Source organism: Schistocerca piceifrons, chromosome 2 (assembly GCF_021461385.2).
Source record: "Schistocerca piceifrons isolate TAMUIC-IGC-003096 chromosome 2, iqSchPice1.1, whole genome shotgun sequence".
NCBI lineage: Eukaryota > Metazoa > Arthropoda > Insecta > Orthoptera > Acrididae > Schistocerca > Schistocerca piceifrons.
Window position 1 is genome coordinate 464344503 of NC_060139.1, and position 288358 is coordinate 464632860.

The following is a 288358-nucleotide window of genomic DNA, read 5'->3' on the forward strand; positions in this document are numbered from 1 at the left end:
TCAGTGGTACAGCCTGTGACAAAGTGGATACAATATTCCATGTCTCAGCTATCATCACTGGAACAACCATAATGCATCTGGCATATCCTTCAGTGTATCGGTAGAAGCGTTGGTAAGACATGTCACCAAACCAGAACCTGACCTATTTACACAATGCGCTAAACTTGGACCTCCTTCATTCATTGGATGAGCCTATAGCCTCACGGAAGGGTCGAATTACCACATGTTCCACCTTGTACGGTGGTATCACGATAAGCAACGCCACATCGTTATGACTATTAGCTTCTCGGTCTATAGCACTGTAGTAGTTTTGCTCCTGCTTTGTGTAGCCTACATCTGCCTCAGGTGGAAAACCATCCAACCATACGAATTACCAGTGCATCAATAACCAGTGGATTGGGTAAACTGTGGCAAGTTAGGATTACTTCTTTTAGTACAGTCGTAGACATACACCCCAGACCCAGCTGCTGCCTGGCCACCGTGGACACTAGTTGGAGTCATTCATTTAAAGTAGCCAATATAACTGGCTCCCTCATAATTCTAAGTCCTGCCATATGCATAATCTGGCAGCGCTGTGTAATGCAGAAGTGTGTGGAGGAAGCGCTGTCACTTTTCTCAAGCTGTATCTGTTCATGGTCAAGTGGTAGGTATGGTGTCATACTTTTCTAGTGGAGGTGTTATACAGTTGTTAGATTTTTGACACTACTTAATGAGCAACTATACGGTGTTATGGCACAAGCCATTCGATGGTTTGCTCTTTGCAAACTGCCTGGAGTCACTCTCGATGCATCCTCCAGAGAATTGGGGTGTACCAGGTGTGAGGGTGTGAGAAGAGACTGGAGGTATAGTGAAGGATGGGCTGATGTAAGACACTGACGGCAATTAAAGGGTGTTTATCACTCGATCAATGAGAAGACAATCTGGACACCCTGCTGTCTGGCAGCTGCGGACACCCCCACTAAACCTATAAAATAAATAAATATATACAAATAAACAATCATTGTACCTGTTCCTTTCTCCCTCCTTCTTTTAGAGAATCATCGAAGGGGTGCTTCGGTTTCCTTCATGGGCAGAGCCTGAAGTAGTGGCAATAGTTAGCACGTAGGGTGACAGTGGCTGTGGCATTGCATATTGTATTTGTTTGTGAAATAGGTAGGTTTTTGGGGCAGTACAGGTGTTATGGGCCAATTTCATAAGTGGAACAGGTCTAGGGAAGAGAAGATGTTTTAAGTAAGCGACGCACTATATAGCAATAAAGTCTCCAGTAGCAGTCCACTCCATTCCATATATTTTAAGGTAACATTTCGGTTGACTGCTATTGTTTTCAGTCTGATGGAACCTCAAAAATAATTCGCTTCACTTTCTAACCCACCTGTAAAAGCAAAAGCTTCCAGAAACAATTCCACCAAACAGCTCATGGCTACGCCAAGATCAGAAAAGTTTATGCTCGCGAGTATCCTCTCCCTACAGCAGCCGCCAGCCACCAGCTAACGGCCATATGCCACCCGCCACCTAACGCCAGCCGCCATCCACCAGATGAATCTGGCACAGGACTATGAGTGTGTCTGTCAAATGTCATTTTCTTCTTTGAACGTCTAGTATTTATCTTGCAGCTACGTATTGGATTTTCCATTCTTGAAACTTATGAACATCGTTCAAGAGTTGTAAAAGAAGGCCACAAGTTGAAAAAAGTCTCACATTTGCGAGGTATTTTGGATTTAATTGATGGATGAAGGCAGGAGATGCAGCTCAAAACCTTTGTACACCTTGAGTGCCTTTGGACAAAACACGTCAGAAAAGGATTTTCTTGCTTCACGAAAGACCGTTTGTGCATGAATGATTTTCCACATTCTGGAAGACACAATAAATGACATAATTCTGTGATGAATTGCGACCATTTAAGTGTCAGGCGCCATTTGCATTCAATAGACAAGGTTCAGAATTTTGGAGTAGGAGAAGTGTATGCTCTAATTCAAAGCAACGAAAGACAAAGGTGTGACTCATTTTTGCTTGAACACATCAGTTTGCTCATTGAGCATTCCTCTGCAATATTGTTACTGGTGGAGAGCTATGATGCCTTTATGTTAACTTTTTAAGAGGAAATTAACGGTTGAGCTGTAACAAAAGACATATACTGGAGCAAAGGTCAGTCTGAACATATTTTGCCTATGTTGGTTGAAAAAGGATGTTGTGCACTAGGAATTTCTGCCCGGGGGAGTGTCCTTTGCAGCTGCCGATAAATGACTTTTCAGTTGCAGTGTAAGAAAAACAACAGACCAAACTGCATCGTGTGTTGGTACTACACGATAACGCACACTGCTGATTTCAAAAATAAAACTATCAATGAGATTGTTTGGACGTCATTCCTCATGCTCTTGTTATTCTGATCTTATACCCTGAAAAAGTGCATTTCAGATTTGGATTGATGACATATTTAATCCAAAACCAGCAGGTGGAATAAATAAACTACCTGATCATTTCAGACTGATTTAGATAATGCAAGAGAATATATTGCTTATGATTGATTAATGCTTACTGTTGTGTTCAATAAATTAGTGGAAAATGCTGTTAAAATATCCGCTGTACTAATACAAATGAAATTCAACTTACTGTGATATCCTTGTGCTGCCAAAAGTCTATCTTAATAGAACATGAAGTATCTGTAGCATAAGAATGCTTGTGTCAGCAGGAATTAGTACGAAATTACTCACTCTGGCTTCGAAACGGTATGTATTTACTTGCTGTTCTGTGTCTTTCTCAATAGTATGGACATGTGGAGTTTCACAAATACATCTGTGTATTTAAAAAAGACAAAAGTTATGTCAACAGAAGCAGAAAAGGCATTGTCAGTTGTGCAGTATCGCAAGTTTTTCGCCCTTACACTTAGAGTAGTGGAAGTAGCGAGACAATATTTGACGGAGAAGTTTTTTATTAAAAAAAAAGAGATTTCCGTATTGATTTTCGATGTGGTGTCTTGTAGTTCTGTAGCACAATGGTTAAAAATATGGCTTGAGCGAGACTGGAACTGCGAGCCAACACAGTCTGACAGGCAAACACATTAGCCAAGAGCTTGCAAAGAGCTACTGTATTCATCCCTCACTTATTGCTTCAGCAGTGGCCAGGACTGATAAATTTCAATGTGAAACACGAGATTTGTTGCAGTTTCCATGTGGAGTGACTTTCCTGGACTCAAAGCCATAAACTGATAACCTTATGTCTCATATTAAGTGAAAATCACAAAGATTATTCGATGGTAGTGACACATAAAATCAAGTGAATTTAGCAGGATAATTCTGTGCCATCCCTGAAGTAACTCATTGTTCACAGAGTTGTCAAATTTATTCTGCATTGTTGCTAAGATTCAGTTATACTATCAGCAGGAAGAACACCAGCCAATGTATGTCTTGTGCGAGTTTGGAAATGGTTGCAGCTTAAGTCTCAAAAATGCGGCTGCTGAGGGACAGAATACCAAAAGTATGCACCTCTGTGTTTTACTGCTACTTTTGTAGCTAGCTTTAGGGAGTAGAGTGTAGTTATTTATAATACTTAGGTTCATCGACTGTAAATTAAAAACAATAAACAGTAACTGCAACAACTATTTCAGTTTTCCTGTCGAAGCCATAGTGAATACTGAGAAGCTCAGTCAACAGCCAGGATTCACATTTTACAATGTTCCAGTAGTTATGCTGCAAACATTTTAGTAGGCAACACATCTTTTGATCATTATACACTTCGAAAATAATTTTCTTAAGAACACTGTCATTGACACTATCTCCAAAACTGAGGAACACAAATAAAAAGATAACAACACAGCATTGATTGGAAAATGTGGACATTCAGAGGGAAACTTCAGAAGCTATGAATAATATAAAGTTCAGTCAAGTAGACTGCACGGAAATCATGTGCCATGTCCGGAAAAGATATAAAGGTGTCTAATTTGTTTGCAACAAACACTATACTCCATACGGCGAGAGAAGAGCTCTGAAAGTTGACGTGGACTTGGCGCACGTGCTTCGCGCATCTACGACGGCCAGTCAGATGGTGAGCTTTTGTTTACCTCCATGGTAACGCCCCACTGTTGCCGTAGTGCTGGGTGACCTCCGCTTTCAGTCAGTTGCGACACATGCTTTGTTCAGGTTTGTGTGTATACGTGTGCATTCCGCTACTTCTGTGAGTTCCTTGACGTGTGTATAAGTTGAAAAGTGTGTATAAATGGAAAATGGCTGCCTGTAGTGCAGAGAAGAGGGCTTTTGGGAAAGGAGCTATGCTGAAATCCCAAGCATGCGAGCTTATATATAGATTGCGTGTTTACTTTGAAAGGGAAAGGGACAATGGTGGGCCTTTGATATCAGTGAGTAAAGTGGTTGACAGAGTGGCAGAAGCATTGAACATCTCTACAGCAACAGTGAAGAGAGTCACAAATGATAAAGAGGCTGCCAGTTAAGCTGCGAGCCCTGTTATTGTGACGTCTGGTTGTCAAGGAAGAGATAGTGTCGTGTGACTGAAAGAGACAACTTTGACAAAAGTGCTCTCAGGCAACACATATACGCGTACTACAGCAGGAAGGAGTATCTGACGCTTAAAAAGCTGATGGCATCACTGTTGGACAGTGGTTTGTTCACAGGCAGAACAAGTCTCTCCATTGTTTTGAAGAAAATTGGCTTCCGTTGGAAAAGTTCTCAGGAGGGAAGGTATTAATGGAATGCAGAGACATTGTAGCATGGAGTGTGAGTGTGTGGGTTTTATTTTGTCAAGTTGTGCATTGGATTGATCCAACAAGTACCTTTTGGCTCCTGCAAGAAACTATTTCCACCTCACACTACTACAGAAGCCAGACAGACGCTCCTAATGTACCAACAAGAACTGCTTGAAAAACATTCAGCAACAAATATCTTCTGTAGTCGTCTGCTGTAAGGAGAAGACACAAAAATATTCTATATTCTTACGTAACTAGTGGAATACTTCAGTACTGGAGTATTACTAGTTAGTGTAAGAAAAACATTAAACGAATGAAAAATATTATTTATTGCAAAAAATTCTGAGAAATCAAGTGGAACTTTTTCTTATAAATTAATAAATTTCCGGGTTCTTTTCGGAACAGTAGATGGCCTCTTATGGATAGGAATGCTATTATTTTACAAAGTATGGAAAGGTTCTTTTCTCCCTTTTCTTTAAGAATGTTATTTACTCGGCAGAATGGCTGAGAGCCGCACCTACACAACTTGATTAACTTTTCTAGGTACGGTCAAGGCTGTCACGTGGGAAATGTAATGGAGTGTACTGTTATGGAGGACAGATCGGGCTTGCATACGCTGTAGCGCACAATACTGTGAGCTGAGACAACTGCAGCCTGCGTCGCTCGCTGCTGACAAATAACACAACTATCTCTTTCTATCTGGATTGACCTTTGCTAATCAAACTCTCCCTACGCCTTGATGAAGTCAAGGACTCCTATCCGCCCCTAGTCTAACTGTTGGCATGGTACACCGGTCAGATAACCATTCCAACACGATGCCACTCAATATTTGCTCACAGGCGTTTAACTAGTACTCTCTCCGTGATCACACCGCAAAATAAGTGTGGCAGCCAACACAGTGAACAACATTTAATCACAAGTGACTCAATATAGAGTATCACTTCGATTCGCCAACGACAGAGGTGCTCTCCCATGAAGTACTGGAGAGAGACTTTGTTTCCCGCTCTTTGCGTACATGTACGAGCGCACTCGCTCTCATTACGTGTTCCTGCTCCAAGAGCGACAACAGAATGGCTCCTTTTTCTGGAAAAGTTGCAAGGGTATATCATTCACTGTCTTCCCTCACTCCTCTGGCTCTTTGCGTCGGAAATATTCCGCCAATCAGCGTTGCTCTTTTAAACGGGAGAATGACGTTTCGTTTGAGTCGACCAATGCGGAAATATATTGCATCTCCATTAGGCGTATACTGTCCTCCTGTGAGAAATCTGTAACTACGCAGTTGGTCCATCAAAAATGCATCTTCTGGGTGCTCCCACACAGTGTAGCGGAATTTGCTTTTAAGTTGAACACAGGGCTCGTCATCCCTTCACTCTGGCAAAAGCTGTCCTCTCTCTGGGCGGTCGCTTCGGCCAAGGTAGGTGTGCGCCGACCCACCCCTCTAAAAGGGACAGACCTACCAGTGGGCCGGCCGCCTCCCTAGAACGAAAATTCCTGTGGCCGTCATGCTGTGTACGCCAGCCTCGACTTTTACAACCTTGGTGCGCACTTGCGATTTACTTATTATATTTGCATATTGCTTACATGAATTAATACAAAACTGAGTGTACCTTATCGAGTTTGGGTTTGAATGATGCGTCTTGATGTGCAGAATATGATTGTGAGGACGGAATATGTAAGAAATGAAGGTCAGAAGACCACACTACCTTACGTACCCCCTCCCCCCCCCCCTTTGTGACAAAATTTTTGTCTGGGATTTGTCAATGCCGAGGAAAACATTGACAAAGTCAAGCAAAAATTATTTTTTTAGATTTTCCAATGAACTTTCTCAGCCATTCTTAACAATTTTGTAATTTTTTCTCTATAGATATTGTCTCTTGTTTTTAATTATACAATTTGTGTTTTGTTGTTAGGCAAACATAGACTTTACGAAGGTTGATTACCGTTGTCGTTGCCATTACGTGTCTCTGTTTTTCTTTTTCATCTCCAAAGGTTCCTTTAACAATATTAATTTTTCTAAACTCGTTAGTGTACAATGTATCATGTCTTAAAGTGGTTATTTCTTTTCTTTAGTTAAGCTTTGCATGAATGTTCGCAAAAGCTCTGTTGTGTCACTTTGTTTCATTTATTTATTTCTTTTATGTGTCACTGTTTTTCTTTTTAAAGAATGAAGAAGCTTTTCTCTTAATTCTATCCTCGATACTAATGTTATGATTGCAACAAAAATGTATTTACGAACATTCTTTACAAAAGGTAAATACTTCATAATTCTTTTTCTAATTCTACATATAAAGGAAATAAGAGATTGTACAACTATCCTAATTTAGTTTCTTTCTCAAAAATTTTAAGGTATGTATAAATTAGGGACTTCACATATTTAATAAAATAATTACTTTTACAAATAATAAGGTAAGTATTATTCACATATATCTGTTTTTTGTAATCTACACTGGTTGTATTTACTCTGTCCGTTTCTTTGTTCGATGATCCCCATGGCAGTGCTGGAAGGCACTTACTCATTTATATCGGTATCACAAATCATGTGAGAAGCACTCTAGCATGCGAAGCTGGGTCTTATTTGTTGATGTTGTCATCATGAAGTGGTATTTTTAACCGATGATGATGACGGGGTTTTCTTGAGTATACGGTGTTGTCTTGGTGCTCCTTTGCTGTCACACCTGAGGCGGTACAGCAGTTCGATGATTGTAGTAAGTTGGTGATTACTGACGATCGTCACCCAATATTAAGTAAAAATTGTTGCAGTAAACTGGCTGCAACATCATTAAAGAAAATATTTATGTGCATGTTAGTGTAGGGTGACAAAACACTGGTAGCGTATGTGAAAAAATATTCCATCAAGGAACACATCAATCAGCAGAATGCTGACCCTACAGGAACGCTGCAATGAATGACACGGCATTGTTAGGTTCTGTAGGAGCCGAGTGTTGCCGCGGGCCGACAAGTAGGACAGGAAGGTCTGTCACCTTGCCCCCCCCCCCACCACTGCTGGCTCGCTCCCCTTCCATGTCGACTACTGACGCTGGCTCGCTGCCTTTCCGTGTCGAATACTGACAACTGCGCTGCCAGCTGTCAGAGCTCTTCTATCGATGTACGGAGTATAGCTGCAACGGACACACTCCAGGGGAGGAGTTCCTAGTGCACAACAACCTTTTTGAGCCAACAGATGCAAAATATGTTCACACAGATCTTTGCCCCATTATAGATCTTTTGTTACGGCTCAGCTGATAATTCCTTTTTGAGAAATCAACAAAAGGGTGTCAGAACGCGTCACTAGTAACACTGTTGCAGAGGAATGCTCAGTGAGCAAACTGATGTGTTCCAGCAAAAATGCAGTTGCAGTCACCCCTTTGACTTCTGATGCTTTGAATTAGAGCATGCACTACTCCTAGTCCCAATTTCTGAATCTTGCCTGGTAAATGAAAATGTCACACGACACTTAAATGCTCACAATTTATCACGTGCTCTCTTTGTCAGAAAAGTTCCTGAACTCGCCTTTCTTTTACATCTGAGTTTTCAGTACTAAAAGGAAACAAATGTTGTTTTTATGTTACGTGGTATGTGTGTGTCATTGAAATGATCTTGTCTATGTTTCTGCACAGACTTACTGTTTGGGTTCTTGGTGTATTGGCTACAGTGACACAATGCATGCTGACTGAGAGCAAAGAGTGAAAGTGGATAATAACTAAGCAAGCTTATGCAAGCGAGACACTTTCAAGAAGTAGTGTTTTCGAGCGACAAAGAAGGTTGTGTGAAGAGAGAGATTCAGTGCAAGATGACCCCAGAGCTAGCCGCCCATCTCTAGCACATACCGATGCCAACTTGGACTTTGTAAGGTAGTTATTGCAAGCACACATTGCGTGGGATATCAGGAGAACTTTTTTTGAATCGTGATGTGTTTTATAAGATTTTACGTGAAAACTGAGGGAAGTGTAAACTTAATGCACAACTCTTCCCTTACATTGTAACAGACAGACGGACAGAGGAAAGACAAATAATTTCTGTTGAATTACTGGACACACCCAGGCGAGATCCCAAATTTCTATCAAAGACTATTGCCAAAAATGAAAGTTAGTGCAACCGGTATGACCCTCACATGAAGTGTCAAAGTGCTGGAAGCCAGAGTCGTGGATCACCAGCTTCATAAAAAGTCGAAAGACAATCTTCGAGAACATAGACAGTGTTGATCACATTCTTTGATGCTAAAAGATTAGTTCACGATGACTATGTTCCTCTAGGTGAAACAGTGTACCAAACTCTTTGTGTCGTTATCTTGAAACGTTTGCGACAAGCAATTCGATGTCACCACCCCGATTTGCGGCATTTATGAATTTTTCTTGTTTCCAGGAGTGAAAAGGCGACTGAAAGGAAAATTTCATCAAGATATCGCAGACATCCAATGGGCTGTAACTAATGACCTTACGAGCATCACAACTGAAAATTTCCCTTCCTGCTTAGAGGACCTACAGAAACGTTGGCAACTGTGTCTAGTTAGCCAAGAGAATTACTTCGATAGGAACTAGGACGATTACTTGCTTAGTGCAATTTCCTGTTTTGTTGTTTTTTAAACCTTTCCTGCAAATTTTCTGACAAGGGGAGTGTTTCATTTATCATGTTTTCCTGCATGTGGAAAATCATTCAGATCTGAACGATCTTTTGTGAAACAAGAAAATAATTTTCTGATCTATTTTCCGAAAACATTCAGCCCACACACAATAGAAAGATTCAGAGCTGCCTCTACTGCCTTGTATTAAAGCCAAAGTGAAAAATATGTAGCAAATATTAAATCTTTTACAACTGCAACTCTATTTTACAGTGCTTGAACACCATTCGTAAGTTTCAAGTACGCAATCTCCAATACGTAACTGCAAGATGAATGCTACAACTTCAAATAAGAAAATGTCAGTCGACAAATATACTCACAGAGCCATGCCACGGTCGCCTGGTCGGACGGCACCTGACGTCCGGTGGCGAGCTGGGGTGTGGTCAGTAGCCGGTAGCCACTGCACAGTGAAGAAACCCTCGAGTAAAGACTGATTGTGATGCTTCCATGAGTTGTTTGGTGGAATGTATCTGGGAGTTTTTGCTATAGAGGTGTGTTGGAAAGTAGAGTCAGTTATCTTTGAGGTCTCATTAGACTGATAACTTTAGCAGTAAACCGAAACACGATTCAAAAATGTAGGGAATAGAGTAGACTCGAACTCGAGACTTCATATGTATATCAGGCGACACTTACTAATAGGCCACGATCAGATACAAACTGCAACACCTTCTGAAGAGTGACAGCACGTCCTTCACAAACTTCCACATCTTACACTGTTGTCAGATTGTGCATATGGCCATAGTTAGAAACCTAAGGGGTGGTCGGTTGTATTGGACACCTTTTGTGAATGAATCCGACTTCGTTTCTGCAGTGGCCGGCTGTCGGCCGGGTTCTCTGTCAGTACATATCAAAGGAGTACCACAGTCATGCAGGCACAATCAGTACTTTCCCCTTTGTTTTTACGACAGCTGCCACTTATTGTTCCACAAGGTTCTGATCTCCTCCCACACATCTTGCAGAAAGTCTATGTAAGTAACATTTTCATATACTTTTGCCTCATAGAGCATGGCACTCTTAATAAGAGCATTGACAATTTCATTGCCCCTGATACCATGGTGGTCATTTATCCACAGCATGGTGATTTGCTTGTTACAACGCTGAAGTTCTGCCTCTAATAAGGTACAACAAGTAATTGTTGGTATTATTGATAACGTAATTTCGTAAGAGCAGTAATGCTGATTGCGAGTCTATCAGAATAATTATTGTATCTGCATCAAAGCTGAATCCAGATTCGTTATATATCTGTTCCAGCTAACGATACGATTCTCATACTACCGCAGCTGTTGTCTAGAGCTTGATGTTGTGAGGTTGCAGTTCCAGAGTGCACACAGTTTGAAATAGATGATACTGATGTATTCATGAGAATATTTATCTGTATGATGCCCTGTTCCATGGCAACTATATAACAGCGACATGATTCAGTTGAAAGTTGATTCAAATAAGAGCACAGCCCTTGTAATGTTCAAATCTGATATTATACACACATATTATTTCACCAGTGATGCACTGATTTGTGTTCACTGCACATGCAGAAACTCTCTTTGATTGTTTGAAAACAAAAGGGGACACTTATAGCAAAGATATATAAACATACAATTGAAACATTCGTATTCAGATGGATATATTTAGAATGTACTGAGATTTATTACTAAATTGACATCTACAACTAAAAAATAATAAAGGAACAAAAAATATTTGTTTGGGCTTCCTAGAGCTTCATACATTGCCTCTAATAGAATCATGAAATGAAATACAGTGAAAGTAGTGTTAATGTGTAAAAGTTAAGTTTCTGGGGTATAATTAAGAAGTCTGACGAAATACAGATGTCAGATAAACTAATAAATCGGACTGGAGATTCCAATTTAAACAAGGCCTTGGGTCTGGCAATTAGTTCATTAAGATCTGATTGGCTATCTCATCCACTAACGCTGGAAAACGCTGACAAAGTGTGGATATCACATAATTTTATGTCCCACAATGTTCTACGTTGATCACTTAGCTTTTCTTGAGTAACATTACAAGATGCCAAGTTTGGTTTGTTTCCAGATGATACAAATATTTCATTAAATAGCAAACCAAGTGTAGTTTTAGACAGATCAGTTCATGAAATTTTCATGGAGAGTAATAAATGATCCCTAACACAATATTTACTGCTAAATTTTAAAAAGACACATGCAGTTAAGAGTTTGTAATTCGTTTACTCCCAGTACGCATATAAAACACAAAGCCAAGCAGATAGAAGAGGCTGATGTGTTAAATGCTTGACTGTAACTTGATAATGAATTCATCTAGGACAAGCATACCATAGTACTGAAAGAAATCTATAGAAATCTTTATTTCTAATGTTACATTCTCAGACATAGGGGATAGAAAATTCAAATAGGAAACATACAATTACTTTCACTCTTTAATTTTATTGTACTGGGTCATGTTTTGCTATAACTCATAAAGCCAAGCTAAAGCTCTTCTGTATCCAAAAGCATGTACTCCAATTTATTTGTTTGTCCTGCAGAAGCCTATTCAAGGAAATGGGGATACTAACTACTGCTCCAATCCAACTTGTTTCTCAATGAAACTTATCATAATTACATATTTCTTTTTCAAACAAAGACCTCAGTTCTTGTAATCAATACTAGGAATAAGAAAGATGTATTTAAAGATATAAAGTAACTTACTATAGTCGAAAAAGTCATCCATTATTCAGCTAATAAAAGGACAAGGTATGTCTGCATAGGCCTACTGCTTCAAACAAAGCGTGGGCCACATGTTTGTCTTTTTAGGAGCCTATGATGTCAGCGACCAGTAACCATTCGAAAATCTCAGTTGTTTTGTTATCATCTACCCATCTACAGTGCAAACTATACCATGTACAGGGACACACAAAGTGTCATATGAAAGAAGATTTAATTATGCATTTAATGACATAAATATATCATCTGAGTGTTTTATATAAGTAAAGTTACAGAGACAAAGAGATTTACTTATAATATATGCATTTGATAGTTTATAATTTTTAATATAATCATGGCACCGAAGAAGATTACCAAAAAATTGTTGCTTTTGATGAGCCACATGGACAGGGATAATTCTGTCATCCATAACTCTAATAATTAAGATGAATCAATTCAATTGGAAATTAATGAAATTCAGTGTGTCTTATATACAGAGAGATACACTGGCAACATGGCAGTATGCTTGGTAGTGAATATTAGTAACTACATACACTATTCAGGTTGTAAGATTAATACCTTTTACTAACCATTTTTATTGTTTAATATTAAAGTAACGTAATTTGCCCATAATTTGAATTTTATCAAATACATAATTTTTAGTACATAAAAGAAAAGAGGAGACAATATTAAAATGATTTACCATTTGCAATTGTAGACTAAATAACAAAGATACCAAGAGCATAAGCAATTTTCAGGTTGTAAAGAATTAACTCTAATTTAAGGGCCAACTATAGTACTTAGACATTTTTACGATTTACGTTTTTCAAGCAGAATTTTAGCACCGAACTAAGGGTGTGAGTGGAATTTCGGTTAAATGTACATATAAAAAGTTGTGAAATTACACTGTTTATCATCACTGGGTACACTTTCCATTGGTGGGAGACACTGAAAGTTAGAGAAGGTGCTACTTTCTGGAGAGGGTGACCAAGCTTTAAAAGGTCTACAGCCAGGTTCCTCATCGTCTGTCTGTCTGTCGCAGCCTTGTATGTTGGGAGTCGGAGTTTGGGAGTCAGAGATGATTGGTGGTCCAGCCGTGACTTAGGTATCTGAAAATATTTCGTGTTCAGTGTGGACTCTGACGAATTTTGTGCAGTTTCTCGACTTATTTTTTTTGTGCAGTTGTAGGAAATAGAATTATTAAGGCTCATTTTGGACTCTGATAATTTTGCAGTGTGTCACAGCAGTTAGTGGAAAACGTTATTTGAATTCCAAACCTAATCGGTATACAGGGCAATACATCGTGTAAGGACCTTTTTTGTAATTTGTATATGTGAACCAGTCTGCAGTTTTCCAGCTAGTTGATTAAATTATTAATTTTTTGCTGCATTGTTGCCCACCATTGAGGGCTCAAGTCTTATCATTTATCACTGCACAATAGCTTGTGTCGATCACCAGAAAACTGCAACTTGCTTTAGTGATTAAAACCCACACCTTTGTTTCAACCTAGCATTAGTGAAATTCTGCCCAGGCTGTCAGCATACACGCTATAGTGACGCAGTTTAGGTAATAAAATCTGGTGTTAGACAAAAAGGAGCAGAGCTGAGATTTAAATTAAATTAGTTTAGTTATTTTTTACCTCAAGAGCATTGCAAGCCCCACACATTCACAAAAACTTGCCAGCAGCCATATCAAGTTCAGTACTAGTAAAGATCAAGCTAAGAGGAAGGAAAAGAATTTATTTGTGGCCATCTCCTACACTACTGAAGAATTTCATAGTAGAGCCAATTGATGTATTCATTATTAATTATATCAAATAATATGACTGTAACGTAAAATATGACTTCCACATATCTTCAGTGCAATAATACGAAAAATGTCGTAAGACAGTAAAGTGTTCTAAACATGTATTTTATTTACAGGTCAAATTGCTGTTACAGAAGCAAATAGAAAAGCATGCCAAATTTAAAAGAATGCAAAATCCTCAAGATTGGCAAAGTTTTGCAGAAGTTCGAAATAAGCGCGTACTTCAATGTGAGATGCTTTTAATAATTACCACAACGAAACTCTGTCTTGGTATCTTGCAAAAACCCTAAGAGATTCTAGTCATACATAAATCACAACAGTGGCAAGACGCAGTCAATACTTTCACTGAGCGATAACAACGGTGAAGTCTCTAATGACAGTGCCACTAAAGCAGAGATATTAAGCACAGTTTTCCGAAAGTCCTTCACCAAACAAGACAAAGTAAATATTCCTGAATTCCAATCAAGAGCAACAGCCAAGATGAGAAACATAGAAGTAGATATCCTCAGTGTAACGAAGCAGCTTAAATCACTTAATAAAGGCAAGGACTCCAGTCCAGATTGTATACCAGTCAGATTCCTCTCAGAGTATGCTGATAAAATAGCTCCACATTTAGCAATTGTATACAACCACCCACTCACAGAAAGATCCGTACCTAAAAACTAGAAAATTGCTCAAGTCACACCAATACCCAAAAATGAAAGTAGGAGTAATCCGCTGAATTACAGGTCTATATCACTAACATCGATTTGCAGTAGGGTTTTGGAACATATACTGTATTCGAACATTATGAAGTACCTAGAAGAAAACATAATCAGCATGGTTTCAGAAAATATCGTCCTTGTGAAACACAACTAGCTCTTTATGCTTATGAAGTAATGAGGGCTATCGACAGGGGATGTCAAAGTGATTCCATATTTTTAGATTTCCAGAAGGCTTATGACACCGTTCCTCACAAGCGTCTTCTAACCAAACTGCGTGCCTACAGAGTATCACCTCAGTTGTGCGACTGGATCCGTGATTTACTGTCAGAAAGGTCACAGTTCCTAGTAACAGACCGAAAGTCATCGAGTAAAACAGAATTAATATACAGCGTTCCTTAAGGAATTGTTATAGGGCCTCTATTGTTGGTTCCCGATCTATATTAACGACATAGGAGACAATCTGAGTAGCTGTCTTAGATTGTTTGTAGATGATGCTGTCATTTACCGTCTCGTAAAGTCATCATATGATCAAAACGACTTGCAAAATGATTTAGATAAGATATCTGTATGGTGCGAAAAGTGGCAATTGACCCTGCATAAAGAAAAGTGTGAAGTTATTCACATGAGTACTAAAATAAATAAGCAAAATTTCGATTACGCAATAAGTCATGCAAATCTGAACGCTGTAATTCAGCTAAATACTTAGAGTTTACAATTACAAATAACCTAAATTGGAACGATCACGTAGATAATGTTGTGGGTAGGGCAAACCAAAGACTGCTATACATTGGCAGAACACTTAGAAGGTGCAACAGATCTACTAAAGAGACTGCTTAGACCACGCTTGTCGGCCCTATTCTGGAGTATTTCTGGGTGGTGTGGGATCTGCATCAGGTGGGACTGACGGATGACATCGACAAAGTACAAGAAAGGGCAGCTCGTTTTCTATTATCGCGAAATAGGGGAGACAGCGTCACAGACATGATACGTGAATTGGAGCGACAATCATTAAAACAAAGGCGTTTTTAGTTGCGACAGGATCTTCTCATGAAATTTCAATCACCATTTTTCTCCTCTGACTGTGAAAATATTCTTTTGGCACCCACCTACATAGGAGAAATTATCATCACGATAAACTATTCAAGAGTGGAATGTTAGAGAGACAGCTTGAAGGTGGTTCATTGAACCCTCTGCCAGGCACTTTATTGTGAATAGCACAGTAATCACGTAGATATAGATGTAGACATGTGTCAACAATGTATCATTTACCATTACAGATATCTGCTTCTCCTTATTTCTGGTGTTATCAGTCGCCTCCTTCACTATTTCCCATATCATCTTTATTTTATTACCTAGTGTGATTATATTTTTTCTCATAATGCATTTGCTTTTATGTTATTACTGTAAGATACTTTCATCATGGTATGCCTTATAGTGAGCTATAGGATCTGCATCAGAACTGTTTCTGACTGACAATTACAGTTTCCTTTTTGTAATATAACACAGCTTTATTCCTTGAGTAATTCATAGCTTTTTGAATCTTTTGCTCTAAGTTGGTGTATTTTTTTGTGAAGAACAGGTTAAAATAAAGCCAAGGACACTATTAATAAAAGTGTTGTATATTTTATTCATGTCACGATTACTGTATAATAAATAATTCCATATTCAGGATTTGAGCATAAGGGAGAAATTACATGATAAGGATCTAATAGAGATGGTTTTCTGAAACTGGTATGAAAAGTTAAGCATCTATGTGTGTAATGTGATTGACTGTGATGTGTCTTTGTACAGCACAGTGGTGTGTTTGTGTTGTTATGGATGAAAGGAAGGGATGTGGTGAAACTTGGTGCTGGCACACAGACTACTATTTGCGAAAAGGGGTTGAGCTCAGTGTCCCCATCTGAAGGACATGTCATTATGAACAGTGTCGCATGACCTCACTTCATGAGATTCCTGAGTGGTCTGAAATTAATTGAGAACAGTGTGCAGAGACTGATGATCAGAAACTTTACATCACCACCTCTCTTCCCCTTGGAAACCAAATATTGGCACAGAAAATCCCGTCCAGCACCAGTATTTGAACTGGCTTACTTCTGAGCTGAGCGCCAAACACAAGCACGTACGAGCAACTTTGGTTATGGATGGGGGTGAGTACTGTATAGTCACTGTAATTTTTGTCTTCGGGAATTTCCTGATGGAATAAGTTTTTGGCATATTGACTATTCCCAGAATTCATTATTCTGGATTTTTGTCCTTGATCAAATTAACATTTAAGATAAGGAAGTTAATCTCATAATCTGAGAAGACATTGACTATTGATTCTGTGATATAATTTTGTCCATTAGACTCTTCTATAGAGGTATTATAAGTGATTGGTTTTGAAGATTTTTGTACCCAAGCTGGAAAGTGTAAAGTAGTATTTAAATTAAATGATAATGTTATGGATTGTAATAAATTCTTACAAGAAAACTTTTTAACAAAATTTATATTAGAATCACCATCTCTAAGCAAGACATTGTCCATTATTTTGTAGTTATTTTGCACTGAGTCCCGCATTACATATATACTTATGAATTCGCTCATTGTTGGCCTCATTGTCCTCCTTAGAGTATATTGCTGGTCCCAGGTCGTTGTTATAGCACCATGAAATATTTAAAGTTAAAAGGATTTTTATTCAGCTAACCTCTGATAGTAATTCCAAAAAATCCAGTTTCTGAAATTTGAAATAGATATATTCTTCAGTATTTTCACATTCAGCACAAATAATAAATACTAAATCTCCCATCAACCAAGAGTGACAAACACGCAACATAAGCCTACTGATCTCTGTACCTCGTTCAACAAAAATAACAGTTATCTCACGTAGAGGACAAAGATCGATAATGATTGCTGGTAAAACTTCAAAACAATAAATAACATAGATTTAAATGCAAACAAGTGAAATGCTTTGATTTTAATTTAAATGTGCAAGATACAAATATTTAAGTATGGAACTACTCATTTTTATGACTATATATATCTAAATTATTCTTATCATACTGAGACGATGGATGCCCACCAATGCTGTACATTTCTTATTATTTTATTAGCTTGATTGCATAACACACACACAAACACACACACACACACACACACACACACACACACACACACACACACACACACACACACACACACACACACACATACACACAGCCCACCCAGCAAACACACATAACTATTCCTGCTAGTCCCATGATGCAGCCAGCAAAGTAAAGTAATATACTGGGTGTTCCATTGATAGTGACCGGGCCAGATATCTCACAAAATAAGCATCAAACAAAGAAACTACAGAGTACGAAACTCGTCTGGCTTGAAGGGGGAAACCAGATGGCGCTATGGTTGGCCCGCTAGATGGAGCTGCCATAGGTCAAACGGATATCAACTGCGTTTTTTAAAATAGGAACCCCCATTTTTTATTACATATTCATGTGGTATGTAAAGAAATATGAATGTTTTAGTTGGACCACTTTTTTCGCTTTCTGATAGATGGCGCTGTAATAGTCACAAACGTATAAGTACGTGGTGTCACGTAACATTCCACCAGTGCAAACGGTATTTACTTTGTGATACATTACCCCTGTTAAAATGGACCATTTACCAATTGCGGAAAAGGTCGATATTGTGTTGATGCATGGGTATTGTGATCAAAATGCCCAACGAGCATGTGCTATGTATGCTGCTCACTATCCTGGATGACACCATCCAAGTGTCCGTACTGTTCGCCAGATAGTTAAGTAATTTAAGGAAACAAGAAGTGTTCGGCCACATGTGATACGTCAACCATGACAAATGATGATGCCCAAGCAGGTGTTTTAGCTGCTGTCGTGGCTAATCCGCACATCAGTAGCAGACAAATTGAGCGAGAATAGGGAATCTCAAAAACGTCGGCGATGAGAATCCTACATCAACATTGATTGCACCCATACCATACTTCTATGCATCAGGAACTGCATGGCGACGTCTTTGAACATCATGTACAGTTCAGCCACTGGCCACAAGCTAAATTACAGGGCGATGACAGATTTTTTGCACGTGTTCTATTTAGCGACGAAGCATCATTCACCAATAGCAGTAACGTAAACCGGCATAATATAAACTATTTGGCAATGGAAAATCCACGAAGGCTGCGACAAGTGGAACATGGGCGACCTTGGCAGGTTAATGTATGGTGCCGCATTATGGGAGGAAGGATAATTGGCCCCCATTTTATCGATGGCAATCTAAATGGTGCAATGTATGCTGATTTCCTACGTCATGTTCTACCGATGTTACTACAAGATGTTTCACTCCATGACAGAATGGCGATGTACTTCCAACATGGTAGATGTCCGGCACATAGCTCGCATGCAGTTGAAGAGGTACTGAATAGCATATTTCATGACAGGTGGATTGGTCGTCGAAGCACAATACCATGGCCTGCACATTCACCAGATCTGACGTCCCCAGATTTTTTCTGTCTGGAAAGTTGAAGGATATTTGCTATCGTGATCCATCGACAACGCCTGACAAATTGTGTCAGCACATTGTCAATGCATGGGCGAACATTACGTAAGGTGAACTACTCGCTGTTGAGAGGAATGTCGTTACACGTATTGCCAAATGCATTGAGGTTGACGGACATCATTATGAGCATTTATTGCATTAATGTGGTATTTACAGGTAATCACGCTGTAACAGCATGCGTTCTCAGAAACGATAAGTTCATAAAGGTACATGTATCACATTGGAACAACAGAAATAAAATGTTCAAATGTACCTACATTCTGTATTTTAATTTAAAAAACCAACCTATTACCAACTGTTTGTCTAAAATTGTGAGCCATATGTTTGTGACTATTACAGCGCCATCAAACTAAAAAATTCATATTTCTTTATGTACTACCCGAATATGTAATAAAAATAGGGGTTTCTATTTTAAAAAACGCAGTTGATACCCGTTTGACCTATGGCAGCGCCATCTAGCAGGCCAACCCTAGCGCCATCTGGTTTCCCCCTTCAAGCTAGACAATATTTGTTCTTTGCAGTTTTTTCGTTTGGCGCTTATTTCGTGAGATATTTGGCCCTGTAACAATCAGTGGACCACCCTGTATAATATTTTGCACAAATCAAGCTATAAAAGCTGCCAAAATTTAATTTTACAGATGTTTTAGGATAAATCCATCAATCTATCATAATATCCTTTTACTGTAATGTAGTATAAGTAATCTCTTATTTCACTGAGTTATCATTTGTTTGTGCTGCAAAATGTTCATTGGCTTCAATAAGCAGAACTAGGTTTCCCAACATAAGACACAACAATTTACATTCCAACATAGTTAACTTAGTTGGAAGTATCTGACTTAATAAATAAATATCTCAGAAATTATGTGTGGTGAAATTTCTCAACAGTACATTCCTAAGTTTACATGGGCATAGTCACTCAGCAAGAACTTAAAAATATTTAAATGCATCCAGTTTAACAATTTAAATATGTTCAATTGATACACAAAGAACTACAGGTAAACTCAAAGCTTATATCAAGAAAACATATTTTTTCAGTAATACTGACCCCCCAACACATTTGTATATTTTAACAAACGTGAAATAATACACTACGTTAACCACTTTTCGGATGCGTTTCTGTATGAATTGGCATGTAACAGCAGAATCATGCATATCAGAAACTGAATACTATTAATAACAAGCCACAAAAAATTTAGAAAAGTTTTTATAAGCTTGCAGACACAATATTGAATGTAAATCCTGTAACAAACTACAATGCTACATCATATAAAATTATATTAAACATTGAAACTTTAAGTAAATACTTACTGCAGAAAAATGTATGCTTTTTAACTGTCTATATGAGTGGGAAATGTTGTCGCTGTTTGTTGCTGGGTATAGGTTCCCTGAAAGATCTTCAAAATTTGAAGTAGTTTATGTTGGTGTCCTTATAAAACAACATCAAATCAGTATAATTATGTGGCATCAGCTCTCCATCATATAATATGTTCTATTCCAATGTATGGCTCTTCAGTGAGAATTAGCTAATTTCCAGTTGTTCATTGTTACTAAGTGTTTTAAAATGTGATTGATATTGTCAATGTTCATCACTATCATCACTGTCGCTTAGATATAAAAGTGTCTCTCACAAACTCTATGTAATTATTATTTCAGTGTTTAAACACTGTACAGGGTTATTCAAAGAGATGGACGCAATTTAATTAATTTCATGACATATAAAAGGGACATGAACAGTCTGCATACCAAAGGAAAGAGGATTTGTTTTGTTAACCACTAGTTACATAAACAGCTGCTAGGATGGCGACAGTTGCATAAATGGCTGCTGGGAAACTTGCACCAGCAGTCAGTTATGAGTAAGATGGCTATGTACCTTGACATTTGGAACAATGGCTTTTTCCTCTACTTTCCAAAGATTCACAAGACTTCATTTTACAGCATGATGGAGCTCCACAACATTGGCACCATGACATCCAAGGATTTTTAAATCAATCCTTCCATCAGCAATGAATAGGTTGCATGGGAAATCAAGACCTGTCTCTACACTTCTGGCCACCATGGTCTCTTGATCTTGACCTCTGTAACTTTTTTTGTAGGGCTATGTTAAGGAGTATGTTTACACTCCACCTCTACCAACAACTCTGGCTGACCTGCGGAACTGTGTCTCTGCAGTGATGAACTTCATAACACAAAACATGTTTCTTTACATGTTGGACGAGTTTGGCTAACACTTAGATGTTTGCTGCGTAGCAAAGGAGGGACATATTGAATATTTGTAACCTGTGTTTACAAAAAACTTTGAAACTTCCTTCTTCCATTGGTGTGTAGACTGTTCATATAAACTACACATCAATCAAATTGAATAACCTTGTATTTTTGATGGACTGACATATGAATAATTTTAAGTAGCTAAGAAAGACAGTGTTGATAGAAAAACCATTTCCAAAAAACGAATGAAGCATAGAAAATAAGGAGAAGAAATGCTGGACTCCTATGCTTTCCATGGCACATCACATACCAAGAATGTATGTTCTCCTTAAGTTTTACACCATTATTAATGTAACAAACCAATTAAATTTTATTTCAACATTTGCATGTATTTTTCTTGAGGAACAGATATAACCAGCATATGAAAAATATCTTCAGTGAAAAGTTTTCCTTTCGATCAACAACTAAATTTTCAGTCTCATTTTATGTATCCAGCCATCTTTAAGCTGTCTAGATATATGGTTTGTCTTCAGTAGTGTTTCTTAGTCCACACAATGTCATAGATTTAACATATATTAGTCTATAGACGTTTGGATATGTGTTTGCCAATACCTTAAATGGGGTAATATAGATACCAAAGAACTCTTTTTCAATTAGCAGTTAACAATTTGGATCTCTCATGGGTCTTATCTGAGACTAAGTCCTCCATCTTCAACATTGTTATTTTAACTCTAGCATTATGTCTATTCTTTCTTGCTTCATTTTGTTTCTTCAGAGCATTGTTTACAACTGCTTCTCTTTCTTCTGATGAAACAGTTTTACATTCTGGAAATTCAATGAGTCAATTAATGATATTAGCTAAGTTTTTCTCAAATAGTATTTCATATTGTGAAAAGCCTGTGGATGTTTATTGTAAATTGTTCATCACATTTTCAAAATTAACAAAGTGTTCAGTTTATAACTGCAGCAACTCTTGCAAAACCGACAAATCTCCCTACAGTACTACTGGCCATGCAGCAAGCAGGTATTAAAATATATTTTATTCCTGTCCTCTCAATAAATGCCTCCCAAGATTTCAAGACAAATTGTGATCTATCTCAGACATCATTGCTACAGGTGTACCTGCTTGTGAAAAATAATCCGTTTTCTGTTTTTGAAATCAGTGCTTTCCTGGCAGGTGTAATCCGATATACCTAGAAAATACATCTGCCATGACAAAGCAGTATCCCCTGTATAGTTTGTGGTAATGAGCTGTATAAATCGATTGCAACAAGAGTCATATGTTTCTCCCAGCAAATTCTGTTACTTAACCTTCACTCATTGCCATCAGTCACAAACTGAAATTTGTCACTAACTCTTTTTGTCATATCATAAAAGTATACATTTCTATGGAATTTGTTTAAACATTTATGAGCTTAGCTTTCATGAGATAACCCAATAAGTTTGTCAGTATATTGTTCTGGCCAATGCAGTCTACAATGGTCTGAACCTAAATACATTCTTCTAAATATTATTCTCTAATGTACTTTGTAATATTTGTTAACTTCCTCGCAGTCCTTTTTACCAAAGCAACTTTTCACTAGTTCACAATTGTAATCACTTTTCTGGTTTCTACAAATGTGTTTACAGCCAGTCTTAATTGCATTATCATCTTAGCATCTACACCTGCATCTACATTATCACTCTGCAATTCACAATCAAGTGCCTGGCAGTCGATTCACCAAACCACCTTTGACCCATTTCTCTACTGTTCCACTCTCTAATGGTGCACAGTAAAAACGAGCTCATAATCCTTCTGAGTGAGGTTTTCCTCTTATTTTTTATTATGATCGCTTCTCCCTATGTAGAGGTGCGACAACGCATTGTCACAATCAGAGGAGTAAGCTGCTGATCGAAATTTCGCAAGAAGATCTTGCTGCAACAACAAACACCGTTGTTATTCTCTGTTTCGTCGTGATACAAAACGAACTGCCCTTCTTTGAACCTTTTAGATATTGTCTGTCAGTCCCATCAGATGTGGATCCAATACCACTCAGCAATACTCTAGAAGAGGACGAACAAGTGTGGGCCAAACAGTTCCTTTAATAGGCCTGTCGCACTTTCTAAGCATTCTGCCAATAAATCACTGTCTTTTCTTTCCTTTCCCCACAAAATTATCTATGTGAACGTTGCAATTTAATTTATATGAAATTGTAATACCTAAGTAATTGGTAGAATTTACAGCCCTTAGATTCGTGTGATTTATCATGTAACTGCAATTTAGTGGAGTAGTATTTAATACCGATTTGGATGACTTTACACTTTTCTTTATTTAGAGTCAACTGCCACTTTTTGCATGATACAGATATCTTGCCTAAATCATTTAGCAACTGGTTTTAGTCATCAAATGATTTTAACAGCATGATATATAACAGCATCACCTGCAAACAGTTTAGTAGAGCTGCCAGTAATTAATTTAGAAGATAATTCTGGGCCTAACACCTGGTCTAAAGATCTAATGAACTCAGCTTGAGAAACATTGAAATTGAAGAGAACAATGCAGTAGTGATAGCATTTACCATCATATTGAATGGCTCATAAGGTTTCAGTTTTATTACACACTCAAAATTCTCCACACTTTCTGGTACATCACTGAACACATCCTCATATTCCCATAATGAACCTTTAAGCTCAAGTTTTACTTCAACATTCATCCCCACAGTTATTTTCGTTTACTTCTTCTCTTCAATTTCTAGTTCTAAATTGTTCTCTACTACATAACTTTCCTCTTTACCAACCTGTTTGTGTTTTCACAAACATTTCACTCTCCTCCACCATGAATTCTGTTTCAATTATGGTCTATTTTTTATCTATCAGATATAATGTTTCCTCTCTCCAATTAAGACTTCCACTAACTTTAAATAACCAGTTAGTCCCCAAAAAAGTTATTAAGCAACAAAAATTATTAAGCAACCATGTTCAACTTCTACACCCTCAGTTTTAAGTATCAGTAGATCAGTATCTCAATTTACTGTGTCTACCAATAGCCTCTGGGATGCTAACTCCTGTCATTGACATCTCAGTATAGTTTTCACTGTGCCTAATTTCATTACTTGAAGCTTCTGATGCTCCAGAAATTATGCTGCATGAATCCAGTAATGCTTTCCCATTCCAGATCCCTGTTTTCACATGAGCATATAGATTAGCTATTTCTTCAGTTGTCTATGAAGCAATGTCTTCATTTAATAAGTCCTTTTCAACTGTACTGACCTCACTTAGCTCGCTATTTCGAATGCTCCTATTTCTCGTTAAATCACTTGTCTTTTCAATCCAGTTAATGTTTATATAAACACTCTACTAGAGTATTGCTGTTCTGCATGGAATCCTTAGCTGACAGGATTGATGGAGGACATCGAAAAAGTCTAAAGAATCGGAGCTCGTTTTTTTATTAGGGATATGATAAGAGAGTTTGGGTGGCAATCATTAGAACAAAGACTTTTTTGCTGCCACAACATCTTTCCACGAAATTGCAAACACCAACTTTTTCCTCTGATTGTCAAAACATTTTATTTTCACCAACCTATATAGGGAGAAATGATCATTGTAATAAAATAAAAAAAATCAGAGATCATATAGAAAGATTTAAGTATTCATTTTTCCCACACACTATTAGAGAGTGGAACAGTAGAGAATTAGTCTGAAGGTGTTTCAAAAAACCCTCTGCGAGGCACTGAAGTGTGACTGCCGGTTAGTCATAAAGATGTATATATCTTTGTTACTTAAATCATTATGGTCATTACACAAGTTCCCTGAAAACGCAGTTGAATCTTCACTTACACCTACCTTTCTCTTACAGAATTCGTGAAGTCTGCTTCAACTAACTTCCCACAAACTGTGAATGTTATTTTACACAAGACTGCTTACTTTTTTAAAAGAGTATCACTAAATAACTCCTCCCCCTAAATGTACAGAAATACCTTTCATTATTAACTTCAAGATTTAGAGTTAAAAACTAATTATCCACCTCACATACAGATTTACAATGAATACTTTTAGTGTCTAAATCATGAGCATCATTGATGCGAGTATTTGCCTATACAGCAGATTCAGGCATTCCATTTGCAACATCATTTTTATTCTACCTATCTCTGTCAACTTAATGAATAGTATATACTCCCTTTCCTCCTCATCTAGCAAATACATGATCACAAACATTGGTTGCATCTTCATCTACCATATGTTTCTCACTCTGCTCATATTCTGCTACTTCTTATGATGATACTGAGTACTAAACATCAAAGTTTGAATAGCTTGGCTCGAGCCCCATGTGTTATGGCACGAAAATATATATATTTGTTACGCTCAGCTGAACTGAGTGGCCCAGGAATGAGGCTGGCATCAACGTTTAGCTACGTTTTCCTTCATAGGGTGCAAGCTCACACCTGTCATAAACTCAATTTCTTTTTAAACTGAAACAAAATACAACAAAACAATGCAGGCAGGTATTGTGGTGAAACTTAAAATATTGAGTCACTCACGTTGATTTATAATTTAAACAAGTAGTTTATTTTCCTTCAGTATGTTCACTAAACATTTAAAATGTGGTCTGAGGGGGTCTTACACAAGGGCAGCTGTTAATGACTGATGCTACAACACTTCACTGTAAAATTCATATGTCACAATGACGGCACTTGACAGTCTGTTCACAATTCACGAAATAAACTCTTGTCTGCTGTCCTAAACCACTATATTGTGCTCCACTTGAACTTTTTCAAATGTCACTAAATACATACTTGTCCCTGAACGTGGCTACCAACCCACTACTACCCCCAGATATGTGGCACATCCGACTCTTAGTGTTGTTCAAAATCAACTCCTCCCCCCAGACAGGCAGCACGTCCGGTTCTTAGCCTCGCTTAAACTCAACTCTCCTTTTATCAAAGATGGCCGCCCTATCCACCATCGAAACGACTGCCTAACTCAAAACAATGTTTGACAAAAATTACAAGTAATCTTAAACTAAACACAAAAACATATGTGATATATTGCAAAATACGCAAATTTTCCAGGCAGTAACAATCTAAAATCCAATTTTTTTTGTATCTGCCACCGTTTTTTCACAAATAATGTTCTTGTGGTGTGGTACCGTTATTCCCTGATTTTTGATAATAAACGTAAATAAACAAATAAAAATACATTCTTAATCACTCATATACCTCATTAAACTTTAGAATACCGCCGCTAGTCTCGTTTCCTCAAATTTACTTATTACCAAAAACATAGTTTCCCTCAGACGAATCCCATGTTCCTAACTCTCATTAAAAAATGTAACATATTCAGCTATGATTGCTCTATGCAGTTCTACTAGCTGCATCCGCAAAGACTTTGTTCATATTAATCAGCCAAAGCATTGCCGAGATATTAGCTTTTGAACTTAAAATTTTTAAGACGACCTTAACCTTTAAACTATTATACATTTTTGTGATGTTTCTACATAATTTAGTTTTACATATTTGTCTGTCCATGAGTGCCAACTCGCACCTTCGTGTCACTCTTAGGTCTGTTTTTATCAATTTTTCTCTCGAATATAAATTCTTCCAAGCGTGCAAACACAGCGAAATGCGCCCTTTCCTAGCTCCACTTTGGTTTTTCCAAGGCCACGTAGGCACTAGCCGCAAGCCACGGCCACGTAACAACCGCCAGCCACATGCTCTGTGGCAGGAAACTGCCGCTCTAATCTCCCGCCACAGCTTGCACACTCACATTCTTCACATTCACAAAAGATCTCATAGATTTTTAAGCTGTCATCAGCAGTCTCATTCAGATATTTTCCCATTCAATACTGTAAAAGTTTTCTACATTGCTCTCCTGCAACTGATAATTTACATTTTTAGCTTCCATTGTGTTTTGTTCTTTAACTCTGTATGGCCAGAAATCACCCCAACACTCTTGTTCTGCTATTACTTTATGTGTAATTATCCCATGGTTGCAGCAATCATTTGGCACAGTAAATATATTACGCTTATTGATCTGTGTACTCAAATCATTATCCTTTACTCTCATGCTGAAGACTTCCAACAGAGCGACCTTCAGTATAACTGTTCACTGATTTCAGCATCCTCAGGGGAAAAGTTGAAGTGGATATTGATTACAGTTGCTAGTTTTGCTACTTCATTTGTTCTCCCTATTGTCGTGTCTTTCTCTGTGATGAAAATCACTTGGTGGCTCCCTTTCTGAACTTCTGTGATTAGTATCATCATCCTTCCTGTGATCATTATTATTTCCCCAATTTCCATTCTCCCTTGTCAATTATTTGAACCGAAACCCTTTGTATTATTCGTTTCAAACTCTCTGTTCAACTTATCTACGTATTTAAATAACTGTCAAACTGATTTGTTATGCCCATACATTAATCCCCTTTGTATATTCTTAGGTAACCTCTATCTTAAAAAATCAAATTGTGTCAGTTCATAGAAAGTTTGGTTTCAATGAACAAGTTTCTCGAACATATTCTTACTCAACTCTTTCATCCTCCATTGCATCCTCTGTAACTTGGCCCATTGAGAAATGCGATTTGAATTCCAGCTTGATCTAACTCAAATCAAATTTAATCAAGAAAACTCTTTTCATACTAATCATAAGATAAATATTGTGTACAAATTCGATTTCCCCCGGATAGAGATTCACCATCCAAACATATTTTGTGAAATTAATTTTAAGGTTATCAGTTATCAGTCTTTAAACATGGAAACAGAAAAGAGTGTAACAACTACAGAGATATCTCTTTAATCAGCGTTGTGGGTAAAATCTTCTCAGATATTGTTGAAAGGAAAGTGCGAGTATTAGTTGAGGACAAACTGGATGAAAATCAGTGTGGGTTTAGGCCTCTTAGCGGTTTTCAGGACCACATCCTTAGGTTACGGCAAATAATGGAGAAGTGTTACGAGTGGAACAGGGAATTTTATCTATGCTTTATAGATCTAGAAAAGGCACATGACCGGGTTCCTAGGAGGAAGATATTGTCTGTTCTACGAGATTATGGAATAGGAGGCAAACTTTTGCAAGCAATTAAAGGTCTTTACATAGATAGTCACGCAGCAGTTAGAGTTGACGGTCAATTGCGTTCATGGTTCAGAGTAGTTTCAGGGGTAAGACAAGGCTGCAACCTGCCTCCACTGTTATTCATATTATTTATGGATCATATGTTGAAAACAATAGACTGGCTGGGTGAGATTAAGATGTGTGAACACAAAATAAGCAGTCTCGCATATGCAGATGACTTAGTTGTGATGGCAGATTCGATTAAAAGTTTGCAAGGTAATATTTCAGAGCTAGATCAGAAATGTAAGGACTGTGGTATGAAGATTAGCATCTCCAAAATGAAAGTAATGTCAGTGGGAAAGAGATATAAACGGATTGAGTGCCAAATAGGAAGAACAAAATTAGAACAGGTGGACGGTTTCAAGTATTTAGGATGCATATTCTCACAGGGTGGCAACATAGTGAAAGAACTGGAAGTGAGGTGTAGCAAAGCTAATGCAGTGAGCGCTCAGCTATGATCAACTCTCTTCTGCAAGAAGGAAGTCAGTACCAAGACTAACTTATCTGTGCACCGTTTAATCTTTTGACCAACTTTGTTATATGAGAGCGAAAGCTGTGTGCATTCAGATTACCTTATCAATAAGGCTGAGGTTACAGATATGAAAGTAGCTAGGATGATTGCAGGTACTAGTAGATGGGAACAATGGCAGGAGGAAATCAAAGAAAAACTGGGGATGAACTCTATAGATGTAGCAGTCAGGGCGAACAGGCTTAGATGGTGGGGTCATGTTAGATGCATGGGAGAAGCAAGGTTACTCGAGAGACTCATGGGTTCAGCACTAGAGGGTAGGAGGAGTCTGGGTAGACCAAGGAGAAGGTACCTGGATTCAGTTAAGAATGATTTTGAAGTAATAGGCTTAACATCAGAAGAGGCACCAACGTTAGCATTGAATACGGGATCATGGAGGAATCTTATAAGGGGCTATGCTCCAGACTGAACGCTGACAGGCATAATCGGTCTTAAATTATGATGATGATGATGATGAGTTAAGTCTGGACTGAAACTGTCTTTACAGTCTTGTAAGAAATCGAAAGATTGCGAGCTAACAGCTCCAGGAAATCTTTACACTGGCATACTAGAAGGTCTATTACAGCTTGTTTTAAAAAACGTTTTTGTTAACCCACCTTCCTGTAAACTACTTAATTGTTTTTGACCATCAAGCAAATTATTCACTAAACACATTTTTTTACATTCGTCATTTTTCTCTGAAATCGTCTTTCCAATACTACACAATTTTTTTTCACAAGTATTGTAAACAGATTCGACTTCATTATTGAAATTATCTTCTCCTTCTGTAATTTCACCTCACAGATTTATTTCCGGACGAGTTACTTTCTAATTAACAATCTTAACACTGGGTGTTTGTGAATCTGCCATTTAATTCTGTGATTTTTGGATTCGCAATTTCAACACAATCTAAGACAGACACTCACAAAACTCTGTAGGGTAAAAACTGCAACCTTTCGACAGCTAGCACTCCAAGCAGCAAGTCTGTAGTAACACGAGAATGGCATGATGCAAACAGAGAATTTATTTTTGATGCTGTTACTTCCATATTTCCTAGTCACTAAGCATGGTGGTGAACATTACAATATGAGTAGGAAAATGTAATTAAAACAATATCCCAACTTCTGTTAATAACAATCTACAATAGTAAGGCTAGCGCAATGTACTATATCCAGTTCACAGTAGTAGAATCGTAATCGTATTGCCGAAAATTGTGTAAAACGAGACATGCTTTGTAACCAGATGTGTTTAAGTTAAAAAGAAGTGATTGTGATTATATGTGCATGCTTCGCATGTACTTTTTGATGCCTTGGCCTGTCGTATGTCATTTCACGAGTTTTTAGCGGGTTTCGGACTCGTTTAATACATACAGGACTAGAGACGATTTTTACATTCTTAGAGATTGGATGCTACTTCTTATAAATGTTCTTTTCACCTTGTTGTTGCTTCTATGACCTGTGTGTACTAATCAAGTGTATCCTTCCTGCTTCCTAGATATTACAATATCCACCTGTGAGGCTTCCTTCTTATGTGTGTGCATATCTTAAACCACAGCTAGCATGTGTCCATTACATTTATCATGGGACACAGCTCATGTTCACTTTTAGCTACCACTGTCTCACAATCAGTTAATTATTTTGTTATAAATTCCTGTCCTTGATAAACAATAATAGTCCTTCACTTGCCTCATTCCTTTTTCAAAGCACAAAATAAACATTAGTGGTGACAATGAACATCCTTATGTTAGACCATTCACAGATTTGTTTTGGCTTCGAACATGCTATTAAAAATCGCTTTGAAGAAAGAGAGTGAGTTAGTTATCTGTCTCTCTGTGTTATCGATTCTATAATCCCTAAATAAGAAAAAACATTTTATTTCATCTCAAATTGTAAAACATCTTTCAATATTTACAGAAGTAATATATGTTTCCTGAGATTTCCTCTGTAACTTGTCACTGTGGCAAAACTCTTTGTTTGTACTGACATAATGTAGCCTAATGCAATCCAGAACTTTTCCTTGCTTTCGTGAATTTCTCATGACATGTTAATTTTAACAGTTTTTTAACCGCTTATATACGATGATTGCAGTTACTTGCAACTATGTGTTTCCTTACTCAATACAACAGGTAGCTGCAAAAAATAATGGCATGTGTATTTTTTGCGAAATTGAAGTATGAGACACAGTAGGCCCTATTGAAGAGGTTGTCTATTGCTCATCGGCGATTGGGAAACGTCCAGATGTTTTTGTTCTATAGGAACATTATGAAACAGTGGGTAAGATTTTGCAGTTCTCATTAACAGCCAAAGTTCTGCAGACACTATGAGTGAACGGAAATGCTAAATATTTTCTCACATGCTGAAAGGTATAACCAGCCATCCCTAAAAATAAACATATGTGATTCATAACATTATTGACTTACCTCTCATCATCTATTGGAATCGAAAAAGAGATATTTCCAGATTATTTTTTTGATTGATATTACAATTCATAGCTCCGCAGTAAACGCCGAAATATGACTGCTTTTTTATGTGCTTCTCCCCTCCATACACACATACACAATCGTTTCACAGTATGTTATGTTTATATAGGCCAGTCGCTTGACAGTGCTGCAATAGCGAGATTGCAGAAAATCACTAGGAATTTCATGACTTGTATGTTACACTCTGGTTTCAGTTTGTCTATTTAATTCATCTATGACTGCTAAAATCTGGTTTCTTATCTCCAGTTTAGCAGCAGTCTTATTTTCAAAGATTCACTGTTATTGCAACATTTGTTTCTCTTAGAAATTCTCTTGTTCAAAGTTGCACTGGTATCAGGAATTTGCTTATTCAGAGATTCATGGTATCAAAATTTTGTTCACATAAAATGTTATTGTTTTGTGCTAAAACCTTTGTAGCTGTTGTCATTTCTCTAATAAACAGTTGTTTCCTGAATCTTCATAGCTCTGATTCTGAAATCCTAACCCTGAATCGTTTTCATCACAGATGTCCTGAACTGAGCCACATCTCTCTTTCCTTAGCGCCTTTTTGAAAGTTTGACTAATAAAGTACATTAGCAAAATTACATCAAACACTAAAGATACTAATATCACAAGTAAGAACCTTTCTATTACTGTCTTTCCTCTAACAATACAACTAAAAAAGACTGGAATCATATTCGTAACTTCTGTTGCTATGTGTCTTACACATCTTCTTTATTTTCCAGTTCCATTGTTCACAGATCTTACCCGTTCTTCCATTTCATCTCCATTTAATTGGCTTTTCCATTGGTAGTACATTTTAGTTTTTCTATATTTAGCTTTCTGAAAAATAAGTCTACTTAACACTTCTTAATACAATCTAATGATACTGCACAATGCCCCCAAATGAAATTTGCCCTCCAGTATTGCCTGTGCAGTTCCTTATCTTCAAACAAGATGTTGTCCATTACTTTGTAGTTAGTTTGTATTGAGTCCCACACTAACTCTTCACTTCTGCATTCCTATTGTGACTTGTTTGTTTGTTGTTTTCTGTGGAGTATGTTGTTGGTCCTAAGTCATTGTCCTTGTACCAAGAAACATTAAAAGGTCAAAGGATTGTTATTCAGATAACTTTTGATGGTTATTAGAATAAATACAGTTTCTGAACTTTGAAATATATATATATACTTCAGTATTTCCACACTCAGCAGTAGTAACATGTAATACCTCTGCCTTCAGCAGCACTACCAAACGATAGGAAGATCCTTTGAAACACCTCTTGTATGAAGAGTTTCCAATCCACAACAAATTCTGACCAAGTCTCTGTACCTTGCTCCTCCAAACAGAAATTCTTAATCTCTGTTTTCTTAAATTTTTGGTAATTCCTGGTGCATGTCAAGGCTCCTTCTTTCTCCAAATCTACTCTTCAGAGCTGAGATGTTAACTTAAATCCAGTAATATTCAACATACCTGTAACAGTACTCACTTGGTACTCATAAAGGCAGATCACATCAACTGTGTTTGATGACTCTAGATTATCACTCTAAAGAAGTAGTTTTAATTTTACTCTTCAGCCAGTATCTTTTAGTATGAATATTAAAATTGTTAGCGAATGTAGAATGAAAATGTCTATGAACATCAGATATAGAAAAGGAAATACTACAAGGTGAAAGTCACATGAAGTCCTTCGCCCATGTGGTGCAATCTTTGTCATGAGCAACAAGTTTACAAATGTGTTGTTAAGGATTTGATCACAGCTAAATATTTTTGTCAAATATGACTATAAATATGATTGCTGCTCGTTTCATTTGCAGCAGTTTCTGTTGTGCTCTTAGATTCCTACATGTTCACAGCGTCGAAAATCGCATCATATTCCGAATAAGAACAAAGAATTGGTGACAAGCAAGGCTATTATCACAATTCCCTTTGTTTTCCCCCAGTAGTTAACTATATATATATATATATATATAACCGTTTAAGCTGTACTCTTAGATTTCTGCCTAATCACACCCTCAGAAATTGCGATACATTCGGAAGGAACCGTTAAATTTTTGTTACGAGGAGGAATATAAATGTCATTGATGATCGTTTCACTCACATTAATTTCATTTTTCGTTGTTTCATCAGACTGAAGTCACAAAATAGATGGAGCTCATTACAGAGCGTATAAATAACATCAAACTCTGCAGTACATACTTCTGTTGCATGAATAATAAACTCCTAGCATGAATTACAAATGTGAAGATGAAAAAATTCCCCAGTTTCAAACCTACTTTCTCATGTTCCACAACAGCACATCTGTAACTACACGACCACAGGAGACACACATGAAGTACTTTTTAGATACCGTTCATAGCAAATTTTCTTAGGTCTCTTACAGGTGATGTGTCATTAACTGACACTTAGGCTAATTAAAATAAATCGGAGGTAGAGTGAGACATCTTCATTTCACCTTCACATTAAAGCAATATACTGTCATAACATGCAAGTCAAGATGCAGGAACAACTGAAATGGAATGAATCAAATATGGTGTTCCAAAAGTAGCAAGTGAGGGACATCACACGAGCGATTTCAGCCGAGTGACAGATATTTTTCCTAGTTTTATTCACTTCACCAAAAAACGATTAAAAAGAGTTCAGTATACATTAGCTCCAAAACGTGTATCGTAAGAGCTGAGAGTACTACTTCATCTTCGATACTGTGAAATAAATGTCTCCTGCTCCAAGCTCTTTGTTTTTCATATTTTGAGAGGTAGTAGTATGGACAAAAAAAGAAAAAAAATTGTAATGAAAAAGGGCTCTAAAGTGCATGCCTTAAGAGTTACGAGCACTAGTGGATGCTCATCAACTGTACAAGTGCTCACAGTTTTTGAGTCGAGAAAAAATTAGAAGAAATTTGTTACAGTGGCGAAAATGAAGTGCTCACAGCTCTTAAGGTTTGCATTTTAGAGACCATGTTTACTAGCCATCTTTTCTTGTTCTGGTCCATACAACCACCTCTAAATCATTGGAATTCTGGTTCATCCTAATTGTGCTATGGGACATGACTTTTGAATCACACTATATATATATATATATATATATATATATATATATATATATATATATATATATATGCTGTTTTCAGTATGAACAGACTCTTACAGTGTATGTATCTGTGGGCTGTTTTGTGTGTTTCAAGCAAATTAGAATAAAGATGAACATAAATTGTTAGTATTCTTTATTTTTAATACAATGTCTTAATGAATCATTACTACTGGCTCCAAAAATATATCTGATGAGACGTCTTGCCACACAAGCTTATTTTTGTTTGAGAAGAACCTCCCCATAACAGAACGCCATATGTTAAGTAGCTGTGGAACAAAAAACAGTATGAATTGAGCAGGAGTGTATCACTGACTCACTGACACAGGAACTAAATATATTTGATAAATATGTAAAACATGTTAAGTTGGTATACAGATATTGATTATTATTTTTCCACATTAATTTTTAGTCAAAATGAATTCCAGGAAGTTTATCAGAAGAACATCCATTGTCATCATCTTTACCACATAAATTAAAAAGAATATTTTTTGTTTTTTGTAATTAAAATATAGTTGATTGACTTCAAATCATGTGTGGGCCACTCTGAGACGATCTTAATTTTAATACCTTAATAGTGATAAGTCTTATGCAGCTGTAATAAATGTCATGTCTACTTCGTACAATGTGGACTTGTAGAACATGATACTAGGCAAGTCATTTATGTAAGTTATGAATAGTAAATCTCTATACACAGGCCCTTGTGGCACATCCCCATCTGAATCCAAAACATTTGATCTGCTGTTGTTTCCTATCAGTGGTGTATTATCTAATTAAAGAGATTTCTGAGCTTCTAAATTCATAGTAGTAAATAATTTTAGCAGAATCATTTGACTGACAGCTTTTCTACTAAGATTCACAAACACAGCATTAGCAGATATTCTAGATTTAAATGAATATATTACAACTGGGAGAATATCCTCATCTGCTTTCACTGTTGACAACCTAAACAGCATCAAGTAAGCCCTTCAAATTATATCCATAGACAAATGTTAACAGATTTGGAGCTGCATGCATTATGTTGGACCTTGCAGAAACTTCCAGTGAGAAACTTATTGAGAAAATTATGAAATTAAGTTTGGAAATATCTGAGACATCATTATTGCATTGCATCATTTATGCATGCATTTTATTTATGAGAGACTCCAAGTATGATGCTGGGCAGATACTTGCAAGCTGCCACCAAGATTTTTGTTGCAATAGCTCTTCTTAGTACGACCGAGAATATTCCCTATCTCCAGAAAAATTTGTTATTTGCAGCTCTTACTGATCCTTACTCACTGCACGCAACACCCGAAATCGCTTATAGATGCTATACAAAAGTCACAGTAAGCAGTTTAAGGCTAATATTGCTGTTGAAGTTGAGCAATATATCTTTTTTCGTTTGTTTTTGTGAAACCGAATCTTTGTCAAAGTATATTACAAGTCTGCTGTTCTCAGCTTGCTGTAAGTGCGTTTCACTCAAGACTTCATTCTTGCTGTTGCAATCTCTCTGTATTCCCGAATGAAGAAGACATATAAAGGAGGTTTCTGAGCTAAAATCATTACTTTTCTCATGGAGACCATTTTGTAGTTTTTTAACTGTTGGATATTCTCATGTGTCATAATAATGAAATACAGTTCCACACACAAGCTCGTTGTTGAAATCGTCAAATTCTGTAGATTTCCGTTCTCATTTATATCTTTTCTTGGAGAATCGAAACACATCTTCTGATGTTACTGATATACTATAGTGCGCATCATTGACGATGGCAGTCGAGTTTAGCTTCGTTCTGCGCATCTGACATCATAAAACACAGTCAGCCAATGAACAGAGAACGACGTTGCCAGAGCTCAACTGCAGTGCAGAGCACGGACGAGTGGCTTCAGTTTTAGAAACGTTCAGTCATAAATAAAGTAATTGAAAAAAAGCAATGTCTTGATGGCAGACTTTCTTAGATAGAAAATTTGGAAAAAGCATTCTTTATACCAATTGCTTCATATTCTATTAATTAATTAAACCAAACAAGCAATAAGCCTCCTAATTCAGGTTATAGCAAGAAAAGGTATTTTTATCATTCTCACGAACCGCTTTTTTGCAATTAAAAACAGTGGTAATTGTTTATTTCCTATTGTACTTCGACGAAATGTGAATAATTCATAGTCACACCAACAGTGTTTGTCGGTATTTTGCGTGATGTTTTAATGTCTTAATGTCTTCCAGATGTTAGTTAGAATGATGAGCTATGTTAGCGTAATGGTTAAGGTGTTGGGCTGCTAAGCGAAAGGTTCTGAGTGTGAACCTTAACTGGTGCTTAATATTTTCTTTATTTAAAAACAATATCGAAGTGTGTTACTCCATGAATTTTATTCGTTTGAATGTAATTTTTTGAAATTTCTAGTTCTTTGTCTCTTCATTATAGTCATAATAAGTTTTTGGTTTTTCTAATTTTGTCCTCCAATATTTCCTTTCACAGCAAATGAAAAGGCACACATGCAATGTTCATGTTATCTGTTTTGTTTGTATATCTTCTCTTCTGGAGTCGCTGTTTTACTATTAATATTGAGATATATTCTTTGCGACAGTATTAAAAGTATTATTTAGAGCAGAATTTTGGCTCGTACGTTGCCGAACTACTTGATTGTCTGACGCAGTTCTTTGCTTCACTGCTTTGGCGACATCATCATATTCAATGTTTTCGTTAACTGATCTATGTTTTGGCAAGTATTTCCTGTCCGTTGTGACAAACACAAATTTTTTTATGCACTGCACCTCACTGACAATATATTTTAGTTTCTATGTTTTATTACATCCACAATTCATTTTTGTGTAATTCGCCAAATTTGTTTTAATCAAAACTTTTTAGAAAAAAGCGAAATGACTCTGGTATGAATAAAACTTTTATTACAGTCACGAAAGATGGAATATGTCTCAATATTACATACAACACCTATCTGGTACTTAAATTAAATGAGATATTCTTATACAGTAAATTTTATATGAAATTTAGGTATCTTTTCCACATTTCATTTTCAACATTGTGGCAACAAAAATCGACCATACGGGAAGTATACGCTATGGACTTCTACCTCTGCAAACTCTTCAAAATTTCATGCAATGGTTTACTATATTTAATGCAGCACAATAACTGCGTTGAACATCGAAACAAAATTAAGTCATTTATGGGGGGAAGGTATCAGTCAAGAAGACATGTAAAAATCAAATTTTTGGGCCAAATAGGTTTTGTGAAATCGAATGATAAGTGTGTCAAAGCAGTTGGAACACCACGTGTCAGCACAGGCGAGCAGTGCAGTGATGACAAAATCACGCACAGCGTGGAATGCGGGGAGCACGTCTCTGTAGCAGCGAAAGGGTTAATGTGGCCGTGGTGGCTTTACTTCATAAACTGCGCGCTCCCCCCAAAACGTAAGTTTGCGAACTATACTATACTATGGCGCTGCTTCTATAGGTGCGTGCATCATTTGCAACTGGCAACGCGGTAGTCTCCCGCGTTTGGGCGGGCATGCGCGAGCCTCCAAGATAAAAGAATTCAACTATAATACAGCCTACAGTCGACTTCAAAATACCACCTGTATTTGCTGTCAGTTTACAAATTTCCACAAAATTCACAGTATTCCTGGCTTCTTCAGTATTGGCCAGATCATTATAAAACTTCAGTACATTCCATACAATGTCTTTTCACCCTTTACACACACGAACCAAAGTAGCACTACATGTTGGTTCTTGCTCCTGCATTTCGCTTCCTACAAACACATGTCAATGCACCATGCCACAAAAGATTGAAAACACATGTGAACAAACCATATCGCTCAGAAACACTGAACATTCAGTTAATGCTCACCTAATGCACTGTTGACAGTGTACATGTGGCAACAAAGCTGTGAGTTGGGCGAACCACAGCACTTAGCACCAGCGGATAGTGGGGAGTGGGTGGCATCTTGCGTTCTCTAATTTCGTAATGGCCACTCTACATAAATAGTATTTTAGTGTACAATGATGCTATCACATTAGGTTTTCATACTTAGCATTCCCCAAATAGAGGTGGCCATGACAGGGAGCATTAGTACCACAGCAGCTGTTACACAAGCCAGAGTCACGAGAAGTGACATCACTGTGAAGATGGCCTTCTAGCGACGGTAAGGGAAATATAAATTGTAAATATTTTGACTTTGATTGATGTGAGATGCGCAATCTCTGATAAACAGTTTCCCTAGATGTTCAAAGTCCGATGAACTGTCTGTAAAAGCAAGTTTTCTTTCTGCTTTGTTATTAATGACACAATATTCCAAGATAGCATGAGAGTGTGAAGCCACATGATGTACTGCATACGCGTACTATGTTAACAAAAAGTGGTGTGTTGCTCAGCAAAAAGGAAATGTGCGATATTGTTAAGTAAGATCTTTGACAAATACCATGTCACGGAATGTTTAAGCAGTTGCCATTAGACTGGAGATTAGAGCTAAGCATGGTACTCCTGTTTCTGAATGAGACAGAAACACACAAAGCAATTCTGGGGAAAAGCTGGATAATTTCCAAAACATCTGTGATCTATGCAAAGCATTTTGAAGAAGAAGGTATAAAAACAACTGAGATAGTAAAATATTTGCCTAGAAATGAAGAGCAGTGTCAATGAGCTCAAACAAAGTATCTTTAAAGTGTAATGCCATGGATTTTTCCCAATGTGCCACAGTACATAAATAAATGGACTAAATTTGAGTCTGGAAAAGATCCAAATGAATTAATACTGATACACCAAGAAGATATTTATAATGGAAACAAAGAGTGATTAGCAGAAAATCTGCTTAAAAGCTTTACAGATGTGCATAAAAATGTAGATCGAATTATAATAAATAACAAATGGTACCATGCTGCATTATGTTTCTCCAGATTATCACTGAAAGAAATTTTAAAAACTTCAAATCAGTCTAAACATTGACTGTTAAAAACTTGTTGCTATGTTGCATATTTCAGTGGAAGAAAAGACAAATAAACCTATATCCAAGAAATTTCACAATCTGTTCTCTTACATACATACATCTCATCTTAGTTTTTATCGGTAGGTTTTGCTGATTAAGAAACTGTGGTGATAAAACGGAATAAAGTATTTAAAGTATGCATGTGGTATCTTTAGCTAGATGACCCCTTCTGAGGTCTTCGGACATCTGGTACAAGTCTTTTTATCTGAAGCCACTTCAAACACTTAATGATGAAATTATGATGATGATAACATATACATCCAGTGATTGAAGGGGCACTGCAGAGAAAGCCCACCATTAGACTGAACAACACTACCATACAGAGAAAAATTACAACAAGAAGCTTCAATATATACCTTGATAAATGATTAACATTCGTAAGACTTATGATTGAAAAAGCGACAATATTAATGCACATATTTGGCATGCAAAACTCAGCTCACTACAGACTACCACTGCAGACACTACAAATGTATCACACAGCCCTCTTTGAGTCTATTATGTGCTTTGCAGCAAGCGCCTGGGCACGTCGACTGTCACTCATGACCCACAAAATCGCTGTGAAGAATGGACAGAGAGATGTATCGCTAAAATGTCATCTTCATTTGGCACCAGTTTGTGGAATCCTTGTGTGTTGTACTTACAAAATACCCCATTGTCATAACCATTAGACACAGAGCAGCAGCATATTGGCTCAAATGGGGAAGACTGGACAAGGTACATGAGGCAACAGAGGAGCATATTACAGAAAAACGTCAATTAAATCTTTGAAAAGTTGAGACATGACAAAAAAAATGAAAAATATCTTACAGGGGTCGTCAGGTGTTGTTCTTCTTCCTGAACATAAGGAAACATCTGAGGCTCAGATATGTTGAGCTGTGTCAGAGTATAGTACACTTCCTGATGGGCCATGGCCCTTACCCTACACACCTGCACCACACTGGCGTTAAGCAAAGTAATATATGAGAATATAGGGAACGTGCATCCCCCAAAACATAACACTAAAATGCAGTGCTCTCTTAGACATAAGACTGATGACAGAAATTGAAGATATAAGACAAGCTTTAAGAGACCCAGATAAGTGGAGTATGCTTCACTGGATTGCTGATGAAACATCAAGAGCACTGCACAAGACATACAAGCAGCAACGGCCATATTACAAGATCACAACCAGGCACAATTCTTACACCACAACATGATATGTGGGACAACAGAGATTCAAACACTGACATGGAAACAGATGATGACATTAACAGGCTGATATCACCAGATACAGAAACATATTTGGCACAGTAGCAGATCACGCAACTGCAACAATGCTACAAGTAACATATACATGGAATCTAGAAATAATTCAGTAATAAGAAATAAAATAACTAATTTTTCTGTTGTTAGTTGTGTAATATGTAAACTTTATAAGGCGCAAAATGTGAAATTGTGAATTTTATAATATTGTACATAAACATATGTATGAAGTATAGTAAGACTTAACTGTAGAAACACAAGTGCACAACATAGATAAGAAGTGCCCTTCAGGGAGACGAAACACGAGGCCACTGTTCCATGGCTCCTCTCCCACTTATGGCACAGTCAAAGGGAGGAAGTAATTGTAGCGATAAAGGGTACTCTTAAACCTCATACACAAACCATGTAGAGTTAATCTCATGACATACATACATATCGAAGTAACCATAGTAGAATAAAATATGCTAATTTCAGATTGGAAAGGCTCAAAGTGTTTACTGAAGTCCTCCCATTTGAAACAGTGACGTAAAGGATCCTCTTTTATTACATCTTTCCTTTTTTGTATTATTTCTTCATAAGAACGTAGTAAAAATTTTTCTTTCCCAAAAAACTTTATATATCACATGTTTTTTAATTAACGATGTAACTATGTAAAAGATAAGAAGAATAACACCATTGAGAGAAACTGTAGAAAAAGACGAATAATCTGTCTCTGATGCTTGTTAGAATTTTTAGTAGCAAATGATCCACTATAGCTACCACTGCAGTGGGTCACTCTGTAATGTTAATAAATAAATAATAAAACCCAATCTCAAACAGAGGAAAACCTCGACTAGCGTCGGAATCGAGCGCAGGGCTCCTGGATAAAGAGTAGGCAATGCTAACCACAAGATCACGAGCTGATGGCAGAATGAAGTGTAGCATATATCGATTTCAAACAACGCTATGCAAAACACTGTAACAAAACTTTTAAAAACGTTACTTGAGGATAAGCCGTGTTCACATTACGCTATTCCTCCTGAGCTCCTGAGGAGTGCTTTGTTTGTCAAACCAGATATGGTACCTTCCTGTGTCTTTATAATGACCAAACTGCTTACGAAATTCCTATGAATCTGGTGACTGTTTAATAACGTAGCATATTACGTTTGACACATAATACCAAGTTTTCATCGTCTTTTACATTTGTTGGGGTTGAAAAATTGTTTTTAATTTATTGTGCATGTGGATACATACTTTCTACCCTGTATTTAACAGCTGCCCAACTATTTTATCATGTATCATAATACATGTCATTTGTTAAAATTCAATGCTTGACTGTATAAATGGGGGTATTACTGCTCTTTTTTTGATGTGGATATGAGTTAATTGTAGCACTGCAATTAATTATGTGCAGATGGCACGTCCTCCCATGTACTTGACTTCTCAACAATGCCTCGTTTTCCTATCCAATAAATTTCGTCCCTCATTCAAATTCCTTTTCTTACTATGTAAATGCGAAAAATCAGTGATTCATTCTTGTGTGTATTAAACACATAAATAGATGCATTAGAGAGTAAAATGGCTTTGTTTTTAGTGTGCATCTAGATATCTATTCTGAACGTCCGCCGATTATTTGACAACTCCGCGTCATATTGACGGCTCTGGCTTGTACAGAGTATCAATGATTGTACTGCCACAGCCGACTTCACACAAGCCGGCGTCTTCAATGGGTTAAAATCGCACAGCTGCCAAATAGATGGCACATTAGCAGAAATTACGTCCTGTTGCCCTATTGCACGTTAAAAACAAAGCTGTATTACTTTACTTTTTAAATTGTAGTACCTGCAATTTTACGATTGTAGCACCCACACAAGAATGAATCACTTTTACGATTTAAATGGAAACGAAAGGAATTTTAACAAGTGTCGAAAATTATAATGCATGAAAAGCAAACGTAATGCAGAAGCCATTGATGTGTTATAGGATTTAATATGCATATTCATTGGCACAATTCTACGATTAAAGCCCGGTCCACACGCAACGATCTGTCTGCACAGACATCGGCGCAGATGTCTGTACATGCAAAAGATCGCTGCAAATGTGGTGTGTTCACACGACACAAACCCCAATCTACTTCTCGCCCGCCATCCGTCGGTTTAGAAAAGAAATATCAGTGGCAAGGGACTACGCTCCCCGTAAACGTCAAAATTTAATTCAGTTAGTTTCAAATATAAAAACGGAGGAAGTTCTGTTGTGATCTGTGTTCGCATCTTGTGTTGCAAAAAACATTCAGACCAACCGCAGGAAACAGAGAAAGCGGTCAAAATGGTGTAGACGGTGGTTGCTAAAGCTAAAGCAGTTTTCTCGCGTAAATTTACTGCGAAAGTTGCAGGGCGAACCTGTTTTGTTTTACATTACCTCGTGTTCCATTTCCTCGCTCATTGATACTCCAGTTTCATCTTCAGTTGTATTCTTGCTTGGTCTTGGCGTTTCTTGATCACTAAGAAAGCCAAGCAGATCAAAATACCATAACGTTGGCTGGTATACTTGATCTACTCTTACACCAGATCTTCTAGATTTCTGAACTTTGGATAACTCTTTTCGGTAAACAGTTCGCTGACAGACTTAATTTACTTAGCTTTCCTTCATGAACTCATCCTTCAGGACAGCGTAAATAGCTTCACATGTGTTGGGTATTATTTTACTCAACGCTTGTTTCGATATTGCAGTTGAAAATTCCAAATCCTTGTAGCTCCTTCCTGTTGCTAGGAATCTTAATGTTACCGCCAGCCGTTCATGAGGAGAAATTGCCCTTCCCATACAAGTATTTTTTCTCATAATATGAGGGGTTACAAGCTTTAAGAGATAATTATAAGTTTCGACATCCATCCGCAAATAATTTCGCCAGTTCGCAACGAATTTTTTTTATTTTTTTTATTACCGTTTCTCTGTTTGCCGAGGCGTCAACTGCCCGCAATTTTTCAATTACAGCATTGTATGCTGCTGCCTTTTTGTCTCGGTCACTATATTCTTTACTTTTAATCTTCCACAAACATGGGTGGTTTCTATATATTTCAATGAATTCACTTACAAACTCTCGAGAACACTGACGAGTATCAGCCATTTTAATGCCCTATGCGCACAAATACAAACACTAGACTGAGCAAACAGCTGTTTCGTGTCAGATTTGCGGCGATCTCCTGTCCACACGCTCCAACTTGTCTGCGCAGATGTGGTTTGAACCCACAGATTTGAGAGGTTTCGCTCAAACCTCCAACTCCAACTTCCAGGTTTGCACACACCTCAGGTTGGTGCAAATCTTCTGTCCACACTTAACAATCTGTCTGCGCAGATGTGATGTGCGCAGACATTTGCGCAGACAGATCGTTGCGTGTGGACGGGCCTTTACATCATGGATCTCCGATGTTAGTACCATAGCCTTAGTCAAGGTGGTTAGATTTGTGTACAATATCTTTTGTGGTGACGTTTTGCTCTTTGCTACGAAATGGGTTTTCTTTGAGTATTTGATCAGTTTCTTTGATGATCGGCGAATTGTGTTCGTAGATGTCACAGTGACATTGTTAAAATGAGTTGTTAATTGAGAGATAAAAACAATGACGTTCTCTGATACAGTGAATTACGTGTTCTTCACCAATCCAGTCGTGAAAACAACAACGGAATATGTGAAATATTTTGTACGTCATCCTTGAAATAATCCGTGCTAATGTTCTAAAGGAAACTTAATGGATATAATTAAGCGTTGTTCTTTTTTATTTCAGTCGTCCGCAACGATTTCATCACTTTCTGGTAGCCCAAAACCGCCACCTGTTCCTAAACCAACTATGTGCGACCTACCTATTTGGAAACATACCTATGGTGGTAGTTCTTTCGTGAGGATCGCAGGCTTGTGCGGTGCTGCAGCAGTTGCACTTGGTGCATACGGCGCTCATAGTATGTATTTTGCGTTTGTATTTTATAGTCTCATAACATAAATTTTACAGATCGTCTGATCGTATTGTACAGGAAACTCTTGAATTTTTGGCTTATTATGTACGTAGTTACATAACTAACACTAATTTTATAGACATTAGATATGAAATGAGCTTATAGAGTTGTAACGTTTTTGGTTTGTTTTAGCTATTTATCCCAAGGAACATAATGAGGATCTGAAGAGGATTTTTGAAACGGCAAATCGGTATCATTTTCTGCACACGCTTGCGTTATTCGGTGTACCCCTTAGCCGGTGGCCGAAGACTGTAAGTTTTTGTTTGAATACGTTTTCATTGTTAGCTCTACTTCTTACTATCGAATTTATGGAATTTTCCGTATGATTCGGGTAGCATGAATGTGAAACAGTGTTTGAGGAAGGACTGAGTTGCATATGTCCCTGATGTTAGTTAGTCAGTATACCTTTACGGGCAGTACAGGAAACAAAAGGAAAAATTTGGAGTAGGAATTAAAGTTCAAGGAGAAGGAATAAAAGTTTTGAGGTTTGCTGCTGATACAAAAAACAGCAGAGGGCTTCAAAGAGCAGTTGAATGGAATGGGCAGTGTCTTCAGAGGGAGACATGAGGTAGCCTGGAGCATAGCCTATGGAAACGATACATGGACAGTAATTAGTCCAGACAAGAAGTACACAGGAGGAGAAGGTTACACGGACAAGTATTGTAACTAAATGAGGAGGTAGCCTACTGAATAGATTTTGGACAAAAGAAATTTCTCGTACAAGTTTACTAAAAGAAGGGGTCAGTTGAGAGGAGAAATTCTGAGATCTCAAGGGATCGCCAAGTTAGTAGTAGAGAGAAGTGCGAGGAGTAAAAATTTTACAGGAATACCATGAGATGAATACAGTAAGCAGATTCAAGAAACTATAGGTTGCAGTAGTTATTCAGAGATGAGGCTTGCAAAGGGTGGAGTAGCATGGAGAGCTGCCGGGTCGACAGAAGCGTCCGATCCCACGCGTTGGCTTTGACCCGTGACGTAAGGGTGTTGTCGTGTGTGACGTCGTGACGGCGCGGAGTTTGGTTTGAGTGTGGCTGTCTCCAGTTCTGTTTTATCATATTTTATTTACTTTTCTGATCTGTTCGTTCTATCTCGTGAGATTTTTTTTTAAATTTAAAAACACTTATTACATATTTTAATTGTCTGTTTCCTCGAATTTCTGTTTTAGTTTATTATATTTATCTTTCTGATCTGTTCGTTCTATCCCGTGAGATTTTTTTTTTTTTTTAAGAAGACAAAAAACACTAATCAGCTACTGAAGCATCTTTATCTTCTATGGGTTGCAGGGGTTAGGACCCCTGGGGAGGTGGGTGGGTATTCGTGCATGGCTGTCTTCACTTCCACGTTGTAGCTACGCAAGGCGTCTAAATTTGTTTATATTTAGTTTGCCCCCCACCCAAAACACCCCATTTCCCGCACTTGTCCCGTTAGTGTCATTAGGCTTCTTGTGGAAAGTGTGTGTGTTTGTTTTAGTTTCCGCCATATTTGTGACGTCATGGGTCAAAGCAGACGGGTGGGATCGGACGCTTCCGTATTTCCGAGCTGCCTCAAACCAGTCTTCAGATGAATACCACAGTAACATTTTAATATATTTCAGGCATTTTTCTGATAAAAATGTTTGTCTGGCATACATCTTCCTAGAAATAGAACACTGAAAAGGAGCTGAACATAAATACACCTGTGCCCTAAAAACTTTTGTGTTATGCTGAGTATTGTGTGTTTGAAACTGTTGGAAAGAGGGATGCTACATTTACCCTCATGTGAAAGATGTTTGCTGTTGACATGTCCAACAACTGGTTTGATCCAGCTCTACACACTAGGCCTACTTTATCCTGTGCAAGCCGCCTCTTCTCCAAATAAGTACCATACTGCAATCTATAACCATTTGAAGCTGCTTTGTGTATTCACTTTCCTGTCTCCATTTACAGTTCCCTCCCCCTCCCTCCCACTCTACTTTCCAAAACTAAACAGATGATTCCATGATGTCTCGAATGTTCCCTATCAACTGGTCCTTACTTTAATCAAATTATGCCACAAATTTCTTTTCTGCTCAGTTCTGTTCCGTACTTTATCAGGTATGCGATCTGTCTATCTAGTCATCAGCTTTCTTATGTAGCACCACATTTCAGAAGTTTCCATTTCTTTTTGTCTACACTGCTTGTTGTTGATGTTTCATTTTCATACACAGCTACACACCAGACAAGTGCCTTCAGAAAAGACTTTGTAGTTCTTAAATTTATATTCAGTGTTAAGAAATTTCTCTTGTACAGAAACACTTTTCTTGTCATTAAGTCTACATTTTATACCCTCTCTAATTCTGCCATCATCAGTTATTTTACTGCCCAAATACCAAAACTCATTTACTACTTATAGCGTCTAACTTCCTAATCTAATGCTGTGTGCCACTGATTTAATTCATCTACATTCCATTACCCTTACTGCCAATTCTGTAATCTTCTCTTCCAAGTCCTTTGTGTCATGTTACAGAATCAAAGTGCCATTGACAAACCTCAGTTTTTATTTCTTCTCCCTGAACTTCAATTTCTTCTCAAAATTGTTCTTCAGTTTCTCTTAATGCTTGCTCAGTGTGTAGATTTAATATTGTTGGGATTAGTGGGAACTGTGTCTCACTGTCTTCTTAACATGTGCTTCAATTGCTGTATCTGGCTTCTATACAAGTTGTGTATAACCTTTTACTTCCCGTGTTTTACCTCTGCTACTGTCAGTATTTCAAAGTGTGTATTCCAATCGGTGTTATCACAAGTTTTCTCTCTCTTCAAATGCTATGTTCTGAGATAAGTTATTGGGTCAGTATTGCATCATTAGACCATACATCTCTCTGAAATCTGGGCAGCTCTTCCCCTTAATGGTTTCTACCACTTCTTTCCATTCTTTTGTAAATAATTTGTGGCAGTGTTTTATAAGTATATTTTATTACACTGATTGCTTTTTAATATATACACCTGGCAGCACCTGCCTTCTGCGGAATTGGAATTATTAGAGTTTTCTTGAGGTCTGAAGGTATTTTGCCTGTCTTGTACATCTTCATCTAACTTGTCTTCGCTTTTTACAGCATCGCCTTCAGATTCGTTTCCCTTGTATAGTCTACCAATGTATTCCTTCCTTGTTATAGTTTTTCCTCTGTGTAGTACTGGTTTCCCATTGGAGCTGTTGATGTTCATATACTTTTTATGAAAAGGCCTCTTTAATTTTCCTATAGGTGGTATCTATCTTTCCCCTCGTTACACGTTTCTGTAGCCAAGGTTGCATGTGTTCTCTTACCATTTCTGCTTTGCCATTTTGCACTTTTTCGGTCTCATGTTTTGGACATTTGTACTGTTTTCTGTCTGTTTCATTTGATGCATTTTTATAGTTTCTTCTTTCATCAGTTAAATTCACTGTCATCTGTGATACACAAGGATTTCTAACCGTCCTTATTTTTTTATTTAGTGGATCCTCTGCTTCCTTTACTGTTTCATGCCTTAAAGCTGTCCATTCAATTTCTAACTGTATTCCTCTTCTCTGTAACAGTACGTTTATCTTGGCTGATTTAATTTGTAGGATAGAAGGCTATTACATGTCAAGTGGCCTAAGGGTCCCTAGTTCACACTCTCTAATTGTGATGAAATTTTTTCAGGATATTTGTTTGGGTCTTACATGAAACCATGCCAAGTCGCAGATTGACAGGGTGTTCAGTGAGACCATCATCTATGCTTTTGAAAAGGCAATTTTTTCCATATTTCGACAACCGAGTTTTCATCGTTGTTAGTTATGATCTAAAGGAACTTCCATACTGAAACTCGATGATTATGCTCAACTTTTTAGATAAAATATTCTAGTTGTTTGTACATGTGCTCAGTGTACACCAAATTTATCATAGTTTACTGCCCAAGTAGATCATGAATTTTGTCATGACAAATTTGGATAATGTTTGGACTTATTGTACCTTATGATAGAATGACATTTTTATGCTAATTTTTTCCTCATTTAAGCTACCCTACATATCATAAGATTGTTGGGTGTGATGAGGTCCTCCAGTTACGCAAAACATTGTTTTTTCCATAGCTGACAGACCTTACATCCAACAATTTTAACTGCAAACACAAAAGACACAAGAGCTGCAAATCCAGATGATCAATACATACCATAAGGTTCAGCAAGTGGCGGCTTGATAAGTCAAATAATTACTGAGTTATCCAACATTAAAGTTGACCCGAAAAATTTGTCAATTTTGTTGTATATCCAGATGACTGTATCTCAGAAGGATCATCTCAGATTCAAGTTTGTTTCATTCTTGTGAAAATCCAGTTCAAAGATAATAAAGAAGTTAAAAAACATGCTTTGACTACTATTACAGGTGAAAAATGGGAAGTACAGAAACGTCCGATCCTACCCGTCGGCTTTGACCCATGACGTCACAAATATGGCGGAAACGACAATTCCAATATGGCGGATATAAAACCGTTCCATACGTATCATAAAAACGAAAATACACAGATAAACAACACACACACAGGTTTCACAAAAAGCCTAATGACTCTAACGGGACAAGCGTGGGAAATTGGGGGTTTTTGGGTGGGGAGAAACTAAATATAAGCAAATTTAGCCACCCACCGCCATACAAAACCACACAAGACGACGAAAAAAACCGACATCACAAAACTCAACTAATACCACAAAACACAATCTTATCTGGAATCGGACACTTCCCTTGACCTATATAGCTCAACAGCATCTCCCGATCCCATCCCCCAATACAAAAATCAAAATACACCGCAAAACATAGGGAACAAACACTTCCCTTAACCTACATATATCTTCAACAGCTCCCGATCCCATAAATTGCGATCGAACACTTCCCTTGACCTATATAGCTCAACAGCATCTCCCGATCCCATCCCCCAATACAAAAATCAAAATACACCGCAAAACATAGCGAACAAACACTTCCCTTAACCTACATATATCTACAACAGCTCCCGATCCCATAAATTGGGATCGAACACTTCCCTTGACCTATATAGCTCAACAGCATCTCCCGATCCCATCCCCCAATACAAAAATCAAAATACACTGCAAAACATAGCGAACAAACACTTCCCTTAACCTACATATATCTACAGCAGCTCCCGATCCCATAAATTGGGATCGAACACTTCCCTTGACCTATATAGCTCAACAGCATCTCCCGATCCCATCCCCCAATACAAAAATCAAAATACACCGCAAAACATAGCGAACAAACACTTCCCTTAACCTACATATATCTACAGCAGCTCCCGATCCCATAAATTGGGATCGAACACTTCCCTTGACCTATATAGCTAAACAGCAACCCCCGATCCCATCTCCCATTACAAAAATCAACATACTCCACCAAACATTGAGATTGAACACTTCCCTCCAACTATATAGCTCAACAGCAGCTACCAATCCCATGACTTAGGATCGACCACTACCCTTGACCTATGTAACTCAAAAACATCTCCCAATACGAATACCAATACCAACCTTTACAGCCACAAATTTCATTGAAACACTTCCCTATACCCCAATACACAACACATACGCCAAAAACAAAAGGGAACTTACCACAAGAAAGTTCCAGCCCCACAAACTAGATTGGCCACCACAATCACACACAAATGCACACGCAAACACACACACACACACACACACACACACACACACACACACACACAAACCAACGAAAAAAATACTGAACCAAAAGAAAAACCCAACCCACCCATACCTCAACCCCCTCCCCCCCCCCCCACAACCCCAAAATAAAAAACCCACAAACAAAAACAAATACAACATAAAAAACATCTCAATCACACACTACAACTCAACAAAAACTTCAACAAAACAGATCCTCCACAACTAAAACAAAAACCAAACACACTCCCCCTCCCCCCCCCCACCTTAACAAACACTATACAACAAAATAAACCACCCACCCCACCCTGAACCACAGCCACCCACCCACCTACCCAGCCCCCCCCCCCCCCCCTAACTAACCACTTTCGGCCTATACATTTTACCCACAGCCCTTAAAAAAACCCGAAAAATACAATAGCCCTCTGGGACACTCTTCCGCCAACAGAACTCATCTAAATGAGACTGAAGTTTGGAAGAGCGCCTCTTCACCCTCCCAAGAACTGACTTAACCACCCCCCACATCCCCTCTATTGTATTAGTACAAGCCCCTGTATCATAATTCTTAAACTCTAAACTATGGTTCACTACTAAATGATTAAATCCCCTCTCACCCAACCCCCTATAAGAAGAAAAAGCATCAGAAACTATTGTGGACCCCGACTCTATATATTCCTCAATTAACCCCACTAATTCAGCCTTCGACCTCCCTCCTACAACCCTAAAAACACATTCGGAACCCCCACCCCCCGGAACAACAGCCCCCCACACCCAAAGACCAGCCACAGACTTCCCCCTCCCATACTTCCTTTTCCCAAACTGTGACTCGTCCACCTCCACAACCACCCCATGCCCCCCCCCCCCCCCCCAACTTACCCCTGTACTTAATAAATTCCGAACACACTTCACGACAAAAGGAATACCAATCTAAAACAGTCCTCTCACTCACACCAGTCTCATGCGCACAAAAACTCTGTGGGGATCTATAACAAAAATATTATGTAACAAGCACAATCTCACGCATGCCCAATCTAGACTTCTCGAACCAGGTACCGCGCCGTATGGAACGCCACATGTCATCTTTACGACAGCGCCACATGTAACCGTCCCTGGTCCGAGAGGCCGGAACTTTAACCAATTTCATTGGTTCGCGGCACACACCGCACTTCACGACTTCGGCAATTAAGCCAAATAGCTGAAGAAATTTGATCAGCTCTATAGCTGTCTCCCCCATCATAGCCCTCAACCGAGCACTATTAATTCGGTCTTTCATATCCATTCCTGAACAAAAAACCACAACCGAATCCACTTAATAACAGATTCACCCGACGTACAGCAATCATCATTACATTAACCATCACACAAAACCGTTAACTCACTGATACAAATTCCTCTTCAAAATGACGCACGCAGCACTCACCACTGAGCAACAGCAAACTGAGCCCAACACACCAAACAAACGAAAACCATGAACATACCACCAGAGGGCACAACAAACAACAACACGACATCTACAAACACGCCACACTCACAAACCAAACTCCGCGCCGTAGTGACGTCACACACCACAACACCCTTACGTCACGGGTCAAAGCCGACGCGTGAGATCGGATCTTTCTGTTGACCCGAAAAATGTGTGGACTACTTGAATATGCAAATTTGATAATCAGTCTTTTGATAATCAGTCTTTTGACTTTGATATTATCATCGGTTTGCTTGCTTCTGTGTTATTTTAGAATCCACCACACTTCCCACCATCTAAGTGCAGTGCAGGTTTGATTTTTGGAGAAAATTCTCTATGCCATCTTACAACATTTGCATCTGAAAAAAAAGAAATAAGTTTATTTTTAGTTCAAGAGCAACAATTCCAAAATCAGAGAATTGAATAATAATGCCTTACTGATAATGCCTAAATATACTTTCATCACAAAACATTATATTTGGATAACTAAGAACTTATGCAAGAATTCTATTTGTGATACTTTTTGTCTAAAGAATCATTCTATGGAAAGAGGTGTATGGGATGTTAACATTGGAAACAGATGAAATGTGCCCAACGTATCAAAAACATTCCTGGCAGATTAAAACTGTATGCCAGATCAAGTCTCGAATTCGGGACAGCCATTGAATAAAACAGCCAGATGCACAGATATCATTCCAGTATGGTGGATGGGGTGTAAAAAAATTATACCCTACTGATCCACTGATGCGGCAAAAATATATGAAATACTTTTCAGACCCCATTTTCAGCTAGCTTAAATCACCAAGGAGTAGTTGCAGTAAAATGGAGGAAAATTCTAAGTGAGCTGGACAAAATTCATCGACTAAATAGCTGTTGACAGAAAAGTAGAACCTGAAAAACACATTTACTGCCTCTCCAGTCTATATGCATTCGCAGAATGGGATGCTTGTGCATGCGCTGATGATGAACTGACACAACCGAATGATCGTTGGTCTTTTGAGGTAATGCATGAATGGTAAACAAGAACAGGGAGTATAGGGATAACAAATACAAATCGTTTTTGAAAAACAAGACATAGAATATAAGTTACAATTGAATTTTTTCAGTAATAATGCCCGTAAGTTCTGGTACCCTGAAAGAAATTCTTGAACTGTGCCAATTTAACGTCTTACAAGAGGACCATCGGCTGCATATATTATGGAAAAGGGACAGATCTGCTGGCAGTGCCCCCTAAAGGCCTAAATAAACCTTACAACTTTGAAAAACTTTAAAATTGCGAAGTTATTGTTTTGTAAAAATGTTCAAAGTATTATTTTATTATTATTATTATTATTGTTGTTATCATCATTATTCACGTATGGGCCCAATAGGACCATGAAAGGTGCAAGCAAGCAATGGTGCTTTTAATGATTAGCTATCCTTTGTGTCCAAATTTGTTTCATCCTTTCAGAATGAAATCTGTTTAATGAAGTCTCTTTCTTTCATCAGACCATGATGTTCCAGTCCGTTTTCTAATTTCCCTCTGACCAACTTTCCAATTGCATATCTTTTGTCTGAATCCTTTATTATACCACTACATTAAGATCGTCCTTAATCTCAGCAATCCATTTAATTAGCTCAGTTTTGGCCTTCCTTCTGTTGTTTTAGAATTCTGCTATTTGTTTTGTCAACGTGGTGGGTGCCGTACTTGTAATGTACCCATAAAATTTAAGTCTTCTTTTTCTCATGTCACCATGTATGTTTGTGTATTCTTCTATTTCCTTAACTTCTCAGCATATAAGTTTCTCCATCAGTAATTTTGGGGCGAAATATTTTCCCCATAATCTTTCTTTGTTTTGAATTTTTTTCAATATCCCTCTTTCTGTTTAAAATTAAAGACATTCAGGTTTGACTACGATGCATTTTTGACAGCGAACTTCATTTGGAGTTTTTTCTAGATTGATTTCCTGTATGATTTCCCGCAAGTATTTAAACTGAGAAACCCTTCTTATTTTTCCATATTTCGTGTTCAGAAACTTTGGTGCTTGTATGTTACATGTCATATATTCCATTTTTCTGAATGATATTTGTAGTCTTACTTTTTCTACAACTCTTTAAGAATTGCAGTTTGTTTTTGAGCTGTGGTAATGTCCCTAGTTAAAATTGCCAGATCATTTGCAAAGGTGAGTCAATCCATCCTAATATTACTTCTACCTAACCTGGTTGACTGATTTATATTTTGACTCGGCTTTTGCTCTCGCCATTCTGTAATTACGTTTCCCAAAACACATTTAAACAATAGAGGGGAGAGTCCATCTCCCTGTCTAACACCAGTCTTTATATCAAATGGATCAGAAATTCTTCCTAGAAATTTAACTTTAGATCTAGTATCGGTTAAAGTTCACTTAATCACTGTTAGTTCTATAATCTAGCCCTTGTTCCTTTAAAATTTGGAAAAGAAATTCACAATCAACTGAGTCATAGGCCTTCTTAAAATCCACAAATGTACATACAATATTGTTACTAGAAATCCTTTGGTGCCTAAGGATTAGTTTAAATTTAAGAATTTTTTCCGCACAGGATTTCTGTGGTCTAAACCTGCTTGGTACTCACCAATTTTAGGTTGTAATTGTTCTTGGTCTCGGTCAAGTAAATACTGCGAGATAATTTCGTACGTGACCTGCAGAAGAGAGATTCCTTGGTAATTATTAACATTGGTTCTATCCCCTTTTTAATGCATTAGGTGAATTAGGGCAGTTTTCCAGCCCTCAGGTATTTTCTCAGTTTGCCAGATATGTCCTATTAGCTGAGTTATGTCTTATAGTGTCAGGTCCAGCTGATTTTAGTAGTTATGCAATTATACTGTTTTCTTCAGATGCTTCATTGTTTTTAAGTATCACAATTTGTTTAGTTATCTCAATTTCCTTAGAGTTAAGGTTGGTGTTACTAGTTTGCTGTTTGGTCCCTTAGGAATTAACACACATTTGAACATTTGAATTTGGTTCTGGACAGTTTAATAGTTTTTCAAAATAATTTGCAAGTATCTATCAATTTTCTGGTTGCTAAGAGCCAAAGTGCCATTTTCATTTTTGAAGCAAAGACTTTGAGGTTGGTAACCGGTTAATTTTGTTTTGAGTGTTTCAGAAAAGTTTCTTGTATTGTTCCTTTGGAAGTGTTTTGATTACTAAATGTTTTGCATTTTCATAGTTTCTTTTAATCTGTCGGAGTAATTTAGGATAATTTCCCCCCCCCCCCCCCTCCCCCCAGTTATGGAAGTGTTGTATGTATTTTCAGTTTTGTTACTATTCCAATTTTTGAATGACTTGGGTTTCACAATCTGCAATCCTCTAAGGATATTTTTGTTTCTTTCAAAGTGGAATTAAATTTTGTGCTGTTTTGATGAGCTTTTCCTTTAGGCTTTGCCAATTGTTAGATTGTTTTTCGTCAAGTTCGCTTGTTAGAGGTGGGGTTATTGTAGCACTATCAAATTTAGGGATAACATTTTCCGTTTTGAAGAGTTTTTGAGGTTGAAGTTTTATTTTTATTCACATTAAATAGTGGTCAGAATCAGTATTAGTTCCTTTTCTTACTTGGACATTTAAAATTTCTTTGTAATTAGGTTATGAAATTACTACTTGATCGATTTTAAATTCCCCAATAAATGTGTTGGGTGCCCACAAAGTTTTTTTGTTTAGAAACTTTTTTTACATGATTTTTAAGGTTAAAATTTTTGCATGTTTCAACAAATCTTTGGCCATATTTGTTTGTCCATTTACATGCAGGAAATCCACCTACTGTTTTCTTATACTTTTTCTCTGTATCAAATTGAGCATTAAAATCATCCATTAAAACTTTAACATGGTTTGAGGGAATTTTTGAGACGATGCTTTCAAACATTTCTCAAGCTTCATTAATTTCTTCAGGTGTTTTATGGTTATCCTCATTGACTGGCATATGGGCATTAATGAAAGTGTATGCTCTATTCGCGCTTGTAACAGAAATTGTCATAAGTCTTATCATTAATGGGTTTTACATCTGTTATTGAATTTAAAATATTTTTGGACACTGCAAAAGCAACTCCCAGAGTGGTGTATTATTGAGCATTCTTTTATCAGTTTTACTCTTAAAAAGACAAGAATTGCGTAAATCTGTGGTGTTATTGACCATCATTCATGTTTCTTGAAGTGCCAAAATGTGAATCTTCTGTTCTTTTAATGTATCTTCCAACTTATAAAGGTTACTTGGTTGCAGAAGTGTTTGTATGTTAGGTGTTGCAAAAAATGTATTTGTTTTGATTTTAAGTTGGCCGGAGGACCCCAACTTCCTCTGTTTAATTGCATTGCATTCTAGCCTGGCTGCCCCAGAATATGAAAGACCAGTTGCTTCAGTATTACTGGTGGTTGATTGACCACCTGGGGTAATATTCGATTATCGAAATGCTCCACGATGATTGTATCTGGAATCAGGTGGGATTGAGTAGACTCATTGAGTGAACTCATAGTGTTAAGATGGGAAAGGTTAGTTCCAGAATATAAATTTAAAATGTGCCACTGGTGAACAGATGCTGACCACTTTGCCACTTGCTACAACACAGACGCAAAGTGGATTTGGTTTTGTTTTGTTTTGGTCTGGAACTGCTTATTCTGTACTTGCAGCTGTCCACCACATATGATGGAACATTCACTAACTGCCATCTGTGACCTGTCCAATACCCTGGACAAGGTCAGCTTCGTAGACTTTTAGTTACAAAGTCTTGAAGCTGTTTTACTTTTGAAAACTTCATGCAATTAAAAGAATCAAAGACTGTAGTACATACTGGTACTTTTTTTAAGGAAACTTGAGAATTTTTTAAAATTGTATTTGCAATGAATATGTACAAAAAAACTAGGATAATTATGGTGGGACATAGAATGTGGGGAGGGGAGGAAAAGGGAGAAGCCCAGGAGGAAGGGGCTAGGTAAAAGAACAACAGAGTATTACGTCATCTAACATAGGCTGTCAAAATGTGGTGCTATAACTCTGTCTGTCAATTTAGGATTTGGTGTTGAAAATACTAATGGATCGCCTAATTTCAAACTCTAGTAAAATTTTTAAAGTGTGACCCCTGTTTTCTTTAAGTAAAATGTTTTACGTTACTAGGGAGATTGGTTATGGAATCTTTCTGCTCACAGAAGTGAGTACTGAAGCCAGGCTTTGAGCTAGAAACCCCAAAATGTTCTGTAAACGTGGCACTAAAGCTCCTGCCAATTTTTCCATTGCGCCACGTGGGTCAGTCATTGCAAATGATACAATGCACCTCAGTTGTATTATATTTGGAACGAGTGGCATAATCTGTGTGTCTGTACTTTGTACCAACATTGGCGGTAATGAAGAATGCCTGTTCAATATGTTTGGAGCACAACTATATTGCGATCGTTGCTGAAATATTGCCAAAATGCCGCGTTTTATGATATGTGGTACCAGTGGTCTTCGGACTATCAGCATTGATAAGCAAGCTAGCCATTGGGTTATCTTTCTTTATCTCTCTGAGGATACCTTTATTAATACTATTGACAATCTGTCATGACTAGTTTTATAGGCAGTGTACTGTGTAATTTTGCACTTTGTTGAAGGCTTCCTTTGACAACGAGACATTATGGAGCCTGTGTAGAAGCAACATGAAGGTTGAAGCCTAGTACTTATTAGAGTGATCAGAAGAGCTGTGAATCAGTATGTCAGTGGTGATTGGCTTATGTAAATATCAAATGCAATTTCAGTGGTGATTGCCTTCTGTAAATATCAAGTCCAATTTAAGTACCACGTAAAGTAATATTAAGATCCTGGTATCGTGATGATTTCACATACTGTACCCTCCCCCTCCCCACAATTCTGCTGAGCAGTAAATTGAATTCTCATTGTGTAACAATTCAACTCTCACACAAACTGACAACATTTCTTGTGTTACCCGTTGAAAAGAACAGGAATGTCAGCTATGTATCTGTACTGAGGTGTACGATCTTGCTAGCATATGTCGGAAAGTAAATTATGGCATTAGACTCGGAAGCTGTCATGAATATATTGGCAAGAAAATGTGATAAGGGGGATCCCATTGCAAGACCTTTAAGACCTTCTTAAAAAAAAAAAAACGAGGGAGACCAGATTAGTTCCTGGAGGTATGAAAGTTTATTAACTAACTATCCCATGTTGCAAATGTTAGAGCAAATCAGGTGGCGATATAGCTGTTGAGGTACTCTGCGATCCGAACCCCGTACAGGTGTTAACAATTGGACAAACTGGAAAATCAACTTAATGGACTTAGTGAAAGCCTGGAGTCTTGGTCCTGCCAGTTTCATAGGAGCAGTGTTCTTCTTACTGAATGGATTTCGATATGTATTGGTTGTATTAAGAATCTCTTTTAAACTGGTAAAATATCTGTTCATAGGATCTAGATTAGACTTAATAATTCCATAATCTGTTAAGAAGCATTGCACTGTATTCACATAATGATTTTCACATAAAATAATGTCTGTTTTCCCTTGTCTGACTGGGCAATTAGTGCTTGATGCTTATAGAGTTTTTTTTTTGTTGATACTATCCAAAATAGCCCCTTCACTGTAAGTTGTTCCTTAACTAAACCAGAACCATTGTATTACGTACAACCTCTCTGTTATGTTACTTAGGCTAACAGCTGCTTCATTACTTTCTCCTGTGGCTATATTGACACCATCAAGTGAGGAGACAATGTGGGAGATCAACGAACTGATCTGTTGTTGATCGGTCACATTATTAAAGCGGTGAAATTATTAATGTTGTAGGACATTCCTTTTTCTAAAAATATTGTTTCTTTCTCACTGAAATTAATATCAGAAAGGCTGCACACCCTAAGATACAAATCAGAACCACACTCAGTGACATTCTGGTTTAACAATCTGGTGCCCCTTATTAAGAAACCTACTTAGTTTATCGATATGTATAGCATTCATACAGTCTTTAAACTGTACCACTGCATCTTCAATGTGTTCATGGGCCCAGTGATATACTGAAGCTCTTGGACTTGGTTCTTAGGTTGAGTTGTGGTAGATTTGGGGTACCAAAGTTGGATTTGTTATTTGCAGAAAGGCAATCACCACTGACATAGTGATTCACAACTCCTCCAACTGCTCTATCAAGCACAAGACATTAGCCTTCAGGTCATTTATATGCAGGCTCCATAGGGTCCCATTGTCAGAGGAAGCGTCTGTTAACATGTTCTTATTATACAGTACATAGCCCATAAAAATGGTTATAACAGTGAGTTCATGAATGGTATTATGAGGGTATTCTCCAAAAGATAAGGAAGCTAACCCAGTGGCTAGCACCCTCATCAATGCTGCTGGTACCAGGTATCGTAAAATTCCAAATTTTGGCAATGTTTCAAAAAAGATCAGAAGGCAGTTGCACTCCAAGATATTGAATCAGCTTACCTCTATGCTGGTAAAGTTGTTACAAAGTATAGGCTCAGAGAATACTCTACTTGTTCCAAATACAATGCAACCAGGTTGTATTGTACCACTTGCAGTCATTGTTTCATGCTGGCAGGAACTTTAGTACCATGTTTAAAGAACAGCTCAGATTTTCTAGCTCAAAATCCACCTTAAGTACTCAGTTTCATGAGCATAGGCATTTAATCACCAATATTCAAAGTAACTTAAAAATTGTACATTGAGAAAACAGGGATGACACTGTAAACATCTTACAGGAGGTTGAAATTATGTGATCTATTATTTGCTTTCCACATTAAACCCTTATTCAACAAACAGAGTTACAGTACCATAGAATTTTGGTGTGGCAAATTTCGACTACCTAAGTTAGATGTCAAATATTAACTATAATTTTAAAAAGTATCAAAATTCAATACAGTCTTGGATTCTAAGGTTTTTAAAAAATCTGAGTTGTGTGGTTTACGTAGAGGACACTGTAAGCAGATCTGCTCATTTGCCGTAGCACAAGGGCTGTCCATAAAGTAAAGAAAGATTGTGCCCCATGCCCGTGGTGAGCCCCCACCCCACCCCACCCTACCCTCTGCCCACACAACCACAGTCACAAATGTCTTAACAGCTCCTCACCCTGTCTCAGTGTGAGCCAAGTTTTGTTGCCAACCGTTCGAAAATTCTGCCATGTGTGTGGTGTCATTCGGCTTTTGAATGCACAAAATATTTGGCCTATCAAATTTTATTGGCAAATAAGGAATTTATGTGGTAATAGTGCAATGAACAGGTCTTCACCGAGGAAATTGAGCATTATGTTTAACTGGGGAAGAAATAGTGTGACAATGAAGATCTGTGTGGGAGCCCAGCAGTCATTAAATCATCAGCATAAACACAGCAAGAACTTCATTGTGCAAGTGATCTCACTTTTTTGTGAAAGTAAAGGAATTTTTGGGTGGCAAAGAGTTTGCAAGCAATGGAGACCTCAAACAAGCAGCGACTTTTGCAGTAAAGGAGTAAAACATGGGAATAGAAAAATTGGTCCCAAGTTGCAATAAGTGCCTTGACAGCTGTGATGACTACTTATAGAGTAAGTGACTATAATGACTATAACTTTATTTACAAAGCTTGCTGATATCTTCTGTTTTTATTTAGTTACATGAAAATGTTCTTTACTTTCTGGACGACCCTCATATACACATCCAGTGGTCTTCTTGCAGGTCGTTAAAACACCCTTGGTTCAAGAGTTCGTTTTCAGTTAGCGTAACTTATGGGCATTAATAATGAAAGTTTCAACTGTCATTGTTATATTCTATGTATCATTTTTCAAAATGTTTTTAATTATTACCCCGATATTCTTGTTTTCATTCAGCATTCATACTTTCTCCCCGAAACACCACCGATCACTCTATTGTGCCCGCCCATCATCAGCACATGCGCATGCCATCTTCGGGCTAGCTGTTTACTTTCTGGCTATCAATAAGAGACAACATCCAGTCACATTTCGTGATTACATATAGACCGGGGAAGCAGTAAGTGTTTTTTTCTGGTTCTACAGTTCTGTCAGTAGCTATTTACTTGACACACTTTGTCTGGGTTACTTAGAATATCCCTCCATTTTACTGCAGCCGCTTCTTGGCTTTTTCAAGCTAGTCAAAAATTGTGTCTGAAGTCTTTCATATAGTTTCATCTTAGTAGTGAACCACTATGGGGTAGTTTCTTTACACCCCATCCACCAAACTGGATTGGAAACCATGCATGCAACTGTTTCCTCCAATGCCAAACTGCCTTTCAGCAGTTTTTCATTTTGATAGATTGTGAATGTTGTGTACTAAATTGCGAGCTGTTTAACTCAACTGTTTTGGTTGTGAGTACAAGTATTGTAAAATCCACAGTGCTTTAAGTCTCCATTTTGCCTTCAAACTTTGGTCTCCTTATTTGTTTTGGTATTCTTCCCTCTCCCATTTTTACATGTTCTTGCCATTTTACCCTGTTATTCTCTCATTCAGCTTTTCTATTCCAGTTTTGTTTCCAATATCTTCATTTCTCACTGTCTCTCCTTATTGTCCCTAACATGCTTCTTTGGAATTTCAATTCACTGGCTTGGATTCTACTGTCCTCTCTTATTGTCATCGTCCAGGTCTCTGATACATATGTCAGCATAGGTATGTCATGTACCGTACTTCCTTACACTTCAGTGGCACCTCCCTTCCCCAGACTAAGCCCCTCACATGCTGGTGAAATGCAGTGCTCTGTTGTATCCCTTATTAACTTCTTCCTCCATTCTTGCATTCTCCGTTAGCACACTTCTTAGATATTTAAAATTATTCACACTTTCCACGTCCTGTCATTTAATATTAGTTTGTTCCTCGCCTTCTTTGTCTCCTCTGGTTACCACCATAGTCTTGCTTTGCTCGACAGTTTTTCGTTCCCTTCATTTAAGATGCCTATTCTTTCATTTACATCCTTATTGGTGGTTCCCCACACCTGCAAATAGGAATTTCTTGGTCTTCCTTTCTCTATGACCTTCTTTTGCCTCTCTAACAATTTCAACCATCACCATTATAAATAATAATGCTGACACCATTCTTGTCTCAACCCAGTGACATTCTTAAACTGGTCTGTTCTTCCAACTTGTGTCTGGCCCTAGCTGATGCTTTTATCATACATTGCTTGAAGTATTCAGCTATTCATTTTCCAACTCCCTTTCTCTTCAATCTCTTACCTGAGGACACGATTGTAAGTCTGCACTTAAGTAAAGAAAAGTCATCACCAGGTCTTTACCATACCTCCATTGCCTTTTCATCAACTAACTCATACTGAAGTTAGGGTCTGCTCTTGATGTGCCCATATTGAAAGCCATACCATTCTTCTTCTAACCAACATTCCACATTTTCCCTCAATCATCTTTCCAGTATGCTATCCATTATTTTTGGTACTTGTGGGGTGAGTGTAAACCCTCAATAGTTATGTCACATACTTTGCCATCTCCCTTCTTGAACACTGGAATTATTATTCCCTTCCCCATTCTTCAGGAACACATTTGAGTCCATATGCATGTTAGCATTCTGTACAACCATTGTAGCCCAGTAGGCCCATCTACCTTAATAATTTCCACACTTATTTCATCTACTCCAGGGTCTTTCCTGTTCTCATTCCTCTAGCTTCTAACTTTGCTTCTAACATGGTAATATCTTTCACTTCTTGCAAGCCTAGGTTTCCCTGCCATACCTCTACTCCTGTTTCACATTTAATATTTTGTCAAAGTACTCTTTTCATCTTTTCCATAGCTCCTCTGGTTCCATTACTAGCCATCATTTTCAGTTTTTCACCAGCTTTTGGTAAGTGCTTTCCATTATCTTATTCCTTGTACTTATACTGTTGATAACATTGTTTCCAATTCTCATATGAATTCCTCCCAACTTTTCCTCTAGTCTCCTGCTACCTCTTTCGTAAACTTTTTACTTACCAGGTATTTCCTTATACTTTCTTCCTTTTTATCTCTGATCCATTCATGCCCGGCTTCCTTCTTTTCTTTTACTGCTTCCTTCAGCTGTTCGTTCCACTGTGGTGTCTCCTTATCTTTCGCCCTTAGATATTCTGCCACAGGTGTTCTCTGCAGTGTTTACAAATGCCTATTTGAATTACCCCAATTCCTCTTCCACACTTGACCATTCAGTGCTTGGGATTTTAAGCTCACTGAACTTTGCTTGTACCTTCATATCATTTTAGTTTCTACACTTCCATTTCCTCTCCCCTTTCTACCTTTCATTTTACCCATTCTTATCTTTGTCACCATTACCCAGTGGTCTCCACCAAAAGCTTCTCCTGGGAATGCGATTAAATCCTTCAACTGTCAGTGATGTTGCTCTTCCACCAGAAAGTAAATGGCTGTTTTTTGTCCTTTTCTGACCCCTCCCATATCTTGTCATCCTTTATTTTTCTTCCTGAGACACTGTTTCCCACAATCAAACCAGTCATTTCCTTTGCAAAAATCAGCCAATTTCTCTCTTTCCGCATTTTTTTCTGATACTAGTCTTCCCATTGCAACTTGTGCAGTTATGTTGCCCGTTACTGTCGCTTCCGCATCCTTAATTTCATATGCTAATTTCTCTAGGAATTTTTCAGTGTTCTGGTCTTTTATTTTCTGTCTGTGGTGCATATACAGGGTGACAATTATTGAACTGTATGAAATAAAATAGTCTCTGAACGGTTTGCGTTAGGACTTTCAATCTGCTCAGTTGGCTGCAATGTGTGAAGAGAATTACTGTGGTTTGGTTTAGCGATGAAGCCCACGTTAATTTGGATGGGTTCATCAATAAGCAAAATTGGAGCATTTGGAGGACTAAGAATTGGCATTTTGTTATCGAGAAGTTTCTTCACCCTCAATGGACGACTGTGCGGTGTGCAATATCCAGTCATGGAATAATCAGTCCATACTCCTTGATGACACGGTGACTACCGAATGATACATGAAGGTTTTGGAAGTTGTTTTCACCTTCTTTATCCAAAGTGACCCTGATTTTAACAAGAAGTGGTTAATGCAAGATGGAGCTTGATGCTATTGAAGTAGGAGAGTGTTTGATATCCTGGAGGACCACTTTGAGGACCGCATTCTGGCTCTGGGGTACCCACAGGTCACTGGCATGGGCCCCGATTGGCCACCGCATTTTCCAGATCTGAACACATGCTACTCCTTTCTGAAGGGCTACATTAAAGATAAGGTGTACAACAATAACCCAAAAACCTTTGCTGAGCTGAAAACAGCCATTCAGGAGGCCATCAACAGTATCTGTGTTCCGACAGTTCAGTGAGTTGTGCAGAGTTTTGCTATTCCCCTGTGCCACATCACCGGCCGCTGTGGGTGTGCGGTTCTAGGCGCTTCACTCCAGACCACACTGCTGCTAAGGTCGCAAGTTCTAATCTTGCCTCGGGCATGGATGTGTGTGACGTCCTTAGGTTAGTTAGGTTTAAGTAGTTCTAAGTCAAGGGGGCTGATGACATCAGATGTTAAGTCCCAGAGTGCTCAGAGCCATTTGAACCATTTGTGCCACATCATCACCAATGATGGCAGGCATATCGAACATCTCATAATCTAAATCCGATTATCTGTAGTAACGTTTACATGTTGAATGAAGTGTGTGCATGCCATAGTTTGTAACTTAATTTATGTGTTTTTTTTTCATATAGTTCAGTAATTGTCACCCTGTACTTGGATGAAGCCTTTCATTCCATTACTTGTCAGCAGGCAAATCATCAACATCCTGTCACCTATGTATTCTTCTAGGGTTGGTTTTTCTATTATACCCACTCCATTTTTTGGCCTGTTGTCTGCTACTCCAATTAAATATGTATCCTTCCCTCATTTTCTTCCTTCATTAAGCCCCAATATTTCTACATTCCATGTGTCTGTGAAATCTATTGGCTCTTCTTCCTCCTGAGTCAGTGTCATCACATTAGTGATGCCCAACTTCGATGTGTCTCTGACTTGTCACACACTTCTCACAGTTCCCCCAGCACCCCAAGAATTGTGCAATGCATGCATGGTATGCCATAACCTTTGCTGGGGCTGGTTTTGAAGTGCTGTTACATATATGGGTTGTTATAACGAGGTAGCCATTCCCTGAGGCATTTTAGAGCTACTGCCAGCATAGATTTGGGCCACTCCTGACATGGAGAACATATGCCTTTTGTAGCCACTCATTTTGAGTACAGGCGCTGTAGGAAATAAGATACAAAGACAGTTCTTATGCTTTTTCTATCGTTGAAACTTTTGTATTCTCTTCCACTTTCAAAACGGTTGACTGTCTTCACAGGGTGTATACGCTCGGAGACAACCAGGAAATCTGAAAAAAAACCGGGAATTTTTTCACCCTGGAGAAAACTGGGAAAAACATGGGAATTTTTTAGGATTTCTGTAATTTGTCGTGTTATTCTTCAGTTAAATTTTTGTGATTTTGACTTGTAAGAACTGATAAACAGCTAAATGTGTCAAAGACAGTGGACGACTTCATAACATTAAACACCTGCCGACGAGCGTGACATCACGACTGTTTACATTATGTTCGCTTGAGCAGATGAGTTGCGTATGGGCAGTACTTTCTCCTTCTGTGGGCTACTTGAAGTGTGGTCGTTAGCTGTATCAGCAATAGCAACAAGCAGCCAGATGCTACTGGGAAAAATTTTTCTGGTGCGCCCAAGCTGCCGAATTCACGCATGCACATAGTAGTCTGAGTTGTAGTGTGGAGTGGGCTAGTCTCTATGTAAGCTGTGTTTATATTTAGTGATTTTGCTGTTTTCCTTTTCATTTACACTTCTCACTGGACCGAGTAAGGTGGCACAGCGGTTAGACACTGGACTCGCATTCGGGAGTACGAGGGTTCAATCCCGCATCCGGCCATCCTGATTTAGGTTTTCCGTGATTTCCCTAAATCGCTCCAGGCAAATACTGGGATGGTTCTTTTCAAAGGGCATGGCCGACTTCCTTCCCCATCCTTGCCTAATCCGATGAGACTGATGACCTCGCTGTCTGGTCTTCTTTCCCAAAACAACCCAACCCAATACTTCTCACATCAAATGAAAACACAACAAATTTATGTGGTTGGAAGCTATCAAGTGAATTAAAATACATTCACATAATAACGGAAGGCTAACATAGTTATTGGTTTGTTTCCTGATTTTATTTCCACATTTTTGGCAGTCAGTCGGCTGGCACAACAATGAAGTTATTTTTGTTGTTTTGCTAATCTTTTCCTCAGAGGCAATCAATTTATTAGAAGCGAAGTGTTTCATTCCACACCATTGGCTAGTTTCAACAGTTCGCTGAATTTCAAGTGCATATTTTCATCATCTGGTACGTATGATGTTATGCCATAACTAAGAACCAAACATAAGAATACAGTAGTGGTACTCCAAGAAAATATGCATCCCGAAAACACACGGAAAAGCTTAATGTTAGGTTGGGGCCTACTTCATTGTGCCTCTGGGCATATGAATTTGCACTTTAAGCCGAATTATGCATTTTAGTATGGTTTATGAAATTTCAGTGCTCTGGGAGTATCCTCTTTCTTTTATGACGTCATTTAAGATCTCTTAATACTATCTGTCTCTCTGGCAACTGCTGAATGAAGGTATTTGTAAAGGCCACAGGAAAATATTGCAAGTGGTGCTTTGAAAAACGTTAGTTTCAAAGTAAATTTCCTTTTACGCAAGATGGAATTACGTTAAGTATGTGAATGTGCAATGAATTTCTTAAATCACAGAGCCTTTGACTCTCATTCAAAACTTAATACCTTGAGGACTAGCCACTTAGAATAATTCTAGCCCAGAACACCAGACCTGGTCATTATTTAAAATTTTGCTGGCAGATTTGTGTGATGTACCTGAAAGTGTAACATATGCAAAAAAAAGACCATTATTATATATGGAAACTTAGCTTTTCATGTAGCTTACTAGTCTTTAAAGACCAACACTATATGTGAAAGCTTAGCTTTTCTTGTACCTACACCACATACTTTAATTTAAACAATTTACTTTTCCTATTTGTGTGTTCACACTACTTACGTGATGTTGCTGTTGGCTGTCTACGTCATGTGTCCTATGCTCTGAATATCTGCCATCATTGGCCTGTGAGATCACGTGACATGAGCTATGATTGACTTAACAAAAGTGAATGTTAATCTCGATTTCAGTGCTTGAGAAACTAATGTGCTGTTTCGAATCTATACTGTCGTAATATGAATACAAAAATATGCAGCGTAAATGTTGCTGCACATCACAATCAAAACTTTTTATGCCGAGTTTTTTGTTCTCTGAAGTTCCATGCTTTAGAATAAGATCTTTACCATTCAGAGAATTAATACTTTTATAGCTCCAAGGGAAAGTATATTGCCGCTTACTGTGGAAAAATGTGTGTTTTTCACCTTGGAAGAAGTGTATTTTCATGTGGGGGGAAAAGTGCATTTTTGAGCGGGAAATCTGGGATTCTCTTTTTTTTCCCTCCATGTATCCACCCAGCTTCAGTTAAATGATAGCAAATATTGAGTAACAGTAAAAAAGTCAAGACCAGGCGCAATCTTGCATTGCAACGATAGCAGTGTACGAATTTCAGGATCATAGGAAGTAGCAACATTCAGTTTCTATGTACGTTTGGTTTCATCATATCCATAATGCATTGCATTGCCCTTCAGTTTGCTAATTGAATTAACATTAGTTTAATTGGAATAGTGTGGTACCAGAACATGAGAACATGTGTCATGCTGTTATCGCTTCTGGACAGTGTTGACATGCATAAACTCCAGATTGCTTCCAAATGCATTTTCTGTAGCAGTCTTGATCTGGTGGCTGTTTCGGAAAAGAAAGGTGACCATTCTATGAATCGTCATGATTCTAATCCTGCTTGGCTTTTATGTTCTTGCTGCACTTCCAATAACCCTAATATACCCAATTCAAGTTTTACTCCTCTTCTAATTTCCCAATTTTTTATATATATATATATATATATATATATATATATATATATTTTATTTTTATTTTTTGTGTGTGTGTGTGTGGGGGGGGGGGGGGGTCGGGTTGGTGGCAAAAGTTTTGCAATTTATTGTTTCTAAAGAAAATATAGACACAATGTGTAACGCGCACGTGGGGCACACAATACTCGTTAAAGCCTGTACTATGGTAAGTGAGCGGGGTTCACATTATGAGAAAGGATTTTTGTATAGATATCGACCGCGTGCACCTGAATGGTGGCAAATCAGACTTACACCCACTCTGTAATAACAATGATCCGTCAAGCAAGTTCGAAATGTAATTACACATCAGGATGGACCAAAAGCAAACCAGAAGATGCTACCTATTTAATAATAATACACTCGCCAGCCTAATTAGGCATTAACTGGGTTTCTTCCCTGTACAAGTTTGTATATATTCATGCAAAACAACAAGTAGTAACACTGCATAATATAGTAGAATTTTAGAACCAGAAAATCTATTGAACTGATAGTTTCACGTTCTGTACTGATATAGAAAAACCATAAATACGTAACACTACACTATAATGTATACTACAAAACTTCGTACTGTTTATTGATCTGATTAAAATCGGGCATAGGTTGCCCTAGAAATAGCACTTTCGAGCCACACACAAAATGTCAATTTTGATAAAGGTAAAACATTGATAAATTTTGACTTTTATATTGACTAACTTTTGCTGGTCAAACCAATTTAGAATACTTCAGAATTCAAATGAATAAAAATGGGGTGGGGGGGTCCTCAAACTGTTATGATCACTGTATTAAAAAAATTGATTACTGAAATTATTATGCGTTCAAGATTTCTAGTATATGAGTTACTACTCTTTTTATCTTATTTACTGCTCATTTAAATACCTTTATATCTGTCTCGAAATAATTAAACTTAATTACTATATCAAAATTAAAGTTATCTTTCAACTTCGTTAGACCTTCGTTATTCATTTACTGGTTCATTAACAAAACAGTTCTTTAAACACCATTCTAACATAGCTGGGTCTGCAAGTAATTATTATTAACACAAAATTTAATTTTTCATTTCGGGACACTCGGATTGCACAACATTTGGAAAGGACCCTGCCTAGGTTAGTTGTGAGGATAATTAAATGATGGGAAAGTTCTGGTAAAATTTAGGTTATTATTGAACAGTTCACTCTATGGTCCATACGAATACAGTACTAAAAGTTTCAACCTGCTTGTATCGATGCGGCGGTTGGCAGGCGGTGAGATAGCGAGGCACAAAGCACACATACAACCACAGCTATGGCTCTTGACGTATCGGCACTTTAATTCTTCTTAGCGTCGCAATACTTTTCCATTTAGTGCCTATGGAATTTTGCCATGCTGTGTGGGCGTTGGAACACCATACTTCAGGCTCAGTGAAACTACGTCTTCCAGGAGAGCCTCCTCGCTCCAGAACGTGTTGCTCAAACCAGTGCCAGACTCCAACTACTACTGCTGAGCCCGTTGTGCTGTGCAGTGCCCGTGCGCATTTTCCCGCGCTCGCCTGCCATCCACCTTTTACCGCTCCCTTTCAGACAGGGTATTCACCCGAGGTTTTTCATTCTACATACCCTAACACATTGCCTACATATGGACCAGACACACAATTACAATTTTAAACATCTTACAACAGTTTCAGCATTTGTTACATTTCAATTCTATTACAATATTGCTTGACATTTGACATAAACATTAATATTCACATTGAAACTTGTTTACAGTTTTCTTAGCATAATGACATGAAACAAAAAAGAAATGAAATCAGAACATTAATTACACAAGTTTATCAAAAAATTAGAAGAAAAAAAAATTACTTACATGTACAATAGTAGAGCATCGTTGTTGTTACAAATGGTGCTACTAAGGACCATGTTATTCCTTCTATAGCCAAACCTCATGTGGCAAGGTGCTTGCATGCCCAGTGCTATTGCCTGAAATCCCTCAGTCCACTACTAATATTCTTTCACTCTGGCTGGAATACTGATATCCAAGTAACTTACATATGCCACCACATCTGCCATTTTTATACTAATTGAATGCCTACACAGCCTCTTAGGTGATACTGTGTTGTACAAGTCACTCTTTGTGGATATACATAGTTTAGAGGGTCATAGACATAGGCTCAGCAGTGTGTGTCAGTGAGCAGCTCATCCATATTTGTTCCCCAAAAGGGATTTATCACTTATTGCAGTATGGTTACTAATAATGGGATCATGTGAATGCCTGTATTTGACTCTTGAATTTGTGTTCGGTCCTTGTAATCCTAACTAAACTGTCAACAGGCATCCTCCTGGTTCATAGAGGAGTCACCTTTTCGTAAAAACAAATAATGCAGTTATTAGATAATTTACTTTCATAATGAACCTACAGGTATCGCCAATGCATTATGGACATATCAAAATCAGAAAAAAATTAAATTTGTCAAATTCGTGTAATCTCTTTTCTCTCGGAGGTTGTAGTGACTTGCAGATAGCCACTAACCTTAATAGCCCTGTTTCATGGATAATTCGTTATGAAAATTGTTTATTGGTGTTATTACTTATAATGGCTTGTCATAAATTTTTAAGTATCACCTCCAGAAAATAGTTACCTAATTATTTTTTGTTGCAGGTACGTGCCTGCACTTCTGAAATTCATGCTCCGTAGTACTGTAACCTGCCCCAAGTAGAATGAAAACAAAAAGGTGTAGTTCGTTGATAAGATTATTGTGCATTCATTAGAAATGTTCAAGCCATGTAAGGCCAATCCAGAAAGCTAAAGAAGTCATCTGGATTTTCGTGACACAACTGCAACATTTCCATTGCTGCCAAAAAGGATTGCTGTTCATTGGTCTGCATCATTTTGTTTTGGATCTTTTGTGGCATTCTCCAGTACTGTGGCATGGAAATTTCGGTGTGAACCAGTACTGGAAAAATGTACCAGCAAATGAACAAACATTCAATTCTGCAACCTCCCCCCCCCCCCCCCCCCTCCTAATTTTTTGAGGTAATTAAAACTTCTTGGTTATCACTCATAGGGTTGTAGTTCACCCAGTATATTCAAAGATACAGTAATCAGATATTTTATGCCACAACTCTCATTTTCCCCTCCCCTCTTTTGGAAGAATTTTTCTTCGGGAATTTCTTATATTGTTCATTGAACTTAGTTTCGGGCACTGCAGTTACGAAGTGTGATATTTTTTTTAACTGCATTATATTAAATTTTCTTTGAATTTCTTTCTGTTACATAGTTTTACAAGGGAGCAAAGAGATATCCTCATGGAGAATTAAATAATAATTTTATATATTTTGGTGTCGTTTTGGCTTAAAATGTATGTTTGTGGTGTATTAATCTTTGGATTTTTGCATTTGTAGAGTGGCAGTTTGCTCTTAACCGGCATGCTGTTGTTCTGTGGAACATGCTACTACCATGCGTTAACTGGTAAAGATGAATTGCGAAGACTTACACCCATTGGAGGATCGCTCCTTATTGCTGGTTGGCTTGCCATGGTGTTATAGGCAAAGGACATGGAGAAAAAGGACAAACAATGTGAATGGTTTACAGCCAACATTTTAATGTTTTCAGAATCTTTTGTTTTGTTACTCTTCAGTACAACAATTCTCACTACAGGAGTGTAATCTGTTTAGTTACTGACTATTGTTAATGAAGTTATTGTTTTGATATTTTATAATTGTTAACATATTTATCTTCTCCCAGCTGTATTCAGTAATTGAAATAGATATTTTCATGTTAATAGTGAATGTCGAAATTTCCTGACTCATTGGCATATGGCTGTAGCTCTTAAATATGACAGTAGGCAGTGAGGATCATTGATACCATATACCAGGCTAAAGACTTGGTACTCCAGTGTTTTACTTGTGTTTATTGAGCATTTCCTACTCCACCACAGTATACAGAGATTCCACTTACAATGCTATGAAAATATTTTTTATGTTTCCTTCCTATATGATTAAATATTTTAACAATAAAATGAAAAGACCGTAACCAAGAAGCCTTTGCTACATTGTTTAACTTTTGTACTGCCCATTTTACAAATTAAGTAAAGTGTTCCAATGTGTTCATAATTTTGATTTAGTGGTACATGTTTTTGTAATGACACTTTTCGCAGAGATCATTTAAGCAGATGCTTCATTCTCATGTATATCTTTCCAGTGCCCTTAGTCATTCTACACAGGCTGTTCTGATCAGTTCTGTTTTTGTAGCCTGCCTATATGTGTTCCCTGGCACTGCATTACTTGTGTTCTTCCTGATTCATGTCAGGAATAATAGATGGGAATTAAGAGAGCTAACAAATAAAGAGCAATCAATGGATACATTCGTGAATATCTTTCTTTAAAGACCATGGCAATGGAGGTACCATGTATATTTTCTACAGGTAAAGAACACTAAGGAAGGATGTTTTTAAAGAATGCTCTTTATAGGAAATGGCAGTGGGGAAAAATGAAAAAAGTGACTTGATAGCAGCAGTTCAGTAGATCAAACAGAAATCACAAACTAATTATCTTACATTTGTTTCGCCGTGAGTGTAACTATATACAATTGTGCAGACAAAAGTAGGCTTTTCCGAGTATGAAGTAGAAACTTCATCCTGCACTCAACATAAAGGGAAATCAATTGGAAAAGGCTAATAATTCTTTGTATAATTATTTTTGTACTATGCCAGTCAATGGAATTCCAGATAACCCAGAGATTTCTTCTGCTTGGAGAGGAGAGAAGAGGTTGTAGTATTTTGTCTCTTAGTTAATCTGTTTGCCTACTGATGCTTGTGTGATCACTTTTGTTTTAAAATTTATGTGCCTAAAAAACACACATTTCATCATGATCAGAAAACGGCTTAGTAACAAGAATCATAAGATTGTGATAAATGCTGCTTTTATCATTTTATAACAATACTATCTGGTACCCATGGCTGCATTCACCCATCAGTAGCTTTCTTATGATGATTTATGGTTACTAAGCAAGTAAGTATGTGGAATAATGTCAATTGCCTGCCCTCACATGTCGGCCTTTTAGGTAAGTGTAGTTCATGATGTGTGCACTGCTCTAACCCCTCCCAAGCTCTCCCAACATATGATGCATCAGCACAGATCATTACACAAGTCTCTTGAGTATAGAGTGTGCCTAAGCCTTTAGTACAGGAAGTTACTTTGTTATTACTCAAAGAAACAGCAAGGGAAAGTCAGTGACAAATACCGAAGACCTTCTTACCATATGAAAAGATGAGCCACAATGAGTACTTAGGAAAAGCAGGGGCAAAATAGAAAATAAAATGAACTACAATATTTTGCACCGAGTTAGATTGGATTTTGCAGTAAATGAGTACAATAGCACCAATATGCCTGTAACATACTGATAGCAACACTCATGCAAATTACTGTGTGTTTCTTGTAATTTTGGTAGACTACAGAGGATTTTAATTTTTTAAGGTGGAATTTCATTAGTGGGAATAGCAGCACTTCGTTATGTAAAAAAAATAAATAAAAAATTGGTGGGAGTTTTGAGTGTGTTTTAAAATGCTGCTGATGTTTCATTTCAATTCCAGAGAGAACAGAATAAGAAAAAGTTATGATGTATCATTTCTTTTCTGTAAATGGTACTGCTCGTACTCTACAGTAATGCCATTGTCATCCGTTAGTTTATGGTACAACAAGCTGATTTATAAAATAGAAAGATTGATATATACATCCTGTTCACTGTAAAACTGCTGTACATGGAAAATGTGCTTCACTCTGAGTGGCAAAGTGCCTGATGTAAGAGTTTAAATGTATGCAGAGTTAATAATTTGTCGTCTTAGAACAATGTACTGCACTTCATATGGATGTACCAGAAAACACATGTTTTTCAAGTCTTGAAGTTCCTGACTTCCAAGCCAAGAAATCTAAGTTTGTTTGTAACAGTCATGATTTTCTGACAGTTGTCATCACCAGCTATAATCTGTTCATAAGAATAAACCTGACATAAACATTACACCATGTATTCTTCAGAGTTTGCCTGAATATCATTGGATTTCGTTTCACTTGAAGCGGAAGCAAAGTTGTGACAAGTACAATCATAAGGATACGTTTTATGCTATGTTACACACACACAGACTGAGTGATAATGTGCGGGACAACAGCTTTACTGGCACTTTAAACTTGGACAGCACATGCTCATCGTCTCTCTAATTAGCCTGCAATGATGTGAGCAGTGCAGTTCAGACATAAAGAGACAAGCAAAAAAACAATATAGCTTCGAATGTTACTTAGTTTTTAAAGAGAATGAAATAATATTTGGAAAGACTTTAAACACTACCGCGTGCTTCTTAGGTGACCAGACGAAAAGCATAAAATGTCCTTGTTCTCACCTTTCATAGTATTCTAATTATAAACAAGAGTGGTAAAAATTCCGAACTTAAACACAGGGTAATTTTTCTGAGCGAGCTATGTGTGATGCAAAACAATACTGCAGTGATTTCACCATACTATTGAATACTGTAGCCACAGAAGATATTAATTACAGCCAGTCATCTGGTAATCTTACCTTCATCCTTATCCGAATCCGAGAAATACATTTCAGTACTGGAACTGTCATCTGCAACGCTGATAGTCGATCAACAACAGAACCACTCGGGTGCGGCATCTTCTCTTTACTTATGACGTGCCATTCTATATATTGCTGCCTACATTCGGTAGTGACATATGAAAAAGCTGCATGTGGTGGTTCCAGTACGTCCGGGAGCTTAACAGTCTTGTTATTTCTTGGGCCAGATCCCTTAACTTGGCTCCAGATCAGTTCTGTTGGGTTCGTATTGTAATGGCACAGTGGCAAATGTAAAAATACGACATTTGTGTGGTGTGCTCGATGCTGTGTAAATGATTATTTTTCATGCTTCTGCAACACATATCTACTACTGTGGTGTACAACAATGGACACAGTCCAAGTAAAGAGTATTTAGTTTTTCATTTTTGCCTCCATAATTGTTATTTTCTGTTAATTTAAGCAACCTTTATTAACAGTCTTTCATAAAATATCTAGAATTGAGAATTTATTTTTGAAATGAAAACAAGAATTTCACGTGCAATATTTAATTAAAAACAATATGATGTGCATTATTTATATAAAATGACGATGAATTTTACGGTTAGAAGATGTAGGTAATTCAAATTGAAAAAGTAAAAAAACTGACTCGGGTGAGACTAACCAGCAAGCCATTTAGGTCGATGAGTCACAAAGCTATTACTCCACCGCCTCCACTGTACACTACTATACACTGGTGTTTCATCTGTACTAATACAATCCCTTGTAAAACTTCGAAGCCGATTGTGTCTGTAAATCTTATTTATCAGCACTTTTTAAATGTTTTCTACATGGGAATGGGAAGCAGCCTCAGCCACTTTCGTACTGCGTATTAACAGGGCGACAATCAAAGCATAACAGTGCAGAGGCTGTGACTATACACCATTTTTAAAATAAAAACTACAGTGTGATTTTGAATATCTTAAAGTTTCATTTAACGTAACTTAGTGATAATATATCTAATACATAAGTAGGACCTACTTCCAAGAGCGCAACAACACCAGTATATGTGTGCTGCGGCTTCTGATCAATCATCGCGTTTCTGTTTGTTTACATCGGTTTTATTCTTATGATGAACGGAGTATAGTTCCTGACTTAGTGACGTTCAGGCATAGTTACTCAGTTATTTAGGCTGTGAACTCACATTCTGGATTTGAACACCAAGCAATATTGCAGATTTCCTTCTTGTTCATTCTATGTAAGATTGTTTGCCGTTGTTAATGAGTGTATTGTTGATAATTTTCCTTCCATACTTTTTCTTCAACTACACCATCATCTGTGTCACTTGCGAGAAAGCTTACCTGCACCAGGAAACCATTGAGCAATATTCCTGAGATGACCATCCAGTTATGCATGTTAATGATTGCGTCATTAGTATCTGTTTCCTGTACTTAAAACAACCACATAAACCTCAGGCACAAATTGCCACAGTATGAATGAAACTTGGTAGGAATTTGAGTTTGACTATTGTTATTTGTTTCAGAATCGGTTTTATAAAAACGCAAGCTTATAAATGTTTGACAGTAAATTTCTAAACAGAACAACACTCTAAAGAAGATTTTACTGAAAACCTAAAGCTGACTGAACTGCTTGGTAGTAGTCAGTATTTATGTCCAGGAAAATTTGAGAGGAGGGATTTTTTAAGTATGCCAGTCAGTGGCATGCAAGAATAATAGCATTTTTCTTCCACCATATTATCAGTCAGTTTTCTTCTGTTGATATCAAATGTATCAGTGGAAATATCCTTTTACTGTTTTTGCATCCAGTTAGTGTTATTTTTGCCTTAACAAAAGATTATTTTGAATTTCGCTGGTTCCCAAGCCACATGAAAATGTTCTTTTTTTCTACTGTCTCGCATTTTACACAATGAAGGTGTAAAGTGATTGAGACAACCGTTTTATTTCTGTGTAGGAATAGTAATTAGTACAATATTGATAATTTAAATGTTTAAATAAAGGATGGTAGTTACAAAATGTAGATTATGACATGATAGGACACTTATAAGGGACACCATCTTTACAACAGTATTCCCTTCCAGCAGATAGATTTGTGTTGACCCATTTATCACTGCAGTTCTTCACAAATAAATATGCCTGTAAAAAGACAAAAAGAGCTAAAGCATATTATGCATATTCGTTACGTGATATATTTTTTGGATAAAGTGCTAAGTAACTATCAGATATTGGTATACTTGTCAGCGGAAAATATAACTTGATTCACAAATGTTAACTTTCCTTTTGATTAACTGTAGTTCTAAAGTAAGGGATTATCATCTACAGAAAATGTTCCATCTTTATTTTATTACTATCACTTACTGCGAGAGTACAATTAAATAATTAATATTTCATCTCTTAATTAATATATCACTTACCCTCTCCTTGTAGCAATCACGATCAATAGAGCCACACAAAATAGCTGGGCTATTTGGTAGATGTTTCACAATCTAAAGAAAGAGAAATAATTTTCACATTAAAGGGGACTATTTACACTTGTCGTTGATACCAGTATTTATATCAATTGACATTTTCTTTTAGTTATTGAAATACCATCAAATCTTTAACATTTAACTGGTAAAAACTAAAATACTTTAATGTTTTTAAAATGTTTGATTAACAAACTGTTACTCGATTTTAACAATTTATACTAAATTTATGTGAAGAACATTAAAGAGGTACTGTAACATATTGTAATGTAAATGAAACAAAATATAAGTGTGAAGATGATTTTGTGCTTTTGTCCTTCTAAGAGATTTTACTGAGGCATGCAACACTGACTTGGAAGCATTGTCGTCGATATTTCAATCTGGCTTCACGCATTCTGTGTTACACTCCATAAAAAAAAGCGCTGTGCTATTCGATGCTTGTCATTTATAGAATTCATGCTTTAACAATCTTTCTGCATCCAAAATAATTTAACCAGCTCATTTGCCAATGCTGAGGGTTATTTAAGACAACCCAGTGGCAAGTCTTTGACTTAAGTGACAGTAACTTGACATCATGCACAAAAATTTTCACGTCACTTTGAGATCTTGTTGTTCAGTTTATTTCTACACCACACGGTTCAGAGTTTTTAACAATCTACATGTTCATTCCTCTCTTGTTGTTGTTGTGGTCTTCAGTCCTGAGACTGGTTTGATGCAGCTCTCCATGCTACTCTATCCTGTGCAAGCGTCTTCATCTCCCAGTACCTACTGCAACCTACATCCTTCTGAATCTGCTTAGTGTATTCATCTCTTGGTCTCCCTCTACGATTTTTACCCTCCATGCTGCCCTCCAATGCTAAATTTGTGATCCCTTGATGCCTCAAAACATGCCCTACCCTTCTTCTAGTCAAGTTGTGCCACAAACTTCTCTTCTCCCCAGTCCTATTCAATACCTCCTCATTAGTTACGTGATCTACCCACCTTATCTTCAGCATTCTTCTGTAGCACCACATTTCGAAAGTTTCTATTCTCTTCTTGTCCAAACTAGTTATCATCCATGTTTCACTTCCATAAATGGCTACATTCCATACAAAGACTTTCAGAAATGACTTCCTGACACTTAAATCTATACTCGATGTTAACAAATTTCTCTTCTTCAGAAACGATTTCCTTGCCATTGCCAGTCTACATTTTATATCCTCTCTACTTCAACCATCATCAGTTATTTTACTCCCTAAATAGCAAAACTCCTTTACTACTTTTAGTGTCTCATTTCCTAATCTAATTCCCTCACTATCACCCGACTTAATTTGACTACATTCCATTATCCTCGTTTTGCTTTTGTTGATGTTCATCTTATATCCTCCTTTCAAGACACTGTTCATTCCGTTCAACTGCTCTTCCAAGTCCTTTGCTGTCTCTGACAGAATTACAATGTCATCGGTGAACCTCAAAGTTTTTACTTCTTCTCCATGAATTTTAATACCTACTCCAAACTTTTCTTTTGTTTCCTTTACTGCTTGCTCAATATACAGATTGAATAACATCGGGGAGAGGCTACAACCCTGTCTCACTCCTTTCCCAACCACTGCTTCCCTTTCATGCCCCTCGACTCTTATAACTGCCATCTGATTTCTGTACAAATTGTAAATAGCCTTTCGCTCCCTGTATTTTATACCTGCCACCTTCAGAATTTGAAAGAGAGTATTCCAGTCAACATTGTCAAAAGCTTTCTCTAAGTCTACAAATACTAGAAACGTAGGTTTTCCTTTTCTTAATCTTTCTTCTAAGATAAGTCGTAAGATTAGTATTGCCTCACGTGTTCCAACATTTCTACGGGATCCAAACTGATCTTCCCCGAGGTCCGCTTCTACCAGTTTTTCCATTCGTCTGTAAAGAATTCGCGTTAGTATTTTGCAGCTGTGACTTATTAAACTGATAGTTCGGTAATTTTCACATCTGTCAACACCTGCTTTCTTTGGGATTGGAATTATTCTTCTTGAAGTCTGAGGGTATTTCGCCTGTCTCGTACATCTTGCTCACCAGATGGTAGAGTTTTGTCAGGACTGGCTCTCCCAAGGCCATCAGTAGTTCTAATGGAATGTTGTCTACTCCCGGGGCCTTGTTTCAACTCAGGTCTTTCAGTGCTCTGTCAAACTCTTCACATTCCTCTCTTAAGGGTAAAAAAAGTTCAGTATGCACTAATGTGCAGTTACCATTCTTCTCACTATATTGCTGGGCATTTGTCTGTAGAAAGTAATGGAAACCAGTAATAGGTTATTATGGTTACCCAGTATTATGTTCCCATACTGGCATTACAAAGTTTTGGTCATTTGGATGTGCGCTCTATTATATTTTTAGTTTCTTATGACTTGCTTCATTTCAATCTTTGTGTAATTTGAATGACAGTTCTTTTCTGTTCAACCCTCTTTCGTACTTTTTACCCAGTCTCTGTTGGTACAATGTCATTTGTATTGTCTTCCTTTTTCTCAGTTTGTTCTCTCATCCTAATCTTTTTGTTTATTTTTCCTGTGTTTACCACTTTCTTATTGAGGCTGGCAAGGAAAACTACACCACAATGAGATAAAACAGAAGATACTTTTTCACATGTAACAAAACAGCATAAAAGTAAGTAGTCAGTGATCGTTGTGGTTACATTATTGCCGTACAGTTAATTTTATGGATGCATCTCAAGCTGCAGTATGAAGTTGGGCTACTGTCTGCCTGATTTGGTTTCTGGGTTTTCATTGATTATGTTGTTTCACATGCTGTGATTGTTCTTTTAAAAATGGCTTGGTCATTTTTTGTGCCTTCTCATTGTGTGTTTAATCTGAAATGACCTCTATCTTGGACTGATGACCTCAGATGTTAAGTCCCATAGTGCTCAGAGCCATGTGAACCTCTATCCAGATTCCAGAAGGATAGTCCAGAACTTTTTTTTTTTTTTTTTTTTTTTTTTTTTTTTAGTGAACAGACCTCTTATGTCTAATTGGCAACAAATAGAGACGAGTAGTTTCAAGGAAAACTGTGTGTGCTGCATCCATTAATTGTTTTGTGTCATTTTCAGTCATAGTGGAGAAAGTGGGTTGCAATCTGGCTTCAAACAACAGCAGAGTTTTCAATGGTTAGTACTATTTGCCCAAAATCAGATAATTCTGTTGATTTGGGGACATGAAACTGAGTGCTAAAACAGTGTGTGGGAAATGGGTCAATCTTAAGGGGAGTAGTATAGTATCTGTTTTTCCCAAACTTAACTATTTCTTAACAATCCAATGGAATGTTAACTTCACACAAAAGGACAGAGAGAAAATAATCAAAAACATGATAATTTATTTGGTCCCTTTCTCTCCAAACTAATCAACCATGCTCATGCAAAATTGTTGAGTGAACTGCTGTATCAGTGTCTTTAAACTCATTTTCTGGAAGTAAACATTTATGGCTACAATCATTTCATGCTACTTGCGATTTATCATTGAAAAGGCCTCTAAGTAGTGAATGTGTTGCGATTTTGACATCTCGATCTTCTCGCTCATAATTGGACAAAATAATTTATAAACATAGTTGATTAACTGTTAGTTTGTAAATCTGCATATTATTCATTGGATGCACTGCCTCACTAAAAATCTTTGATAAGTTAAAAGTGATTGCTGCATAGACTTTATGTAATACCATTACATTTCACAGTAAGCAGAAATCATGAGACAAACTCCAGTTTCAGTTTGCCACTAGTTTCTCCTTGATCATACCAAATTTCATCCACAGCTCTCTCACCCAGCTGTGGAAGTATTATTCCTGAGAGAAAATGACTTATTTTAATGAAATATATTGCTTCCTGTCGTGGATGACAGCAAGATAAAGCCTTGTGTCTGTATGTAAAAAATGCTGAGATGGATGAATCCCAGTTTTCTGCCGTATTTATATCTTTCCCAGATATAAATAAAACTAAGATAAGATAAAAAGTGCAATACCATTCTGAAAATTCTTATAACTGAGTGAGTGTTTATTTTGCTATCTTTCCAGTAAATATTTAGTTTTTTTATCCTAACTTTCCTCTCGGTAATGGCTATACCGAATGTAAAAGCATTGCATGTACCATTAGAGAACAATATAGAATTTGTACAGTGATGACATACTGTGGAACTATCTGTACTACAGTTCAACTGAAATTTCATTTCTTTTCAAATGGCTCTGAGCACTATGGGACTCAACTGCTGAGGTCATTAGTCCCCTAGAACTTAGAACTACTTAAACCTAACTAACCTAAGGACATCACACACATCCATGCCCGAGGCAGGATTCGAACCTGCGACCGTAGCGGTCTCGCGGCTCCAGACTGCAGCGCCAGAACCGCGCGGCCACTTCGGCCGGCTTCATTTCTTTTATGGAACACTCAGTGCATCAGAAGTTTTGTGATGTACTGTTGAATAAAGTTAATTTCATTCACGCAACCACATGAAACCTATTGTTAAGAAAAAAAAGAGTAAATCTGATATATATTTTCTGAATTTCAAATGTGTTGAAAGATATATAATATAATCGTGAATGACTTACAGTATCAAGACAGCGATTGATACACTGTTTGAGGCCAACAGGTGTGCATGGAAAGGGCACCATCAGTTCATGGAGCAGAGCTGCATTTCCTCGTGGTTGAGCATCACTGCCTTTCACAAATTGTCCACTGAGGAAAACACCACACGTGCACGGAATGTCTTTTGGGTTGGTTGGTGGTGCTGGAGCTGGTGCAATAGGAGTTGTAGAGGGAACTGTTGATACTACTGTACTGCTGGTGCTGGTAGTGCCTACCATGCTTTCAGCCCAACTAAACAGTATTGTCAGAGGAAAAATTAAATTAATGAAATTAAAATATAGTTATTTATACTCCGGCTATATATTTTAATTTTTCTACAAATAAATTCACACGAGTCACATATTTTATGGAAAATATTACGAGACTTGTATATTATTATCAATCTTAATATTTCAATTCATTTATATGTATTCGTACATCGTATTTTGTAGAACGTGTCTTGGCGAATCCTTAGGAATGTGAAACACAGTTATGACCAACTCAACTGCTGTGTCATACTCCACCTCTAGTGTCATTTGGACATCAGTAGGGTCAAGGGGTCTGTGTTTAGTATGTTCCTGTACCAGTTGTTGATGTAGACTTTTTGTTAAATTGGAGTCACTACTTCACTTTCAAGTAACTCCCCAGTTGTCCTCATGATTCCAAGAGCACTTCCCCTTCCAAGGAAAAGTCCTTAAGCCTAGTGGGAATTGAACCTAGTTCATCCGCGTGACAGTGACATGATGACCACTCAGGGAGGCAGCCTTAATTTAAGACTACTGGTTCAGGTTTTGATACTTGATTGAATTTTTTGTTTTTGTAAAGTGATCTTATGTAAATAACAAAAATGCCATTTGAACAAAATCTTCGGTTCAGGCTTTGGATCTAATGAAATCTTTGTTAGTCTACTGGGGAAAATGAAAAATAATATGGCATCAAAAGCATTCTATTTGCATGGGCAAAGTAGCATCTTAACAGCAGAGGATGGAGAATACGTTAATAAATGGTACTGCAGGATTAAAACCACTGTAAATTTCTGTGGAAATATTAAAGATGGAATCCCAGAAGATTCTTTATTTGGCGTAGTGATTTACCGCAGACAATGAGGATTCATAATAAAAAAAACTCTTACATTTACAGATGAAGATATACTGAAGGAGGGCCCGAACACTTACATACTACATACAGTGGGAAGAACAATGGAGCAGGCCTACCCATAATCATACAAAAACTCATGCTGATGAAATTCCTAGGCATTATCCTATTGCACATCACTGCATTAAACAGGTGGCAGAAGCACTATAAGTATTTGCTTAAAATGTGTAATTCCTCACTTAAAACCACCACTGTGTTGACCAGCAGACAGAATTGCTAATAGTCTTGGCTTACTTCCACTTAATCCTGTGACATGATCTACTTGGCAGCTAAGGACAGAGAAATGGTTATTCAACAGAAGTGTGCAGCGAGAAAATTTTGTTAAGTTAGTAACTAAACTCTTGAACGATCTTGTGCTTATTAGACTTACATGTCATATGTTTACTTCCTAATGATATTTATAGTTAATACTTAAACTAATAGCATACCATGCACTGAGGATAACTACAGTATTGAAAGTAATTTCCATACAGACTGCATGTTCCTGTCTAGGGTTCAGAAAGGAGTTTAGTATTGCAGTTTCAAAAGTTTGTAACATGTTGGTAGACACAGACAGGATATTGGGGATCCTCAGGTACAAAAATAAATAAATAAAAGAATACCTCATTAGCCAGTCCTTCTACGATTCGTAATGGTATTTATATTAACACTAGTATTAATAATAAATAGGCTTTTAACTTTGCAAATACAAAGATAGCTGATAGCAGTCTCTGGGGAAAAAAAGTTTGTATGAAGGTGCAGGTGAAAATAGCTGCTAAGTAATGCAGTACAAAGCATTGTACCTTTTTACCGAAATAGATGCTTTTTTTCTATATATAAAAATTAATTCCCATGATTATCAGTCTAAGTAGATTAGCATTAGTTACTATTTGGTGTTAATGTACTGTACACAAGTTGCCTGCAATGAAGCTGCTTCAGCCAGTTAATGTATAACTTACTCTTTTCATATCCTTGAGATTTTTGTTCATGGAGGAGTTTACAGAACATATGTTTCTGAATGAATGAACAAAGAAAGTATGAAAAATTACTGTTATTGACACCTACTGCTGCTGCTGCTGCTACTACTACTACTACTACTACTACTACTACAACATTGCATTTTCTGTGCTGTTTATGAAGAATAACCGTAATCTTTCCAACTGAATCACTTTAGTTAGATAAAAGATATTTACATACCACTGTGCACACCATAAGCTCCAAAACAGAAGCCACAGTGTATTCATCCTGAAACAGAGGACAAAAGTTCATAAACAGCAATTGTTTGTTTTTCATGGTAAAAATTTTTGAAATAATAATTTCGGCTTTTGTTTATATTATGCAGATACACTGTCTAAGTGAAGCATCCAGAATGGGAAGAGGAAATGACATGGAAGCTTCACAAATAGAAAGAATATGTTATGTTATTACAGAAGCGAGTCAAATTTACGAAGATCTTCGCATCATGAGGCCACTGATCAGTGTGACGCTGCACAGCCTCTGGCCAGGATGCATGTACTGATTAAATTGATAGGAGTATCATAAAGCTGTTGTATCCTCTCCTGAGGCATTGTGGCCCACAAATGTAACTGGTCACTGACATCCTTGATACTGACGGTAGGATGCAGTAGAAAAACACATGAGAACATAGGGTATCTGTAATGTACCGATGTGCCATCAGAGTTCCTGAATCACTACCAGCCATGACTGAATTCACCCCTATGGCTCTGCACTCCATGATACCACGAGGAATGCCGCTATGCCTTTCCAAAACATCGGTAGAATAGTACCTCTATCCAGCTTGTCGCCATATTCACTGACAGTGGTCATCTAGGATAACACAGAACTATGATTCGTCACTGGATGCAGTGCAATGCCACTTATCAGCAGTCGATGCTTCCTGGTGGTGGCACTACTCTAAACATGGCCATTTATGTTGTGGTGTCAAAGGCGGCCATGCATGGGACGGTAATTCCGTACTCTGACTGCTGCTAACCTCTGATCAATGGTGGAAGATAACAAACAATGTTATAGGGAGTCCATTACTTGTTCTCAGATGGTAGGTGCACTGGTTTGGGGCTGTGATGTGCTTAGTGCACTACACAGTAATCTTCCCTCATGGTAGTTGGCCAGAAACAAGGCAATGTGCATGCCGTCGTATGCATGCCAGCCATGGATCTATGATATTTCCGAAGGGGGCAATTTTAAAAAATTGGTTTTTCAAAAATATGTTCATTTTGTAGCGCACATCTTTCTGGAGAGTTTGATACATAATGTGTGTTCGAGGAAATGTAATACATGTTATTTGGTATTAAGTATGCAAAAGTGCAGTGCCACACATTTTCACATTAGTGCATTTCACTCTGTGGAATTCTAACGTATATGTTTAGTAATTAAAGCCATCAAATCTAAACTCATGCTCATAAATTAAGGATAATTGCAGAATATGGTGCCACACAACGTGGCACTACACAAAACTGGTGCTAATAGCATAAGCACATAGGGAACACACTCGACACAGCTCTGTATGTCCATGGTATTGGTGATAAGTTGAGAAAACCGTTCCGAAACACATGCTATGAAATGCCACTTTTTCCTGTGTATGTACCCCGACATCAATATGAAATAGGATCACAATGCACACGTACACATGCCGCACAGCAGGTTGGCATACCCTTGATCAGGTGGTCAAGCGGCTACTGTGGTATAGCCTCCCATTCTTGCACCAGTGCTTGTCAGAGCTCCTGAAGTGTCCTAGGGGTTTGAAGATGTGCAGCGATACATCGACCGAGAGCATCCCATACGTGCTCGATGGGGTTTAGGTCTGGAGAACAGGCAGGCCATTCCATTCCCCTGGTATCTTCTGTTTCAAGGTACTCCTCCACAATGGCATCTCGGAGAGTCCATGTGTTATCATCCATCAGGAGGAAGGTGGGACCCACTGCACCCCTGAAAAGGCAGACATACTGGTGCAAAATGACGTCCCAATACACCTGACCTGTTACAGTTCCTCTGTCAAAGACGTGCAGGGGTGTATGTACACCAATCATAATCCCACCCCACACCATCAAACCACGACCTCCATACTGGTCCCTTTCAAGGACATTAAGGGGCTGGTATCTGGTTCCTGGTTCACGCCAGATGAAAACCCAGTGAGAATCACTGTTCAGACTTTACCTGGACTTGCCCGTCAACATAACCTGGGCCCACTGTTCCAATGACCATGTACTGTGTTATTGACACCAGGCTTTATGGACTCTCCTGTGACCAGGGGTCAGTGGAATGCACCTTGCGAATAAACCATGTCTGTTCAGTTGTCTGTAGACTGTGTGTCTGGAGACAACTGTTCCAGTGGCTACCGTAAGGTCCCGAGCAAGGCTACCTGCAGTACTCCATATCCGTCTGCGGGCACTGATCGTGAGATATCGGTCTTTCTGTGGTGTTGAACACTGTGGATGCCCCATACTGTAGCGCCTGGACGCGTTTCTTGTCTGCTGGAATCGTTGCCATAATCTTGAGATCACACTTTGTGGCACATGGAGGGCCCATGCTATGACCTGCTGTGTTTGACAAGCCTCCAGTCACCCTAGTATCTGCACACTTACTCGCTGCATCGTACTCTGACAGGCACCAACACACCTCTGCATATGCGGACTGCTGCCACCGTGAGACGACTGCAGGTCAAAAGCACTGCATGGTCATACCTCAAGGTGATTTAAACCCGCAAACCGCCCACCAGAGCGTTGTTTCACCATGTATCAGCATTATCCTTAATTTATGAGCATGAGTGTATATTCAGAATAGTGGAACTTAAGATGTCCTGTGGTGCCTCTCCTACTCCCAGTCGGCCGGTTTGACATCCTATCCACATTTTTCTTTTTTTTTTTTTTTTTTAAAGAAAAAAACACAATATTGGGCGAAAGAATCTATTACCTCATCAAAGTTTATCAAACGTTTTGCTACATGAAAAATCAAAATGTCGTTGTCTGATAGTGAAAAAGCTGTTAATGCAAACAGTACCCAGGAGTAGTGTGGTTTTTCGATTTGATTCTGTCCATTTTGCCACTGTCAGCTAGATAAAACGAAATAGGCCTTTCTAATATTGCAGCAATTGTAACACACACCAAATAAGCGAGACTGTTTGGCACAAACGGTCATTTTTACTACCTCATTTACTTAAATAACACGATAGAATTCAATTCACCAAGTGCCAATATCAAATACCCCTTAGGCCTACTACTAGCAAAAAATCTTACATTAGGAAATAGCTTCACATTTCATCATACGCTCCAGTTTCTCAAAGCATGAGACCGAGAAGTAGTAGTAGTACGAAATTTTTATATAAATTTGGAATCGTCTCATTCTTCCATATAATTCGTGCGATATCCTCGTTTCTTCTCCTTCCTAGTTCTAACGAACAATCTAGTCATCAATAATTCTGTAACTATTCTTGCCATTGTCAAAACATATTCGCCTGTTAACTTCAGTAAACCTGCCAGTAGCACCAATTTAGTTACTTCGTGTTTATTCTACAGTTTGGTGTTATTACGTGTTTGTACAACGGGTTTTCCGCTCTATTACGTGAATAGCGGCTGGTAACCGATGACTGCACAACTTGCCCCTAGTAGTGTAGCGACCTGGCAAAAATTTTCTGTCAAAATTTCATTCCCTTGGATGCACCAAGAAGATAATATGTAATCTCCCTTATTTGTTATTCGTGTTAGTGTGTATTTCCACCGTGTTAGTACGAATCTCCGGATTTCGCGAATATTTATAACAACGCGTATCATGTGCACAATCAACCACATTAACAAATAGCGATTGGGATTCACCCGTTTTGGTTCATTCGGCCCAGCTCTTATAGCCCCATCCCCTTACGTCTATGAAAAGTTTATTTCGTGATGCGACGGCGATTCCACTGGCAGAGACATCACGTACTCTATGCACGCATTCAAAAATCAACTTATGATTCGTTCAGAAATCAACTTAGAATATCTCCAAAAACCAACAGAGATACATTTTCTGGATATTCCGTGAATTGACCAGCTAGCAAATGGAGACCCAAATTGAGGCCTCTCAAATCTGTCAGGTGCTGTTAATGGTTTGTCACATGAGTACATGGCATCTCCGTGTCCTTTACAGTGATTACTCAGTATCTGACACTGTTAATGGCCCGTATACACCGCACAGACATGGTAAACACACCAAATACTAATGCACTCCGATGAGTGCTCTACCTGCCACAGAGAATTGCAAAATGAATTTCATGCACTTGCTGATGGTGTGTACTTGCACAAAATTACATTGACATATGACCACATTTTTTGGGTGCTTCGCTTCTTTTGTCAGGCAGTGTAAATGAATAACAGAAAAAAAGCCCTAACGGTTAATGGGACTAACTTTCATGCCTTATAATTTAATTTTTTTTAGACAGTACGGTTCTACAGAAGAATCCTTAAGGATTTTGCAAATAATCAGATAACGCCGAGGACAAACGTCTCATCTTGCCATACTACAGCTGCCTAGTCTCATAACATGCATCAGTGAATTATGGCGGCAGACATTTCTGACAACAGTACATAGAAATATAAGTGAACTGTGCAATAATTTCCATCCTTGGGCAGCCTCAGCTCTTTCTCTTTTTGTCATCAAGTGATCACTGTAGATTGCGTGTAGTTGCGAACTTTTAAGCTATATGAGAGGAAGTTTTCGCTAAATAAATGATTATGGGGGAAAATTATGGCAGAACATGTCTAAAAGAAGTAAGTAGTTGATAAGAACATCCTGAGATATCAAAGACTCTGTCAATTTGGTAATGGATGGAAGAGCAGGGCATAAATAGTGGTAGAAAGAGCCCATGGCGTGGCAGTAGTGAGTAGGTTCAAATGGGTATTGGTGTAAGTATGCAGAGATGAAGAGGCTTGCCGAGGATAGTCTAACATGGAGAGCGAGAGCTACTTACAGACACTTTCATGTCAATATGTTTATCAGCAGTGGACAAGCATGTAGAGTGATGATTAGCTGCTAAGGTTTCAGGCATTATAATTCTTCAGAAAGATGTAAAATGTGACGTACTCCCTTCGTCCTAGGAGTTTCGCGACAGGTTTTTCGCATTTCTGAATTTGCCATACTAAAAAGGAACAAATGTTTTTTATGCTACCTGGTATATGTGCATCCTTGAAATGACCTTGGCCATGTTTGCGTGCAAACTCACTAGGTGGCGGGGTCGTGCTTGCACCGTAGCAACACAAGGTTTGGGTTCTTGGCGCTTTAGTTAAGGTGACGAAAGAGACGCTGATTGTGAGCAAAGATTGAACATTAAGTTGTGCGTCAGGCTCGGGGTAACCCCTAGTGGAACGTGGACGATGTTTAAGAAAGCATATGCAGGCAAGGCACTTTCGAGAATTTGTGTTTTGGAGTGGCACAGAAGGTTTCGTGAAGGCAGAGATTCAGAGCCAGATGATCCCAGCTCTGGTGGTTGGTCTACGGCACAAAACATGCAAACGCGCAGCGTGGAAGGCAGTTATTGGAAGAAGACCGTCACGTAACTGTGCATACGATATCAGAAGAACTTAATTTGAATTGTGTTGTGTGTCAAAAGATTTTATCCGAAGATTTAGGGAAACGGAAACTTAATGCAAAACTCCTCCATCTGCTATTGAGTATCTGGCTAGACATTCTGTTATTACCATCCCACATCCGCCATATTCGCCTGACCTCTCCCCTTGCGATTTTTTCTACTTTCCACGAGTGGAAAGGCGACTGAAAAGACACCTTCGTCAAGATATTGCAGACATCCAATGAGCTGTGACAAATCAGGTTACAAGCATCGCAGTTAAAAATTTCCCTGCTTGCTTCCAAGGCCTCCAGAAACGTTGGCCACTGCGTACAGATGGTCAAGTGGTCTACTTCGATAGGAGCTAAGATCATTACTTGGTAAATGCTACTTTCCAGTGTTAAAAAATCCTCTCTTGGAACTTTTTACGCCAAGCAGAGTATACTGAATAGAATCAATGGATACGACAGTATAACAACAGTTTTTTTAAGAAGTTCTGGAAGCTGGATTCAAAAGGAAAGAATAAAGTGTGCATGTAAGTGCTGTAAAATAAAAAAAAAGTTGAGTGATACCAGTACATCAAAGCTATTGGTAACTGAAATCCTCATAATTCAGTACAGTCATGGTTTTATCCAATCCCTCTAAGCCTGTATGTGTAATTTGTAGTGTAAATAACTCCCATGTTAATCACAATTTACGAATATCCTATGCCAGGAAAATTGTACTCCGAAGAGGAAGGCCTCAGAGACAGCCAATCGATTTGCTGATATTTGGTACGTTGCTTGTGTACATCCTAAAATGAAAGACCAAGATATTTTGGCTCAATACCCTCCACCCTTATTTTCGAGAAGGCCACCTCTAAAGATCATGACGTGCAATCGACTTAAAATTGACGAGTTCGATAAATAATTGAAAACTGAGATACTCCAGCAATGAGCTGCAGGCGTAGTACTTAAGTATACTATATGTACAACACGTTTTTTTTATGTTTTTGCGCCATTATCTCGGGAAAAGAGTTTCAAATCAGACCACAGATTTGTCAACGCCTCGCTACGAAATACATCTCAAGACGTAGAAAATACAGAAGATGTGCCGAAAAGGGCAGCACGCAGACGGCGCCACGTGTTACTGGTTTTGATTGTATTGCGCGATCAACACCGACCTAACAGAATGCAAGTATCGCTAGAACATTCAACACACGTTATAGCATAAGGGAGAAAAATGAGCCATTGTTGTATCATATACTATCCTTGGTAGTATATCCAAAATAACGCGTTTGTACGCGGCACAATATTCCATCACAGCTTCTGCAAAATTGCCTAGGTTTTCCTATGCTTACAAGAAATTTGCTCCTCTCGTTATACACTGTCTAGTCATATTAATGTGACCACTTGTCAAAAGCCTGAATAACCACTTTTGCAGTGTGGCCCATTGTGAGACGTGCAGTAAAATATTCAGTGAGGTTCTGGAAGATACTGACAGGGACGTGGGGGCATGTCGACTCCAGTGCCACAGCCATATGTACTAGGTTTCTCGGTTGAGGATCCATGGCGCGGACATTCCCGATCGAGGTGGTCTCTCAGATTCTCGATTGGGTTTGAATCCAGTGAGTTTGGTGGCCATTGGAGAACGGTAAACTCATCGTGGTGCTCTTTGAACCATTTACGTACACTGTGAGCTGTGTGACATGTTGCTCTGTCCTACTGATAGATGCCATCATGCCTTAGACAAACAAACTGCATGCAGGAGTGGGCATGGTCCCCAAGTGTAGATGCATATTTGTGTTAATCCATTGCGCCTTCCAGAATGAAGTGATTACCCACGGAATACCGCGAAAACATACTACAGAGCATAACGTACGCTCTTGAGTTTGCTTTCAGACGTTTCACACTGCACACACCAACGGTCATCTGTCTGATGGCGCATAAAACGTGATTCCTGTGAAAAGGCCACCCATTACTGCTCAGTGGACGTCTCGTTGTGGTACTGGCATGCAAATTTCAGCCTTCGTCGCAGATTAACAGCAGTCAGCTTGGGTGCATGAACCAGGCGCCCGCTGCAGAGGCCCATACGCATCTCTGTTCGCTGAACGGTTACTGAGGAGACGCTGTTGGTAGCCGCTTGGTTCATCTCGGTTGTAGTTGCTCAATAGTTGCACGTCTGTTCACCTGTACACATCGCTGTTCACCCCTGTTATCTATTGCCTGTGGTGCGCCACAGTTGCCTCGGCGCCAGTTTCAGATAGTGCCACTTTGCCATGCACAGTATACTTTAACGACTGCAGCACACGAACAGTTTACGAACTTTGCTGTTCCAGAAAAAAAAAAAAAATGTTCAAATGTGTGTGAAATCTTACGGGATTTAACTGCTAAGGTCATCAGTCCCTAAGCTGACACACTACTTAACCTAAATTATCCTATGGACAAACACACACACCCATGCCCGAGGGAGGACTCGACCCTCTGCCGGGACCAGCCGCACAGTCCATGACTGCAGCGCCTTGACCGCTCGGCTAATCCCTCGCGGTGCTGTTCCAGAAATGCTTCCACCCTTGGCCCAAAAGTTAATGTTCATGCTCTTTTGGAGGTCATATAAATTGCTCCATTGCCACATTACGACAATGACTCCACTGATTTCTGCGTCCCTCCCCCAAATCGCCTTATATACGCTTAACTGCTGGTGCTGCCGCTAGCCATCTGTGAGTGGTTATTGCATGTCACTGGTCACGTTAGTGTGACTGGTCCGCGTAGGAGAGGACAATCATTTAAACTACTCTTTAAAAATGTTTAAGACAATTCCTTCAAACCTGGGAAATTTTCAAACTCAGTTTACAAAACATGTCTTGAGGACGTTTTAAAACCATGTGTTGCTGATGAGTTTTGTCTGACATTAGAGTCAGGGGTGGACAGAATGATGTCTTCAGGTACGATAGGGGAAGGTCGGGTAGCCCCGGGCAGCAGGTAACTACGAAACCAACCACATCGTTCAGGTAAAACTATTTTATGTGTGCTCTCTACATTAAAAACATATGTCCGTCCATTAGGTTGTAAACATTGAGCGAATTACTTGCAAGCGTGAGTTTTGTTCACAGCAAAAGTTTTTCGTCACTCCTGAAAAATGTCCAACTGAAGTTGGAACGATATGAACCCACATTTTCAGGGAACTTTTCTGAACAGCTTTATGAAGTCATTAAAGAACTTGATAGTTGTCTGATGCCATTGAGTAGGAAGGAGTTTTTGAGGTTAGCATTTGGTCTAGCAGAAGGTCTCAAAATCTCTCAGAGACGTAATAATGTAAGGGAACTGTACGAAGAAACTTCTTTTACGGTTTTAGAAAAGAATATACTGATATTGTTGTAAGATCTCTTGAGCTGACTTGCACTGTATGGGCTGTTTGGTTAAGTAAACCACAAGCTGATCGTTTCTTTGACGAGATAATGACCTTCAAGAGAAATATAGATTTCCTCCCTCGTATTTACAATACCGATGAAAGAAGGGTATCAAATGTGGATGAAAATGGTAAGTCAAAGCAAGAAAAAACAAGCTGGCAAATTAACATGAGAGTGGGTGGATGAACGACGACGTGTTTGCAATGGTTGCAGCATTGTATGCAAAGTACACAAGCGGCAAGACGCAGTCAATACCTTTGCTGCGCAGTGCCGATGGTACTGTTACCGACGACTGTGCCGTTAAAGCGGAGTTATTGAACGCAGTTTTCCGAAATTCCTTCACCAGGGAAGACGAATGGAATATTCCAGAATTTGAAACACGAACAGCTGCTAGCACGAGTTTCTTAGAAGTAGATACCTTAGGGGTTGCGAAGCAACTCAAATCGCTTGATACGGGCAAGTCTTCAGGTCCAGATTGTATACCGATTAGGTTCCTTTCAGATTACGCTGATACAGTAGCTCCCTACATAGCAATCATATACAACCGCTCGCTCACCGATAGATCTGTACCTACAGACTGGAAAATTGCGCAGGTCGCACCAGTGTTTAAGAAGGGTAGTAGGAGTAATCCATCGAACTACAGACCTATATCATTGACGTCGGTTTGCAGTAGGGTTTTGGAGCGTATACTGTATTCAAACATTATGAATCACCTCAAAGGGAACGATCTATTGATACGTAATCAGCATGGTTTCAGAAAACATCGTTCTTGTGCAACGAAGCCAGCTCTTTATTCGCACGAAGTAATTGGCGCTATCGACAGGGGATCTCAAGTTGATCCCGTATTTCTAGATTTCCAGAAAGCTTTTGACACTGTTCCTCACAAGCGCCTTCTAATCAAGCTGCGGGCGACTGGATTCGTGGTTTCCTGTCAGGAAGGTCGCAGTTCGTAGTAATAGACGGCAAATCATCGAGTAAAACTGAAGTGATATCAGGTGTTCCCCTGGGGAAGAGTCCTGGGACCTCTGCTGTTCCTGATCTATATAAATGACCTGGGTGACAATCTGAGCAGTTCTCTTAGGTTGTTCGCAGATGATGCTGTAATATACCATCTAGTAAGGCCATCCGAAGACCAGTATCAGTTGCAAAGCGATTTAGAAAAATTGCTGTATGGTGTGGCAGGTGGCAGTTGACGCTAAATAACGAAAAGTGTGAGGTGATCCACATGAGTTCCAAAAGAAATCCGTCGGAATTCGATTACTCGATAAATAGTACAATTCTCAAGGCTGTCAATTTAACTAAGTACCTGGGTGTAAAAATTACGAACAACTTCAGTTGGAAAGACCACATAGATAATATTGTGGGGAAGGCGAGCCAAAGGTTGCGTTTCATTGGCAGGACACTTAGAAGATGCAACAAGTCCACTAAAGAGACAGCTTACACTACACTCGTTCGTCCTCTGTTAGAATATTGCTGCGCGGTGTGGGATCCTTACCAGGTGGGACTGACGGAGGATATCGAAAGGGTGCAAAAAAGGGCAGCTCGTTTTGTATTATCACGTAATAGGGGAGAGAGTGTGGCAGATATGATACGCGAGTTGGGATGGAAGTCATTAAAACAAAGACGTTTTTCGTCGCGGCGAGATCTATTTACGAAATTTCAGTCACCAACTTCCTCTTCCGAATGCGAAAATATTTTGTTGAGCCCAACCTACATAGGTAGGAATGATCATCAAAATAAAATAAGAGAAATCAGAGCTCGAACAGAAAAGTATAGGTGTTCGGGAGTGGAATGGTAGAGAGATAATATGATTGTGGTTCGATGAACCCTCTGCCAAGCACTTAAATGTGAATTGCAGAGTAATCATGTAAATCTAGATTTTAACAGTATGTTCAGCCAACAGAAATGAGTCCTGTCCTCTTAAGTGCAAATAGTCAAGCTAGTCATGTAGCTGAGTGGTCAGTGCGACAGAATGTCAATCCTTGGGGCCCGGGTTCTATTCCCGGCTGGGTCAGAGATTTTAGCCGCTCAGGGACTGGGTGTTGTGTTGTCCTAATCATCATCATTTCATCCCCATCGACGTGCAAGTCGCCGAAGTGGCGTCAAATCGAAAGCGAACGGTCGGGAGGCCCTAGTCATACGACACGACGAAACCTAGTCATGAGGAGCTGACAGTTGTAGAATAGGCAAGTAAAAACGAAATTCATACACTGAGCGCACCACTGCACACAACTCGTTTAAGTTAGAGCCTTTGGAAAGGACACATTTCAAACCTTTTAAGGATGCACATGTTGTTGCAGTTGTGGATGAAGCCTTTAGCAGAGCAGCTAGGCTTCACATCGCACAAAACTGGTTTAAATGCACAGGAATTTATCCTTTAAACACAGAAATCTTTGCCGTCATTGACCTTTTTCTTTCACAGATGACTTGGTGTGAGACGTTTTCACTTTATGCAAATGATGTGTCATCGGTTTTATCTTACTGCAAATACCGCATGTACGCTGACGACCTCCAGTTTTATCTAAGTACAAAACCAATGAACCTCAAGACACCTATTGAGAATCTCAGAACTGACCTGTGTGCACTATCAAAATGGGTGCAGGATATAAGGTTAAAGCTCAACCCACCCAAAACCCAAGCGGTACCGCTTGGCCATTCTAGTCAAATTAACACGAAATATCGGGACTTCCTACTATCTTTAACCCTAAATGGGACAAATATCAACTTCCCTCCTTCAGCATGCAATCTAGGAGTAATAACAGATGAAAATATAAACTGCACTGAGCACGTAACTGCTATGTGCAAGAAGGCATCAGTCCTCACTACGGTCCTAATCTCTCCTCATGCGATTTCCATACTTGTGGAGCCCTGAAGAAAGATAGTCGTGCCCCTCGATTTGCTGCAGACGAAACGATGGGCACCTGGGTGCAAACATGGTTCCATAGGCAACTACAAACGTTTTTCCATGGAGGCATTGACCACCTTGTCTCACAGTGGGAAAAATGTATTAGCAGTTACGGCGATTACTTTTGAAATAATAAACAGTTTAATGACTTTTTATACATTGGTTTCTTTTTTATCTTTCTGCCCCTTTAGAACATGTATGAAGTATGTAAAAAAACTGACTTTTTTTTGCAATCTCTAACAACAATATGAAAAGGATAGATTGTTACTCAACACACAAAATAGGCATTGAGCTGCAGACATGCGTATTGAAAAGGCTGCAATTCCTTTAAGCTTTGAGACAAAAGTCCCAATCTCCAAAGAAATACGTTTTTAGCAGAAGTGTTGTGGCAGCCGTGCGGGAAAAATGCGTGAACGAACTAGAGCCGCTCACGGCCGGCACAAAACAGCTGCGTCTGTATCCGTGGCGAGCATGCTTACCGATAGTCAAAATTCTGGCAACGTGTGGCGCCGACGGGCGCGGGTCAGCAAGAAGCAACGGCAGTGCGAGCTGAACCACCGTACAGTATAGAAGCGTTTTCTTGTTTCTGTTTCTGCGAGCCGCGGACCACGTGAGTCGAGCTTAACGCCCTCCGCTCACGCGCAAGGAAGTTTATTTGGCGCCCACCGTTTCCGCTCTTGCTTCGTCGAGTCTGCGAAATAGACGGCGCCCTGCGATCTCGAGGGAAGTTGCTTCCGGACACGCGTTCGTTGTTCTCCGCGCTCACGCTATGCGACGACGCGCTCTTCACCGAGGAGTGTACACCCTCCTGGATTGGTGTCCGCCGGCCGGTGTGGCCCAGCAGTTCTAGGCGCTTAAGTCTGGAGCCGCGCGACTGCTACGGTCGCAGGTTCGAATCCTGCTTCGAGCATGGATGTGTGTGTTGTCCTTAGGTTAGTTAAGTTTAAGTAGTTCTAAGTTCTAGGGGACTGATGACCTCAGCTGTTAAGTCCCATAGTGCTCAGAGCCATTTGAACCATTTGATTGGTGTCCGAGCGGTACTGTTAAGCAAACACAATTATCGCGATTGCCGGTTAATAGACATTGCGATATGACTTAACTGTGTCCCTTGTTCATTTGCTCTTTCTTGTAGAATAAATGTATTTTCGGCAAACGTGTACTTACGAATTTCCGCCACATAGAATACATCCAGAAAAGCAGCGATACCCACTTGTTCTCTCTTCAGTGGGTACCCACTTGTTCTCTCTTCAGTGTTTATATTTTTATGTATGAGGTGTGTTGAAAACTAACGGAATATTTGTTTTTTGGAAATAATTTTATACAGGGTAATTATAATTAAAGTTAAACTTTCAAAACGCTGTAGAAATAACACCACTGGTCAGAATGAGGTCAAATTGCAAAATGGTTCAAATGGCCCTGAGCACTATGCGATTTAACTTCTGAGGTCATCAGTCGCCTAGAACTTAGAACTAATTAAACGTAACTAACCTAAGGACGTCACACACATCCATGCCCGAGGCAGGATTCGAACCTGCGACCGTAGCGGTCGCTCGGCTCCAGATTGTAGCGCCTAGAACCGCACGGCCACTCCGGCCGGCACGTCAAATTGCAACGGAATATTATCGGAAAATGGGGAAAACGTATGGCAGATGAAAAAAATAGTGTGAAATTTGATCAATAGATGGTGCTGTACGTGTCAAAATACATAAATGAAAACACTTGTCATGCGCACGACCCGAAGCTCTTCTTGTATTAGCTGTCATGTCACTCGGCTGAAGAGCGGCGTATTGAAGTTAGTATAAACACGCCGGGTACACGGCTTTTCCTCCCTTCGCGTCTGCGACGTTCGCCATGACGGTCTCAATGCACGATCGCGCCTGCTTGTAATTCTGTATTACAAAAATGATGACAGTGCACACGTCGCTCTGCAGAAATTCCGAAACTGAAGGGTTTGAAATAAGGCGTTGGGCCGCTGACTGCCGTGGGTCTGGAGAAAATGATTCGGAGATTAGAAGAGATAATATCTTTTGGTGTGCATCCTGGTTGAGGGAGGAAACGAATTGATTCGACGTCAGTGGAAGCAGTGGCCACAGCAATGCAGGAGACGAGTGGTGGTGTGCAAACGTGTAGTGCACTGAAAATCCCCCGAACATTGGACCTACCCATGAGCACTGTGTGTAAAATCCTACGAAATATCCTTCTTTGCTATCCTTTCAAAATTACCCATGTGCATGAGTTGCTTCCTGCTGACCTACCAGCAAGAGAGACCTCGCTTTAAAATTTCTTGCTCGCATGGAAGTGGATAATGATTGGCCGTGGAAGATTTTGTGGACAGACAATGCCAACTTCCATCTGACAGGATATGCCAATACACAGAATTATCGAATATGGGCAACGGGAAATCCACACGCAAATCAACCAGTACTACTTCATCCTGAAAATGTCACTGTGTGGTGCGGGTTTACGACATCATTTATCATAGGGCCATATTTTTTCGAAGAGAGTGGTGCTTCCGGTCCTGTTACCTGTACCGTCACTGGTAAGTGCTATGAGTGCCTTTTGCGCAACCACGTCATTCCAACTCTCCAACAGCGTGGATGTTGGATGGGCTCATTTTTATGCAAGATTGAGCACTTCCGCACATTGCAAATCCAGTTAAGCGGCTGCTGAAGCGCCATTTCCCTACAGCCTGGCTGTCCCGATCACCTGACCTTAATCCGTATGACTTCTGGCTGTGGAGCTATCTGAAAGATGTGTTCAGTTTTTCGACTGCAAATTTAGCTGCATTTGAAGGCACGCATTGCGCAACACATTCTGAACGTGAACCCGGAAACACTTCGATCAGTTGTGGAACATGTTTCTCGATTTCAATTTATATTTTAACACGTTTTGCGCCAGTCACACGGAAATTAAAAATCAGATTTGATTTTGATTGATGCTTTTTATGCGGTTTATGGCCTCAGGACAATTAAAGACCGATATGATTGATGCTTTTTATGCGGTTTTTGCCCACAGGAAAATTAAAAACCGATTTTTCCCATCCGATGTGATATGGCCTTGCCGTGGTGGATGGGCTTACGTAAATAGCAGTATCCCACCTGTACACCCATGCACACTGAGTAGTACAGTTTAACGTTAAACGTACACCTTAGGCATTGTTGTATGATTTATTTCTCATCTGTAGTGGACCATTATTAAATAATGATGCTTACAGCGCCCATCTATTGCTATATTTTGTAACTATTTATTTTTCTTCTGCCATACGTTTTTCCCCTTCTCCGATAATATTTCGTAGCAATTTGACGTCATTCTGACCTGTGGTGTTATTTCTACAGCGTTTTGAAAGTTTAACTTTCATTATAATCACCCTCTATATACACTACTGGCCATTAAAATTGCTACACCAAGAAGAAATGCAGATGATAAAAGGGTATTCATTGGACAAATATATTATACTAGGACTGACATGTGATTAAATTTTCACGCAATTTGGGTGCATAGATCCTGAGAAATCAGTACCCAGAACAACCACCTCTGGGCGTAATAACGGCCTTGATACGCCTGGGCATTGAGTCAAAAAGAGCTTGGATGGCATGTACAGGTACAGTTGCCCATGCAGCTTCAACACGATACCACAGTTCATCAAGAGTACTGAATGGCGTATTGTGACGAGGTAGTTGCTCGGCCACCATTGACCAGACGTTTTCAATTGGTGAGAGATCTGGAGAATGTGCTGGCCAGGAGTGGCAGCTATGCGCAGCCAGCCGGCACGCAGGAGATGGACCTCAAGTTCAAATGGCTCTGAGCACTATGCGACTTAACTTCTGAGGTCATCAGTCGCCTAGAACTTAGAACTAATTAAACCTAACTAACCTAAGGACATCACACACATCCATGCCCGAGGCAGGATTCGAACCTGCGACCGTAGCGGTCGCTCGGTTCCAGACTGTAGCGCCTAGAACCGCACGGCCACTCCGGCCGGCAGAGATGGACCCCACACTGCTTCTGTTCACTGGCAGGTCTCCACAGACATCCAACAAGCGCAGACATTCTACAAGCGCCTTCGATGCTCCGGTTTTCCGTCGAAGGAAAGTCAATGACAGATCTCTGCTTGTAAGGCACCTCCGTTACAGACGCAGTTTTGAAGGCTACAAATAGTGCCGCCACTTATCGGAACCTCATGAAACTATAAGGGCTAACGTAGGAATATTCCGCGATATCCCACAACAAATTCGGCATTTTTTCAAACCTGATATTGGTGGAGAAAAAAATTGTTACATTAGTTATTGGACGCTCCTTATTCAGTAAAAACTATAAGCTTAGGCCTACCAGGAAGAGCTACTTTTCTGTCCACCATCTCTATTTCTGCTGGAGTCGAGAAGACAGGCCCTAGATGGCAGCTGTTAATACTCTCAGGCTGTCAAGTATGAATGTTACTACATTCAGAACACCAGTGCTCAAGTTAGTTGTTTGTTATGTGAAGTATTTAGCCAGGGCTGAAGGGGTTAAGGACTTGATGAAATGTTGACTGGAAATGACAGCTTACTTTAATAAATGACCTGAAGTACACGAACCTGAGGATGATACTGAGCTTGAGACACATAAAAGACCGAAATATTGCTGTCCTTCTGCCCCTATTTCTTTAATAACAACAGATTTGCTGGTTATGATCACTTCCCATTCGTTGATGAACGAACTTCTCCACGAACGTGTAGATTAACTTCATGTAACAGGACAATCAAAATCCGTTGCGAGAAACAGTGTACGGCATACACTCCAAGACAAAAAAAAAAGACGCATCACGAAGGAGTTACCCGAATATGACTGAAATCAGTAGATGTGATGTACGTGTACAGACAAATGATTACAATTTCAGAAAAAAACTGGATGATTTATTCAGGAGAAAGAGTTTCACAAATTGAGCAAGTCAATAACACATTGGCGCATTTACGGCCCTCATGCAAACATTTACTCAGTTTGGCATTGATTGACGGAATTTCTGGTGTCCTCCTGAGGAATTTCGTGCCAAATTCTGTCCAATTGGCGCGTTAGATCGCCAGAGTCCCTAGGTGGTTGGAGGGCCCTACCGATAATGCTCCAACGGTTCTCAGTTGGAGAGTGATCCGGCAACCTTGCTGGCCGAGGTAGGGTTTCGCAAGCATGAATACAAGCAGTAAAAAGTCTCACCGTGTATGGGTGGGTATTACTTTGCTGAAATGTAAGCTCAGGATAGCTTGCCTTGAAGGACAACAAAATGGAGTGTAGAATATCGTCGACGTACCGCTGTGATGTAATGGTGCTGCGGATGAGAACCAAAGGGGTCCTGCTATGAAAAGAAGTGGCACCCCAGATGATCACTCCTTTTTGGCAGGCCATATGGAGGGCGACAGTCAGGATGGTATCTCACCACTGTCCGGGGCCTGTCCTGACACGTCTTCGGCCTGAAATCTCATTGGGTGGAGTGGAATTGTCTTCAGTGATGAGTCCCGTTCGAATTGAGCCCCAGTGACCAGCGAAAACGTGTCTGGAGACGCCCCAAGCAGCAGTGGGACACCAGCTTGACAGTCGCGCGGCATATGACACGACAACCAGGAATGATCATCGGGGGTGACATTGTTCTCATAGCTCGACCCCTTTAGTTGTCATCCGTAGCACCCTTACAGCACAGCAGTACGTCGACGATACTCTACGTTCCGTTTTGTTGTCCTTCATGGCAAGCCATCCTGGGCTTACATTTCAGCAAGATAATGCCCACCCACATACGGCGAGAGTTTTTACTGCTTGTCTTCGTGCTTGCCAAACCCTCCCTTGGCCATCAAGGTCGTCGCATATTCCACAAATCCAACCATCTCGGGATTTTGACTCTCTATCGCGCCAGTTGGACATAATTTGGCATGTCATCCCTCAGGAGGACATCCAGCAACTATCAATCAATGCCAAACCGAATAACTGCTTGAATAAGGGCCGGAGGTGGACCAACACGTTATTCACTCGCTCAATTTGTAAAGCTCGTTCTCCTGAATAAAAAATCCAATTTTTTTCTGAAATTATAATCATTTGCTTATCTGCACATGTACTTCAGATCTACCGATTTCCGTCTGGTTAGAATAATTCATTCTTGGGTTTTTCTTTTTTTTTTTTTTTTTTGTACTTGCCAAAAATTGTTTCACAGTCAGAGCTAATAAGCTGGTAGTCTATTAGGGTATTGTTAGTAATTTCTCAACGACTGTTTTCCAGTTTGTTCATAATTATTTAAATTTATAGGCCTATTCCAGTTTAAACATGAGTGAATAAAAAGTTTCATGCAGTTTTACACACAGAAGTTAGTGTGTTTCATTATTACGAATAATCCCTCAGTGATTGTTAACCTATGACGTTAATTAATTATTTAAATTTATATTCTTGTGTACACATAAAAATGTAAAGTATGTAATTATGTGTGGACGTGCTAAACATGCGGTTTGTGTGTCAATCACAACTCTATGCACTTGAGAAACTTACATATTGTATTTTATGAATAACCCTGAACCCGCACAAAGGTTTTCTTCGAAAACTTGGACAAAAAAGTTTTTTTTTTAGAATCTTTCCTGACCTAACTGTAGTCTATAAATCAATTTAAAACGAAAAAAATCCAGAGATGAAAGGGAGATACATCATCAGCACCTTCTCTGTGATTAGGCGGTAATTCGTAATCATTTCTTTCTCTTTTTTCACTATCTTATCGTTTAATAATATACTGGGACATTCAGGGCTCTCGTCATCTTCAGCGTCTTCACGGACTTTTTCGAAATGCTCATGTCACTTGTAAATTCGTTTTTTACTTATAGCAGAGTCACCAAAAGCAATATTTATCATTTGCTGCCATTTACTCCGTTCTTATACCAAAAATTAGTACAAATTCTCTGACCTATGTGTACACAAAATAAATAATTGTCGACTACTAATACACGTCTAACCACTGTTAACTCTGTACAGATACTTCTCAGGCATATTTACAACGCAACAATGAAAAAAAATCTCGCGATCCGCGGAATAGCCGGCTGCTGTGGCCGAGCGGTTCTAGGCGCTTCAGGCCGGAACCACGCTGCTGTTACGGTTGCAGGTTCGAATCCTGCCTCGGGCATGGATGTGTATGATGTCCTTAGGTTAGTTAGGTTTAAGTAGTTCTAGTCTAGGGGACTGATGACCTCCGATGTTAAGTCCCATAGTACTTAAAGCCAGTTGAACCTGCGGAATAGCAACATTCCCCTTACTTTTTGAACACATCTTTTATAATATCAATTTCCAAATTTCAGGACTAATTTTTGGAGAACGAAGTAGCACGGGAACAGAGTCTCGAAGACGGCAATGTGTTGGAACGTGCAACTTACGTTGGATACTTTTCAGCTGCGTTCATGGTCTGCTTGCGATCCAACAGGTAACATTTCAGCTGGATGGGCACGGGCTGACCTACTTGCTGCCAACAATAAATCTGACACGGTTCGTGAGTGCACGGCTCGCTCCGGCGAAATGCGTAAGGTTCAGTACGGGAAGACAGAAAAGGAAAGGCCCTCTAAGAAAAAGAAGTAAAACAGATTTCCAGACCGTAGGCGAAAACGACTATAGTAATCAGCATTTCCCTCATTTACACCCTGGTATAGCCATAGTTCACATACCAGACCATGGTCATGGTGAAAAACTGCTAACAGTGAATATGAACATTGATTTTATACAGTGTAAATTATAACGTCGTCGTAGCTCCTATTACAGTTCATGCGACAGATGTAGTTCTCAAAATTTTCGACGTAGGTTTTTCAAAAACAATATTTTCTGAAAAGCAATTTCTATATGATGTGCTTAAGCGTGCACCCGTGGTCCAGGGGTAGCGTTTATGACGTCCTGGGTTCGATCTTTATGACTGCTTAAATGTTGAGCAATGTTGCCCGATGACCCTCGTTCTGCCAAGGGCCGTGTTAAAGAGGGTACATAAGTAGACAAAGGTTCCGGGCACTCTTTTGCCGTTGTTGTTGGAAACTGCCCCTAAAAGCGGAAGAACCAGCAATAATCAACAGAAGGCCATGGAAATCAGTGAATTAAAGACACATAATGTGTATCCCTAGGACATGTGGCCTGTAATTGAAAAAAGTGTCATGATGTTCTCTCCATTGGCCAAAGATTCTAGACTAGTCCCCCATTCAGAGCTCAAGGAGGAGACTTTCAATGGGGAAGTGACCCTGAGAAACAGATTGAATAACCAACGAAAGGGTAACGTTCTACGAGCTGGGGCGTGGAATGGCAGAAATCTGAACGTGATAGGAAAGCTGTAAAATCTGAAAAGGGAAATGCTTAGACTCAATCTAGATATAGCGACGGTCTGTGATGTGAAATGGAAAGAAGACAAGGATTTGGTCAGATGAGTACAGAGTAATATCAGCAGCAGCATAAAATGGTATAACGGCAATAGAATTATGAATGGAAGATAGGGCAGAGAGTGAGTTACTGTGAACAGTTCACTGATAGGGTTGTTCTCATCAGAATGGACAGCAAACCAATACCGACAACAGTAGATCAGCTTTACGTGCTGACGTCGCTAAAAGAGGATGAAGAGACAGAGAAATAAGAGGACGATACTGATCAGGTGATTCAATACATAAAGGAGGTGAAAATGTAATAGTCAAAGGGGACTGGAACATGGTTATTGGGGAGGGAACAGAAGAAATGGTTGTGGGAGATTACGGGCTTGGTAGTAGGTACAAGAGAGGAGAAAGACTGAGTTTTGCAGTACACATCAGTTGACAATAGCAAATACACTGTTCAAGAATCACAAGAGGAGGACGTATACTCGGAAAAGGCCGGGAGATACGAGAAGATTTCAGTTAGATTACATCATGATCAGCAGAGATTCCGAAATCAGATATTGAATAGTAAGGCGTGCCCAAAAGCAGATACACACTCAGATCACAATTTAGCAATGATGTAGAGTAGTCTGAAGTTTAAGAGAAAGAAGAATCATTGTGTAAAGAAGTGGGATGCGGAAGTACTAAGGAATGAAAGACACGCTTGAAGTCCTCCGTGGCTGTAGCTACTGCGTTAGTGAGTAGCTCAGCTGGCAGTTCAGTTGAAGTGGAATGGATATCTCTAAAAAGGGCGATCACGGAATTTGGAAAGAAAATCGTAGGCACAAGGAAGGCAACTGTGAAGAAACCAAGGATAACAGATGGAATAGTGCAGCTGATAAACGAAAGAAAAAAGTATAAAAATGTTCAGGGAAATTCAGGAAATTGAAATACAAGGAACGAAATAAAAAGGGAAGAGCAGGGAAACTAAGGCAAAATGGCTGCATGAAAAGTGTGAAGAATTCGAAAAAGAAATGATCGTAGAAAGGATGGTTTCAGCACACAGAAAAGCCAAAACAGCTTTCCGTGAAATTAAAAGCAAGGATGGTAACATCAAGAGTGCAACGGGACTTCCACTGTTAAAGGCAGAGGAGAGAGCGGATGAGTGGAAAGAGTACAGTGAAGGCCTCTGCAAGGGGGAAGACGTGTCTGATGGGAAGACGTGTCTGATGGGAAGACGTGTCTGATGGGAAGACGTGTCTGATGGGAAGACGTGTCTGATGGGAAGACGTGTCTGATGGGAAGACGTGTCTGATGGGAAGACGTGTCTGATGGGAAGACGTGTCTGATGGGAAGACGTGTCTGATGGGAAGACGTGTCTGATGGGAAGACGTGTCTGATGGGAAGACGTGTCTGATGGGAAGACGTGTCTGATGGGAAGACGTGTCTGATGGGAAGACGTGTCTGATGGGAAGACGTGTCTGATGGGAAGACGTGTCTGATGGGAAGACGTGTCTGATGGGAAGACTTGTCTGATGGGAAGACTTGTCTGATGGGAAGACTTGTCTGATGGGAAGACTTGTCTGATGGGAAGACTTGTCTGATGGGAAGACTTGTCTGATGGGAAGACTTGTCTGATGGGAAGACTTGTCTGATGGGAAGACTTGTCTGATGGGAAGACTTGTCTGATGACGTGACGGAAGAAGAAACAGGTGTCGACGGGGAAGAGATAGAGGATCCAGTATTAGTATCAGAGTTTAAAAGAGCTTTGGAAGACTTAAGAGCAAACTAGGCAGAAGGGATAGATAAACATTCCATCATAATTTCTATGATCATTGAGGGAAGTAGCAACAAAACGACTATACACGTTGATGTGTAGAATGTATGAGACTGGCAATATACCATCAGACTTCAGAAAAACATCATCCAAACAATTTCGAAGATAGCAGGAGCCAACAAGTGCGAGAATTATCAAAACAGTAAGCTTAACAGCACATACATCCCAGTTGCCGACAAGAACAATATACTGGACAATGGAAAAGAAAATTGGGCATGCATTAGATGACGATCAGTTTGGCTTTAGAGAAGGTAAAGTCACCAGAGAAGCAGTTCTGACGTTGCGGCTGATAATGGAATCAAAGCTGAAGAAAAATCGAGACACGTTGATTGGATTTGTCGACGTGGAAAAAGCGTTTGACAATGTATAATGATGCAAGATGGTCGCAATCCTGAGAAAGATAGGGGTAAGCTATAGGGAAAGGCGGGTAATATATAATACGTACAAGAACCAAGAGGGAACAATAAGACTGGCAGACCAGGAATGAAGTGCTCGGATTAAGAAGGGTGTAAGGCAGGGATGTAGTCTTTCGCCCCTACAGTTCGGTCTATACATCGAAGAATCAATGAGGGAAAAAAGAAAGGTTCAAGAGTGGAATTAAAATTCAGGAGGAAAGGATGCCAGTGATAAGATTTGTTGATGATAGTGCTGTCCTCAGTGAAAGTGAAGAAGAATCACTCTACTCATTAGACAGTTCATTGAATGCAATGAACTGTCTAATGAGTAGAGAATACGGATTGAGTGTAAACAGAAGAAAGACGAAAGTAATGAGAAGCAGCAGAAATGACAACAGTGAGAAACATAGCATCAGGATCAGGAACCATGAAGTAGATGAAATTAAGGAATTCCGCAACTTACGCAGCAAAGTAATGCATGATAGGTGGAGCAAGGAGGGCATAAAAAGCAAACTAGTTCTGGCAAAAAGGTCATCGTGGCCAAGAGAAGACCGCTAGTATCAAGCATAGATCTAAATTCGAGGAAGAAATTTCTGAGAATGTCGTACGTTTGGAGCAGAACATTGTATGATAGACATGGACCAAGGGAAATCTGGAGCAGAAGAAAATCGAAGCCTTTGAGATGTGGTGCTACAGAAGACTTTCTTAGGTGGACTGATAAGGTAAGGAATGAAGAGGTTCTCCACAGAATCGGATAGGAATTACAGGCGGCTGGCAGAGGTGTTGAAGACTGCTGGCTTCGCACGCGGGGTGCAAGCAGAGCTCGCAATTTGCAGAACCATTCCGAGTTGATCGGGGCCTTTGGTTTGGAGCCGAGTGGAGGGTCTCGAGCGAAGGCTTCGTCGTCTCTGTGATGACCGAGGCTGCGATATCAGGTGGGGATTCGTAGGACTCACCTTGGTAAGTCAGGGGTGCACTACACAAAGAAAGCTGCTATTTTGGTAGCAGAGTACTTGTGGAGTGCACATGGTTTTTTTTTATTCTAGGTGGTAGTTTGAGGTACTCTCATGAACACCCGCCAGTCAATACACGTGTATAGAAATCAGACCGTATTTAGAGTGAAGACAGTTCGACTGTAAAAATTTTGTCAGTAAATAATCGAAGTATTCATAAGGAAGTTCTCTCCAGAGAAGTTCTCAACCTTAAATTATTCTTGGGATTGAGAGCTGATTAAAATACGGAGTACAAAGTTCTGAGATATATAGCGAGTCTTGGAATGTTTATCGGAAAGACAGATTAGACGCCGTAGGAGGGTGTGTGTTCATTGCAGTTGACAAAAATATCGTCTCTACTGAGGTTGAAATTGAGTGTGATTGTGAAGTTAGCTGGTCTCGCGTAACAGGTTTAGGTGAAACCAAGTTAATTGTGAGATGATTCAAAAACCTTCTGGGTATTGTGCCGCGTAATTGCTAAAAACTAACAACAATAGTAAACTAAAACCGACATTCCGGCCGATTTGCATCGGCCTTCCTCAGGGCAGGATTGGTTTTGCATGGAGATAGGTGCTTCTATTACAGACTATCGATGTCTGACGTCACTGTTGTAAAACTTTTAGTTGGCCCTCTAATATGATTGGCTAGTCATGACATAAGGGAAGATGAAAAGAAAGAGGCTATTTGTGGAAGTCCATGTCGTTAAAGATTGGTAGCTGTCCACCAATCAGCGTTCGGCTTCTGGTCGGCAAGTTTTCCTCCTGGTGTGCGCGGAAGTGGATGACAGTTGCTCTACAGCTGTTTGTGTAGATACTTCCGCGCCACCTTGGACCTTGTAGCTACAAACATGTCTGACCCTGTCTATGATATCAGCATAGAGCTAGGGATTAGTGATCACGATGTCATCATAGTGACTATGGTTACGAAAATTAATAAATCAGTCGAGAGAACTAGGAGAGAGTTTCTGTTAGAAAGAGCACATAAACAGTTGTCAGCATTTCACTTAGACAATGAACTGTAATCACTTTGTTCCAGAGTGAAGACTGTAGAGGAATTATGGGCAAAGTTTAAACATATTGTAAATCGTGCTCTGTACAAGTATGTGCCTAGTAAGTGGATTAAGGACTGAAAAGACCCTCCGTGGTTTAATAACGAAATTCTGAAAATGCTGAGGAAGCAAAGGGTGTTCCACTCTCAGTTCAAATGAGGACGCGCAAATGACGACAGGCAAAGATTAGTAGAGATTTGTGCGTCTGTGAAAAAATCTATGCACAAAGCATACGACAGCTACCACCGTTACACCTTGGCTAAAGATCTGGCGGAGAACCCGAAAAAAATTCTGCACTTACGTAAAATCGCTAAGCGTATTTAAGATTTCTATTCAGTAACTCGCTGACCAGTCTGGCTTGGCAGTATAAGACAGCAACAGGAAGGCAGAAGATTTAAAGTCCACGTAGGAGAATCGTACAGACGTACCGCCGTTTGACCATTGAACAGAGTCCCGTATGGATGGCATAGCAATAAGCATCCCTGGAGTAGAGACACAGCTGAAAGAGTTGGAAACAAATAAGTCACTAGGCCCAGATGGAATACCAATTCGGTTTTACGAAAAGTACTCTACGTCATTAGCCTCTTACTTACTTTGCGTTTATTGCGAATCTCTCGAACAGTGCAAAGTGCTAAGTGACTGGAAAAAAACGCAGGTGACTCCTGCACGTAAGAAGGGTAAAAGAACGGACCCGCAAAATTACAGACGAATATCCTTAACATCAGGTTGCTGCAGAGTTCTAGAGCATATTCTGAGTTCGAATAAATTTTGTAGAGACCGAAAAATCTTGTCCACCAATCGGCACGGCTTTAGAAAGCATCGCTCCTGCGAAACACAGCTTGTTCTTTTCTCACATGATATACTGCGAACTATGGATGAAAAGCAACAGGCTTATTCCATGTTTCTAGATTTCCGAAAAGCATTCGACACGGTACCAAACTGCAGACTTAACGACGGTATGTGCAGACAGACTTCTTAAGTAATAGAACCTAGTTACGTTGTCCTTGACAGCGAGTGTTCATCAGAGACAAGGATGACATCAGGGGTGCCCCAGGTAAGTGATAGGTTCGTTGCTATTTTCTATGTACATAAATGACCTGTCAGACATGGTGGGCAGCCTTCTACGGTTGTTCGATGGTGTTTTTTTGTGGTGTACAGGAAGGTAACTGTAGGTTGATGACCTAGACAAATTTTCTAGTTGGTGTGATGAATTTTAGCTGGCTCTTAACGTAGAAAAATGTGAGTTAATGTAGATGAGCGGGAAAAACAAACTCGTAATGTTCGGATACAGTATTAGTAGTCTAGTGCTTGACAGTCACGTCGTTTATATGTCTGGGCGTAACGTTGCGAAGCGATATGAAATGGAGCGAGCATGTGAGGATTGCGGTAGGGAAGGCAAATGATCGACTTCGGTTTATTGCGAGAAATTTAGAAAAATTATGGGTCATCTGTAAAGGAGACGGCACATACGCCGCTAGTGCGACCTGTTCTTGAGTGCTGCTCGAGTTTTTGGGATCCACACCAGGTCGGATTGACAGAAGACATCGAAGCAATTCGGAGTCGAGCTGCTAGATTTGTTACCAGTAGGTTTGATCAGCATGCATGTGTTACGGATATGCTTTGGGAGCTCAAGTGGTAATCCCTGGAGGGAAGAAGACACTCATGTCGAAGATTACTGCTGAAAAAGTTTAGAGTACCAGCATTTGAAACTGCCGCCAACATACATTGTGCGTCAGGACCACGAAGATAAGACACGAGAAATTAGGACCCGTAAGGAGACATAAAGACAGTCGTTTTTCCCTCGCTTTCTCTACGAGTGGAACAGGAAAGGAAATGACTAGTGGTGGTACAGGGCACCCTTCGCCATGCGCCGTACGGTGGCTTGCAGAGTATATATGTTGTTGCAGATGAACACTGACTACAAGAACAGACGGGATGGTAGACATATGTTGAGACATCAAGGAATAACTAAGAGGAGGTGTATAGGGTGAAAATTTTAGAGGAAATCAGAGACTGAAATACATACAGCAAATTCCAAGCAATTAAAAAAAAAAGAAAAAAATCATTGTGTTGTTCTCTGATGTAAACAAAGTATTATTATTATTACATTATAATTTTTCATATATTTTATGGTAATTTATTATTATTATATTGAAAATGCGTAATTATTTTACCGTCATTAGAATTCTACACACCTACTTCACGTTAAAAGTTTGAGGATACTCCGACATTGGATATAATGCAGCGAAAACTACTTATAACTGAAGCATGGGATACCACCCGTCTGCTTTTAGCCATGACGTCATCAACATGTCGAACTACAAAAAAAAATTGTATCGGCCGCAGCTTCGAAATGCTTGAAACAGTCAATGGCATCGCTTTTCCCACCAAAAATTGCACTGATATCGTTTGCATTGCAATTACCAACACGAAAAAATGAAATAAAAAGTTTACGTCTGTGAAATAAATCTTTGGCACTCTTCCAAGTTCTCGACATCTTAAAAAAATTACTTTGTCGATAAAAAGTTTAGAGGTACTCATCCCCCAGCGTTCCCCAGAAAAACAGCACTGTATATATAAAGTTTGAATTACTTCTACTTACACGTCCATTCTCTTTTTAAAGTTTTTGTTTTCCACCCACACTTCTGTTTTCTGTCAGTTTATCACCTCATTCTCTCCTACACTTACACGTCCATTCTCTTTTTACAGTTTTTGTTTTCCACCCACACTTCTGTTTTCTGTCAGTTTATCACCTCATTCTCTCCTACTTATGAGTACTTCTTTTGTGTTATATGTTGTTCTTATCCCTGTTTATACTTCTATCCTACTCGTATACGTTTTTACACTTGTTCATTTCAGTTTCTGTTACACCACTGCATGTTTAATCTTTCTTATTTCAGATTTATCTTTCAATTAACATATTTCCACTTTCTTGATAGCTGCATCGTATGTTTTTCACTGCCATATTTTTATTTTTTCCCTGCCCCATAACTTTTGATTTGTTATCACAGTTTTATTCTGCTTTGCCTCTAAACCTTAGGGAAATTTGCCTGCATATAAAATGAGGATTTTATGTTCTGGCTACTAATCATATCCATGCTTCAGGGAGTCAAGAAAATTGAGGACAATCAATTCCCACTTAGTCTGCATCCTAGCATCAGTAGTGTCTGGGAAGTCATTCTACAGAGAGTCAGTAACTCACGAAATAACCTGGTTGTATTAATGAAGTACATTCTGGGACCCATTTTCCTTTAGATCTTCTGCATGTAAACATAAAAGAGGCAGAATACGATACAACTGGAAAAGATAAGAGAAGAACGAAATGGTGAGACAGTTCCCATATCTAGAGCTGTAAGCACTGCTGCTGGGTGAAAACATCCAGTTGGATCCAATAGTAAGGCAGATATCTGCACAGCATGCTCAGTAAAAGGATGTTGGATGTACCTACTGTACATTGTTAGTGGCTGCTTATTCTAATGGTTTACAACTAGACACGCCAATGTAATAATATGTTAGATAAAACTTTTGAAATGGAACGATCACTGTTTTCGCTGGCAGCACCCAGTATCCTACATACTGGCCTCGATGTAGCTAATTTCATCTCCTATGGTTTCTTTCCACTCTTCCGTTGCTTCAGTGTCTTCACGTAAGAGATTTTCTGCTTCATTATTTGCTCTTTTTAATATTGTATTATCCTTTTTTATCCACTTTGGACTACCTTCCCCATCTTTTTACGTTGTGTATCGTAATTTATGAGTGCATTAAAGGGCTGGGTTCAAAACTATAAAATAGAAAGAAAAGATATACACAAACCGAACTCAAATACTGCCCACCACTCGGGCAGATATATCAATTTAGTATCAGTTTGAAGAATGTAATGGGTACCGACTATTAGGTAGTGTACCCAGGAAAATTTGATATGAAATCTCAAAGCTACTTTGTCATTCACAAATAAATTAAGAGGTTTCCTTTCCCCCTCCCTCAGATCGTTGGTATGCTCTTGTTAATCTCCCTTCATCCTTTTTCTGCATGATGTATTTTGAACATCGTCTCTCTCGGTAAAAGCGAATTTGTATATTACCACTTGCTATATTGTCGAAAGATCTTTCACCAAACGCACAGAAACTGTGGCCTCATGTGAAGCCTGTTATTGGTACCAAACTTACCGTCCAATCACTCACGGATGAGACGAGAACTGAAGTTGAGGATATAAAAGTAAAAGTAGAAATGCTTAACTTCGTTATCAAATGTTCCTTCACAAAGTAAGACTCAGGATAATTCTCTCTGTTTATTCCTCATACTACTGAAAAGATGTGTTAGTGGCGTTGAGGAACACCTGAAATCGGTAAAATTTTGTACAGTCTCCAAATTCTCTAGAGTAAACGAAGACGTTTTCTTAATCTACCAATTACAATAGGGAGATGATTTTAGAGGCTGGTTATTCTGAAAGCTATGTTCCAAAGTCTCTCTCTCTCTCTCTCGATACAGGTTTAGTTCTCGGGAGGAGGTGGAGGATGCTGTAGCCCCATAGCACACAAGTAAATACTAACCCACCCCCCCCCCCCCCCCCCCTCCACACACACACAGGAACTGGATTCGCCTCTGTCGCAGAGTAAAGATCTTCAGGCTAAGCTATGCAAGACTCGTGATATTTAATTTTCGTCGTCAGTTGCTCTTATGTTAACAGACGTATGTCAAATCGACGAACTGTGCACTTTTATGAGTTGGATTTTGCTTTGCCGTTTTTCTCCGCCTCAAGAATTCTAAAATGCAAACTCTGTAGGAAACCGGTCCAGCACAACAGCATTCAGGCCATAAGCTGGACGCAGCCGGAACAAACAGTTCCGGTTGACGAGGAATCACTTTCGAAAACTCATTCTATTGGTTAAGGAAAAATTTTGCTTTCGAGGAAATTCATTCCGTTGATAATAAATGGATAAAGAGTAACTGATGATGGATAACGAAATGCATTCGTTCATGATGAAGCGTAATGACACTGCTTGACACACTTCACCACTAACAAAACCAGTGATTTGTAACTGTTTCCGAAATGCGTTTCGAAATACAGGTCCTATATCACTGTTCCTTTAGTTGAATCCTAACACCTGACAAAATACCGTACTTTCTTCAATTCACATTGCACAAAACAAAGTCATTATTATCCTTTTCTTCTGTCTGAGCGTCATCTACCGATAATTTTGAAAAAAACTTCTTGGGATAAAAGTTCATTATAGGCCTGCTGTTCGTAGTCTTAAAACTGTGGAACCTGTCAGATGAAATGGTTCAAATGGCTCTGAGCACTATGGGACGTAACATCTGAGGTCATCAGTCCCCTAGAACTTAGAACTACTGAAACCTAACTAATCTAAGGACATCACACACATCTATGCCCGAGGCAGGATTCGAACCTGCGACCGAGATAGAAGAAGAATTTGACAGAGCTGTGAAAGGCCTAAGTCAAAACAAGTCCCTGGAGTAGAGGACATTCCCTGAAGGTTATTGAGACGCTAGTCATGACAGCTCTATTCCAACTTGTATGCAAGATATATCGTACGAGTACCGGTGAAATACCCCCGCAACTCAAGACGACTAATAATTCCTATTTCAGAGAAGGATGGAGCTGAACGAACCATCAATTTAGTAAGTCATGGTTGCAAAATACTAACACGAATTATTTACAGTGGCCGACCTTGGGGAAGATCCATTTCTGTTCCGGAGAAATGTCAGAAAACGCTAGGCAATACTGATTCTACAGATTATCTTTAAGATGCGGTAAAGAATGGCAAAACTACGTCAATTACATTTATAGATTTAGGGAAAGCTTTTGACGATGTTGACGAGCTTACACACATTTATCAGGAATAAATTACAGGGAGCGAAAGGTTATCTACAACTTATAAAAAAATCGGATTGCACATATAAGAATCGAAGAACATATAAGGTGAATCATTAGTTGAGAAGGGAGTGAGACACGATTGTAGCCTATCCGCATTGTATTCAATCTGTGCAGTGAACGAGCTGTGAAGGAAACCAAGGAGAAATTTGGGAGTCAATTAAAATTTAGGGAGAAGAAATAAAATCTTGCAGTTTGCCGATGACATTGTCAGGGATGGCAATTGGCTTTGAAGAGCAGTTGAACGAAACGAATAGTGTCTTGAAAAGAGTTTATAAAGTAAGTATCAACAAAAGGAGCAAGTGTAATGGAAGTCGTAGAATTAAATCAGATTTTGCTGATAGAATCAGATTAGACAATGAGACAGCCCAAGTAGTACACCAGTTTCGTTATTTCGGCAAGAAAAAATAACGATGGCTGAGGCAGAGAGGATATAAAATGCTGTCTGGCAACAGCAAGAAAACGTTTATAAAAAAGAAAAAAATTGTTAACATCGAATACAAAATTAAGTGTAGGAACTGTTTCCCGAAAATATTTGGGGGGAGTGTATCCATGAAACATGGATGACAAGCAGTTCAGACAAGAACAGAACAGAAGATTTTGAAATGTTATGCTACGAAGGGTTACCGAATAACTAAGGAGAGAGTATTGAATCGAATCGGGAAAAATACAAAAGCTCGTAGCACAACTCCACATCTCCACCTACATGGCTATTCTGCAAATCACTCTGAAGTGCCTGGCAGAGGGTTCATCGAATCACCTTCACACTAATTCTCTATTATTCCACTCTGGAAACAAACTAACATTTATACCTATCAGTTCGAGCTCTGATTTCCCTTACTTTATTTTGATGATAGTTTCTTCCTGAGTAGGCCGGCGCCAACAAAATATTTTGGCATTCGGAGGAGAAAATTGGTAATTGTAATTTCGTGAGAAGACCCCGCCGCAACGAAGAACGCCTTTGTTTTAATGATTTCCACCCCAAATCCTGTATCGTGTCCGTGACACTCTCTTCCCTATTTCTCTATAATACAAAACTTTCCGCCCTTCTTTGAACTTTCTCGGTGTACTCCGTCAATCCTTTCTGGTAAGGATTCCACACCGCACAGCAGTACTCCAAAGAGGACATACAAGCTTAGTGTAGGCAGTCTCTTTAGTAGATCTGTTGCATTTTCTAAGCGTTTTGCCAGTAAAACACAGTCTTTGGTTTGCCACATATTTTATGTGTTCTTTCCATTTTAAGTTGTTCGTAATTGTAATTTCTAGGTGTTTAGCTGAATTTATGGCCTTTAGATTTGATTGATTTATCGTGTAACCGAAGCTTAACAGATTCCTTTTAGCGCCCGTGTGGATTACTTCACACTTTTCATTTTTGGGCTCAACTGCCAATTTTCCCACCATACAGATTGTTGTCCAAATCGTTTTGCAGTTGGTTTTGAAAATGGTTCAAATGGCTCTGAGCACTATGGGACTTAACTTCTGGGGTCATCAGTCCCCTAGAACTTAGAACTACTTAAACCTAACTAACCTAAGGACATCACACACATCCGTGCCCGAGGCAGGATTCGAACCTGCGACCGTAGCGGTCGCGCTGTTCCAGACTGTAGCGCCTAGAACCGCTCGGCCAGTTGGTTTTGATGTTCAGATGACTTTACTAGGCGATAAACGGCAGCAGCATCTGAAACAACCTAAAACGGCTACTCAGATTGTCTCCTAAATCGTTTATGCAGATAAGGAACAACAAAGGGCCTACAACACTAGCTTGTGGAACGCCAGAAATCAGTTTTACTCGATGACTTTTATATCGTTCAGGGTCTTGTAGAGTTGTAATGTGAATGTCTACGTGACGAAGCACCAGAAAAAAAAGAAAAAAAAACCGAGACTGCATTCGATGGAAAAAGTGACTCAGGTATTTACCCCAATAAGACTCAGATACTTCCGTACATCGCAAGGAGCACTATAGATGTGATTGACTTCTAAACTTTTTCATATACGAAACTATCATCTCGTCATTCTACCCCTTTCTGATGATTTGTAATTAATTTATATTATTTAAAACCATCACTGTTCTGTTGTATTTGGTCTAATAAAAAACGCGATTGAAAACTGTCCGTTGCAGCCGCTTGATATTTTTGCAGATGCTAAGGTATGAAGACACCTGAAAAATATGTCAAAGAAACTTGTGATCCTCTTGCGATGGAACTGGTCACATTACCCCAATAGGTAAGGAAAAATGGTCGAAATGGTCGCTATGTAAGCCTTCAGAAAATTATATGTAGCTCATAAATATTATTTTCATTTTCACTTTAAAATACTTGGTGTTTCATAATAAATAGGTTCAAAATGTGTAAGCGGCTAGTTTCTATGATATCATCGTTTCGGGAAAATTCAGTTTCCCTTAAAGTGGTCAATTTACGGCACTTTCCCTACAACTAACTTGATAAACAGCCCCGACCCGTCGGATTTCTGTACCAAGTGAACCAGCGGTCCGAAAGCTATCAGACCTACACGCAGCGTTACTTACGTGAGAGGATGCGGCAGAAGCAGGCGCAGGTGGTGGTGGCGTTGTGCGAACGTCTACTGCAGGAGTGCTTTCTGACCGCACCGGGCCAGATGGCTCTTTGAGCGCCGCCGCTGCTGACGACGCGCCAGTCAGCGCCCCACATTACTGTTGCAGCGAGTGCCATACTTGCGACACCCCAGTAACCACTGTTGCTTTTGCGCTCTGAAGTTTTGAAATGACGCAACTGGGACTGCAAAACAATAAAGCCAGAGTGGCACACGCTGCCGTTTTCTTACGGTCAGCTGCACGAAGTCCGCTTCGCTTCTGGCGGACAGCGGTCTCGTGTTTTACAGGCCGTTCACGGCGGGGAAGAGTCGTTCTCAAATAGAACAATCGCAAGCGCGGATCGCCATCCGCCGCGTCTTCAAGATATAAAAACAGCGTACAATAACCGTATAATGTGACAGAAAAAGTAGAGGGCCTCAGATAGATCGCAACCTTACTTGGCAAATTCCCTCTTTAGATTTAATAAAGCCCCATAGTTCAGCAGTATTTGCAGTATATATGATCTAAAAATGAAGAATCTAATTTATTCGGCGTGTTTCCTGGCAGTAATGAGTTCTAGAGTCGTTTTTGGTGACTCTACTTACAGGTGTACCATTTTCAGATACTGAAGCACGTTTAAATAAGTCCATCCGATGGTAGCCCAAAAAATTTTGCAAACATTTCTTCAGAGAACTACTTCACAATACACCTTTATTCATTATAGCAAGATTTCTCTTTCAAAAAAAAAAAAAAAAAAAAAAAAAAAAAAAGAGTGAAAAGCATGAACATAACAGAACATAACACCGAACACCGCCCTCAACAAAGCTTCAAGGGGTTAACAATAATACAGAAAGGAGTCACATACACTGGTACATACTGCCAGAGCGTACTAAACGTCTAGTAGTTAATTAATGGAATTTAAGATCGAATTAAGGAACTTTCTGTTGCGTAAATGCTTCTAATACAATAAAGAGTATCTTTTTAAACACTATTAGAATTATTTCGTAATTAATATTAAGACTTTAATATCATAATATTTCGCCATGTTAAGTTTTTTTCATTATATTGTACTTATCGGTAAATAAAGGGTGCATCTTTGATCTTTTGCCGGCCGTGGTGGCCGAGCGGTTCTAGGCGCTACAGTCTGGAAACGCGCGACCGCTACGGTCGCAGGTTCGAGTCCTGCCTCGGGCATGGATGTGTGTGATGTCCTTAGGTTAGTTAGGTTTAAGTAGTTCTAAGTTCTAGGGGACTGATGACCTTAGAAGTTAAGTTGCATAGTGCTCAGAGCCATTTGAAACATTTTTTGATCTTTTTCCGTGTCTCAGAACCTTTTCCCATGTGGTCTATCTAAGGCCGATGATGTAATGTAGCGAAATGTGAAAGTCGACGTTGAAAAAGTGGGTTTGACAGTCATGAGTAACTTGTCAGAACACCAATTCTCAAATTATCTTCTGCGAAGTCTTAGTGATCCCAAATCCCTGTCTGCGTTCTTGCTGAAAGAAAGAGAATTTTTTAATACGGTAACAAATACCGAACTTTAAAACAATAGAAACCCACATATATGAGGATCGCCGTCTGGTCTCTGTTTGTAAAATTTCAAAAGGCGGTGGATGTGGGAGTTGCGCCGGCCGATGTGGCCGTGCGGTTAAAGGCGCTTCAGTCTGGAACCGCGTGACCGCTACGGTCGCAGGTTCGACCCTGCTTAGGGCATGGATGTGTGTGATGTCTTTAGGTTAGTTAGGTTTAAGTAGTTCTAAGTTCTAGGGGACTGATGACCACAGATGTTAAGTCCCATAGTGCTCAGAGCCATTTGAACCATTTTTTTGATCTCGGAGTTTCGGAAGTTTTTCGACATAGAAGTTAATATAAGTAAATTAAGAAAGTTCCGAAGACACTGTTTCTTCCGTACTTGATACTGCGCTTTGTTCAGTCCTCCAGGCACAGATAAAGTTAATCTTCCCTAAGGATTTCAGTATTATCTTCTTAATTTCCTAGTCTGCATGACAAAACATACGGCGAAACGTTATTAATTGCGTTCACTAAAAATTACCAAGAACAGAATCTAGGAACTCCACTCATGGCTGGAATATATTCTATCTAATGGCAACCAATGAACATGGCTTCTTTGAGGACGTCCACATAGATGCTTGGTTGGTTGATTTGGGGGAGGAGACCAAACAGCGAGGTCATCGGTCTCATCGGCTTAGGGAAGAATGGGGAAGGAAGTCGGCTGTGCCCCGTCAAAGGGAACCCTCCCCTTTGACTGAACCGATTCAGTGAGATCACGAAGAACCTAAATCAGGATTACCAGATGTGGGTTTGAACGGTCGTCCCACCGATGCGAGTCCAGTGTGCTAACAATTGCGGTACCTCGCTCGGTGTGTCCACAGTGATACTGGTATCAGTCACCATGAGGCATTTGCAGCAACAGTGATTACCAAACTATAAAGAGCAACTAAAAAGAAATAAATGTTCAGTAAAGCAAATAAAAAGGCAGTAGTGTCATTTCTCAATTAGGAACTTGAAACTTTTATCTCAGGACAGGAGTATATAGAGGAACTACGGCTCAAGTTTGAAAGAATAGATGACCGTGTGCTGGATAGATACAGTACGTACTTAGTAGAACAGTTCATGATAGAAGGAATCCACCAAGGCATACAGCCACTGCACACAATCTTCCGAAGACATGACGTTACACCGTAATAGGTATAAAACAAAGCATGCCGCTATAGATAAACAGGTAGATGGAGAGAGAGAGAGACAGAGACCCTAAATGAAACCCGTTTGTTGTCAAAATGGCCATGCATAAAGTCTTCAGCACCTGTCGTGGCAAAGTAGTATTGAAAGAGCTCTCATAAAACCCGAAGTAATTCGGGTCCTGTGTGAAGACTGCTAGTGGCATCAAATTTAGTGTCCACACACTCATGGACGAGACAGGGACTGAAATTTATGACGACAAGGCAAAAGCATTAATGCTTAACACTATTTTCAAATGTCCCTTTACGAAGGAAAACCAAGGATAAATGCCCCAACTTAATCCTCGCACCGTTGCAAAGCTCACTGAAACAGGTTGCAAAGCTCCAGAGCCTGGCGAAATTGCCGCTGTCAGATTCTATGCCCAATTTGCTGCTGAATTAGTCCCTCTTTTAACCACGATAAACAGTACATCCTTTCAACCAGTTGACGGATGAGAAGACATGTCCCATTCTTCTACAAGAGGAATATTCTCGACATCCATTTATTGTAGACTCTTACAGGGGGAGGCCACGACGTTGGGATCACAGGTTTGCTTCAAATTTTGTACACCTTCAAAATGGTTCAAATAGCTCTGAGCACTATGGGACTTAACTTCTGAGGTCATCAGTCCGCTAGAACTTAGAACTACTTAAACCTAGCTAATCTAAAGATATCACACACATCTATGCCCGAGGCAGGATTCGAACCTGCGACCGTAGCGGTCGCACGGTTCCAGACTGTAGCGCCTAGAACCGCTTCTTATTTTTTTGTTTTTTTTTTTTTTTGTTCGATATAGTTCGCTGCGTTTGGTCTGGGCGGACGTCACAAGACATTCGTTCAAGTTGGTCGTTGATTCATTGACTCATTTTTTTTTTATTACAGAGAACACGCAGCCTTCTGACCGAGCACGCTGAGCTACCGTGCCGGCTATTTTTGTTACAGAGGGCAGCTAACCCTCTGACCGAACACGCTGAGTTACCGTGCCGGCAAAAACCGCTCGGCCACCTCGGCCGGCTGTACACCTTCAGTAGGCCATTAAAACAACATAATGTGCAAGTAGTGAGGTGCACTACTCTGGCAATTCCGAAAAAATCGCAAGAGAAGTTTCATGCGTCTCTTATGTGCTGGATGTTACAATTCATGGTGCTTGAGTGGTGCAGCGCCGCGGTGAGGACGTCCTGTTTACGTCACGTCCGCACGGTCGCGAGTGCCCGTAGTTGTTTACTACTTCATCGCCGCTAGTTTAGAGTCCATCACTACCGACGCAATATGGCACGTCCGTACAGACAAACCACCATCAATATCAGTTTTCAACCCGATCATGCACGGCCGCGAGCTTTTGAAGTGGAATCTTTTACACGTGACGACGTTAAAATTGATCCGCAGGATATAATGGGTATCCATGTCTCCTTCATGAGCAGTGTTGTCTACGTCAAGTTAGTAAGTGACTAGGTGTGCAACAGAATCGTGCCCGCACATGCGAACGATCTTACATTCAAACATCCTGATGGCCATATTGGGGCAGTCTCTATCGATCACGTGGGGCTTGGCCTCTGTACGATACGAGTGTTCGAACTCCCGTTCGAAGTACCACCAGACGTGGTCATCGCGGCTTTCCAGCTTTACGGTAGAGTGGTCAGCCATATGGCCAAAAAATGGACCACCGTTACAACGTACCCGGTTCTCAGCGGGGTACGACAGATCAAAATTGAACTGACCAAACATGTACCATCCTATCTTGTCATCGGCGGATGTAGAGCGATCGCTATGTACGACGGTCAGCCACGCACTTGCTCCGGTTGTGGCCAAAAAGGGCACGTCCAATCTGATTGTCTCCGACGACGGCTTACTCAAATCGCGACAAGTGAATCTATGCCTCTATCTACGGTTACGACCCTTTCTCTCAATTATGCCGAGGTTGCACGGGCAGCAACCCTTTCCGATGCTGACCACATTCGTCCGATAGCCGTCCCCGATAGCGAGACCATGATGGATTTTGCAGTACCGGATCCGGCCTCTACAACGGCGCCCCCAGCTGAAGATAATCACCGACCGACCTTGCAAGAAAGCATGGATGCCAGGATGGACAATGACCCACGGATTGTGCCGACAGCGGCTATTATTCCAGACACTGGAGCATCTGAAGAGATCCACCCACATTCGGATGCTGAAACATAAGTCAGTAAACAGCGTTGCCCGCGGAAACACAAGGGACGGTGGCGTGTTCCATCGGACGAGTGCTTGCAGCGAACGTCTGACATGGACTGTGGACAATCCGACGACGGTACTGGCGGTACAGAGGCCGCAGTAACATCACGTCCAACAGATCACCATGCTGACGGTTTCAGTCACTCCGACCCCACAGAACAGCAGGATTACACGCAGACAGCCGCTGCCGATTACCAGCCAGTAGTGCCGAGTACCCCAGCAGCCACCAACAGCTACCAATAGCCGATGGTATTTCATGGCGATTGGGCGGACGACGGTGAGGAAAGCTCCTTGCCTATGGTATTGGACGACACGCGGGGGATTTCACCCCGCCATTGTTGATCTTTTTCCACCATCAGTGACAGCGATGAGACAGCCTGACGTCACGTGCACACACCTCTTACGAGGGTATTGACGGCCAACACGAGTGCTATGGATAGACCTCAAACTTGCCGTGTTGCAACTATAAACGTCAACACTAGACAGATGCGCGCTAAGTTATCCTTGCTCCAGGATATGTTGAATTCTGCTTCCATTGACATAGCCCTACTCCAGCAGGTGTACACGACGACTCCCCAGGCGTGTACGGTTATGACACATGCGTCTCTCCAGCTTCCCTCACAGACAGCAGCGTCGCTGTACTTCTTCGGGAAGGGATAGTGGCAGACGATATCCTCTTTCTGCCTGGGGCGAGAGGAACGGCACTCACAGTACTGGGTGTCCGTCATATCAAAATCAGCGCACCCTCAGGAACGGACAAACGCCGCGAACGTTCACGACTCTTTGCGGAAAACGTCGCCCCCCTCTTCCAGTCGCATCGACCGGGTGTATGTCTCAAACTCTCTTGCTGCTGGGACACAGGTTGCGGAACTGTGGCCTGCAGCTTTCTCGGACCACTCAGGCTACATTTGTGCCGTCACCCTACGGCGACAACAAGTGTGGAGAAGCTGCAGCCTGTGGAAATTAAACGTCGCTCACCTGTCGTACCCCGATTGCTGCCTAGCCGTTGAGGATACCTGACATTTGTGTGAAAATCGCCTTCGTGCATATCCAACGAAGATCCGCTGGTGGTTGGACTGCGCCAAACCGGCACTGAGGCGAATGTTGATTACCTACGGTCACGACCACGCTGCTGGGCGTCGACATACACTCGATTTTTATTCAGGGTACTGCGAGCCTGCGATGCTATGGCGCCGTCTCCGGAACGACAAACGGTGGTGCACCGTGCTAAGGCTCAGGTCATCGCTAATATGCGACGCCACCTAGAGGGGGTAGTCATCCGCTCGAGGAGGCAGCATAGGATAGCGAGCGAACGCCCGTGTATATTCCACGTACTTCGTGAACCTAAACGACGCCAAAGAGCGCTGATACGCTTCATCGACACGGAGGACGGTCGTCGCCTTACCACGCAACAAGACATAAGCACAGCGTTCTACGATCATGATTCCCAGCTCTATTCAGCCCAGACACCTGATCCGACAGCACTGGACGACGTCTCTCAGACCATTTACGGTACTGTCACCCCGGCAATGGAAGAGGCCCTGATGGAAGAAATTACGGAAGAAAAAGTGATCGGCACCATTAGAAAAGGAGCTGGAAGCAAGTCTCCGAGTCCTGATGGCCACCCCTTGGAATTTTACCGGACTTTTCAATATTTATTAGCCACCCGATGGACAGACATCTGTCGCGAACTACTATCCTCGGATGTGCCGCGCCCAACGGCCCTTGTAGAGGGGATGATAATTCCTATTCACAAACCGTCCGTTGGCTCACGGATGCAGGACTACCGCACACTGACACTATTGAATTGCGACTTGAAGATCATTTCTCGGCTGTTGGCGGCGCGGATGCAGCAGACCTTACAACACGTTATCTCACCCGATTAAACGTCGTTAGAAGGAGACAATAACATTCAAACAGCACTCGCTGAATATCGTGACTTGATGTCACTGGCGAGGGCATGTCGTATGAAGGGTGCGCTGGCGGCAATCGATTTTAGTCAAGCTTTCGATCGCGTGGACCACGACTATTTGGGAGTGGTCCTCCAACATATGCGACACCCACAGCCATTTGTCACTGTCGACTTCTCTGTGGCGCGACATCCAAGGTGATCGTCAACGGTCGACCTACGCAGCCCCTCACCATGTCTCGATCGATACGCCAAGGCTGCCCCCTGATCTCTTCACTTTACGCTGTGGCCATGGAACTACTCCTTTGCAGCCTTCACCAACCGGCTAACGGGTATGACGTTACGAGGCCACACTTTCCGTTGTAAAATATACGCTGACGACCTGGTGATTGTCATCTGCAATGGCGACGACACCGCCAGCGCTCTGAGTTGGGTAGCTTCATATAGCATTGCCACTGGTAGTCGTATCAACGTCGCAAAATCAGTGGCGATGAACATCGGGGTGGGACTGCCTGAGGACAGCGTCACCCCCTTGCAGCTCAGAGATACTTTGAAATGCCTCGGCATCGATTTCACGAACGATGTACGACGAACCGCAGCTCACATCTTTCGACGTCTTTTTACGAAATGTTCGGACTGGGATAGCCATCAACCGCCTACGAGCACTGGACATCGTCCAACGGACCCAGTATGCCAACATACATTTAGCGTCACGCATTCCGCACATCGTCCAGATATTACCGATACCGGTGATGTTAGCTCGCCGTATACTGGCGGCTTTTAGGTCATTCGTGAGTTCAGAAACGCTTTTCAAGATCAAATATGAGGCTCTCACCCTTCTCCCGGATCGGGGAGGACTTGGCCTTTCATGACAGGGCGGTCGCCCTATTTGTGGCACCGCCGTCCGGACAGTCTGACGAGTTTGTTGTTAGAAGATCTGGTGCCGCCCTGCCTCTCGCCACCTGTGCCGATACACCACGTCCCCTCCTCGCTCTTCTACATCGGTGTCCTTTACCTCGAATTCAGTTACGTTCGACTTGCCTTACCAGTGACTCGACTGGGGACGGCAAGGACAGTTCATCGTGTGCTGCAACGTGGAAGACCGGATAACATCGTGGAGAGGAAGCACCCGAACGTCAACTGGCGAATAATGTGGAGAACGATTCACCACGTAACACTGGACGCTGCCGTCACGGCGATGTGGTATATTACTGTCAACGGTAAACAGGTGACCAGATCAAGGCTACATGCGATCCATATGGTGGACTCACCCATATGTACGAGCTGTGGCGTTCAAGACAACGATGAACACCGTCTTAGCTGTGGTGAGTCTATAGCAGTGTGGCACTTAGTGAAGCAAATGTCAGCGTACTTCCTTAGGGTGAGGCCGAATCATATCGAACCCAAGTCTGTATTATTCCCGGATGAGACGTATTATCCATGCATGAAAACTAATGCCGTGACGTGGCTTCGTGGACATGCAGCGCATTATTTGTTTCAAGGCGGCACTAAGGACACTTTAGACTTTTGGAACTTTGTAGGGACGGCATTGCAAGATCCACCGTAATCCAAAGTATCGACAATATTTTTCCAGTTACTTGTGGAGTGCATTCCACGACCCTCCGCGCAACTGGATCATCGCGGGTAAGAGAAGCTAAAATTACAAGACAATTATAGAACACTACATGGTACAACGTGGGATCTACTTTGGTCACTACGAGAAATCATACCTGGATGATACAGCAGACGGATTGTTTCGTCGTGACCCCTCACTGTGTAGCAGTAGTTTCCCTTTTCCTCTTAAAAGTCCCCAGTGCGAAAGGTTCTTCACAGCTTTTATTTCCCAACCGGCGCAAGATGTACCGGTTAATGGTGGTACGGATTCCACTCATAGGTTTTATTTAATGGCTTCCTTACCCTCACACGTTGTTCTCTTTCTTTTTGCCCTTTGCTGCACCTGTAAATATGTTTTCAGTTATGTGTGTCCCCAATTCGACGCAACGAGTGCACTTATAAGTTTCAGTGGCTTAGTGCTTAAAAAAACAAATTAATTAATAAAATAAAATAGAAAAACAATTAAACCATTGCATCCCTTGTACCACATCCCCAGGAATAGGAGGGAGGAGACATTGTGGCCAGGCCTCTGGTTGCGACCCCTGCCCACCTTGCCTCCGCCGCCCCACGACCTGATCCATTTTCCATAAAAAAAAGGGGGTAGAGTCTTCGTAATTAAAAAAAAGTGGTTAGCATTGGTGCTTCGTAATACAAACATCAATGACGCGACGGTTCGACTTCTGCTCGAAACTTGATTTTTAATTTATACTGTTTTCGTCACTCATCATATGAATTTATGAAACGGTCGTGTGGCACTGTTGGCCTGGAGACACCGTCCCGGGAAGCTCGGCCGCCGGGTAGCAAGTTTTACTTCAGGTGAAGCCACAATGGGCGACCTGCGCGTTGCTGATGACAGTATGATGATGAGGACAGCACAACGCCCAGTCCACGAGCGGAAGAAATCCCCAACCCGGCGGGAATCGCACCGGGGCCCGCTACGTGGTAGGCAAACACGTTACCACTTATCTGAGCAGGTGGGCGCTTGAGACGTAACATAATTATAGAAAACCACTTGTATTTGTGTGAAGTTTTAGTGAGTTTCATGTTATTTGACTACTTACTGTTTTAATTAAAATTAATTATTGCAACAAACGCATTTATAACTACCGACAAATAAATGAAGAAAAGCATAGAGCTTTCCTGAAAACGTATGCCAGTCGTGATTTGTGAAATCCCTTATACATGAAATTTGGTAAGGTACCCGGAACTACTTTGCACCTCGATGCTTCGAGCTGCAGACACAGAGGCAGGCCCCATTTGGCAGTTAACCTGCGTAGCGGTGAGACGTTGCTAATGCAGCAATAAAGAATTATGAAGGTACAAATTTTTGGAATATCACAGAATTTACGCTTGTACCACAAAAATGAAGGTTCTACCAGGAGTCAAACTATAATCTCATACACGTTCGTCTTACTCAACTCGAACGCTAAACACTTTTTTCTTTAAAAAAATCTCATTTTGTTTGCTATTGTTCGTTGCATTTGTTCGGAGCGGACATCCTATGACACCCATTGAAATTGATCCATTCACTCAGTTATTTCATTACAGAGGGCAGCTAACACACTGAGCGAACACGCTGATCTACCATGCCGGGTATATAAAGGCAGTCTGGTACGTGTAGTGTTACGTGGCTTACTAAAGGCATTTGACTCAGCATCACACATACGTTTATTATCGGAACTATGATTACACAAGGTGTCAAGCGACAGTTGTGACTGGAAGGAGGATTTCTTGGTGAGTGGGACACAGCATACTATCTTGGATAGAGGGCCATCGACAGATGCTGAAGTAACTTCAGATGTGCTGCAGGGAAGTGTGTTGCATGTAAATGATTTCCAGACAATATTAATAGTAACGTCAGAATTTTCGCTGTTGACGCAGATATCTTTAATGAAGTACTGTCTCTAAAATGTTGCACATATATTCAGTCAGATCTTGAAAAGATTTCAAAGAAGTGCGAAGGCTGGAAACTCGTTTTAAATGTTTATAAATGTAAAGTTTAGCATTTCACAAAATGAAAAGAACATGATGACGTATGACAAGAATATCAGTTAGTCGCTGCTGGGATCGGTCGACTCATACAAACAGCTAGGCGGAACAGTTTGTAGGGATTCTGTATGAAATGGAACGATCACATGGGCTCAGTAGTTTGTAATTTGGTACCCGGTGTAGACATTCCCAACCACACAAAAGCATAAGATAAACTTCGCAAACAGTTTTTTATGTATGAAAACGAATAGATAAAACGCAAAAAATAACAGTTTAACTGATTATTAAGTGAGCAGAACAAGTAATCGAAGGCCTCATTAGTGACAGGTGCCTAACATGTAGCTTACAATTTCTTCGTTCTGTTTCGGCTGCTAATTTTGAAATTGCCTCATCAATATCGATATCTTTACCCTGCACATTTTTTATTGAGTAACTGCTGAATTAGACAGTTGTCATCCATTATATGTGTGATTTAATTTCCTTCACTTCAGATTTTACTGTTTCTGCTACATTAGTCTCTACTGAACTTATCTCTGTTTTTATTGGACCTGTCTCTGTACCCAGTACCCCCATTTTAGAGTTCAAGTTTGTCAGATTTGTCTTTAACAATGCCATTGACTCATTCGCAATTACGTATCCATTCTCTGATTTCGAACCATCTGCTCCACTAATGTCATCTCTATCAACACTACCACGTCCGGATTTAGGACTAACTGACCAACTCACATTATCTGAACAACGCGCTCTGGGCGATTGCTTAATCATTGGAAGCTCCATCACTGAGGACGACTCTGCAGGTTCACACATATTAACACTGTCGACGCAAGTACCGGGTGATCAAAAAGTCAGTATAAATTTGAAAACTTAATAAACCACGGAATAATGTAGATAGAGAGGTAAAAATTGACACACATGCTTGGAATGACATGGGGTTTTATTAGAACCAAGAAAAGAACAAAGTTCACAAAATGTCCAACAGGTGGCGCTGGACAGCAAAACTTCAGTGACTGCGCATGACAATCGTGTATAAAAGGAGCGGTAATCAGAGAGAGAGTCAGATGCGCCAGCAGTCGCAGCATGTTGACGTTACCTGAAAAGGCGCATTTAGTGAAGCTGTATTATCACAATGGGGAATGCGCTAGTTCCGCGTTACAATCCTATCGCCATAGGAAGGGGATTCGAACGGGTAACGCTCCGTTGACAAATGCAGCTGTGGCGAGAATGATTTCGAAGTTCGAAGCCACGGGTTGTTTAGACGATAGACCTCGTAGTGGCTGACCGAGCACAAGGCGTAATGCTGCTGAGACGGTTCAGGAAGAAATGGAGACTGTAGCGGGTTCGTCTGTGCACGGGGAAGTCAGCGCTCGTGCAGTCGCACGTCGCACCCGCATTCCATACACTACTGTTTGGTTGGCACTTAAGCTTACCCTCCGATGCTATCCGTACAAAATCCATCGGCATCATGAACTGTTGTTACCTGGCGATTCAGTGAAGCGGAGGGCATTTGTGGTGTAGGCGTTTCAAAAGATGGCGGAAGATGACGATTGGTTGAGTAACGTGCTGTGGACCGACGAAGCTCATTTCACTCTCCGAGGGTCTGTCAACGCCCACAACTGCAGAATTTGGGCTACCGAAAATCCTAGAACTGTCGTGGAAACTCCATTGCACGACGAGAAAGTCACGGTATGGGTTGGATTTACCGCATCTACCGTTATCGGGCCTTCGAGGAAATGCGTGATTCTGATTTTGTTCCTGTAAAGAACATATTTGCTTTGTCTTACTTCGTTATGCTAATTATTGCTATTCTGATCAAATGAAGGGCCATCTGTCGGACATTTTTTGAACTTTTGTATTTTTTTGGTTCTAATAAAACCCCATGTCATTCCAAGCATGTGTGTCAATTTGTACCTCTCTATCTATATTATTTCGTGATTTATTCAGTTTTCAAATTTATACTGACTTTTTGATCACCCTGTACTTAACTTACCGGTCATGCTGGCTGCTGCTGCCCGAAGTGTCGGTGCTGATGCACTCGAAGTCGCCGCCGATAGCCCGCGTTACCGTGGCCGCTACTGCCGCTATGCCGCCGCCGAGATATCCGCTCCAGCTGGCCGCTGATTGAAAATGATAGGCATGTGCCTTGCCACAATATACAGGCTACAGGTATCCCTAGGCCTGTCAGAGACTGCAGTACATTCGATTTTGCATCAACGATTAACTTCAAACTTGACCTGGTGGATTCCATTCGGTTTGATCGAAACTCAGAAACGGGCTTGCGTCACTTAGCGTAAGGAAGCGCTCAAAACGTTTAACCGATTAAATAAAAAAAAACCATGTATAAAAATTCAACGGGAGAGTAAACCTGAGTATATTCTTGAGACCTGGAAACTCAGCGCTCGCGCGCGCGTCTCTATATGCATGTGTGTGTGTTTATTTATTTATAGGAGCTCAATGGCGAGGTTAGCAGCGTCTTTACGATGACTGGCAGAAACGAAAATGGTTAAAACCAGTGCCGGATTAGCCGTATAGCAGCAGTTAGCAAATGTTACGGGCCCGTCTCACTAGTGGGCCCCGCACCTGTGTGTCAAAAAACTAAAAAGGCATAACTTAGTGGAGAATTCTATAGTGCCGTCCGAAGTCGTAATAACCCATTCAATCAGAAAAGCTGTTAATTGTAAGTAGAAAGTAATTAACAGATATAATATTATTCTTGTAAGTCTGCTATTACAATCGTTCATTATTTCGACGCTATATTTACCTTTTGCACAGTAGTTTCGATACGTTGGTCTGGAGTGAAGGCTGCTTTGTTGTTCTTGGACTGTTGTCGTTGATGTGTTGTAGTTTCGCAATTCCAGCGTTTCTTTTCTGTAATTGTTTCTTTGCCGCTCGCTGTGGACTAACCGTATACAACACAACATATTAAAAGACCGATATATACGAGGGTGAGTCAAATAAAACCTTAAATTTGTAATAACAAGTCCAAATATCGCGCCGTTATCCTGTAAGTTGGTAAGCGTGCTACGAACAGCGTGCAGAATGGCCTGTAGGTGGCAGCATAGTGCAGATGCACGCATACCGTCTCAGTATCAGTATAAAGATGGCCGCCCCACTTGCGACTTGCACCAGGGAAGAACAGCGTTCTTTTATTCGGTTTTTGCGTAGTGAAGATGTGAAACCTATTGAAATTTATCGACGAATGAAGTTTCAGTACGGTGATGCATGTTTGTCACAGCAGCAAGTCTACGAATGGGGAAGGAAGTTCGCAAATGGTGTGACTTCAGTGGAAGATGCTCCTCGTCCAGGTCAGGCACAACGAGTTGTGACTCCACAGAACATGGCAACAGTTGAAGCCATAGTGAAGGAAAACCGCCGAGTGACACTGAATGATATTGCAGCATGTTTACAGATTAGTCATGCGGCAGCACACCACATTGTGCATGATGTGCTCCAGTTTCACAAAGTGTCTGCAAGATGGGTGCCACTGCAGCTGACTATTGAAATCAGAGAACGACGTGTTGACGCTTGTGAAGAACTTCTTCGGCGCTTTGAAAGAGAAGGTGATGGCTTCCATCAACCGGAAACGAAGAGAGCGAGCAAGGAATGGCGCCATTCCTCATCACAAAAACCAAAGAATTTCGAACAGAACCATCAGCAGGGAAGGTTATGCTGACTCTCTTTTGGGACGAAAAAGGCGTCATTTTGGAGTATTACATGCCTAGAGGGACCACTGTCACCAGTGTATCATACACAGATCTCCTAAAAAATCATCTGCGGCCTGCAATCAAATCAAAGCGACGTGGATTGCTGACAATGCAAGGCCCCACACTGCGCGTACAACATTTGCAACAATCAGAGAACTGCGTTTTGAGTAACTTCCTCATCCATCGTACTCACCAGACCTTCCCCCAAGTGATTTCCATATGTTTGGACCACTCAAAGACGCAATGGGAGGAAAGAAGTTCAGTTCTGATGAAGAGGTACTCCACGCGATGCATGAGTGGTTGCGCGGACTACCAAAAGAATTTTCTTCTAGAGGAATTTATGCACTTTGTAAGCGCTGGAGGACTTGCATTGAGCGTGAGGAAGATTATGTTGAAAAGTGATACAGCTTTGTACCACTTCTGCACAATAAATAATATTTAAAAAAATATTTAAGGTTTTCATTTGACTCCTAATCTTACCTAATGATTGCGAAATTTTCCGACAGGAAAACGAGTAGCGTCGAAGAATAAGGTTAGTTTATTTGTTTTGTTTATACGTTACTACGTTAAAGAAAGCGAAGTAGATTCTATGTGCAACGTATATAGCAATGTAGGTATCAGTTATAGATGTCTGATATGCTAATAAAATGTTATCGTCATAGTTCATTTTACTTCCGAATATAGTAAACATTTACAGTATCTGCTATTCAGACATTAGAGGTGGGATTGATCTTTTCCAAACCACCCATGCTGTGGTATAGGAGTGGGTACCAAGGCTTCACAACATGTGCTGTCCACTCTGATGGACCATTCTTTGTGAAAATGTGAAAAAATAATTTCTCGTACGACACAAAATCTTTGAAAATGACGTGAGTTTACTCAGTAGCATAATGGCTAAAGCTTTAGGCTCGTAAGCTAAAGGTGACATGCTCAGATTTACAGTTCAGTAACTTTTTAAAAAATCCTTATCAGAGTGATGAGTTAACTTTGTTTTAAATATAACTATTTTCGTAAATTTAATTTCCTATCCTGGAATATCTCATTTTAATCATTGCACTGACTTCATTACTTTACACAAATTTAATAAAGTGAATTTGTGAAAAAAAGGGAATGCATTAAGGTAGAGTATTTTCTGATTAAGTGAAAAGAATACAGGTTTTAAGTGTTTGTATGACGATGAGCGTCCAGAAAATGTCTGTGTCATTTCGGTACCAATGCCTAGCTAATAGGGCTATACAAAATGTAAAACTTTTAATGAGCCTAGCCGCCCTAGTTCCGTTGGTAGATGTCAGTAGAATTCGATAGACGTCGTGTCATTCTCACTGCTGCCAGTCTTTGCGTAACTGAAATCTAGACGCGATCAATTTAATTCCGTACTCATTACTACAAATAATTATCGCATTCGAACGTGAGCGTCTTTATAATGAATTTTCACGACAGTTTGTAACTACTGTGTGACATTTGTACTATGGCAGATCATCGTCACGAAACGTATGTTGTCAGGCCTGTTGCAACTGCCTCCTCCTCTCAGCATCCTGCGGAAATTTATGTACTACTACTCCGCTACCTGCGTACCTGTCTTGGTAGGCCTTACTAAAACTTTCGCAAACTGTAAATATGATGTTTGGCCTGCTATGTTTAGTAGATAAAACGGTAATTTCTAAAAATTTAAATGTTACTGCAGATTAATAAAAATACAGTAATTATAATGACATAAGCAAAGATTTAAAACGAAAAAAAGAATGAAAGGACGAAAAAATTACAGCAAAATAAAAAGCTCCATACGGTGATTAAAATGACGTGAGTACGGATTCGAAATGAAATTAAAAAAGTAATTATATTCAAAACCAAATTATATGTATAAAAGTAAACCACACGTTCATTTCGATTAATATTCTTTAACAAAATTAGTACGCCACTGTAAATGAACCCACGGCTTCCCGTTTACGATCCTAGAGCTTTGGGACTTTTTGAAGTGAAACTTCTTTGGTCTTGTGCAAAATTTCAATGTGTGATGTTTAACGGCACGCGTTGCACGCTAGTTAGGGCGCCTAACTACCAGACAGAAAATGGTGATTGTATGTGCAAGAGACGAATATGCTGTCGTGGACTCTATGTAGTTGCTTTTGAGATCTCCAGTTTAGTATATCATTTAGTATCTTAGAGAACATAACGAATAAGCTGTGTCGATGGAAAGAATGAAATCAAAGGAAATTTTTCCGCTTGTGCACTATTTTACAATATGCTGACTAAACCTTAACAGTTACATCAATATGATGTAATACTAAACCGCTGATCTCAAAAATATATACCTAAAATACCGTGTTAGCACATATTTCTCTTACGTACTTCACCCACAATCGTCAGTTTAGTATTTTGTATTCGTTGCTAACAGCGACTGTAAACAACGAAAACAGTGGTTGAGGGTGAACTGTAAAATATAAACAAATGTTATCAAGGTGTTTTATGTACGGTTCATGTTTTTTGATTCATGTCAAATGGTTCAAATCGCTCTGAGCACTATGGGACTTAACTTCTAAGGTCATCAGTCCCCTAGAACGTAGAACTACTTAAACCTAACTAACCTAAGAACATCACACACATCCAGCCCGAGGCAGCATTCGAACCTGCGACCGTAGGGGTCGCGCGGTTCCAGACTGTAGTGCCTAGAACCGCTCGGCCACCCCGGCCGGCGATGCATGTCAGCACAGACATTGACCTACTAGGACATTCCAAAGACTGAGTTATTTTTATTTTCACGTGTAAAGGAAAATAAATAGACAAAATTAATTATTGAAAGGCCTGCTTGTTCTCATAACTTTCTCCTGTCGAGAACTTAGTTGATATTTGTACCTTTTAGTCATTGAACGTATCTCCTATGTTTGAAAGGACGTTGTTCAACGAATGTATTTTTCTGGTAGTTTCGCCGCAGTACGTAGTCGGTACATAATGAATGAGCACAAGTGTCCGCGCATGGGTGGCTGCGTCCACGTTTGACTACGGTTGGTCCCTCTCCTCTCCTACTGGCGATGCCTTCAAATTGTTCCGTAACGTTACTACCGTGTACAGGGAGACAACGTTACTACCAATTATGCAGTTAACTATATTTTCGAAGATATACTGTACCTCAAAAAATTATTTTTCGTAAATTTTCGGAAAGACGGGCCTAGCAGAAAAGTTGCCTCCAAAATTCAGGTGTGTCTTCTACTCTAAATTAATATAAAAATGTCCAGTGCTTGATTTGAAGTTACCGCCAGTGGTAAGAATGGCCATATATTCGATGCCACGGGAAACCTGCCTCTATCTGGCAACACTGGATTCAACTGGTAGCAGCAATGTACCGATGCGTGTAATGTGGGTTGCGGGTCCTGCTCCGCCCTGCTCTTTTCCTAAAAGACAGCCCTAACGTTGGTAAAAAGAGCATGAAGAGAAAAGATTGCCTTTCCATAGCTTTATTATTCAACATCGAAAGAGAACCACTGCGAAACTAAGCCAAATAGCAAATGTGGACGAAACTCCTCTGAGATATGATGTGCCGAGCAACAGAACTGTTACCATGGAAGTTGCTAAAACTGTAACTATGAAAGCAAGTGGGCACCAAAAAATGCACTACACCGTTGTCCTTTCATGTCGTACTGACGGTACTAAACCTAATCCAGTGATCATTTTCAAGGGCAAAACGATGCCAAAACCTTCTGAAATACCGCCAGTTGTTGTTGCTTCACGTACATGACAAGGTTTGGCTGGACGATGGTGGTATGAAATTAGGGATTAACAGAGAGTGCGAGAAAAGGAAAGGTGATTTATTGAAGAAGAGTTCTCTTCTTGTGCTAGGTCAGTTTACTAGTCGTTTGAAAAATTCTGTGAAAGAGAAACTGAGACAGGAAAATACTGAGCTTTCAGTTATTCCGGGATGACTTACTTCACAAATGCAACCTCTCGATGTCATGATAAATAAACCATTTAAAGTGTATATGAGAGAGGAATGGAACAAGTGAATGATGGCTGAAACTCAACATGAATTCACGCCGAAGGTAAAACGAAAAGTGTCTCAGTTGATGTAACAGTCGTGGTGTAGAGTGAGAGAAGACATTATTGTTAAACTTTTCAAGATGTGCGGCATAAGTGACGCTCTCGATGGCAGTGAAGACCATCTTATACATGAACGAAGAAGAAGAAGAAGATAGTTACAGATGACGATTTTCGGGGATTTTAAAGGTCAGTTCGATTTTTCATAAACTAAGAATTTTTTAGTCTGGCTTTGAAATCTAATATAAAAATGTTATTTAAAAAATCAGCTTAAAAATCAAGGTGCCTCTTATAGTCCGCAGCGTCCTATAGTCTGTAAAATACGGTAGGTGGTGTCGCAAAGTCGGTTTCACCACTTCAGTCCTCCACTGTGAGAACTTATTCGCTCTTACCCCCGACGCAGCAACTGAAATTGTCTTCAGTACATAATGGATGTAAATTATAATACCAATGTGTAACGCCACCTGATTAAATAGTTGAATTCCATTTCATTTTGTAGCTTATATTCCCGTCTGTGCAGATCGAGGCAGCCAACACGAGCAGCGGGTGGTCAAACATACAGCAGCTCGTCCAAATTTAGCCATATCGTCTTCCAACCAAAGAAAAGTTAAAAGAACTGCAAACCCTCTCGCCCTCGATACTTCTTCTTCAAGCTAAAGACAGGTGGAAAGTGTATTACATTCTTGTTATTAGGTACTGTAAAAACCAAAAACGAAACGAAAGAACATTGTACTCCAACGACGCTGATGAATAACCGAGCAACTTTAATCTATATTATTTGATTGCGAATAGAAACAGTGAACTGCAACATTATGAACAGCAGTTTTTCGTCTTCAAAGAAATGTACGACAACGAAAATAAATCACGATTCTGTCCAAAGACATTTTTCACATCTAGACATAAACTAATCAACAAATCTCATGTGAGAATCCAAAGGGAAATTTTTTTGTTTTGTTTGCAAATTTACTGATTCACACAGGTCATCACGGTTTACGAAAGAGGGATTAGATGACTGAAAGAACGTGGATATTTTGTTGAAAAAGCACGGAAAACGTACTTCAGGCTGCCAAGTGATAACTTAGTGTTTGTTCGCAGAAACAACGATGTGCTCATCGTTTCTCAACTTTTGAATCCAACTGATACTAAACAAAAGTACCAGCGGACACTGTCTGAACGAATTATTGCAGTTATAACTTTTTAGCAGAATAAGGTCTTGCATTTCGGAGTACTACAAGCCAAGGTTACTTTGGCCCAATTTTTGCCTGCCTTTTTGTGTTTGGCAAGAAAACAAATCGTAGTGGAAGAGAGAAAATTGCAAATACATTTTTTCTAGTATTGTCAAAGACTGTGCTACCATAAAAAATAGTGGAGCAATGTTACCCAGACTCCAGGTGATAATTGTCATAACTGAGAATATGTTGTCTGCATTAACTAAAAGCATGGCCCCACTCAGTCATTTCTTCATGAAAAGTGGTAAGATAATGTTGGGCCAAAGTAAACTCAATGAAAATCTCTAGAGTACACATTTAGGAGTACGAAGAGCTAATATAGCACTAAATTTTGTCGACAAGAACTGAGAATATTGAACGTCATTCAGAAAATGAGACAGTAAATATAACAAATGTAGTATATTTATCCAACTAACAAATTCATTATCAACTTACATGTTACACTATGCTAAATATTTGGTAAGGATACTGTATGTATATGAGCCTTGTTACACAAATTACTGAAAGTCAGGTACTTGAAAATAAGCCACGATTTGTTAGCCGTGTTGTAATGATGATTCTTATCAAATCCTCCCAAGGATAAAATCTTTTATCTTTTGTTCTGAGTATTTGCAGTAGGACTTCGTGTTTCCCATACAATTTGTGGTGTCACCGCCAGACACCAAACTTGCTACGTGGTAGCCTTTAAATCGGCCGCGGTCCGTTAGTATACGTCGGACCCGCGTGTCGCCACTGTCAGTGATAGCAGGCCGAGCGCCATCACACGGCAGGTCTAGAAAGACGTACTGGCACTCGCCCCAGTTGTACAGCCGACGTTAATAGCAATGGTTCACTGACAATTACGCTCTCATTTGCCGAGACGATAGTTAGCATAGCCTTCAGCTACGTCATTTGCTACAACCTAACAAGGCGCCATTTATTCTTTGCTATGTATCTAACGAAGCATGTACAGTAACGAGAGATGTTCACCAATTGTGGATTAAAGTTAAGTATTCTACCACTTACCTCCTGTTTTGCTAGTCTTATTTCTCTGACCTGTTCCAGACCTCACGACAGTTTGCGTGAGCTTTAACAGCATGCATTTCAGCCTCCTCAAGCAACACGGTGTTGGCACTTATGCCAACACCTCATTGGCGACGAGTCTCAAAAGGGTCTTCTTCTTTATACTTGCTTCATTTACTTGTGTCATGGCTTTGCCACAATCTCCAGATGTACTGTTCGAATTTTATGGCTTGCAGAATCAGCAGATGCAGGCCTTATTGGATGCCCTTGGACAGCTCGTCCAGGGTCAACGTGCAAAGCAAAACGATGCGGCTGCCGCCGCTCCACCGCTACCGCAGCCACAACATGCAGTTGCACCACCTTTTCGTCATTTCGATGCGGCACTGGAAAGCTGGACGGAGTGGTCACGCCAATTTGGATTCCATCTCGCTGCCTACAGAATTCAAGGTAACGAACGGCAGCCTCACTTATTGGCGTGTGTAGGGGTGCAGACGTACCGTGTGATAGTGACATTATTTCCCCACCGCGACGTAGCAACTCTGTCCTACGAAGAAATTTTGTCTGCATTAGATGCATATTTCAAGGAATCAGTCAATGTAGTTGCAAAAAGGTATACGTTCTTTCGTACAAAACGTACGGCCGGTCAAACTAATCGGGAGTGGGTTGCAACTTTGCAAGGCCTTACTAGCGATTGTGCTTTTGAGTGTGAATGTGGACTCCCTTATTCAGATACTGTGGTGTGTGATGCAATTGCACAGAACGTTTCTGATGTTCGTATATGGGAGAAAATTTTGAAACTAGTCAATCCCTCCCTTCAACAAGTGATAGACATATTGGATAGGCAAGACACACTTGACTTTGCTCAGGCATCATTTGAAACTTCGCCAGCCCTGTGTCACGTTAACCAGCCCGCCGGACGCGCTGCACGGAACAGTAAACAGCCCTCGCGCTCGTCTGCGCAGCTGCCGCCAAGATATCAACCACGTGTCCCGCGGCAGCAAGCAAATGCAGTGAAATCATGCCCGCGGTGTGCTACTAGACATTCGCGTGAGAATTGCCCGTCTCGCCAAGCTATTTGCTTTTTCTGTAATAAAAAAAGGACATGTTCAGAGTGTTTGCCAGAAAAAGCTCCGATCGGACACTCTGAACGATTCCAGGCCCTTTGCTTCGCGCCGGAATCGAACCAAGAATGCTCAGGCTCGTGAACCTTCGCCCATGGACATTCATGTAGTTAATTCCACTCCGCCCAGTGCTACTCTCTCTAAAAGTGACTGTGTGCATCCCACAAAAAGTGTGCGTCGACGTCGCCGGAAATCACGTCAATTAGCAAGTGATTCTGTACCAGTGTCTGTTCAAATTGCACGAGACAGTCGCTCTTGTCGTCAACAGGACAATAAACTTTCTGTAGACTTGGACATTCATGGCAATGTGATCCCATTCCAGCTTGATACAGGAGCTGCAGTTTCTTTGATCAATAAAGACATGTACAAACAACTGGGCACACCTCCGTTGCGTGCCGCAAATGTTAAGTTAAATAGTTATTCCGGTCAGAATATCCCTGTGTTAGGACAGTGCAGCCTCCTTGCCACATACAAGGGACAAACAAAACTTGTGTCATTTTACGTACTTCTTCTTATGCAGTGAACTTGTTTGGTTTAGATTTATTTCAGTTGTTTAACTTGTCTATAGTAAATCAGGTCCTATCAGTGAACCAGACTGTGCCTTCAGCCAGTGTTTCTCATCTATGTGAAGAATTTGCAGACATTTTTGCACTGGGCCGAGGTTGCGCTAAGAACTATAAAGCACATTTGGAACTGAAAGTAAACGCGCAACCGAAATTTTTCAGAGCGCGCAATGTTACCCACGCATTGCGTGATGAGGTCGCAAGAACATTACACGATTTGGAATCACAAGGTGTGATTGAATGTGTGCAGGCTTCTCTCTGGGCATCACCCTTAGTAATTTTGCCAAAACCTTCCGAAAAATTGAGACTTTGTGTGGACTTCAAGGCAACAGTGAATACACAATTAGTGATTGCAACTTATCCTTTACCCCGCCCGGAAGATCTTTTTGACAAACTGTGCCCGGGTAAATATTTTTCGAAGTTGGACCTAGCAGATGCGTACTTGCAAATACCAGTGGACGAAGAATCCCAGCGCGTCTTGGTGGTTAATACGCATCTTGGTTTGTACCGATTCACAAGACTGCCATTCGGGTGTGCATCCGCCCCTGCATTGTTTCAGCAATATCTGCAAACTGTTTGTGCGTCGGTCCCTACTGCAGCAAACTATCTGGACGATATTGTGATCTCCGGAAAGATGGAAGAAGAACATTTAGCCAATCTCCAAACATTATTTCAGGTCTTGCGACAAAATGGTCTTCGCTTGCGAAAGGACAAATGTGTGTTTTTTGCTCGTGACTTACCATATCTGGGCCATGTAATCAATGCCCAAGGCATACATCCCAGTCCAGAGCACCTCCGTGCCATACAAGACTTGCCTTCGCCGCAGAATTTGAAGCAGCTACAGAGTGTGCTGGGCAAAATTAACTATTATCATCGCTATGTTCCCCATGCCTCTTCCATTTCAGCTCTGCTTCATCGCTTACGCCATAAAGGTGTTCCGTTCGTCTGGACGACGGAATGCGAACGCGCCTTTCGCCAGTTGAAATCGGCGTTGCTTTATACTACTTGCCTTACGCCATTCGATCCCCAGAAACCACTTTTGTTGATGGTAGATGCATCGGATTTCGGTATCGGTGCTGTCCTTGCGCACAAAGATGGCTCGCATGATCGCCCTATTGCCTTTGCGTCCAAATTGCTCTCGTCTGCGCAAAGAAATTATTCACAGATAGAGAAAGAAGCCTTGGCTCTCGTATTTGGTATTACTTAGTTTCACGATTTCTTGTATGGTCGTCACTTTACCGTCATCACAGACCACAAACCTTTGACATCGCTTTTTCATCCGAACAAGCCTGTACCTCCACGTACAGTGCAGAAATTCATTCGCTGGTCTATTTTCCTCTCGCAGTACCGCTACGATATCTTGTATCGGTCCACTGCTAAGCACGGAAACGCGATACGTTGTCCCGTTTGCCTGTAGCTGAGGATAGAGCGTTCGATTCTTCCGAACTTGCTTGCCTGTTCATTGATGCGGAAACCGATGACGTGGTCGAATCGTTTCCGATTGATTTTCGTCGCGTAGCTACAGCCACAGATGCTGACCCTGTCCTTGCTACCGTTTTGCGTTTTGTTACTACTCAATGGCCCTTGTCGAAAACACGGATCGAGGATCCGTTGGTTCGCCGATTTTTTGCTCACAAGGAGAGACTTTTTGTTCGACGTGGTGTTTTGCTGTTGCGTTCTGATAATGATCAGTCCCGGGTCGTGGTCCCACGTTCGTTACAGTCCTCTGTCTTACGGCTTCTCCACCAAGGACATTGGGGTATAGTGCGAACGAAACAACTTGCTCGTCAACACTGTACTTGGTTCAGAATCGATGCTGCGATTACGAAAATGTGTTCTTCTTGCATGGCGTGTGCCGAACAACAATCCGCACCACCGCGGAAATGCTTAGCATGGCCGAAAGCCACTTCCCCTTGGCAACGCTTGCACAACGATTTTGCTGGTCCATTCTGGAATGCTCGGTGGTTGGTTCTGGTCGATTCCTTCAGTAATTTTCCTTTTGTTGTCCGGATGTCTTCCACGACGTCGTCTGCCACCATCCAAGCGTTATCCGCTATCTTTTGCATTGAAGGCCTTCCACAGACTATTGTTTCCGACAATGGCCCACAATTCATGTCCGCAGAATTTGTCATTCTGCAAGGCCAATGGTATTCAACATCTGACATCCGCGCCGTTTTCGCCTCAGTCCAACGGTGCCGCTGGACGATTGGTCCGGACTTTCAAGTCGCAGATGTTGAAGTTGAAAGAGTCGCATTCTCGGGAGGACGCGTTATTGCTCTTTTTGTCCTCGCATCGCTCTCAGCCCCGAGATGGTCGCTCGCCGGCTGAGTTGCTCCACAGTCGTCCTCATCGAACCTTGATGTCTTTGCTACATCCGCCGCATCAGGTTCCTGTGTAGCGGCAGCAACCTGCTTTTGCTCCAGGCGACGTGGTATACTATCGCAACTATCGAGGTTCACGGCGTTGGCTCGCAGGGCGCATTCTTCGCTGCCTCGGCCGCGCTATGTATTTGGTTTTGGGGGCCTCTGGTGAGGTGCGTCGGCATCTCAATCAGCTGCGCCTCTGTAGTCGCACGTGTTCTGCCGCTCCCCGTCTGCTTTCAGCGACGGTGCCGTCCGGTCAGCGCCCTGGGGACCCATCTACTGGCTCGCCTCAGCCCCAGGTGTTACCGACGATGCCTTCCATTTTGCCCCATGGCGACGCGCCGCCGCCGCCTGTTCTCCCGCCGGCGACGCCCGCAGTGGACGCTTTGCTGCAGACGCCAAGCGCCTCCCTGGGTCACGCGCCGCCGATCGCTTCCTGTGACCAGCCGTCTTCCGACATGGAACTCTTGCCCGCTCCGGACCAGATGTCGTCTTCGCCCGTCGGGTACCCCCACGCGATGGAGGTCGACCCTTCGGCCCCTCCTGTGTCTCTCCGGGCGCATACACCGCATGTTGGCGTGCACCCTGGACTAGGTTTTCAGGCGTTTCCTAGCTCCCCTCGGACCGAATGGCCGGGTGCGGGTTGCACAGCCTCGCCTGTTGTTAGGCTCCCCACCTCGTCGCATTCGTCAACATGGGGTCCTCCCCACGGCGGGCGGAAGCCTTATAACACAACCGTTCGCCGATTTGCGGGGGAGGCATGTGGTGTCACCGCCAGGTGGTAGCCTTTAAATCGGCCGCGGTCCGTTAGTATACGTCGGACCCGCGTGTCGCCACTGTCAGTGATAGCAGACCGAGCGCCACCACACGGCAGGTCTAGAAAGACGTACTGGCACTCGCCCCAGTTGTACAGCCGACGTTAATAGCAATGGTTCACTGACAATTACGCTCTCATTTGCCGAGACGATAGTTAGCATAGCCTTCAGCTACGTCATTTGCTACGACCTAGCAAGGCGCCATTTGTTCTTTGCTATGTATCTGATGAAGCATGTACAGTAACGAGAGATGTTCACCAATTGTGGATTAAATTTAAGTATTCTACCAGTTACCTCCTGTTTTGCTAGTCTTATTTCTCTGACCTGTTCCAGACCTCACGACAGTTTGCGTGAGCTTTAACAGCATGCATTTCGGCCTCCTCAAGCAACACGGTGTTGGCACTTATGCCAACACCTCACAATTCACTTTAGCACTCTCATTACTCACATCATTCTCAGTTTGGAATATTCATTCTTCTTTGCTGTATAAAACTGTAGCATGTTGTCCAACTGCTAACTTCTCTTTCATTATTTTGTGGTGCTGGACGTTATCTATCACATCAGAGAAACTTTCAGAGCCACCATCAGATTCCAGCACCACTTCATCTTAATTTTAGTGTTATTGTAATTCACGAAAACGATAGTTTCTCACTTTATAGACAGAGTGCAAATTACACTCACTGTTTACCTCACAATGGCGATGTTTTATGTTTATTAAAGCGAATAGCAAAATCTGACATGTTTCTTGCCCAACATATAAAGGAAAGGGACATACAGCATATTTGTCAAACACAACATCCATTAATTGTATCAAGCATATGGGACCAAGTTTGCGGAATTTTATTCTGTTTCACTGGATTCCATTCCACATACATCACATATAGAAGAACTAGCTCTGATAGTCTACTATGTCCTGCCACAATCATACAAAACCTTTTGCTCGACGAAAGATCCGTACCCAAAGACTGGAAAGTTGCACAGATCACATCAGTATTCAAGAAAGGTAGTAACAGTAATCCACTAAATTACAAGCCCATATCATTAACGTCCATTTGCAGGAGGATTGTGGAACATGTATTGTGTTCAAACGTGATGAGTTATCTCGAAGAGAACGGTCTGTTGACACACAGTCAACACACATTTAAAAAATATCGTTCTCGTGAAACACAACAAGTTCTTTACTCATTCGAAGTGTTGAGCACTATTGACAAGGCATTTCAAATTGATTCCGTATTTCTACATTTCCAGAAGGCTTTTGACACTGTACCGCTCAAGCGGCATGTAGTGAAATTGCGTACTTATGGAATATTGTCTCAGTTATGTGACTGGATTCGTAATTTCCTGTCAGAGACGTCACACTCCGAAGTAATTGACGGAAAGCCATCGAGTAAAGCAGAAGGCCCTTTGCTGTTCCTCATCTATATAAATGACATTCTGAGCAGCCATCTTAGGTTGTTTACAGTTTATGCTGTCGTTTATCGACTAGTAAAGTCACCAGAAGATAAAAAAATTGCAAATCGATTTATAAAATATATCTGTATGGTGGAAAAATTGGCAATTGACCCAGAATAACGAAAAGTGTGAGATCATCCACATGAATGCTAAAAGGAATCCGCTAAACTTCGGTTACACGATAAATTAGTCAAATTTAAAGTCCGTAAAATCAACAAAACACCTAGGAATTACAATTACGAACAACTTAAATTCGAAGAAACATATACAAAATGTTGTGGGAAGACTAACCAAAGACTGCGTTTTATTGGCAGGAGACTTAGAAAATGTATCAGATCAACTAAAGAGACTGCCTACACTATGCTTGTCCGTCCTCGTTTAGAATACTGCTGCGCGGTGTAGGATCCTTGACAGAGTACATCGATATAGTTCAAAGAAGGGCAGCACGTTTTGTATTATCGCGAAATAGGGGAGAGGGTATCACTGAAATGATACAGGATTTGGTGGTGGACATAATTGAAACAAGGGGCGTTTTTCGTTGCGGCACAGTCTTCTCACGAAATTTCAATAAGCAATTTTCTCCTCCGAATACGAAGATATTATCTTGACGCCTACGTACAAAAGGAGAAACGACCAGCATAATAAAATAAGGGAAATCAGAGGTCGCATGAAAATATATAGGTGTTCATTCTTTCCGCACGCTCTACGAGACTAGAATTATGCAGAATTATTGTAAAGGTGGTCCGATGAATCCTCTGCCAGGCACTTAAACGGTATTTGCAGAGTGTCCAAGTAGATGTAAATGTAGATGTAGACCTGGACCAGTGGAAATATCTGTAAGGTTCATGGACATGAAAGGTCATATTCCTGAGAAACTTGCCTAGAGCTAGGGCCGGCCGTGGTGACCGAGCGGTTCTAGGCGCTACAGTCTGGAACCGTGCGACGCTACGGTCATAGGTTCGAATCCTGCCTCGGTGATGTCCTTAGGTTAGTTAGGTTTAAGTTGCTCTAAGTTCTAGGGGACTGATGACCTTAGAAGTTAAGTCCCATAGTGCTTAGAGCCATTTGAACCATTTTTTTGCCTACAGCTTGCTAGATATTTCAAATGAGAATGACACTGATGTCAAACTTTGTCATGGGCAAAGCTATGACAATACCAGCAACATGAGTGGGAAGTACAGTAGCTTAGAAGCATGTATTATGATGATAAATGAATGTGTACAAAACGTTAAATATGGTTGCTTAACAGGAACATGCTGTTACTTCGATTTTATTGAAAGGCTCAACACGTCCTTTTTTCACTTTTATCTATCGTTGGGTGTCTTCTTTTGAAAGCACTGAAGGAACGAGTTCACCAATTATGATTCTGAAAATGTTGTTAGACACTAGGTGGTTGACACGAGCAAATGTTACGTATCTTGTTTTACCACTATTAAACAAGTTTTAGATTAGTATCGAATAATGTGAGTGGAAAGGAAGAGTGTCGTAATCAGGCTTACGGACTAGTTCCGAAGATGGATAAGTCGGAAATCGAAATTATGACAGCCCTTGGAATGAAATCATAGAATGCTTGCAAGCGACTAGCGCTTCACTGGAGTCGCCTGGTCGAGACGTTATCACAATAAAATGCCGTGTGGCTAGGGCCTCCCGTCGGGTTGACCGTTCGCCTAGTGCAAGTCTTTCGAGATGACACCACTTCGGCGACTTGCGTGTCGATGGGGGTGAAATGATGATGATAAGGACAACACAACACCCAGTCCCTCAGCGGAGAAAATCTCCGACGCAGCCGTGAATCGAACCCGGGCAGTTAGCTATGACATTCCGACGCGCTGACCACTCCGCTACCAGGGGCGAACGTTATCATAATACTGTATAATGTCCATTATGAATCATTGCACGTGTATTTCCAAGCAATGCTGTCCACATTTTCAGATATTGAAGCAAAAGCCAAAGCGCTGACCAGCCGTGACGACTATAAGCAACAGTCTTCCAGACGACACAAGAGAAATACAAATTACGACTGTTTCAGCGGTTCTAATACGCTTAATGAAGTTGGAGAAAATCAAACGATTGGACAACATTTTGAAATCCATGTGATAATTGTCATAACTGATAACTGTCAGGTAGTCGAGTACACTTCTCTGTGCTCGCCATAGAGCAATTGCTGTCTTCACCTCTCTGGCTATATGAGCCCCAACGTTCGACCTATGTCCCACGGTAGCTAGTAAGACTGAGTTGTTCTTATTGTATTTAGTGGCAGCTGAAAACTTCTTTGGCCAATTGTTGCTATTTTACTTGGAATTTCAGTGCCTCTCTGACAGACGATTTCTACATGTGCATGAAAGTTTTGCTTTTTGTCAGTGTTACTTCCAAGGTACCTATACGGTTCTTTTGTTTTGACAGGTCGATCATTTATTCTGATTGTGGGGATTCTCATTCTTAATAATGATGAATTGTTTTATGTGCTGCTATCTTGAGTTTCTTTTCTCTGCAGCAGTTACTTAGTTTTTCAAGAACTACCCGACTATTTTCCTCTATTTTAGCTCGTTGTGTTAGCAGATACTGTAATTAGCAAATCTCTAGTGTTTATTGTACTCCGAATCTGTTTCAGTGATATCTCTATGCCAACATCCTAGAATTCTGGATCACAAACAGAGCCTTGTGGCAGCCGTTGGTGATGTCTTTCGCAATTTTCTTTCCAGGACTTTCTAATTGCGCCTCCTATATGTGCAGTAATCTCATAAATTGTTGTAGAGACACCTGGGACAGTCCACCTCTTTCAGTCTTTGGAACAGTGCAGACAACCACAAATTACCAAGCGCCCCAAGTATATCCGTCATTAGGTCTGTAACATACTTGTCGTCTGAGGTTTAAACAATATACATTGTGCGATTTATCGTATCCTAGGTGGATTTTCGTTCCCTGTAACTGTGCTGCAAGTGGCTGTCTGTGATCCCTCTGGGGGCACAGAAGCTCTTCCTGTACTTCGGCTAGAGCATTTACCAAACAAGTCGGCTTGTAAGATTTCGGTTGACCCGGGTCTTTGTCTTTCACTCTTTGTAATATAATAATATTCGAGAATTTCCTGATTCTGGACGCCTGTCCCTGCAAAAAGAGACATTATTTTAATAACACATGTTACATATGGTACACTTTGGTCCACTAGCTGCTGCAACACTTCTGACAGAATTTTATCAGGCACTACACATCCTCCTGGGAAAATGGAATCACAACACTATTATTCACATGCTGCTCTAATATTTCAGAGGGAAGATGCTGATGGTACTCTGTGTCTTCCACTGTCATATCGCCTAGCAAGAGAGTTCTGGTCAGGTATTGCACTGGTGTCTCCCAGTCTATCGTCATCGTGACATCGGATTGTCTTAGGATTGATAATATAGTGGGTGATCGAACCTTGTATGTAGCAAGCTTATGTGGAAAATCCTTATTACCATTTGGTCCTTACCGTACACCTCCCATTTTTCTACCTTGGTTTGCTGTAGTAGTTCTTTACATTATTGTATGACTGTTCGATAGAAACTCAGCATTCTCTGTCGTTCTGTTTCTCCAAATGATCTGTTTTAGTATCTATTAACCTCTCGTGCTCTGCGTCTTGAGAACCGTAGGTTGGGACTCTAGGGAATTTTAAGCCCTTTGACTTCCTAAAAAATGTTGGGATCGCCTTGTCTTGCGTTGTCTGCAACACTCCCACCAATCTGCTCGCCTCGGCGTCAAAATCGAATCCACTTTATTGCAATAGTTGTACCTTGAATTCTGCGTTTAAAAGTTCCCAATCCCCTTCGCCTAGATTGTATATTCCCTCAGGCTGGATGTTAGCGTCTAAATCAATATCTGCACCTGCAATTGTGGAGTAAATGTGATTATAGTTACTTGTTGTTAAGTTCATCACAGACCCTCCAGTTGGCAATGTGGGCACTTACTTTCGAGTTTGCAAGAGTGATATCTATATTTGTTGCCACACATGCACGATTTTGAAAATTATGTGGGATGTGAGGCCTATTCATTACATGAAGAGCAAGTTCTTGTACAGCGTCCTGAAGGAAGAGTACTCTTTCATCCGTTACGCTGCTATGCCACAATGCTGATTTCGCTTTGCGTTCATCACAAAAAGGTGTCTGTCGTGTTGACCCACTATTGCTGCTGTTTTTAAGTTCTCTGTAAGTGGTTGTGTTTCCTGGCAGTATTCAAAATATTGATTAGTTGTGTACAAATTTCCTAAGGCAGTCATTATTTCTGTTGTCGACATGTTTCGTCACAGAGATGATGTGTCTTTCTCACTGTTATGTCTTTATCTGGCACCACATTGGATGAAGCCTTATGTTATGGTCGTTCCGTACTGTAACTGGCATGTGGGGTAATGCCCCACGTCTGGAAAATGCCTCCTGTGTGCACAGTATGTGTAGGCACAACTACTCTTAACACTTTTCCGACTTTCACCAGGACACTGCGCATTTCATTTGTCTGGCCGATATTAATGATTTGTCTCTGTTCAACTGCCATTGGGGTGCGAGCTGATTGTTTCTGAATACTATGGGCACCTAGTGAGCAACATTTTCTTTTGCGTACATGAATTATGGTTACACTGCCTACTTTTATTCTTTCCCGTGTTTTTCATTGCCTGCCAAGCCGCAAGCGCTCCAACATTCTGATTATTGGAGCAGCATGTCATGTCCTATGTTCCTCCTGCCGACATTTATTCGTTGTTCACATTTCCTCCCTCTTCAAAAAAGGTTGCGGCTAGAACAGCCGTAGACAGCGGTCGTGTGTGTGTGAGTTGTGTGTGTGAGTTGTGTGTGTGTGTGTGCGAGCGCCCTTTGATTCCTTTCTGAAGAAGATTTGAACGGAAACCTAAGTGAACCCTTTTCGTCCTGCCTACCAGCTGCTCGCCTCTATGCGCTTCACAGTACAGTTATTCCCTTATGTAGTTTGTTGTAAATAATCCACTAACCTCGACAGGTACAATGCTGTACATAATTACAATACCAGAAGGAAAAAATGATGCTCATTACGCCACTTTACGGTTGTCTGTAGCGCTAGCAGGGGTTCACAGTGCAGCAACCAAAAGTTTTGATTGTTTACCCACTGATATAAAATCTCTGAAGACAGTAAAGTAAAATTTGAATCTAAACTGAAAACGTTTCTCTTTGACAACTCTTCAGACCCTGTAGAAAACTATGCATTATTGTAATGTGTTAACAGTAATTGGCAGGAATGAGGCCACTGACTAGCATCTACCTGCTGTAACGATGCTATATTCTTGAACGTTACTTAAATTAACTTAACTTGACCTGGAGTTCATTTGATGAATGAAAATAACTGTTTCCAACTTCACAAAATTTATTACAACTTCGCTTCATACTCGTCACGTTAATAAAACACTGACTGACGTACTTCACTGATCTCTTTGACTTCCAAAACTAAATTCAAAATTGACTTACTGGCAGCATCACTGTTTTGCTTTACATAGAATTTCAACAATTAATTACAAAATAGTCCATTATTAAATTTGTACAATTTCAAAGTTACAATTAAAATTTACAAAACGTAAGGAAACTGGTGTTACAGCTGAATAACATAAAAAATACAATATTAATTGATGCAATTTTTATAGTATCATTACTAGTTTTAAATATGAAAATCGATCTGAACTTTAATGACAATAATGTCTCTTGTATTATTTTCGTTACATAATTAATTACAGTTTGGATTTGGTTACTAGCACTCAATGACATTACAAATCTTGTGCTTTATCTGACTGCACACGATTAAGTTACAAATAAGGCCTCAAATTCAGAAAATCGGAAAACTGTGTGATGTAACCAATTGGAGAGTTAATTATAAATGTAATTGCAGAGGATATTAATTACAGAGGAGGACATAAAAATAGATAACAAATGAAAATACATCGCTTGTTTATAAGTTTTAAGCTGTTTCTCAAGGTAAAGATGTTTTCTGTGTTTACTCGTTATTCAATTCTAATTATGGTAATTAGAGGCGCCAACCACTTATGCCGACATTTCCACGGTTTTTTTGCATTTCTTACTAAATATCTGTTACTTCAACTTCTCAAATAGGTTTTTGATTTGGTACCTGTACATAATTTTGTTAATGACAACAGTCCCCTGACAATCATGATAATATACGTTTTTCCAGAACTTTCTATATGCTTTCACAATTAATATCAAGTGTTTTAACAAATTGGTCAGAATAATATATGTAAAGACACACATGCAAGGCCTTAGGAAGCACTAAATTGTCCGATAATTATCCGGATGCATATAAAAAAGGGTGGTATCAGACATTTCATTAGAGTTTTAGGGAAGACTGTATCATTATACTGTCTTTAATATAAAAAAAGCTAGTAAATGATCAGCAGTGAAGCATATTCACCAACAAAAACTGATGTTAATATAAAAGACTCGTTCCATAACGTAACGATTTATCACGCAAATGGCACAAGAAACATAAAATCAACTAACTAACTAAATACTGGTATACCACAAAGCATGGTGTAGACTTATATACTTTGAAAACCTCAAAATGAGATTCAAATGTAAAATGAAGCAAATGATGAAAGTAGACATACATTCCAGTTGTGATATGTTTGGTTATTCCTGAAGAACTGACAGAGTTACTGGTGAGAAATATTCGGGAAAAAGAAGTAAATACAGTTATGCTGCTGTTGGAAAGGTAAGACTATATATTACACAGGTTAAGCAATCATTACTAAAAAAATGGCTTACAGACATGTTAAAGTAAAACATCCATTTCGCAGTGTCTAAGCGTTTGAGACCATTCCCCTAATCACATTTATAGTATTTCTCAATGTTGGAACATGTTTAAAAAAATGATATCTTTTTTTATCTGGTGAATTGCTATTATTGGTCACACATTGAATGATGCATCATAGGTAAGATTTCAAAGTGAAAAGATGTGTAAACTACAGTGAAACTAATGCACTGACAGTCTAATAATGCAAGAGCTCTATTCGGCGTGGAGGTATACCTCTATGCAGTTCGGTTTCTCTAACATTTCTGTAATCGTTCGCTTTGTTGACATGCACAAGATACAATTGTTCAGAAATGTGCAAATGTGTGTGAAATCTTATGGGACTTAACTGCTAACGTCATCAGTCCCTAAGCTTACACACTACTTTACCTAAATTATCCTAAGGACAAACACACACACCCATGCCCGAGGGAGGACTCGAACCTCCGCCGGGACAAGTCAAGATACAATTTTTTTTGCGGATGTGAACATTAAAAATGTAGTGCTTACGAGTTGAAACCTGAAAATGTAACGGACAAGATACAGTACCAGTAAGCAAACGAAGATTGGTTCGGAGTTCCAGCTTCATTTCCTATAAACATAAACACATTAAAAGTGGAATTAGATGGATTACGAAAGCATGCTTTTCTCGACACTACCTTCTTTTCATGTTTATTTGAAATACAACAACAAAAACAAATTACATTAACGAGGCCAAATGTGTCCTGTTGCCAGAGGAAATACAAATTCAAAAATAGAAAAGCGTTCGAAATTGCCTTTCTGGCACTATGTTATTTATGTACGTCCATGACGAATAACAGCTGAAACAAAAGCATTTAAAATCTGAATGGTGAGCACTGGCTTTGGTGTGGAAAACTAACAATTTTCAGACAATGTATTATTGACAAGTAATGTTTATATTCATGTCCACTACATCAGAAAATCAGGGAGAGTAACTCTGATACATGTGGATTTAAACTTTCTGCTCCGGGTCGGAACACTTCACGGTTTCTAAGTACAATCCTGTGACATGCCACAGTCTGTATAAGTTCCTTTAATGTTTACAGACTCTGTTATACAGGACGTCGCTGCATCCTACAGGCAGTCGAACTTGGTGCTGTTAATAGTGGCTTGATGATACCTATATGTATACTACTTGACGCTCAAATTGAAGCCACTACACAATGAGTAACTGTTAGTTCGTTCAAATTCCACCGGAAATGTCTCACACCATAGCAAAATGCATTTGTGACATATGTTTAGCGGTTAATAAGAGAGGGTATTTGTTCTATATTTCATTTCAATGAGTATACTGTATGTGTCTCCAATATTCCCCGCATTGTGTTATGTTTAAATCCCGTCAAACCTTCTTTAAAATAACAATAAAATTGGATTCTTATATTTCGATATGGGATCCAATCACAAATCCTCCCATGGGCGCATGTCAGCGGCCCTTCGTGTAAGCGCTACTGCAATCTAATTCCACCCCCGGTAGCTGAGTGGTCAGCGCGATTCCCGGCTGGGTTCGAGCTTTTCTCTGCGTAGAGATTGGGTGTTTTGTTGTCCTAATCATCATCGTTTCATCCCCATCGACACGCAAATTGCCGAAGTGGCGTCATATCGAAAGACTTGCACCCAGCGAATGGTCTACCCGACAGGAGGTCCTAGTCATACATTAACATTTTTACTATCAAGTTTAAAAATCACAAGAAGTTTAACACCCCTTGGAAGCAAATTATATATTTCCTCACCTAAATTATCTACATAACTATTGATTATTGAAATACTTGCAGTTTGCATACTGGTACTATCGATAAAAACTTTTAGGTTCAACAGCACTTGAAAAAGACGGAATTTTGAGTTTAGAATATCGTATTCATGACATCCCCTCAGTAGATGCTTTGCAGAAAGCACCTGTTCATTGTAAAAGGGAGTTGGTGTGCTAAAACAGGAGAACGATTTGCAGAAGTGTGCTATACCTAACTTTGTTAGTATATAAAAAAGAATGATATCTTTCAAAATAGTGATTTATTTTTCACAGTAAATAAAATACAAGAAAGTATATTAACAATCCATTTTTATTGTTGAAACTACTGGCTGATGGCAGTACTGAATTTATTACGACATATATGCTCTTACTATAGTCAAAATCGGATTCTGACACACAACACACGAGGAAAGGGAAGATCAAATTTAACGAAAACTGTGATGTGAAAAGAATAGCACTCCCATCACTACTTGAAAACAAATTTTACATAGGCGAGCATTGTCGATATCTCCTGCAGTCACTTGATGTTTAGATGAGAAAGCATTTGCTACTTTAGGGTTAACAATTCTTGCAGCTTCATGCAGATTTGATGGGTGTTCAATATTAATTGCATCCTTCACTGTAATCAGCACGACTTTGTTCCGGTATAAATTGTATACTGCGTGATCAAAAGTATCTGGACATCCCCAAGAACATACGTTTTTTTCATATTAGGTGCATTGTACTGCCGGCTACTGCCAGCTACTCCATATCAGCGACCTCAGTAGTCACTATACATCGGGGTTCACTGTTTCCGATGTGATAGTGAAGTGGAAACGTGAAGGGACACATATAGCACAAAAGCGTACAGGTGACCTCGTCTGTTGACTGACAGAAATAGCCGACAGCTGAAGAGAGTCGTAATGTGTAACAGGCAGACATCTATCCAGACCATCACACAGGAATTCCAAACTGCACCAGCATCCACTGTAAGTACTATGACAGTTAGGCGGTAGATGAGAAAACTTGTATTTCATGGTCGAGCGGCTGCTCATAAACCACACATCACGGTGGTAAGCGCCAAACGACGCCTCGCTTGGTGTTAAGGAGCGTGAACATTGGACATCTGAACAGTGCAAAAACTTTGTGTGGAGTGACGAATCACGGTACACAATGTGGCGATCGATGGCAGGGTGTGGGTATGGCGAATGTCGGGTTAACGTCATCTACCAGCATGTGTAGTACCAACAGTAAAATTCGCAGGCGGTGGTGTTATAGTGTTGTCGTGTTTTTCATGGAGGGGGCTTGCACCCCTTGTTGTTTTGCGTGGCAATATCACAGCATAGGCCAACATTGATGTTTTAAGCACCTTCTTGCTTCCAGTGTTGAAGAGAAATTCGGGGATGGCGATTGCATCGTGCTGTGATAATCCGTGAAATTGTGGTAAACACTCTCTGGATGGAGCATCGGTTAACGTAACTGCCTAGAAAACAGGAGATTACAGGTTCGAATCCATGGTCTGGCACACATTTTCACTCATTGCCACTGATTCCACATGTAGTCTCGATTCAGCGGCATAAGTAATTCCTTCCCTTTCCTTTCCTTTCTTTCCCCTCCAATTCCAGTGTATATAATAATACGTATCACAGCTGCGAATTCTGTGTGGTGTCTGTTCTTTTGGTTATGTCTGAATGAACAGACACCATGCATTCATACAGTGGAAACACATGATTTGATCTTCATCAGCAGTATAAAAGAATCCAACTTCACTAAGTTTGTCCTGATGTTGCTTAACAAGTTAAGCATGCATTCAGTCCCCTGGACCTGACTGTGGACTCTTCATGTGGATGAAATCAATCCATGGAGACTGACACTACTCCTTTTGTTTGGATGACATCAGTGCGCAGTAACAGCAGTATCAAGGTTAAAAAACAAATCTAATTTTCATGAAATTTATTCAAACATTCAGTACAAAGTTGGAGTTTAGATGTGAGAGGTACCTTTTTTCCCAACTGGTGCTTGCTTCTTCTTCTATCAACAGTGACTGCATTTCATTCATGTGAATACCATAGGAGTGCATCTGCCATCTGTTTCCAAAATTGTGATTGACATTTTCCATCCCATCACATCTTGGAATACATATAAAGTACTCACGATAGCTGTGTTCAAAAATAGACAGAATGGTAACTTTTTATACAATTTCACTGTCTTTCTAAATGCACTCATGTGATCAGAGAGGTCAATAGCAGTTTTTCCCTTATTATACTCAGTAACAATTTTTGATTTTCGAAAAGCCCCTTTTATGGTTCTCACGTTTCTCACTTCACTCGAATGTTTGGTGGAAAGAACGAAAACATCTCTTTTGTCTCTTCAGTTCAGGACCGCAATTTCTTGACTAATCTGTACTGCAATCACTTCCCTGCGTTTCGATATGGTCGTTACAAATTCTGTGGGAATATTGGGTTATCAACCAAATGTGTATCCTTTGTTATGAGTCTGCTTGCCAAATTTACGGTTCTGACTGACAGGCCTTGGAAGGCCAAATGGAGCCGACTGACTGCTGTGTCATCTTCAGCTGATTGGTGTCACTTGACGAGGATATGGAGAGGCATGTGATCAGCACACTGCTCTCCCGCCCATTGTCAGCTTTCGTTACTGCAGCTGGTGCTTCTTAGCCAAGTAGCTCCTCAGTTGGCCTTACAATGACTGAGTACACCCTACTCGCCAGCAGCACTTCACAGGCCTTGAACTTGAGTGACCTGATGGGAACCAGTATTACCACGCCATCTGCCAAATCTACACTGGTGTACCAATTACTGGTGTGGAACGTATGGCATTTACTAAATAAATCTTGACATAAATTAATCACAACATTTGTTTATGTGACAGCCGGCCGACGTGGCCGAGCGGTTCTAGGCGCTACAGTCCGGAACCACGCGACCACTACGGTCGCAAGTTCGAATCCTTCCTCGGGCATTGATGTGTGTGATGTCATTAGGTTTAAGTAGTTCTAAGTTCTAGGGGACTGATGACCTCAGATGTTAAGTCCCATAGTGCTCAGAGCCATTTGAACCATTTTTTGTTGATGTGATAGCTTCTGTACCAAGTACTTTGGCACTGTAAATTCGAAACTGAAGCAGTATCCATTACCACAGCACAATTTGAGCGTTTTGATGTCATTTTAGTGTCTCTTTTGTTTCACATATTGGCTAAGAATAATTCGTCCTTGAAATAGTATTAGAGCTTCATTGATGTATAGTATTTTGGCATGCTCATAATATTATTTTTTTTAAAAATTGTTCTTTGATGACGAGTTGATGTTTTGGTAAATGATCTCAAGTATCAACTTTTGTATTGGCTGCAACAAAATTTGAAAACAATCTCTACTCATTACCTTCCATGGGAATGTTTGAATAAACAGCCAATCCTAGGATCAATATAAATGTGTGAATGGAAATTTCATCAAACCCATCCACAAAACTAATCCAAAAAACAGCTTTATTTTACCCTTGTTTATTGGCATTCATTGATTCAAACGGTTGGAAACCATTGTCATTTGTATAGCATAAAAATTGTTTGTTTACTGTTGTGTTCAGATATATCACCTGTGACACAAAGGTCATAAAAATTATCGACTTTGTTACAGTTTTGCACATTTTCATCACTAATTTTGGCATAATGGGTAGTCGTAAAATGCACAGTGTTAAGCTGGTTGCCTTTAGGATCAAACCACATGTTGGGTGGTTATAATTAAACTGCTCGTGTTACGAGTGCTGCAGTGCAGGCTGTATATATTGCAGGCCGCTAAAACACTGCAGATATGTTCACTAATTGGTGTGCTCGCAGAGTATGCTGAAAAAATCATAGTTCCACTTTCTGCCACAAGGTGAAAATATGGCGCTGTAAACAGTCATAACGTGAAATGTTTCCTATTTTGACGTCAGTATGCTGGTTGTCATTTGATGACACATGTTGCTTTCTTTTATGAAATGGCTCTTGGTGACGACGTTGCTGTAGTTATAGCTGACAGTGCAGCAAATGCCTCAAATTCTGTTCCCAGGGCTCAACTGTGTCACAGGAAATGTCTCTCTCTTGGTCAACTGTTGAAAAATTTTGTGGCGCATTTTACATTGGTATCTCTACAACATTCAGAATGTGCACAAAATGAAGTCCCAAGCTGGACTACAACACCGTGACTTCACCCTTCCTTTTTTCGACATGCAAGGAAATGGATGATATGTGGCCAGGGAACATTCTTTTGATGGACAAGACTCATTTTACTCTTCACGGTGCCATGAATGCACACAATTTCACATGTGGGGTTCTACTCTACCACATGTTATGCAGAACATCGATTGCTTTCACATTATGTGACTGTTTGGTGTTGTTTCACAAGCTCCTTTATTCTTGCCCCATTTTCTTCGAGGAGATGACATCTCATGGGCCTGTTAGAGTACAGTGACATCTGCACATTATAAGGACCTCCTTGTGCAACACCTGGATATCAGCTTTGCAAGAATGGATCCGTGTCTATACCACTGTTTTCATGCAAGATGGGGTGACGCAACATGTCACTTGCCAGGTGAAAGATTTGCTTTAAGAATCCTTTGGTAATGACTGCATCATCTCTAGGCAATTTGAATATGTATGACCTTCCATAGACCCGCCCTAAATTCATGAGATTTCTAGTTATGGAGATATCAGAAAGATCATGTCCATCAGGGATGTATCCAGATTCTTCTTGATATGAAGAATGAAATATAACAACTAATCACTCTGACGACACTGGATATGCTGTGAGCAACAGTCGAGAGACTGTATTGAACTGAGCTTGTAACGTGTGACCATAAACATGCCAGAACCCCCGCTATGAAGTGTTTGACGTACCTTCCCTTTTCCTGCACCCACACCACTTTCTGACTGCCTACAGCGCCATATTTTCACTTGATGACATAAAGTGGAACTATTATTTTTTCAGTACAGTTAATGTCCCCACAAGTTAATGAACATATCTACAATGTTTCAACATCCTGGGTTTTATACAGTCCACACTGCAGTATATGGAACATCATCAGTGGAATTATAGCCACTCGATGCTTTCGTCACTTACTGAGCTATCAGACAAATCTACACTTTTGGGCGATGGCAATCATTTTACACAGTAACATTTTCTCTTCGTGACATTTACGCTATTATGAATGTCAAAGCTTTTTGAAAATAATCGCTGTGAAACAATTCGGCCTCTACACAACTGTGACTTTCTCTAAATTATCGTTCCTTGGAGACTGTGTTCTTACAATACTGCACCTGTTTATTCTGCAACTCAGTCACGTAGTATATTTACATTTTCTTTACCCGGCTTGGCAAAAGTTGCTGAGTGAATATTTTCCATGGTAATATCTGTGTGGTATGTGGCAAGTACTGCGCAGCCGTCTGATATGTTGCTGGTCAGAATGTGCGCCATTACCCGACCCGGTTATACTCTAAGTCAACGACCTATATAAACAACATAGACTGGCTATGGCACCGCCGTCTTTGAAGCAACTTGAAAACTAAGCCGCCATGTCTTGTAACGTCAAGGTGCAGCCTACACGCCGTCTGCTAATACTGAATGTTGTTATTGTTTACTACGCATGGCGTTAAAAAAAGCCAATCTGCACTGACAATCTGATTTCTCTACTGTAAAACATATAGTGATGAAGGCTAAAATAAATGAAACACACTTCTGACATCGATTAATTGAAAAGTTTATTTCGAAATGTTACAGTTCATTTCGCTGCAATGCCGTATAGATTAGGTCAAAAACAATTTTAAATAGTTCAGTAGGTCCAAAAACGATCAATTGACAGCGCAGGACCTTTCATTGTCCCTTAAACAATATGAGTTTGTATATATTTGCCAAATATGTTTCCCTCTTTCTTCCATTGGCCAGGTTTTTGCACAAATGGTGTAATCTACAATTAAAATACTATTTTAACAGCACCCTGACTGGAAAAGAGTAATGTGACTCTTCTCCAAACTCAGATGGCACCATTAGATGGTCAAAAGAGAGTAAATAAATTCGGCCTGTCACCCAACATTCTGAACAATTCCACACACAACTACAGAAGGAAGTTCTTCTTCCATATTAAGGTTTGACAGTCCCTGAGAACCCTTTCTGCCACTGTTAACAATTTGAATACACCCTTTGGAGCAATATAAAAACTATTTTCGATGCATTTTGTTGCAATGAAACCTGTTTTCCATCAGTTTCCTCCAATTTACGGAGGTACTGTGCAGTAAATTAAATTTCACACTTGCAGTTAAACCATTAAGAAAACAATAGCCAACAGAAATTTTCCAACTCCTATTAATCCCAGTGACCATAAACACTAGTGCCTCTTTTGCTATTTGGCTATCATCACTTTCCTCACATCCTTGTCCTAAGTCAACATAACCCCAGACCTTTTACTATCCCATATTAAGTCTTTTTTAAGAGCCACCTCATCGAACATAAGTGCAGCTAAAATAGGTCTAGAACTACGTTGGACCTCATCTGCAAATTTTTTTAAGCTTTCTTCTGTAAATTCAGGACTGCCATTTACTGTAGTTACCCACCTGCAGAGTGTTCGAGGATGGGGTAATTTAACAAACTTCCTCAAATAATTATAAGCTTCGGAGGAGTAAAAATTGAGTGTAAGGGCAAACTGTCTTACTTCTTTAGGATATTCAAGAATTGAACATTTGTTTTGCATTGCAAAAAGTGCTTCAGAATATCACTATTTTTGTCACATCCTATCACTTCAGAAGCACAGTCTTGAAGTCTCTTATTTAGGCCTACAGCCACTGTTTTATATGTCACAATTTGTTTCTTCTTTCTTGAAACACTTTGCCCTGCATGTTTCGCTTGCTTCCTCAGCTTCTCGGTCCTTTTCTGTAGTGCTTCATAATTCTGTTTCAATTTTTTGGGGCTAGGCAAACAATAAGAATGATCCGTATGATCATTCTGATTCACTCTTTCACCTACAAAAATGAAGTATTATCATTAAGCTTTATTTTTCTTTAAACATACATTAATTAATAGTAAAATTCACACACAACCCATATAGCAAATAAATAACAGGAAAACTATTTTACCTGGTTCATTTGATAAGGAAGCTGATTCTTCAATCACAAGCCATTTCGTTGGTTGTCGCTATACTATAGTTGTTTTCTGCAGATGGTCAGGAAACGTAAATATTGTCGGTACTGCGTTTGCCAGAAGTCGCGTTTTCTCGTTTGTACTATACATGTTTCTATCTTCAAAGTGAAACGAGCATATGTAGCTATATTGAGTTGGCTGCCACTTATCTCGCCTCATATTGGCTACCCACCGACTTAACAGCTCTTTCTTTTGGAGGAAATCTAAAAATAAAGAGACGTGTATACAGTAGGTTATTTACATTTTGTATACAGCTTAAACACGAAAATGACGCACAAGACGCTAAGTACAACACGCATTTAGATACTCACCTGAAATATGATATTCCAGTTGTTTTATCACTTCTATTAGCGCAATTGTACGCTGCACATACACTGGGCACGATTTGCGATCGGTCAATAAGACTTTTAAAACAAATTACAACCGGAAATCAGTGATTTTCTGACGCCAGTACTATACACCAAACGTAAATATACTGACATGTAGACGTTTCAAAAAATGGCGGCCGGTGTTGCTTTTTGCTGCCGCTGGAAGCGCTGTTACCTCACAGATAGCCACTCTATGTAGTTTATGTACCTCCTTGCTCTAAAGCCCCGTCCACACGCAACGATCTGTCTGCGCACACATTGGCGCAGATGTCTGTACGTGCAAAAGATCACTGCAAATGTGGTGTGTTCACACCATGGAGGTAAGAATAGAGGGAGACGCCGTGACGTCACAGCTGTGAAGCTATGTGAAGCCGAGGGTAGCCATCTCAATCCGACCAAAACATTGCTGCTGTAAGCTTGTGTGCATAGGCTTGTCGCTCGCTTTTGGAAGGATTTTGCGCTATTATGGTGACTTGTGTGGTGTTCGGATGTACGAATCGTTCTGATTGTGATGCGAAATCGAAGGGAATAACATTTCATGTGTAAGTTGTCTCGTTAAGTGTGATTTTACAACTTCATTGTGAATGAACGTGTGCTACATCGATACTTGTACTATAGCGTGTTTTTTTCCTGTATGATTTTAGATTTCCTAAAAATGAAAGTCGGAAAGCTCTGTGGGAGAATGCCGTGAGGAGGAAGAATTGGCGTGCGTCTAAATGGAGCACTATATGTTCTCAGCATTTCCGAGAAGAGGACATAGACCGAACTTCCCTTTCAACAGTAAGACTCCGAGAAAATGCTGTACCATCAGTTTTCCCTACACACCCAAAACATTTGCAAAAGGTATTAACAATTCAAAGAATTAAATTCTTAGTTTTCAAGTTCACGTTTCAGTATAATACGTACGTATCGTCGATAATCGAAGTGTTGAGTAACTCACTTTGTCTTCATCATGTACCAAATTAAAAGCTAACACTACATTAACTGGCGTAAAGTATAGACCTAAACAGGACACTGTGTAGATTTGCCATTCTATGTACCGTATTTCACTAAATATTGGTGGTAATGAACAGTGTTTCCCTGTAGTGTAACGTAACTGAAATGTCCCAGTACGTATTACAAACAAGATGTATTTATGGGGCTTTGGAGGGAGGGTATAGCTAACTTAGTTTTCAGTTTCTATTATTTAGTTTGTGATACACGTTTATTACTGAATTAACAAAATTGTATCGTTTACATTGAAGGCTAGCTATTCTACATTAAAAACTATTTTTAATCAGAAGAAATGCGGAATTTCGCCTTTACGAGATTTTATTTCTAACAAAAACTTTGAAACAACCAATCTGATGACGTTACATACGTATATGGTGCAATTAGTGACTGTAATACACGCAGCGCTATAGCACACTGGCAATGTTTTGGTCAGAGTGTCATGGCTTCAAAACGTAGTACGGCTGTGATACGTAGCGCCATCTCCCCTTATTCTTACCTCCATGGTTCACACGACACAAATCCCACTCTACTACTCGCCTGCCATCTGTCGGTGTAGAAAAGAAATATCAGTGGCAAGCGACTACGCTCCCCGTAAACGCCAAAAATTTAATTAAGTTATTCTGAAATATAGAAATGGAGGAAGTTCTGCTGTGGTCTGTGTTCACAACTTGTGTTGCAAGAAACATTCAGACCAACCACAGGAAACAGAGAAAGCGGTCAAAATGGTGTAGACAGTGGCCGCTAAAGTGAAAGCAGAGTTCTCACGTAAATTTACTGCGAGAGTAGCAGGGCGAACCTAAAACATGGACAAGTATACTCATGTTTCTTTTTATAACAGCAGTTAATTTTCTATTATGTTTGCGTACAAATATATTCTTTTGAATAAACTTTTGATAAACATATGTGAAATATATTGTTTTGCATTACCTCGTGTTCCATTTCCTCGCACATTGACAGTCCAATTTCATCTTCAATTGTACTCCTGCTTGGTCTTGGCGTTTCTTGATCACTAAGAAAGCCAAGCAGATCAAAATACCATAACGTTGCTGGCATACTTGATCAGCTCCTACACCAGATCTTCTAGATTTCTGAACTTTGGATAACCCACAATTTTTCAATTAGAACATTGTATGCTGCTGTCCTGCTGTCTTTTTGTCTCGGTCACTATATTCTTTACTTTTATTCCACAAACATGGGTGGTTTCTATATATTTCAATTAATTCACTTACAAACTCTCGAGAACACTGACGAGTAGGCCTATCAGCCATTTTAATGCCCTGTGCCCACAAATACAAACACTAGACTGAGCAAACAGCTGATTCGCGCCAGATTTGCGGCGATCTCCTGCCCACACGCTACAACTTGTCTGCGCAGATGTGGTTTAAGCCCACAGATTTGAGGGGTTTCGCTCAAACCTCCAACTCCAACTTCCAGGTTTGACACACCTCAGGTTGGTGCAAATCTTCTGTCCACAGGCAACGATCTGTCTGCGTTGCGTGTGGACGGGCCTTTTGTCAACACATATCAAGTGCATGTCAGCACGCAGCGCTGCCACCTTAGTGGAATATCCAGTAAAATCAACTCCATGCTCAACGTGCTAACAGCTAATGACAAATCATTGTTTACACTCATTTTCATTATCCAAAAAGAAGTTTATCTGCCTTTTTAACTAGCCAAGTGTGTTTAGACGTGAAAGTAAAATTGGGGAACTTATTGCATTTGTTTGCGTTTTTGACGCATTTCTGCAGACTTGTAGGTAATATTGTGATATTTGACAAGCCTCATACATATGGAAAACAATTAATTTAAGACCTTGTTCTGTAATACGCCAAGTATGGTATAGAGACCAAAATTTAGTGCAGAAATCCGTTGCTGACAGTAAACAATTGGGTCATAAATCAACAGTTGATTTTATTTCGCGTTTTTCATGGTTTGCAGAATAGTATTTAAAGTAAAACTCATATTAGACAGCTACATAACACTAATTCATTAATCACATTTTATAAGTAGATGTTGATTTTTAATTATTTATAGCGAATACGGTATGTTTTGTACTCATTCCGATATTCCATAGTGTATGCTATACAGATTCCAATGAAATTTGTCGTCGCGAGTGAGCCAGTACATAAACAACTTTTTGAAGTCAGTAATGCACACATATTTGACATTTTCCGCGTTTTACACAACTGAAATACTTTTTTTAGTGTATCTGATTTTCTTTTATAAATAATTCATGACATTTGGGTAATTTTGAGCACAGCCAAGACGGTGCTACATTGTGACTGGCAGTATCATTTTAATGGCTGCTAAAATACAAAGTCAAAGTCTCTCTTCTCTTCTCCAGTTGGTATTGGGTATAGGTTAGTGGAGGTTTAAGCCTGGATTATGGCGAGAGTGCAGGATGTGTTGGACAGACCATTTCCATCTTCTCCAATGAGAAGAGAAGAGACTCTTTGACTTCGTATAATATTAATAATTGAAACTCCTGGATGGCATAGAAACACATAACAGAAAGCAGCATTCACTCTAGCTTTCGAGTACTAGCTCTTTTTCTGGCAACAGCCAACGCATTCACACGTACAACCACATAGACAACCAAATGCACAATCCAGTGGCCAAGCAAGAGTAATTATTGACACTCGATTGATGAAAGCAGTTGCTTAAGGTGATGGGGGTGGAGAGTGAGGTAGGGAGAATGAGGCAGGTCTATGGACAGACGATTTGATGGCTACACAAGAAAATGAAAAGAGCACAGAGGGTACAAAAATATATGTAAGAGGAGAGGGAGGGGAGATCTGAGGGGGGAAAATGAGAAGAGAGAAAGGTGAAGGAGAGGAGAGAGAAGGAGAGGGATTGAAAAAGGGAGGAGAGAGGGGGGATGTGGTGGGAGGAGGCACTGCACGATATCAACTGATGAGTTGTGTGGACAGAAGAGAGTAGAGAAGAGGTCAGGTGAGGTATTGGGAATAGGTGAGTGAAGGTTTAAGCCTGGATAATTGCAAGAGTGCAGGATGTGTTGGAGAGACCATTCCCATCCGCATAGTTCAGAGAAACTTGTGTTGGAAGGGAGTATCCGAATGGTCCACATAGCGGAGCAGTTGTTGAACTGTGGGTTGTGGCCATATGTGTGAAAGTGTTCACTATTGCAAGAAAAAGAGCCAGTGCTCAGAAGCTAATGTGAGTGCTGTTTTCTTTTATGTGCTTCTGTGCTCCACTCATTCATCTGCTGTAGGTGACTGATTGCTTTTCCTTTGTAGGAAGTACGGTACACGGTATATTAGATAGGCAAAATCATGACTAACAGGTTGTACAATTCCATACCGCTATATTTTATTGTCCTACAAGATACAATGTATGTTGTCACAAACATCGATCAGAGTGAATTAACTACAGGCCCCTCCCCACCCCCCTCGTGCTCCCTTAGTGCGGAGCACATGAGAGAAAGCTTTGTGCACAGCAGGATTTCAGTGCAGTGGAGGTGTTAATTGATGAGATGTTGTAATCGGCGAGGTGCGCCAATGGGCGCAGTGCGCGGCCAAAGTGTGAAAATCGAAAATTATTAATGGAAAACTATCACTTCAACAAAAAAATATTATGAGCCTGCCAAAATACTATATATCAATCAAACTCTAATACTATTTCAAGGACAAATTATACTTAGGCAGTAATTGAAACAAAAGAGATGCATAAATGACATCAAAACGTTTAAATTGTGCTGTGATAATGGATACTGCTTCAGTTTTCGAATTTACTCTGGCAAAGTACTTGATAAAGAGGGAGGAGCTGCCAGTGGTTGAGGAAATGGGGATGGCAGTGTGGTAAGGCGGTATGATGGTCCACGACCAACGAGGCAGCGGGAGGCATGACGTCGAAATCAGCAGTGGAGAAGAGGGCATTGTACCCAGTGTAGTGACTAGAGGATGACGAGGCGGCATCATTGTCAGCATCGGCAGCAGGAGCGGCGTATACGGGGGTGATGATGATGATGAGGGCTCCATAGGTCATGAAGTGAGATGTTAAACCCGCTGTATCAATGGAGTAGGGCAGGGGCGTGGCATGTTAGATTGATTTGGAGACTACACTGGGGCCTGCCTTTGCGAAACTGGTGGAGATGACTAACAGTGAGCCACGTAGCTTGGCATGAATATCTTCCAGCAGGAAGTTACTCATATTTAGTTGTACTTTGAAGTGAGTATCTGTTGGCTGTGGAGGCGTCTATGCATGGGATGCCGTTGAGGGGTCGGCTAAAGTCCATGCAGCCTTCAATCTGTTTGAGGACACTGTAGTGGTCATTCCCAAGATGATAATGTTGGTGTTCCACATGACTGTGTGGTATGGGCCGCTGTAGGGGTGCAAAGCTCGCTTGAATGGCATTTGTGTGTAGTGTAATGCGGAGACAGGTGTTTAAGCCCTTATGAACAAATATTGTAGGCTTTGTGTGATGGGTAGGAGGTGGCACGCGGATGTTGCGTATATGATCGTGCACTCACTGCATTAATTTTGGCAAGTCATGGTCCGGTGTAGCTACACCTTGAGCGACAAATTCTGCACGAAGGCAGAGCAGCTCACCTCAGCAAGTAAAGCACTCAAATCTTCCTTAACAGCAGTCTTAATTCGGAGAGGTACCCAGGGCAGGGGATTGGTCCACAATTCTGAAGATCAGATTAACACTGCCTTGAGCATGTGGTGCCATCAGTCCACTAGGCCGTCTGACTGGGAGTGGTAAGCAGTTGTGTGAAAATGATGGCACTCGCAAAGTCAGCACAGGTCACTGAACAAGGGAGACTGAAACTGACAGTCTCAGTCTGTCATCAGTGATGTAGGGCAGACAAACCTGGCAATCCAGGTGCAAACAAACTCCTTGACAACTGTGCAGGCTGAAATAGCTGGTAATGGGGCGGCTTCAACCCAATGCATCACACGGTCAGTCATGGATAAGATGTACTATGAACCCTGCGACTCAGCAAGTGGTCAGACCAAATCAGAATGTACATACTGAAAACGCCCTTTGTGATAGGGAATATCCCAAAGGGGACTGAGCGTGGTGTCCTACCTTTGCCTGTTGACAAGGGACACAGGCCCTGGTCCATGCAGTGCAATAAAACTTGATGTTGGGCCAGATGAAATGTTACGTGACTAATTTGAGTGTGGCATGTACGGCAGGATGTGCAAGACTGTGCAGCATGTCAAACAGAGTTTTACAAGAGGGCTGTGAGACGACTGGTTGTATCCTTTCACGTAACACGTCACAACAAACAGGTCTGATGGTTCCTGACAGTGTGCACTGTTATAGTTGTAGCCCAATGTCTTGTCCAGTGAGTAATTGTGGTAGGTTGGCCCGTGCGTTGGCGAGTAGATCAAAGTCCAAATGAGTAGATGTGGTCACCAAGGAAAGGTTGTTCACGACTATATTTTCTGCATCTTGGACGTGTCTGATGTCTGTGGTAAATTGCAAGACCAGGTAAAGGTGGCGAAAGTGTCTTGGCGTGATGTTAACAAAAGGGATTTTGATCGTGTCTACAAGAGGCTTGTAGGCAGTGTAAATGGTTAGAGGGCATCCTTCAATGTCATCCTGGAAACAGCGGACCATCTCATAGATATACGATAGCTCTCTATGGGAAGTCGACGGCTTCATCTGAGTAATGGGCAACTTTTGAGAGAAGAAACGCAGTGGCTGTGTTACTCCGGTGGAGTACTGCGCCAATCGCGCGGTCGCTGGCGTCTCCACTGATCAAAAGGTGTGCGTCCAGTGATGGAAGGGCGACAGTGACAGCCTGTGTGAGGTCGGATTTAGTGTTGTCGAAGGCCATATCCATTTCAGGCACCCACATCAGGCATCTTTTGACACTGGTGTTCATGCAGTGGCTCAAGTCCGAGGGGGAAGGGGGGGGAGGGAGGGGAAGGAGGTGGATTTTTTCCCTTTTTACAGGCGTGTGGTGTATCCCCGAAACATCAACCATATGTCCATTGAAAATGACACACGATTGCTGTAGTTGGCATTTATCATTATTAATTACGACGCCTTGTATCACTAACTTGACCAAAAATGAGTCTCACGTTCATCAGGAGACTGCGAGAAAATTATCACGTCGTCTAGATAAGCAAGGCAGAAGGACATGTTAAATAGGACGTCGTCAGTAAACCTCTGCCAGGACTGGGCCGCGTTTTTTTAACGCATTGGCATAAATAAAACCTCGAATATACCGAATGGCGCGATTATTACAGTTTTTGGCATATCCTCGTCAGCCATAGGCCCTTTCACAGTCAACAGCACTGAATATAGTAGCCCTAGCAAGTTCGTGTGAAATGCCTTAAGTTCGGTACAGGGTAGCTGTCTATTATAGCCCAGACAACGAATTACCAATAATCGCCACACTATCGCTAAGTATTATCGTATTATCGTTTTAGAGGACGTATTTGATATGAGAAGCCTAGGCATTGTGAGGCCATACAAAATCAGCACACAAGAGTTCATCCACGTCGGTTTGGCTTTTAAGACCAGATTAGTGCTCAATAGATTTTTCACAAAATGGACATTTTTAATGAAAGGTCGTGATATCATTACGAGATAAATGTTGCCGTGAATGAATTTTAAGACTTTTTTGAATAGATTTCTTTCCACACATGTTACACTGGAATGGTTTTTCACCAGTATGAGTCACCATGTGTCTGTTAAGTACAGCAGTCTGTGAAAAACTGTTTGAACATTATTTACAAGATAATGGCCGTTCACCTGTATGAATTCTCTCATGTCGCTTGAAGTATGTTTGATTAGGGCACCATTTTTCACATACTCCACAGACGGATCCTCTTTGTTGATTGTGAACTAAGTGTGTCACTTCAGGTCTAGTTTCTTGCTGAACCTCTTGGAACATTTATCACTCTTGAAAATCAGTTTGTAATCAGACACAGTCATGTACTGAACCACGAAAGACGAATCACAGTTCACATTTCCAAAACCCTCCTTGTCAAGGCGTGCTTTATTGCCACCAAATGCTCTGCTGTAATCTCTTCATTTTTCGTTGTTGGAGGAAATTGAGCGGCTGATTTCCAGTATATGAAGGATGTGAATTCTGACGATTTTCAGGTAGTTGTAATGAATATTGAGTATTTTTCTCACTTTTTACCTGAAAATGGATATCACCTGTTCTTCTCACATGAGGATGAACTTTGCTACAAGACAAATTTTCCATTTCTTTCACACAGTAATCCTATTATTGTTTTTCACCAGTTTCTAACATTTACATTCACATCTGTATTCTGAAAAAAACCGTGTGGTGCATAGTGGAGGGTACGTCACATTGTACCAGTTACTAGGGTTTCTTCCTGTTCCATCCACGCGTGGAGCGCGGGAAGAATGGTCATTTGAATGCCTCTGTGCCTGCAGTAATTATTCTAATCTTATCCTCACGACCCTTATGCGAGCGATACATAGGGGATTGTAGTATATTCCTAGAGTAATCATTTGAAGCCGGTTCTTGAAACTTTGTTAATAGACTTTCTCGGGATATAACGTCTATCTTCAAGAGTCTTGGTTGGTTGGCTTGCTGTTTTAAGGTCATCATTCCCAATTCACATTCTGATGTAGTAGTAGCTACCTGCGATGAATTAAACAATGAATTGTGTACGTTCTGAATAAGTAAATCACTCAAACCATAGACTGGATCAGAACTTTATTTGCAGTCTACTGTTATGGAATCTCATGATGATGAACAAAGGTTTCTGTTAGCAGGAAATATATCAGAAGAACTCAGTTCAGAATTACTGTCATTTGTGGAGCTGCACACAAATAATGTGCTTGACTTTTCTGTCGGTTTTGTTGCAGTAGTTTGAAGCTTAAACATGTCGCTTTTGACAGTGATGAAGTTAGTTTCATTAAATTCTCATTGATTTGTTTCTGCTTCTTTGCCAGCACCCAGTAGTATCCTAAGCTTAGTATCTCTTCTTCATACTTTTGTCTGAAACTGTATGAGCTTTCCACTTGGTACACGCAATTGTAACATACTTCTGACAGCATTACATCTCCTTCAGATACCTGTTTTGAAGCCAACGTAATGTCTTCATCGTCGGGCAGTTCCTGTTGAGCCCTGTGAAACTCGCTAGACGTCTCGGCGATGCATGAGTGGAGAAGGTCATTGGCTGCTCGCATATCCGAGTTGGAGTGACAGAGTTCAGAGTGTGCAGCAGATGTCGTGTCCAGCTCATTCAGTGTCTGCAAAGTAGGAGACGACTTCGTATCATTGGCTGGAAAGGAGTTTCTGATCTTGTCGCTGATCGGCTGTTGGCTATCATGGCGCTGGAGCAGAGTGCGGTTCAGGTCTGACAGTAAATGGCAGTGAGGAAGATGGCTCCAAGGTGAGTGCCACCAATACAGCCACCAAGAACATCCAGGGCATAGTTGAGTGGTTGCCAGGATCGTGAGTAATGGAGGTGATGCCCACCACTGGTATCATGGAGTCATTAGTTGCACACAGTGGCATAGGTGAAGGTGGTAGCTGGTGCGAGAGGTTTGTGGAATCATGCTGATGTTGGCTGCAGTGTCAACTGGAAGGGAAGAATTCAGTTGTGCATCATAAATGAAGAGACAAGAGCCATCTGGTCAGAGATGAGACCTGCAGACGCTGTCATGAAATGGTGGTTTGTGGTGACTTGAAGAGGACAAGCGCCCTGGTGCACCAGTATAAGGCTGCGAGATCAGTTTGAGTATGAGCAAGGATGTCCACAATGTAGTGCATCAGTGTCGAAACGAGTGTGGAACCAGCGGTGACAATGCGCATGGGCGGGCGTAGTGCCCAGCCGACTCACATTGTTTTGACTGCCAGGTACAGCTCGGTGACTGTGCAGAGGTGCACTGGTGGTAGTCTGCACTGTAGGCTTTTGTTTATGTTCGTCATCTGGGAGACAGCATGGAGCAGTTGTGGGTTTGCCAAGGTTTGGTGAGTTCTAGTGGCCCGCATCTGCAAGGTACAAGGTGCACAGTACTGGCAGGGAGCACAAGCATGGTGTTGGCTAGGCTCATCTGTGTTCATGTGTTGTTGGCAATGTAGGTAGGGATGCTGTCAGCTGTAGTAAGGTCACAATGAGAATTAATCAGTGAGCAGTGCTGTCGAACGCTAACGTTCTGTCAGCCAGACATAGTTTGTAAACTAGTGGAGCATTCTCCGCACTGCCATTTGAATGCTCTCCAACAGTTTTAATAGCCACAAAGTATGATCCAAGGGCAGGCTTGTATCAATTTGCAGGTAAACCTTGCGCCACAACACAGAAGATGTTCTGTGACGGAATGAGATTCCACTTATCATTAGATGAAGTTTTTGCTCTGGCGAGCAGTATAGGCATTGAAGCAAAAGTGCCTTGAAAGTCTCACTTGTTTGTTTGCGCGTACACATCATGCAGAAAGTCACAAATGAGATAGGCGTTATCACCAAGGTGGTTGAGAAGTTCTGCAAATTTGTCATTGCCCTCAGTGATGTTTGTGGACTGCATTATGTACTCACTAAGTGAAAACCACAGCGTAGGTGAGTCCACATTCAGTGAAGGGAGTTTCAGCTGAGGATGTGCGAAATGGTAAAGGTCATGGCTGTGTGAGGCTGGCACCATCATGAGGTGAGCGTTGCCCAGAGAGGTAGATGTGGCAGGAGTGGAGGCACTGCAGAGTGCCATGTCATAAAGCAGCGAAGAGATATGCAGCATGGTTGGTGCGGCAGGTGCGGAAGCATCGGGGAGTAGCGCATCATAAAGTGGCGAAGAGAAACACAGCGTGGTTGGTAAGGCAATACCAGAAGCATCAGGTGGAGCATGTAGTGATGAGACGAAGGTATGTGCAGTGCATTAGATGTGTGCAGTGCATTACATGAGAGCCGAACATGAAGATGGGTGTGACTGGTGGTATGTGGTGCTGGTCCGTGGGAGCTGCCAGACACAGTGAGTACATGATATGCTCACGGGGTAATGAGTCTGGTAATGCAGTTGTACTGAATCTGTGCATTACACATGCATGGAGGGGTTGCAGAGTGTGCACATCATGCATAGTGGAAACAGCTGCAAGTGAACATGGTATGGGTGGCAGCAGTTGTGAGGTGTATGACACAGGCAGGTGTTGCATGACAACATACTCTTGTGTCCAGCTGCTAACTTTTATGTCCAAGAATGTCACTCAAACCCATGTTATTTTGTCTGGGAGGCAGTACATAGTTGGAAACAGTTTGAGGATCGTTTAGCAGAGTCCATTGTTGACTAAATATCGTGGCACTTTGGTGGGTGTCTGTATAGTTTTACAGAACTCTGGTAATGTTAATGCAATAAATTCAATGGCACTAAAGGAGTGTCCAGAGGAATAAGTGTCTTCCTTTCCCATGTGGAAGTTCAGAGCATTATGTGTACTGACAGCTGGAGTCACAGGAGGCCACTGTTCATCCACAATCGCATTCATTGTTGTAGCAGAATTACTAGGCAAATAGCCATCCAACATCATTACATTGCTGTCACTGGTAAGGTCACATTGAGAATATGACACATGCCATTGACAAGTTTGGTATGAAGCAGCGTGAGCCTGGCATAGTAGATATGGAAACAATAGAAGTATTGCTACTGGTTCACTACACACAGTCGAATTGGACACTTCACCCAGGTTTTGGGGAAACTGTACAAAACTGAGGCACAAAAAGTTTGTGGAATTCACATATGTTGATGAAGAGGTGAGACTGACATCCCTCAGAGCAGGAGATGGTTGAGCTGGAGGTTGCAGCTGCAGTGCAGGACAATGGACTAGCATAGGAGATTTTACATTTTAAACACAGTGCGGCTGAAATTTTGGGGTCACTACTATGGGAAATATGGTATTCAGGATAGTAATTGTGCATAATAATAACTAACTGTCATACAGTTCCACATGAACATGTTTTATTGTCCTAAAAGTTACAAAGCATGCTGTAACAAACATTGATCAGAGCGAACTAACTGCAGGTCCAGAGAGGTTAGTTCAGCTACCTCAGGGCAGCAGTTTTGTTCTGGACAAGTCCACTGCGTTACATCCCCACAGCTTTATTTCACATATCTTTGACTTTGATGGAAATAACAAATATCTTTGACCTACAAGTAGAGGTTATGTAATAAACTGAGATGACAAATGTCATGGAATACTTCCTATCATGTTGGACCTCCCTTTACCCACTGTAGTGGAGCAACTCCATGTAGCATGGGCTCAACAAGTTGCTGGAAGTCCCTGCAGAAATATTGAGTCATGCTGCCTCTATAGCCATCCATAATCTTGAAAGTGCTATCGGTGCACATGTTGGGCGATTTGGGTGGCCAAATCATTTGCTCAAACTGTCCAGAATGTCCTATGAATCAATTGCAAATAATTGTGACCTGGTGACATGATGCGTTATCCATAAAAATTCCATCATTGTTTGGGAACATGCAAATGGTCTCCAAGTAGCCAAACATAACCATTTCCAGTCAATGATCGGTTCAGCTGAACCAGTCCACTTCATGTAAACACAGCCCACAATATTCTGGAGCCATCACCAGCTTGTACATTGCCTTGCTGAGAACTTGGGTCCATAGCTTCATGAGGTCTGTGCCCCACTCAAACCCTACCATCAGCTCTGACCAACAAAATTGAGACTCATCTGACCATACCACAGTTTTCCAGTGGTCTAGGGTCCAATTGGTATTATAATGAGCCCAGAAAAGGTGCTGCAGGTGATGATGTACTGATTAGCAAAGGCACTCACATCAGTCATCTGCTGCCATAGCCCATTAATGCCAAATTTTGCTGCACTGCCCTAACAGATATGTTCATCGTATATCCTACTTTTATTTCTGCATATTTTGGCAGCCAGAAACAGTGGTCACGTATGTGAGTGTTGCATTTACATGAATATGTGTGTGTGTTCTCTAATCCGGAAGGAGGCTTTTTGGCTGAGAACTTACTTGTTTAGCGGTTTTTTTGTTGCAACTGTCTGCGACTCAACATTTCAACTACATGGTGAACAGTGATCTATCCTTTTCATAATATTGTCATTATTCCATCCTGGATTTCTGTTATTTCATTTTGCCTACTGGCTTTTATCCTATCCCATAACCCAGCACTATTTTCCTTCATTACTATTTCCTAATGTGTTACCATACCCAGTGTCCGTCCATTTCTTTCTTTTCTTTCCTGTGTTTTACTTGTCACCCTCCAAACTGCACAAAATGCTCTTACTTACAAGCCACACTGTACCAACTGTCTCATCTGTGCTCGACACATTTGCAAGACCGCGCTGATTGTTGGTGCAGCATCTCATGTTCCACATTTTGCCTGACAATATCACTAATCCTAGACCTCAAAATTGATCAATCTTCCTGTGGCACCCTCATATATTTTTGCATGTTATTTTCTGTACTTTCCTGTGCCGCATGCACTTTTACCTCATCCTACCAACCCAATCCCACCCCACACTCTTTCTCCCCTCTAAAGGTGTGGCCTTGACAGTCAGAGACAGTGGTCATGTGTGTGAGAGGTGTTTTTGTGTGAATGTGTGTGTTTGTTTGTTGTCTAATCCAGAAGAAAGCATTTTGGCCAAAAGCTTACTTGTTTAGCAGTCTTTGCATTGCACCTGTCTGTGACTCAACATTTCCATTGTATCGTGAGTAGCAATTCATTCTTTTCATAATATTGTTAACATAGTATATAGCGTGGTATTTGGACCTCTTCTGTTTTTTATGTGTGTGAATGATGTTAAATTGCTCTGTAAGGTCCAAAGTAGTTCTGTGTGCATAAAGTAATCCTCTGCATGTAAAAAGGTTTCTTTTAATGAATTAGAGACTCATTGCAGTAATGAGACAAGTGAAATTGTTCAGTACTTTAATGAAAGCCACCTAAGTGTAAGTATCAGCATTATGAAAAGGATAATTGCTGCTCACCATATAGTGGAGATGCAGAGTTACAGATAGGCACAACGAAAAGACAGTAAGAAAATGAGCTTTCAGCCAACAAGGCCTTTGTCAGAGATAGAACATACACATACACACTCATGCAAATGCAACTCACACACACATGACCATATTCTCTGGTGGCTGGGCCACACTGCAAGCAGCTGCACATGATGAGAGATGCAGTCGGGTGGCGGAGATATGGAGGAGGCTGGGGCAGGGAGGATAAGGACAGCGGGGTAGGGGTGGGGGAAGGTAAAGTGCTGCTTGTGAGAACATACAGATGAGGTGAAGAAAGAGTAGGGCAACTAGGTGTAGTCGGGAGGTTAGACAGAGCATGGGGGGGGGGGGGGTGGAGGTGAGGTTAGCGGGAAAGGAGAGAGGTAAAAACACTGTGGGTGCATTTTTGGAACAGAGGCCTGTGTAGTGCTGGAATGGGAACAGGGAAGGGGCTAGAGGGTAAGGAGGGTTGCAGGAACGTAGGATGTATTGCAGGGAGAGTTCCCACCTGCGCAATTCAGATAAGCTGGTGGTGGTAGGAAGGATCCTAATGGCACATTCTGTTAATCATTGTCCTTACCCTCTAGTCCTTTCCCTGTTCCCATTCCTGCATTACATTGTCCTCTATTCCACCAATGCACCCTTGGTCTTTTTATGTCTCCCCTTTTCAGCTAATCTGCCCCCCCCCCCCTCTCCCACTCTCTCTCCGTCTAATCATCTGACTCCACATCATCCCCATATGCTCCCACAAGCAGCACTTTACCGTCCCTCACCCCTACCCTGCTATCCCTCCCCCTCTCCGTCCCAGCATCCTCCTTACCTTCATCGCCCGACTGCGTCTCCCATCATGCACAGCTGCTCGCAATGTGGCCTCAGCAGGCAGAAACTGTGGTCATGTGTGTGTTAATTGCAGTTGTGTCATTGTAAGTGTGAAGTCCAAGTTGGCTGAGAACTCATATTCTGACAGTCTTTTTGTTGTTCCACCCTGTGATTCAGTATCTCCACTATATGGTAAGTGTAAGTACCAGTAACATGTGTCTCACGGAGTTCCATAACATTGATGGAATTAAAATGTATGTAGGTAGTAAAATGATAAAAAAACATTATTGTAGTGTAAACTTACTTGGCTCAAGCATTTAAAGTAATCTGAAAAAGGACAGGCTTGTCAACTTTCTAATACCTATGTTACCTAAGAATATATTTGTAACAAGCAATTCAGAGCAAATCTAAATAAGCTATAGGTTCTTCAAAAAGGGATATATGAATCATCTGCTGAACAAAATATCAGGGATTGTGCCATAAACAGTCTCCAAGAACTGGAGTGCTGACTGTAGTGAATATGTTTATTTTAAAAGCAATATTGCTTGTTATGGACTGCACCCCAGCATGTATTTTGTTTGATTTGTGTCAGTACAGTACCTGAAATAAAAAAAATTACATTAGTGGCCATAGAACATCATTTGGGTCAAAATTAGCCAGTGGAAAGCCTGTTACACTTATTTTTTTCTCTTTCCACAGCAGAGGTTAAGTTTCAGCTTAAGAAATTCCAATTTCAAAACCCTTTGTACACATCAGTAGAATATCATAGTTACATGAAAAATGAGAAGTGTTTTGAAAAGAATATGTCAACATCAGGAAACCATTTGTTTGTAATAATGTTTTTTGCATCCTTATTATTACTCAAGTACATCGCCCCTGTATAGACCCTCTATATACTCCTTCCACCTTTCTGCTTTCCCTTCTTTGCTTAGAACTGGGTTTCCTTCTGAGCTCTTGATATTCATACAAGTCGTTCTCTTATCTCCAAAGGTCTCTCTAATTTTCCTGTAGGCGGTATCTATCTTACCCCTAGTGAGATAGGCCTCTACATCCTTACATTTGTCCTCTAGCCATCCCTGCTTAGCCATTTTGCACTTCCTGTCGATCTCATTTTTGAGACGTTTGTATTCCTTTTTGCCTGTTTCACTTACTGCATTTTTATATTTTCTCCTTTCATCAATTAAATTCAATATTTCTTCTGTTACCCAAGGATTTCTACTAGCCCTCGTCTTTTTACCTACTTGATCCTCTGCCGCCTTCACTACTTCATCCCTCAAAGCTACCCATTCTTCTTCTACTGTATTTATTTCCCCCATTCCTGTCAATTGCTCCCTTATGCTCTCCCTGAATCTCTGTACAACCTCTGGTTCTTTTAGTTTATCCAGGTCCCATCTCCTTAAATTCCCACCTTTTTGCAGTTTCTTCAGTTTTAATCTGCAGTTCATAACCAATAGATTGTGGTCAGAGTCCACATCTGCCCCTGGAAATGTCTTACAATTTAAAACCTGGTTCCTAAATCTCTGTCTTACCATTATATAATCTATCTGATACCTTTTAGTATCTCCAGGGTTCTTCCATGTATACAACCTTCTTTCATGATTCTTAAACCAAGTGTTAGTTATGATTATGTTGTGCTCTGTGCAAAATTCTACAAGGCGGCTTCCTCTTTCATTTCTGTCCCCCAATCCATATTCACCTACTATGTTTCCTTCTCTCCCTTTTCCTACACTCGAATTCCAGTCACCCATGACTATTAAATTTTCGTCTCCCTTCACAATCTGAATAATTTCTTTTATTTCATCATACATTTCTTCAATTTCTTCGTCATCTGCAGAGCTAGTTGGCATATAAACTTGTACTACTGTAGTAGGTGTGGGCTTCGTATCTATCTTGGCCACAATAATGCGTTCACTATGCTGTTTGTAGTAGCTTACCCGCATTCCTATTTTCCTATTCATTATTAAACCTACTCCTGCATTACCCCTATTTGATTTTGTGTTTATAACCCTGTAGTCACCTGACCAGAAGTCTTGTTCCTCCTGCCACCGAACTTCACTAATTCCCACTATATCTAACTTCAACCTATCCATTTCCCTTTTTAAATTTTCTAACCTACCTGCCCGATTAAGGGATCTGACATTCCACGCTCCGATCCGTAGAACGCCAGTTTTCTTTCTCCTTGTAACGACATCCTCTTGAGTAGTCCCCGCCCGGAGATCCGAATGGGGGACTATTTTACCTCCGGAATATTTTACCCAAGAGGACGCCATCATCATGTAATCATACAGTAAAGCTGCATGCCCTCGGGAAAAATTACGGCTGTAGTTTCCCCTTGCTTTCAGCCGTTCGCAGTACCAGCACAGCAAGGCCGTTTTGGTTATTGTTACAAGGCCAGATCAGTCAATCATCCAGACTGTTGCCCTTGCAACTACTGAAAAGGCTGCTGCCCCTCTTCAGGAACCACACGTTTGTCTGGCCTCTCAACAGATACCCCTCCGTTGTGGTTGCACCTACGGTACGGCTATCTGTATCGCTGAGGCACGCAAGCCTCCCCACCTACGGCAAGGTCCATGGTTCATGGGGGGGGACCAGTAATAATAAGGAAATGAGGCACTTAAAGTAGTAAAAGAGTTTTGCTATTTGGGGAGCAAAATAACTGATGATGGTCGAAGTAGAGAGGATATAAAATGTAGACTGGCAATGGCAAGGAAAGCGTTTCTGAAGAAGAGAAATTTGTTAACATCCAGTATTGATTTAAGGGTCAGGAAGTCATTTCTGAAAGTATTCGTATGGAGTGTAGCCATGTATGGAAGTGAAACATGGACGATAAGTAGTTTGGACAAGAAGAGAATAGAAGCTTTCGAAATGTGGTGCTACAGAAGAATGCTGAAGATTAGATGGGTAGATCACATAACTAATGAGGAAGTATTGAATAGGATTGGGGAGAAGAGAAGTTTGTGGCACAATTTGACCAGAAGAAGGGATCGGTTGGTAGGACATGTTCTGAGGCATCAAGGGATCACCAATTTAGTATTGGAGGGCAGCGTGGAGGGTAAAAATCGTAGAGGGAGACCAAGAGATGAATACACTAAGCAGATTCAGAAGGATGTAGGTTGCAGTAGGTACTAGGAGATGAAAAAGCTTGCACAGGATAGAGTAGCATGGAGAGCTGCATCAAACCAGTCTCAGGACTGAAGACCACAACAACAACAACATTATTACTGGTATTGTTATTATTATTATTATTATTATTAAAGAACAGAGTTGTTGTGCAGCTTTTTAAAATAGGTGTGTTGTATGTTTCATCAGATGGATGAACTGGGATACAAAGCTACCTTAAAATTCTTTGTTTTGGAGGTTTTTTGCCAACAGAAATTTATCCAAACTTGCTGGAGATCTACATGGGGTATGTCACCTTATTTTCAGCAGCCAGTGAGCTTAAAATATTTACAATATGGATAGAGACAAAAGTAACCATCAAGTAACAGCAGATGGGAACTCTGCTTCCACATGGTGAGTAAATTTATCTCTCTTTCTCTCTCTCTCTCTCTCTGAATAGTACATAATAATAATAATAATAATAATGAGTACTGTAATATTTGAAGCAGCTTGTTTTTATTTCACATTTTCTCTCACAGTCTGATTATTTAATAGACATATTTCATATGATCTTGAGGAAAAACATAGAAAATGAAACAATGGAGTAATAATATAGCATTTGTACGAAACACATGATAAAAATAAATACAAAATTTTTGAGCTGAACAAAAGCATTATATTTATCTATATAAATGGCAGAGGGCAACAAGTTTCATGGAAACTATTGTGCTACCAGTATATTGTTATTATTTAAGATTAGGTTTATGCAGTAACATAATTTGTAGAAGGGATGAATAATACCTGTCTTACTGTATTCAAAGGACTGGTAAGCATGAATGGGTTTTAAGACTTCACCATTTTTTATTTATAGCAGATAGGGTTATTGTTTTTTATCTATGTAGCAAGGAAAACAATTACTGTGGATGGCATGCAGGATAATAAAGAGATACAAAGTTCATAAATATTGTTTATTTTGTGTATGAGTATTTCTTCTGCTTACAACAGTAATAATGCTTATTGTACAACAAGAGAATTAAACTACAAACAGATTCAGGGAGTTTACCTACTAATAAAATGTTTGGTTTAGGCATAAAATGGGTTGTATTATACAAATGATATAATGGTGATATTTGATACACTCAGACATCTACATAAGTGCATACAAATACACACATGCATTCCAGAAATGTTGGCTGAGTGACAGCTTCAATGAGTTTTGTTTGCAAAATATGGAAAGAGAATGAAACAAATTTTTACTGTGGTCCATTAAAGCACTTGATGTATATGATTAACTAGAGTTCTGACACTATAGAGTCAGTAATATCAGATATGCAAATATGTGAACAAAACAGTCAGACAGAGAGCAGTCAGTGAAATGAAATGTATCTGACAGGACAGTAAAGACATAGTTTATTTAGGTGATGGAGCACCAACTGAAGCTCAAATATTAGCATATTTAATGTCAATCTTTCAAAAACCCTACTTGTCAGGTTCATACAAACGTAATCCTGTACACAATTTTTCTGCTAGTAGGGGAAGAATACTTTCATTAAAGGTACACAAAAATATTTTATAGTACTCAGATCATAGCTTCTAATACAGTAGTTACGAGGATAATATCAAAGTACTATGTCTCTTTGATGGCTACACTTGCAGTTGTAGCACAGTCGGATGAGCAATGGCAACAAGGCCTACTACCAAAATATCAAACAGATGTTTGGTATTATACTTTCTCTGTGATTGTGCTGATACTTGGTTCTTCCTTTTCAACTTTGGGTGTGTTCCAGGACTGCTCTTTAACACTTCCTAATGCAAAGTACAAAACATATGTAGCTGCTGAAATTCCTGCAGCAATGTAAAATACTATATTCCATTGTGTTAGTGATGGCTGTAAAATAGGAAAGAGAGATAAAAATACATTAGATCTTTTATACACAATATTATAGAATTATTTTCTTTGTGATATAGAAGGTAGTATACTTCTTGCTAATATCATTATTTACACCACAGCTTGTATTATCCCTTCTCTACTACTTGGTGTTAAAAGGGAACAGACACTGAAAGCATTATTGTTACATATGTGATATGAAGCTATACTAACTAAAACTTTCTTATATGGGGCAGATCATCAGAACAGTTGGGAAGAGATGCAAGGGACATTAGTGATGAAAATGACTAAAACAACAAAGTAAATCAGCTGTTGCCAAGCACTGCTATGAATATAAACATAAAATAAAGTACAATGGGACCAGCAGTGTGGTGAAACTAGCAAGTTTCTGTGACAGCATAGTTAAAAGAGTCTATCAAAATACAGATATTAGAAAACTTAATAAACTGAGACAGAGTTTTCAGTTGAAACACAGCTTGGGGTCCAGTACTCACTTCATTTAGAGCCCATAATGTTTTTTGTTACAGTATGGTGTGCATTAAGAATTTTTGAATCACAAGGATTGCTACAAACACACAAAGATTACTAAATCACTACATGTTAACATTTCAACACGGCTCTCCAACATAATATAACACAAACAAAAACAGCTAGAAGCAAATGTCAAGGTCTTTTGTGTGGTTTATCACACCACTTGTCAGTGTCGGTAAATCTTTGAAAGAAGCCTTGTAGGCATTTGTGGGACAATTTGATACAGTGTGAGACACTGTATGTCACAGTCACAAGATGGTGATGAAGATTTGGGTTGTAACCTCCAGTTATGGAAATACTGGCATAAGATACCTAGATCAGAAGTTGCCCAGTCACTCACATGGCCAAGCCTCCTGAGCTATATTAGAGGAATATCAGATGTATATATAAATTAAACATGAGAAGACTGAGAATAGATCTCTGTGGTAGGCCATTATTCAATACTTCTGGACAGCTAGTGTCTTCTCCTGTGGTTACAGTAAATGTTCTTCCAACTGACATGTTGTTTGTTAGTTTCATTGTCCTCTGCATGGAGCAGCTTGTAATAAGTTGTAAAGTATCCCACATCTCCAAACTATATCATATGCTGCACTTAGATTAGTGCAAGCAAACGATGCTTTTTGTTTCATCTGGAATCATGCTTCAATAAATATTATTAACCCTCGAGCAGGTGCACCATTTTTCATAGCGTGAGCAGGCATGCGGCGCACTTTGAGCATATGTATAGGATAGCTTTGTTTATGTTATGTATCATCAAAACCACAGTTTAATCTTAGTTTATTTAAACAATGAGAAAATATGACCTTAACCACTGTTTTATTAAACAATAATGAAATAAATTTTCACTATAATACTCTGTTGTCAAGGGCAGATGTTACAGAGACAGCAATGACCCACTCAAAGCATTAAACAATGCAGATGCATCAGAACCCAGCATAATCTCATATACAACTGCCTCACTGTGGCATTATGTTGCTAGTTCGTAATCAGGGTCACTTTTTTGTATGAATCATACATTTTTTTCTCACCTAGCTCTCTTTGTATTTTATATTACTGCTGCTCACTTGGACATATGACAACACAATTTATTGCTGTGTTCCCTGAACCAATAGTGAACGAACTGGTATGTGTTTGCAGTTGTGAAAAAACAATGGAACCATGCTGAAACATTTTGTTTTTGGTTGGCGTACTTTATGCACAGGCACGCCCGCTCGAGGGTTAATGATAAGACTTGATGAACACTACTCAGTCCTGTTCCAAAGCCAGCTTCTTTAGCAGGAAGATTCTGAAAGATCACTGGGCTAATCCAACTGTACATAACCCTTTCAAGGCATTATAAATACTGCTCAGTAATGGGACTGGGCTATTGCTATGACCTTTGATTGCTTCATTTTTTGTAGGATTGAACCAGTTATAATATCAGAGAAGAAATCTGCCAGCCATCTTTTAGAATAGTTTGGGATGGATTCTGTCACTATCCAGTGCCTTTCAAGGTTTTAGAGTTTTAAGAGCAGCCAAAATTTCAGATGCAGAGAAAGTTCTTGAGAATTCACATTATTCATTAATGGTCTTTTTGAGCAATGAATGTTTGTGTCTGGTGTATCTTATGTCTGTTTTATCTCTTGGTGCTCTGGATGTAGACAGTAAATGTGACCCAATCCTATTAGCAGAGAGATGAGTCTTGCCTCTTACTTTTATTTTGTTTCTACCCAACTTCCTTAGTAATTACCAAGCTTATCTACTTGATGTTTGAAAATTGAGTGACACAACAGGCAACTAGATAATCTTGAAGATCTCCTGGCTAAAATTTGTCACAAGACATGGACTCACATGGTTCTTTCCAGGACCTTTGGAACTATCAGCACACAGATGATGATGGCAAGGGGTTAAGGACAGTCAAAACTAAACACAGTAATGAAAGTTTGCTCATTTGCCATTTTCATTTTTATAACTGCCTTGAAAAGTAGAAGTGTTATTGCAGATCCCATCAATGCAGTGGATGTCTCAGAATTCTACGTGAGTAGCTGTGTGTGTAGATTAGGCTGTGCTGGTGAGAGGAGTGATCCATGGATACATAGCAAATGCAGTGCAAATGAGGCTTGTTTATTTGAACAATTTCATAAAAAATACTGTATTTCTGCTAGGCAGCTATCTGCTGAAGAGAAGAAGACACACGATACATTGTAACATAGTCTGCTAAATTGAAATGTTGTGATAGATACTACATTTTAGAAACCTCATTTTCAGGTGAGCTGTGGTAAGTATACACTTATATGATCTGATCCTTTTGTAGGCATTAGCTGGTTAAGAGACAGATGAAGTATACAGGAGACAGTCCTGTATACGTTGTACTTGAAAGAAGTGGATTCACATTTTAGCTGCCATGAACAAATTTCAAACTGGTGATATATCATAGTATTTACTTCTATCTGATTAGTAAAAAAATGAACAAAAAATTAAGAAATGTGGTACTGTAATAATGCCTTACAGCATAAACTCTTAATGTCCAATCATCAAATGGATTTGCAGATTGCACCTTAATGCAATAAATGGAGAAATAGGGACCTGGCATTGTATGCAGATCTATAGGCCTACTAGGTAGCACCTATGGCAACAGAGACCACAATGCTGGATCTAATTTTATTTCACTAAACAGTCACATACACATATAAAAAAACTTTTTTTAAACTCACAATAGGCCAACACAAATCATCTGGAACTGAGTATTGTTATATGTCCAGTATATTCCACTTGAGTCAGAACGCAACTAAACTACAGGGACTTTAAAGCATCGCACTCCACAATTGTGATTTAGCCTTCATAGTTTGTGTCCCAAAAACTGTATTTTGAGTTGTATGGAGAAGCATTAATGACTGGATGTCATTATTCATATAAAAAAGCCATGTTCTAAATACTCACATTTTCATTAATCAGGGCTCCTACAGCAAGTGGAGCAAATATTCCACAGGATGTAACTACTGTGTGGAGAAGTCCTGATATTGTACCAGCAAAGTTGCGTGCCAGATCCATGTGATTAAGGTAACTTCCTCCATAGAGTGCTGAGTTTGTTGTTGTTGTTATTATTAGAAGAACCACAATAACACTTGAATTGCAGCCCACAAATGTAATGATGATAAAAGCTACTGCTGGCCCAATTCCCGCTGGAAAAAAATATTGCATATCATAAAGAGAATTTCAGCACAGTGGGAATGGGCACTATCTTAAAGTTCAAATTAAGTTTTTGCATGCGAGACTAATTATATTACATAAATGTTCTAGAAATATTTACTTACTAAGCAATTATTTAGAACCCACGTAAAATGAAGTTTCACTATCTTATATCTCAGTTTTTTCTGATAACCCCAATAAAAGATTAAAATTTTAACCATTTAAAAAGAAATCTGGCATTCTATAGTTTTAGCATGAAGTGTTAGAGCCCTTAATTGGGTAGGTAGGTTAGACAAATGGATGGATTGAAGGTGTAGTGGGAATTAGTGAAAAGTGCAGGCAGGAAGAACAGGACTTTTAGTAAAATGGGTACCAGGTTATCAACACAAAATCAGACAGAGGTAATGCAAGAGTATGTGCAAGAATGAATAAGGTAATAATAATAAGCCATAGTTACTATGAAAAGCTTAGTGAACACATTACTGCAGCCGAGGCAGACACAAAGCCAACACCCTCTACACTAACACAAGTTTAAATGTCTACTACCTCTGCAGGTGATGAAGAGATTGAAAGAATGTTTGATGAAATAAAAAAAAGAGTTATTTTGACTGCTGAGAGAGATGAAAATTTAATTGTAGGGGAGGGGTACTGTAGTTTGATAGTAAGAAAATGAAGAGAAGAAAAGATAGCAGGAGAAAATGAACTGGGGGAAAGGGGAAAACATTGACTGGGGGAAAAGTATGAAAGGGGAAGCAGCCTGCTGGAATTTCAGTGCAGTTTGGTCACTGCAGACATGTTGTTTAAGATTCATGAAAGAGGGCTGCATATTTGGAAGTGAGCGGGTGACACTGGAAGGTGTCAGATATATAATAGTGAGACAGAGAATTCAAAACCAAATTTTAAACAGGAAAAGTTTCCAGTGGCAGATATGAACTCTTACCACAATTAACTGATCATAAACTGCAAATTAAAACATTTAAAAATACATAAAGTTAGGGAATTAATGAGATGGAACCTGGATAAAATGAAACTGCCACTGCTGACAAAGTTTTAAAGGGAGCATTAGGTAATGTTAAGTGGGTAGCTTGTGAAATGAAATGGTGAAGGCAGCAAAAGATCAAAAATGAAGAAAAGGTCAAGGAAGGCCCAGTTTAATTTAATCACATGGCTAGGGCCCCCCATCGGGCAGACAGTTCACCGGGTGCAGGTCTTTCAATTTGATGCCACTTCGGCAACCTGCAGTCAAGGAGGATGATAGGATGATGATGAGGACAACACAACACCCAGTCCCTGGGCGGAGAAAATTCCCCGACCCAGCCAGGAATCGAACCCAGGCCCAGAAGATTGATATTCCATCACGCTGACCATGCAGCTACCGGGGGCGGACAAGGCCCAGTATAATTCTTGGATATCACATGTGTTGTTGACTATAACTGACAAAAGGAGGGAGCAGATGCAGAAGGGCTATACAAAGGAAATGAATTTGATGAGAGGCATGATAGTATCAGAAGAATTCGACAGAGCACTGGGAGTTCTAAGTCAAAAAAGGCACTTTGAGTAGATAACATTTCGTCAGAATTATTGTCATCCTTGGGAGAACATACTATGAAAAACAGGTAGCAGACTATGTTGTATTGGTGGAATACTTGGGAAATGAAATCAGTCCACACTGAAGATTGCTTTCTAATCTCTCATGCAACCCATCGTAGAATGTTGTTCAGATGCGTGGACCTGTCCCAACAGGATTAACACGAGGTATTAAATGTATACAGAGGAGGGCAGCACAAGTGGTCATCAGTTTGTCTGGCCCACAGCAGAGTGTCACAGAGATGTTGCAAGAAGTGAACTGTGAGACACCTGAAGATGTAAACTGCCCTGAGGAAAAATACTAACGAAGTTTCAAGAAATGGTTTTAAATGATGACTCTAAGGATTTACTACAACCTCTTACATATTGTGAGGACAACATCTGGTTAATTACAGCATGCACAGAGGCATTTAAACAGTCATTCTTTCACACTCCATATGTGACTGGATAGGGGAGAAAGCCCTGATAGCTGGTAGAATGGGACATGTTCTCTGCCATGCTCTTCACAGTGATCTGCAGAGTATGGATGTAGATGTGAATAAAACTGGTCCTCTTACAGGAGAGATGAGGCAGGTGAAATACACTGAGACTTCAGGAAAGATATAATAATTCTGATTCCAAAGTAGGCACGTGCCGACAGGTGCGAATATTACTGAACCATAGTTTAATAAATTATGGTTGCCAAATGCTAATATAAAATTACATATAGAAAAATAGAAAAACTGGTAGAAGATGACCTCAGGGAAAATTAGTTTAGATTCTAGAGAAATTTAGAAACATGCAAGGTAATACTGACCCTACAACTAGTCTTGGACAACAGACTGAAAAAGGCAAACCTATGTCATAGCATTTGTAGATTCAGAGAAAGGTTTTGACAATGCTGACTCAAATATACTCTTATAAATTCTGAAGTTAGCATGGAGCAAAAGGTTATCTACAACTAGTGCAGAAACCAGACTGTAGTTACAAGAGATGAAAGATGTGAAAAGTGAACAATAGTTGAGAAGGGAGTAGCCAATCTACAGTGTTATGCATACTGCACACAAGCACGCAGTAAAGGAAACAATTCAGATATTTTAAAAATGAATTCAAGTGCAAGGAAAAGAAAGTAATACTTTTATGCTTGGCTGAAGTAATCCTGTCAAAAGATGGCACAGGACTTGGAAAATCAATTGGATGGTGGTTATGCACCACTTGACCAAGCACCATTTTGTATTTTTTTTTAGATTTTTGTACCTACTCATGTGTGGAAGTGTAAACTATCTATAAAAATTGTTTTACACCAATATGATCAATTTTTCAACAGGAAGTTAATTTGAATGAAACGGCAAACACTCCACCTCAATTATCACATTTTACATCAGTTGACTAACCACGCAATCTTACAGTTTTACAGTTTTATTTTGCATCAGTTGGCTATGTGGCAAATAAATATCAGTTGGACACATGATGCATTAATGCTTTGCCTTTGCTCTCCCCCCCCCCCCAATCCCCACCCACTCATGCGCTGTGGTTCTCTCTCCCATGTGTCGTGTGTTTTTCCGATTGTGAGACAGTCCTCTAATAATATATTTTATAGTTTTTACTGTTCTTGAGTGTTGTTTGGATAATGGAACATGAGCAGAATGTGTAATTGAGATCATGAAGAAGATGGATGAACTTGAAACTCAAGTTAGTTTCTTAGTATAAGACTGGGTTTTGAGGTGCAGTCTAATTGCAAATTATATGTAGGCTCTTCTAGCTATGATTCATAAAAGTGACATTCTAAATTACTATATTTAATTAAGCATCTGGTTTTCCATATGCAGGAAAATGAAGATGCAGTAGGCTTCCAGTGACTTGCCTTTGCAACATCTTATCCATCACATAAATCTGCTGTTGATGTCACACCATCGAGTCCAATAAAGTCTAATTTAAGCCCCAACATCTGTACAACCATATTATGAAAGAAATAATGTTTCCAATTTGGGTGCTGTGATCCCAACTAAAATTTCTGAAGGCTGTGAAGAAATACAAGATCATGAAATGTTGAATGATGAATACATAGGAGAGTCTTCAAATGGGAGACCAAGGAAGGGACAGGCAAGAAAGTACCCATCACAAAATTAATATATAAGGAGGACAAATATGTTAGAAATAAGACTTACATAACTCAAAGAGTAAAATGTTTTTCAAAGTTAAGAAGGGATAATTTAAAATTTTACAATACTGACTCACGTGATGCTCAAACAGCACTTATTTGCACTATGGTACGCCTACAGGAAAATGAAGTAAAAGGGAGAGACTTAAGAACTTACAGAAAAGGATGTAAACAATATGCGGGTACTTGTATGTAAAACTTTCTTACTCTAGACTTTTAGAATATCCAACAGAATGAAACATTTGGCTCTACAGAAAATTAAGTTACCACAGGACATTATACACTTCCAAGGAGTGGGTTTATGAAAGAACAGGCTTGCTGAAGAGAAATGCAAAGAAGTAGTAGATCATATCAGAAAAATTCCTAAATACAAATCTCACTTTAGAAGAGGAAAAACAAATAGAAAATTCCTTGTCCCAGAAATTACCCTTTACCTCATGTACAGTCTGTACAAAAAAGAATATTCAGACCCAGTACACTGGCCTCTTACAAGAAATCATTACTGTCAAAATTTAATTTACAAAGAAAGGAGCTGAAAAAAGACATATGTAGCCTAATGTTTGTGACAGACTTGAGGTCCTGAAAAAAATTGTGACAATTTAGTGGCACAAAACCATAAGACTAATGAAAAGTGCTCATCTTAATATAGTGAAGGCTGCTCAGGATCTGAAATCTTCAGATATTTTATGAGCAAAATAAGAAGAGAAGGGAGAAGTTCTTTTTTTGTGTTGACCTTGAAGAAATGTTGCCTCCTCCAAGAATTCCTCCAAACGTTGTGTTCTGCAAGCAACAATTGTGGCTATATAACATAGGTATTCATAATGCTAGTATGGACACAAGACACTGCTAAGTATGGTTAGAGGGTGAGGCAGGACATGGAGAAAATAGAAACATCAAGATGTTTTTCATGCTAAAATCCATTTTAGATCAGCATCCTGCACTGTAGAAAATAAGACAGAGAATTCTTATACCTAGACGTATATTCCTTCCAGATGACAGCAATTCTGCAGACATATGAGGGTGAGTCAAATGAAAACCTTAAATTTTTTTAAAAATATTATTTATTGTGCAGAAGTGGTACAAAGCTGTATCACTTTTCAACATAATCTTGCCCACACTCAATGCAAGTCCTCCAGCACTTACAAAGTGCATAAATTCGTTTAGAAAAAAATTCTTTTGGTAGTCCATGCAACTACTCATGCACATGCACCGTGTGGTGTACCTCTTCATCAGAATGGAACTTCTTTCCTCCCATTGCGTCTTTGAGTGGTCCAAACATATGGAAATCACTTGGGGCAAGGTCTGGTGAGTACGGTGGATGAAGAATACACTCAAAATGCAGGTCTGTGATTGTTGCAACCGTTGTATGGGCAGTGTGGGGCCTCGCATTGCCATATTGCAAAAGTACACCTGCTGACAGCAATGCACATCACTTTAATTTGATTGCAGGCCGCAGATGATTTTTTAGGAGATCTGTGTATGATGCGCTAGTGACAGTGGCATGTAATGCTCCAAAATGACGGTTTTTTTTGCCCCAAAAGAGAGTCAGCATAACCTTCCCTGCTGATGGTTCTGTTCGAAACTTCTTTTGTTTTGGTGATGAGGAATGGTACCATTGCTTGCTCGCTCTCTTCATTTCCGGTTGGTGGAAGTGAACCCAGGTTTCGTCCCCAGTAACGATTCTTGCAAGGAAGCCATCTCCTTCTTGTTCAAAGTGCCGAAGAAGTTCTTCACATGCATCAACACGTCATTCTCTCATTTCAGGAGTCAGCTGCCATGGCACCCATCTTGCAGACACTTTGTGAAACTGGAGTACGTCATGCACAATGTGGTGTGCTCACCCAAGACTAATCTGTAAACATGCTGCAATGTCATTCAGTGTCACTCGGCAGTTTTCCTTCACTATGGCTTCAACTGCTGCCATGTTCTGTGGAGTCACAACGCGTTGTGCCTGACCTGGATAAGGAGCATCTTCCACTGAAGTCACACCATTTGCGATCTTCATACTCCATTTGTAGACTTGCTGAGGTGACAAACATGCATCACCTTCATTCGTCAATGAATATCGATAGGTTTCACACCTTCACTACGCAAAACCTGAATAACAGAACGCTGTTCTTCCCTGGTGCAAGTCTGCAAGTGGGGCAGCCATCTTTATACTGATACTGCGACGGTATGTGTACATCTGCACTATGCTGCCACCTACAGGCCATTCTGCATGCTGTTTGTAGTATGCTTCCCAACCTACAGGATAACGGCGCGAAATTTTGATTTGTTATTAAAAATTTAAGGTTTTCATTTGACTCACCCTCATAGCATGCACTCTTAAACTGCAACAGAGACTTTTTATACCAAATGATTACATGTATGTCCTGGAAGTGTGTCACAATAGAAATCCTCTTACTGTCCATTTCAAGAGTGTGTCAAATGTAGAAAACAACATAGTAAATCACAAAACCAACTCCCAGAAAAGAAAATAAAGTGGTTGATGATGAGAGATGTAGAACAGTTTAAAGACAAACCATTCAATATATTGTTCAAAACTGGATTTAATGATGAACAATTTGAAATTGACATTATAGCCCAAGATGCTGGATGTGGCAGTCATGTACGTACAATGTGTGCTTGCTTGTGTGTGTGAGCGCTGTGTCTTTCTCTTTTGCTGAATAAGGCTGTGGCCAAAAGCTTTATCTAAGTGTCTTTTAACTGTGGCTCTCTGCAGGCAAACATGTCTTATTTACAGTAAGTAGTGCTCTATCATTTCCTATATTGTTGATATTCTTCTCTGGAGTTTCCATTGTTTGAAATTGACATTAGTAAGAAATTAGCTGGTTGACCTCCTCAAATACGGGATAAAATCAATTTTCATGCCCTCTTAACACTTCTATGGTCAAATGGGAACCCAATTTCTAAAGCCAAGATAAAGGGCATTCATTGCCTGATGGGTCTCATTCCAAATGATGCACAAGATTTTTACCACAAACTCTTCATGCACCCTGACTCCGACGATTAAACTGATGGCTTTGGCTGCTCACAACTGTAGTTTATTGTTGATAGTGAAATATCAAAATAAGAAATTTCTATTTTTCACTTATACAAGTCTTAAGTTTCCATTTCTTTGTAAGAGCGTTCATTATAATTTCATGTCTACAAAATTTACAACAAAAAACATCCTAAGAAATAGCTTCATTATATTTAAATTAAATGTATGCTATAATTTTGTAATGTTGTAGTCGGTATCTGGCATTCATATATTCAAATAAGGTGTGTAAATGTATAAAATCAATGTTACTACCTGTGTTCTTAGGTCAATAAAATACAATTATAGCTCCAAACTATTATATATCATCATAATTTTTTACTTCTAGAAATGTTTTTCTAATTGCATTAGAGAGTGTGCAGTATTTTCTGAATATACAAGGAGCATTTTTCTTCAAGTTATGTAGGAAGATGTTACTTGAATAAACACATAAATAAAAAGCTTAAACATTGAATGGTAATGCTATTTTCCTTGTATACCAGTTAAGTATCTTTAAATATAACCTGAACTAATACAATTGTATCATGATTTATGAAATAATTGACATGACATTACATCCTTCTCTAATTTTCATCACTTGACAAAGAGACACATTTTGGCCTGGAATCAGCTAACATAAAATGTAGAACTGAAAATCATACATAAAAGCATCACATGACCAAGTACCATTTCTATATAAAGTCACAGTTTTGCTACATTTTATATGATTTTAAGATATGGGCATCTAAATTTAATTCAGTTTCATAATTGTAGTGCTTAAAAACTAGATTTAGTGTAGGAACTGAATTCATATTAACTCTTTCACATTTTCGCAATCTCTCAAAATAAAGTTTTAGTGCTTGGTAAGCTGATGCATAACACCATCCAATTGAATGAAATGGATAGTCTCTTTGAAAGAGGTTAAAAGAACATCAACAAAATTACCAGAAAGCAGGTGTTGACAGATGTGAAAATTACCGAACTATCAGTTGAATAAGTCACAGCTGCAAAATACTAACACAAATTCTTTACAGACGAATGGAGAAACTAGTAGAAGCCAACCTACAGGAAAATTAAAGAGACCTTTGGAGATAAGAGAATGACTTGTATGAATATCAAGAGCTCAGATGGAAACCCAGTTCTAAGCAAAGAAGGGAAAGCAGAAAGGTGGAAGGAGTATATAGAGGGTCTATACAAGGGCGATGTACTTGAGGACAATATTATGGAAATGGAAGAGGATGTAGATGAAGATGAAATGGGAGATATGATACTGCGTGAAGAGTTTGACAGAGCACTGAAAGACCTGAGTCGAAACAAGGCCCCCGGAGTAGACAAAATTCCATTGGAACTACTGACGGCCGTGGGAGAGCCAGTCCTGACAAAACTCTACCATCTGGTGAGCAAGATGTATGAAACAGGCGAAATACCCTCAGACTTCAAGAAGAATATAAAATTCCAATCCCAAAGAAAGCAGGTGTTGACAGATGTGAAAATTACCGAACTATCAGTTTAATAAGTCACAGCTGCAAAATACTAACACGAATTCTTTACAGACGAATGGAAAAACTAGTAGAAGCCAACCTCGGGGAAGATCAGTTTGGATTCCGTAGAAACACTAGAACACGTGAGGCAATACTGACCTTACGACTTATCTTAGAAGAAAGATTAAGGAAAGGCAAACCTACGTTTCTAGCATTTGTAGACTTAGAGAAAGCTTTTGACAATGTTGACTGGAATACTCTCTTTCAAATTCTAAAGGTGGCAGGGGTAAAATACAGGGAGCGAAAGGCTATTTACAATTTGTACAGAAACCAGATGGCAGTTATAAGAGTCGAGGGAGATGAAAGGGAAGCAGTGGTTGGGAAGGGAGTAAGACAGGGTTGTAGCCTCTCCCCGATGTTGTTCAATCTGTATATTGAGCAAGCAGCAAAGGAAACAAAAGAAAAATTCGGAGTAGGTATTAAAATTCATGGAAAAGAAATAAAAACTTTGAGGTTCGCCGGTGACATTGTAATTCTGTCAGAGACAGCAAAGGACTTGGAAGAGCAGTTGAATGGAATGGACAGTGTCTTGAAAGGAGGATATAAGATGAACATCAACAAAAGCAAAACAAGGATAATGGAATGTAGTCTAATTAAGTCGGGTGACGCTGAGGGAATTAGATTAGGAAATGAGGCACTTAAAGTAGTAAAGGAGTTTTGCTATTTGGGGAGCAAAATAACTGATGATGGTCGAAGTAGAGAGGATATAAAATGTCGGCTGGCAATGGCAAGGAAAGCGTTTCTGAAGAAGAGAAATTTGTTAACATCCAGTATTGATTTAAGTGTCAGGAAGTCATTTCTGAAAGTATTTGTATGGAGTGTAGCCATGTATGGAAGTGAAACATGGATGATAAATAGTTTGGACAAGAAGAGAATAGAAGCTTTCGAAATGTGGTGCTACAGAAGAATGCAGAAGATTAGATGGGTAGATCACATAACTAATGAGGAAGTATTGAATAGGATTGGGGAGAAGAGAAGTTTGTGGCACAACTTGACCAGAAGAAGGGATCGGTTGGTAGGACATGTTCTGAGGCATCAAGGGATCACCAATTTAGTATTGGAGGGCAGCGTGGAGGGTAAAAATTGTAGAGGGAGACCAAGAGATGAATACACTAAGCAGATTCAGAAGGATGTAGGTTGCAGTAGGTACTGGGAGACGAAAAAGCTTGTACAGGATAGAGTAGCATGGAGAGCTGCATCAAACCAGTCTCAGGACTGAAGACCACAACAACAACAACAATGGAATGCAGAGCTGTATCAAATCTGCCTTCACGCTGAATGGCAGGAGAGTTCCTGTCAATATCTTTTCAATTAACGAAAGCTGTAGGTATTCAAAACAGTTTCTGCTGTTGCAGTGCTACTCACTTTGAAATCTCTATTATTTCCTCTCCATTTTTCACATCTTGCTAGGGTAGTCCAGCAAACATTAATTGATGTGTAAAAAGTCTTCTCATTGGTTTATGAAAAATCCTCATGCAAGAAGAATAAATTGTCATGGAAACAAGTAAATACCTGTACTAATTTTTCTGTGCCACACAACAATCAAAAATCCTTGTACAGGCTGGCCAGTCACTGTTAGACAGTGAGTGATAGTAGGAAAAGCCTTCCTTTCAACTATCAAGTAAAAGTGCTGTCTTCAGCATTTTTAATTGGGTGTTTTATTGACATAAACTAGAAGGTAAGTGTTATCCAAAAAGGGCAATATTTAAAAATGTATGTAATTTATTTTTGAGTACACTACTAATGAAAAGAGAAACATTTCTATGAAGAGAAACTAATTTATGAATTGCAAGGAGTTACCTTACTGTACTCATGTAAGTTTAAGGAAACTATCTGTAATTATTGAACTGCTAATTGCTAATTTTAATCTATTGATAAAAAATTAAATAATAGTGACAAAAAGTAATTTAACTAAAGAAAAAATGGTGACGTGTTTCATTTTCTAAACATGACAGGTTTGAAACTTATAAACATTATATTGGAAACATTATATTATTCTCAGCTAATATACTATTAAATGTATTATGGTATGCCATATTACTCTTAAGATTATGTTAGAAAAATAAACGGAAATGAAAACAGTGAATCATGAGATGTAAGAAAAAGTGAAAACAGAATGTTTTCGATTACTGTATTAAATGCAATGTCAGAACATTCATGTGAATAAGGTAATTACCAACTGCATTGAAAACTCTGTACGCTGCCAAGTGAGAGAGGTATCCCTTCCCTCGGATCCACTGAGACAACCAACCAAATGCACTGCCAAACACCCAGCAAAACACATATGGTAATGCAGAAAGTAGACCGCTCTGAAAGATGGGACACAGTATGTAACATTCCACAAATTTTATAAAGTAAAAGACTATTTTTTCAATTAACAACAGAGACAAAAATTTATGTTCATGAAAAATTTGGCATAGGGCATTATTGAACAGTGATCTACTATTTTTTATTTATTTTATTTCTTTTTGCATGTAGTCATCACATGATGACTTTTGTAAACATCATATTATGTACAAAGTTAATTCATATTATATTTATCTAGAAAGTTTATTACATAATCTATACAGGGTATATCATAATTAATTGTGTATGCACATATACTTTAAAGTACTTGATACAAAGCAAAAAAGGTCTCAGTTAACACAGGTCTACAGATGAACTGTTTTCGAGATAATTGTGACTTAGTTGTTGCCAGCTACTAATGATGTGATTCTGCATAAATGCTGCATGCCAATGGTATGGCCGCCATTTACAATTTCAAGGTATGGGATTGTAGACAGAGTGCCACTCATGCCCGTTGTGTGCAGCGCATCAGTTATGTTGTATGAGTGATGGTGGTAACATGCAACATTACAGCAATGAGAAGTATTCAGATATGGCATATATATGGGAAATAGTAGAGGAGCTAGTGTCATCACTGCCTTGAGCTCTCATTAAAGTCAGTCAACCCAGTTAATTTTTGGGGCACAACGGAGATGGAAAACACGATTGTGAGAGGCAGCATTAAAAGGCAGAATAGTAAAGAGGTAAATAGACTGTAATATCTCTTTATATTCTACTAATTATCCCTGCACAATTCGATGAGTGAATTATGTTTCCTATTCAACCATCTATATACTCACAGAATCGATGCGCAAAGTAGTACAGACTATTACTATTCCATAAGCACATAAATTACTCTTTGTAATATTCTCTCTGGTGTGTGTTGAGAGGACTTCTAGGATCTTCTCCGTACGGAATAGCCGCATTGAATAATTGTAATGTTGTTATCGAGATTACTGGAAGAAAGAGATTGGAAATATACTGTTTGCTAATCAAGAGAATATATACTGAGCATTTACATCAAAGGTGTGTATTATATATGTATTCTCTAATTGGAAATTTGCATGGAGGTGTCATTTCATTGGTAATCAGTAGGGAACTTCCGATGAATTGGAAATGAACCTGCAATTATTAGATTCAAGAGCTCCATTATTTCATCGGATAATTAAACTCTATCAAAGCAAACTTTCCGCTTGATCTGAGGTTTCCCAACTGACTATGTAACGCAAGAAAACCAAGACATTTTATTTACACAGGACTGCAAATCGCTTCGAATAATCAAGACTGCGGACAAGGAGAGTCATCGTCCGATTCTGATTAAACAAGCTTAATTATAACTTTCTTGAGCAACTGTGATGACTGTGATATGGCTGCTTATGAATGAGATCATTAATAAAATACTAATAACTAACTTTCCTCCTCACTAGCAACCAGTATAAATACAATATTAATTAAAATTATATTGGCAACCATGACAGGACTCTCTTGGATTGTTCTATAATACATGTATTTTCTGTTTCATGATAAACTACGAGAATGAGCTGGAACTAAGCTGCAGAGATATCCTGTGCTGACAGTAAAGGTTGCCGATAGGAATGGTTTCACCTACTAGGCAAGAAGTGCACTCCAGATAAAGGGCAGACAAAACCAATTTTTAATTTTGTAGTTAAAATAGAATTTGACGTATCTTGGAAAGAAGTTTTTCAGAGAGTAGAATTTTAATGTTGTGTGATTATTATTTTGTGTGTGATCATTTAACTTGATTACCTCAGTGAATTAATCTGAAAGTTAAACTTAGTTAAGACATTAATTTTGAAACAATATTCAGTGATTTATAAACTATGATAGATAATTATTTCATGGTATTAACTAGAGCTGCATATAAAATGTCCATGCATCAGCAACAAGACGTGCCAAAGGCCTGAGAGGCATGAAATCCAGAAAGGTTAATAGGTTGAGTCACTGATCTACAGATCACTCCCACCATGAACTGGCCAATCAAGCGAGTTTGCTCCTTACCATATTCCCTGAGGCACACGTTTACTGGCAACAACTGCAGAGAGCAGAGGTCTGAATACGTTCGGGCATTAACCAGAGACACTGCTGCATTTGTATCTACCTGCAGGTGTAGCTGTCAGAAGAGAACCAAAACCTTGATAAAAAGCTTGTTGGAATAATGATTGGAAACCAGCTCTGATGACAACTTTTCCTGAAGACCCACATCCAAGGTTTTTGATGCTGTGTTCTGGACAGCTGAGTGGCAGACTATGACAATGTGGCCTTTTTTTATGGCACTTACAAGACAGACAGCCCAATGATGGGGACACTGATCTGTTGTATTTGGAGTAACATGACATAAGTGATGGCAACAGTATGCGGTGTCTGGAATGCTGTGTATGCACTGTGTGGGAGTCATCAGACTGGCCGGCTTGCACTGCTGTGACACCATCTTTCCCAGATGTAGTGGATGCAGTGAGGTCACCCTGTACCGCCATGACATCGCTCCAGGCCATCACTTGCTGACCAGTGGCATGTGAGACAAACCTCTTCAACGGTGGGAAGGGGGGGGGGGGTTGCTAACTGGAAGACTCATTGCCAGACTTCCTTATCCAGGGCAGAGAGGATAAAATTTTGAACCATAATGCCTGCATATGACTCTTTTGACTTGTCCGTGAGAAAACAGCACTTGCAACTAAGGTCGTGGAGCGTTGTGGCTCATGCACAATAAGGTTTATGGGGCTAGTTCTGGCACTGGTAAAATTCAACACAAGCAGCTACAATGTGCAAGCAGCAGCTGTAATAGGGAGACAACCACAAACATTAGGTATCTAATTTTTGAAGTGCAACACTGGTGGAGCCTGTTGCATGACCATGATGAGATCTTTCTTTTGTTACACCAATGTTTGAATCAGAGACTCCATGCCACAAAAAATGCAAAAAGCAACTACACAACGAAAAACATGTGGAGATACATGAGATACAAACCTACTTGTCACCAATGTGTTCTAGTCCCACAAAAGAACACCACTCAATAACTGATACAACAAATTTTATTAAGTTTAGAAATCAACTTGTTATAATAGGTACACTAGCCAAGATGTGGCTCAAAATAATAGTCCAATAACACATATCCAAAGGTAAACATGTAACTGAGTTAGAGCTGGCTGGGGACATCTCTAAAAGCTGTCAGGCAGCCAGTAGAGTGGGCAGACAAGAAGCAGTGTGTGCATCCATGAGTGGCAGGCTCTAATGGTTGCTGAACTTCTAGCTGTGTCTGCTAAATTCTGTGGTGTATCTTACAACTGTGCACCCAGATTTCGGATGTGGATCTGTGTGGGCCACTACACATATTTAAGAAATTTGCAGCCGAAAATTTTTTGAATCCAATGAAAACGCTATCGTTACTGTAGATGGATATTTTGCAGCCCTTGCAAAATTGTACTTTAGGATACAATACAATCACTGGAAAAGCACTGAACAAAGTACATTGAACTAAAACTGGAATACAGAAAATTGTAAGTGCATTTACAACTCAGAAGACCATGTTTATTGCTTGATGAGAACCATTCACCATGACCTAGTATGAGGAAAGACAATGTCTTTCCATCAAGAGTTCTTGATCAGAGAGTAGTCACATAAGTACTAAAAACCAAAATTCAGGTATCCAAATTTGTCTCATTTGTCATCTCACATTACAGGTGACACATAAGCTAAGTACTAAAAACCAAAATTCAGGTATCCAATTTGTCTCGTTTGTTATCTTACATTACAGGTGACACATATGTACCCATAGGCACTCTCTTTTACAGTGCTACAACCTGACTGCTGAGTATTTTTTGTTCAAATGTTTTCCATAGGGAGGGGATCCTTGAACAGTAAGTTCATGTCATCAGCAAATATTACAGTTTTAGAAATATCCTTCAAAGGATCAAAATGAGTGAATCCAGTACCTATCAGCATCTGACCATACATGTTATGTTCTCCAATTCAGAGTTTAGCTGTGATGCAGCCCTTCAGTTCCATCCTCTGCTTTCTGTTATGAAGATAAGACTCCATCCATGATAGGAGAACGCCATTAGTGCCACAACACTTTAGTTGCCAAGCAAAAGACTCATATTATGCAATTTCAGATAAACAAAAATTACCTGCTGATACAAGAAATAGTAAGAAAAGTTCTGGTAGAATGTAAATAATTTAGGAGTAACGAAGTGATCTTCTTTACTCCTGAATTACCTACTAGCACGAGAAATAGACATTAACTGTTACATGCTAAATGAACAACCAAATGCAAAATACCTCAGAATCCAGATAGGTACAAACTATATGCATAATATCAATAAGAACCTTGGTTCAGCATGTTCTATCCTTTGAAGTACCTTTCACTGTCTTCATTTGAAGTCAGAAGTCATGGCTTTATTTTCATATCTTCATAAATTAAATAAAACATCTAAACAGTAAAATCAATGAGTAATATTGTATAAATTAGAAATGCATATCATGCAGAGGTCTATTCAAGAATCTGGGAATTCTAAGAGCTTCCATTTTTTAACAGTATTTGTTGCCACTAATATAAAGGCATTTAAAATTAACTGTGATTTGTTTTATTACAACAATAAATTCCATGTAGTCTCCTCTTCTTGTCCAGGATTTAAAGTGAGGTTATGTATTCTGGTAAACAAACTTCAGCAAGTTCCCAAAAAGTATTAAACAACATACTAGGAGTGACAAAGATGACCAACCACTGAACTAATTATTAACATGTACTGAAAGCTTCTAGGTAACTGATTTTATTATACATAAACATGTTTTATATTAGTGAGAAGCTCTTGAACACTTATTATTCAGATGTTTAATTGGGTCCTTCATTAAGTTGGATTGAATTAGCGATATTGTGAAGGATTTTGCAAGTATTAAAGTTGAGAAAGTGCATTATTGTTAATTTTTTGTTATTTTTAAAATGTTATGACTGAATATAACATTTAATGTTGTATGAGTTATAATAAATGACAATTCTAAAAAAAACATGTCTTTGTGTGTAAGTCCTAAAATAACATTAATATCCAAATAATTATTTTTAGTATTATGGTTCTAATTTAGTTAGTCAGCCTGTCTTCAACATCAGCTGACGGAACTGAGATAGTCCTCACATACCAACAATGGCTGTCTCTGAATGTCTAGTACTGAATAGATCTTAATTAGCTGCATATGTGACTAAAGTTAAAAACTCAGGAATTGTGAAAACTTAAAGTACACTAGAAAATAATGTTCTTAATGATGTTGAAGAGTACCCTTGGATTTACACAAGTGTTCATTTTATGATTTGAAGTGCACATTTTATAAGAAGTGGCAATGAAATATTCTATGTAAAGGTATGAAAACCTCTGTATATATATATATAAAAACAAAGATGAGGTGACTTACCGAACAAAAGCGCTGGCAGGTCGATAGACACACAAACAAACACAAACATACACACAAAATTCAAGCTTTCGCAACAAACTGTTGCCTCATCAGGAAAGAGGGAAGGAGAGGGGAAGACGAAAGGAAGTGGGTTTTAAGGGAGAGGGTAGGAGTCATTCCAATCCCGGGAGCGGAAAGACTTACCTTAGGGGGAAAAAAGGACAGGTATACACTCGCACACACGCACATATCCATCCACACATACAGACACAAGCAGACATATTTAAATATGTCTGCTTGTGTCTGTATGTGTGGATGGATATGTGCGTGTGTGCGAGTGTATACCTGTCCTTTTTTCCCCCTAAGGTAAGTCTTTCCGCTCCCGGGATTGGAATGACTCCTACCCTCTCCCTTAAAACCCACTTCCTTTCGTCTTCCCCTCTCCTTCCCTCTTTCCTGATGAGGCAACAGTTTGTTGCGAAAGCTTGAATTTTGTGTGTATGTTTGTGTTTGTTTGTGTGTCTATTGACCTGCCAGCGCTTTTGTTCGGTAAGTCACCTCATCTTTGTTTTTATATATAATTTTTCCCACGTGGAATGTTTCCTTCCATTATATATATATATATAATGGAAGGAAACATATATATTTCCAGTAGTATTTTATTCATTTATTTTTTGAAGCAATGGATGTTTGCAGTAAATGAATCCCTTACCTGTGCAATGTCGAAATGCAGAACTGTTTTCAGATATGTTGGCATTTCACTGAGTAATGTGAACATTGTCCATGCTGTTCCAGTATGAAATATAATTGCTGTCCAAACAGGAACTGATGTTAACAATTGTAACCAGGGCACTGGTGGTGCAACCTGAAAGAATTTAAAAATATTAGCATTTGGAGAAATACAAAGTATGTCAGAGTCCACTCTCATGTGTCAAATATAAATGACCTGCAACTAATGTTTTCTTTACCATGTCAGATGCATTGTATTAATTAATGTTGCTATTTACTTTAGTGAAGCCCGGTACAATGTTTACAACTGACTCCAAAAGAACATCAAACATACCTGACTAAGGCAATATAGGTGCACCCCAAAAATATTATAATTTTATGTTATGAATGGAACACACACAACACTGGTGTAATTTTCTGCAATATTTATTATTTGTTACACAAATTGGTTTTTGGCTGTTGCGCCATCATCAGGTACAAAGATAAGTATGTGGTGCATTGAAATTTTTCTGAATCAAAGATTTTAAACTAGCACTTGTATGAAGTAAATCCATTTCCAGAGATGAAAAAACATTAATTGTAGAATTAGGAATAAATCAAGAGAGAATATTTTAGTGTAAATGTGATGTAAGATTATTTAACTAAGATAAAATATGTGACACATTAACTAATGATCTATAGACAAATAAAAACAGTTGTCCATAGAAGGACACAATTTAACAATAAACTTTGGTGACATATGGCTGAAAGAAATAACCTTATCTTTAGTAGATCCTAAATTACAAACAGATGAGATATAATAGTGGTATTAAGCGGGTGATTGGAGCAGCAGTGTTTATACAAAGTAAAAAAATTTTTTAACACAATGAGGGAAATTATAATAACTGAAATGAAGGAAATTGGGCATGTGAGTAAGAGGAATAATGTACAATACAGCATGAATTGGATTGTGAGTAGTATCAGAAGTTATAAGTGGTGAGTGAGGGAACTGTGTCCGGTCATTCAGTACTGAGATTGGGTTGATGGACATGTCTTTACTAACCCCCATTCAAGATAATTCATGTTCTTTATTTAATGGATACAATGTAAAACTTCATGTTTCACCTAGTAACTGTGGCCTTCTTTAAGCAGATGGTCTGCAAAAGTAGAGTCTCCTTTTTTAAGCTCCCATCTTTTTTGGCATTCCTTCAGATGATACGTATTGCCCTGCCCAACTGACCTACATAGGTTTTACCACAGTTGCAAGTAATTTTATTTATTCCAGCCTTTTCCAAAGCTGGAATTCTGCCTTTACCACTGGGCAAGACATGTCCTGTTGTGTTGTGCACATGAAATGATGTTTTTATGTTCCTGGATTTAAGCTTTCTGTCTACATCCAGTGAGACTTTTCCTGAGTATGGAATTGTTCACCTTTTATTGCATTCTTGAGCTGATGGGTCAATGACAAGGTAAAGAAGAGAGTACACCAGTTGTTCCTGCTTTTTGTGCTTTATGGAATCCACTAAGGTAGGAGGATAACCATTATCTGATGCTCTTTCACAAGTGTTGTGTATATTTCATTCATAATTTATAAAATATTCTACCAAGAACTGACAGAATGGTCAGTCAGTGGCAATTATCATTTTTATTTTAGACAGCTACTTAAAAATTCTTCACAACCTCTCTGTACTCACAATGTGGTATGCACTATGCATAAGTAGTACAATTATAGAGCTTCCACTATCATATCATGTGCAAATTCCTACAAATGTATTGTTACCAGATGTACACATTTCTTTTAGCATTACATTCAAGATGTGCATCTTTTAAAAACCTCTGTGATTTTGCACATATAGTCAGTCTTCATTGTTTTTGTCACTCCTTTCCTACTCACTATATCACACTTTAGGTAGTAAATTTTGGTTGAAGGGTGATGCTATAATCATAGCTAATAGGGAAAACACCCATAATGTTTAAACCTCAGTGAAAGTCTTGTGAAAAATGCTGTATTTTGGAGCAAAATCTTTAAGACCTCACATAAACACTAATATAAATATGACTGATGAACCTCAGTGCTCACAGATATTTAAAACCAATTTACTTGTATATCTGAAAAGAATCTTTCACTCTTCAGAAATGTGTGTACTGTTGTGAAGGTTCGAGATACACTAAGACTGTCTGTCAATTGATGATTCACATATAGAATTTTGCCTCTTGTTGCTAGTATCGATTATTAAGTAAGTAACACTGGCATTACTCATGAACAGAGTCCAATTTTTATGAAATAACTTGCTATTTTCCTTTGCTCTTGTGTACATGACAAGCATAAATGTTTAAGATTTTTGTTGCCAGAGTTAATATATTTCATTCTATCATTATATATTTTTATGTATTTGACTATAATTACTTGTTTTTTACTTTTTTTTACTTTACACTTCATAAAATTACATATTATTGCTTTTTTTACCCATCTCCATATTTCTCCAACCATCAGTAACAGCTTCCTTACAAAAATATTCAAATGAGACCTGCCATGAAAGTTGAAGACAGGAAGAAAAATTATCTCTAAAAATCAAGTTCTAAATTCAATGAAATATGGTTAGTTGCAGTTTGAATTGGATTGTGAAGGACATACAGAGGTTGGACAAAAATATGGAAACATCATGAGAGATGCATGCTTGAACGTAAATGCAGATGTTAGTAAAGCCTGTAGGTTGGACTGTTGTATTTACCCATGAACAACATCTTTTCAATGTCCTCAGTATGTTCCATGTCATCATGATTGGAACAGTATCCTAAGTAGTTGTGAATGCATTATGTCACAGTTAAGTGAATTCAAACATGGGAAAATTTTTGGTGCTTGAGTGGTGGGTACTCTCATAACCAAGAGAGGTGAAGTGTTTGGTCTTTTGAGAAGAATCATATTAAAAATTTATATACTGCATACAGGGAAAGTGGAGAAACATCATCTGCTTAGTCACAATGCAGATAAAAGTGTGGTGTTGAGAGATTGATCATTGAAGAGGACTGTGATGAAAAGTAAGAGAACAGCTGCAAAAGTCATTGTAGGAGTGACAGTCACATTTGCACACCTTATCAGCACCAAAACAATGTGAAGAGAGCACTGAAAGCAGAGAACTGCAGTGTGACCTGGAATTCCAAACCCACTCATCAGTGATGCAAATGTCCATAAAGGAAAACTTGGTGTCATAGCAATAAAACCTGTATTATGGACCAATGGAAGAAAGTCATTTCATTGGATGAATCTAGTTTTATACTGTTTACAACTTCTGGTCATGTTTATGTCCAAAGATTGAAATACAATGGGGGTTCATTGATGATTTGGGAAGCCATATTATGGTATTCCATAGGCCCCATGCATACTTTGCAGGGTCACAATACCGCCAAGGATTATGTCACCATTTTGGCTGCTGATGTTCATCTCATGATACAGTGTTTGTTTACTAGTGGTGATGCCGTGTTTCCAAGAAAACACAATCCCTGTTCACACAGCTCACATCATCAAAGACTGATTTTGTGAGCATGAGAATGAAGCGCTGCATCTCACCTGGCCACCGCAGGCACCAGATCTCAATATTAGTCAGCCTTTGTGGTCTACTTTGGAGAGAAGGGTGCATGATTACTATCCATCTCAATCCTCATTATCTGAATGTGGCACTGTTTTAAAGGAAGAATGGTATAAGACTCCCTAGACAACCATTCAGGATCTGTATTTATCCATTCTGAGATGACTGGAAGCTGTTTAAAATGCCAACAGGTTTCCTACACCAAATTAGGCATGGTAATGTGTTGTGTTTTTTGTTGTTTCCATATTTTTGTCTAACTCTTTTACTTCTGCTTAATTTTCTATTATTAAGTATTTGAGTTTTTCAAAGCGAAGTAGATACAATAACAAAGCTGTGTCTACCATTGTAGTAACCATTGATGTGTGTAGTAAAGGGCTTTGTGAACTGCTGAGATTGGTCATAGTGCGAGAAAGACTATCAGCCCAAAGATACCCACCTGCTAGTGGCAGTGTGTGTGGCAAAAAAAAGGCAGCCAAATGGTACTTCTTAAGGATTTGTAACTGTTAGTGTTCATGATGTCTCCTCTTGCATCAAAACTATCATCTAAATTAAGATCTTGGGTTACAATGGATGGTGCTTTCATTGCTGATGGATAGAGTGTTCTATATTAAGCGTGCAATATGCAGATCAAGTGCTCTGTGAAGTCCCAACTTCACCACATACACAGTGACACACATGCAAAGAATTGGCCAATAAACTCGCATAAAAAGCAAGAGTTATTGATGCTGATGCAAAAGACTCAAAACTCCAGAAAAGAATTTTTACAATGTGTATTCCACTATGGTTGCTGCAAACATTCCATGGTACCAAGTTCAAGGGCCTGAATATTGTTTATTCTGTAAAAGTACAGTGACTCAACATTAAGAAAAAACTATTTATATTTTTGCGATCACGATGCTCCGAAAAGTGTTTAGTGCTATATAAGTAACTATCACATATGAATAGCTGTTGACCCAACAATGGACATATGTAGATATTTCATTGATTGTCTCATTGTTGGCAAACTCTATAAAGAAGAACACTCAGAGCCATTACTGATTTTCTTCAGAGTGCTGGAATGGACAAATCAGCAGTAGCTCATTTTGTGAATGACAGTCTTCAAGCGCTGTGGCCTGAATTCAAGAAGAAAAAGTTCTCATTATATAGTAAGGTACTGTGGCTTACATGCTTAAGACCACAACTGCCCTACGTGTATTTCCACATTTAATCCATGCACCTGTCTGAGCCATGCACTGCAACATAATTGGTGAAAAAGTGCATGGCAGCTATCCATAAGTAAATAAAATAATTTCATACACCAATAAAGTTTTTCTTAAAGCCTCACATTGTGAGTCACTGTATAGAGAACTGTAGCCAAACTCATGATTTCCACCTGTCCTGATGAAGTTGGGCACATGGATTGAAGTTACTGGTTTTTATAATGAACATTTTCAATCCCTGAAAATGTTGATTCATTCATTTTCGAGAGAATATTTTCAGCAGGAGATGCACAATGTGTTGTCACTGATGCGAAAATAAAAAATTCTCTGGTGTACATCCGCAGCATCTTCAGCTTCCTTGCGAGTAGCATTAAAGAATTAGAATCTAATGAGTTGCCTTCACAGAAATTGTTAGTGATAATTGAGAATTATCAAATGCAAGCTAACTGACAGTAGACGTGACACTGGGCAAAGGGTAGTGAATAGGTTTGACACTGATTTGACAAGAAATCCAGGTTAGTCTATTTTTGTCAGTATCTGCAGTATCCTCAATTGGGGTGAAGAAGATACTGCAGCGACATCTCTCCAGGAACATTTCCTCTCCTAAAATTTGCACCATCAGCATCCTACAAAAACATTCTTCCTTGCAATCAATGTTCTATGACTGCAGACAATTTGTAAAAGTAGCTGGTTGTTCTTCACATTTCAGAATGAAATGTGATATGGGGTAACACAGTAATTTAAGGGAAGATGGCTATTTTAGTAAACAGATGCGACTCCAAACAATTTTTTTATTAGTGCATTACAGACTTCCAAAACAAAATAATTAAGTACTTGTTATTTAAAATGTACCTTCTTAATGTACTTTTCATCTTTATGTGACACATTAGTGCATATTAAGATAATACAGTAGGCTATGGTATAATTCATAAGTTGATTTCAGTTGAAATTATTGTTTAGCATTAAATACTGAATAAAATGATTTTGTGAGATTGCATATCTTCTTACATATTTCACTGGTTTTGCACAACTTAAGTATGTACATGTTCTGTGTGTTGATCCCCTTTTTCCTGTCCTGTCCTCATCATCCAGCTAATGCTGGGTTGGAGACAGTATGGGTCCCCAATTTTGGGAAGAACCAACCAGCCCAGTAATTACCTAGGTAGATGTGGAAAACTGCCTAAAAACACATACAATTTGGCTGACACATAGGTCTCTGTCATTTATCTGGGAGGCAGATTCAATCCAGGACCAGCACATCTCCTCATGTCTTGGAAATGGACCCTTTAATGTGTTCAATTATCTGGGAGCAGCTGCATGTTAATATTACAGAAAAATCAAGGTTTTACACATGACTTGTATTCACAACTTTAATTCTGCCAGTAGTGTATCCCTCCCCTACTTAACAAACTTCATAGCCCTTCTGCACACTCTGAATGACTAGCACTCCTGGGAGAAAGATTATCATGCATTTGATCATTTCTTTCGGCAGTCGACTCGACTGAATTGAGTGGTTGTACTTTCCTATGTAGCACATGCGTCCGCATCATCATATTTTATTCATTTCTGTCTGGCACATAGATAGCTAACACATACCTACGAGAAAGGTCGTGGACATTCTAGTGGTCTCGATACATTATTCTGTCTGGCATTTGTTAGAGAAAAGTCATGAATATTCTAATGTTTTCTTGTACAGAGAACCTTCAATACATAGAATTATAAATATAGATTATTCACCAAATAGGAAGCTAGTTTACATTCAGAAGCAGAAATATTAAGACTGAAGAATGAATAAGTAAAAAGTCCTAGTTGCAGCAAGTGCAAGTATCAAGATTAGTCAAGAGTGAAAGTGATCAGTTTATTATGGTAAAAGTAAAGGTAGACCAAGATATCTTTTGTATTCCCTCCTTGAGGTTTTTCTCTACCCACCACTGTTGTACTGATGCAGATAGCTGAGCTACATCTCATAAAAATAATAAAGCTGATATCACAGAAAGCCCATCTTTAATTAAGTAGTTCTTACTAGAGAGAGAGAGTTCAAGTGGCTTGTGGCAGGAGGATGTTATGACAAGTTAGGAATTTTGTGTTCTATTTACAAATGTGCATAGTGAGAGAGTTGTGTGAAGTTACAAGATGAGTAGTCTCATGTGTAACTTAACTGAAAGTACCTGTAGATTATTACCTCATGGTGGTAATAAATCCCTGAAATAAGTCTAAAGAATCACAATAGATTCCCAGTAGTGAATCATTCATTACTTTTATTGTTTTCAAGGTAGCGACTTGGAAATGATAATCTTAATGCAAGGTAGCTTTCCAAACAGTATGCAACATTTACTCATTCTTAAGCACATTTATCTTTTGAAAATGGTTTATTGAGATTTCTGCATGTTATTTTTTTATATCAAGTGAATACACATTAAGAATTAAGTTTCACTTGTTTTTCTAGCAAAAAAGGAGGTTCCACACTAAGAAAGGTATTCTTTCAACTGTTAAGCTCTGTTTCCTTCTGAAGTTCTGAATTTCCATTTGGTTTATGTGAGAAATTAAATTATATTCAACCAGTTTATCTTTATTACACACCTTCTTTGCATTAAGTTCCTCACCAAGACTGCTAAGAATATATTCTTTTTCCTCCTCAGAAATACGTGGATGTTTATCAGGAGAATCATAAATGAGGAAAATCCATGGTATAAACCATACAACAGCTAAAGCACCAAAAAAGTAGAACACCAGTGGCCATCCACCAGCAGCAGCTAAGATACCAGACAATCCCATGGAAAGCACACTGCCTAAATTGAGTGCTGTAACACAGAAAAAACTCAAAATAGTTTGAAGTTAATTAATTCATATGGAAGTAAGCTATCTGAGAAAACAAGGGTTATAACTTAATGAACAAATGAAACAGCATGACATATACAAGTTCTATAAAGGAAACCACCAGTTTCTTCTATTTTTTCTGACAGTTCTCTTAAATGCAGAGAATAAAAATTGTAATAACTTAATGAGTTTCTACAAGTTTCAAATGACTGGCAAAAATCAGTAATCACAAATTATACAGGATGTCCCAGGAAGAATGGTCAGTATTCAAGGATATGAGAGGAACAATCATCTGAAGCAAAAAACTTCATACGGATATATCCACTATTTGGGATGGTTTCCAAAATAGAACACATTTAGTGTACATTGTTATTTATTGTCATTATCAATCAACACACAGTCAGGTTTAAACATGTGTACTTGTAGAACAGTTAGTAAACATTACAAGACGTGTTTTACAAAGTATCAATTGTAAAATATGTGTTTATAATACATTCATCTCTAAGCATTATTATTAATGTCACATTATAGGTGTTGTGCAGTTTACAATACATGTTTGAATATCCTGCTGTCCGCTTCAACTCATTTGTGTACTCTTGGGAGAACATGTTGTATTGCTTGTCTGAGTGCCTCTACATGTTCCCCAATGAAGGCAGCAGTGTCCATGTTGCGACCAAGCTGTTCATCTCATGCTTTCACCTTTTATTTGTACACCTCAGACTTCATCCAAACCCACAAACAAAAATCTAATAGCATAAGGTCTGGAAATCTTGGTGGCCACTTAATCGCACTACCGAGACCATTCCAATGATTATGGTAATTGCAGTTGATTTACTTAAGATACTTATTATATTAAATTTAAAAGGCACTAATAAAGAGACATATTCAGTTCATAAGAATCAAACTCATTAACTTACCCTGTAAATTTGTCACAAAGAAATAATAGTCTGTAGTATAATCTCTGCCTTCCCTCCAAATCATAGATCAAGGGTGCTGGCTTTTGAAAAATCACAGTTCACAAACATTGAAAACTAATCCTCCTAAAAATCCAGTTTCAGGTATTTTTGAATGAGCAGCGATTGATGAAGATAAGCAAACTATAGTTTATTTGTTTTTTTTCAGACTAATTGATTAATACAAAAAGTAATCCACAATCCACAGAGAATTGTTTTATTTTTCAAATATTTGTAGACTTTGTATTTCTCATTCACAAAGAATGTAATCCTATCCAAGTTTTTTGGTTCTTGTTATGGACATGCATCAAAGCATTGTCATTTAATTTCTCTTGTGTCATGGTGTTGCAGAGGTAATTTTTAATCTTCTAAGGGTAAAGAAAGAATGTTCTGCTGTACATGTAGAAATTGCTGTATTTAAAGTGATCGTCATAAGTTTCGTCACCTCTGGATTCAATTCTCTGATGTTCATATTTGAGGAAAGGAGTCAAACTAAGTCTTCCATATTTCCACTGAAATAATTTTTACACACATTTCATATCATATTTCTGTGCAAAGTTTAAGTTTCTGGGTCAAAGTCATCCTTATAAAATTCTATAACATTAGTGAAATCTTTAGTTTTGGACATAAGAAATGTTTATATTTGTTTGAACGAAGTGATAGCAGCTTTAGAAAGTCACTCCTTGAAACACTGAATGACACTACCTAAAATCTAAGCAAGGGCTCAATATTTCATCAAAACTTTCATCAGTTTGAGGTAACTTCACAACATCTTGGACACTATTAATATTGTATGTGGTGTTGTTGGAGTTGTAGAAAGAAGTTTTTAAGAAAATCATTCAGTATTTCAGCTGGCTCTAAAATTTTAATACGGAGTGTAGTGACAATGATAAATTCAAAACAACACAAAAAATTGAAGAACTCAGGAATTTATTCTGGAGCATCACCTAACAGGGCAAAAAGGCCAAGGAGCTACAGAATGCATAATGCTAAATGCAGAGACTCAAATATTGTTGGTCATTTGGCAGACATGTGTACAAAATTGGTACTTTCTGTCACATTTGAAAGACAGTTTGTAGCAAGGTCTCGTTTTGCTTTGCTTCTTGGGTCACAAGGTTCAAAGAATGGGCCAAACAAAGAACATATAGAATACGTAGCTCAGTTCTCTGACTTTTGGTTGTTATCCAGAAAAAGCGTTGGTCATGTTTTCCACTCCATCACTAGCAATAACTCTGCATGACTTGATATGTAGAGAAAAATAAATGAAAACATCCATTAAAACTGTCAACAATACTTCAGCTGTAGTAGATTCAGTATTACAGAAACAAAAACTAATTCATTAATTTGAAAATTATACCCACTGACACATCAAAAGCAAATCAAAACTTGCTTGTGTTGACATACATTTCTAGTTTCATCCATAGTTATCAAATGATATTGGGAATAGTTCAAACTTTATCAAATTGTGTAAGACTTCGTTATCTGTAATAGAACCTGTTTCATTTGTTATGTTGTGTGAAAGCCATTTGTACTTTGTATACTCAAGCCAACAGGACAAATCACAGTTATCTGCAGCCACTAACTCTAATAATTATTAATATTAGAATTTTCATCTGTGGGGCCAAGGATTGCTAACTCTGCACCATGAGATAATGCAGTGAAGATAACATTCTCAACAGAAATACTCTTTCTATCTTCATTTCTCCCTCCTTATCCTTAGACATTAAATGCTGCCTATTCACACCTTTATCAACTGCATTTTTCCTACTACAGCAAGAAATATGATAATTTGACTTTTCACAAAAGCAGACTTTTCTAACGCTTTGTTTCGAGAAGAAAACCTGACCTCAATGAATGCTTTTATCACATCCTTGTCTTATTCAGTTTCCTTTCCAAAGGTCCACTAGAGGAACTCATTTCTTTACTTATATGATGAAACACTTTACCACACTTCTCATCTTTCCACTGTTTTGAAAGGTGTGGTCACCACCAACATGACTAGTTTTCTTTGTTTTATTTAATAAAACAGCTGAATTGGAACCATCAGGAGCGCTATGTGCATACATTGTAGCTGAATCATATTTCTTCATTAATCAGGGAACAATGAATATATCCATTACAAAAACCAACTACAACAAAGAAATAAAGAACATAAATGTAATTATAAATAATTGTCAATGATACTGTGTTATGCAAAAAAGATGTAAACTTGGGTGGTTTAAATTCCCACCAGCCATTGGGCAATGACTGGCAGAGATTTTCATGAGACAGAAGTGCTGAGCATTTGTCAGTTGTTTCTGGAGGACTGAGAAGGGCTACGCTGTGCTTGCATGGGTCAGCACAACAGCGAAACATCTGGCTATAGGTACCCAGCTCGTGCAGTCGGCAATGCAGGAACATCCATTCTAATGGAAGCATCTCTGAGCTGTTACTGTTGAGCACTAATTTGGGCACTGAAGTGACCAAGTGTTGCCCACCACACTCACACCAAAATACCAGCCTAGATGCACCCAGGTATGGTGCAGTATCAAAGCATCTAATTATAATGGAATGGGGTGGGAGCATGAGGTACCTGGTCAACAATGGTTCGGATTTGTCCATTTTCCATTGGACGATGTTAAGAGACCTTAGAAAGACTGAAACTCTGTGTCTCATGGCAGCAAACAATTTCCACCATAAAAACATAGGATATTCATCACCAGAATGTAGACTACGTACTGCTCTGCACATCCACATGGAGATTCACTAGACTGACTTTAACAAGCCAATCCTGGTCACAGATTTCCTCATCCACCACAAGCTGCTTGCTGACATTGGAGTCATACAGCTGATCAACTCGACAATGAGTCTGGAGATAATAGGATAGTGACAGCAGGCAGTGTTCTTCAGCTTAGAACCTGTGGCGTGCCCCAGACCGCTATGGGTGCAGCACTCCAACAATGTGTTGGCAGCAGCTCGCAGTCACTAGGCTTCTTTTTGCACAAGCTATCAGTGTCACAATCTTGTGGAGTGCTTACAACTGCAAGTTGCTTGCAGTCTATCATGTGGTGAAATACTTCTGTTCATCAGTAAAAGTCCCTCCTTTCATTATTTTCCCCTACCACAAGCCGATAACTCACGTGTTTTGGAGCAACTGTTCACCACATCAGCGACAACAGCTGGATTAAGTGTCGCAGTTCACCACTGACATTTGACCCGTTACTGGGATGGACATCATTGCCGACTGCTTGTCTCACGATTGTGCTGCTATGCCCTCTCCTGTCAATTTTGAGGACGTCGCGCAAAAACAGGAGAGTAATGAACTATTGGACAGCTTTGCCATGACACATACAGCCGCCTACAGCTGGAACTAATACCCATTTCTGGTTCCTCCCGCAAGATTTGGTGCGACGTTTTGACAGGTGCACATCAGCTATTTCTGCCAGGAAATTCCAGTGCAGCACATTCAACTGCATCTATGGGCTATCACATCCTGGTGTAGACACCACTGTGATGCTTATGATTCCACGTTTCATCTGGATGGGATTCCAGAAAGAATGCCGGTAAAGGGCATGTACTTGCACCATGTGCCAGCATGGCAAAGTTGGGAGACATACCCATGCACCCATCAGCACCTTCCTTGATGTGACACGCTGCTTCACACATGTCCATGTAGACATCATGGACCTATTTACTCTGTCCCAAGGAGAGCGGAATCTACTGATAATGATGGACAGTTTCACATGCTGGCCAGAGGCAACGCCACTGAGACCATCGCCACTGCCTTCTGTGAAACTTGGGTGGCATGTTTTGGCTGTCCCTGTCTGATAACAACAGACTGCAGCTGCAGTTCACCAATGTGCTGGTTACACATGTTACCTGACTGTGTGGTGTGCCACTACATTGAATGCCCAGCTACTACCCAGTGTCTAACAGCATAGTCGAACGGCTTCATCCAACACTGAAAGTGTCCCTGATGTGTCACAGCGTTGCCTGGATGGAGGCACTTCTGCTCATACTCTCAGCCTGCAAATAACACCAAAGGATAAGATTGGTGTTTCACCTGTAGAGACTTCATCCACAGTCAATCGCTCACAAGCCCTGGTGAATTCATGCAGGAGGTAACACTGCCACACAATGCCTCAGCCCCACCACTGGCAGCCAGTGTGGCATGGCACTAGCAAAGTGTTTGTTCACATCAACTTACAGCACGTGCTGTGTTATGCGTAGATGCAGTACAGCCACCACTTAGGCTGCCCTCCACATCACACAGTCACCCGTGATGAGAAGACTCAGCAGATAAAATGTAACAGCAAATTGACTAAAGTTTCCATTGACTGACTCAAAGTGGCTTATGTCTTGACTGTACCAGCTGCTGTTCAGTTTCTCAGCCTGGCAGAGGACCTGTTAATGGATTATGCTCCTCATGCAACCAGTCAGGCAGAGCCCCCCCCCCCCCCCCATAACTGCCAGTGATGCACGGACACTGCCAGCTATCACCCTGCAGCAATGTGTGCCTCAGCCTACCTCCACCCCAGCCTAGCAGCTGCCCAGACCCTGACTCCCTCAAGCATACCAGCCCCCTACCACAGCAGCCAACAGACTTCATCATAAGAGCCAGCCGCCATGTCTGCTTCAAATGTCCATGATGCCTTCAAATGCCCACGCTGCAACATAATGACTTCACACTGCAGAACTCAGCCAGCACACACCCCACCTGCTGCCTACCATTGAGACACTGTCTCTGGCAGGTCGCCTCACCAGCCATGATCTCACCTCCAATAGAGCTTCAGACATTGCCACCCATCTCCCTGACTGTTTGTCTGTTGCAGCTCCTGGACTCACTGCCACACCTCTCTGGCTCTGGCACGCCATGCATTGAGGCTGAATTGACCCCCACAACTGTCACTGTGTCACCTTCCCATTGAGCTCCAAACACTGGCCCCCACACTACTGGGCCTGTCTGGACCAGCATTTTGGTCCCGATGACAACCGCATTTGCATGAGCCTAGACTCTCCATAGTCTCTGGACTTCTGCTGCCATACACATCAAGGCACATCAACTGCCACTCCAGGTTTCTGCTGCCTAATCACGACTGACAAGCCCATTGCCATTGCACTCACACTGACGCCAGCATGAAGTGCATGAGCTCCAAACATACGCTGGCTGCAGACAGTTTCCTTTCACTTCTTACGGCTACAGAGCTTGCTCCCCAAGAGGGATGGTGGTGCACCAGTATTCACGCATGAGCACAGATTTTACCATTAGGTCAACGTTTGGCTTTGCTGCAACACCAACAGGCACAGAAGAGACAAAGCAAAAGCTAGTGCAAGCTAGACCCCATGCTGTGTGAATGTTTACTCCGACTGTAGATTCTGTTAGTCATGGACCATGTGGGTCGAGCAAAATGTACGCTCCCCACTGACACACTAGAGTATCTGAACAGCACCGATTGTTCACTGCATTCCATTGCATCCATGAATTAAATGGAGCCCCACAAAGTGAATGTAATTTGTGTGTTTGGTCGGACATGCATCATTCGGCTCTTCGCAACCACTGTGTGCCTGATCACTGAGGAGTGTGCACCCTCTGGTATAAATTGAGCTATTTACCACAGTCACACAACCACGGAATGAGAACATTTCAGACAGTATTTTTGCAAGTTCTTTAGTGCATCTACCTTTGCCAATAAATATATTATTATATAATCACATGTTTGATAAATTAGCATTAGCTGAGCCTACATCTTGAACTTAGTGCATGGGCATGGCAGTAAAAGCTGGCTCACCAAATGACAGACTTGAAAGCGGTGAAAATAACCCAATTCCTACTTCAGTATTAAGGAGATTAAATGATGATTGTCATTTAAACAGTGACAAAATTCAAGTCAAGTGGCATTGTCAGCAATGTGAAGATTGTGGACACACTGCATGTGAAATGGATATGTTTTCTGCCTGCAGTGTTTGCCATACACTTGTTCTTGGGAGAGTGATACATGCAGAAAGTGTAAAAAAAGCACCTTGCACTGGCAATAGGACAACACTGCATCATTTAAAAAATGTATTCCTGCATAGGTTGTTGAACTGTACATACAGAAGAAAAATGGGAACGTGGAAGAATACTTTTCATTCAATGTGCTGAAAACTCTTAATCACTCTACGATCAGGTATCAACATATCGAAAAGCACTGACAGTATTTTTCAACAGCAGTTGGAGAGCTGCCTTCACAGCAGCCATGAACATACTCCGTATCTGCATATTTTTCGTTAGTGTGGATGTGTGACATTTTACATAATGCATATAAAACATCAAACATCAAAGTGGATGGGGGTAAGACACATAATGTGCACACCACTAGCCCAAAAACAAATGTACATTAAATGTATTCTATCTTGAAAACCATTCAGAACAAGGCATGTGTCCAAATGAAGTATTTTGCTTCAAATGAGTGTTCCTGTCATATCCCTGAATATTGACTATTCCTCCTGGGACACCCTGTATAATTTTTTGGACAGTAGGATGAATAAAACTATTACAATGGAGAACAGGAAGGATAACTGGAAGTGGCTGCAATGACAATTGATATAAAAAGGTTTCCTAGTATCAGATATGATTCTCGGAAGTACAAAGGAATAGGTACGCATATTCAGAGCTGCTGAAAAAGTAAAACTGTGAGCGCTGTTACTAATTTTTTGTCACATAATATAAATGGATAGATAAAAAATCTACTGATCAAGTGGTGGCAGAAGAAGTCACACACAAAAGTTAAGGAAATGTGCAAGTTTTCAAAGCAAAATTACAGACCAATATCCTTAACATCAGCTTGCTGCAGATCCTAGAGCATGTTCTGAGTTCAAATGTAATAAATTTCCTAGAGACTGAAAAGCTCATGTCCATGAATCATCACTCGTGTGAAACACAGCTTGCTCTTTTCTCACATGATGTGGATGAAGTTTCCATATTTCTAATTTTCTGAAAAGTAGATGAAGAGCAACAGACAGATTCCATATTTCTAGATTTTTGAAAAGCATTTGACATAGACTCCCACTGCAGACCATTAACAAAGGTACATCCTATGGAATAGGCTCCCAGATATGTCACTAGCTTGAAGACTTCTAAAGTAATAGAACCCCATATGCTGTCCTCAATGGTGAGTGTTCATTAGGGACAGGGGTGACATCAGGAGTGCCCCAGGGAAGTGCGATAGGACTGTTGCTATTTTCTATATACATAAATGATATGGCTGACAGGGTTGGCAGCAATCTGCCGTTGTTTGCTGGTGGTGCCATGGTGCACAGGACACTGTCTAGGATAGGTGACTGTTGGTTGATACAAGATGACCTAGACCAAATTTCTAATTTTTGTGATGAATTGCAGCTGGCTCTTAATGTAGAAAAATGTAAGATAAAGCAGATGAGTAGAAAAAACAAACCTGTAATGTTTGAATATAGCAATAGTAGTGTGTTGTTTGACACAGTCACACCTTTTAAATTTCTGGGCATAAAGTTGCAAAGTGATCTGAAATGGAACGAGCATATGAGGATTGTAGTAGGGAAGGTAAATGGTTAATTTTGGTTTATTGGGAGAATTTTAGGAAAGTATAGTTCATGTGTGAAGGAGACAGCATATAGAGTGCTAGTTCAACCTATTCTTGAGTACTCCTCAAGTGTTTGGGATCCGCACCACTTAGGATAGAAAGAAGACATTAAAGCAATTCAGAGGCAACCTTCTAGATTTGTTACTGGTCGGTTCAGTCAGCATGCAAGTGTTATGGATTTGCATTGGGAACTCAAGTGCCCTGGATGGAAGAAAACATTCATTTCAAAGACCACTACTAAGAAAGTTTAGAGAACCAGCATTTGAAGCTGACTGAAGAACGATGCTACTGCTGCCAATATACATTTCGCATAGGGACCTTGAAGATAAGATATTAGAAATAAGGACTAATATGGAGGTATATAGTTAGTCATTTTTCCATCACTCAGTTTGCAAGAAGAACAGGGAAGAAAACAACAAGTTATGGTACAGGTACCTTCTGCCTTGCACCGTATGTTGATTTGCAGTGTATGTATGTAGATGTAGATGTAAAGGCTATCATAAAGAAATGCCATTTCAATTTCAGATTTACTTATATGATATTGTATACTACTTTCTTGTTGCCAAATGTAAACTGTTGACTGTTAAAATTGATTTCTGCAGAGACTGTTCATTCAAGAGCTTGCCACTTTACAAACTGATGATAACCTGGAATTTTAAGCTCAGAGTTCTGTACAATTTCCCTAGCACAGGATTCTTGCACAGGACTATCCATAAAAGTGGATTATCTTTAAAACAGAGAAAACAAATACTTCACTAGGTCTTTAAGGGTTTGTTTAATAACATCAAGTTTCAAATGCAGAGGCCTACTCAGCAAATTTCCATTTGAGAAGTCACAATGATCACATTGTACATAACAACATATAGCCATAAAATATTTATGAATCACCTTCTGAGAGAAGTCAAATAACGTGTCATTACCTTTCACACATATCTATCAGCCAATGATAGTGACACTAAAATTACCTAAAATTACACTAATCTGGAGTCACACAGATGCATAGAGGCAATTGCGTTTTCCACATGCCATATTCAATTAGACCAAGGAGTGGCATAAATATTACTATTTCCCCTGCGAAATACTCTTTGGTGACTTGTGCAGCTTTGTCTTGCATACCTGAAAAGATTACACCTGACAGTCTTGTCCTTTCTTCTGGAGGAAACCACTTTGAAACCAATGATTGCAATGAAGGAACAACAACCCCCTGAAAGTGAAACAAATGATGCAGTAATATTTATAATAATATAATAAAGGTGAATGCACTGAGAACTTTAAAAATATGATAAAAGAAAAAGAAAGCTTGTTAATTTTTAGAAACAAGTAGTCAATTAGAAAACAGTAAATGGCCATCACATATCATATAAACGCATTTAAGAAAACTTGTAAGTAACTTTTATTTCACATCATATTGTTTATCATGGGAAATGGCTATGGAACATGTGACTGATTAACAAATGATATATAAGTGTCCAATTAGTAAATGGCAATGCTAGTTTATTACTTTATCTGAAGGTCATATTTACAAGCACAAGCCACTGAGGGCACAGAGGATAGTGCAACTGTAGGGTAAATCCCTACAGTTGCACTATCCTCCTTGCACGCTCCCCGTGAGACTCACATTCCCAACTTAATGTCCACACACTACATTCATAGTGCCCCTGCCCATTACTCGCAGCAAACAATCTTACCAAGTCCTGTAAGAGTTCGGGCAATGCGTGTGCATCCAGCACAGAAGAAGATGGTCAATGGCCGGTTTGCCTTAACTATATGAATATGGGATCTGTTCTTTCAGACATGTCCAAAGAATGGCCTTTCCCCTCCCCCACTGTTGCAGTGTGCTCCTGTTGGTTCTCCCCTCACTAATGCCCCAACCCCATTTGTATCTCCAGCATTCCAAACTGTCATTCCTAGTCTGAAACTCACACATGCAATGTTAGCAGTAAATTCATGTGATTTTGTAAATTTCTGGTGTAGTGTGCCACACAGAGATATTTGCCTAGTTTTCATAAATGTTTGGCAGAGAATCGCACCAAATACCAGTTTCTACAACATGCAACGCTATTTATGGTTCTGTGGATAATTATACCCATTTTTTAAGAAGTCGTTCATTTTATTGCTATTTTATCGATTTTAACTTCACTTTTCTTACGAAGATACATGTAAATATGGGTTTTGTGACTAATTTTACAGATTTTTTTTTTAAACTGGCAAATATAAATAAAGATTTCACTGCTATTTTACCTGTTTTCCAGAAACACACACAAGTATGTGGCTTTAAATTTTAATAACTGTCACCACCATTAGGACACTACTTACAGTTTGTAGGCTATTAGTTAAAATTTTATTTTTGTCGTGGAATTTCGTAAATACCTACTTTCTCAAGAAGACACACAAAATACAGAGCTATAAAATGTGTAAATGTAACGTGTAACACAGCAGTGCATGTCCTGCGAGCACACCAACATACTATTGTACTGTATTGTATTGGGATAGTTTGATGACTTTCTCCCACTTTTCAAGAAACACAGTTAAACATGTTGCATTAAATTTTTAATAACTATCACCACCAAATGTATGTTGCTAGTTACAGTTTTAGCACATTTCGTAGCTATTTTACTGACTTTTCAAGAAGATGTATGTACAGCATATCGCTAATAACTTTTGCACCTGCACTTCTCCTGCTAACATCACTACCAAGGATAAGAAATAGGAGACCTGAGTGCTTTATTTGAAAACTAACTACACGATGGAGGACCACTCTCCAGCCAGCAGTTGTGGCCGAGCGGTTCTAGGCTCTTCAGTCCAGAACCACACTGCTGCTACGGTCGCAGGCTCGAATCCTGGCTCGGTCATGGATGTGTGTGATGTCCTTAGGTTAGTTAGGTTTAAGTAGTTCTAAGTCAAGGGGACTGATGACCTCCGATGTTAAGTCCCATAGTGCTCAGAGCCATTTGAACCACTGTCCAACTGTTTGGATTGCATGTGAACGCCAGAGTAGGCTGGTGGAGTGCCATGTTTCTGCAGAACTCTGTGGCCGCCTAACATACAAACACCCCACCCACTGTCGCCGCTGCTGCTTCACAATTTAGTACTGCCATGAGATAACTCCTGGGATAGTACACAAATAACTGCAATGTCTGTATTCAAACAAACACCACACAGCGTAGTGCCCCCTTAAAAACAAGCAAAACAGTAGCTTCTGTACTTCGTACAGCAATTCCTATCACACTACAGAACACTCAGCGCCTTCACCACAACAATGTGCTTCTGAATATGTGATGCCATCCAGGCCAAGGGAGCCCCATAACAGACCTACGTGAAAAACAAAATGCAGGTACCTCCCCTCCTTTCCCCATCCCTTATGACGACTCACTTTCAAAAGCATTGTCATCTGTAACGTCCGGTTAGATGGGGGCAAGGCTTCTATATCCCCGCCAGACACTTGAATGGGGCAGAAGTCTTTAAGGCTTGGAGGGCGTCAAAAGAACACAACACACCTCTGAGCCCACTAAATCATACTTGACGTAAGGAAGAACAAGAGTAGAGATACACGTCAATATGAAGCAGAGCATAGAAGCACATAAACAGTGATAAAGACAAGTGTCCCGAGACAATAAAATGGAAAATGAACAAATTTAATAATTATAACTGTTGTTGTTGTTGTCTTATGGTAGTATAACAATATAAACCACAGGTTACTTTCTAGAAATAAATACTCTTTGCTAAGGAAGATGTTACTTACTGAAGCAGCTCCCTCCAGAGCTCGTACAACCATAAAGAAGTATGTGTTCACGTATGCTGTCCATGGCGATACGACGGTGAGGAGCCCAGCGATAAATAAACCAGGCCCACATATATACCGAGCTCCATATTTTTCACCGAGAAAACCACCAAGAAGCTGTGTGGCAACATACCCATAGTAGTAAGAAGCTAGCACTTCGGCCTGTGTCTGCGCATCCCAGTCAAAGTCACCAGTAGTCTGAAATCATAAACGGGAAAGTAAATATTAATGAATTTTAGCTTAGGACTGTCTACATGCAGCGGAATAACGGTAGTATTTGATTTGCGTCTCGTCACAGTATTTTAAGGTACTGTGTGTAAACTTTTAGTTACACACAGTCCTGAATCGGTAAAGTCGGTAAACGTCGGGAGGCTTCGGTAGGCACGCAGTTTCGACTGCTGCCAACATTACGTAGCTGACTGTGTTGTACAAGGTAGCCATTGTCGTCTGCTTCGTTATTGTTTTGCGCTATACTGTTCTGCGTGTTTTTATTGTGCAGTTGTGCTAAACATTATCAAAATGAGTGAAGAGGCAGTTGCTGGCCCATCTTGGGAGTCGCCAACAACCCCTACCGGTAGGCCTACGGTTAGAAGGAAACCAGTACAGTATTACGTAGCGATGCTCGCAAAATTATATTGCGTGTGACTGAATGCTGGGAAAGGGAGCAAAAAAAAAAAAATGCTTCACCGATTTACAAATCTTCAGTGAGAGCTGCTACATACACAGGACAAAGCATGCGTAGCATTGGAAGATTCAAACAGTTTTCCAAGAATCATCCTGGCGTATCACCACAAACGCCTGGCAAGAAAAGGTGAGGTTCCATCTCAGATATTTTGTTCGCGATCACTTTGAAGGAGCCCCCTATTTCGTCCAAATTACCTTATATTTCATTTTTCCTTGCTACCGCATTGCTTTGTATGGAAACACCACTGGTTACTGTATTATTTCGAAACAAATTCATATTACAGTACATTTCCAAATGGTTTGTGAGCGCATAGTAGACAAACATACATGCATTCATTTTATATATATATATATATATATATATATATATATATATATATATATTTTAATGTACATGACGATTTCAGTTTCGTTTAGGAACAACATTTAAAGCGAGTTTTACTTCCAAGCCTTTCGTCTGCTTTCGTGTAAGCATGACGCGCAATTTGTAGTGCCAGCACTGCAACTGGTAGGCTTGCCTTGTCCCCCCCCCCCCCCAACGGCTTCTCCCTCCTCGCCAGCCAGTGCTTGCTTCCTCCTCTCCCCGCACTCCCCTCACAACTCAGCTGTCTTAAGTTAACACACTGTATCAGCAGGTGGCTAAAATACATATATAGTTTCATTTGTGTGCAGCACTTTCAAATTACATATTCAGCTATTGTGCATGCAAGCTACCAACAACAGTTCTGATCCAGGCATCTGTGCTTGACCTCTTTCATCTAAATAACAATTAGAGAATTTGCCTGACGATGTCTTTGTTGCACAATGTTCGTAACATTCACAAAGGCACAGATTGTTCTTCCTGAATCCGCGAAAGTTTCAGTTCAGTTACAAGTACACAGCTTACAACAGCCATATGGACCAGTGCTCGGCAACCCGTGAGGTTCGTGAAACCTCTCTTAGATACCACCAACAGAGCTTGACCATTTTTCGACTACCAATTCTTTCATGCACCATTGTGACACGTGGTCAAATATTGTTGCCCCAAATGAGCAATTCCAAACACTGTGAAATTAGCTCTGTTCGTAGCAATTTTTTGCAGATGAAATGTCAGCCCTCAATAAAAAGCTTTATCTAAATTGTTGTTGGTGTTTAGCTTCTTGCAGACTTCATGGCTGCTAATGTGTCGACATTGCTTAACATTTAGCTTCGAGGTGCACCTTTGATACCAAAATTTCCAGACTGGAAACGGCGTAATCACCTTCTTGACACATATACTGATATTGCATAGTGTTCAAAAACATCAGAAATTTATTCCTTTTTTGTAAACAAATTTCTGCTCAGACATGTTACGTGTTTCCAATCAGTTTCAAAATTCATAACTTTCTAATGTAGATTGAAGGTGGAGGGAGGATAAAGGGAAGGAACTAATGATATTAGCTACGTCGGGACTTTTATGTGTAATCAGTGGTGATGAGTAAAAATATGTGCCAGACTGGGACTCGAACCCGGAATCGCCTGCTTCTTTTTTATTTTATTATTTTTTTTTATCTCGTTTTGCGTTCTATTCATTCGGGGCGAACGTCCCATGACGCTTGTTCAAGTTCATCGTTAATCCATTAACTCAGTTTTTTATTACAGACGGCAGCTAACCCTTTGACCGAACACGCTGAGCTACCATGCCGGCGTTTCTTTGGCAATTGTATTAATCAGTGCCACTCATCTACATCTAGATCTACATCCATACTCCGCAAGCCACCTGACGGTGTGTGGCGGGGGTTACCCTGAGTACCTCTATCGGTTCTCCCTTCTATTCCAGTCTCGTATTGTTGTCAGTGAGCCTGTGTGTGATCTCTAATATATCTGATTTTATCCTCATGGACTCTTCGCTAGATATACGTAGGAGGGAGCAATGTACTGTTTGACCCCTCGGTGAAGGTACGTTCTCGAAACTTCAACAAAAGCCCGTACCGAGCTACTGAGCGTCTCTCTTGCAGAGCTTTCCACTGGAGTTTAGATCATCTCCGTAACGCTTTCGCGATTACTAAATGATCTTGTAACGAAGCGCGCTGCTCTTCGTTGGATCTTCTCTATCTCTTCTATTAACCCCATCTGGTACGGATCTCACACTGGTGAGCAGTATTCAAGCAGTGGGCGAACAAGCGTACTGTAACCTACTTCCTTTGTCTCCGGACTGCATTTCCTTAGGGTTCTTCCAATGAATCTGCGTCTGGCATCTGCTTTACCGACGATTAATGTTATATGGTCATTCCATTTTAAATCACTCCTAACGCGTACTCCCATATAATTTATGGAATTAACTGCTTCCAGTTGCTGACCTGCTATATTGTAGCTAAATGGTAAAGGATCTTTCTATGTATTTGCAGCACATTACACTTGTCTACATTGAGATTCAATTGCCATTCCCTGCACCGTGCGTCAATTCGTTGCAGATTCTCCTGCACTTCAGTACAATTTTCCATTGTTACAACCTCTCGATATACTACAGCATCATCCGCAAAAAGCCTCTGCGAACTTCCGATGTTATCCAGTCAGACACAGTGTTTACTGTACATGCTCCCTGGGCGACTCGGACTCCGCCTAGCGCGACCTATCCGTAGTCCTTGCCCATGTGCTCCATGCTCGCTAACTTTAGATTTCTGCTGGAGGTCGAATATAAATGTGCATCCACACTGAAGTTTGGGGATTCATTTCTGATCGAGAGGAAATTACATGACTGCATGGTGTCTGTACTTTCGGACATGCCCGAAAGAACAGATACTACACATTCTTATAATTATAGTCTTTCCTGGGGTAGGTTCTACTATGTGCTTGGGCAGTCACAGATTGGAATACTATCTCCAAAATTATAAATCGAAAAGCCATCTACTACAAAATACTAACAAACTTTTCCTCCAACCCCTTATGTTGTGTTCGTTTTTTTCTTAAATTGCAGTAAATCATGCGTTCTCCATTTCTTCAAAAGCCTATGTATATAGTTCTAACTTTTTTCTTCTTATGTAAAAGTATACATTTAAAAAATTCACTCTTTCACTAAATTATCATACATTTCTCACTGTAAGAGAATTTTTAAAAATGTTATTGTCAAAGCAAAGAAATTTCTTTTTAAAATTGTTTTTAATTCAACAATATCGAAATATTTTCAAGTACTAAATGGCTAGCAACCTCCGGTCTTCTTCGAAGGTGACTTACAAAAATGAGTTGAAACTAATTACATTTATTGTAAAACAATGATTTCAACAATATTTTTACAAAAAATACTACGAACTTAGAATATGTATATCTATGTGTACTCTCACACGTCAGCGCATTATGAGCGGTCATCCACTGTGTAAATGAGAGCACCTAGATCAGATGAGGAGCACGTGATAAACGAAACGTAGGCCTACATAATAAATGTTAGCGAGAGGGTCAAGTCATCGTCGATGAATGTACGAGTAGAGAAAATGGGAAAATCTGCTGATTACAGTGATTTTAGAAATGCTTAGATTGTGATGCAAGTACGAGTGACTGAACAGAATAAGTGAAACTCTTCGTACAATTAAGCACATCAGCTAGCATCCAAGCAAGGTAAACAAATTACAGGGAAGCCATTAGAAAATTGCAAGAGGTTGAACGTATCATTGAAAAATGTGGATTTCTGGGGCTAGACCAGTCTATAAAGTAGAATTTTCGTTTGTCAGTGGTTGAAGTGGAGCGCGAAATCTATCGCACATAGGTGAACGTGAGTTCGACAGCACACAACTAGCATCTGTGCTTTTGTTGATACCATTAAGATAGTAGGGGGCATAGATGCATTGCGATTCGGCCGCAGAATGAAGGAAACTAACTGCCTGATCATATGTCGAAGATCATATCGACACACGCTATCTTCCAGCAGAATTCCTCCTCGAGATATATATCACAGGACCGAAATAGGCTGAAGGCGGCAGTATTATGCCAGGAGGACATTCACATGGAAATCCTTGGTACTCACGGTTGCAAGAGGTACTTCAAAGAATGCAAGCACTTGACAATTTTTGCATCATTTCGTGATTGATGTGCTACACAAAAGCCGTTATACTTTCCAGCAGGGCTTATGTCAATATCACAGGGCTTCCAATTAAAGAATTCGAGTTGTGTTATGGCCTCCCAGTCCAAATTTGGAGAATAACAGAGACGATCTTCTGTTTATTTACAGAATTGCATCGCTTGCGCGGAGAATTGAACACCACATACTCCTAGCCTACCGTGAACTTGCAGTAGCCGTGCTACGACAAACGGCACGCTTTTACGTATCAGAGACCAACGCCATATGAAGCGGATGGTGATACGTTGTAGCTTGCTGTCGTATGATCACATTATGCATTTGTACTTATATGTTTCGTTTTGAGGTTCATAGGTATCATACTTTTCAACATTATTAAGGAGAAAAGTTAAATTTTGAAAAGATAAAAAACCAGCAGTGTTATCGTACAAAACATCGCCAGATTTTTATTGGAATACTAAACACTTTGATTGGAATTCATATCAATTGCTCTAAGCGATACCGGCGAATGAGGTTTTTAGGGACTGAAAAAGGAACGTGTTGTTAGTTCCCACCTGAGTTTTATTGCCATCTCCGGCGTTGCTCTCCGTTGCTGGACAAGCATCTATCGTCCCGTCATCACTGCTGTCAGAGCTGGTATTTGTTTTGACCATAGCGACGATGGCAACTGACAGATTCACCTTCAGCGTGTACTGCACACATAGGCCGAAAAACGCCAAAATCGCCACAATGTAGCGAGCAGGAATGAGGTCTTTGCATCCTAAAGAACAGGCATTAAGTTGAAATTGCGGTTGTATGATTATTATATGCAACACAAAGTGAAACACTTCCAGTGATAACTATGAAATTACATTTTGTCAGATATATGTAAGAACGGCTGTCGATTCTATATCTAGTGCAAGATTTTCAAAACTCAGAGACACAAACAACAGCTCGCACACGTCAGGTAATTTGGCGTAGTTTTAAGAAACTGTAGCTCATTTATTCAGCTATGGACGTTCACTGCTCTTATCTGAGATTAATTATTCCTAAGTAAAGAGTCAGCGATGAAAAAGATCTCTTATCTTTACATTCTATGTCAAAATGGCGAAAAAATCGTCTGTGGCAAATTATATACAGTTAATCCCTTTTTAATAATATTGCTGACAGCATTTGAAATCTTAGGCAGAAAAGTGAACCAAAATAATAGGATAAGATGAATACTTGACTCATAGATTAAGTGAGCATATGTCAAATAAAGTATTCTATTCACTGTACCTTTATTCTTTGTCCAGCTCAACTCGATTTGTATATAGCTAATGTACTGAAGGGTTCGACAATAAGAAATAACTTTCAGTTCATACAGTCAATGTGTACAACAAAACACAGTATCTGAAAACTGAGTAATCTGTGGAAGTAAGCCATAAAAAATGGTTCAAATGGCTCTGAGCACTATGGGACTCAACTGCTGAGGTCATTAGTCCCCTAGAACTTAGAACTAGTTGAACCTAACTAACCTAAGGACATCACAAACATCCATGCCCGAGGCAGGATTCGAACCTGCGACCGTAGCGGTCCTGCGGTTCCAGACTGCAGCGCCTTTAACCGCACGGCCACTTCGGCCGGCAGTAAGCCATAAGAATGACTTCAGCGTAAGGTAAAGTATGATCTGAATACAAGTTCTGTATTATAAAGTTGGAATGAAAGTGTCTTTCTAAATTAGAGGAATCCATTTAACAGAGCACAAAACAAAATGTGGCAGAACATCAGATAAATAAGATACTTGAGTATCCACAGTAGAAACCCAGAAATGCGAAGTAAATAATTTAATAAAACTGTAGGTGAACCTGCAAATGTTTAATACCACTATGAAAAGGTTAGAGGAATTATCGTTACAAAATATTTGGTCGACATCGCAAATAGACTATGTAATGTAGGTAGATGCGCAAAATCGTGCTATGCATAAGAATGAATACCGTCAGTATTGATTTTTTATCTGAACTTCAAAAGCAAGACAGAATTGGTTCCGGCCACACCAGAGAAAACGGGAACAGAGATGCAAGGAAATTGGCAAGTACTGCACTTGCACGAATCATGGGGCTGCAGCAACACAACTCAGCTTCTCTACAGAAATGAGAAACCTATGCAAATGCGGTAATCAACATAAAGTACGCCCACACCGAATGCAGAGCGATTTGGCGATAGGATCACACTGGCCAACTCGATCCACTGGCTGTCGGGCCGAGGATGCGAGAGTTTCGGTCGTGCGCGATGTATTTGGACGCTGTTTCAGGGAGCGTTCACGCGCAGTGTTGGAGTGTGGTTTCAGCGGGTGTGTATATTTGAGTTTTTTGTGGGCGGTGTTGTTATTTAGTTGCCAAAATGAATACTCAGTGGAACCGCAAATAAATGAAACAACTCATAGAATTCTACAGAGAAGAATGGAACCTTTTGGACAATAAAAAGCATTTAAAAAACAAAATAAGAAGTTGACAAATGTTATTGGGTCCAAAGTCGACGAAGTGAAGAACTAAATGACTTTCTTATTGTGTTATTCGACCTTTAACAAAGAGCTATGCATGTGTTTGCTGCAAAATACATGCAGAAGCGCAACTTTTTCTGCCACTCACCCTCCTCAACCCAGTCCTACTGAGCAACAAGATTGTAAATCTTCATGCTGTTCGAGTTAATCTCTAATCCCGCCACAAAAAGCTCCAGACCATTCTTCTACTGTCGTCCCTATCTAAGAATGAAGTGTTATTCTGCAATATCACTCTAACCCACGCAACTAGCTGCATTCTGCAACTCTAAGAGTCTCACTCATTTTAGTCTATCACATTGCAGCACTTGGCAAATGCTTAAGTGTCTTAAAATTTTCCTATTGTAATTGAAGATTAGGGCTTCACGAACTGCATAACCAGTAATATCGTGAATTCTTATATTAATATTACGAAAATCAAATCTAACAAATGCACGTTCGGCATGCGCGGTCATATTGGTAACAAAATAAACAAGTAATCACAATTGTTACTATAGGTTATCTGTCATGATCTGACTGCAATCTGATTAAAAATAATTACATCAGACGCGTTTCGCTTCTATTTACAAAGCATCTTCTGCGGTTACTGGTATTTCTTTACATAATCTGCTCCTTACCCTCTTGCTAGCAGGGGTTGGTGTCGACTGGCTTCGTTTCACATCTGCACTTGGCAGTTTTTGGTATTCTGCGTTATGCCTTGTGCTGCGTTATAAGTATAGATACAAATAGTGCAACACAAGGAATAACGCAGAATACCAAAAACTGCCAATTGCAGATGTGAAACGAAGCCAGTCGACACCAACCACTGCTACCAAGAGGGTAAGGAGCAGACTATGTAAAGAGATACCAGTAACCGCAGAAGATGCTTTGTAAATAGAAGCGAAACGCGTCTGATGTAACTCTTTTCAATCAGATTGCAGTCACCTCAAGACAGATAACCTATAGTAACAGGTGTCAACAGCTGCTGCGGAAGATGGCCGCCGGCCGCAGTGGCCGAGCGGTTCTAGGCGCTTCAGTCTGGAACGGCAGGTTCGAATCCTGCCTCGGGCTTGGATGTGTGTGATGTCCTTAGGTTAGATAGGTTTAAGTAGTTCTAAGTTCTAGGGGACTGATGACCTCAGATGTTAATTCCCATAGTGCTCAGAGCCTTTTTGTTTAATATGGCCACCCAGACAAGAGTAACCACAATTTCTTGTAAAAGTAATCACAATTTCTTGTAAAGCACATATAAGACGGTAAAGAGTAATACTTTTAAAAAGGGTTTGGGTACACCACTGAGAGTTGTGCAAACATCACTAGCATCCGTTGCTGCAGTTGTGATGTTGGCTTGCCCCACCATCCACCGTGTGCACGTAACTGGAACCAGCTGCCGAGGGAGCACATTGAGACTCTAGAAAAACGAACAGCCGCAGTGCATGCAGTGTTCAGCTAGTGCTGATTTGATGTGTTTCGCCAGTCGCACGTAGGGTTAGTGCTGCGATACGGAAGTGCTAATTATCTCCCGGTTTCCCATGTGCACGAATGTGGCGATGTAGCCATGGATGCTTCAGCGGAAAATAAGAGACACTGCTTGAGTTGTAAAACTACCATAGGATACCACAAGTAAGCGTATCCTACGGTAGTTTTCCTAGCAGCTTTGGTCAGATAAGGTCGTTACCTGTAAGTTGGGCGTGTTGCATACTATCGGGCGTTACCTTTTAACGACCGATTTCCTTACGAATGCGATCGGTGTCTTACTAGATAGCTCTAAAGACTAGAAGTGCTGAACCGTCTAGAAACTTAGTGAGGATATATAATGGGCTGGGTAACCTACGGAACATTTTTGTTCTAGATTGTTATCCTCCTGTCAGTTACCTAAGAAACAACAGTACTTATAGCAAAACTGAAATTGTCAATGTTTAATTAACATTTTATCAGAAAGTTGTTGATTCGCAACATGGAACAGAGGGATGATGCAATAAAAATAAAGAAAACAATACAGATTTATCATATAGTGCTAGAAAACACAATTTCCTTAACAAAAAAGCAAAATAAAAAAGTGCAAACCAAAAATATATCAACATCGCTTCAATACTTCAGCGAACTTATATTCAACCTGTTTCTGTTATTCATAAGCAACTTTCTCATTTATCAGTAATAACTGGAAACTTCTGCCGTTCATCATGATGAGGAACGTTCTATTGAGTACAAAATAACAACAATAATTATACAGGGTGTTACAAAAAGGTACTGCCAAACTTTCAGGAAACATTCCTCACACACAAATAAAAAAAAGATGTTATGTGGACATATGTCCGGAAACGCTTAATTTCCATGTTAGAGCTCATTTTAGTTTCGTCAGTATGTACTGTACTTCCTCGATTCACCGCCAGTTGGCCCAATTGAAGGAAGGTAATGTTGACTTCGGTGCTTGTGTTGACATGCGACTCATTGCTCTACAGTACTAGCATCAAGCACATCAGTACGTAGCATCAACAGGTTAGTGTTCACCACGAACGTGGTTTTGGCAGATGCCCATTTGATGTATGGATTAACACGGGGCAATAGCCGTGGCTTGGTATCGACACAGATTTCCAGAAAGAAGGTGTCCCGACAGGAAGACGTTCGAAGCAATTGATCGGCGTCTTAGGGAGCACGGAACATTCCAGCCTATGACTCGCGACTGGGGAAGACCTAGAACGACGAGTACACCTGCAATGGACGAGGTAATTCTTCGTGCAGTTGACGATAACCCTAATGTCAGCGTCAGAGAAGTTGCTGCTGTACAAGGTAACGTTGGCCACGTCACTGAATGGAGAGTGCTCCGGGAGAACCAGTTGTTTCCGTACCATGTACAGCGTGTGCAGACACTATCAGCAGCTGATTGGCCTCCACGGGTACACTTCTGCGAATGGTTCATCCAACAATGTGTGAATCCTTATTTCAGTGCAAATGTTCTCATTACGGATGAGGCTTCATTCCAACGTGATCAAATTGTAAATTTTCACAATTAACATGTGTGGGCTGACGAAAAATCGCACGCAATTGTGCAACCACGTCATCAACACAGATTTTCTGTGAACGTTTGGGCAGGCATTGTTGGTGATGTCGTGATTGGGCTCCATGTTCTTCCACGTACGCTCAATGGAGCACGTTATCATGATTTTATACGGGATACTCTACCTGTGCTGCTAGAACATGTGCCTTTACAAGTACGACACAACAAGTGGTTCATGCACGATGGAGCTCCTGCACATTTCAGTCGAAGTGTTCGTACGCTTCTCAACAACAGATTCGGTGACCGATGGATTGGTAGAGGCGGACCAATTCCATGGCCTCCACGCTCTCCTGACCTCAACCCTCTTGACTTTCATTTATGGGGGCATTTGGAAGCTCTTGTCTACGCAACCCCAGTACCAAATGTAGAGACTCTTCGTGCTCATATTGTGGACGGCTGTGATAAAATACGCCATTCTCCAGGGCTGCATCAACGCATCAGGGATTCCATGCGACGAAGGGTGGAGGCATGTATCCTCGCTAACGGAGGACATTTTGAGCATTTCCTGTAACAAAGTGTTTGAAGTCACGCTGGTACGTTCTGTTGCTGTGTGTTTCCATTCCATGATTAATGTGATTTGAAGAGAAGTAATAAAATGAGCTCTAACTTGGAAAGTAAATGTTTCCGGACACATGTCCACGTAACATATTTTCTTTCTTTGTGTGTGAGGAATGTTTCCTGAAAGTTTGGCCGTACCTTTTTGAAACACCCCGTATACATACACACTGCTGGCCATCGTAAATGCAACACCAAGAAAGGCAAGAGGTAGCACAACAAAATTTATTTTGTAGATAACATGTTGACCAAGTATCAAATGATTACGTTTACAGACGTCTGTGGCATGTGGTTCCTGCCAGAATCAGTAGCCAGAGTAGCCGCCATTGTTGGAGATCACCACTGCCACACGTCTCGGCATTGAGTCAAAGAGACGTTGGATGTGTTCCTGGGGTACAGCAGCCCAAGCAGCTTCCACACGTTGCCAAAGATCATCTGGTGTGGCAGCTGGGGATGTAATCTGGGTCACTCGTTGAGCAACCATGGACCACATGTTTTCTATCGGCGAAAGATCCGGAGAGCGAGCCGGCCAGGGAAGCAATTCAATCTAGTTATTGACGAAGAACCTTTGGACAATGCGTGCCACATGTGGTCGCGCATTATCCTGTTGAAATATGGCTGTGGCCGAGCCCTGAAGGTAAGGAATGACAACTGGCTCCAGGACCTCGGATATGTAGCGCCGGCTATTTAAAGTACCGGCAATGCGTACTAGAGGCGTGCGGGAGTAATATCCAATGCCGCCCCATACCATAATACCCGGTGCAAGACCAGTGTGGCGGTGCATAATGTAGCTGTCCAGCATCCTCTCTCCACGGTGTCTCCACACTCGAATCCGACCATCGTGGTGCTGCAGACAGAAGCGTGCCTCGTCAGTAAAGACAACGTCATTCCATTCTGCCGTCCACATCCGTCTGTCATCACACCATTGACGACGGAGACGTCTGTGGTTCTGCGTCAGTGGTAGACGAAGCAATGGACGTCTTGCGGACAGACCACTCTGCTGTAAACGGCGTCGAATGGTACGCGCAGACACTGGATGATGCGTTAGAGACGCAATGTGCTGTGCTATGGTTCGGGATGTCACTGAGCGATCCGTCACTGCCATGCGCACAATTTGCCTATCAGCACGTGCAGTGGTGCACCGAGGTGAATGCGATCGACCACGTCGGTCCGTCGTACCCTCCTGCATCCAACGGTCACATATCCGCATTACAGTTGTTTGGTTTCGTCCAACACGACTAGCGATTTCTCTGTATGATAATCCACAATCTCGGTAAGCCACTATCCTTCCTCTGTCGAACTCGGATACTTGATCAAAAGATGTTCGCTGTTGTCTACGACGCATAACTGATCGTCTTGTGAAACAACCAGAAGGTAAACACACGTGCCGAACGTACACTCGTCGAAATCGCCAAGCCTTAAATGGCGCTATGAGGTGGCGCCACAGGCGCGCGTGATGTGCGTCTGCGCTGAAATTCTAATCAGTTGCATATCTCATCGCTGCAAACTCATGGTGTAAATTTCACTTGATTCGGATGCTTCCTTCAGGGTGTTGCATTTACGGTGGCCAGCAGTGTATTTTTATGTTTGCGCACGTAAACTGTACTTGCATCAAAAACAGTTGCTTTGGTTACATAAAGGAGCAGAAGTTAACGATCAACTTATTTTTATTGCTTATGAAGTGCAATATATATTCTGTAAGGATATAAAATATAATGCATGCAAAGTACTGTGGCTGGTAGATGCGCAGACGGCAGGGCACGCCTCGGGAGGGTGCCAGTGGTGGAAATGCTGAGTGTTGGAGGGGAAGTGCCGAGTATTGAAGGGGAAGTACCATTCTAAACTAAAGCCTATACTCACATATTTTTTTAGTTTTAAGCAGGACCCCTTCACTCCCACACTTGCATGGTGACCATTCAAAAAGATCTGTCACCTCTCCTTTGGCTAGTATGTAAAAAGAAATCCGCCGAATATGCAGCGGTTTATTTTCGCCTGGTTTGTTAATCATTTGTGACTTTCAGAGAAGTGTCACGAGTGGGGAATTTTGAATGAAACCTACACATTTTTCATTAAAATTGCTACACCAAGAAGAAATGCAGATGATAAACGGATATTCATTGGACGTATACACTCCTGGAAATTGAAATAAGAACACCGTGAATTCATTGTCCCAGGAAGGGGAAACTTTATTGACACATTCCTGGGGTCAGATACATCACATGATCACACTGACAGAACCACAGGCACATAGACACAGGCAACAGAGCATGCACAATGTCGGCACTAGTACAGTGTATATCCACCTTTCGCAGCAATGCAGGCTGCTATTCTCCCATGGAGACGATCGTAGAGATGCTGGATGTAGTCCTGTGGAACGGCTTGCCATGCCTTTTCCACCTGGCGCCTCAGTTGGACCAGCGTTCGTGCTGGACGTGCAGACCGCGTGAGACGACGCTTCATCCAGTCCCAAACATGCTCAATGGGGGACAGATCCGGAGATCTTGCTGGCCAGGGTAGTTGACTTACACCTTCTAGAGCACGTTGGGTGGCACGGGATACATGCGGACGTGCATTGTCCTGTTGGAACAGCAAGTTCCCTTGCCGGTCTAGGAATGGTAGAACGATGGGTTCGATGACGGTTTGGATGTACCATGCACTATTCAGTGTCCCCTCGACAATCACCAGTGGTGTACGGCCAGTGTAGGAGATCGCTCCCCACACCATGATGCCGGGTGTTGGCCCTGTGTGCCTCGGTCGTATGCAGTCCTGATTGTGGCGCTCACCTGCACGGCGCCAAACACGCATACGACCATCATTGGCACCAAGGCAGAAGCGACTCTCATCGCTGAAGACGACACGTCTCCATTCGTCCCTCCATTCACGCCTGTCGCGACACCACTGGAGGCGGGCTGCACGATGTTGGGGCGTGAGCGGAAGACGGCCTAACGGTGTGCGGGACCGTAGCCCAGCTTCATGGAGACGGTTGCGAATGGTCCTCGCCGGTACCCCAGGAGCAACAGTGTCCCTAATTTGCTGGGAAGTGGCGGTGCGGTCCCCTACGGCACTGCGTAGGATCCTACGGTCTTGGCGTGCATCCGTGCGTCGCTGCGGTCCGGTCCCAGGTCGACGGGCACGTGCACCTTCCGCCGACCACTGGCGACAACATCGATGTACTGTGGAGACCTCACGCCCCACGTGTTGAGCAATTCGGCGGTACGTCCACCCGGCCTCCCGCATGCCCACTATACGCCCTCGCTCAAAGTCCGTCAACTGCACATACGGTTCACGTCCACGCTGTCGCGGCATGCTACCAGTGTTAAAGACTGCGATGGAGCTCCGTATGCCACGGCAAACTGGCTGACACTGACGGCGGCGGTGCACAAATGCTGCGCAGCTAGCGCCATTCGACGGCCAACACCGCGGTTCCTGGTGTGTCCGCTGTGCCGTGCGTGTGATCATTGCTTGTACAGCCCTCTCGCAGTGTCCGGAGCAAGTATGGTGGGTCTGACACACCGGTGTCAATGTGTTCTTTTTTCCATTTCCAGGAGTGTATATTATACTACAACTGACATGAGATTACATTTTCACTCAATTTGGGTGGATAGATCCTAAGACATCAGTATCCAGAGCAACCACCTCTGGCCGTAATAACGGCCTTGATACGCCTGGGCATTGAGTCAAACAGAGCTTCGATGGCGTGTACAGGTACAGCTGCCCATGCAGCTTCAACACGATGCCACAGTTCACCAAGAGTAGTGACTGGTGTATTGTGATGAGCCAGCTGCTCGGCCACCATTGACCAGACGTTTTCAATTGGTGAGAGATCCCGAGAATGTGCTGGCCAGAGCAGCAGTCGAACATTTTCTGTATCCACAAAGGCCCATACAAGACCTGCAACATGCGGTCGTGCTTTATCCTGCTGAAATGTAGGGTTTCGCAGGGATCGAATGAAGGGTAGAGCCACGGGTCGCAACACATCTGAAATGTAACGTCCACTGTTCAAAGCGCCGTCAATGCGAACAAGAGGTGAACGAGACGTGTAACCAATGGCACCCCATACCATCAAGCCGGGTGATACGCCAGTATGGCGATGACGAATACACGCTTCCAATGTGCGTTCACCGCGATGTCGCCAAACACGGATGCGACCATCATGATGCTGTAAACAGAACCTGGATTCATCCGAAAAAAAAAATGACGTTTTGCCATTCGTACACCCAGGTTCGTCGTTGAGTACACCATCGCAGGCGCTCCTGTCTGTGATGCAGCGTAAAGGGTAGCCGCAGCCATGGTCTCCGAGCTGATAGTCCATGCTGCTGCAAACGTCGTCGAACTGTTCGTGCAGATGGTTGTTGTCTTGCAAACGTCCCCATCTGTTGACTCAGGGATCGAGACGTGGCTGCACGATCCGTTACAGCCATGCGGATAAGATGCCTGTTATCTCGACTGCTAGTGATACAAGGCCGTTGGGATCCAGCACGGCGTTCCGTATTACCCTCCTGAAACCACCGATTTCATATTCTGCTAACAGTCATTGGATCTCGACAAGTGCAGGCAGCAATGTCGCGATAGGCTACAATCCGACCTTTATCAAAGTCGGAAACGTGATGGTACGCATTTCTCCTCCTTACACGAGGCATCACAACAACGTTGGAAACTTTCCTCATGTCAGCAAGTTGTAGGTGTTGCCACCGGCGCCAAAATTGTGTGAACGCTCTCAAAAGCTAATCATTTGCATATCACAGCATCTTGTTCCTGTCGGTTAAATTCCGCGTCTGTAGCACGTCATCTTCGTGGTGTAGCCATTTCAATGGGCAGTAGTGTATAAAGCTACAAGTAAAGAAAAAACGAAATTTTTTTACTAAGTAGTTTCTGTAAAATGGTTTGAGAACGACTGCAGGGTATGCGTGTCGATTCCGTCATCGCCGCTCGGCCGAAAGGTGGCAGTCGCTTGTCGGCTTCCCCTTCTGAAGAAACGGACGATTTCGCTCAGCGCTTTGGATGAAAACTGGTGACTGCGCATCGGCCACGGTATCCTGCGCGACTTATACACATTAGATTAACAATGAATGATATGTGGTTCGAATTATGTGGGGAAAAAAACAAAGAGAAGTCTCTGTTTCCATTTTCTCTCTTACATATTTATTCATGTTTCTTCCCTACCATTTCTACTTGTACTACTGGTAAGCCCACCGTTTACTACGTCATTCATGTAGTGCACCAAAAGCAGCGTATTGTTAGTAGAGCACAACTCTAGACACTACAAACTAATTAAACGCCACAGTATGGACAGATAGGAGTCCTACAAATTGTCGATGGGTTGGCTGCCTGTGAGCCCAATTCAATAGGGCCGTCTGTTCGCCAGCTAGTGGATCCTCAAGACCCGGGCTCAGCAATGTAAACAAGCAGCCGTTATGGAACTGTCATTCGGTACCGATGTGACGTGCACCACCAAGAGTAGTAAGTCGTCTGTGATCAGAAAGTAATTCGCGTAAACTGAGAGTGACACATCTGGGCTCGCGCTACAGGCAGTAGTGATGTTCTTTCTCTGCAGCGTATCCAGCTGTCGGCTTGGCGTCGATCCTTAGTTTCTACATGCTATTTGATTAACGGCTTTGTCCTCCCTAGTTAGTTTCAATACAAGACGCTTATGGTATCTAGTTTTTTCTGCGGTATATGGAGCATCTTGATGCAGTTTCCACAACTGTAGTGTCACTTTGGACGAAATACCAGGGCCAACTGAACTTTTCTTTCTATTTTAAAAACCACGACCGGTTTCGAGCACCACGCCGTTAACCAGAGGTATATGTCATGCGTTATGAGAGACCATAGAACGATTCGTTTAGATAACTGAATGTTTGTGTCGTTACATTATCATAATGAACTTATTGAGAGAGTTGTTTAATATTAAAGCACTTCTCCTTGTTCAACTAGTGGAGAAACGGGCTTTCGACGATACTGAATGTGGCCAAAGCCATGAAGCGTGTCATTGTGTGATTAAATATAGACTGCTAGGTTACTAACAATCGTTCTCGTTAGGAATAAAATCCACAGAGATTGCCTCTGTTGAAACAACTCTTCAGGAACGTTACTGCCGTGTCTACGAAAATTTTAAAACATCAGATCTGGTTTGCTTCACAGTAAAATTAATATTTCAACTAGCATTTCCGAGAGTTAAAAGTTTATTTCACATTTTTACTATGATTTCCTCCCCCAGATCATATAGCCTGCAATGATTTCCATTAAACAGAAAGCTGCAGATGAACAAGTGAATTTGTTTACAAGGTAAGAAACACAGACGTTGTGATTTAGAAACGACAGTTAGGGAAGTACAGATTCTGGACTGACATTCAAGAACTTGTACAGGTCAACAAATTTTTATCTACTACTTCCTCTCATTTAATCATGTGTTCTACGTATTTATTTAATCCAATCAGTTTTTTATTTCTTGGAGTAAATTATTAAAAAAATCTTTATTTGTAATCTAGAAACTTTACAGAACTGTATGTATAGGAAGTTTAAGGCACTCCTGTTCTTTTAGTTATTTTTATTGTGTGATTATTGTTACGAATAAATAAAATGTTACGCGTTTCTATACTTATTACAACTATAAAAGGGCCTCTAGTTCACTAAACTGCTGTAAGACAAACTGAACGAGAAACTTGTAACCTATTCGAAATATGTTCTTGTGCATATAAAATTCAAAATTCACCCTACTTCTACTACGAAACCTAAGCTTCTGTAGTGGTGTTATGCACTTATGAGGCATTGCTCGCTGCTTTCGTTTTATTTTGGGAACGAATTCCATTGGAAAATATAGAGAGAGTTGTACTTTAGTTATCAACGTATTCCGCATACATAACATTTATTCTGAAGTGACTGATAGGAACACAAGAGTATATCTCGGGTAAAAGTTCATCAGTCAAATAATGATTGATGTTTCGTCGATATTTGTGATAGATTTACTTGAAGAGCCGATACAAAAGGTAGATACATAATCTGAATGACTCGGTGGGATTTTGAGACGAATAAACTTTAAAGGCAACTGTTTGATTGGTTGTAGTATACATCTGGCATTGAAAATTATAACACAATGAGGGTGAAATATAACAAACTTTAAACTGGCATGAACTGTACGACATGCTTCGATATGCAAGTGGTATGCATTCCAGCGCAACTGCAAGAGTAATGTCGTCTGTAGTCCGTGTAAAGGGTGTAACGGATCGAAGTGCAGATATTTTTGTATGTGTACCTTAATATGTACACACGTCAGTGTGTTGGTAATTTTTTTCTCTGCATCGAGTAGTCATCCCACAAACACGTCACACAATGCTTTCTGCAAGGTCGTACCTGCACCAGTATAGATCAACCATTTTGAGTCCACACGTTCACATGTACCTGGAGGTACTAACCAACCTAAGAACATACGACTTGTAATAGCAGTAATGACAAGTTTGTAAATGACATTAATACTGTCGTAACGTTGTACACTACACTGTACTCAGCCACTAATAAAAATATCTGCACTTACACCCGTTACACTCCGTATAAAAACCGTTGCCCCGACCAGCTTCTTTCCATATTTGTTACCCACTGAAAATATCTGGTTTTTAGAAATCGCATTTGAATGTTGGTTGTTTGTGAGAAGCTCAAGGAGAAACATATACCTGGAATTTGACACCGGCAGGATCGCGACCTATCAAGACTCTGGTTTATCGTTTCACGATATTGCTGTTCGCGTTGGTCGAGATTTCGCAGCTGTCATGCGAATATAGGAGCGATGGGGTCAAGAGGGTCATACAGGGTCTCAACGGCCACACGCCGCTAGCGCCCAAGACAGACTCAATGTTCGCTCGGCCATGCAGGATCGCACAACCCCTTCTGCATCTGCAAATTTATCTACATACATACTCCATAAGCCACCACATGGTGCGTGGCAGAGGGTACCATGTTTCCCTTCCTGTTCCTCTTCCAAACAGAGGGAGGGAAAACGACTGTCTATATGCCTCTGTACAAGCCCTAATTTCTCTCTTCCTTTTTTTTTTTCTTCGTGGTCCTCATGCGAAACGTACATTGGCAGCTGTTGGAATTTTCTCTACAGCGTTCCACAAAGAGAACGTCGCCATTAGGGATTCCCTTTTGAATCTCCCGAAGCATCTCCATAACACTTGCGTGTTGTTCGAACCTCTCGGTAACAAATTTAGTGGCCCACCTCTGAATTGCTTCGATGTCTCCCTTTAACCCGACCTGGTGCGGATCCCAAACGCTCGAGCAGTACTCAAGAATGGGTCGACTAATGTTCTATATGCGGTCTTCTTTACAGATACACTTTTCTAAAACTGTCCTAATAAACCGAAATCGACCATTCACCTTCCCCATTATAATCCTCACATGTTCGTCCCACTTCATATTGCTGTCCAGCGTTATGCCCAGATATTAAATGGATCTGACTGTGCCAAGCAGGACACTACTAATGCTGTTTTCGATCACACTAGCTAGAAATTTTGTCTAAATCATCTTGTGTCCTCCTGCAGTAATGGAAGGATGACACCTTCCTGTACGCCACGACACCATCAGCAAATAACAGCAGATTACTGCTGACCCTCTATACAGAGAATGAAATGATATATAGGAACCTATTCCGTATGTTCGTACCTTCCTTAACAGCCTGCAGTGGGGCACCGTGTCAAACGCTTTTCGGAAATCTAGGAATATGGAATCTGCCTCTTGCCCTTTACTCATACCTTTAGTCAAGAAATGGACTTGTTTACAGCGAGACATGTGTCCATGTGGACCATGTGACGACGTTTGGAGCACTACAGACTGACTGCAACCACTGCTGCAGTTTGCAGTTTCCCTTGAAAGGACAGTAAAGACGGCTACAGCGACAGTAACGCGCTCAACGACAATACTGGACAAATGACAGGCCTGTCGTACTGTCTTCAGGCGAGTACAGGTTCTCCGTACAGCTTCACGATGGACGGATCCATATGTCGAGGGTTTGAAGAGAAAGAACGTTGCCAGATTTTACTTCGTCGTCATATGGGTCTGACCCCTGGCGTGATGGTACGGGGTGTCACTTGGTATACAAGACAATCATCACTGGCTTACATAGTGGGTAATTTGGAGAATAGCCACTACACTTTTGAAGCGTTAAAGCTGGATACTGTGCTGTATATTCAAGGTCTTTCAACACGATAACGCAAGACCGCATGCTACCCGTGCTGTCACGGCCTACTTCAATACACAGGGTGTACGATTTTTACCCTAGCCAATACTGTCTCCAGGTCTGTCACCCACCGAAAATATCTGTTTAGCCATGGGTTGCTGAGAGATTGGAATGCCACCAATCGCTAGGATCTGTGACGAGCTCTGGCACAGAAGTGAAGCACAACAGAATGACAAACCCATCTATGCCATCCAAGCTCAGTTTGCTTTGGTGCCTAGCCGGGTCAGAGACGTTGTTTGTGCCAGAGGTCGCAGCTCTGTGCGCTAAAATTCGCAACACGTGTGATATCACCTATCGATACCATCCCACAGGCGTCAAAGTTGTCAACGGAACTGCAGGTTTCCGTCAGAAGCCAACAGCGATCGTTCGGGGTCTGGCAGGCCCAATGGAACATGCATGCTGAGCCACGCCTCCAGCGCCTCTGGACTATAAGCGACCTCTGCCGCCACAACAGAGGGCGCTGGTGACAGCCCCACACCCCACTCGCACCTGGAGACTCCTCGCTCTGAGACGCTACGCAGAAGCCGCCTATTCGTGGCTCCGACGCCATCGCTCGTGCTTTAGTTCTGAGAGCCTCATCCTTATTGCTAATGTAATAGCTGGACTTATTTCTTGCTGCTTATTTGTAATGAGACTTCATACGCTTGAAGAAATACAAGTTATGTAAATCTTCCGACTGTTATGTTACCTTGTTCACTAATCATTTATACTCCTGTCCAGCTTTCCTACAATTGCAGTTGCGGTACCTCTCTGTAGCCCACCTCTAAATGGTTCAAATGGCTCTGAGCACTATGGGACTTAACAGGTATGGTCATCAGTCCCCTAGAACTTAGAACTACTTAAACCTAACTAACCTAAGGACAGCACACAACACCCAGCCATCACGAGGCAGAGAAAATCCCTGACCCCGCCGGGAATCGAACCCGGGAACCCGGGCGTGGGAAGCGAGAACGCTACCGCACGACCACGAGATGCGGGCCTAGCCCACCTCTCCTTACCGTTGCGTATAAATATACAACACCATGTATACTTCCAAGTCGTCTAGTAATTTAGTCATGTATCCTTTCTGCTCTACTGCATACACACAATAAGGAGAATACTGTTATTCGCTTTCATTCCTGGTGTCGAAATTTTGATGACCAATGTAGATAAATTAACAACCCAACGGCAGGCTAAAGATTAATGTCATGAACAATAGTATGCTGAAACATTTACATCATTTACGACAACCAGTTCTATTAGCACCAACGTCGTTAGCAAATAACAAAACAGCTACAGAATATCCTATCAAAATAGTATGCGTGATGTTAATTAAATCACGGAAAGTTTCGAAATTACGGGTACAAAAAAAGCCTTGATATAAAATATCTTTAAATTAAGCATATATGTACGTATTGTAGGGGAGACCAGGGCGGAGCGGACTACCAGAATATAAGGGCCTCGTTAGTCTTTAGTCTCATTTCGTCTACACTCCTGGAAATGGAAAAAAGAACACATTGACACCGGTGTGTCAGACCCACCATACTTGTTCCGGACACTGCGAGAGGGCTGTACAAGCAATGATCACACGCACGGCACAGCGGACACACCAGGAACCGCGGTGTTGGCCGTCGAATGGCGCTAGCTGCGCAGCATTTGTGCACCGCCGCCGTCAGTGTCAGCCAGTTTGCCGTGGCATACGGAGCTCCATCGCAGTCTTTAACACTGGTAGCACGCCGCGACAGCGTGGACGTGAACCGTATGTGCAGTTGACGGACTTTGAGCGAGGGCGTATAGTGGGCATGCGGGAGGCCGGGTGGACGTACCGCCGAATTGCTCAACACGTGGGGCGTGAGGTCTCCACAGTACATCGATGTTGTCGCCAGTGGTCGGCGGAAGGTGCACGTGCCCGTCGACCTGGGACCGGACCGCAGCGACGCACGGATGCACGCCAAGACCGTAGGATCCTACGCAGTGCCGTAGGGGACCGCACCGCCACTTCCCAGCAAATTAGGGACACTGTTGCTCCTGGGGTATCGGCGAGGACCATTCGCAACCGTCTCCATGAAGCTGGGCTACGGTCCCGCACACCGTTAGGCCGTCTTCCGCTCACGCCCCAACATCGTGCAGCCCGCCTCCAGTGGTGTCGCGACAGGCGTGAATGGAAGGACGAATGGAGACGTGTCGTCTTCAGCGATGAGAGTCGCTTCTGCCTTGGTGCCAATGATGGTCGTATGCGTGTTTGGGGCGGTGCAGGTGAGCGCCACAATCAGGACTGTATACGACCGAGGCACACAGGGCCAACACCCGGCATCATGGTGTGGGGAGCGATCTCCTACACTGGCCGTACACCACTGGTGATCGTCGAGGGGACACTGAATAGTGCACGGTACATCCAAACCGTCATCGAACCCATCGTTCTGCCATTCCTAGACCGGCAAGGGAACTTGCTGTTCCAACAGGACAATGCACGTCCGCATGTATCCCGTGCCACCCAACGTGCTCTAGAAGGTGTAAGTCAACTACCCTGGCCAGCAAGATCTCCGGATCTGTCCCCCATTGAGCATGTTTGGGACGGGATGAAGCGTCGTCTCACGCGGTCTGCACGTCCAGCACGAACGCTGGTCCAACTGAGGCGCCAGGTGGAAATGGCATGGCAAGACGTTCCACAGGACTACATCCAGCATCTCTACGATCGTCTCCATGGGAGAATAGCAGCCTGCATTGCTGCGAAAGGTGGATATACACTGTACTAGTGCCGACATTGTGCATGCTCTGTTGCCTGTGTCTATGTGCCTGTGGTTCTGTCAGTGTGATCATGTGATGTATCTGACCCCAGGAATGTGTCAATAAAGTTTCCCCTTCCTGGGACAATGAATTCACGGTGTTCTTATTTCAATTTCCAGGAGTGTATATGTGTTATAGTGTGCTGAAATTGACAAGTGTCTTATGTCTATTGTGGCTTAGTAAGGTTGCTACTTTCGTCGCGCACCAGTTACATAGTCTGCGTATAAAATTGAGCGAATTACCTGATCTCTCATAACTTACTGGACCTTTTCCAACTAAGCAAATCTCTCATAGTTTTTTCTTCACAATCAATGTTGAGTCCACCTAAATCAGGATGTGTTTAGCTATTTTCGTGTACATTGCAGTTGGATAAAAATTGTTTATGGTGGTCTCTGACTATTTTCTCAATAGATACGCTTTGGGGTGGAACGGTCTACTGGTATAGTCCGTTCCGCACAGGTCACTTTTTATTTGACGGACTCTTCCCCATGTTTTGTCTTTCTCGTTGGCAGCCGGTACGTCATTATGTACGTAAAACGGAGATATAAAACTGGTCCGCGAAAAACATTCATCCATCAACAACTCCACAGCGTCAAGTTTCCCTACTTTTAGCCCGGGAAATGTTACGCCAATACCCAGAGTTACACCAAGGCAGAAACGAATGACACGAAAGAGAGGTAAGACCGCTGTTCTCGCATCATCTCCCTATATGAGTGGTCTACAAGAAGCGGCCAAAAAATCTTTGGAAACTGAAGAAGCTAAAAACGATAGAGCAAAGATCTGGCTGCTAGCTCTAGAAAAAGGAAGTGAAAGGACAAGAAAAAGGCTTTCCATCGAAGAAGTAGAAGACAAAAGGAAAAGAAACTGACTCTAGAGAAAATGAAAATTCGAAGACTACAAAGATGTACCATGTATACATTGCAAGGAATTGTATTACACTTCAGCTGAGGTTTGGACTGCATGTCATAAGATCACGCAGTGCTCACGTAACTTGTGTGCTGGCACAGATAGTGAGGGCGATGAAGACCAGATTATTTGTAAGACATCTCATGGAAGAAAATAGATAGAAAACCAGGGTCCATTCCACCCTGCATGCGGGGCGGATAGGAGTTAATGATACACTCTAAGTTTATTGATATAACAAACGAAATATATTCTTTTATGCAATCTTCATTTGCAAATTATATTACAAGTATGTTCGTATAAACAGTTCCTAATTTTTCTAAAATATTTTTTCATCGTTGAGATCTCAAATATTTGCTTCAAACGTTAGTCGGGCCGTTCCGCCCTGGTCTCCCCTATGTGTTCACAGTAGATGCATCGTGTACCAGTGAGAAACACTTTTGTAGACGTGACTGTTTCTCTAATGAACTAACTGCTACTATCGCATATGTATGCAGGAAAAGTAAACTGAGTTAGGAATAAGTGCCATTTACGTTGAAACCACAGTTATACGCGGCACCGACACATTAATGTGACCACCTGTAAGAAGCCTGAATTACCACTTTTGCTGCGGGCGATGTGCAGGACTAGAGTTAATGGGGTTCTGGAAGATATCGACAGGGATGTGGAGCCATGCCGACTCCACTGTCGTGGCCAGCTGCGTTTGGTTTCTCAGTTGAGGCCACTGTGGCCGAGCGGTTCTAGGCGCTTCAGTCCGGAACCGAGCGCAGGTTCGAATCCTACCTCGGGCATGTATGTGTGTGCTATCCTTAGGTTAGTTAGGTTTAAGTAGTTCTAAGTCTAGGGGACTGATGACCTCAGATGTTAAGTCCCATAGTGCTCAGAGCCATTTGAACCATTTGAACCACGAACAGTCCCATCGAGATCGTCCCACAGATTCTCGATTGGGTTTTAATCCTGGGAATTCGGTGGCCAGAGGAGTACGGCAATCACTTCTTGGGGCTCTTCGAACCACACGTGTACACTACGAGCTGTGTGACACTTAGCATTCTTCTGCTGGTAGATGCCATGTTGCCGAGGAAAAATAAACTGCATGTAGAGGTGCACATGTCCCCAAGGATTTGTATTGATCCATTTTGCATCCCAGAATGACGAGATAACCCAGGGAAAGGCAACGAAAACATTCCCCAGACCTTATCGCTCCCTCGTCCCGCCTGGACCTCTCCGATGGTTGGTCCAGGGCCGCACACACCACCGGCCATCTGTCCGATGAATTATGAAACGCATATCATCTGAAAAGTCCGCCTGCTTCTACTCAGTGGACGTCCAGTTGTGATACTGGCGTGCGAATTCCAGCATTTGTTGCCGATGAACAGCAGTTAGTTTGGGTCCATGAACCAGGCGCCAGCTGCGAAAGCCCATACGCAGGAACGTTCACTGAACGGTTGTTGGTAGCTCCTTGGTTCACCTGGGAGATTAGTTGCTCGACAGTTGAACCTCTATTCGCTTGTACACACGTCTACAGCCGTCGTTCGCCCCTGTCGTCTTATGGCCCGTGGTGCACAGTTCAAATGGCTATGAGCACTATGGGACTTAATATCTGAGGTCCCCTAGAACTTAGAACTACTTAAACCTAACTAACCTAAGGACAACACACACACCCATGCCCGAGGCAGGATTCGAACCTTTGACCGTAGCAGTCGCCTGATTCCAGACTGAAGCGCCTAGAACCGCTCGGTCACAGCGGCCGGCGGCGCACAGTTGTCTCGCCATCGGCGTCATTTTGACATGTCCGTTATGCTTTAATCATGGCGGCATGCGAACAGTTTACAAACTTTGCCATTTCGGAAATGCTTCCACCCTTGGCCTGAAAGCCAATGATCATCACAGTTCGGGCGTCAGATAAATCGCTCTGTTTCTGCTCTGCGACATACTTTTCATATCCCACATTAGCAGTGCTGCCACTCTCCGTCTGTGAGTGGTTATTGCACGTTGATGTCGAACGTTGTCAGTGGTAACATTAATGTTACCATGCCTTTGCGAGTGATATGGATTTTTAACAGCTACATGAGCAACTGGAGTAAGCTTCGCTGAGGCGCCGTACGTGAAAGGCGAAAATGTTAAACGTCTCTGGGGCCCTGTGTCAGTAGATGGCTGAATAACTGAATAATAATCTATTTTCGTGGAAGGTGAGGCGTTAAACGATATCGGGTGTAGAAAAATTTCTGCTACCAGTCACAATAAAAGGTTATTTATTTGTCACACGACCGGTTTCGGGCTTGCGCCCATCATCAGGTGTTTATACATTCACGTACATGTTTATATTGCTGGAGATCACTGTATAAATACAAAAAAATTATTTGCTAGTGACTAAACAGATACAAGTGTGACAATTGTAAGTGGCAAGGCAGTGATCTCCAGCAATATAAACATGTACGTGAATGTATAAACACCTGAGGATGGGCGCAAGCCCGAAACCGGTCGTGTGTCAAATGGATAACCTTTTATTGTGACTGGTACCGGAAATTTTTCTACACCCTATAAGGGAACAGTATCAACAATGGATAAAATTCATTCGTTAAACGATAAGTTTCTTTTGCCGATGTTGCAAAACGAGTACTGAGAGAGATCCAAGCAACCATAAAATAGGCTTTCTAATTGGTCACAGGACATTCAAATACTCTGCGCGCACTTGTAATGTTGTCTGTGTAGACGTTTTATGATAAATCTTACATTATTGGGACTCTACAACTTTCTCACTTAACACGTCTCACTATCGTATCCGAATGTCGATAGCTTTTTTAAGGTACCGAAAGTAAAAGTATTTCATAGCTAAGCGGATACGAGGTCGTCATATAAAAGGAAAGAATCGTATGGTCAGGACTTTGCTAGCTATGTCATAAGCCGACTATTTAAAAATGAGTTTAGTAAGATGTATACAGCGTGAGCAGCGTAAAACATAACATCCCTTTTGTTTCGTGAAAAGTTCAAGTTATCGAAACGAGGTTTTCAGCAAATGATAGTACGCAGAGGGTCACATAATGTTGCTAATCCTCCTACGCCTTGTACCAATCGAGATACTGAAGCAGGTTTTTCTACGGACCGATGGCCCTAGCAATCTGGTCCCTTCAATCCTACAAACCAACCAAACAGATTTTTCTTTATATAAACGTGCCGGTGGACTTTTTAACGAATTCGAACTCACATGAAAAAACGAGTATATTTTTAATTTTGTTGTTGAAACTCCGTGCCAAAGTATCCTAGTAACGTGCTGGAAATGAAAGCCAAGAAGGCAGTCATAGGCTACTGCAGTGCAAACACCGCGAAGAGGAGCTCTGGTACTTAGTTGTTGTATCAAAAGTTTCGACTCTTTGAAAAAAAAATTCACTTTAACATGAAGACGTACCACATATCTGGAATAGTCTTCCTAATCCACATCTGTTACGCATGAAGTTAACATATAGTAGTTTCATTTATAACAATCGTAGACGATCCTGTATCAATGTCGTACACGAGGAAATAGCAGTGTAGCCCTATCTTCTTTATGCGTAATATAACAGTGGAGCCTGACATTAGACCGCATTTGACTGTATTTACACCCGAATAACTGATTCCGGACCTCTTGACTTTCAATTTTAGCACATTTCAGAAATACTTTTGCAAAAAGTTTCAACGCCAACATCAACAAGCGTTATAACATTGTGCTCTTATTTTCAAGTGCTTTAGAATACCCTTAAAAATACATCAGTCCATAGCAAACATACTGCTTTCATGTCTCGGTTGACACAAGAGTTAGAAGTATTAACAACGCAACAACATCTCCAGCCTCTCCACCCTAACATCATATACCGAAAACCTTCTTTCGATATCGAAATAAAATGGGTACTACGTCTTACGCGACTCACCCTGTGCACGAATAAGGCCAAGGAAAATGTTTATATTACAAATCAGATCTCTTTAATGCCTGTAAAGTGTGAGATCCATGGTTGTGGCAGTGTAGTGTTTTCAAGTAATGTCATGTGGAATGTCTTGGTAACGCAATGGAACTTTATGCAAGTTAGCCTCTCGTCTCAGTTTCATTATGAACTTGCTGTTTTCAAGTGTGAATAGAGAAATAAGTTGATTGAGTCGCTAGTAATTCTTTGGAGTCAGATTTTCTGAAATCCAGGGTAGACAAAAGCACTCACGAAATATAGCGGAACTGGCGGAACTTCGAAAGCACAATAGTAGAGTTCCACAACCATATATAGCCTCTTAGCTGAATAGCACAGTAATTTTCTGAACGAGAGTGCTTATAACTGTTGCTAGAATACTATCCACGCCATGTTCCTCACCTTTGCGACCAGGGCGAGCTGCAGTTCCAGTGTCGACGGTCATTTTCACGTGCTGTGGTGCAGCGGCTGCAAGGGGTAAGACAGCGTCCGTCTATTTTCCTACCAGCCGTTGCACTGAAGGCTCTCGCTACGACGGTTAGGTAGATTTCTCAAGCAAATCAATTAACAAGATATCACAGGGATAAAGTAACCGATAAATAGAATGCAGTGTTTTCTTATCTTTTTATCTCTCAAAGACACTTGAACGGGGTTTTTCAGTAGCAATTACAGTCATTTTGACGTGCACGGGAGGAGAATTGACAGTTAAATTTTATGTGATAATTTTCGCATCCGTTAGATAAACACGAGGCTATGTGTAATAAATGGTTCAAATGGCTCTGAGCACAATGGGACTTAACATCTATGGTCATCAGTCCCCTAGAACTTAGAACCACTTAAACCTAACTAACCTAAGGACAGCACACAACACCCAGTCATCACGAGGCAGAGAAAATCCCTGACCACGCCGGGAATCGAACCCGGGAACGCGGGCGTGGGAAGCGAGAACGCTACCGCACAACCACGAGCTGCGGACATTGCAGAAGTGGGAAGTACTATTTATGTGCGGTTTTCGCAGATTGGGTTGGTAGTCAGGGGCTGGTATTACTGATAAACAGATATAATAATACTTAGAAAGTGTACTTTTTGTGCAAACATACGGTTTTCTAAATGAAACAAAGCCTACTGACATAAAGAAACTAAAAGTAGGGTCAATTAGAATGTCAGTGGTATTTGGTGCATGACCCTAGTGCGTTGTCCAATACCTATGGGAGCACGCACTAAAGAACAACGCAAGTGTATACACTGATTATGTGGATTCTGACCAGTAACGAGACAACTGGCCATAACAGATTGTGTTCAAAATGACCACCGGCAGCAGCAATACAACACTGCCAGTCTGGTGTGGAACTACTGCTGCACACGTGCTAGCATTTCAGCGAGACGTCCGATCAGGCTGCAGTAACACGTCGTTGCGTAGCATCGGGTGTTGTTGGTATGTCCTTGTAAATAGTGTCTTGCAGCTTCCCCCTCAGAAAACAATTTACAGGCCTCAAATCCGGTGTAGGGGCCAGCCAAGGTACTGTTCTTCTTCATCCAGTCCAACGATTTGGAAACAATTCGTGAAGACATGCTGTAGTGCTTCGCGCACTATGGGCTGGACTCCTAGTCTGGAGAGGAATGTCTTCTAGCGTCCGTGGAAGATGGTCTGTTAATAGGCCGCGACGCTTGCGCGTGTTCAGTGTTACATCTATGAAAAACGGGCCTATGAGCTGATGGTTCACTATCCCACAGCACACGGTTACACTCCATGGACGCTGACTCTCCACCTGACGAAGCCAACGGGGATTGTCGACAGACCAATAGTGCATGCATCGGTGTTGAACCTTGCCATGACTGGTAAATGTGCCTTCATCACTAAACAAGACACTTACCTAACTCATGCCACTTCCTCGTCCTATTGCACAGGAGCTAACGTGCGGACATCTGCAACAGCAGTATCAACATTAATTCCCCCCTCTCCTATAGCCACTTGTTTCCTATTGTTACTTTGTTTAGGTGTTACACTACCACTTTCACGTAACTGGTTGAAGAGGTTGATAAATGGTTGCCGAGAAGGTTGACGTCTATTAGGATATCTTGCCACATTCACCGTACAAGAACGAACTGCCTTCTTTCTACACCCTCCATACGCCATCAGTATGTCGGCTTTTTCTGCATTGGTAAATCGCATCATCCACTCACGACGTACTGCTTCGGTTTTCACGCACTAACTGACTAGCAACTCGTATTGCACTCAAGGAACACACGAGCACACTGCAAGCAAACAAACAACATCGTACCAAGCAACTACGTAGGTTGAATGACACAAACAAGAGTAAGAATGGAAACTTTTCAAAATACAATATCTCTTAAAGACTCGCACTGGAATCCTGCAACAAACACCACTGACATTCTAATTTACCCTATTTTAGTCTGTTAATGTCAGTAGGCATCGTTCCATTAAAAAAAATGTATGTTTACACAAAGAATAAACTTTCTGAGTACTATTACAAACCGTTGTTTATTGGCTAAGAATACGAGACCATGACTATCAATCTATTCTGTGTAGCACTTTCCATTTTCGCAATATTGGCGTTGCAAGTTTTAGGTGATTTACCCTGTATATTTCTGTAAAGAAATGTGCAACATACGCTACTTGGGAAATAAATAATCTGTTGCTTTGGCATGCAAGATTTTCTCTTTTCCTGTCCTCACCTTTCCAGAAACAAAGCAATTTAATGTCGGATTTCGAGCACTTCATGCAACACCTTGTCACGTGATAGCCATCGTACTTCATTGTGGAACAGGAGCGCAAAGAATTTGGCTCCGACCTCTTTGCACAACTCCTGTGTTTGTTGCACTACCTCGGATGTGGTTTACAATCTTCGCTACCTGAGTGAGTACATTACAAACAAATAGGTGGAAATGTTTCCACTGCCAAAGCATAATAACGCATAATGCAGTGGCTGAATGTTGCATTTGGAGCAAATTCTTACACGATTGTGTGGAATCCGTAGCGAACGCCCAACATGAAACGTGTTCCGTCTGTACATACACCGACCAACTTCGACCTATGGGTCTCGTTTTCCTCTACAAAGTTATTCACCGATCGGGAATTGTCTTTGTCGTGTGTAGTTGTGTTCAGTGGTTCCGTGGACAAGTATTCTTCCATGCCGTCATCTTTTATGAATCTAACATAGACAAGCAGCTGTAAACATAGTACAATGTCGCTAGATTCATTTAAATAAATCGGAAAAAATGAATTTACTGTTTTCTTTGAGTGTTTATCCAAAATAGCTAGACTCGTGTCCTCGATACGACTTTGTGTTGTTGGAGATATCCTGTTTACCTTTCCCACATGTTGCTCTCCTAGAAGTAGTTTCACAGCATCCAGTAACCAAGGGTTGTATGAAGTTTCTTCATTTCAGCGATTCGAACAACGATTCCGTATGAAACTTCGAAACCAGCTTCTGTTGACAGGAGAAAGTAGCCTGATGAATAAATGCATGCACTTTTCAGTGCGGCTTCTTTGCGTTTGAACAATTTAGTGTCTTTTCAGCAGATTCTGCATGACGTCTTCCAAAGTGGTCTTTCATTAATTTGCTGGGTTTTATACTCTCTGCTGTTGGTGTGTAGCAAAACTGCAACACTGTTAATCAAGAATGATGTTTGCTGTATTGATGAGTTTAGGGTTACCTCTGTTTGCAGCTGAATTAATGCAATTTATACTTCGCAATACACGTTTCGCCTCATTTTGTTTTCAACCACCTTTAGAAGCTGGAAGTATATACATATTTACACGCAACTTATGCTGTTTATTTAGCTGCATATGGACGTAATCTGAAAATCAACGATATGCTCTTGCTATACAGGACTATTATAAATAAAGTTCCACTTTCAAAACGCTGTTAAAGAACGAAAAACTGCCCAGAATGAAATCAAAATTGATCATAGTATTATCAAAGAAGTGGGAACGTTACAGAAACTAAAAAAAAAATTAACGAAATTTTTACTACTAGATTGCGCTGTAAGGGTCAGAATACGGAAAATAAAAGACGTGCGGTACACGGCTGTTCCTCAGTTTGTGTCTGAGACTCTCAGCATGACTGTCTCAATGGAGTATCGCGTGCTGCTGGTAAAAGTCTTTGACAAGGACGTTGCCTGTGTACCAGTAGCTCTGCAGATGTTCCAGACATTCAAAAGAAGGCGTTGGTCCGTTGTCTGCCAAGGATCTGTAGAACATGACTACGAAATTCGAAAAGATAGGTTTTTTGAAGTGCAATGTGGAGGGGGAGGAGGTCAGTGTTTCACATCCCATCGACAACGACGTCATTAGAAGCAGAGCACAAGATCGGATTAGGGAAATCATGGAAAACCAAATCAGGATGGCTGGATAGGGGTTTGAACCGTCGTACTTCCGAATATGAGTCCAGCGTGGTAACCACTGCGCCAACTCATTCGGTAAGTGCAATGTGGCAGTGGGAGGAAAATAATATTTTTCCATTGCCAGCAGAAGGGGTGACCCTAGCATTGCGGGAGTGGTCAAGAGGACGTGTGCTAACATGTGATGCACGGATAATTGCTCGAACTTTGAACATGCCTGTGAGCATTGTGCATAAAATGCTAGGCAAAATCATATATTGCTATCCATACAAAATCACCCACGGTCAGGAGGTGCTTCATTTTGATCTGAAAGTAAGACGAACGTTTATTATTCCTTGCTCGCGTGGAAGTGGACGATGAATGGCCATGGAATATTATGTGGACGGACAAAGCCCATTCCCATATTCTAGGGCATATCAATACACACAATTGCAGAATATGGGCTACGGAAAATCGGCTCGCACATCAACCGGTGCTGCTTCATTCTGTAAAGATCACTATATGGTGCTAATTGGTGGCATCGTATATGATAGGGCCATATTTATTCAGGAAGCTGGGTCCTGTGGGTCCTGTTACCTGTACCGTCACAGGTAAATGCTATGACAGTCTTCTGCACACCAACGTCATTCCAGCCCTTCAACTGCGTGGATGTGTGGGTAGGATCTTTTTATACAAGATAGTGCACCTCTGCACATTGCACAGCAAGTGAAGCAGCTGCTACAGAGGAATTTTGGTAATGCTAGAGTTATCAGCCGTCATTTCCTTGCAGCCTGGCCGTCCAAATCATCTGATCTGAATGGGCGTGACTTCTGGCTGTGGGAATATGTGAAATACGCTGTGCTCAGTGCTCCGATTACAAAAGTAGCAGAACTGAAGGCACATATTGCTCAACATATTCTGAACTTGAACCTTGAGACACTCTGATGTGCTGTGAACAAGCTGATTCTCGATTTAGACTTACGACAGAAAACGGTCGACAACCATTTTAAAATGTCTTGCAACAGTCTCACGACAGTTAAAAATCGATTTCCCTGTTGCTTTTGATGTAGTTTTTGGCCTCAGAACGATTAAAAACCGATTTCATGTAGCTTTTTATACTTTTTTGGCGTCAAGACAACGACAAATCGATGCCATTGTTGCTTGTTATGCCGTTTTGTTCGCAGGACAATTAAAAACGGACTGTTCCCAGCCGATGTGGTACAACCTTCGCGTGATGAATAGTCTTACTCGACTGACAGTACCAAACGTGTTGAATGCCAGACTTGTGCGGTCATGCAGATTGCACAGTACAGTTGATTTAATGTCCAACTCATTCCACAGCTGTCATATTGCGATTCATCTGTCATTTGTAGCGGAACCCATTTACGTTACGACGGTTACAGTGCCATCTAGTGGTAAAATTTTCGTTAAATGCTTTTGTTTCCATAATACTTCTCCCTTCTTCGATAATGTTACGCTCAAATTTGACGTCATTCTGAGCAGAGCCTCTTTTTTACAGCTTTTTGAAACTTCCACCTTAACTATAATCACTCCCTACTTTGTTCATCATTAAATTAACACATACATCAACATTGTGCTGTGTATTACCTGGCAAAGGAAGGAGAAGACTTGGCCAGGAAAACAGCACTCTACTTACGTCGCAGAAAGAGGGAGACGAAAAACGTGAAAGCAGTAGTGTTTAGTGTACACTTGAGTGCAAAGCTGCGATCACTGTCGCAGCGGGCGTCTGGACTACGAGTCAAATGAGTCCGCGACGTTGCATATTCAATCTGGTGGTTAAGGGACAAAATGATTCAAATGGCTCTGAGCACTATGGGACTTAACATCTGTGGTCATCAGTCCCCTAGAACTTAGAACTACTTAAACCTAACTAACCTAAGGACATCACATACATCCATGCCCGAGGCAGGATTCGAACCTGCGACCGTAGCGGTCACGCGGTTCCAGACTGAAGCGCCTAGGACCGTACGGCCACACCGGCCGGCCGGTTAAGGGACATTACTTCGCAGTCTTTTTGAATCCTATCCGTAATGGAATTCACAGACTCATTACGTTGCCAGCGTGGTCGTGAGTCAGCTACATAAGACAAGCTGCTCTGTGCCTCCATGCAGAATACAGCTTAACAGGTCACTACATCCCACATATTTCAGAAACACCTTTCTGCTCGTAGGCGAGGTAACGCCATTACTAGCAGCATCCGCGTTCAGCAGTGTGTTCTCATTAAACATGGAGTGGAACAGCAAAGAAAATAAACAACTTATAGAGCTTTATATACAAAAGCGGGGATAGTGGGTCCCTAAGGAGAATAATTATCTCATAAAAGCCGCTCGGAGTAGCCGCGCGGTCTTGGGCGCCTTGCCACGGTTCACGCGGCTGCCCCGCCGGAGGTTCGAATCCTCCCTCGGGCGTGTGTATGTTGTCCTCAGTGTACGTTAGTTTAAATTAGGTTACATAGTGTGTAATCCTAGGGACCGATGACCTCAACAGTATGGTCCCATAGGAACTTACCATCAAATATCACATAAAAACAAAAACAGAAGTATGCTTTGTAATGGGTTGCGAGTGGTGTTAGCTGCCAAATGAATGACGTGAATGACATGTAAACTTTGATGACAATCGTTGAAATAATTTGGATATTTTGAATGGATAAAGCACACTCACAAAGGGTTCTCCTTTTATTAGACTCTGCAAAGTTATTTCCAGATTCTCTTTGTGAGACACTGCAGTTGTACAATTTGTGTCCATTATTCGTTGTTGAGAAACATCTGGTTCATTCTTGCCAGCAAACTGTTCACCTGAAAGGTGACTGTATCAGCCAGCTTTCATTTCTGACTCTGTGGTACTGCCTAAATATCCAACGCACAATGTGCAGACGGCTTTTGTGTGTCTGCTGGCTTGTTAAGAGAATAAACAAGGTGCAAATATATATTTTATGTGTCACCTGGTATTTTCCCCATATCCTCTCCGCCTCCCTGGATCATCTCTGCAATGTATGATTCTGTGAGTATGTGTGGTTTCATGATTACTGCTTGGTGGCACCACAACTACAAAACAAGAAAAGAACTTACACACCAATTTACATCGTATCAACTGTGTTACACTGACGGAAAAGAAGTCGCAACTCAAACAATAATTAATGTAGAGTCATGAATTTTGGGAATATATTTTTCTAGGTATCATACGATGTATGTAAGTGATTAACATTGCAAGATCACAGGTGAGCGTGAAATAAGCCATTGGAAGTGTGAAATTCTGGTATATTAATAAGCGGTGTAACCGCTAGACTTGAATGTAAGCATGCAAGTGTGCATGCATTGTATTGTACAGGTGTTGGCTGTCAGTTGGCGGGATGGATTTCCACGCCTGTTGCACATGGTCGATCAATATAGCGGCGGTTAATGCTATTTGTGGGTGACGCTGGAGTCGTCGTCCGATGATGTCCCATATGTGCTCGATTGGACACAGATCTGGTGATCGAGCAGGCCAAGGCAACATGTCGACACCCTGTAGAGAATGTTGGGTTACAACAGCGTTATGTGGGCGAGTGTTATGTTGTTGGAAAACCTACCCAGGAGTGTTGTACACGAATGGCAGCACAACAGATCGAATCACCAGACTGAAGTACAAATTTATAGTCAGGGTGCGTGGATTAACCATGAGAGTGTTCTTGCTGTCATTGCACGCCAGGCCTTAACTCCAGGTGTAAATCCAATGTCCCTAACACACAGACAGGTTGGCTACATGTCTTCGACTGACTTCCTTCTAACTAACATACATCCATCACTGGCACCGAGACAAAAACAGTTTTCATCAGGGAACAGAATAGACTTCCACCCTGCCCTCCAATGAGCTCTTGCTTGACATAACTGAAGTCGCAAATGGTGGTGGTTTGGTGTCAGTGTAATGCACGCTACTGGGCATCTGGCATGGAGATGTCCTTGAGGTAATCAGTTTGTAAAAGTTCGTTGTGTCTCTGTGGTGCCAACTGCTGCTCAAATTGTTGCTGCAGGTGCTGTATGATGTGTGAGAGCCATGTGTCGAACATGATGGTCTGCTCTCTCGGTACTGCTACATGGCCGTCCGGAGTTCGGTCACCACGTGACTAAATATTGCTGCCGCAACCATGTACAGTGGCTACATTCCTGCCACGCCTTTCTGCAGTATCGCAGAAAGAACATCCAGTTTATCGAAGCCCTGTTACACGACCTCATTCAAATTCAGTGCGGTGCTGATAATGGCGTCTTTGTGGCCTTAAAGGCATTCTTGACTAACAACAACCCATCACGGCCAGTTCTATGCGGCTGGCGTGAAATCTGAATATACATCAGCTTTCAGATGTAGAAACACGCATACCAACTTTCGTTTGTCACACAACTCCTTCTCGGGTTTACGATTTTTTTTTTCCAACTGTGTATTTATGTCAAATAGTAAACGAAACGCAGTGCTGTAAATTAACAGTTTATAACCCAATGGTTGGCACTTAATCGGAGAAATATCACTGACCTGTTTAAGGTTAACAATCCGAAGTACGTTGAGAAGGTAGTGGAATCAGAAGCACCAGCAATGCATTCACTTCATATGGCCATCGACTTCTTTGGTAAGCAAACGACTGATTAACGAAAGTACAACGAATGAGCTGATAACTCAGTGGAGTGAGTGATGATTGTGTCACATGAAGCAAGTGGTCGGCTGTGGTTAATTGTCATCACCGACTACATGCGAACATCTGATAATGTCGTTATTAGTAAAGCTGTACCAGTTTTGGCAGAGGCTGCATAGTTCCTAGATTTTATGCCTACCCTCCCCCTGAGACATCATGCAACATTGCTACATTTCTCTCTCTTCCTTTTGATGTCACATGCAATTTGACCTATATATAAAATGGTGGACAAGTAAAATTTGGCTGGACGTGCAATAAATCCAATCCTAGTATTAAATCCAATATGGCGGACCTTAGGACAGTATCTATGAAGTCATTAGAGGGGGATTTATTCAGTGTATGTTGCAAAGTTTTTAAGAATCTGCACATGCTTCCGCCCCATGCACCCCATCACATTGGAACCACATATATTATGCTGGCAAGAGAGTTGCCAGCTGCTACTGCTCCATCAACTGCCAAGTCAGCATATTCTGTGCCTGACCCATTGGGTCAAGGTGCTGACGTCTATGCTTTGTCCATTGCTAACCATACCCTACTCCCCTGACCAGAGTGACATAAACATAATGGCCACTCAAACTTCCCATCCCTCCTTCGCTCCCGCACCAACCAGCGCCTGATGCATCCCTGCTATTACACGGGCCACTGCACCATAGCTACTTCTTAAAGTGATGTGTTGTGTAACTATTTACGCACAAGATTGTGATCTCAGATGCGCAGAGTCTGTTTGCTATCTGTGGTTTACATATTGTACTCGCAGCTGATCTACTTTCTGTAACATAAAGAGCAACATAGTAGGACCAGACATGTTTACTTGTTGCTGGCTGGAACCTCTAGCACATTCCAAATTGAAAATGCACTTACACATGGTATTTCAGTACTAATCTGTTTGGACCTCCAGCTATTTACAATACACCTACATTCCCCATGTTCACTCACGTGGAATTTGACACAGAAAACCACTTAGACCTGTTGCTTCTGACCTACAGCTTGGAACAGGCAGACTCACGAAAATTCACACACTAGGAATTGAAGTTCTTCTTACTAGCGTCGGTGTTTTAGAGTTTCAAGTTATCCCACACACACAATCACACAATGGCGTGTTTGGTGGATGTCAATGCAAGGTGATTCGTGAAATAATAATTGAAGGTAGCAAATCTTCCAATGTGGTAATCAAAGAATACATTGACCCAAAACTGGTGGCACTCAGTCAGAAAAAAAGGAACTTGAAGATGATAATCGTATATTAATAAGCTAAACTGAATAAGGATGTGTGGTTGGTGAGGCACATTTGGTAAAGTGTCACAGGTGCAGTAATTGTAGTTTCATTCCATAGAGTCAAACGATGTTTACCACATAGAGTCATTGTGGAAGATTCAAATCGAAGTTGCAGACAATTGGTCCCCCACAGCTAACTGAAACATAGTGGCCACACACTTCTTGTACAGTTACCCACACTGCATTTCAGAAATAATATATAAATTCCCTTTAGAAAATTAAGAATGACAGTGCTGGAAAAACTCTTACGTTATCTGATTTTCAAACAGCTAAGTAAAACTGAACGTACTCAGACAGTCCTCTCTTTACTTATTCTGATCATCACTAAACTGACACACAATATTTTTAGCGCAACAAAAACTGACTTTCAATAGTCCCTACAAAAGAATGGCCCTTGCTAACAATAACCTATACCTTTCATGAATCACTTACCTTAAAAAAAATCTTCGTTACTCGAGTTACTGCAATGCGGCGAGCGCCAATACTGCCAGCTACATAAAAGATTCTAACTACTGAAGTCATTAACTACTGATAGGCATAGTTAGCAAATGAAAGATTTTAATAGAGAACAAACAATGTATTTACCTTAATAGTGTTCAAAAGTCATTATATATTTGTGACATCCAATTAAACAAATTTTCCTTTTTCTGACGGACAAACGTCCAGATCGTCCGCTCATAGTAACCTCTCAAAACTCTGGCATGTCTCTCCCCGCATCCACCACTGCTGGCGGCTCACCTGCAACTCCCCAACGCTACACGCTGTTCACATCCAACTGCCCAACACTACAATAGCGAATATTCGAACAATGCCAACCAGCCACAGACTGCACACAACGCAGTCAGCGATTTTCCTACAGAGCACTACGTGGCGTTACCAATATAAAAACCTAAACAGCCTACTTACAACCGACAATAAATAATGATTTCAGTCAGCAATGAATGACCAAAGCATTCACATCACTTCCATGAAACATCAGGCTGCATCTTCACCGTTATGGGTGAGTTGTCAATGTGCTTGTGTGTGTATAAATCAGAGAGAGGGGATGATGAAACAGATGTGGAAGTATTGTAGGTAATGTTTTTTCAGTGTTGTGTGCACACATTAACTGTATCAAATTACCTCAAAGTTTAGCAAATTACTCTCAAACTGCATGAAATTACCCCTAAACTATATCAATTTGCTACAGAAGTGTATCAAATTATCTAAAAAAATGTATCAAATTACACAAAGACTTTATCAGTAACCCCCAAAGTGCATCAGTTACCACCAAACTGTTCAAAATTGCCTCAAAACTGTAATAAATTAGCTCAGACTGTATCAAGGTTAAAAACTGAGCGTTCCTGCCTTGCTGGTGCGTTTTTGCTGACATTTTAGAATATTGTAATATATGACAAGCAACGCAGATGTGGTAAAAATTAATGTGACTCTCTGTTGCATCTTACATTATGGTACAGCAATCGAGCCTTGAATGTTTTTGCTATTGCAGCCTTCAGTTGCTGAAGACAGCCAACAGATGGGCATAAACCGGCAGTTGATTTTATTTCTTATTTTTTGACGTTTTGTGACATATTTAAAATAAAACTCTCCTTAGCACCTATGTAGGACTAATTTGTTAGTTATATTGTTTAAGCGTACGTTGGTTTTCAGCTGTTTATGAACAATATATTTTATACTCATTTGCGATTCCATAGCGAATCACATATAGCTTCCATTAATAAAACATTCTCGGGTTTCAAGCCGCTTCAAGTAGTTTACTGCCCACGAGCTTTCGGCAGACATCTCCTCTGCCATTGTCAAGTGGATGACTGTCGTGTGGTTGTCATTGCCGTGCTTATATAGCCGCGCCGTAGCTCGTGACGTCACTGGTGCTCGGTCCCGCACCATATATGGTAATGTGCTGAAGACACACACATATAGCTTCCAATGAAAACCACAGATGCGACTGGCCAGCCAACTCGTAAACGATTTTTCAGTCATTAATGAAAACACAGTTAGCAATATTTTTTAAGGATTCAGGTGGTGTTATATAGTTTGGATGTGGATGTACTGCTAACATATTTTTTCTTAAAATAAATAATTCCAATATCCTCTAGCACATCCAAGATGGGGCTACACAGTAATTGGCTCTAAACACAGCAAAAATACTAGGCTCTTATTGGGGGATAAGAAAGGGAGGTGGTACACATGTATGTGTGTGTGTGTGTGTGTGTGTGTGTGATAATGCAACTGGACATCATTTTTAGACATCATTTTAATATTTCGTTCTGATTGGCTGGACATAGGGGACAGGGAAGGGAGGGATTTTAATTTCCTACTAACTCAGGTTACTTCTGCCATATTGTATGCTATGACTGGCTCTTTCATTTTTAATGCTACAGTATGATTGTTTGGAAAGAGTGTGTGGAGGAGAAAAGATCGACGCAATGTGGCTTGAAAGGTGACAGATAAGAGAGGGCGTGGCTGCCGCCATTTTAGATTTTTAGGTCAGTGAACTGAGTCATGTGATGTAAACAAACTGCACCAGAATCGCCAATGTACACAAAGCAAATACTATTCAGCACTTTAATTTCGAAAAGATTTTTCCTGATCTTTCCACTGACGCCGACGACTGTCCCTAAGTTTAATAGTTATTAGTGAATATGGAATTTAATTGTATCTAATATTTAGAAACAATTAATTTTAGGAAATTAGAAGCGAAAGATTCAAAACAGCACCTGCAAAACACAAGGACCATGAAGTACATCATGGGAAGCAATGCCTTTCACGTTCACTTTATTTTTCCTCTTGGCCGCAATAGCGATTTCATTGTTGTCTCTGGCCTTGTAAACAGTAGCGCAAGACTTGCTGAAGCAGTTGGCTGTGCAGCATCCTGATCCCGACAGGGAGGCGAGCCGATGTCACACGCTACACGTAGCCTCAGCACAGAATTATCAAAAGCGTAACATTCGGCCTCAGCAAATAGTCGTCGGCAGTATGTGAAATGAGTGGCGCCGTGGGGACAACAGCACGTAAGTAACCCGCTCAACTGCGCTGCGGCATGCAGCTCGGCCTTGCGACACGCAGTCGAGCTGCGGCTGACAGAGATGCATAGCGGCACCTCACACAGAGAGAATTTCAGGGTGCACCTGAGAGCTGCACTATGTGATAAAAAGTATCCGGACACCCCCAAAAACATACGTTTTTCATATTACGTGCATTGTGCTGCCACTTACTGCCAGGTACTCCATATCAGCGACTTCAGTAATTATCAGACATTGTGAGAGAGCAGAATGGGGCACTCTGCGGAACTCACGGACTTCGAACGTGGTCAGGTGATTGGGTGTCACTCGTGTCATACGTCTGTTCGTGAGATTTCCACACTCCAAACATTCCTAGGTCCACTGATTCCGATGTGATAGTGAAGTGGAAACGTGAAGGGACACGTACAGCACAAAAGCGCACAAGGCGATCCCGTCTGTTGACTGACAGAGACCGCCGACTGTTGAAGAGGGTCGTAATGTGTAATAGGAAGACATCTATCAGGACCATCGCACAGGAATTCCGAACTGCATCAGGATCCACTGCAAGTACTATGGCAGTTAGGCGGGACGTGAGAAAACTTGGATTTCATGGTCGGGCGGCTGCTCATAAGCCACACATCGTCGATAAATGCCAAATGACGCCTCGATTGTCCGCAGCTCGTGGTCGTGTGGTAGCGTTCTCGCTTCCCGCGCCCGGGTTCCCGGGTTCGATTTCCGGCGAGGTCAGGGATTTTCCCTGCCTCGTGATGACTGGGTGTTGTGTGATGTCCTTAGGTTAGTTAGGTTTAAGTAGTTCTAAGTTCTAGGGGACTGATGACCATAGATGTTAAGTCCCATAGTGCTCAGAGCCATTTGAACCATTTTTTGACGCCTCGATTGGTGTAAGGATCGTAAACGTTGGACGACTGAACGGTGGAAAAACGTTGTGTGGAGTGACGGATCACGGTACACAATGTGGCGATCCGATGGCAGGGTGTGGGTATGAACGTCATCTGCCAGCGTGTGTAGTGCCAACAGTAAAATTCGGAGGCGGTGGCGTTATGGTGTGGTCGCGTTTTTCATTTAGGGGGCTTGCACTCTTTGTTTTTTTGCGTAGCACTATCACAGCATAGGCCTACATTGATGTTTTAAGCAGCTTCTTGCTTCCCACTGTTGAGGAGACATTCGGGCGTGGCGATTGCATCTTTCAACACACTAAAGCACCTGTTTATAATGCACGGCCTGCGGCGGAGTGGTTACACGACGATAACATCCCCGTAATGGACTGGCCTGCACAGAGTCCCGACCTGAATCCTATACAACACATTTTGGCTGTTTTGGAACGCCGACTTCGTGCCAGGCCTCACCGACCGACATCGATACCTCTCCTCTGTGCAGCACTCCGTGAAGAATGGGCTGCCATTCCCCAAGAAACTTTCCAGCACTTGATTGATCGTATGCTCGCAAGATTGGAAGCTAACATTAAGACTAAGGGTGGGCCAACACCATACTGAATTCCATCATTACCGATGGAGGGCGCCACGAACTTGTAAGTCATTTTCAACCAGGTGTCCGGATACTTTTTACCACATAGTGTATAACACCAAGAACTGCTTCTTGGCCTTTGGCAAGACCAATCTGTAGAATTTTTCCCTCCTCAAGGAAGATGAATTTAGTCATGATACTGGATGGCTTACCGTGGCTATTGTTCGCTGTGGGGTACAGAAAGTATTGGTGGCCTTGAAAGTTTTAATAACTGTTATGTAGTACTTACCGTTCTTTTAATGTTGGTGAAATTTTTAATAGGGATACTGGTACATCTCATTTTTATTGTGTGATGCCTTTCGTACTGAGGACCCATGTGCAGCATAAGATTTATCAGGATGAAATTATTAAAGGATCTGGTGTTTCTGAAGCTGTAAAACTTTTTGATGATTTGACGGTATATTATTATAGCCGGCTTCTGTGGCCGAGCGCTTCTAGGCGCTTCAGTTCGGAACCACGCTGCTGCTACGGCCGCAGGTCCGAATCCTGCGTTGGGCATGGATGTGTGTGATGTCTTTAGGTTAGTTAGGTTTAAGTAGTTCTAAGTCTAGGGGACTGATGACCTCAGATGTTAAGTCCCACGGTGCTTAAGGCCAATTGAACCATTTTTTTATCACAAATAAAGAACATTTATTCCCAAAAAAACTATACACTGATCATGCCAAAAGCTGAGAGGCGATTCTTGGTGTTGTAGCTCTCAGAGGGACTCTGGAATGCCCACTGTGTCAGGCACCCATGTGTGTCTCTCTGAGCTGAAGTTTGATTGCGTAGTGCAGCACGGAGCTGTACGACGTAGTGTGGTTATGCGGGTTGCCTACTTGTGGTTTCTCTCGATAGGTGTACAGTTTTTAATATTGTACCTCTCTATAGTAATCTATAATTTCGTCTTTTGATTTCTTGCTAGTCTACTACAAATTATCTATGATATTATATAATTTCCTCTTGTGCTTTATTGTTAGTTTATTCCAAAATCAATCATTTATCTATATTTACAGTTATGTCAGATAACCGATTGGATTTTGTGTATTGATCAAACTTTTGATGTATAACATTTTCTGTTACGTAAAGTGTTATCAAACGACATTTGATTATTGTTTCTATTATTTTAATTGTAAATGTCAAAATGTGCTCTATTCTTTTGTTGTTATTCAATAATTTATCATCAAATGAAAATCGCACCTCTTTTAAATAATTTTTTATGAGTTGAGTGGTTTTCTCAGGTATTAAATACCATCTGTAGGGAGGAAACATCACAATTTTACATTGATAGACTACTGTGTAAGGTGGGAATCCATTATTACCACCTTTCAAGAGCAACAGATAAGGTGGCGTCCATTTTACCATGTTCCATGGACAGCTCCCATACGAGACGATTAGAATGATATGTCACACGCCATACTTTGGGCGTAACAGACTTCAGTTGGATGTCAAATGATAATGAAAGTGTGTTTGTCTGATCGGAATACGGTACTAATTAATCCATTTTCCCGTTTGCATGTACATACGTTTCAGCAGAAACGCAGCCCTGGAACGGAAAGGAGCAATGAGCCGTGACGTAACACTTTTCTTTTTAAAGCCACTTTGCAGACCCATGTCGAAGGATAGGGATGGATCTTAAATATCACAGCCACAAGGGATGCAGTGCAGGTCTCGACAAAGTCGCGTAGTTTGTTTCGCCACAGGGAGCCAACTGCGCGTGTACTATCTCACGTGTCCCAAGGGAGAGGCGACTGTGCAGTTCACACTAATTGGATGGGCCGTAATTTCGTAGATGGAGAAGGAACGAAGTTAAAACAGCACATGGCATAACGTTACCGCTAGATATATTTCGTAAACCACATCAAATACTGACGAACCGATTCCACAGACCGAACGTGAGGAGAGGGGCTAGTGTAATTGTTTAATACAAACCATACAAAAATGCACGGAAGTATGTTTTTTAACACAAACCTACGTTGTTTTAAATGGAACCACGTTAGTTTTGTTAGCACATCTGAACATATAAACAAATACGTAATCAGTGCCGTTTGTTGCATTGTAAAATGTTAATTACATCCGGAGATATTGTAACCTAAAGTTGACGCTTGAAACCTCCGACGTTCAGTAGCGTGTTGTAACAAACACGGGCCACGGTCGGCGAGCAGCATCTGCAGGGACATGTTTACGATGACGACCTTGTTTACGAGTGTGGCTGTAGTGCTCTGTTGTGCTTTGACCTAGCTATTGTTATTCTGCATTCGTCTCCGCACGCAGACCAACTGTAGTACACCGTGTTACCAGACGTCTGGGATAGTGTAGTGTTGTAGGAACTGTGACCATGGTGTATTCGAACTCTGAAAATGCGGAGATGATTCTCATCTATGGCGAGTATCGACGACATGCAGCTGAAGCCTGCAGGGTGTATGCAGAACTGTACCCGGACATAGAGCATCCAACGTGCCGCACATTGCAGAACATCTACCGCCAACTGTATGCAACAGGTATGGTCGTAGCAGGCAAACGGGTCCGTAACAGGCCCGTCACAGGAGAAGCGGGTGCAGTTGGTGTGATAGCTGCTGTTGCCATGAACCCACACATGAGTACACGGGACATTGCGAGAGCCGGTGGACTGAGTCAAAGTAGTGTCGTGCGCATACTGCATCGTCACCGCTTTCACCCGTTTCATGTGTCGCTACATCAGCAATTACATGGTGATGACTTTAATCATCGAGTGCAATTCTGTAAATGGGCATTAACAGAGAATGCGTTGCAGTTCTGCCTGTTTATCGATGAAGTGGGTTTCACAAACCACGGGGCAGTGAATCTACGGAACATGCATTACTGGTCCGTGGACAATCCTCGCTCGCTCAGACAGGTAGAGCGACAGCGACCGTGGACTGTAAATGAATGGTGCGGAATCATTGGCGACCACCTCATTGGTCCTCACTTCATTGCAGGGGCCCAAACAGCTGCAACATACATCGCGTTTCTACAGAATGATCTGCCAACGTTGCTCGAAAATGTCCCGCTGGAAACGCGTCGACGTATGTGGTATCAGCATGATGGTACACCTGCACATTCCGCAATTAACACTAGGCTGACCCTTGACAGGATGTTCGACGGGCGTTTCATAGGACGTGGAGGACGCATAAATTGGCCAGCCCGTTCTCCTGATCTTACACCTCTTGACTTCTTTCTGTGGGGTACGTTAAAGGAGAATGTGTACCCTGATGTGCCTACAACCCCAGAGGATATGAAACAACGTATTGTGGCAACCTGCGGCGACATTACACCAGATGTACAGAGGCGTGTACGACATTCATTACGCCAGAGATTGAAATTGTGTGCAGCAAATGATGGCCACCACATTGAACATCTATTGGCCTAACATGTCGGGACACATTCTATTCCACTCCGTAATTGAAAACGGAAACCACGTGTGTACGTGTACCTCACCCCTCATGGTAATGTACATGTGCGTCAGTGAAAAAGACCAATAAAAAGGTGTTAGCATGTGGACGTAATGTGCTGTTCCAGTCTCTTCTGTACCTAAGGTCCATCACCGTTCCCTTTGGATCCGTACGTAATTCGGTGCTCTCCGATACACGATCGAACAGCGGAGGAGTGGTACTCAAGCGTCAACTTTAGGTTACAATATCTCCGGATGTAATTAACATTTTACAATGCAACAAACGGCACTGATTACATATTTGTTTATATGTTCAGATGTGCTAACAAAACTAACGTGGTTCCATTTAAAAAAACGTAGGTTTGTGTTAAAAAACAAACTTCCGTGCATTTTTGTATGGTTTGTATGAAACAATTACACTAGCCCCTCTCCTCACGTTCGGTCTGTGGAATCGATTCGTCAGTATTTGATGTGGTTTACGAAATATATCCAGCGGTAATGTTAGGTGACTCACCCTCTATATATATATATATATATATATATATATATATATATATATATATATGAATGCTAGTAATCGTAATAGCCTGGCCTATCATAGAATGCTCTCTCCTTGGCGGAACAGTCTGAAAATTGCGAGGGTTGGGAGTTTGCACCCTTTACATTGTTTCTTGACGGAGATGGATTAGCGGATAGGACAACTGAAAGTAACGTTTTGAGCGTGGTTGACAGACTCCAATTTTGGAGGGAGATAATGTTCTTCACGAAGAGGGGAGAATCAGTTCCACATATGCAGTTTGCAGACAAGAAAAGTCTCTTAGACTGAAATGTTGTGTTGATACACAAAGTACTTAACGCTTGTTGTGCCGTGGAGAGAGATTTATTCTGTGGTCACTTTGATCACAATGGATTCTGAACAGTTTAGCGCCATACGCTATTCTCCAAGTGCAGAGATCGAGAAGAGTCATGTTAGTTACGGTGCACGGGTAGCCCCACCGACCAGGCGAATGTATACAGCCGTTACGTACAGACTAGGGATAAACAGTCTTCTGCTTCGCGGAAGAACTCGGTATAAATATATGACTGACCCTCCAGTCAAAAACAGGCAGTTTTATGGGTTGACAGGTAGCATGGAGCAGATGCTCAAATGGTTCAAATGGCTCTGAGCACTATGGGACTTAACATCTATGGTCATCAGTCCCCTAGAACTTAGAACTACTTAAACCTAACTAACCTAAGGACAGCACACAACACCCAGCCATCACGAGGCAAGCAGATGCTGTCATCTGGCGTTCTGCACATCCGACAAAACACCGTGCAACAAAGGTAAATGACACATCACAATCACGCAGGGAGTACGTTACATATGATGTCACAAGCGTGCCTTCTCGTACAGTTGAGTGTTTAGTTCGGAGTGTATAATAAGCCCTCACTCGTTTTGCGTTCAGCCGCGCGAGATTGTAATGTTTAATGTCAGTTGGGAACGGTTGACCAACACTGTTTGAGTATAGTATGTTGCAGAATTCATTTCTATAAAGTTTACTTCTGTCCTTAGTTGTTTGTTTTAACTTAACAGGTAGCAAAGTATTGTCATCTTTAACTATCTGAGCCTGTTATTAAGATTCGCATGTCCTTTTTAAATTAATTATCAGTAAACTATTTCTATCTTGAATCATTTTGTAAACAACATGATAATAAAAGCAACGTAATAGGACAGGGAATGGGTTGTTTGTCCTAAAAGTAGGCTACCTACTATCATTGAGATAACTTACTTGGTAGAGAAACTCTTTCAAGAGTCCAAAAATGACCGTTCTTCTTATGTCTAACCAATTCAGCGATTCCTGCTTCCTACCTGTCAGGGCCAGAACATAAACACTTCTACTCACACTCGGAACGATCCTTGCATCCGAAGTGGTGGGTAGTATACTGTAAGAAACGCTGGTATATTAGATAATGGCGACTTGCCAGGACAGCGAAAATGGTAGTGTTCTGATTAGCTGTTAGTAATTCTGATAAGGAATCGTAATTAGATAAACCTGCCAGGATATTAGAAAAAAAGATAGTTATTCAGATAAGCAGTTATAATTATATGAACCTGTGAGAACGGTGAAAAATAATAGTAATTCTGATGAGCAATTATAATTGGATAAACATGCCTGGATGGCGAATATGACAGTCATTCTGATAAGTAATCATAATTAGATGACTCTGCCACTATACAGAAAATAGTAGTGATTATGATTGGCAGTTGTCATTAAATAGGTACAGCAATTATTTTGACGATGTTTGTAGAGTATTCAAAACACTGAAATCGCTTTCACTCCAAGAAAAACACTTGAGCTGATCCAGGAGAATAATGTGTAACACATCCATAATAGTTAGAAACATTACTTTTACAATATTCTAGTGTAGTTGCTGCTTGCGCATTTGAGTTTCTTTTTATTTTTAGTTTTGGATTGTGTTCCATCACGAGAACAATGTTGCACTGTCAGGGAAAGTAAAGAGTAGAGCAACTTTTTGCAAAATTAATATCGTTTCGTAAACTTTCGTAGATCGCGGATGTCAGATAGGAATATGAATGATTTTCCTGAAAAGAGTAAAATATTATAATTACATGTTGACAAGGAACCAAACACAAAGAGCGTTAGCCCGGTTCGACATGACAAACAGTGGTAGGTCACAACAAAGTCACGGAATGTCGAGGGGCGGGGGGGTTGGACCGGTTGGGGGGGTGGGGGGGGGGGGGCGTTGGACCGGATCAAGCTAGATGAGCAGCCTGTCGCTGATCGTGTTCAGAACGATATGAGACAGGAGACTAGAAATGAAGCAGAGATACTAAGTAAGCAACTAGTGTCATATCATGAAAATGACAGATGTGGGGAAGGAGAAGTAGTCGATAATGAATCAAGTGAGGAAGCAGCGGAAATCACGAGTGATGATGAGCAGGACGAATTAGTTTGCGCGGAACTACCCACGATCATAGAGGATCGAAGGTCACACGATCGTAACAAACGTAATATCAAACGATTGCATATTAGTGTACCAGTACTATGTACAGGGGAGGAAGAATAGGCAGTTGACAAACTAAATAGGGAACGATTGCATGCAATGGTAACACGAAAGAAGGACAATAAGCACGACGACTTGATATTTTCCAATTTTTGCCGGAACTGAATCGGAAAACTACCGTAAGTCAAAAACAAACCCGTCAAGAAATATCAAAAACCTGCCAAACAATTTTAGATAGTCAAAACCAAACCCAACAAGAAATCTGAGAAAACCAGCAAGAGGTTTGAGAGACAAAAGAGGCTTATAAGATATCTTATTCAGTGAAGAAGAAACACGTAAGGGAATGTATAAGAGAGAAGGTAACGGTGATAGACAGAAGATCGATAATACCAGCAAGTATCGAAGAGCAAACTCATGGCGAAACTCAGCCCGAAATAGACAGAATTGTAACTCAGCTAGGACTGATAACAGGCTTAACTATAACAGAAGCGACGACGCAAATGGTAACTAAAATACATATCGTTGAAATTAGAAAGGCAGCAAAATAGTTCCCAACTACGCAGCCAAAATATTAATGGTGCTCCATGATTTGTTCGGGAACACTTGAGGGGAATCAAATAAATGATGGCCTTAATAAGGCACAACAGGAGGGTGGAGATGAGATAAGACCACCAATTCTGGGACATCATCAGAATTGTCTACACATGAAAGTGAAAAACCAGGATGGCAATGGGTTACTCTCACCCAAACTCAGAACCGAAAGTAGGAAAATCCTTACGCTTACTTATGGTGCACAAAGTGACAAAACGATACACATGGAACACAGAGGGGCAAAAAGGTAAAATATCATATTGGGACACAATGGACTGGGAATCTAGAGAAGAGGAGGAAGATCTCCCTCCATTAATACTAAGACAAATTGAGGATGATTCAGGTTTGGGTTGCCTAAAACAAATGTTTGGACAAGAAGGGAAGAACAAAAGTGGGAGTGCAAGAAGAAATAGAAACCGCAATGTTCAATTCAGTGGGAGCAAGTTACCTGACAGATAACACGCACGATTTTATGCAAGACAGGCAAGAGAAAAATGCAGATCCATCCAGCAATGAACAAGAGATACAAATTCTCGAATCGGAAACAAGGGAAATAAATCGGCTTGAGAATTAACCATGGGAAGAAGCATTAGTGGAAGGGGAGGAACCAAAGACGTCAACAGATATACACCCGATCATAAAAGTGTTCATCTGTAACATAGAGGTGAAAGCAGTTCTCGACTGTGGGAGTGAGTTAACAGCCATTTCGAAATATCTATTTAATCGTTGTAATGCCGAGCAAAAACTGTTTCAGAAACCAGGAAAACGAAAGTCAGGGGACCCACAATTCGATACTCAACTGAAAACACGACTCAAACTTGAATTACATGTTGTGTCAGGGACACTTCTTAGAAACCAATTTCGTGATTATTCCAAAATTGTCAATCGAGATGATTATAGGAGCCGATTATCTTAATAAGCGGAAGGCAATATTAGACGAGATAGAGTTACCAACAAATCCACTTCAGGGAAATACTTACAATTGCAGATTGTGGTAGATGATGGGAGAACTGAGGAAAAACAATCATGCTACGTAGGGGCTGAGGAACCAGTCTCAATGGATAACGAACTTGTGAAGAAATACATGCTGAGATTAACAATAAATTAAATAACCTAGACGATATCTCTGACCAAGAAAGACGAGAGTTTCAAAACACATTGCGTAGCACTGCAGAGGTATTCCTACTCAAGATGGGTGTGATGAAGAATTACCAATACAAGTTCAAAGTCAAAGAAGATAAACCCTTCATGGTACCACCGTATGCCATACCATTACATTACAGAAAACAAGTATTTATCGAGTTACATAAAATGATGGATGATGAGGTGATAGAATTAGCACAGTCCATGTACAGTAGCCTGTTACAAATTGCTGACAAAAAAGATGCAAACATCTGCCTTGTGCTTGACCCTAGGCAGATAAATACAATAACTGTGACTGAAAGAGAAAGTCCAGAAAAGTGAGAAGAATTAATTCAAGAATTTCAAGGGGTCATTAGATTTGAAGTCCAGTTTTTGGCAAATTGAGTCAGCACCAGAATGTAGACAGTAAATGGCTTTCATTGCATTTGATAGCGGCTACCAATTTAAAAGACTCCCGTTATGTCCTCAGCTGTATTTATAAGGGGCTTGGGAACAATTCTAGACAAGGAGTTACAACAGAGATTAACTTGTTATGTCGATGATCTTTTGATAGCAGAGGGAACATGGACTCAAGAAACCAAACATTAAGCAAAATCTTTCAAAAGTTAAAAAATCATGTGGTAACGGTAAACATAGAGGAATCCATCTTTGGATCAAAAGAGGTATAGTTTCTGGGACATACCATTTCAGTAAAGGGAACTGCCCCAGACACAGACAAAATAGAGCTGTTAGACAGTGTTATACACCCCACAGTCGAAGAACACCGTGGGGATTTTTGGGGATTGTAAGTTTTTACAAAAAATATATCAACTGACAACCTGTCCATAACAAGCTTATGTGCACTGACAGAGAAAATACGTTATGGCAATAGACGCACAAGCCAATGAAAATTTAAGAAGTTAAAGCCAGTATTATTAGCAGCGCCGATTTTATCACATCCAAACCTAGCGCAGGATTCCCGCATGGCAACAGACAGCGCCTAAACAGGACTAGGAGTGGTTGTATATCAACCTTTTCAACAATAAGTGCAAGCAGTTCATCAAACCATTGCATTTGCAAGCAGGGTATTATCCAAATGCGAAAGAAACTACTCCATAACAGAGCTAGAAGCTTTAGCTATAGTATGGGGATTTCAAAAATTATATATATATCCAGAATGAGATTTTCACTCTGCAGCGGAGTGTGCGCTGATATGAAACTTCCTGGCAGATTAAAACTGTGTGCCCGACCGAGACTCGAACAGCCACAACAGACCTGATGGGGCCTCTTCCCCGCACAAAAAAGGGATAAACGTACACTGGTAACAGAACTAACTTCCAAATAAATAATGCTCACACCTTTGAATAAAGCAGCGGGGAGGAACATCAGTAAAGCACTGAAACAAGATTTTAAGGTTTTCTGAAAGAAATAGGACAGGTTGACAGGCTGTTGTTGGGCAATGGGCCACAATACAGGTCGATTCAATGGCGAGCCACATTGAAAAGGCACAGATTCAAACCTGTATAAATTTCGAAGCATCGCCCTTGGATCTTTAGTGTGACGTCACGTGTGCTAGACTGCTGTTGAAATTGCTCGTCAATATTTTATAAAGTTTTAGTCTTCAGTTACTTATTTTCAAGTTCATTTGTGTTAATATTTGCTCTAAAAGTAAGTTATTAGTGGATTTTCATTACTCTCAGTCTTTCATCCTGTGTTATTGACTCGAGCTGTCTGATATTCGTGAGTTTGCTTACGTCGTTCGTCCAAGCCTCACGCCTCAGTAGTGTGTCTACATTTTGCGGCGTGCAATTGCAGCTGTAGCGGTTATAAAGCTAAGTACTGACGTAGTTATTTGAGCGCTGTTATACAGATGATAAATTTAATAGCTTGCAGAGGTGTTTCGCGCTGTTTGTGGCGAAATAACGATTTAATAAACTTTTGGAAACGTTCGCTCACTGTGTTTTTTTAGAGTTTTCTGTGCTTTGAAGTCGTTTAGTAAATTTCGTGCTTTAGTTTTCAGCTGACGTTTCATATTGTTTCTAGCGAAAATTTCAGCAAAATTTTCATTCGGTGTTTTAACTTCGTTGAGTGTTCCAGTGGCCGCTGGAAGTTTTGGTTTTAGATAATAATTTTGTGAAGTTTTGGTTGTATTGGTATTAGCTGTGGTGTAGTAGTATTAATACAAGTAGTTACTTTCTTAGTAGACACATGATTTCGAGACCGCTATTTTTACTACAAATAGTTCTACTGGCGTAACTGGACTTACGTGACGTAGACGTACAGTTTTTTGCAGTAACTGTAAAATTTTACCGTGAGTGAGAGGAGTGGGCTCTGTCGTAGTTTGTGAGTAGTGGGTTACGGTGTGGGATTTGTTCAAAGTATTTTCATTTGGGGGGAGTGCAGAATCTGTAGTAGAAATAAGTTGATAGAGGAGCAGGAGCATAAGATTTGTGCCCTTCAGGTGCAGTTACAACGCGCAAAGGACGAACCAGATAGGTTGAGGAGGGTGAAGGGTGGTGGGGAATGGGAACTGGCAGTTGGCAAGAAGGCAGCTAGGAGGAGAATTTATTCAGTTATACTTTGCGTATATGCCATAGATTTGACCAACTGTTAGAGGTGAGTGGAGAGGAGCCTCTCGTAGCTGTAGATGTAGGGGACATGCAGCAGTTCTCAGCAGTTAGGAGGCCTAAGTCAAAGTCTAACAGAGAGAAGGTTTTGCAGCTATGTAGTTCACTTGGTAGAGGTGTGGGCCAGCAGATTCAGGAAGTGTTTGGGAATGATTACCAGGTCACCAGAATTGTGATGCCTAGTACAGGGTTGTCTAAGTAACTGATAGCATAGGGGAGTCATTCAGGAATTTTACGAAGGAGGATCAGGTAGTGATAGTGGGTGGAGCAGGGAACAGTCTTGACAGGGACGGATAATATGATAGGTGGTGACCTGGTAAAAATAGCTACTCAAACTGGTGGCACTAACGTGTATTTCGTGCAACTGTTTCAGCTTCATGATCGGCCTCATCTTAATGCGGCTGTTACGCGCGTTAACACGGGGCTGGAGAGGGAGCTGATGGCAGAGGGCATGAGCCGCATTTCAGTGGTGCCATTTGGGTCTGTCAGTAGATCGGGTTTCACTAGACATGGCCTGTACCTCAATTGGTATAGGAAGGGGACGCTGGCAAAGCTTATAGGTGACAGTGTAGTGGGTGGTGGTGGGATCACTCATGGAAAAATTCCTGTAGTACTTGGTGTTAGAGATGCACCTTTCTTAGATTGAAGTCAGCTTATAGGTATACCTGCTTAAAGGAAGTCCTTCTAACTAAGGGCTCACCTTCTGAGGATGTAATGTTTCGAAGTAGAGAAGGGATTAACATATTTCATCAAAATATAAGCGGTATTAGAGATAAAGTGAGTGAACTGCTTATAGATGTTGACTCTGAAATTATTGGTATGCCAGAGCACCACTTAAATAATTTGACAATTCAGAGGCTTCCTTTACCAGGATACAGATTAGCTGGCTGTTTTTAAGGAGTTCCTTGTGGGGTGGGGGAGTGGCTTTGTACATAAAAAACAGTATTCCATTTCAGTCTATAGATGTATCACAGCACTGCACTGAACAGATATTTGAACGTTGTGCAGGGGCAGTTGAATTTAGTGAAACTAAACTTCTAATTGTTGTTGTTTATAGGTCCCCTAACTCTGACTACAGAGCATTTCTGCTCATGCTAGAGAGGGTTCTTGATTCACTTTGTAGGAAGTACTAGAAATTAGTTATATGTGGTGACATCAATATAAATTTTGTATATGATGGTGCAAGAAAAAAGATGTTGGTAGATGTCCTAAAATCATATGATCTGATGCAGACTGTTTTTTCCAACTAGGGTGCAGGGGAACAGTAGCACAGCCATAGACAATATTTTTATTCTTTCTTAATTACTAGATGGGCATTCTGTTAGTAAAAGGGTGAATGGCCTTTCAGACCATGATGCACAAATTTTAACACTAAAAGGTTTTTGTACTCAAACAAATGTCACAAGTAATTACAAACTATGTAGGAAAGTTAATCCAACAGCAATAGAGAGTTTTTTAAACCTTGTCAAGGAACAAGAGTGGCAGGGTGTTTATAGTGTCGATAACATAGATGACAAATATAATGCTTTCCCTAACACATTTCTTATGCTCTTTGAGAGTTGATTTCCATTAGAATGTTCTAAATGGGGTTCTAACAGTAATAGCCAGCCTGTGTGGCTGACTAGTGGGATAAGGATATCATGTAGAACAAAGTGGGAATTATACCAAAATGTTAGTAGTCACAATAAAGCTACAGTAGCCCATTACAAACAGTACTGTAAGGTGCTTAAAAATATTATTAGAAAGGCAAAGAGTATGTGGTATGCAAATAGAACAGCTAATTCACAGGAGAAAATTAAAGCCATGTGGGTAGTTGTGAAGGAAGTATCTGGTCAGCAGCACAAGGTCGACAGTATAAAGTCAGTTTGCAGTAAAAATATTTCTAATAAATCATATATATGTACAGTATTTAACAATCACTTTCTGAGCATTGCTGGTGAATTAAATAAAACTTCAGTTTCTACAGGGAATTATATAATTCTCTTGGCAAATGCCTTTCCGAGATTGATGTCTGAAACACTCCTCTGTGATACTGACAAGGGGGAGATTGAGTCAATAATTAAATCACTGAAGACTAAGGACTCTCATGGTTATGATGGCGTGCCTAGTAGAATATTAAAGTACTGTGCTCCACATATTGGCCCTGTATTTAGCCATATTTGTAATTTTTCCTTTAGGAATGGTCAGTTTCCTGAACAATTAAAGTACTCACGTCAGTAGTAAAGCTGCTTTATAAAAAGGCAGAAAAGGGATGCAGCCAATTCTGGACCTATTTCTATGCCATCAGTGTTTCTTAAAGTTGTTGAGAAGGCTGTGTATGTAAGGATAAGTGATCATTTTATATCACACGATTTGCTATAAAATGTACAGTTCGGCTTTAGAAGTTGTTTAACAACTGAAAATGCTATATTCTCTTTTCTATGTGATGTACAAGATGGGTTAAACAAAAGGTTTCGAACACTAGGAGTATTTTTTGATTTAACTAAGGCGTTTGATTGTGTTGATCGCAAAATATTGATCCCGAAGTTGGACCATTACAGAATATGGGGAGTAGCTCACAATTGGTTCACCTCTTACTTTAGCAACAGATGGCAAAAGGTCATTATTCACAATGTTGAGACTGGCTGTTATGTGGGTTCAAATGGGTCTGAGCACTATGGGACTTAACATCTGAGGTCATCAGTCCCCTAGAACTTAGAACTACTTAAGCCTAACTAACCTAAGGACATCTCACACATCCATGTCTGAGGCAGGATTCGAACCTACGACCGTAGCAGTCGCTCAGTTCCGGACTGAAGCGCCTAGAACCGCTCGGCCACAGTGGCCGGCTGTTATGTGTGGTCTGAGTGGGGTACGGTCAAGTGGTGGGTGCCCTAGGGATCAGTGTTGGGGCCACTCCAGGTCCTTATTTATATAAATGGTATGCCCTCTAGTATTACGGGTAACTCTAAAATCTGTTCGCTGATGACGCTAGCTTGGTAGTAAAGAATGTTGTATACAACATTGGCTCGGTTTCAAATAGTGCAGTTCATGACCTAAAGTTCATGGCTTGTAGAAAATAAACGAACGCTAAATCACAGTAAGACTCAGTTTTTGCAGTTTGTAACACACAATTCAACAAAACCTGACGTTTTAACTTCACAGAATGGGCATATGATTAGTGAAACTGAAGAGTTCAAATTTCGAGGTTTTAAGATAGATAGTAAACTGTCGTGGAAAGCCAACATTCAGGATCTGGTTCAAAGACTTAATGCTGCCATTTTTACTTTTCGAACGGTATCTGAAGTAAGTTATCATTCGACACGAAAATTAGTCTACTTTTCTTATTTTCATTCGCTTATGTCGTATGGTATATTTTGAGGTAACTTTTTCCATTTTGAAAGGATATTTTTGGCTCAGAAATGGGCGGTTTTGGCAATAAGTGGTGTAAGTTCACGAACATCTTGTCGACACCTGTTCACGAGTCTGGGTATTTTTAAATTGGCCTCTCAATCTATATATATTCTTTACTGTGATTTCTTGTTAACAATATTAGCTTATTTCCTAGAATAAGCAACTGTCACTCAGTTAATACTCGGCAGAAATCAAACCTGCATCTGGATTGGACTTCCTTAACTCTTGTGTGGAAAGGTGTGCAGTATACTGCTGCATCCATTTTCAAAAAGCTACCACTCGTTTTCAAAAATCTTAGCAGTAATCCACGTGCTTTCAAATCGAAACTGAAGAGTTTGCTCATGGGTCACTCCTTCTATTCTGTCGAGGAGTTCCTTGAAAAATTAAGCTGATTTTTATTGTATTGTTGATAGCGTTTACTTAAACTTATGGACTGACTTTTTTAAGGCTCATGGACATTTTTTATCTGTTATTACGTTTATGTTGTAATTTCATGTACTGTTACGTTCCATGACCTTGGAGATTTGCTTCCCAATTTGGTCCTACGGAACTTGACGAGTAAATAAATAACTTATCAGCATGCATGATGAAACATTTAGGTGACTTATGCTACCTAAATTGCAAATAAAGGCACAATGCTTGGGATATTCATTTATGAAATTTCCAAGATGTGTTCTAAAAAACCAACAGCCATCAGATAAAATAAGAGAAGTAGTTAAATTCTTACCAAGTCTGAGACAACAACAGAACAAGCCATAGCACAAGCAACACATAATATTCGCTGTTCGAGCATGATCTGCTGGAGGCAGAAAGAAAACTAAGAACTTACAGAGCATGCACAGCTAATAATTAAGTACAAGTAGGAAATAAATACTAACAGCATGTAAATGATAAATTTAAACATGAACACCTTTCAGTTATATACTATGAACTAGTAAGATGAGGAAACCTGATAGCATTAAATGGTATGCAAAACTTGAAGAATCAACTGCTCTATATATAAATCCAAACTGAAATGCAAAAGGTATAATAGCGTTAAGTTCATGTAACAATTTCACATATAATCTCTTATGAAAGTTTTTGTTTTTCAGAGTGATATGTAACTTAAAATTAGATTACCACACACATCAGGTATAAACTTTGTATATAACATTGTAAACACGAGATACAGACACAGTCAAGAGGCCAACGCTCTTAGAACGTCGAGCCAGGGGTGCAATGATCGTGGGACAACAGAATGGAACACCAAGAAGACAGTTAGGTAAGAGCTGGAGACATCAGTGACTCATGATGGGTAGCAAATGACATGATAGTTTACGAGCAATAAAATACAAGCAATGGATAAAAAAGGGACAGTCTGAAGGCGAATTAAGTCAAGCACGAGTAGTGTGGAACCTTACTTCAGATAGGAACCATACCGGAGAACAACAGCCTTTCGCAACCGATGTAAAACGATGCATCCATGTAACAATAGATATAGGAACAGGAGTACTACTGAACGGCATGACGCTGAGCATACAGTTACCAAGGTCACCATGAACATCTGTTCAGTCCCATCAAAATCCTACATAAAACCTGGCAAAGTTATCCAATTTCATCAACACACATATTATGAGATCATACACTATCCCAGCGCAAGAAGAATGAAAATATGAGTAAAAAGAGCAGAAATTGCTACAAGAAAATAAGAGGCGGCCATGAGGGAGAAAGAAAGAACAACTGGGCTAGAAGAATGATGATTCACCTTCCACAATCCTCTCCTGAGATCCCAAAAGTCAAATATGTCAAAATACTGTGCAAAAACTCCGTAACACTTCAACTTAATGCTCAGGCAATAGTACGAACACGAAGCACTCTGATCGTCAAACAGTAAACTGCTGCTGGTCTTCATACGGGCAATCATCAAGAACAAAGGCCTCTAGCAAAACCATGATTTGTTACATCACCAAAGCGATGACTCTGGCACTAAAGTCATGTTGATGTGTGTGCAAACACACATCTAACTGATCGTCTATCATGAAACACTGACATCAAATTTTTTACCGTTTTCTCCAGCTATAATATAACTAGAACCATCATAATATGTCATTACATACGTCTCTACCACAATGAAACAAGATGCTATGAGCTGTGACAACAGACTGTGATGCACCCAGCCACTCAACCTATCGGAACTGTATACTGCAGTCCACAAGTAATTGCACTAGTAGAATGGGAACTGTATGACGTGGTTCACAAATCACTGTGTGAGTTTGATGGTAACTATGTATTGCAGTCCAGAAATAAGTGTAGGAGTACAATAGGAACTGCATACCGCAATCCACAAATAAGTTTAAGTGTGCAACTCTAGTACTGGAAAATGTGTATTTCAGTATCAAGTTACCCGAGGAAAAAAGTGTCCTCTACAGTGCCAGAAAACATTATCTCGATGTCACCTGCAAGTCAACGTATAATCTACTGTCTGATGCAATATGTACCACGTAACGCCAATTATTTTATGTACCTGTATACTTTAGTGAACTTCATTTACTTTATATAAATGCATACATTTGTAACTTCAGTTATTTTATGTACATGTATACCTTTGTATCTTCAATTATTTTATACACTGAAGAGCCAAAGAAACTGGTACACTTGTCTAATATCGTGTAGGGCCCCGGTGAGCACGCAGAAGTGCCGCAACATGACGTGCCACAGACTCAACTAATGTCTGAAGTAGTGCTGGAAGGAACTGATACCATGAATCCTGCAGAGCTGTCCATAAATCCGTAGGAGTACGAGAGGGGGAGAGATCTCTGAACAGCACGTTGCAAGGCAACCCAGATATGCTCAGTGTTCATGTCTGGAGAGTTTGGTGGCCAGTGGAAGTGTTTAAACTCTGAAGAGTGTTCCTGGAGCCACTCTGCAGCAATTCTGGACGTGTGGGGTGTCGCATTGTCCTGCTGGAATTTCCCAAGGCCGTCGGAATGCACAATGGACATGAATGGATGCAGCTGATCAGATAGAATGATTACGTATGTGTCACATGTCAGAGTCGTACCTAGATGTATCATGGATCCCATATAATCCCAACTACACACGCCCCACACCATTACAGAGCTCCACGAGCTTGAACAGTCTCCTGCTTTTATGCAGGGCCCATAAATTCATGAGGTTGTCTACATACCCTTATATGTCCATCCGCTCGATACAATTTGAAACGAGAGTCATCCGACCAGGCAACATGTTTCCAGTCATCAACAGTCTAATGTTGGTGTTGACGGGCCCATGCGAGGCGTAAAGCGTTGTGTCGTACAGTCGTCAAGGGTACAGGAGTGGGCCTTCAGCTCCGAAAGCCCATATCGATGATGTTTCATTGAATGGTTCGCACGTTGACACTTGTTGATGGTCCAACATTGAAGTCTGCTGCAATTTGCGGAAGGGTTGCACTTCGCTCATCTTGAACGATTTTCTTCAGTCGCTGTTGGTCCCATTCTTGCAAGATCTTTTTCCGGCAGCACCGATGTCGGAGATTTAATGTTTTACTGAAATCCTGATATTCACGGTACACTCGTGAAATGTTCGTACAGGAAAATCCCCACTTCATTGCTTCCTCGGAGATGCTCTATCCTATCGCTCGTGTCCCGACTATAGCACCACGTTCAAAATGTTGATAACCTGCCATTGTAGCAGCAGTAACCGATATAACAACTACGCCAGACACGTGTTGTCTTATATAGGCGTTGCTGACCGCAGTACTAATTAATCTCTCTTCCTGTTTGCATCGCCACACCTTTTGGTAGCGACACAGACCTTGAAGGGAGAAAAGGTGGCAAGCCATGACACAACATTTTGCTTTAAAAGCCAATTTGCAGACCCGTGTCATATTCTGCCTGCTTAGATATCTCTGTATTTGAATATGCATGCCTATACCAATTTCTTTGGCGCTTCATTGTAGATGTATGTTGTGTTTACCATCAACAACGTTGAGTTTAATAATACTCCACATGCAAGACACAAATATTTTAAAAACACGTGTAATGTGAAGGGTTGAGAGAAAATAATATGATAGATTAGACAAAGGTTTCCTCAATGTCAGCCATACACATTATCATTCCCGGTAATTGGAATGAATGTGAACCTTTCTTTTCACAAATTTGATACGTTATTAGACCAGTTAAAGATGAGTGAGATACAGATTCAAGTGTGAAAGAGACATTCTAGTTTAATCACTTATAAAGAGTTATCAAAAAGCTAATCAATAATTTTGGACACTTAGTCCATGAACATATAGTACTTCAGTATAACGACATTAAGACACAACAAATGATCTTGCCAATCACTTCCTTGAACCTTTTACATATTAAAGTTAAGTAATATTGTAAGATGACTCACCTTAACTTAAGACAAGGTAGTTGGACAAAGCAGAAGACAGCTCAATAATGAAGTTGAGACATTTATCTGATTTGGTGCTGCTTTAGTCAACACATCAATCCTTGACTAAACCCAGCATCAAATTAACTAGAAAGGGGGAGGTTATGGAAGGTGGAAGTCCATTTCTGCCAGCTTCCATGGACAATAGATAAGGTGACAGTCCAGTTTATCATTTTCCGTGGGCATCTCCTCGAAGAGACTATTCGAATGATATTTCACACACCATACTTCGGCTATAACAGACTTAATTTAGATATCAGATGATGTTGTTGTTGTGGTCTTCAGTCGTGAGACTGGTTTGATGCAGCCCTCCATGCTACTCTATCCTGTGCAAGCTTCTTCATCTCCCAGTACCTACTGCAACCTACATCCTTCTGAATCTGCTTAGTGTATTCATCTCTTGGTCTCCCTCTATGATTTATATCAGATGATAATGAAAGTGTATTTGGCTGATCAGAATGCAATACTAATTAATCTCTCTTCCTGTTTGCGTGGACACACCCTTTGGTAGCGACACAGACCTTGAAGGGAGAAATGGTGGCAAGCCATGACATAACATTTTGCTTTAAAAGCCAATTTGCATACCCGTGTCAAAGGCTAGGAATAGACCATAAATATCATGGCTGCATTGGATGCAGCGCTGGTCTCGACAGAGTTGGCTAGTTTGTTTCACCACAGGGGGCCAAAGGCGTTTTTCTGCCTCAGGTATCCCAAAGGAGAAGAGACTATGCAGCTCACACTACTTGGATGGGCAGCATTTTCCAAGGCAGAAAAGGAAATACATAGTTAAAACAGCACACAGCACTCACGTGTACAGTGCAGGATGTGTACATCTACATGTGGATACTAGCTAGACATAACCCTACCTGAGACACTGGGGCGGGGGCCCTCAACCCCAACACGGTGCATCCCAATGGCTGACAGGGGAATCTCCTGTAGATATGCAGGGCAGGTGTGAATAAGGCCTAACCAAATAAGCATCCGCAGATCAACTGAGGTGAATAGAAACTGGTCAACGGCTTCAATGGCAGAAGAGGACATATGTCTCAATGGCAGAGAGGGTAGAAGAACCGAATTTTAAGTCCACTTGGCGCCTGACTTGGACTGAGTGGCAAAGTGGTCAGCATCTGTTTACCTAGTATACGGCTGCACACCTTCCGTTTCAGGCACTAGCAATCCCTGGTCCTAAACTCCCATTGGGAGCACTGGACAAATCTTCGATTACAAGCAATTTTGATTCGTAAGAGTAACAACAGAATTACCACAGGTGGTAACCAATCTACCTGTCAATGGGCGGCAACTGGATCTTCGGATTCTGGGGACCTGGGCTACCATGACCACAGAGAAAATCGGAGTTGTCTGGCAAACTACCATCAAAGAGACCCACTTACATAGGGACCTTCAACATCAACACCTTACGACAACCAGGTAAACTACACATCTTAACATCAGAATTAGATCGACAAAAGGTACAGATACTGGCTCTTCAGGAAACACGCTTTACAGATGCAAAGTCGCTAGACTATGGTAATTATTGTATCTTAAAAAGTAAAACAGACAAGCGAATAGGAAGAGGTGGCACCCTACTCCTGGGTATGGCATTTGTTGTTCACAAGAGCGTAGTTGATTCGATTAAAGACGTCACCCCCATAAGTAGTAGATTAATGACAATGCGCATGCAATAGGTAAACAAAAAATGCACCTTAATTAATGTACATGAACCCACGAACATTGAAAATAAGAGAGGTCTGCAGAAGGTAGAGCAGTTCTGGTCTAAACTCAGAAGATTATGGCATTAGTCCCCAAAGAAGGCACAAAGATATTACTAGGTGACTTCAATACCCAGATTGGCAGAGAAAAGTAGTACCAAAAGACCGTAGGCAAATACCCGGCCCATAAATTCACCAACAAGAATGGCATGAGACTCACTGAACTGTGCCAACAGAACAATTTGAAAATAATGTCCATTTCCCTCAAGAAACGTCCTCGAAAACAGAAGACTTGGAGATCTCCTATACAGTCTCTCGGCGAATATCAGATGGACCACGTAGCCAATACACAGCCTTCACAGAAGGAAATTCATGACTTTCCAGTCCGAAGAGGATCCAACATTGACTCTGACCACTATCTAATGAGGATCAAAGTGAAATTTACTCCGAAAAGAATCCACCACAAGAAAACTCATCTTCAAAAACTCGACACCAAAAAGATCAAAGACAGCAACATAAAAGAAGAACGGGAATAGGAAAAGGCAGGCACCTGGCATCAATTCCGTAACAAGATGAGCAAGAGAGCCAAAGAGGCAGTACCATTGAATAAGAATACGAAACACCCGTGGTGGGACTAAGCATGTGAAGAGGCAATGGAAGAACGGAAGAGTGCTTTCCAGAAATACAACTCTAAGAAGTCACTGGAGACTCAACAACATTATCTTCAGACCAGAAAGGAAGTCTCAAACATTATCAGACAAACAAAGAGGAGGCACATGAAGGAGCAGTTGGACTCGATAGAAAAAGACTTCCAAGATCACAATACCCGAGACTTTTACAGGACGTTCGCAGGGGCGATTCGAGGATACACCCCTCAGAACTTATGTTTCCAAAACCAGACGGCAAACTTGCGCTGACTAACCGAGATAATTATAGAGAATTGGCTCGATATTTGTCAGAGCTACTCATTTGCCAGGAGCCCACATCAAGATGGCCCAAAGAGATTCCTGCACACGCACAAGTAAACCCAGAATCTCCAACACCTACCAAAGAAGAAATCCTTAGACACATCTTCAGGCTCAAGAATAACAGGGCATCTGGAGAAGATGGTATAGTTGCAGGACTATTAAAGAACATAGGCCCAAACACACTTGAGGAGCTCACACAAATCATCGCAGGTCATCATAGACATCTGGAAAACGGAAAAGGTATCGGAAGAATGGGAGTGTGCACTCATCCATCCGTTACACAAGAAAGGTGACAGAACAGATGTCAATAACTACAGAGGGATTTCTCTCCTTGAAGTCAGCTACAAAATTATATCCGCGTGCCTTCTTCAAAGAACACAAGAAAAGCTTGAAAACAAAACTGGTGACTATCAAGTCGGTTTTCGACCGGGGCGTTCTTGTGTTGAACAAATTTTCAATTTGAAGATGCTACTGAAATACAGAGCAACCTGAAGCTCTCCGATCATCTACGTGTTCGTAGACTTCAAGAAGGCACATGATTCGGTCGATCGACAGTCCCTCTTTAACATCTTAGAAGAATAAGGACTTGGTCGAAAGACATTAAAACTGATGAAGGAAATACTCACGGGCACGAAGTCAAAAGTGAAATTCATGGGCGAATTGTCAGAGCCCTTTGAGATATAGAATAGTGTACGACAAGGTGATGGATTGTCACCATTACTCTTCAACCTTGTGCTGGATAAAGTCATCCGAGAATGGGAGAAAGAATTGAAAACCCAGGACCACTGGAAACCCGTTCAACTCGGACGAAAGAATGATGACCTCAAGGTCAGTTGTTTAGCTTTCGCAGACGACCTAGTGATACTAGCAGCCGGCGAAAATACAGCGACCTAACAGATTGAAGTCCTCAAGGAATGCGCTGAGAAAACTGGACTACAAATTTCATTCGAGAAGACCAAGTTCATTTGCACAAAATTCGACATTCAGGAATTTAACACAAAATACGGGCAGATCAAAGGAGTTCCGCACTTCAAATATCTCGGTGAGATCATAGAACCAACAGGGTTGGAAAAGGAAGAACAGAAAGTTCGGTTACAAAAGCTCATATGGGAGAACACGTGAAATCTACAACAAGAAATGTATGTCCATTCACACAAAGATCAAACATTATAATACAGTGATTAAACCTGAAGTGCCGTACGCGAGCGAAACCTTGGTACTTAATAGAAAAGGCGATATGGAGAACATCCTGCAGGAGAAAAGAAAAATCACGAGGAAAATGCTGGGACCAGATAAAACAGCAGAGGGGTATAGATTCAAATCGCGCAGAGCAACAGAACAACTGTCCAACCTTGCCGCAGATATCAGGAAACGAAGGCTGAAATTCTGTGGACACATTCATAGATTCCCATCTTCAAGGCTAACTTACAAGATTTTGACGTACACTGCAAAACTTAAGAACGTTCCAAGGATAGAAGAAGACAAATATGACTTGGAAAAGTCACAGATAGGAACATCGGAGATACAAGACAGGAAACTTCAGCGTCAGAAGATAAATAGATGGTAGTAAAACCAGAGAATGAAGTTCCTAAAAGATCAGGAACTAAGTGGTCATAAGAAAGGAAGAAAACACATAGCGAAAGAATGAAGGCTATATGGGCTATTAGAATGGCGAATCATAAATGTAATGCGCTATCCGACGGGGTGCATACGCACATAATAATAATAATAATAATATGAATACTAGTAAAGACCTGAGCCTCTCTCATTGGCGGAACAGTCTGAAAAATTCGGCGGAAGGGAGATTGCACTCTGTACGTCATTTCTTCACACAGTGGATTGGACAGTTAAAAGTAATGTTTTGAGTGGCAGAAATAATTGCTATACGTGGAAGCGTGGTTGGCAGACTAATTTTGGAGGCAGGCAATGTTCTTCACAGAAAAGGGAGAAGAATCTGCAGACAAGAAAGGGCTCTCTCTCTCTGAAATGTTGTGTTGATACACGAAGTGCTTAACGCTTCTTGGGGCGTGGAGGGAGATTTATTTTGCCTTCACTTTGATCACAATGGGTTCTAAGTAGATCAGCGTTAAATATGCTGAGAGTCTTGGTTATTCTCCAAGAGGAGAGCTCGAGAACAGTCGTGTCAGTTAATATGTTCTTGCGATAACTGCAAGGGCATCACTGTGCACATCGCCCCACCAACCAGGCGAGTGTGCACAACCAGATTCATTGGAAGAATCCGACTTAAGTATAAACCAGCCACATTAAAGGTAGGTTACTAAACTTTCGTTTAACCGATTCTTGATTACTGCTCAAGTACTGCCTGAGTACTGGTAGAGAAGATCCAAACAAGAGCTACACGTTTCATCACCGATCCATGTAGTACGTGCCAGAGATACTCATCAAACTCCAGTGATAGAAGCCACAATAGAGGCATTACACATCACGGAGAAGTTTACGATTAAAGCACCGAGTGTGGACACTTCTAGAGGACTGAAGGAAAACATTACTTTTTCTTTCATACATCTTATGAACGTAACGATGTCAGGCAAATCCAAGAAACTGAAGCTCCTTAAGGACGTTTGCTGATACTGTTTGGTCCAGTACACTACTAGGATATGGGACAAGAAAGCAGGATAATGAAAGTGGGACACGAAGTACCTGTCTGCAGATATCAGTATCTCAGTTCTGCTACAGCTATCAATACAGCCATTAAACTCAACTTCTCACAATGTCCGAGAGTGGCAGAAAATGTCTACAGTCCTGTGACCGAATTTCCGGAAGCTAACTCACTCAACCGCCCCCCCCCCCCCCCCCCCCCCCATGAACCATGGACCTTGCCGTTGGTGGGGAGGCTTGCGCGCCTCAGCGATACAGGTCGCCGTACCGTAGGTGCAACCACAACGGAGGGGTATCTGTTGAGAGGCCAGACAAACATGTGGTTCCTGAAGAGGGGCAGCAGCCTTTTCAGTAGTTGCAGGGGCAACAGTCTGGATGATTGACTGATCTGGCCTTGTAACACTAACCAAAACGGCCTTGCTGTGCTGGTACTGCGAACGGCTGAATGCAAGGGGAAACTACGGCCGTAATTTTTCCCGAGGGCATGCAGCTTTACTGTATGATTAAATGATGATGGCGTCCTCTTGGGTAAAATATTCCGGAGGTAAAATAGTCCCCCATTCGGATCTCCAGGCGGGGACTACTCAAGAGGATGTCGTTATCAGGAGAAAGAAAACTGGCATTCTACGGATCGGAGCGTGGAATGCCAGAATCCCTTATAATCGGGCAGGTAGGTTAGAAAATTTAAAAAGGGAAATGGACAGGTTAAAGTTAGATATAGTGGGAATTAGTGAAGTTCGGTGGAAGGAGGAACAAGACTTCTGGTCAGGTGACTACAGGGTTATAAACACAAAATCAAATAGGGGTAATGCAGGAGTAGCTTTAATAATGAATAGGAAAATAGGAATGCGGGTAAGCTACTACAAACAGCATAGTGAACGCATTATTGTGGCCAACATAGATACGAAGCCCACGCCTACTACAGTAGTACAAGTTTATATGCCAACTAGCTCTGCAGATGACGAAGAAATTGAAGAAATGTATGATGAAATAAAAGAAATTATTCAGATTGTGAAGGGAGATGAAAATTTAATAGTCATGGGTGACTGGAATTCGAGTGTAGGAAAAGGGAGAGAAGGAAACATAGTAGGTGAATATGGATTGGGGCTAAGAAATGAAAGAGGAAGCCGCCTGGTAGAATTTTGCACAGAGCACAACATAATCATAACCAACACTTGGTTTAAGAATCATGAAAGAAGGTTGTATACATGGAAGAACCCTGGAGATACTAAAAGATATCAGATAGATTATATAATGGTAAGACAGAGATTTAGGAACAAGGTTTTAAATTGTAAGACATTTCCAGGGGCAGATGTGTATTCTAACCACAATCTATTGGTTATGACCTGTAGATTAAAACTGAAGAAACTGCAAAAAGGGGGGAAATTAAGGAGATGGGACCTGGATAAACTGAAAGAACCAGAGGTTGTACAGAGTTTCAGGGAGAGCATAAGGGAACAATTGACAGGAATGGGGGAAAGAAATACAGTAGAAGAAGAGTGGGTAGCTTTGAGGGATGAAGTAGTGAAGGCAGCAGAGGATCAAGTAGGTAAAAAGACGAGGGCTAGTAGAAATCCTTGGGTGACAGAAGAAATACTGAATTTAATTGATGAAAGGAGAAAATATAAAAATGCAGTAAATGAAGCAGGCAAAAAGGAATACAAACGTCTCAAAAATGAGATGGACAGGAAGTGCAAAATGGCTAAGCAGGCATGGCTAGAGGACAGACGTAAGGATGTAGAGGCTTATCTCACTAGGGGTAAGATAGATACAGCCTACAGGAAAATTAAAGAGACCTTCAGAGAAAAGAGAACCACTTGTATGAATATCAAAAGCTCAGATGGAAACCCAGTTCTAAGCAAAGAAGGGAAAGCAGAAAGGTGGAAGGAGTATACAGAGGGTCTATACAAGGGCGATGTACTTGAGGACACTATTATGGAAATGGAAGAGGATGTAGATGAAGATGAAATGGGAGATATAATACTGCGTGAAGAGTTTGACAGAGCACTGAAAGACCTGAGTCGAAACAAGGCCCCGGGAGTAGACAACATTCCATTAGAACTACTCACAACGATGGGAGAGCCAGTCCTGACGAGACTCTACCATCTGGTAAGCAAAATGTATGAAACAGGCGAAATTCCCTCAGACTTCAAGAAGAATATAATAATTCCAATCCCAAAGAAAGCAGGTGTTGACAAATGTGAAAATTACCGAACTATCAGTTTCATAAGTCACGGCTGCAAAATACTAACGTGGATTCTTTACAGACGAATGTAAAAACTAGTAGAAGCTGACCTCGGGGAAGATCAGTTTGGATTCCGTAGAAATGTTGTGACACGTGAGGCAATACAGATCCTACGACTTATCTTAGAAGCTAGATTAAGGAAAGGCAAACCTACGTTTCTAGCATTTGTAGACTTAGAGAAAGCTTTTGACAATGTTGACTGGAACACGCTCTTTCAAAATCTGAAGGTGACAGGGGTAAAATACAGGGAGCGAAAGGCTATTTACAATTTGTACAGAAACCAGATGGCAGTTATAAGAGTCGAGGGACATGAAAGGGAAGCAGTGGTTGGGATGGGAGTGAGACAGGGTTGTAGTCTCTCCCCGATTTTATTCAATCTGTATATTGAGCAAGCTGTGAAGGAAACAAAAGAAAAATTTGGAGTAGGTATTAAAATACATGGAGAAGAAATAAAAACTTTAAATGTCTGATAACAATGCGTTCAATATTTAACATTTAGTAAGTAGTAAACTGATTTCTTTATTTGGTGTGGCTGTAAGCGAGAAGAAGTTCTGAAAACGTTTCATTTTGTGTTTAAAGTTTGTTGGAAGTCGATAATTGGTCTCATTATGAAGCACTTGATTAATGTAGTGTGGGTAGTTAGCGTCTCATTTTAAGACAATCTAGCCTTTCACGCTTCTAAATGTTTATGATCTCGTATTCCTG

At 40.5% G+C, this 288358-nt stretch overlaps 3 protein-coding genes across 3 annotated transcripts; 1 reads left to right on the forward strand and 2 right to left on the reverse strand.

Moving 5' to 3' along the window:
• Positions 1-44094: 44094 nt before the first annotated feature.
• Positions 44095-71632, forward strand: LOC124777073 (transmembrane protein 256 homolog). Its single transcript, XM_047252348.1, has 4 exons — positions 44095-44269; positions 44354-44525; positions 44712-44830; positions 71002-71632. The coding sequence occupies exons 1-4, from the start codon at positions 44189-44191 to the stop codon at positions 71143-71145; spliced, it is 516 nt and encodes a 171-aa protein (XP_047108304.1). The 5' UTR covers positions 44095-44188; the 3' UTR covers positions 71146-71632.
• A 4550-nt stretch (positions 71633-76182) lies between these two features.
• Positions 76183-81431, reverse strand: LOC124775485 (follicle cell protein 3C-1). The gene is made up of 3 exons (XM_047250318.1): positions 81177-81431; positions 76575-76646; positions 76183-76296 (listed from the first exon to the last, which is right to left on the reverse strand). Exons 1-3 carry the CDS (start codon positions 81429-81431, stop codon positions 76183-76185), a joined length of 441 nt encoding a protein of 146 aa, XP_047106274.1.
• A 2135-nt stretch (positions 81432-83566) lies between these two features.
• LOC124775486 (sialin-like) lies at positions 83567-224435 on the reverse strand. Its single transcript, XM_047250319.1, has 10 exons — positions 224337-224435; positions 219033-219269; positions 216407-216494; positions 206524-206744; positions 199162-199314; positions 192901-193033; positions 182189-182430; positions 168017-168223; positions 116177-116405; positions 83567-83571 (listed from the first exon to the last, which is right to left on the reverse strand). The coding sequence occupies exons 1-10, from the start codon at positions 224433-224435 to the stop codon at positions 83567-83569; spliced, it is 1614 nt and encodes a 537-aa protein (XP_047106275.1).
• Between the last annotated feature and the right edge of the window lie 63923 nt (positions 224436-288358).

What these genes read in the sequence shown, in the direction of transcription:
- LOC124775486 (XM_047250319.1), bottom strand. Translation starts at nt 224,435, where the DNA reads ATGGTCAAAACAAATACCAGCTCTGACAGCAGTGATGACGGGACGATA. An exon ending in CTCTGGAGGGAGCTGCTTCA is followed by an intron (nt 216,495 to 219,032) that starts GTAAGTAACATC and finishes TTTCACTTTCAG; the next exon opens with GGGGTTGTTGTTCCTTCATT. An exon ending in CAGAGTTTTCAATGCAGTTG is followed by an intron (nt 182,431 to 192,900) that starts GTAATTACCTTA and finishes ATTTTTTTCCAG; the next exon opens with CGGGAATTGGGCCAGCAGTA.
- LOC124775485 (XM_047250318.1), bottom strand. Translation starts at nt 81,431, where the DNA reads ATGGTAGGCACTACCAGCACCAGCAGTACAGTAGTATCAACAGTTCCC. An exon ending in TCAATCGCTGTCTTGATACT is followed by an intron (nt 76,647 to 81,176) that starts GTAAGTCATTCA and finishes CTCTTTCTTTAG; the next exon opens with ATTGTGAAACATCTACCAAA. An exon ending in GTGATTGCTACAAGGAGAGG is followed by an intron (nt 76,297 to 76,574) that starts GTAAGTGATATA and finishes GTCTTTTTACAG; the next exon opens with GCATATTTATTTGTGAAGAA.
- LOC124777073 (XM_047252348.1), top strand. Translation starts at nt 44,189, where the DNA reads ATGACGTTCTCTGATACAGTGAATTACGTGTTCTTCACCAATCCAGTC. An exon ending in CGGAATATGTGAAATATTTT is followed by an intron (nt 44,270 to 44,353) that starts GTACGTCATCCT and finishes TTTTTATTTCAG; the next exon opens with TCGTCCGCAACGATTTCATC. An exon ending in TTAGCCGGTGGCCGAAGACT is followed by an intron (nt 44,831 to 71,001) that starts GTAAGTTTTTGT and finishes TTGCATTTGTAG; the next exon opens with AGTGGCAGTTTGCTCTTAAC.